We start from the raw sequence: 288,358 nt of genomic DNA, 5'->3' as shown, positions 1-288,358 counted from the left end.
CCCCCGGCTGTATCCCAGTTTTCCAGGCGGTCCTCTGGCTGTATCCACCCTCTCCACGGAGTGGGCAGACAGCATCAGTCAGAAGCCAAGAGTTCAGGTTCATACGAACCAAAACCTCGGCAGGTTCGCTCATCTCCAACAGTCAGCTCTGATTGGATAGTCTCTGAGAGTATAGGGACATATTTCTAGTAAGAGTAACAGAGACACAATGCTAAAGAAAGATGTTCCAGAATTGTTAGTTCATGGGTGTTTCATGTATCTGCTAAAACCGACACAGGAGTGGTGACAAGATTTCTTTAAGATTTCTTGCTCTGATTCATATCACGAAGCATTGGACAGGATAAGTAGACCTGTTACATTGTTTTAAATGGTTGTCCAAATGAAAAGGCATGATGCTACTGGGACTACAAGAGACATAACAGGTGTATACCTACTCATACCTGGTCCACAGGAGACTCTCTATTGACAGTCTCTATTGAAAATCTATAGAGTCTATCTCCTGCAGCAAGACATACAACAAAGAGTGTCTTGGAGTGAAGTGCTTAGCCAAGCGCTTCTCCTAACTTTATTTAAAGGGATAGTCTGAACAGGTGTCAGAAAGTTATACAGAGTTGTAATTTACTTGTATTTAAAGTTCACAAGTCTTCCAGTAGTTATCAGCTGTTGTATGCCCTGCAGGAAGTTGTGTATTCTTTCCAGTGTGACACACTGCTCTCTGCTGCCACCTCTGTCCGTGAGAGGAACTGTCCAGAGCCGCAGTAAATCCCCATAGAATACCTTTCCTGCTCTCCAGACTGGAAAGAATACACCACTTCCTGCAGGACATACCGCAGGTGATAAGTATGGGAAGACTTGAGATTTTTAAATAGAAGTAAATTACAAATCTATATAACTTTCTGACACCATTGATTTGGTGTCAGATATTACACAAGCCGTTATATTTTCAGCTACTTTAATTTTTTTTTTCATTGTTTATTAATCGTATTTTCCATGTTTTCAGCTGTTGCATTCTGTTCAATAATTTATAAGGCTGAGTTTACATTTATTTTTGAAAAGGAAACTTGGAGAAAAGCAAAGAACACAAGGTAGGGTGGACTGGGATCTATTCCCAGTACTCACATTACTGACAACCACACACAAGCAACGAGCGCCTACTACATCCCACACACAGAGTCACAGTCACGCAGGAGGAAATCAGTCAGAAAAATCTAATTTAATCATTAGGAGCTGAAGAGTGCAAAACAGCTTAGTGACCCAAATAGTCACTGACCCAATCCCCCTCTCAGGGCTGCACTGGTGAGTAAATAGGAGACCTGTATGAGCACACATGTAGCCATGCGTACGCTGAGCTCCCTCTAGGCCATGGGAGCAGCTTGGCTTCTCACCCCATCACATTTCTTATCCTGTTAGACAAGCTGGCAAATAGAAATATATATATATAAAACATGATATATCTTGTAGTGACCTTATGTGATGTGATTTAGACTGGGTTCACGCTGGGCTTTTTTCCTATGTTTAGATGCTCTTACCAGTACACAGTAAACATGGGGGTCCACTACTCACACTCAGAGCGTAATTTTGGGCTATAGCTGGATAGTATATTAAAAAAAAAAATTAAAGCAGTTTTCCATGCAAAATAAATTGATATCTTCAATATATGTTATCAATAGCAGATGGTTGGGATGCCAATATCCGACACTAGAGATGAGCGAGCTGCTCGGACTTTTGGTCCGAAAATGTATTTGATTCCGGCCACATAGTTGCGCTCACGGGAATATGTGGCTAGGATATTCCAGGGAATCGCTGTTGAATTCCCTGGAATATCCTGGCCGCATATTCCCAGGATCGCAACTATGCGGCCGGAATCAAAGGCATGACAATAGAGCGCCGATGCCGTCAGACCAAAAGTCTGACGGTCCGCTAATCCCTATCCGACACCCCTGACAATTACCAATTTTCCAAAGCTGTTACATAGGTAGAGTATACATAGTGAAACGGAGCAGGAAGCCGACGGCTCTGTACACTGTGTAGTGGCCAAGATGGGTAACTGCAGCTCAGCCCTCATTCACTTGAGTAGTGGCTGTGATGCAGTAACCCAGCTTGGCCACTACACAGTGTACATTGCTGCCTGCTTCCTGTTTTTCGGCTAAGGAGGAGGGCAGTGCTCCTAACTGGTGCCCAGGGGCGTAGCTAATGTCTCTTGGGCCCTGGTGCAAGAGGTCAACTTGGGCCCCCCCTCCTTACCACATACTGACTAACACAACCGCTGCTACTGAATAAAATCCTCTGTACATAGACCAATATCACCTCATCCAGTCATATAGAGGTGGCCCCAGCTCTACACAGGCTCTATACACCATATACATTACAGTGCAAATATATCAGGTGACTCACAGGGGACGTCTTCTCTGATCGGAGTTCTTCCCTTTTCATCTTCTCCATCTGCCCAGGGCCATTATGAGAACTTTTTGGAGCCACGAATCCACAGAATCTGCCAGACAAACATATTAGGCTCCTCACACTGACACCATCCTCATCTCTCTACAAACTGCACATCTGTATTGGCCCCTTTACACCCTCATTTAGTGGGTAGCCTGACTCTATGTGACTCCCTTATAGTACATATCCCCCTATTGTATACACCCCCTTGTGTAGTCCACCTTATAGATGGCCCCCCAATGTTTCCCCCTTATAGATGGCCCCCTGTGTTTTCCCTATTATAGATGCCCCCCCATGTTATCCCCCATATAGATTGCCCCCATGTTATCAACCATATAGATGCCCCCCATTTTATCCCCCTTACAGATGCCCCCCATGTTGTCCCCTCCTCCTGCCCCTCCATCATCATACTACTACCCCTTTCATCCTCCTGCCCCTCCATCATCATACTACAACCACCTCCACCATAATACTACTACCCCTTCATCCTCCTGCCCTTTCATCATCATACCACTTCACCCCTCATCATCCTCTTGTTCCATCATCATCATACCACTACATCCTCATCATCCTCTTGTTTCATCATCATCATACCACTACATCCTCATCATCCTCTTGTTCCTTCATCATCATACCACTACACCCCTCATCATCCTCTTGTTTCATCATCATACCACTACACCCCCCATCATCCTCTTGTTCCATCATCATCATCATCATCATCATACCACTACATCCTCATCATCTTCTTGTTCCATCATCATACCACTACACCCCTCATCATCCTCTTGTTCCTTCATAATCCTCTTGTTCCTTCATCATCATACCACTACACCCCCCATCATCCTCTTGTTCCATCATCATCATACCACTACATCCTCATCATCCTCTTGTTCCTTCATCATCATACCACTACACCCCTCATCATCCTCTTGTTCCATCATCATGCCACTACACCCCCATCATCCTCTTGTTCCATCATCATCATCATCATCATCATCATCATCATACCACTACATCCTCATCATCTTCTTGTTCCATCATCATACCACTACACCCCTCATCATCCTCTTGTTCCATCATCATGCCACTACACCCCCCATCATCCTCTTGTTCCATCATCATCATCATCATACCACTACATCCTCATCATCTTCTTGTTCCATCATCATACCACTACACCCCTCATCATCTTCTTGTTCCATCATACCACTACACCCCTCATCATCCTCTTGTTCCATCATCATCATACCACTACACCCCCATCATCCTCTTGTTCCATCATCATACCACTACACCCCTCATCCTCCTCTTGTTCCATCATCATCATACCACTACACCCCTCATCATCCTCTTGTTCCATCATCATACCACTACATCCCCATCATCCTCGTTCCATCATCATCATACCACTAAACCCCCATCATCCTCTTGTTCCATCATCATCATCATACCACTACACCCCATCATCCTCTTGTTCCTTCATCATCATCATCATACCACTACACCCCATCATCCTCTTGTTCCTTCATCATCATCATCATACCACTACACCCCATCATCCTCTTGTTCCTTCATCATCATCATCATCATCATCATCATACCACTACACCCCATCATCCTCTTGTTCCTTCATCATCATCATCATCATCATCATACCACTACACCCCTCATCTTCCTCTTGTTCCATCATCATCATACTACTACACCCCCATCATCCCCTTGTTCCTTCATCATCATACCACTACACCCCATCATCCTCTTGTTCCTTCATCATCATCATACCACTACACCCCCATCATTCTCTTGTTCCATCATCATCATACCACTACACCCCATCATCCTCTTGTTCCATCATCATCATACCACTACACCCCTCATCATTCTCTTGTTCCATCCTAATCATACCACTACACCCCTCATCATCCTCTTGTTCCATCATCATCATACCACTACACCCCATCATCCTCTTGTTCCATCATCATACCACTACACCCCCATCATCCTCTTGTTCCATCATCATCATCATCATACCACTACATCCTCATCATCCTCTTGTTCCATCATCATACCACTACACCCCCATCATCCTCTTGTTCCATCATCATCATACCACTACACCCCCATCATCCTCTTGTTCCATCATCATCATACCACTACACCCCCATCATCCTCTTGTTCCATCATCATACCACTACACCCCTCATCCTCCTCTTGTTCCATCATCATCATACCACTACACCCCCATCATCCTCTTGTTCCTTCATCATACCACTACACCCCCATCATCCCCTTAAAAACAAAAAATCTATACTCACCTGCATGATTTCTGTAGCCCCCAGGTCACACGCGCTGGCGGGCTTCCCCCGGCGGGAGGCGGGGCTTAGCGCGGAGGGGGCGGAGCTTCGCGGGACCTGTTTTTTTCTTAACGCGATGCTCCCTGCGCTGGAAGTACTTCCCCCCCCCCCCCCGCCGCACACAGAGCTCCCTGGGGGCCGCAAGACAGCCGGGGGCCCCTGCCTCTTGTGATCGCAAGCAAAACATTGCTTGCGGTCACAAGAGGGAGTGGGAGGCGGGCAGTGCAGTGGTAAGGGGGGGCCTCGCGGGCGGCCCGGTCGCTACGCCACTGCTGGTGCCCCAATGCTCCAAACGGTCTTACGGACAGTGCCGTTCCAGTGCAAACTAACTCCACTGGAACGGCACTGAAGAGGAAATTAAGAGACATACCTTCCTCCTCTGGGTCTTCTATGCAATAGGGATATATTCGTCTAACCTGCTGATAGCTCCCCTTTAATTCAGTAGGTTGAACAAAATTATTGCATAATAATTGTGACTGACTGACTTGGCCATTCAAGAATATTCCACCACTTTGCTTTAATAAACTCCTGGGTAGCTTCCGTTTTATATTTTGGGTCATTGTCCATCTGTATTATGAAAAGCCGACCAATGAATTTGGCTGCATTCGGCTACATATGAGAACACGGGGGGGGGGGGGGGGGGGGGGGGATTTATCAATCATGGTGTAAAGTAGAATTGGCCCAGTTGCCCCTAGCAACCAGATTCCACTTTTCTTTCCTCACAAAATAAAAGGTGGAATCTGATTGGTTGCTGAGGGCAACTGAGACAATTCTACTTTACACCAGTTTGATAAATCTCGCCCAGTATGTCTCTGTATAGCTCAGAATTCATCAGGTTGCATCTATCCTGTGTCACATGATTAATAAACACTAGTGACCCAGGGCCACTGGCAGCCATACATGCCCGGTCCATCACACTGCCTCCAGCCATGTCTTGAGCTACGTTTACACAGAACGATAATTCGCCCAATCGTACGATTAACAATGTCCGAGTAACAATTTTTTTTTTTCATAACGATCAGCATTTAGACGATACGATGTATCGTACGGAAATTCATTTTGCGATCGCTTAAGTCTATCTCGCACATAGGTTAAATCGGCAAACGACTGTTCACACGGAAGGATCGGTGAATTTTTTGCGAACGATCAACGACTATTTAAGAACTTGTTGAAAGATCATAATGAACGATTTCTCGCTCGTCGTTTGATCGTTCGCTGCGTTTACACATACAAATATCATTCGAATTCGATCGTTATCGTGCAAAATCGTTATCGTGTTCCGTGTAAACGCAGCATAACCCATGAGCTGTACTACGCACACCAACCAAGCAAGGTTTCCTTGAAAATACAGTTTAAGTTCCAAGCAGTTTAAAAACCGAGCAGTTCAAGAACCAAGGTACCAATATATATATATATATATATATATATATATATATATATACACTCACCGGCTACTTTATTAGGTACACCATGCTAGTAACGGGTGGTCTTCTGCTGCTGTAGCCCATCTGCCTCAAAGTTGGACGTACTGTGCGTTCAGAGATGCTCTTCTGCCTACCTTGGTTGTAACGGTTGGCTATTTGAGTCACTGTTGCCTTTCTATCAGCTTGAACCAGTCTGCCCATTCTCCTCTGACCTCTGGCATCAACAAGGCATTTCCGCCCACAGAACTGCCGCTCACTGGATGTTTTTTCTTTTTCGGACCATTCTCTGTAAACCCTAGAGATGGTTGTGCGTGAAAATCCCAGTAGATCAGCAGTTTCTGAAATACTCAGACCAGCCCTTCTGGCACCAACAACCATGCCACGTTCAAAGGCACTCAAATCACCTTTCTTCCCCATACTGATGCTCGGTTTGAACTGCAGGAGATTGTCTTGACCATGTCTACATGCCTAAATGCACTGAGTTGCCGCCATGTGATTGGCTGATTAGAAATTAAGTGGTAACGTGCAGTTGGACAGGTGTACCTAATAAAGTGGCCGGTGAGTGTATACATATATATATATATATATATATATATATATATATATATATATATACATATACATATATATATATATATATACATATATATATATATATATATATATATATATATATATACTTATATAGGTTCAACAGGGAACATGGTGAAAGGGGTAGTCCACATAAAAAAAATCCTTTAAATCAACTGGTGCCAGAAAGGGCCAGAGATTTGTTTTTTACTTCTATTGAAAAGTCTCAATTCTTCCAGTACTTATCAATTGTTGTATGTCCTGCAGGAAGTGGTGTATTTGTTCCTGTCTGACACAGTTTTCTCTGCTGACACCTCTGTCCATGTCAGGAACTGCCCAGAACAACAGCAAATCCCCATAGAAAACCTTTCCTGCTCCCCAGACTGGAAAAAATACACAACTTCCTACAGGACATACATCAGCTGCTAAGTACTGGAAGACAGGAGCTTTTTTTTTTTTTTAACAGAAACACTCTCTTTTGCTGAACTACCCCTTTAAAGTTCAGTCTCATATAGTGCAAGAGATACATTTATCAACTTTCCACAAGATAGAAGATGAATGTTTGATGGAAGGGGACCAACACCCCTACAACCTGTAGAGGTGCTATCTTATGTTGATGTGTACTGAAAAGTGTAGCTTGCCATTCGGAATACATATGTCTGGGGAATATACATATATCAACCGTGCTTAAATGTGTATACTAAATATAGAGAGTATGCGTGATATGAGGAAAGAGTAGGGTGAATGGCGCGCTGAATACTGAACAGAAAGGAAACTGCTATTCTCTGCCAAGAAATGTTCAAACTGGGAAGGAAGTGTCCTTCATTGAGCCGCCATCTGAATTATATTTCATGATAAGCACAGAATCAATTAAACGTGAAGAACATAGATCTCTTTGAGTGACCCAGTCAGAGTCCTGGACTTAATTCCATTAAAAGTTTTGGCAAAGTATCAGTCTTCCTGTTTGTATTCCTGATCCGGACTCAGCAGTTCTGCACAAAAAGAGATGATGAAATATATGAAAAGTTCCCTCGTATCAGGAGACTTACCAGGATACAGTACTAGGCCAGGTTCAGACTATGTAACTGTGCGGCTGTATTTGCGGCTGTAATTGTGCGGCGGTATTTTTGGTGGTTCATGCGTACGCTGGAAAGTATAGGATATACGGCTGCACAGTGCACACTATGTATGAATCTACGGCCCGATCGTAAACGGACCCGTAAAAAATGAACAAGACCATTGTTTGCGGCTGGACATGCGGCCGAGGATTGACAGGCGGTCCGTACGGAGTACTTCAAAAATAGCCGGCAATGATGCCGAATGCCGATGCCTCTAATAGTTAATATATTAAATTAATAAAACACATTTTCTTTGTAATAAAGTCCCTTTCGTTGGTCAATAATTTAATTCTAACGAATCCATCATTTTGCAATTAAATATACTGTTAAAATAAATAGATATATAAATAAATGTATATTTATATATATATTGATTTTTTGACAGTATATTTAATTGCACAATGATGGATTCGTTAGAATTAAATTATTGAACAACGAAACTGAATTTATTTCATCGAAAATGTGTTTTATTAATTAAATATTTATTAGTACAGGAAGCTCCATAAGCCGTTAATTCATATTGCCGGCAATAGAGCTTTCTGTACTAATCATCACTTTACTTTAATGAAAACATCAAATGTTTCTTCTAATTATGTTATCACAATAGCATTATTAGAAGAAACATTTAGAATTATATGTGCGCTCAGCTTGGCTTATCGGCTGAGCGTACATATAATTAGCGGGTCCGCAGCACAGTGACTTCATTGTGCTGCGGACCAGCGAAGAGGACACATCGGGGTGAGTATAGAGCTCTCCCCACCCCCTCCCCAGCACTGCACCCCTCCCAGCAAGGAAGGGGGGGTCACTTAACCCCTTCCTTGCTGGGATGGGTGCAGTCTGACATCAGTCTGGCCCCCTAGGGGTTAAGGGGGATGCAATACATCCTCCCTTAACCCCTTGGGGGCCAGACTGTAAGCAGCGATCTGTAAAGATGCTGCATACTGTAAGGTGCACAACACCGCTCACAATGATGGGTGTTCTGCTCCTGTTTGTGTGTTTTTTGTGTGTTTCTCCCTTTTTGTTTTTCAGATATCGGTATCCTGTGGATTACGTCGGATTCGGTGGACTACGTCGATGACCAGCGTTTTTTTAATGTTTTTTTTTCATAAAATGGTCAATGAGGGCTGTGGGGGTGTTTTTATTTGAATAAAAAAATTTTTTAACTTGTGTCTTGTCTTTATTTCTTTACTTTATAGACTTAGTAGTGGAAGCCGTGTAATAGACGGAATCCATTACTAAGTTGGGGCCTAGTGTTAGCCGGTATAAAATGGCTAACACTAACCCCCTATTATTACCCCAGTACCCAATGCCACCAGGGGTACTGGGAAGAGCCGGGTGCCAGTGGTCCCGGAGCGTCAAAATTGGTGCTCCTGGACCGGGCGGCAGCAGGCTGGTAAGATTTAGGCTGGGGAGGGCCTAAACCAATGGCTCTTCCCACCCTGGTGTTACCAGGCTGCTGTCGTTTGGTTTTTAACCGGGCTGGATATAAAAATAGGGGGGACCCTATGCGTTTTTTTTTTTATTATTTATTTATTTAAAAAAAAAACGCATAGGGTCCCCCCTATTTTTATAACCAGCCGGGTTAAAAACCAAACGACAGCAGCCTGGTAACACCAGGGTGGGAAGAGCCATTGGTTTAGGCCCTCCCCAGCCTAAATCTTACCAGCCTGCTGCCGCCCGGTCCAGGAGCGCCAATTTTGACGCTCCGGGACCACTGGCACCCGGCTCTTCCCAGTACCCCTGGTGGCATTGGGTACTGGGGTAATAATAGGGGGTTAGTGTTAGCCATTTACTAGGCCCCAACTTAGTAATGGATTCCGTCTATTAGACGGCTTCCACTACTAAGTCTATAAAGTAAAGAAATAAAGACAAGACACAAGTTAAAATAAATTTTTATTCAAATAAAAACACCCCCACACCCCTCATTGACCATTTTATTAAAAAAAAACATAAAAGAAACGCTGGTCATCGACGTAGTCCACGGAATCCGACGTAATCCACAGGATACCGATATCTGAAAAACAAAAAGGGAGAAACACACAAAAAACACACAAACAGGAGCACAACACCCATCATTGTGAGCGGTGTTGTGCTCCTTACAGTATGCAGCATCTTTACAGATCGCTGCTTACAGTCTGGCCCCCAAGGGGTTAAGGGAGGATGTATTGCATCCCCCTTAACCCCTTGGGGGCCAGACTGATGTCAGACTGCACCCATCCCAGCAAGGAAGGGGTTAACTGACCCCCTTCCTTGCTGGGAGGGGTGCAGTGCTGGGGAGGGGTTTTAGGGTTTCTATTTCTTTTTACCTAATATACAAACTAATATCACGTTAAAGTGGAAACTATCATAGACAGAAATCATTCACATACATATTTTAAAGAGGACCTGAAGTCACACTCCCAAAAATGAGACTATTAGTGATGAGCGAATAGGGAAATATTCGAATATTCGATATTCGTACGAATATCGATCCCATTAAAGTCTATGGGAACAAGTATTCGATCATTGAAAAACATCTATTCGACCACTTGGAGGTAAAAAACGGAAGCTGGGGGATATGAACGCTTATCGAATATTTGTCGAATATTCGGCAAACTATTCGATAATATTCGATAGATCGAATACCTTACTATTCAGTCGAATTTCTATTCGATCAAACAGTATTCGCTCATCACTAGTTACTATTATTCAATAGCCTGTGGTGTCCAGTTCACACACCTTTTTACGGTTTCTTGATATGCCCTACTGCTCCAGAAATATGTGGATTAATAGTTTCTATGACAATTCACTTAATAGTCAAATGGGCGTGAACTTCATTTTTTTTTTTTATAAAAGGAGATATCAGGTGATGGGTGTGATTATACAGTTAAGGGGTATGTATTAGGCATATACACCCCTCGACATGAAACATTCACACCCCCCCCCAAGCCATCATCTGATATTCATTCTTATTATTAAAATTAGGTTCACGCCCATCTGACTATTAATGAAATTGTCAGAGAAAATATAAACCCACATATCTCTAGAATGGAAGGGTGTATCAAGAAACTGTAAAAGGTGTGTGATCAAGGAACCACAAGCTATTTCATGATTGTAATATCTCATTTTTTGGGTGTGGCTACAGGACTCCTTTAAATCCTTAGAACAGAACTTGTAATGTGTAATGGTAGGTGCATATTGAAGCTTGGGTTTGCACCAATTTGATTGTTTTAACACATCAACAATTGAGGAAGGTGCATGGTTAATAGCAACCCTGAAAAGCTACGAAATTGTTAAAAATGGTACTGTTCTCATACAGCAAGATGCAGCATTTTTCGAGTCAAATAATTTTGCAATAAAATATGATTTATGAGTCTCCTTTATGTGTAATGAAAATGAACCACGGTATACCGACAAGGACACCCTGCAGCACTCTGATTTGCTAGGAAGATAACATGAATTTGGTAATTAGCCACAATGATTAGTATAATACATACATGGTGTTAGGGTTGCGGTGGCATCCCGTGCTCCAGGCCGCACCTGCTCTCCCAACTCCTCTCCTCATGCGGACTGTGGAGTCCACATGTCTGTGCCCGGCTCCGCCTCTTCTTCTACTCTCGCACTGCTCCATGCTCCTGCTCTGTGTCTTCCCGGCCAGCGCAATCCTGCCTCTTAGGGCGCAGGCAGCGGCTTTCAGAGATTTAAAGGGGCAGTACGCCCTTAACTGTTTACTGCTTAACACACTCCCCTATAAATGCTGCACCTGTCCTGAACCTCCCTGCTGGAGCCTCTGCATTGCTGCTATTCTAGTGTGTGGTCCTGCCCGTGACTCCTGCCTCCTGTCTGTGAGTCCTGCCTGAGTTTCCTGCCACTGCTAGCAAGCCAAGCCAGGGGTAGCGTCTTGGGGGTCCCCTGTCACAGCAAGTCTATCCTGTCTTGCAGTAGGCTGTGGTGATGACCAGCAGCCCCATAGACTCTGCTCCCTGGTGCGGCTTACGCCATCGCTAGTGGTGGTTCGGTGGATTGAGGACTCCTGCCGTTACACATGGAGGTTATGAGCTTACTGTGACATAGAGTAATTGTATGTCCCTTGCTCATGGTTGATCTGTAGAATGACTACAGAAAAAAGCATAATATACAAAATAAAGAACATAGAAAAAACATACATCCTCAAGTACAGCAACACAGTAGCGTGGGAACACAGTGGAGTAATACATTTGTCCAAACAGAACATAAACAACCAATGACATGTGTTGTGGAGATCTCTAGTAAAAGGGGGCCAACCCGTATGGAGAAGAGAAGTCATAGTCAGGATGAGAAAATTAACATTCATAAGATATACAGTCTGCATTTCATCAAATCACAGAAAAAAAGATTGGCAAGGTGTATGGCTATAGCATGAGAATATAGTGGAAAATACAATGAGAAAAGTCACAGCAACAAATGTGGTAAATATATAAGATACCAAGCAATAAACTGAGGCGTGTGACTTAATGTCCTCATGTTCTATACCTACAAGTAGGTTAATCCATGCATAACATCAAAAGGAAAAGATCATACATATGGAGAAATATATACAATGAATCGCTGTTCTCCCTGAGTTCAGTGATTGGTGTGTTTTATTGGTCTATTTTTCATTGCCCTCAGTAGCCAAAATCTTGCTCCACACTGACGAGGGGTAAATACCCCGAAACGGCTGTCTGTGGATGGATGCCTAGCCTTGGTAACCCTTGTCTTATGTTGTTATACTCGCCACAGAGTTAGACTTTGACTTACGACCCTGCTGTTTCCCTATTTAGGTCCCAATGCTTGCAACAGAGTGACAACCTGAGGGACTACGTATTAGGGTGGTTTGGTGCTCTCCCCACTAGGAGCCACCCCTTGGCAACGGGCTTTGTTCTCTGGAGAGAGGGATATCTGGCTATTCCCGTGTTTTGAGACTCGTAACTGAGGCTCCAGGACCCCTTCTTTGCATATTGAAATATATACAATACCTGTGCTAAGTAATCAATGGTGACACCTCCATACACTGGGGTGCACAAGAGCCACTGACATCCGCAACCAGACATAGCGATGTCCTGAAGATGGCCACCGTTTATATTGTATGGTGGACTGAAATTCATATACAGTACAGGGGTGGTCTTCTTAAGGAGATGGTCTTTTGGAGTGTTTTAACTGAATATTATTATTGAAATATACAAATAAAATGTCCTCACCCCTATGGTATAGGCAAGCAATATATAAGGAAGTATTGTTTGTGCATTGTACTAATGCAGAAGGTAATGTAAAGCTATAACTCTAAAACATACTGTACTGTAAAATGAGGCTCTTGGCATACCACTTGATCAAATAGTGTGTACCATTTCACCACGATAAGGTGGCTTCAGATACAGTGTACTGTAATCTGTACACTGACCCTTCCTGAGCTAATATTAAGCCTGGGTATGGGCATGGGGGAAGTGCAAGAACCAACAAACGGACTGTGTTTCATGTGGGGGCTTAATTTGGTTTGTACATTCCACCCATCCCAACCCAATGGTGATTTAAGCAGATATTAGCTGGATTCTGCATGCCTAGTGTGTAGGCTTGAAGGGAATATCCGGAGAGTTGGAAAGGTCTGGCCGATCTACTTCCTTCGTATGCCTGTCTGTGCTGATAACTTTTCAGACAAAAGGGTGGTGGGAGCAACTTGTGGGTGCTTGCGGGCATTGCGTGCAGGTGAAACCACGCCCACACACAATGTCCAATAGCTGCCTGATGTTGCTGCAACATAGGGCAGCTATTGGTCTTTGGCCACAACTTGCTCCCACCCCCCTCTCGTCTACACGACGTATCAGCACGGACGGGAAGATAGAGGAAGTAAAGCGCCAGAGAGCAGAAAAGGTAGGACCTTTACTGTTCTCCAGATATCCGCTTTAATATTTAGCCCAGGAGAGGTCAGTGTACAGTGTAGGTTCACCCCATATCTGAGGCCACCTTATCGAGGTGGGGTAATAAAGTTATATGCCAAGAGCCTTATTCTTTTCTATCTTTTCTATAGCAGTTTTGCAATTCTAAATATCTACAGTATATTGACCATGTGTCCTGGCATTTGCAGCATGCAGTTGTTTTTGTGTCTATGGGCCATATTCCACAGGACGATTATCGTTCAGATTATCGTTAAATCGTTCGGAACTAATCGATAATCGTTCGGTTGAATAGCAGTTAACGATTAAATGACAAACGAGAAACGTTGATCACTTAATGAGACCTGGACCTCTTTTTATTGTTGTTTGTTTGCAAATCGTTCGCATGGAACAAGACGCCATTCGGTTGTTCGCAGTAGCGACGGACACAACAGCGACGACAAGACGACCGCAAGAACGATCAAAAGTAACGATCATCGTTCTGTGTAATTGGGGGAGCGATTTCAGATTGTTCGCAATAGCGTTCATTTGAGATCATTTATCGTTAACAATTATCTGAACGATAATCGTCCCGTGGAATAGGGCCCTATATTTCAGCCATGCTAGCGTGCACCTGCATAGTATGAATAGTAGTATAGGAGTGTTTTTTTTTTTTTTTTTTAATCTATCAATCCATTCATATTTTGCTATCTATATTAATAGTATGTAATAGATGTAATGGAAAAGTGTAAAAAGGTGCGGTGAATATCTCTGAGGCTCCAGCAGGCAGTGTTGCTGGACATGATACATTATTGCTATAGGTCAGGCTGTTCACAAGTGTTTCTCTTCCTAATTATGAAGGAATAACAGTCCTTTACACAGAGAACAGCGTGTCCCCGCTATGCGTTATTATTATCATCAAGTAACTACACACAGTGAAATGATTGTGGATGGGAAGGAAGCCAGATCCACAGCAGTGGGAGTGAGTGATGGGAATTTCTTGCTGACCTTCAGCAGTGTATTTGCTGCAGTGCAGATCAATTTCCTGTGTCAGGACTGTGTTTATTTTCCGATACGCTGGATGGTGTCGCATGATAAAATGGAGCTTTTGTTCCTACTGCACGGAAAATCTGCTGTACTGTAATGCGCAAAAGGACCTTGAGACAAGAACCTTAGATAAGGCCGCAGATCCTATGTCATTTCATAGAACATTGTAATTATTCTAATTTTCCTGTCTTTTTACTTTATCTTCCTTCCATTCCATTTGCACTAACAAAGAGTTTAACCACTTCATTTTTTTTTCTCCTCTACATTTATTACAGACCTAGATTTCTATTTCTATATTCTCTTTATATATACAGTTAGGGCCAGAAATATTTGGACAGTGACACAATTTTTGTTATTTTAGCTGTTTACAAAAACATGTTCAGAAATACAATTATATATAATATGGGCTGAAAGTGCACACTCCCAGCTGCAATATGAGAGTTTCCACATCCAAATCGGAGAAAGGGTTTAAGAATCATAGATCTGTAATGCATAGCCTCCTTTTTTTCAAGGGACCAAAAGTAATTGGACAATGGACTCTAAGGGCTGCAATTAACTATGAAGGAGTCTCCCTTGTTAACCTGTAATCAATGAAGTAGTTAAAAGGTCTGGGGTTGATTCCAGGTGTGTGGTTTTGCATTTGGAAGCTGTTGCTCTGACCAGACAACATGCGGTCAAAGGAACTCTCAATTGAGGTGAAGCAGAACATCCTGAGGCTGAAAAAAAAGAAAAAATCCATCAGAGAGATAGCAGACATGCTTGGAGTACCAAAATCAACATTTGGGTACATTCTGAGAAAAAAGGAATTGACTGGTGAGCTTGGGAACTCAAAAAGGCCTGGGCGTCTACGGAAGACAACAGTGGTGGATGATCGCCGCATACTTTCTTTGGTGAAGAAGAACCCGTTCACAACATCAACTGAAGTCCAGAACACTCTCAGGGAAGTAGGTGTATCTGTCTCTAAGTCAACAGTAAAGAGAAGACTCCATGAAAGTAAATACAAAGGGATCACATCTAGATGCAAACCATTCATCAATTCCAAAAATAGACAGGCCAGAGTTAAATTTGCTGAAAAACACCTCAAGAAGCCAGCTCAGTTCTGGAAAAGCATTCTATGGACAGATGAGACAAAGATCAACCTGTACCAGAATGATGGGAAGAAAAAAGTTTGGAGAAGAAAGGGAACGCCACATGATCCAAGGCACACCACATCCTCTGTAAAACATGGTGGAGGTAACGTGATGGCATGGGCATGCATGGCTTTCAATGGCACTAGGTCACTTGTGTTTATTGATGACATAACAGCAGACAAGAGTAGCCGGATGAATTCTGAAGTGTACCGGGATATACTTTCAGCCCAGATTCAGCCAAATGCTGCAAAGTTGATCGGACGGCGCTTCATAGTACAGATGGACAATGACCCCGAGCATACAGCCAAAGCTACCCAGGAGTTCATGAGTGCAAAAAAGTGGAACATTCTGCAATGGCCAAGTCAATCACCAGATCTTAACCCAATTGAGCATGCATTTCACTTGCTCAAATCCAGACTTAAGACGGAAAGACCCACAAACAAGCAAGACCTAAAGCCTGCGGCTGTAAAGGCCTGGCAAAGCATTAAGCCCAGCATTTGGTGATGTCCATGGGTTCCAGACTTAAGGCAGTGATTGCCTCCAAAGGATTCGCAACAAAATATTGAAAAAAAAATATATTGTTTGGGTTATGTTTATTTGTCCAATTACTTTTGAGCTCCTAAAATGTGGAGTGTTTGTAAAGAAACGTGTACAATTCCTACATTTTCTATCAGATATTTTTGTTCAACCCTTCAAATTAAACGTTACAATCTGCACTCGAATTCTGTTGTAGAGGTTTCATTTCAAATCCAATGCGGTGGCATGCAGAGCCTAACTCGCGAAAATTGTGTCACTGTCCAAATATTTCTGGCCCTAACTGTATATATATGTATATATTATATATATGCATAGGCTAAATGTACTCTAGACCAGCGATGGGAAACCTTTCGGCCTTCCAGCTGTTGCAAAACTACAATTCCCATCATGCCTGTACAGCCGAAGCTTTAGCTTCGGCTGTACAGGCATGATGGGAATTGTAGTTTTGCAACAGCTGGAGGGCCAAAGGTTCCCCATCTCTGGTCTAGACTGTGGATGCCAGTATCAATGCCTTAGGCCCAAAAGTTTAAGAGTAGTATACTCTTATATATATTATATATATATATATCTTATATATCAAACATGGTGTAAAGTGAAACTGGCTCAGTTGCCCCTAGCAACCAATCAGATTCCATCTTTCATTTTCCAAAGAGCCTGTGAGGAATGAAAGGTGGAATCAGATTGGTTGCTAGGGGCAACTGAGTCAGTTTGCCTTCACACTATCTTTGATAAATCTCCCCAATGACGTATACTTATACTCAGTATAAAATCAGGTAGCCAGATATAAATGTTGGATTACTGCAAAACCTAGCCTGTAGTTATGTCTGCAGCCCTATACATAAGCTATCAGAGGCTACTTTTGGGTAGTGTAAGGGCTCTATCACACAGGATGATTATCGTGCGGAAAATCATCATATGGATTAAATTTAAATGATAATCGTTCCATGTAATTGCAAGCAGCGATCGTAAAAACGTTCGCCTGTTGTTGATCGTTGATTTAGATCTGACCCCAAAATCATTGTTAATCGTTCGCTAACCGTTCGCTGTAAATCCACATTCATTCGCTGTAATTCCAAATCGTTTGTTCTTTTGCTGGGATCAGATGGAGTAAATGATCGTAGTAATAATCGCTATAACGATCATAACTAACGACTATCGTTCTGTGTAATATGGTGAACGATTTCAGGTGAACGATAAACAATCTCATTCGTAATCATTAATCGTTAATTGGTAATCGCTTGGTCTAACGCTGCGTTTACACGGAACGATTATCGTGCAAATTTGCACGATAACGATCGAATTCGAACGATAATCGTACGTGTAAACGCAGCGAACGATCAAACGACGAGCGAGAAATCGTTCATTTTGATCTTTGAACATGTTCTCAAATCGTCGTTAATCGTTCGCAAAAAATTTGCAGATCGTTCCGTGTGAACAGTCGTTCGCCGATTTAACCAATGTGGGAAATAGGCTTAAGTGATCGCAAAACGATCGCAAAAGAATTTTCCGTACGATATATCGTACCGTCTAAACGCTGATCGTTATGAAAAGAAAATCGTTACTCCAAAATCGTTAATCGTACGATCGGGCCAATTATCGTTGCATGTAAAGGCAGCATAAGGGTCCATTTACACAGATTATCTGACAGATTATCTGCCAGAGATTTGAGGCCAAAGCCAGAAACAGACTATAAACAGAGATCAGGTCATAAAGGAAAGACTGAGATTTCTCCTCTTTTCAAATCCATTCCTGGCTTTGGCTGCAAATCTTTGGCAGATAATCTGTCAGATAATCTTTCTGTGTAAATGGACCCTAACAGGACCAGACTTAATAAGAAGTTGTTCACTGCTTGGCATTTTTCCCATTTGATAGACATTGAGAGGGAAGCATCATTTGACTGAAAGAAGCTGGATGGTCATTTTGATGAATTGTCCACTATCTAAGTCATTCTGACCGAGCTGTTGGTAAGTATTGGGAGTAGTTGTTACATTACATGTCATTTCGTTCATTTGCACTGGTTACAAACAAGAAACCTGGACTGCTAAGGACTGGACCATTATCACCCATAGCATCCAGGTTGTGTTTTGGATCTGACTAGTATGGAGGCCTCGTGGTGAGTGCTTTAATCCTGCCTTCAGTGTGGAAGAACAGTCTGCCCCAACTGCTGGTGTGATGATCTGGATATCCATTGCATATGACAATAAATTACCTCAGTAGTGATATGGGGCACACTAACAGCTCAGCAATATATACAGAACATCCTACAGCCACATGAGTTGTATGTTATGGTAGAGCATTTTTCTGGCATTTTCAGCAGGACAATTCTCACACATAATAACTGTCCTTTTACACAAACCCATATGGAGCTATGCAAAGAGACAAGCGAGCACCAAACAGCAAAATCGGCGTTCGTCTGCAGTGCCTTCAGAGGGAACAGTCAATATCGATCAACGTATTGTTTGTGCGGCCATTTAAATATGCTGCTGTCCGCCGCACATCCCCTGTTCTGCTGACGAGTGGGCGTTTTTCTGCTCTTCAGCTGATTGCTGACACTTTAAAATGGGCCGATTCTTGTCAGAAGTAGCGTTTCTAACAACACTCCTTGCTGATTATCGGACAGTGTAAAATGGGCTTAAAGGGTTACTCCAGAGAAAAGCTTTTTCCCAGTAATTAAAACATATCACAAAGTTATATAACTTTGTAATATGCTTCAATCACCTATCTGCCCACCTTCCCTATCTTTTCCCCCCTCAATCCCCCACCAGGAAGTAAAGTAAACTCATTCTTATCTAATGACTGTTGACCTCAGGCTGCTCTGTGGAAGCCATTTTGTGACAATGACATCATCAAGAGGGAGGCGGGTCTAAACCCTGTTAAGCCAGCCTCTCTTTGTCAGATGATTCAGATTGCTGAGCTCTTATTGGCTGAGCAAGAGGTAAGCCATCTTACAGTTTTACAGAGTCAGTTAGACGACATGGGAGACAAAGTGCATCATGGGAACCCCAAAAACAGGAAGCGAAGAAAAAATGAAGACATTAACTGGAGCTTCAGGGACCTGCAAACAGCGGGGAATTCAAATGGAGACAGACTCAGGAGGGATAGTAAGTGTGATAACAAAGTTTATGATTGATTGATACCTGGATACCTGTAAGCCTCAGAGCCCAGCCATATCTCACATCCAAGCTATTGGGTTTTCCCCAAAAATCTTATTTTAATAGATGGTCCAAGCATGAGATGGTGGATCCCCTGGATCACTGAGGAGTGCTGATGTTCCTTTGCCAAGGAGCTCCCATTTTTTACCAGCGCCTGCCGCAAGGCAGGATGGACTTCGCTACGGGAAACTCCCAGGTCGCGAGGAGAAGGACCACAGTGACCACCGACTGAAGAACTGAAGGAGTGCTGGAGTCCAGGACTAGGTGCTCTTTCTCTGTGGTAGACTGAAGCTAAGCTGGAACTAGGGATGGATTAAGATCCCAATTGCTAGAGGATAGCTAGGAAGTGGCAGATAGCCAGGGAGCACAAACAGAGTTGCTAACTGACAAACTGACTGAGCAAAGCGGTGAGGAGGTGGAGACTATATATACCCAGGAGAACATGCCAGAAGACTCCACAGCCTATGGGCTGAACTTATAATAACAGGTGGACAGGCGTATGCCTGCCACTAGAGGGAGACCAGTCTTCCAGGAGGGCAGCTCAGAACAATAGACGCTGCCAGAAGCTGAGAGAAAGGGAGATCATCACAGCGCAGTGAGACCCATAGCAGATTACACTTAGAACATAGAATTTTATTCGAACTGAGTGTCTTTTTTTTCTTTGTCCGTGAGTGTATATCCTACTGTGAGTAAAATTATTTGCTCATATTGCTTCCAAAGTCTTGCTACATCCGTTTCAGCAGAAATTGTTTCTGAATCATTATCTTTGCTCAGTAAGAAGCAATTTTAAAAAAAATCAGCGGTTTCTGAGCAACATTCATTTCTATTAACATATCTGCTCCCTGTTAGGCTGAGTTCACATGGAGTAAAACTGGCAGGATTCCGATTCCCGCCAGCCTCCATGTCATACTGGCAGTCAGTGTCGGACTGGAGTGCCTTGGGCCCACCAGGGGAAATCATTCTTGGGGCCCACCCTTCAGCCACCGCACTTATCTATGGTAACATTAATAAGGGTACATTAACACGGTGTGATATGGGGCAGTGTAGGGTTGCAAATGATTGCTAATCAGCAGGGCAGGAAATATCCCCACACATATTACCGCCATACTATTACTGACCAGATCCTGTATACTGAGAATGATTTTACCAATAATACCATTATATAGGAGGGAAATATTATCATCATACATATTACCGCCATACTGTTACTGACCAAATCCTGTATACTGAGAGTGATATTACCAGTATATCAGAGGGAAATATTATCACCATACATATTACCGCCATACTGTTACTGACCAAATCCTGTATACCAATATTACCAATAATAGCAGTATACAAGGGGGAAATATTACCGCCACACCACAACCAATACCATCACTATATTGTTACTGACCAAATCCAGTATACTAAGACCAATAAAACACAGTACCGGATTACAAGCAACAAATACCACCACATACTGACTAACACCACCAATGCTACTGACTAACACCACCACATTACTGACTAACACCACCACATACTGACTAACACCACCTCTGCTACTGAATAATCCACTGTACGCAGATCACCATCATCTCATCCAGTCATATAGAGGTGGATGCAGCTGTACACAGGTTCTATACACCATATACATTACAGTGCAAATATATCAGGTAACTCACAGGGGACGTCTTCTCTGATCAGAGTTCTTCCATTTTCATCTTCTTCTCCATCCGTCCTGGGCCATTATGAGAACTTCTATGAGCCACGAAGCCACAGAATCTGCTAGAGAAATATATTAGGCTCCTCACTCCGGCACCATCCTCATCTATATACACACTGCACATCTGTATTGGCCCCTTTACACCCTCATTTAGTCGGCAGCCCTGACACTATGTATGTATTAGAGATGAGCGAACCGGGTTCGGGTTTGAGTCCATCCGAACCCAAACTCTCGGCATTTGATTAGTGGCGGCTGCTGAACTTGGATAAAGCTCTAAGGTTGCCTGGAAAACATGGATACAGCCAATGACTATATCCATGTTTTCCACATAGCCTTAGGGCTTTATCCAAGTTCAGCAGCCACCGCTAATCACATGCTGAACGTTTGGGTTCGGATGGACTCCAGCATGCTCCAGGGTCGCTCATCTCTAGTATTTATATATATATATATATATATATATATATATATATATATATATAATATCCCTTACAGTATATGGTCCCCTCTGTGTTGTCCCCATTATAGATGGCCTCCCCTGTGTTGTCCCCCTTATAAATGGCACCCCATATTGTCCATCCCCCATATAGGTACCCCCTTATGTTGTCCATCCCCATATATATAGCCCCCTCATGTTGTCCTTCTTCAATATAGATATCCCCCTTATGTTGTCCATTCCCCCATATAGCCCCCTCATGTTGTCCATCCCCTATAGCCCCCCTCATGTTGTCCATCTCCCCCATAGCCAGCCCCCCCCCATGTTGTCCATCTCCCCCATAGCCAGCCCCCCCCATGTTGTCCATCTCCCCCATAGCCAGCCCCCCCCCCATGTTGTCCATCTCCCCCATAGCCAGCCCCCCCCATGTTGTCCATCTCCCCCATAGCCAGCCCCCCCATGTTGTCCATCTCCCCCATAGCCAGCCCCCCCCCATGTTGTCCATCTCCCCCATAGCCAGCCCCCCCATGTTGTCCATCTCCCCCATAGCCAGCCCCCCCCATGTTGTCCATCTCCCCCATAGCCAGCCCCCCCCATGTTGTCCATCTCCCCCATAGCCCCCCCCCCCATGTTGTCCATCTCCCCCCTATGATAAAAAAACAAAACCCAACTCACCTGTCACCACGCTCCCCCGTCGGTCGCGGGCCTCTTCTCCTCTCTTCCCGGACAGATGAGCAGCTCCTGGTCCCGGGCAGCACCATCAACACTGAGCTCGCGCGCCGCAGCGGCTGGGACTTCCGGTATGCGCTACGTGAACCGGAAGTCCCAGCTGCCGGACCGCGCACAGAGCTCAGTGGTGATGACGCTGCCAGGAAAAGCAGCTGCTCATCTGTCCGGGCGGCGGCAGCACCGGCACGCTTGTGATCGCAAGCAAGACGCTGCTTGCGGTCACAAGCGTGATTGACAGGGCGGGAAGCCTATGGCTTCTCGCCCTGTCATTGGGAACACTGCTTGATTTAACTGGAAGCGATCGTTGCGATCGCTTGCAGTTAAAAGGGAAGGTGCGGGCCGGCAATCGGAGGCTGAGTGGGCCGCCCAGGAGCACGGGGGGCCCCTGCTGCGTGTTCCCTGACTGGGGAGCAGGGTCTACTCCTGCTCGGGGCCCACCGGGGGTTTCCCCGGTCCCCCGGTGGCCCAGTCCGACCCTGCTGGCAGTCTATGGGAGGCTTGCGCACCTCCTCTCCATTCAGAAGAATTGACATGTCCATGTCCGGGAATCGGAATCCTGCCAGTTTTACTTTGCGTGGAGTAATGTAAGCTGGAGCTAGGCCCACAGTTTCTGGTGGGGATGAAGAAGTAGCCAAGGCCTCGGGACTAGTGTTACCAGATAGTAGGAGCGCTACTTGAAACAATAGAAGTTTTTGTTTTATTTGGCAACTGGAAAACAACATAACTAGTCCAATCCTGGGTAGAATTCTGGTCAGTTCTTAAATAGTTGCAATACAACTTCCTTTACTACTGTATAGGTGCTCATTGTCTCATAGTGTCTTACACTGATAGCTGGCAGAAGCTCTTGCCTCACATCCACCATGTACAGGTAGTTTATTTGGTAAGGTGGCAGAGTGATACCTTGATACCGGGAAACAGTTGAGGTTCTAACCAAATGTAAAAAGCAATCAGGCACAAAGAGGTTGTAAAATCTACCGTATGATGGTATATTACACCTGGCCTTTCCCCCCTCTGGCAATAGCAAGAACTTCTCACTTGGCAGTAGTAGCTATCTCTTACCTCTTCCTTGCTTGGGAATTATGATATTAGGGTGCCACTCCCTGGGAAAGGTGTTACAACAAGGAGTGCCTTTCTAGCTAGAAAACCCTAGAGGCCAAGAAGCATTAGGACTCTAGGATGACCTCGAGAGTACCACCCAATGGACAGGAGCATGGAACACTTTTAAACTAAAGGGGACAGCTAAACTGTACTACAGGGTACAGCAGACAGAAGGGGACAACCAATAAGGTACTGCATTGATGTTGGAAAGAATTATGTTGTCTGTGTTAGTAGTAATAGTCTCCAACCCTCCAAGACCTGAACTCACCCATCCTAATGCAACCGATGCACCGCTCCCATGTCCCATTGGCAGCAGCCATCTGTCAGCATCGGCTGGAAACTGGGTACATCACATACCCAGCTATACCAGCTGAAATGTCACGGCCCAGCTGGGCGATCGCCCGCTCAGCCAGTCAGTGACTGGGGCGGTGTCCCACCCCAGTTACTGATTGGCTGGGTGGGCAATCACTAAGCCGGAGTTGTGATTTTGGAGCTAGCAGAGCTGCAAGTCACTGGCTGATGTAAATGGGACCCAGGAGCAGCACATCAGAGGCACGGGGACAGGTGAGTTCAGTTCTCTATTATTTTCCTGCACTCACCAGCCTGGCTGCAGTTTTTGTCCTTCCATGGTACTTCTCCCCCCTGCTCTGGTTGCACATAAGGGCATAGCCTTTTAGGCTGCTCGACTACCTTGGTGCCTCTGTATGTGGACAATGTTCTTTCCCCTATATCACATACAGAACCTCTCATTGCAGATATTCCTTTAAATGCTGCATTACTTACCCATTGCTTAGAAAAGACTAAGAACACCAGTGAGCCAGAACAAAGCTCATTTGTGCTATAATTATCACAAGGACATAATATGTGACAAGCCGACTATTCACTGGCAGGCTCATTTTTCCTGAGGTCAGAAGCATTAACTCACAAACCGTAATGTAATTAACTCACATCGGTTAACGCTTCACCCTTTACTCTAAGTGTCCGGTCACAACTACCCCAGCATTCGTAAATCCAACCTGAATTTTAAGTAAACCTTCCCTTCTACACGCCATCTATTTATTTAGTATAGTTTTGACTTGACAATATCGGTAATTGTCTCATCACACCCAAATCTAGAGATAAACTAGAAAACCTTAGGACCGCCAAGTGATTTTAAATGCTCATCCACCAGTTGAACAGAACAGATCATATCTACTGTTACTTCCATCATAATCATTACTGTCATCAGTGCATAGAGGGCATGAGGGAAAAGTCTGTGTATGAGAGCGCAATAGGGAGCAGTGGGAGGCATGTGGAGCAGTCTGTGCATTCCAGACCATAGGGAGCAGTGGGAGGCATGTGGAGCATTCTGTGCATTCCGGACCAAAGGGAGAAGTGGGAGGCATGTGGAGCAGTCTGTGCATTCGAGACCATAGAGAGGAGTGGGAGGCATGTGGAGCAGTCTGTGTATTTGTGCCATAGGGAGCAGTAGGAGGCATGTGGAGCAGTCTGTATATTCGTGCCATAGGGAGCAGTAGGAGGCATGTGGAGCAGTCTGTGCATTCCAGATCATAGGGAGCATTGGGAGGCATGTGGAACAGTCTGTGCATTTAGGACCATAGGGAGCAGTAAGAGGCATGTGGAGCAGTCTGTGTATTCGTGCCATAGGGAGCAGTAGGAGGCATGTGGAGCAGTCTGTATATTCGTGCCATAGGGAGCAGTAGGAGGCATGTGGAGCAGTCTGTGCATTCCGGATCGTAGGGAGCATTGAGAGGCATGTGGAACAGTCTGTGCATTTAGGACCATAGGGAGCAGTAGGAGGCATGTGGACAGTCTGTGCATTCAGGATCGTAGGGAGCATTGGGAGGCATGTGGAACAGTCTGTGCATTTAGGACCATAGGGAGCAGTAGGAGGCATGTGGAGCAGTCTGTACATTCCAGACCTTAGAGAGCAGTAGGAGGCATGTGGGGGAGTATTTGCATTTGGGACCATAGGAAGCAGTGGGAGGCATGTGGGGCAGTCTGTGCGTTCAGGACCATAGGGAGCAGTGGGAGGCATGCAGAGCAGTCTGTGCATTCAAGACTATAGGGAGCAGTAGGAGGCATGTGGACAGTCTGTGCATTCAGGATCGTAGGAAGCATTGGGAGGCATGTGGAACAGTCTGTGCATTTAGGACCATAGGGAGCAGTAGGAGGCATGTGGAGCAGTCTGTGCATTCCAGACCTTAGGGAGCAATAGGAGGCATGTGGGGGAGTATTTGCATTCGGGACCATAGGAAGCAGTGGGAGGCATGTGGGGCAGTCTTTGCGTTCAGGACCATAGGGAGCAGTTGGAGGCATGTGAAGCAGTCTGTGCATTCCGGACCATAGGGAGCAGTGGGAGGCAAGTGGGGCAGTCTGTGCGTTCAGGACCATAGGGAGCATTGGGAGGCATGTGGAACAGTCTGTGCATTTAGAACCATAGGGAGCAGTAGGAGGCATGTGGACAGTCTGTGCATTCAGGATTGTAGGGAGCAGTAGGAGGCATGTGAAACAGTCTGGTCATTCAGGACCATAGGGAGCAGTAGGAGGCATGTGGAGCAGTCTGTGCATTCAGGGCTGTAGGGAGCAGTAGGAGGCATATGGAACAGTCTGTGCATTCAGGACCATAGGGAGCAGAAGAAGGCATGTTGGGGAGTATTTGCATTCAGGACCATAGGGAGCAGTAGGAGGCATGTGGGGGAGTATTTGCATTTGGGACCATAGGGAGTGGTGGGAGGCATGTGGAGCAGTCTGTGCACTTTTTCACAGGCTCACACTTTGTCTAAAAATGGTCTTGTCTGTCAATCCAGTAAGTCCACCCTCAACACATAATGCTCATGTCAAAATGTAAAAACTTTCAGCAGCAAGAAATGTTCATGGAAAAACCTCCATCTTGCATGTGCTCTTCCAGCAGGGTTCCTATGATGCAGGCATAAGCTTAGTGGCAATAACATATTTTTTCACACTGACTCATGGTTAAAGAGGGGAAAAAAAAACTATTGATAGCCTATCAATAGCTGATTATCAGACTGCCAACTGCCGATAAACCGATTAACATCTGCAGTCCTATCAACAACCATAGGTTGATATATGAAAAACATTAAAACTGTATTTTACCATATACTTAATTATATGGCTGCATAAGTACCATACAGTATATACAGTGTTTTGTGATGTATGGTACTGACAGCATGATGTAGTATTACTATTTATGTTTTTGTGCGTTATTTGGCCTGTGTATGTTATATGATCATATTACTATATGGGTTTTATACGTAGGCACTGTATAATATGGTTACATATAAACAGCAGTGATGGGAAAGCATTGGCTAGACATAGAAGCTGACATAGAATGCAACATACCCATTGACTTTATCACATTCTGATTATGACAACGTTAAGTCGATCTTCCAAATGTATCTGCTGTTTGTACAGGATTCTGACAAGTGGTCGACCACAACCACAAGTCCTTTACAGACAGTCAATAGGTTTGCACAGTGGACCGAGTGTTGCCACAATTAGTTTACATTCCATCCATTAAAGTCAATGGGCACATCATGCTCTATGTCAGCTTTTGTTTTTTTACGGGTTGCTAATGTGTGGCCCCATGGAAACCAGAAACACAGTGTGAATGTAACCTAAGTCTGTGTTCACATCTGCTTTGGAGGCTCTAAGATTCGATCATGTACAGCAGGAAATACAGCTCTATATACCGTCCGTGAAGTCCGTCGCTACTGTCCATCCTGCAATGGATACGGCACTGTGTTGTGATTTCTTTATAGAATCTCAAAGGAGATGTGTAGAGAGCCTATATAGGCCTTCATAGCGACCTGTAAGAGATTATAAGAGCTATGTGCGGTATAATCCCTCCGAGCTTAACATCAGATCATGCTATTTGTACAGACAAAGAATGGATGGATGCAAATCTGGAATCAATAGAAAAATTACAGCTAAATAAAACCCAGATGTTTCCTTGGCCGCTGCATCGTTCTGATCCATCTTTTAGTCCGTTATTTATGTTAAAATATTAAAATTGCCATTTCCTGTGGCCGCGGCTCCTCGGCAGGGATAAAGCGCTTCCTGTTCTTAATCGAATTATCACACAGCTCGTGAGTTATTGATTGTAAATGGCGGAATAGAGTGAAGCATTGTGCTCCGTGTCAGACGTGATGGACGGTCGTTTTTTTTTTTCTACAGGAAATGCCAACTTCAAATACAAAAAGGTGAGGATTTTTTTTTTTTTTTTTTTTTCAGAGGGGGCCATGATGACCCACTTTAAAGCTATTACCCGCCGAGCACTGGCACGCTCTATCAACCTCTCGGAACTGACAATAGAAGGACTATAGGAAAGTGCAGATTCTTGTGCCTGCCAAAAGGATTTAGTCTGTTAACAACCATGCAATCTAAGACTGCACTCTTGTTCTGCTTTAAAGATGGAACCTTTAGCCGGAATTAGATTCCAGGTTGATAGCTGAAAACATCCCCCGCCCCCATAGTCTCTGTCGCAACAGGAGGCTCGTAAATAGATGTGAAAAAAAAAAAACAGCAGTAATGAAATTTCATAGCACAGTAACCCCCGTATTCCTGTAGCAGCTGCTGGCTTTATAATATCCTTACTTTATGTCCATATTAAGACAAGGACGGACCTCGCTATAGCCAAGTGCTAATATTGGTCTTTTGTTTTCCTCTAAAGCGAGGAGGCCAGAATGACAGGAAGCTGCAGCTGAATCTGTCATCACAAAGAGAAAGGAGGGAACAGGAAAAGGGAATTGTCTTACTCAGACTATTCCTTCCTTTCCTGCCGTAGGCTAAGGGAGCAAAGGGTTAATGCTACATTTATAAGCATCCTGTGATTCCCTGTTGTCTAGGAAACGGATGGGATGAAACCTAAATCTATAAAAGCATATTAGAACATCTGTCACAGGTTTAAAATTCTACTCATTGTCAACAGCACCATCTGGTGGCCAAAAGTGGGTACTGCTCTTGACCCAGATTCTATGGGGTTTTGTATTTGTTTAATGGGTGAATAAATATATAGGGCATATTATATGTTACAATCTGTTCATATCGACACTAAAACAGTAGAGTGGCTTCATTTATAATTTTGGAAAATAATGGCTATTTTATTATATATAATGATTTCTTGTGGCGTGTGAACATGTGGTTTCTGCCCGCCAAAAGTGTAATCTGTAACAGCATCAAAGTGGTAGGGGTTTCACTACATTTTACATTAGTCATGCGACAGTAATGCAAACATCGTTTTGGCGGCAGAAATAAAGAACAATTTCAGGGTCATGTGCAGAGTACAGAGAGCTGAGTGTATATACAGTACATTACTGGGCATTACATCATCCATATAATGCATACTGTAATGCTGACTGATGTATAATTACGTTGATTTTTTTCCTGGGGATGTGAGCTATTTTATTCATAGCGACAATGCACATACACTGACTGAAACCAGCTTTAATGCATCTATACCTGTGTGGTCTGCATTATATAGGCGGCATGGATAGTGGAGCTGAAATATGTCAGAATCACGTCGCCATAACATGAGGAGCCATAAGGGTTCACTTATGACAATTGCCTCTAAATTGCTAAAGTGTGATAAAAATTTCAAGTTCAACCAAAACTGGGTTGTCACTTTGATTCCTGCCACCAATTCTATAGGAAGGAAAGGGTGAGGCCCAGGCCCAATTCTTACATAAAAAAAAGACACTCAGTATAGAAAGAGAGAAACACAGGACAGTCTATCTACCAATGTACAGTAGATATAAACAGTCAAGTAATATTATAATAACCACTTCCTACTGCAGTATATAGGGAGTTGTGAGCCGGTCTGGTAGGTAAGTATATTCCTGGCTGCTGTGATTGGTAAAAGGTCGATTTATCAGATGATTATTGGCCTTAATGCCAGGGATATTTCTGAAACTGTGCAGTTTGTGAACTGTTCATGTACTGCCCTAATAAAAGATAAGCGATATAGATATCTGCAACCATTGCTGGAAGAAACAAGCTGGTGGGGGCAGTGTTATATTCTGGGCAATGTTGGTGTGACATTCTCTGCACTCTCTACCGGTTTGGCTATGAATCCATCCGTACAGATCACACACCCTCTTACATACAGATTGTCTTTCCTTGATCTTCCAGCAGGACAATGCTATATGTCACATGGTTAGAAATGTTTGACATTGGTTGACAGCACATGACCAAGAATTCTAAGTACTATCCTGGCCCCCTAATCCTTAGACTTCAACCCAACTAAGCATCTGTGTGACCCCCTCATTCATTGTCTCCAGTCCTCCCTGCACCCCCTCCAGCAGCTGTGGGGGGCACTGCAGTCAGCATGGCTCCAGATACCTGTGACACCTACTAGAACCCTATTCAGTCCCTCCCAGCCCACCTAGCTGCTGTCACACTGCACTATGGATAGTCACTAAAGGTCAGAATAATATAACTCCACTGTGAAGCTTCCTCAGCACTCAACATATGATTCTCTACCTGGTGCTCATCATGCCCTGACAGACAGAGGCTCAGGTTGGGGAATACTGCTAAAGTAGTTGTCAGACATTTCATAAATCTAGAGGTTACATATAGTGTAAAACAGGAGAATGTAGCATTTTACAGGTAATGCCTGCCGGGCTTCTCCATGTGTTCTCATTTATAGGTGATGTAGACCAGATGCCCCATAATACACAGACAGACCTCAGGTTTTTATCTAATTGACCCCAATACTTTAAGCAACAAGAGTGACTACCAGCAGCGGAAGTGAAAGGTTTCTCCTATTTTTTCAAATATAAAATCCCCTCATATGATTCCAGTATTGTCACCAATGCATTCCAGATGCAAAATGAGCCCTTAGTTATAGGGAATACCCAACATACTGACATCAATTTCAGATTTACAAGATCAAATGATTTAATAAAATACATTTCTTTACTAGTTGAACCTGTTCAGCCGCATTACATATAATGCAAAGTAATGAAACAGCAGAGGAGGAGCGATCGACTCAGGATGTCCATAGCATCCAGCAACGCTACATAATAAATCCTAAACTCTCAGTGCATAGAATAGATCCTAATAGTATGTTTATATTTGTTGTGACTACAAACATGTAATATATTTAGCATAACAAATCCAACGATGAGACGGTGTGACAATCGCTTCATAGACATAAATGCAGCAATGGATGCGGAAACACCCATTTATATAGTAATATTTGTATAGACTGTGACATTTAGGCATTATTGAAAATAGTAAGAAAAGAAAGGGTGAATGTAATAACAAACTATATCCAGAAATACTCAGGAATGGGGACAATTGTTTATGCAGTTTCGTATAAAGGAACTGCGATATCTGCTCAAAATGGGGAAAATCCTGGCTTATCCTTAGACAATTCCATTCCCCATTGCTCAGTGCCTTCTGCTCTTCTTTTAACCCAGGGGAAGTGCCCACTTAGCCAATCACTAGCTGGGTGGGTCACTGGCAGTGAGTGGGCATTGCTCAGAGCAGGAAATGGTGAATCGGCAGGGAATAGGCTGCAGGTGACTACTATGTTTTTTTTAATGTTATTAGCCTACCCACAGGACCATTAAAAGTAAAGATCATTTTCCATACAACCCTTTAATACTATAAACTTAGTTCCCTTTTTAAATTAAAGGGGTTATCCAGTGCTACAAAAACATGGCCACTTTCTTTCAGAGACAACACGACTCTTGTCTCCAGTTCAGGTGCGGTTTGCAATTAAAGTGTCACTGTCGTGAATTTTTTTTTGCAGAAATCAATAGTCCAGGCGATTTTAAGAAACTTTGTAATTGGGTTTATTATCCGAAAAATGCATTATTATCATGAAAAAGCAGTTTGAAGCTCTCCCCCCTGTCTTCATTGTTCTCCTATGGAGATAGCTAAAGAAAAGACCAAAACAGGACAACAAAGAGTTAATCTACAAATCCCTCACGGGATATCTCCTGTGACAGTCACCAGTGACCTGTCTGAGCTCAGATTACAGCTGTCACCCAGCTCTGTGCCTGTAATCCTCTGTTATCTGCTTTCTGCTGCCGGCTAACTCCCTCCTTCCTCCTCCCCCCTCCCCTCTCCCTAGAACAGACAGGGTACGACTCCTGCAACAAGTCACAATTTTCAGATTTTTCAGAGTGGATGAAAAAGAGGAAGGAGGGGGGGACCTGGGAAAAGGCTTTTTACATGCAGATAATGGCAGATTTGGCTAATAAACCCAATTACAAAGTTTCTTAAAATCGCCTGGACTATTGATTTCTGCAAAAAAAAAAAAATACGACAGTGACTCTTTAAGCTTTATTCACTTCAATGGAACTGAGCAGCAAAACCCCACCCAAGCTGGAGACAAGAGTGGGGCTGTCTCTGGAAGAGAGTGGCCACGTTTCTGTATCGCTGGATAACCCCTTTAAAGGCATCCAAATAAGTCTCCAAATATAATATCCAATGTGCTTCCCTAGTAGTTAAAGCGGTTCTGTCATTTAAATGAAATAAATAAATAAAAGTTTAAATAACATGCTGCTATTGCCTTAAAGCTTCATTCCCCAGCTCATACATCACTCCTAGCCTTCTCTAAACCTACTAAAACACTAAGGAACTCCTATGGTCGAAATATTTTTATTCAGAGGACTGACAACATCATCTGGATACTAAAGGATCTTTATGTTAAAGTGAATGAACCACTAGGTACATTGCTTTTTTCTGTTTTTTTACATGAACAGACCGGCACCGGCGCGGGGTGTTGCAGTCCTTTCTTATGGAGCCATTTCACAGAGGGCAGGGGGTTTCATCACACTGGGGGCAGACGGGCCCATCTCTAGTGCTTCATACCCGGCTGGTGCTTGGTATTAGACTGAGCGTGAACCGGGTGGCAGTTCAAAAAAAGGACTGCAACGCTCGCATCCCCGCGCCGGTCTGTTCATGTAAAAAACAAAAAAGTGATGTACTAGTGGTACATTCGCTTTACTTTTTGGGTATGCAACAAACATAATATTTTTGACAATGAGGAGAGGTGATCATATAAACCCCGTACCGTACATAGAATATAACTGATATATAACTTTAATTTAAAAAAAAAAATATATATTTGTATCTATCCAAAAACTCATATTCTGTATCACAAACCTCCATACACACTACAGAGAAATGAACTATATTTATTAACCCCACATTTCCCATTTGTGTGTGCCGCATCCATTTGCTTTTGTCCTTTCTTGCACAATCTTTAAGCATTAGTTAATCTTTTCTCACTATTTATAGTTCTTATAATGTCATTGAATAGACTGACTGGTCCTGTTGATGCTTTATCACAATTTCATTGACTACCTGTAGATTCTTCCGTCTATGAAGTCATTAGGAAATGTGGTGGTGTAAGGAAATAGGATATTTACACGGATGAATGACAGAAGGATGTGTTTTCCTAGACAAAGGACGGAGTCAGCAGATGGTCCTCATCAACAGGAGGACCAGCAGGAAGTCACTGGCTTTGTGAATAACAAGTTGCATTCTTCTACTCCAAGGAAATATCTTCAGCGGAATCTGTGTTCTTATCAACGTGCCGACACTCTCTTGCCCAAGAGTTGCTTAAGGCCTGTTGTACTGCTGCCAGAATTATTACAGGCTTCTTTCTAGGTCTGGTGTCCCATAAGACGCACTGGTATTCTTCTGCCTCTGGTATAATATAACAAGAGAATGCTGTACCCTATGTGGTGTGGCCATCATGTCAGTGTTAGGCTTTGTTCACACAACATTTTTTTCAGCTCCATTTAAAATGGCATCCGTTATTTTTTAAATCTAAAATGACAGGCGTAATTTAGCTTTCTAGCCACTCGTCAGCGCAATAACAGCTGTTTGTACAATATTCTAGTTTGGGATTACTAATTGACCTTTGAGTGTGTCTTTAATTGAAAAGTCCATTGAATTTAATAGTAAAAACGGTGGAAGGACGGTGAAAAAAGAAAAACTGTGTGTGAACAACAAAAAAGTAATGCCCGCTGTTTGCAATAGACGTCCGAAAATAATTGTCGTGATCATTATTTTGATGTCCACGCAGACAGCGTCCGGCATTTTTTACACTGTATGGGAAATGTATTATCCGGTGAAATGTGGTTTTTCGGCGGAAAGTGCCTATTTGCGATGATTGATGATGATGATTTTAAGCGCAAATGGGTGATTTGCGAATAAAATATTCGCAAATCGGCACTTTCTGATGGGTACGCCGGGGGGGGCGGGGAGGGTGTGTGGAGGGGACTGAAAGGGGGGCGCGGACTCATAGTCCGCGCGATTCATCATTTCTGTATCTTAAAGATACGCCGAAAACCTACTCCAGTCCTCAGGTGGCGTAGGTTTTCAGCTGTGCGCACCGAAGCGCACGGGATTTATATCCATTGACTTCAATGCATTGCATGGAAGTCAAATAAATCGTGCAAATAACGGACGTCTTTTTAAATGGAAAATGTGTCCGCCTTCTCTTTTTTTCTGACGTTGTATGAATATAGCCATACAGAGAATACCTTCAAACTAAAAGTAATTGTCTCCTTTTGCCAATGGTCCAAGAACAATACAAAAGCAAAGGGTGATCAGTTGAAATCTGGAATGGGCACTTGACAAAAGTGTCATTCCAGAAATTACACACAGACACGTCAGAAGTTGTGATAGGTTGGAGGTCTCCCTGGTAAGACCCCCATCAATTGCTAGATATACCCAGAAGAAGTCCCTAGATCACCGCTCAATACAATTTGCTGCACAAAAACAGGCTCCATTATAAGTCTATGGAGCCAAACTCGAGCAACCAGCCATGGAGTGAAGCGCACAGCAGCATGCTTCTTCCAGTTCTATTTAGTGATTGATTGGGATCTCCACTCCAAGACCCTGTCCAACCAAAACCTTTGATATGTATACAGTTTACATTAAAGTCAGAGGTTTGTTCTTGTAACACCCCAATATGTTGGGTTCTCCAGAATGTGAGATACTCTTGTGGTCACGCTTTGCTCTAGGTTATAGAATAGCATCCAGAATGGTGGAAACAGCTACAAAAGAATACTACTGTATGTAAAGGAGTAGTCCTATCGCATAATGTGATGACATATTGCTAGAATATGTTCAGTGGGGGGCCCTGATGAGAATCAGAACACAGCACTGGTGTAGTATTCTACTGCACAACAGTATTCAGTACATCCAATAGACAATCTGCACAGCAGCATTCAGAGCATATCCATATAACATTGTAACATCGGGGGAGATTTATCAAACATGGTGTAAAGTGAAACTGGCTCAGTTGCCCCTAGCAACCAATCAGATTCCACCTTTCATTCCTCACAGACTCTTTGGAAAATGAAAGGTGGAATCTGATTGGTTGCTAGGGGCAACTGAGCCTGTTTTACTTTACACTATGTTTGATAAATCTCCCCCATAGTTAATAAGGTTGAAAAAAGTCCATCAAGTCCAACCTACAGAAACCCTACAGTGTTGATCCAGAGGAAGCCAAAACCTTTATGAGAGAGATGCCAGTTGCCACATCACATGAAATTACTTTTAAAGGGGTTGTCCAGTTTACAATCTCCTTTTCATACACCTTATTAATAGTTAATAATATTGGTCAGAGTAAGAAGCGGTTACAATGAGTGTGTCTCTCACTATCGGACAATTCCATGTACCACACTATGGCAGCCAGACGTATACTATTCAATGCCTGCATAACATGGCACACATAGATAAAAGCCTATTATGTGTTTGTTTTATATTTATTGATGCACTGTTGTTGTATGTTCTCTATTGTTCCATTGAGTAACCACACTTGTGAATGGTGCAACAGACAGATGTGATCTGAATGGGTTTTGTATTGCACCCAGTCACATGACTGACAACAACAGACCGGTCACTAATGTGAAGCAGAAGCCATTAAAAAAATCCCTATCCAGCATACAAATTCTTGTCTAATAGTAAATTGATGATCGTTGCAGAGGATGATGGGAAATTCTACTGATTAGAGTCAGATGTTGCACAAGGGAGATCTGCATTTTTGGCTGTATTCATGTGACTTGGCTCCTCAGCGTCTCCTTGAAGGAGTCTTATTTCTCAGTTCTTTCAATGTGGCAATAATAAAGAGGTCCGAGTTTGTCTTCTTATATTTTTATCACATTTTACTTCAGCCTGGTACTTATCTCTTCTCTTTTTTTGTAAACTCTACAGAGGAAGCCCACATAATGAATGAGCAGGGCCCCGGAGGTCTGACCTGGAGACCTTTAACACTCTGCTGTTGGGAGTCAAGAATGGAAAAAACAACATGTGTGTTTCCCAAAGAAAACATTTTTTCACGAGCTTCATTCCTTCAGGATACTTCAGATGTCTTGGCTCTGTCACAGGCTCGTAAACCACAAGGCTTTGCTGTGCTGGGCGCATAGTTCTCTATTTCCCCCTGTATTTATATAGTCTACAACACTTAGGCTTTAAACCCATCAATAATTATGAAAAAGTCCTGTCAGAATGATGAAGAAATACAATATACCGTAGATCATATAGAGGTAGAAAAGCTTTAAAACCTAATGCTTTTTAATGGACCTCAGAGAGTCCTGATGGATCTCATTGACTTATCATGGGTCTTTAAGGTTTCCCATAGTAGTGAAAAGCCAATGACACCATATTATTTGTGCAGTTTGGGCAAATGAGAGAGCAGACCTCTCCATACTGTGGTACCCATATATAGGGAAGCCTAGTCTGGTAACAGATCTGCTTTAAACATAAGACCAACATAGAAATTACATACAAACAAACATAAGAACAACATAAAAATTATATTCATACAAACATAAGAACATAGAAATTACATACAAACAAACATAAGAACATAGAAATTACATACAAACAAACATGAGAACAACATAGAAATGACATTCACAGAAATATAAGAACATCATAAGCATTACATTAGATAAACAACAGAAATTACATTTAAGGACATCATAAACATTACATTAAATAAACATAAGAACAGCAAAAATTACATATACACAAACATAACAATAGAAATTACATTTACAAAAACAACAAAAGGACACCATACACATCACACTCACATCACATTTAGTTTAAATTACATCTTGTGTTTGTTCTTTATTACCAGTGTATGTCAAGACACAAGCAGAAAGGCATGCGGATGTATACAACTGTGTACCCATGGCAGACCTTTTGACCTTGATGGAGCAAACATAGTCTATGAGTAACTTCATCCAGTCTGTTTCCAGAATGTATACTTTTTAAATAAAACTTAAAAACATGGTAACATTTTTGAGGAATGCACCAAAAAAGTATGTTAGGCGCTTAAATTCGCATTCCAACATATAGAGCAAAAATGAAATATTTGGGACTATGCATTAATGCAAATATGTGGGCCACAATATATTGTATTTATACAATATTAAATATGAAAAGTAAGATAAAAGTTGCAAAGATACTATATAAAACACACACACACTATATATAATATATATATATATATATATATATATATATATATATATATATATATATATATATATATATATATATAATTTGAAGATAGATGGGGCTTAGAGTCTGTTTTCTCCTCCAAACCATTTCAATGGCATGGCTTACCCCAGGGACAAAGCTAGAATTCATATTAAGTAAAATGTAAAAGAAATAGCAAAAATGCAGATATGGATAATAGAAATATGTCAGAGAAGCCACAAAGCACACCAATCCACATCAATTTGTTATTCCCCATATAACGGAAAAATGTTCTTGTACCTAAGTGCAGCCCCTAAACCACTCGGCCACAGCAGCTATTATAACTGCTATAGCTATTATTAGGCATTTGATTCACCCCCACACTTCTTCCATGTTTTTTTACCAAATACAGTGATACTTTGGTTTAAGAGTAACTTGGATTGATAGAGCTTTGCAACAAGAGCTCACAGTTTTTCAAAATTGTGACTTGGTTTAAGAGCATTGCTTTGGTTTAAGAGCTCCCTGTACTGGGTGGGAGGGGGAGTGGAGGAGGGGCAGGGTCTGCATAGCGGGGTCTACCGCCATGTACTCTGACCCAGGAAGTCTCCCTCACCTTCCAAATCATAGTAGATCCACTTCAGGCTGCGGCTTACATCAGAGGACAGGAATGTGGAGGTAATCTCTCCATAGCTGTAACCCCTTTTTCCCCGGACAGAGTGCTGCATGTATGTGCCCACATCTGTCCTGCTCATTTCTTCATGCTCCCTGCAGTCTCTGTCCGCCCTTGTGTTTCCCATCCTCTCCATTACTGTACAGTAACTTATAATATCACATATTCTGATGTTTCTGAATGTTTGTTTCATTTGTTTTACATGTTATTCAGAATAAAAAATCATTATTTTTGGATGGTGGAACCAATTGTCTGCATTTCTATGATTTCTTATGGGAAAATTTGCTTTGGTTTAAGAGTGGATTTGGATTACAAGCACGGTCCCGGAACAAATTATGCTCGTAATCCAAGGCACCACTGTATTTGAAATAGGGATAGAAAAAGCTAGGCCTACGCCCCCTCTTACAGGCCCCTTTGCCGCTTCTGTATATATCATTGGTTATGGAATTTATTTGCATCATTTCCAGTTGCTGTGTATGTGGCATCTGGTAACCTAGCGTGTAATTTACTTTCTTATCCTATGAGTATAACGTATAATGTTTGCTTTGCTGTAAGGAGGACTGAGCTGTCACGCAGTGATATTTGGCACAGCTGTTGCACATTACACAGTGGAGAAAATCTGGAAGAATTTTCACATCTCTACAACTGAAAAACCACGAGCCTCATGGGAAGATTGTGATATGCTGGGAAAAAAACTCACATTCTTAACCTACAGATCTCCAAATCCCTGTCTTATAGAATAGCTATGAGAATGGCCTTGGAAATGAAGTGTGCTGTCCCAATAAGCATTTACTATGTTAACCCAAAAGTGTCAATCTCGTTTCATATAAAATCTCTTATAAAACCAGACGTCATAGTGATAGAAACTATTGATTAGCGAACATCCCGATTATCAGGCGCAAAGCGTAAATTACACAGTTGCGTACTTTCGCAAGTTCGAATATTTTCGTATATGATGGAATATGATCGTTATAACCATTTCGATCATCGAATTGTTCGTGAACGGCGAACACAAGCAATTAGTATCATGTTCATACTAACATACAAAAAAACAAACAAAAAAAAAACAGAAAATATAAAAAAAAGTACTTTCTATTAAGAAATATCTCATGACCGTAACATTTTATGCCAGCAGCGGGCAAATGCCTTTCAAAAGCTAAAGTGAGACCTGTAAAGAGACATCTGGTGGACAGAGATGGTATGACATGCTAAAGTTTTTTTTTTTTTTTTTTTTTTTTTTTACCTCTATCTTTTTGCACCAATAAAAAAATGTAAATTTTCATCATAAATGTAATAAACTAGTCCAAAAAAAATTATTTCTCTAACACCCAAAATCCTGAGATATCCCGTGTGAATTCTCTCTCCAGTACCATAAGCAGCCTCGTTATCCTGTGGCTTCACTACAAGTTTATTCACAGTTGGTTCTGCTGGAACTAAAACACCATGAAGTGCATAGTACATAGCATGAATCCTGTTTGTTATAGATATAAGATAGCAGAGTTGTGCTTGAAATTGGACCTTAATGAAATCATGCAGGTAATGTAAGCCATGTCTGCTTATCTTCTATATTTATTGGATGAAAAGCAGTAATGCTATGGGATATCTTCCTGGAACAAAGCAGCCATAAAGTTCCCCTTCCGGCACAAGTTGATTTGAAAAAAAAAAAAAGTATATAATAATAATTTTAATCACAGTACTCCTTTAAACTTTGTATGGGTATTGTACGTTTTCTGTATATGCTGTCAATGTACTTGTCACACTGCTAAAACAGCATACACTGATGTACTGTATATTGGAAGAACAGGAGTTAAAGTTGCTGTATGTTTGCCAGACCTGGTGGCTACTTGTAAAGAAACTAAAGTTGGTCACATGACACTCCTACAGGCAGCTTCAGGCAGTTCTGAGGGAGGAGTCTCGCAGGTTCAACCTCTTTCCGCATTTGAACCAATTTCTACAAAGCTGAGTGTAACCCTCTTTTTTCTCTTTTCTAGGCTTTCTTGGCTTTTGCCTGAATTGTTATACATAGACTGTCAGCAAAGAGTCAACATTGAAACCTACCACCTAGAAGTCTCATTCCTGCACTTTGCATCACTGAAGCAACTATTTCGGCAAAACTCTGGTGGGCTCACAAGGGTCCAAGGGGTTAGTTGCAGCACTCTGCTTTATGACACAACACTACTAGCTCACAGCATAACCACCATCATCCCCTGTGGGTGCCACATTAGCCCAATCTACTAATGTCTCTCTAGGTCTGTATTTTTAACTTTATTTTAATTTATTTATTGTATAATTTAATATAAATATAACCTGTATTGTATTTATAAATTTAAATAAGCGCTGCGGAATCTGTTAGGGCTATACAAATAAATATTATTATTTTTATTATTATTATTATTATTATTATTATTATTATTATTATTATTATTATTACATAACACAACCAAACCTAAGCAGATTTGTACCTATACTCATAAAGATATTTTAAGGTCTGTTCTGCAATTACGGTAAAATGATCATTCCGGTTTCCTCTCACATGAACCATCACAAGCTCTTTCTTTTTTTGTAAAAAAGGATAAAGTGGCAAAAAAACAACAACAGGATGCCCTTAGCTGACATTGTGTGTAGCCACATCACCCTAAGGCTCTAAAGGATCCAAGCAATTATTGATGAGAAAGTCCCGAGAACTAAGTGTGAGAGTCTTTAGGATTACATCATTCCCTTAGACCACTTATTGCCTAATGTAGTCTTTGATTTTTCCTTTTTTAGGACTTTACGCAAGAAATAATTGGGCAGATTTATTAAAACTGTGTCATTTAGATTAGGCCCGTGTACCATACCATAGAGGCAGGGTAAATAACAGTAAGGCGCCGATCTATTACTGGGCACTGGCCTTGGCTGAAGCACTGAAAGCGGGCCAGCCTGCCCTCTATGACGTGGCTCCATTGATTGTAATGGAGCCACGTCACAAAGTGGAGGGGATTTTGTCACACTGGGGGTGGGTTGGCCCGCCTTCAGTTCTTCAGCCTGGGCCAGTACTTAGTAATAAACTGGCGCCGTGCGCAGGAAGTGGGCCATAGTTCAAAAAAAGGACCGCGGCACTGGCTACCCTGTGCTGGCGCCGTTCTATTCATGTGCAACTGAGGGTACATTCGCTTTAACTACTGGGTCACACTCTGATAGGTAATATAGCTCATATGGTTCTCTTTGTCTTTTATATGACCATTACACATTTCTAAATCACCTGAGCACATGGAAGAAATCTCTTTCTCTTTCCCATTCTCTTTTATGTTCCAGGTAACCAGCGCTATTCATCCTGTCCTCAATATCAGGGCAGACACAGAATGAATGTATTATGGGCCGTCAGCTAGGCAACAGGTGCGAGGCAGCGGAACCTCCTGAGACTTGTCCTCAATGAGCACCTGCTGCAGGAGACAACTGTAAAGGCACAGGAGCAATATCCCTGCTTCTTGATATTATCACCATTTTATTTTAAAACAAAAAGAAATAATTGGAATTGCACATTTTCCGTTAAAATAGAGAAGTGACAGATGAGATGTAATATGTCAGTAATGGAAGAACATGGCAGAGCTTTGTGTACAACTCCACACTACAAAGCTTTGACAGTCCATGCACCAACCCGTATAGTGCTTCCATACACCACTGTATTATTAGGCAATGCTTAGAGTGGTGAATAGCTTCATTATACTGTATGGTCCTTCATGGAACATAAAATAAAAGGCATAATGAGGTGTAGCAGAGCCCCATTTATGTCTTGTGACACCAAACAACTATTCTATACAACTTAGAGACTGTGTGGAAACTTAATTTCAAGGTCCTTAGGGTGAGACCAACTGCATGGCCATATGATTTTGCATGCGTCTGGCTGCTCATGTGACCACTGGTGTGATGGCCCCAGTAGTGAGGTGGGTGCAGGGGGGGCAGCCGTTCTAAATCAAAAACAGAAAGTTGCTGCAGCAAAGGGCAAGGGCCATATAACATTTTAGTTTTTAAAGGAAATTTTTGAAACGTTTTTTGAAAAAAAAATTTTGAAAAAGTTTAAAAAAAAAAAAAAAAAGAGGTTCTTAGCAAACGGTTTGATCAAACTGAATGTACCAAGTCACCACGTTAAGGTGCCCTCAGAGAGTTGAACCTACACTAACAATAACCTCTCTCGGACTATAAGTCTCCATATCTGGGCATGTAAGAGCAACTGAACTCTGTGTAGCACACCTACAGGAGCTGGGTGAAGTGCACGGCTATAAAGGAGGGAGCCACACCTCCCACATGGGAAACATAACAAAGTAATTACAGCCTGCACATTTATTCTATCACTTGTTCACACAGTTTGCACACAGCCATGGCTAGCAGTAAATAAACAGAAAGTTGCTGCAGCAAAGCGCAAGTGCCATATAACATTTTAGTTTTTTAAGGAAATTTTTTAAAACGCTTTTTGAAAAAGTTTTTTTTTTTTTTTTTTTAATGAGGTTCTTAGCAAACGGTTTGATCAAACTGAATGTACCAACTCACCATGTTAAGCCGTTCTGTCCACAAGAGGCCGCTCCCTCCCCCTGCAAGTGATGTCACTTCTGCACACAGAAAGCGGGGAGAGGAAAACTACAGAGGAAGGTGGCTACAGGGGTGTAGGGAGGCCTAATTTGGGGGTACAATCTACTGGGGGGATACCACACAGGGTACATACATGTGAACAACATACTCGGGGGGGAATGGTATGCCTAGACGTGGTGGAATACATACTGGGGGGGGGATGCCTACATCAGTAGGAAAAAAAAAAAAAAGGCAGGGATAAAATAAAAAAAAAAACAGATGCAATCACAGTTTACGGATCACGCTAGCTTGCTGGCAGTGCTTAAAAATCACTTGTGAATGAAGTATAAGCTGTAAACAGATAATCATATATAAAGTAGGTACGGTGGTGCCATGGTTCTTGAACTTAATTGGTTCCGAAAGGCAGTATGAGAACCGAGCAGTGTCTTCCCATAGGAAATAATGTAAATGGGTTTAATTGGTTCCAGCACCCACCAATAATTCCCTAGAATACTCATTTATTACATTGAAAAGTGCCCAGTTTTATCCCTACAGTACAGTGCTGACTGGTACTATACTGTACAGTGCATTATATACAAGAAATGTTCAGCAAAACCAGCAATTATAGTACAGAAGTCACTAACTCCTCACTCATCCTTTACTGTATAGAGTAACCCCAATCCCAGCGCTGTAACAGATGGGAGATGGTGGTGCACTGACTCTACTACTACTGTACTATACAGTATATGCACTCCAGCAGTCTTATACAGTACTGTACCACCAGATACATCCTCACCAGATACATCCCACCATCCAGGCTCGCTAAAACGTTCAAATACCGAGTAAAGTGCCCGAAAAGTGTTTGAGAACCAAAGCAAACTTTCCTTGAAAATACAGTTTGAGTTCCAAGCAGTTTGAGAGCCGAGGTACCACTGTACTATGTGTAAGGGAAATTTTATGTTCTATCTATATTAATTCGATAGAAATAAAAACTGTATTTGAAGGTTAGACTTTGTATCAAACAAAAGTCATACGACAAGGTCTCCAATTGCAGTCACTCACTTGGGAACTTCAGAAGACCCGCCCTGTTGGATCCATGGGAAGATTAAAACTGCCTAAAGCCCTTATTACACGGGGCGACGGAGAGGAGCAAACAAGCGCTGTCAGCGCTCGCTGCCGCCATTATTACATGCATCAGCAGCAAGCGGGTGAGTACAGGGGGGCCACAGGGAGCTGCAGGGGGGCTGCCTGGGTGATCACTAGATTGTCCGGGCAGCCCATAGCAGACAGTAGCCGTCTGCTGCCGCCGCTCCTGTTTCACAGAGCAATGGCAGCAGATCACTACTATATTAGTCGTTTGTCTTTTAATATGTTGTTCATGTCGGCTGATCGTTGCCTTCTATGACACAAGAAGATTATCGGCCGAATATGGACGATATCGAATATGGACGATAATCGTTTCGTGTAATAGGGCCTTAATAGGCAACCTATAAGAGACTGGTAGAAACTCTTAGCTGATGCTGCTACTAAATTATTAACAAGTGCTAATTCAATATTGGAGACATAATACTGAATCCTTTAATATTTTGAATATTTATTAAATGTTTTTATTGGTTATTAGTAGAGATGAGCGAACCTGGAGCATGCTCGAGTCGATCCGAACCTGAACTTTCGGCATTTGATTAGCAGTGGCTGCTGAAGTTGGATAAAGCTCTAAGGCTATGTGGAAAACATGGATATAGTCATTGGCTGTATCCATGTTTTCCAGACAACCTTAGAGCTTTATCCAACTTCAGCAGCCACTGCTAATCAAATACCGAACGATCGGGTTCGGTTCGACTCGAACCCGGTTCGCTTATCTCTAGTTATTAGTCAATAATCTGAATATATTTCTTCTAAATATACTTTGTAAATACAAATAACAATCTATGGCTTACTACTAAATCCAGATACCCGCAAGCATCACTTTTACAAGGAACTTTCTGATTTGGACAAATCCTATTCTTTAGTAACCCTAACTGTGTGACCTCCCCCTCCTAATAGCTGAACATGCAATTATAAAGAATATGTCCGCCACACATGACTGCTTTAAAGTGGCTCCATTCCATCACAGTAAAAGCTTAGTCTCTTTTAAGTGCCAGAATACAGGGGGGCAGAAAACCAACACTTCCTGGGCATCCTTCATTATGTAGTAAAATTGTAAACAGCCCGACTTCTTAGATGTCCCTCACTGTGATTTATTGTGCGCTAATCCATCCACAGTAACACAACTCTCCAGGAGCTTATATGACTGCAAGATTACTCAGCTCATTCAAGATTAGGTTTCCGCTGACTAGTCCTATTAAAGAGAAGATCACAAGTAGCCTTGCTACCCCATGAGGTGCACATCTGCATCCACATTAACCTGAGGACATTCAAAGCTGTATGTTTGGGTGGATGTTGCGGTTGCCTATAACTAAATTGTAAAGTATAAAGTTCAAGGTAAAAAAAAAAAAGAAATAAATGCAGTACAACCTTTTACCACTAGGTGGAGCATTAATGAATTTCTGAGATACTGTAATATTGCAAAATGTACTTTTCACACAAAAAAATCACATTGTGAGTGTACTATATACAGCGTATATCAATGTTAGATTCTGTGACAATCCCCATAGTTCACTTGGGCCCCTTCCTTTATTTTCATCACTGTGTAATGTTAGAAACAGCTGCAAAGAGAGGAAATCTTCCCAGAAATGGTGTGAACGGATTGATGGTTATACTGGTAAGTGTATTACATGCACTTGCTTAAATTAAGCGTTCCCAATCTCCCTTTGATCTGCCTGCTTCAGAACGAGCTACGCTTTCACGACCCTAAGATATACAAAGCCTTCCTGATTTCTTCCTTAAGAGCAGCTTAACCTCCAAACCGCAGGAGGTGTTCAGTTCTTTGTGGGAATAGTAACTTTTTATATGTTCCCAGCTGGTTCTATGTAAATTTAGATTTAAGATTTTGTTTATTCATGGAATAAACATAGAAGAGAAATTGGGACACTGCATTTAGACCTGGGCTATACAAAGGCACAACAGGGGTTAAAGGGTTAGAAAAATATAGCTGTTTTATTGCACCAACAGTGCCACAGACTGTGTATGGTAGTGAAACTCAACCCCATTGGTGACCTGTGGATAAATGTGGCACTGGTCTTTTTTAGGCTATGTTTTCACTACGAAAGTTCCGTAGTAAACATGGCCATTGTTGCCGATTTGCAAAAACGTCTGTGATTACTATGGAACTAACATAGTGCTGCAGGCTAAGGGAATCCCGGACGGAGTGTATACTATGTGGTGCCGGGATCCCTAGCGGAACCACAAAAAACTGACATGTTGCAGAAAACCTGTCAATGCACACAATAAAGCATGCGGCTCCGGGCGCACGCTCCATTCTGTGCAGCAGGGAATTCGGATGGGGACCCACACGGTAGCACCCGCATCGGAATTCAGCAGAAACGAAGGTCATACGGCCGGTACTGCAGTACCAGCCGGGATGATCTTCTCTGACACCAGCCGTACCATGACCCGGCTGGGTTACAGAACGGCCAGTGTCTTATACCATGTGAACATGGCCTTACTGTGTTTCTTGGTATTCAAGAAAGTTGACCATAACCCCTACAAAAATCTGCATGTAGCCCCTAATGCTTTCTATATTCAGTTTGATACAGGGGTTTCTATGTCTTGAAAATCCAGAATTTAAAAATGTTTACTGGTGTCTTATATGTATCACAGGCCATACGGGTCCTCTTAGGTTCCAAGGCCTGGGTAAAACTGCTACCTCAGTACCCACTATAGCTATACTGCCGATACAGACAGGGCTCTCCTACATGTTGGTGTCACATAAAGGACTGATTATACATATATAAACGTTGCTATGAAGTGTGGTGACAATAACAGAATTTCCTCAAAAAAAAAAAAAGAAAAAAAAGAATAAAAGAAGTCTTTGTTGTCAACTTTTATGATTTTTTAAAGTTATTTGATGTTGTTATACTGGGAGGATTTACAAAAGATATCACCCATCAGCCATTACAGCCCCAAAGCTTTTACTCAGCTGCCCAGGGACCCTGAATGACATGGTGTATACATTTTCACTATTAGCCAGCCCACCCTGCCCCCTCTCACTACAGAAGTATAATGCAGTGTGATGTCATTATACAGAGGAAGCACATATTAAGGGTTACCACAGCTGGTGTGCCTGTGGGATGTATCATATAACAAAAGCCTATTGTCTGTATAAACTGGTTCTGTTTATGCAAACGCAGCGCTCCGGTTAGGACACTTACTGTACGAAACCACAGGGAGGTTCCCTCAACAAGTTCATTCAGAGCTCTAATACTCCCCTGTGATTCATTTCTCCAACGTCAGTAACTGAAAGAAACTGGAGAGAGGGACAATAGATTACATAGATACTGTGCTGCACACTTCTTATGTTCCTGATCAATGGGAGTCTCGGCAGGGAGACCACCACTGATCAAAACTTTTTACGTTTTTTTTTTATGTCAAGAATACTTAACTATCTTGCGGTCAATATCAGGGAACTTTGTGCAGATTTTTTCCCAGGTCAAAGATAGCATCTGTTACTATCTCATCCATTTTGTTGCTACTGTAGATTTTCCTACAATGAAAATTGGTGAAAAACATGCAAATTATTTGCCTAGACAGGTGTGATAATATTCCGAGCTTACCCCATATCCACAGGAAGGCGTACATCCCTATACGAGATAAATGTTAGGGGGTCTTACTGCTGGGACCCTACAATTCCCAGAACAGAACCGCCAAAAGTTACTTGTGAATAGAACAGAAAGTCATGCATATACGTTGCTGCTCCCCTCATTGTCTATGGAGCTGGCAAAGGTAGCCATGGTAAGTTATCCTAGCTCAGACTACCCCTTTAAGGGTATGATGAAGACCTGTAAGTATGCAGTTATATCTGTATCTGTTATATCTGTTATAGTTGTAGGGTTCCTCAGGGGCAGCAGAGGGCAGTTTGTTCCTCTGGTATAGTAATCAAATTATATATATATATATATATATATATATATATATATATATATATAGATATATATATAGATAGATATATATATATATATATATATATATATATATTACGACTACTATAGCAGCATTAATAGCGGAAATATATATATATATATATATATATATATATATATTTGATGCTGTAGTGGTACTACAGGGCTCAGCAAGCAAAACACGCTCGTTCCAGAGAGTAATGTAATTTAGGTATAACTGCTTCCCTTTATACCTATTGGAGATGTAAAATATTTGGTTGTGGCAGAACTACAGGTGTCAGCAATCTTAGTAAGGCAAGGAATGATGGGAGATGTAGTTCCACGACAGCAGGATACGAGCAATCGTTACCCAGCGTCTGCAGAAAGGCGGCAGCCGTAGCTATTGCCTGTATTATTCATGCCAGGAAAATCCTGGAAGGATGTAATAATGCAGGATACAGAGACAATAGCATAGAATGACACTGACACAGATTGCAGGGGATTAATAGATTATCTGACGGGTGACGTCATCTGTTTGCCTTTTATTATATAAACTCTTATCATCCTCCGTCTCCTTCATGTGCATTAATCCGTCACAAATCACTGAATATAACACCTAGTCTATGTTTAGCATCAGCATCTGCCATTCACGCTTTTTTTTTTTTTTTTTTTCCCTGCAGCAAACATGGCGTCTTGTTTTCCTTTTCCTCCTACAGACTAGGTCGTCATGATAAGGTGGGGACCAGGGAGGAGGGGTGAGCACTACGGTGGAAGTAGGCCGAGCGGTTGCCATGGTGATAGGAAGTCAGCTGCTGGCTTCCACCAATCACAATCTGCTGACCTCACTGCAGCACCTAAAATCATTTATAGCTCAATGGCACACATCTGGTGTATGAAAGGTGTAAGTGCAGGCAGAAAAGAAAAAATTTGAATAAAAAAGCAGAAAAAATTAAAAATAAAAAAAATTACTTTTTTTCTCTACAGGTAAAAAATATCAATAAATTTGCTGTGTTTTTTTAAAGATAGATTGTCGGCAAAATTTGAATCATAACAAAGTCCAATAGAATTAAATATCCATTTAAAGGGATAGTAAAATACTATTATATAGGTTTATATTTTACATTTAGATTCAAGAGGAGCATATGAAGATATATTGTTGTATATTATGTTCAGACGTCATCTCGTATCTACTGGTATTTTATGCCAGGCGTAGGTGACCCCTAATCATCGGCAGCCATGCTGGCGTATGAGATAACAATGGTGGGAGAACACGCATAGTGGTAAATTATTCTGAAAAAATCAGTCAGCTATTAGCATCCTCACACTCCATATACCCTGCTAAAAACCAGTATATAACCATACATCATATTATGGACAAAATATTATACAGACTATATATGTGATTCCCAATAACTAATAGATAACCCAAAAACCCCTCAGGGACAGACAGCGATCACTTTAGAGTCTCAGAATTAAGACATATACAGTTTCCATAGACTTCTATGTGGAATAACATAGGTTTACCTGAATCCCTGGCATCCAAATGTACAATTACCAATGGGGCCCCTTACCTACCATATTCTTTTTACAATACATCTTATGGCCATCGGCAACAACGGCCGTACTTTTCACGTTGTGAAACACTGCCTCTGCTTCTATGGGATCCCGGCCAAAGCGTACACACACCATATACGCTCTGGCCGGGACCCCGTGCGGCGCCGCAAAGAGCTGACATGTCAGTTTTCTGTGGCCGCAATTCAATGAATTGCAACCGTAGGAAACCCTGTCGGTTCACACAATGAAGCGAACGGCTCCAGCTTTGTGAGCTGTGGGAGGTTCTGATGCGGGCGTGCGCTGATGCGCCACATCAGAACACTGCGGCCGGAAAGATCACCCGGCCGGTACTTACCCAGTCACGGAACGGCCGGTCTAATACGTTGTGTGAACATAGCCTATGGATGGACCTAGACATCCCTTAGGACCAGGGTCCAGATGCGATTGTTACCTCTGCACCCCTATAGGTATTGCCCTTTGGGCAGCCATGACATTTGTTCCAGTTTGATTGCATAATTGTCAAAGGCAGACGACGTTCCTGCTCCTGTACAGTCAGCGACATACACATTGTGTGTAGTTCACTGAAAAGAATAGCCAAAAATTTAAATCCCCCCCAAAAAACAGAGAACAAGGTCATACCGATGTCACTGTTGAAAAAAATCACTTTATTTATTCAACATTAAAGCTTACTTTACTGCACAGTGTTGTAAGCAATTCGCAGAATACAGGTGGGTAACTTGAGTGGTTGTGAATAGGAGTCATAAAAAAAAACAAAAAAAACATCAATTTCCGGTTATTTCAGAGGTTACTGTCCCTTTAAGACCAGTCCAGCACACCTAAGCAGATTTGGAGCCCTTTTAGATGGGTCAATGGCTGCATAATAACTAGCAATGATCTCGTTGTCTAAATAGCTTCTACACGGCTCAGTGATTCTTCAGGTATGATCACTGGATCGGTTGTGTGGCCTTTTAATTTCATCAGCCAGACAATTGTCAGACACATGAGCATTTTTTTGGCTGATTGCTAACTCTTTGTAACGATTGGGTATGTGGATCCACTGGACTACAGCAAACTTGTAAGCCGCACCAGGGAGCAGAGTCTAAGGGTCCGCTGGTGTTCCTGACACATGGCAGGATCGACATGCTGCAACAGGCGACCCCCAGGCCGCTAAACCTGGTTTGGCTAGCTTGCGGTGGCGAGCAAGTAGCAGCTGGAAGCATCATAGGCACAGGTCAGTAGCAGAAAACAGTACAACGTAGAAAGAACACAGGCAGGAACATGGGCAGGATACATGTGAATGGATGAGGGCCACAGGCTGGGACCACTGTACTAGAGAAAGCACACAAAGGCTCCAACAAGGGAGCACACTGGCCCTGTAAAATCTAGGTGGTAGGGACACGCAATCCGGTGAGGAGGACACAGACAGGGAGCGGGGACCGTTAAAGGGGTTATCCAGCGCTACAAAAACATGGCCACTTTCCCCCTACTGTTGTCTCCAGTTCAGGTGCAGTTTGCAATTAAGTTCCATTTATTTTAATGGCACTGAGTTTCAAAACCCCACCCAAACTGGAGACAACAGTAGGGGGAAAGTGGCCATGTTTTTGTAGCGCTGGATAACCCCTTTAAGCGGCTGGACTACAAGTGGAGAAGGGAGAAGGGAGAAGGCGGTCCCACTTCTAGTCTCCATATGACCCTCTAACTGCCCACAATTGCTAAACCCTCGTTCTGTCTTCTGGTTTCCCACTCACTGTTGCCATGATAACCAGATGCTTAGTTGGTTCAGATGCTCCTTTTTCTTTTTGTCTTCCCCCGAACAGAGCCCTGGCTCAACCCCACAGTACACATCAGGGGGGAGAACACGAGGGCAATCTTCTCAAGACACACCTTTACCTACATCAGGGCAAAGATCTTATTATTACATGTGAACAATTTAAAGAGGCTGCACCACCCCTTACGGTAGTTTTAGCATACAATAGGGATACTAAGGATTTCATTTTTTTACTATTGTGTAAAAGTATATGTCACTAAACAAATACAAGAAACCATATAAAACTACTGTATGTTAAAGGGGTTATTCAACCTTTAAAAATTGTTAGCCAGTCAGACAAAGCTGCAAAACCTTGCTCCAATGGTACAAACAGTACCTAATATTAAGTACTGAGCACTATATGCACTTTACTATTTACATTCAGCAGTTCAGATTACTTTAACCCTGTATGAATTATGTCTTTTTTGTGATTTTTTCTTACATGTTTCGCCTTTTGTTTGTCTATTGCACATTTGCACTATTGCACTTTGCAATACACGTTATTAACTGGCTTAAACATGTTTTAATTCCTTCCAACTATTCCATGCATGGACCGTGTAGGTTTCCTTCCCTTTGTTTGTATTGTCAGTTTTTGTATTCCTCCTCCTTGTATGTTTAAACTAGTTATTGGGGTTTTAAATCATGTTTGTGTATAATAATTATGTCAAATATAGTTTTTTCAATGATTAATTTATTTGTAGTGGGCTCAAATATCTCTTCCATGTGAAGGAAGCATTTTTTGGTGGTATACCTAATATTAAGTACCCCAATGACAACAGCATGATGCATAGATAATAAAACTATATGCTGCCTAAATGACATATAAATATTGGTCTAATAACACTGCCACACACTGCCCAAATATCCTACCAAGCACTTCCCAAATACCCTACCAAGCACTGCCCAAATACCATACAAATGACTACCCAAATACCCTACCAAGCACTGCCTAATTAACCTACCAAGCACTGCCCAATTACCATACCAAGCACTGCCTAAATACCCTACCAAGCACCACCCAAATACCATACTAAGCACTGTCCAATTACCCTACCAAGTACTGCCCAAATACCCTACCAAGCACTGCCCAAATACCCTACCAAGCACTGCCCAATTACCATACCAAGCACTGCCTAAATACCCTACCAAGCACCACCCAAATACCATACCAAGCACCGTCCAATTACCCTACCAAGCACTGCCCAAATACCCTACCAAGCACTGCCCAATTACCCTACCAAGCACTGCCCAAATACCCTACCAAGCACTGCCCAAATACCCTACCAAGCACTGCCCAATTACCCTACCAAGTTCTGCCCAAATACCCTACCAAGCACTGCCCAAATACCCTACCAATCACTGCCTAATTACCCTACCAAGCATTGCCCAAATACCCTACCAAGTACTGCCCAAATACCCTACCAAGCACTGCCCAAATACCCTACCAAGCACTGCCCAATTACCCTACCAAGCACTGCCCAAATACCCTACCAAGCACTGCCCAAATACCCTACCAAGCACTGCCCAAATACCCTACCAAGCACTGCCCAAATACCCTACCAAGCACTGCCCAATTACCCTACCAAGTTCTGCCCAAATACCCTACCAAGCACTGCCCAAACACCCTACCAAGTTCTGCCCAAACACCCTACCAAACACTGCCCAAACACTCTACCAAGCACTACCAAAATAACACACACAAGGAAAACATATATCACCTTAGGAAAAAAGAGTATATGGAACTTTTGTATTCTAAGGACTTACATAATGACAGTGCTATGGTAGCCATAGCCATCTTACAGCTGTAAAGTAACTATAAAAGTAACTTTGAGGTATGCAGCGGCATTATATTGTTTTGCTTTCAAGGCAGTCATCTTTGCCTTCAAGAATAGATTACAACTATATTGGGTGAATTAAAGGGAACTGGATTAGACCAATGGCCAGCAAATAAGTGACTACAGATTCCTAATTATATTTCACGCAGGAAACCAGAATCTAGTGATGGCCTGCACCTAAAGCTCCAATGTCAGAAGCATCTAACATTTAGCTGGTCAGGCACTGGCTGTTGTCAACTTAGATTTCTTGTCATTTTAAAAGAACACCATGTGAATGTGTGTGTGTGTGTGTGTGTGTGTAGTGTGTAGTGTAGTGTGTGTAAATCGTCCCCCACCACAGTGTAGCTTGTTTAGTGCTTAGATTTTAGCCCTTGCTGTGATTCTGCTGTTGTTTATTTCCTTTCTGCTTATAAATTACTTTGCAAGCTTATTGCATTTTAGGTGAGTTGGACTGACAAAGTGTTCAATCTATACATTAGTTATATGTTGGAAGTACAATATATAAACTTGAGATACACCCATAGAATGGCATAGGTCAGTCAATGACTGAAGTGCATTGTTTGTGTGTTTTGTTTTGTTTTTTGCAGCATTTGTTAGGTGCAGGAATGACTGCGCCTATTGCTCCGACAGAGGCCAAAATTACACTTTGATGGCCTCTGTCATCTACATTTGGCATACGCATTGGGAGCTGAATGTTGACCTGAATGAGGTATAATCAAAGCTTTTGAATGTCACTTGTATGAAATCAATACAGCACTGCTGATCCTCTTGGTCTCACAACAGCTGCAGTACCAAAAATTGGTCTCAAGATGGTGCCAAATCCTTACATTTGTTTAGAATCCAATTCTTGGTAATAGAATTAGCTACAGGCCCGTGCTTCTGCAGGCTTTATAACATAGCTGTAGGTTTCTATTAGGTAGAAATATTCCAACAATAGGTTCTTTAATACCTATATACCTTTACATCTTAACCATATGTTGCGTTAGCCATAACTGATGTATTTATCAATATGACCTACAATTTGTGGGATAAATTATAGTACATGTTGTCCCATGGGAGGCTCTACCCTATCCACTATTTTACCTTGTGCAAAACCATGTCACATGCTCAAAAGGGAAACAGATCACTGATCTCAGGCAGACCAGCCAAATATAATACAGTGGTACCTTGGTTTAAGAGGAACTTGGTTTAAGAGCGATTTTGTTTAAGAGCTCACAGTTTTTCAAAATTGTAACTTGGTTTAAGAGCATTGCTTTGGTTTAAGAGCTCCCTATACTGGGTGGGAGCGCGAGTGGTGGAGGGGCATGGTCTGCATAGCGTGGTCTACAGCACTGTACTCTAACCCAGGAAGACTTCCTCACCTTCCAAATCATAGCAGATCCACTTCAGGCTGGGGCTCACATCAGGGGACAGGATGGTGGAGAAAGTCTCTTTATAGCTGTAACCCCTCTCTCCCCGGACAGAGAGTGCTGCTATACTGTGCCCACATCTGTCCTGCTTATTCCTTCATGCTCCCTGCAGTCTCATGATATCACATATTCTGCTGTTTCTGAATGTTTGTTTCATTTGTTTTATATGTTCTTCAGAATAAAAAAAAACATTATTTTTGCAGTGTAGAACCAGTTCTCTGCATTTCAGTGGTTTCTTATAGGAAAATTTGCTTTGGTTTAAGAGTGGATTTGGATTACAAGCACGGCCCCGGAACGAATTATGCTCGTAATCCAAGGCACCACTGTACTGTCACCTACTGGTTAAAGCTAAATCCTAGGTGCATTGCTCCTAGGAAAATACAAATATGCAAAAAAGAGAGTCTGAGGAGCCTCATTTAAGAGTCTTGAAGTTCACATTCATTACTGGTCTGGGAACTACTTTTTCCATGGAAGGGCTAGTTTGTTCAGAGATGTCACTTTTTAAAAATATTCTGCACAAACCTTTTGTGACTTTATAAAAAGTTGTTTCTACCTTCTACCTATGGTAAACCAATGACAGTAGAGAGTCAAACCTTCATTATTACTATATGGAGTAATAATTTATGCTTATACTGTAGGGCTAAAAAACCTTTTCCAAGGTTACCATAGGCAGAACCAAATCACCAAATACCCGAGCAGCCTGCCCTGCATCTTCTGACATCTACTTTGCAGTTAAAGCTTTTCAGATTCTGCTGCATCCACTGTGAATAAGGTTCCTGTCAGGGGCATAGCTGGAAGTGGCTGGGCCCATAGCAAACTTTTGAATGGGCCCCCCACCTAGGGCAGTATTTACCACTAGGCACCCGTGGTCCGGTGCCTAGGGCAGCACCTTGCAGGGGGCAGCACCAGAGAGCAGGGGGACAGAAAAAAAACAATTTTTTTTTTTGTTTTTATTTTTTTAGTTTCCCTCCTCCCATTCAGACTTGCCAGTAAATCTGGTGTCTTTTCCAGGGGAGTGGGGGGTATGGTGGTATTGGTCAGGTCTGGTATCGCCAATAGGTGCGTGAAGATGGTGCGTCTTCAGGTTTAGTGCCTAGGGCAGCAGCAACTGTTAATACAGCCCTGCCCCCACCCCCACCAAATGTCAACCTATACGGGGGGCATTTATCAAAATGAGCCCCAGGCGTATGCCATTAAAGAGGGGAAGATTTGACCAGCTGTATCCCTCGCTCACCTGATGTGCAGGCAGGAGGAAGCGCAGCAAGGCCGAGAAGAGGAGTGGTGCAAATCATGGCAGAATTCTACACTTGCTCCTGAGCGACAAGTGCTGGGCTGGTGGATTTACTAAGAGTCGCCTGCCTCCTAGTAAATCAGTTCAGGAAACTGGGGGCGCAGCATTATATAAGACTGGCGTACTCATACGCCAATCTTGATAAATGCACCCCTCCCCCCTCCTTCTGTCTCTAATGAGGGGAATGTGAGGGATTTAAGTGACAGCTGGAGAAAGATGCACCCTCCCCCATCTGTATCTTGGGATCAGATCTCAGCAGATGACAATCAGTACAATCACCACACACCCATGCTGTGCAATTGCTGAAACCCACATTGGGGCAGGGGTTTGTTTTGATCCAGGGCATACCAGTATATATTACTGTTTATGAAGTCATCCATCTTTCTGGTACGGACCCCTACGTTCTGTAGGACCTGAGTAAGGTAACTCTCTGAGGCTCACACAAGTGGGATGAGGTGTCCGCTGTACTTAGCATGTTTTCCCACTAGGCTTCACTACTGTGTTTCCCTGTAACCTGTATTTTGCATAGCTGAAGTCTTCCAGGGTTAGCTGTTATGTGTCATGTATTATTTTTCTGGTAAAAAGAGTCTTTAGACGGCACTTCTGTCTCTGTGGGTGGTGCACGTAGTAGAAATTTTTTTTAGCAATACTGTAGAAATTCAGTCTCAGCACTCACCATAAATGCTTCATAATTTTATTGTAGAAAATTCATATCCATCATAAACACAACGGAACGTTTCGGCGCTAGCCTTTCTCATTATATTATATTATTTTGTCTAGCCCTGTTTTGAAGCCCTCTACTGTTTTTGCTGTGACCAGATCCTGCGGTAGACTGTTTCACAGATTCACAGCTCTTGTCGCCTCCGGAGATTAAACCTTTTTCCTCCATGCGGAGGCAGTGCCCCCTTGTCCTTTGAGGGGGTTTTACCTGGAACATCTTTTCCCCATATTTCTTGTAGGGGCCATTTATATATTTAAATAAATTTATCATATCTCCCCTTAAACGTCTCTTCTCCAGACTAAACAAGTTTAATTCTTTTAATCTCTCCTCATAACTAAGATGCTCCATTCCCCTTATTAGTTTAGTTGCCCGTCTTTGTACCCTCTCCAGCTCTAGAACATCCTTTTTATGAATCGGATTCCAAAACTGGACAGCATACTCCAGATGAGGCCGCACCAAAGCTTTATAAAGCGGTAATATTATATCCCTGTCCCGAGAGTCCATGCCTGTTTTAATGCATGACAATATCCTGTTTGCCTTAGAAGCAGCTGACTGACATTGTGTGCTGTTCTGTAGTCTATTAACTACAAGTACACCCATATCCACAACCGCCCCACCAACCCACCCCCCCATCCAGGCTTCTACTCACCTCTTCATAAAAAAATATTAGGTTGGTTTGACAGCTTCAATCCTTAGTAAAACCATGCTGGTTATCACTTATAATACTATTACCCACTACATATTCCTGAATGTAGTCCCTTATAACCCCCCTATATTACAATGTGGAACATTGCTCCTTGTTCACGGCACTTTAGCTTTATTAACCCTTTAGGACCTTTGTCATCTAGGCTTTAATGGAGTTATCCAGTGCTACAAAAACATGGCCATTTTCTTTCAGAGACAACACGACTCTTGTCTCCAGGTCAGGTGCGGTTTGCCATTAAGCTCCATTCACTTCAAAGGAATTGAGCAGCAAAACCCTGCCCAAGCTGGAGACAAGAGTGGGGCTGTCTCTGGAAGAGAGTGTCCATGTTTTTGTAGGGCTGGATAACCCCTTTAAACAGTGTAAGGTTCTTAGCGCACAATCTGATCATGTTGTACGAGCCCATCTGCCACGTCAAGGCGACCTCATTCAGATGGGTCCCTACACTAAGGCTAGTTCTAACAAGATGCATGATGTAAGGGTATATTCACACGAACGGGCTCGCAGCGAGATTCTCGCTGCGAGCCCGGCAGGTCCTGGCAGTTCCCACACACTATATACTCGCTGCGGTCGTTTAGTATGTAATTCTGCCGCCCTTAACCCCTTCTGCTCCCGCCTGGCTCCCCCGCTGTAAGCATACATTACCTGTCCTTGCTGCACGGGTCTGGCATCCTGCTCTCCCGTACGGCCAATCAGTGGCTGCGGCTGGGCAACACACTAATTGGCCGGACGGGAGAGCAGGACGCCGGACCCGTGCAGCAAGGACAGGTAAAGTATGCTTACAGCAGGGGAGCCGGGCGGGAGCAGAAGGGGTTAAGGGCGGCAGAATTACATACTTGCTGCGGTCGTTTAGACCGCAGCAAGTATGTAGTGTATGGGAACCGCCAGGACCTGCCGGGCTCGCAGAGAGAATCTCCCTGCGAGCCCGTTCGTGTGAATATACCCTAAAAGCACATTTCTGGTGATAAAGCTCCCCAATGCCACCCAATGGATCCTGTTATACATATACAGTGTTAGTGTAGGGACCCACCTGAGGGCAGAAGTGCTGCAGGTGGGATTAAATAATAGATAAAAACTGCACCCATGTAATTGTATACCAAATTTGGGTGAAAGAATGTATTAATTGTGGTCACCATAGCGAAAAGGAATATGGTTTATGGGGTATTGGGGGTGCAGGCCAAGCTTTATGATATCTTTTAGGAAACGGGAGGAAAGAGGCTCCCCAAAAGGGGCTGCTCCTCTCAGTCTCCACTTGGTGCATGGCCCTTAGCAAAAGGAAGGAAAATGGCTCCACAAAAGGGGCTGCTCCTCTGAATCTCCACCTGGTGTTCCTTTGATAGAGATTGAGAGGAGCAACCTCTTTTGGCCTGCTCTAAATCCCCACCAATAGCAGAAGGGAGGAAAGCGGCTCCCTGAAAGGGGCTTCTCTCAATCCCCACCTGGTGTAGCGTTGATAGAAGTGAGGAAAGCGGCTCCCTGAAAGCTCCTCTCAATCCCCACCGATAGGAGAAGGGAGGAAAGTGGCTCCCTGAAAGGGGCTGCTCCTCTCAGTCCCCACTTGGTATAGCGTTGATAGAAGAAGGGAGGAAAGCAGCTCCCTGAAAGGGGCTGCTCCTCGCAATCTCCACCGATGGGAGAAGGAAGAAAAGCGGCCTCTACTCTCAATCCCCACCTGGTGTCGCTTTGATAGGAGAAGGGAGGAAATCGGCTCCCTGAAGGGGGCTGCTCCTCAATCCCCACCAAAGGGAGGAAAGCGGCTACCTGAAAGGGGCTGCTCCTCTCAGTCCCCACCTGGTGCAGCATCAATAGAAGAAGGGAGGGAAGCGACTCCCTGAAAGGGGCTGCTCCTCTCAATCCCCACTGATGGAAGAAGGGAGGAAAGCGGCCTCTACTCTCAACCCCCACTTGGTGTCGGGTCAATAGAAGGGAGGAAAGCAGCTCCCCGAAGGGGGCTGCTCCTCTCAATCCCCACTGAAGGGAGGTGACCGCCTCCCTGAAAGGGGTTGCTCCTCTCAATCCGCACCTGGTGTTGCATTGATATGAGAAAGGAGGAAAGCAGTTCCCTGAAAGGGGCTGCTCCTCTCAATCCCCACCTGGTGTAGCGTCGATAGAAGGGAGGAAAGCGGCTGCCTGAAAGCTCCTCTCAATCCCCACCAATAGGAGAAGGGAGGAAAGCGACTCCCTGAAAGGGGCTGCTTCTCTCAGTCCCCACCTGGTATAGCGTTGATAGAAGAAGGGAGGAAAGCGGCTCTCTGAAAGGGGCTGCTCCTCTCAATCCCCACTGATGGGAGAAGGGAGGAAAGCGGCCTCTACTCTAAACCCCCACTTGGTGTTGCATCGATAGAAGAAGGGAGGAAAGCAGTTCTCTGAAGGGGGCTGCTCATCTCAATCCCCACTGAAGGGAGGTGACTGTCTCCCTAAAAGGGGTTGCTTCTCTCAATCCGCACCTGGTGTTGCATTCATAGGAGAAGGGAGGAAAGCGGTTCCTCTCAATCCCCACCGATGGGAGAAGGGAGGAAAGCGCCTCCCTGAAAGGGGCTACTCCTCTCAATCCCCACCTGGTGTCAAGTCGATAGGAGAAGGGACTCCCTGAAAAGGGCTGCTCCTCTCAATCCCCACCGAAGAGAAGAGAGCGGCTCTCTGAAAGGGGCTGCCTCTCTCAATCCGCACCTGGTGTTGCGTCGATAGGAGAAGGAAGGAAAACAGCTTCCTGAAAGGGGCTGCTCCTCTAAATCCCCACCGATGGGAGAAGGGAGGAAATCAGCTCCCTAAAATGGGCTGCTGCTCTCAATCTCTACCTGGTGCGCCACCCTCAGGAAAAGGGAGGAAAGCGGCTCCCTGAAAGGGGTTGGTGCTCTCAATCTCTACCTGGTCTGCCTCCCTTTGGAAAAGACAGTAAAGTGGCTGCCTGAAAGGATCTCCAACAGGTAAGCCATCGATAAAAGGGAGGCAATTGGCTCTGTGTCTCTGTGCCAATTTTCTATTTTTTGCATTTTTGTTTTTTCCTCTTCTCCTTCTAAGACTATAACTCTTTTATTTTTTTATCTACAGGGCCATGCGAGGGCTTGCTTTTTTTTTCAGAAATGAGTGTGCGATGCCCTGGCCCCTGGGGGCCACTTCCGCAGTGCTGATGTTATGAGCGGGCAATGACCGGGGCAGCTGCAGGGGTTATACTTGTCACGGTATAGGCCTGAGGGCGGCACAGCTGTAGGGCCAGTCTGTGGAATCTGCGGGTGATGATGGGCATGCGATTCTTCGCTGCACCTAGTCAGGGCACCAGTTAGTAGAGCAATAAAACAAAACAAAAGGAATTTTGTCAGCTCACCCACTCAGCCTTGCTTCACCTGATGTATGGATCTCCGTGATTTGAAAAGCTCGCGGGTGCTGGTATTAGAGACCGCAACCCGAATCATCCAAAATAGGAAAAAACGTGTGCATCCGCAGCTTCATAAAAATCAATAGCTTTTATTCATAGTCACAAAACATAAAATAACAAAATAGTTAAAAGACACGCCGACGCGTTGCAGGGTGAGAACCCCTTAATCATGGCAATAGTAGCAAAGTTACAACTAATTTAAATACAGATCGGATGTGACGTTGGACTGAAATGGACCGCCCACCAAAAGGCTACATACACCTGAGCGTCCGCTTCAGGTAAGTCACATGACTATTTACAACACACATAAAGTACTACAAAAAACCGTAAATAATGACAATCAAAAACATATTAGAAAATCATAAACAAAAAAACAATATAACTATCATGTTAATTCAATAGATGTAATATAAGTCAGTTTTATAATTTAACCCTTTCGGGAACCTGGTATTAAGATTGAGGATCCAAAGCGCCTCCCTTTTCCTAACCATACGGGTCCAATCACCCCCACGTTTGGGTCTGTTAACCCTTTCAATCGCGGAAACTTTTAGACCACTCGTATCACCTGCGTGACACTCAACATAGTGTCTAGTAAGACCTGAGAGTGAGCGGATACTATGAGATGAAATAGACATTTTAATATCAGATAGGTGTTCTCCAATACGGGTTTTGAGCTTCCTGATACTCGATCCCACGTACTGTAAGTCACACACCGTGCAGTGTGCAACATACACGGTGTGGGAGGAATTGCAGTTAAGGAAGGATCGGATCCTGAAATCACGGCCCGTACTGGATGACACCACTGTAGGCTTTTTAATTACATAGCGGCACATGCCGCATCGCGGTACCGCACACGGGAAAAAACCTGTGGTTTTGAGCCAATTCTGTGTGTGTGGCTGTGGGCCATTTCCAATGTCGCTCGGAGACAACAAATTACCCAAAGTTTGACCTCTGCGTGCAACGTATCTTACCCCGTTGCCTAGAATCTGTTCACACTTGGGATCAGAAAAAAGTAATGGTAAGTATTTTTTTATAATATTCCGTATATCATTGTATTGTGGACTATAATTCGTTGAGAAAGTAATGTCACATTTATCACTAAACTTTTTAGTCTCGCTCATATGTGAATTATCACCTCTATCCTGTAAGTGGTACTCTCTGTCCCTCTGTTCTGCTATGCAGCGAGCCCTCTTGATGACATGGTTTTTATATCCCCTAGCCTGGAGTCTCAGCTCCAACTGTTGGGCACCCTTTAAGTAAAACGCACGATCTGAACATGTGCGAATCAGTCTAATAAATTCCCCAATCGGGAGATTCCTAGTAACGTGGGGGGGATGACTGCTTCTGGCGTGCAACAAACCATTTCCCGCAGTAGGTTTGCGGTACAGGTCAGTAGTAATTTTACCGTCCATAAAGTGCAATTTAACATCCAAAAAGGAAATGGACTTGGGCTCAAATTGTGCAGTGAATTTTAAATTTAGGGTGTTAGCATTCAGATAACGCACCAGATCTGCGTCTTGACTCTCTGACCCCTGCCATACCAGGAGGAGGTCATCTATATAGCGCCCATACCAGGTGATAACACCTAAGTAAGGGTTATGGACGCTATACAGAACGACCTCCTCCCAGTAGGCCATGTATATATTGGCCAGGGAAGGTGAAAAACTGGCACCCATCGGGCAGCCAAGTATCTGCAAATAAAAATCATCAAGGAATTGAAAAAAATTATTGGTCAAAAGAAAACGTGTAACAGTGAGGACATAGTCCGATAATTCTCTGCCATAGTTGCTGTACTTGCCATTGTGGAAAGCAAGGGCCTGGATGGCCATGTCATGGGGGATATTAGAATAGAGAGCTACAACGTCACAAGAAAGCCATGACGCGTTCTCCATAATGGGTAACTTTTCCACACTGGCAAGTAAGCTTTAAACTGTCCCTGACATATCCCATCGTTCTTACTGCGAGAGGTTGGAGCAGGTCATCCAACCAAATACATAATCTTTCTAGGAGAGAACCTATACCGGAGACAATAGGGCGTAGGGGTGGTGGGAACTGATTCTTATGGGTTTTAGGTAACGCGTGAAAAATTGGCACTACAGGAAAGGAAGGCAATAAATATTGCCGTTGTTTGTCATTCAGAACCCCCACCTCTACGCCAGTGTCTAATATGTCAATAAGGCGAAGTCTCACTGCATCAGTAGGATCAGTGGATATACGCCTATATGTGGTAGGGTCATCCAATATGCTCTTAACCTCCCTAATATATAGATCTCTATCTAAGACAACCACCGATCCCCCTTTATCTGATTTTCTTATAATAATATGGGGGTTATCCACAAGATCTTTTAGGGCGGCTCTTTCTTTTTTAGTGAGGTTATCTTTGTTAGGTTGTGCATCAACACTAGGGCTATTGCTCAGCTCCGTGAGAGCCTCTTCAACCCTGTGTTGGAACACATCCATAGCCGGTATCCTAGACTGGATGGGGTAGTATTTCGGGTTGGGTATGGTAAGACAATTACCGGTGTCCGTCAGCGGATTCGACAAAGACAAAGTGTCAGACTGTAAATCAAGTAAAGATTGTATGCACCTTTGTTCTGTAAAAAGTAGGTCTAACGGGGCAGACCCTTGACCCACAGAATTAAGGTCCGGTATGGAAAGACCCGACATACATCTGTTGGCGGAGGACCCATCAATAGGGGTTATATCTGAGGCATCCGCCAAAAAATGTCTTTTGATAGTAACCAACCTCATAAATTTATTTACATCTTGAATTGTATTGAACAAATTAAACCTTTTACTTGGTACAAAAGAAAGCCCTAATGACAAAACATTCCTTTGGTCATCTGACAAACAACATGCAGAGAGATTAATCACATCAAGACTAGTGGGACTCAATATCTCCTCCTGTGGCTTCCCCACCCTCTGTATCCTCCCCCTCCCCCTCTGGTGTTTCCTCCCTGCACGCCTGGGCCTGGATCGTTTTTTGATGATTGTCCCGTACCAGCCACAGCCCTTGAGCGTGTAATCGGAGGATCACGGTGAAAGTTTCTATTTTTATTTTTACGGCGGGCACCACTGGGGGGGGCATTACCTCTGGGGTTAGCTGATGTCTCAAAGTCCTCCTGTTCGGAGTAGTCCGTCTGGGTGTCCGTGGTGTCTTCCTCGGAAGTGGCAAATGACACCGATTTTGGGTGTCCCACAGCAACATTGGAATTTTTCAAAATAGACGCAGCTTGGCGTTGCTTACGCCTGAACTCCCACCAGGTATAGACCATATCAGCTGAGTAATCTTTAAGGTCTCTATCAAACTTGGTCCTCTTTCCTTCTATGATGGTATTTTCCGTGTCAGCAAGGAATCTGTTGGTAGTTTCCATCATCTGGGCATAGTCCGGCATAGTAAAAAAAGCTTGTAATTTGCCATCCATATCGGTAAGTTCAATATCCATATCTGTCAGTTTTTTGAGGCCCTTGGTTATAATAATGTTCATAAGAGTGAAAGAAGAGAATGTCAATGCATTATTCCAATCGGTGGCATATTCCTCCCCCTCCGCAGGGTTAGGGGGTTTTCTAACTCTCAGGCCTCGTGGAATCATTTTTCTCTCAACGTATTCTTGGAGAGTGGTGACATGCCACCATAGTTTCAGCTGTTTAACTTTAAGTTTCTCATACGTCCAAATGGTCTTACGCATTTCACCATTAGATTCATTATTGCTTTTGGTGGGCGGTCCATTTCAGTCCAACGTCACATCCGATCTGTATTTAAATTAGTTGTAACTTTGCTACTATTGCCATGATTAAGGGGTTCTCACCCTGCAACGCGTCGGCGTGTCTTTTAACTATTTTGTTATTTTATGTTTTGTGACGATGAATAAAAGCTATTGATTTTTATGAAGCTGCGGATGCACACGTTTTTACCAGTTAGTAGACACCAATGCCAGGGTTCAGTAACAGCGGTTTTATTAAAGTTGAAGTAACTTGTAGTAACGAGTTACTCCGGTTGCAACCGGGTATATAGCAGGCTTAGACAGTTAGTGCAGGAGTGATCCTGCATAGGCCGCGGAGATACGTGCCGGATGTTGGGAGTAGTAGTATGAGAAGAAACTAGCGTTGCTGGGTGGAAGAACTTGGGAGTAATACTTGCTGTGGGTACTTGTAGAGATGAGAGAGATATCCGCACGACACCCAGATGAGAGAGAAGATGACTCCGGACACTTGTATAGGCAGGCAGCCATTTACTGGAACGCAGCAGCAGAATCAGTCACTCTTCTTATGGTGAAAAGGCTGCAGAGACGCTTCTGTCCCCTTCTGAGGGAGAGGACAGAGCAACACAACCTCCTTGCTTGAAAGCAGGGGCTGAACTCCCTTGTCAGCAGGAAGTGGGAAGTCACATGGTTGCTCCTGGCCAGAGCTAGTCGGCCATTGGAGGAACCATGGTTACAGGGCACTGGCACGTGATCCACAGCCTTGCATACCACTGTACAAGGTAATAATAATACACAGGAGTATATATAGATATACCAAGATATACATGAGAATACACATAACCAGGAAATATCAGGGGGGAAACTAGCAGCAGTTGCAGTGTGCACAGTTACCAGAACCAGCATGGACTAAGTGATAGAAATGAGCACGATAGGAGTAGTAGTCCTTGCGTTCTGGGACTCTGCATACCTCCCTAGCAAGTTTGAGCCGACCTCGGCGAATCTAGAAGGTAGCAAACATGAATAGACTGGACAATCAAACAACAGGAATGAAAGATGAGAGCGAGTGTGATGAGGTGTGTGTCTCCCACGCCCAAGGCACAGGTGGAAAAGGAGAAAGAATGAGAAACCCTAGTGGCAGGACTTCACCTAGGGGTGCCTTGCGTACTCTGGCGACCAGGTAGCTAGTGCGTGAACCATCTGACGTGTAAGCCAGGACAACTTAACTGCTGGCGGGTGACCCTCCATGTTCCAACCAGTTAGACAGTAGGTTTTCTGTATAAAGTGTTACCCTACTGGAGGAGAACTGTGAAGACCTGTGTATTCCCTTGGCTTGTTTGTGAAATGTCTTGGATACCTGGAAGAGAGAGAGAAAAATAATAAAAGCAAACATACACTTTTGGGATCCCTCATACACACAAGCAATCATGTGACACAAGCACTCTATAGGCCAAACACACGAAAAGGCATCCAAGGTGCAATGGGTATGGACAAGTGTAAATGTTGGAGTATTACTATGTGTGGTTACTAACGTGTGGCGACAAAACAGGGCGACCAACACTAGAGACACCAGGAAGGGAGGTACAAAGGACGACATATACAACGAGGTCTTTGATGAGAACTGCCTCAAGTAAATCTTAAGAAAACCTGAGAGAAATCTGAATACAAACTTGCTCAACTAAATCTTTCCAGCTATAAAGATAATATAGACAATACTGAGAATATGAGACTGGATGAGAAAATACACTCCTATATAATCTAGACTTTCTCTGAGGTATATATGAACTGACTTCTCTTACTCAGAGGAGGAGCTATCTGACTTTGACACTAGAAAAATACACTGTTTCTTACAAAAAGAGGCACTCTACTCTGAGGCTACTTAAACATCCTTTTGCCTGCTCAGAGGAGGAAATATAAGAGACGTTGATAATACTGAAATACAATAGCAGAAATAAGTGCAATACTTGATTAAGTGCAATAATAACTTTGGGTATCACACACTTACAGAAAAGTGCTTTAGGAAGGAATGGGTTAAGAGTCTCTGTTAGGGAGAGTCTCTTTGAGGCAATAAAGACTATCGTCCATGGCTAAAGGCTCTGGGACAGGCACTAGAGAACTCTTTTTTTTTTTTTTTGGTAAGTGTCCATCAGCTCATGGCTGGTTAGTACAGGGAACTTGGTCAGGAGGACCAGGCACGAACCTTGAACGTTGCATAACTTTTCACACCAAACAAAAACAGAAATACTGAACAGCAAAACAGTTTAACCCTCTAAGGGCTTAGCTCACTGTATCGTACAGGTGGAACTCCTCGGGTTGAACGCTCAAACCGTCTCAGCGGAAGGGCCTCTTCAACAGTGAGTGTCTCTGGTGCAGGTTGACGATCTTCTCTGGTAGGTGACGGCAGAGGCAGAGCCGCTGGAGGTAGACTTGGAGGAGGAGGAACAGCGGGGACGTGGACAGGGATACCCGCATAGCCGATGGGTATGAGAAACGGTTCCGTTTGGAACATCTCTTCCAGAGAGAGAGGTTTGGCTGGAGGTGCCGGAGTGGCAAGGGGTGTTGGTGCAGGTGCCGGGCATGGTGCTGCAAGGCCTTGTAAATCTTCCTTGGCACACAGTTTTATCTGGTTCCTATGCACAGTCTGTGGAGCTAGTCCCGGTTTTTTAATCTCATAGACATTGGTCTCTGGATAGGGAATCGCAGAGATAACATAAGGCTCAAGCTCCCATAGGCTGTCGAGTTTGTGAGAGCGGTGATACTTTTTCAGCCAGACTCGGTCTCCCACTGGTAGGGGTGTAGCAGTCGCTCTCCGGTTATAGGCCTCTTCCTGACGCTGATGAGCTTCTCCCATCCTTTGGTCCACAATCTCCCGAGCATCCTGAATTCTCCTTTGATGCTCTTGGACCCAGTCAGTCTCGGGCAGGGGATTGAGAGTGTCAGGAGCTTGGATCCCGAGTGCGCGGTCCTGAGGAAGTTGGCCTGGGCGCCCAAACATCAAGTAGAACTGAGAGTAGCCCGTGGAGCAGTGGGTGGTATTATTGTAGATTTCCACCAGCTCGTCCAAGAGATGAGGCCATTCCACTCGTTTGGCCACTGAAGCCGTCCTTAACATGTTGATAAACACTTGATTGATCTTTTCACACAGGCCATTCCCTTGGGGGTGATAGGCCGTAGTGCGGAGTTTCTTACACTCATGGTAGGCACACAGCTCCTGGAACAGTTGTGATTCGAAGGCCAGACCCCGGTCCGTCAGCAGAGACTCTGGACAGCCGTAATGTTTCACGTATTCCCGGTAGAAGGTGAGGGCTGTAGTTTTAGCGGTTAGATCTCTGACAGGCACCACGACTACCCACTTGGAATAGTGGTCGACCATCGTTAGGGCATAAGTAGATCCACATCTGGTGGGGGCTAACTTTACGTGGTCTAGGGCGACAAGCTGATACGGCCTGTGGGCGCTGATGGGATGTAAGGGGGCTCTGGGTTCCCTTCCTCCAGCCTTGGAGATATTACAAGCAGGGCACTCAGCACACCAGTTTTCGATATCGGCTCTTATTCCGATGCAATAGAATCGCCGTTGAATGGTGGCCTCCGTTTTGTGGACCGAAATGAGCGGACTGGTCATGGTAGGCGTCTAGCACCATCTTAGCAGTCGAGTCGAGGGAGTTTCGCAAGATTAGTCCCTTTTGTAGTAAGAGCCTCTTTCTCTGCCTCCAGAGTCGCCTCAGCTCGACATCCGGGTAGGGTCTCTTGATCCGTATGGGAACCCGACCGGTAGAGAGGTAATCATAGATTTCTCCCAGGACTCTGGACTCCTCTTGAACAGTCTGCCACCTGGCCAAGTCCTGCGGAGCCTTCGGTGGAGAAGAGGACGTTTCAGGCTTAGCTGCTTCTATGGCGCCTTGGGTGGCGAACCTTTGATAGACGTCTTCCCAATCGCTGTCCTCCGGGGGCTCTTCACCTCTAGGTAGCCGGGAGAGGAGGTCCGCATTGACGTTAGCCTTTCCACTGCGGTATTTGATCTCAAACCTGAAATTAGCCAGCCGAGAGGCCCACCGTTGTTCCAGGGCACCTAGCCGAGCAGTATTGAGATGTGCTAGTGGGTTGTTGTCCGTGTAGATGGTAACAGGAGTGGCAGCAAGGCCGCGGAGATACGTGCCGGATGTTGGGAGTAGTAGTATGAGAAGAAACTAGCGTTGCTGGGTGGACGAACTTGGGAGTAATACTTGCTGTGGGTACTTGTAGAGATGAGAGAGATATCCGCACAACACCCAGATGAGAGAGAAGATGACTCCGGACACTTGTATAGGCAGGCAGCCGTTTACTGGAACGCAGCAGCAGAATCAGTCACTCTTCTTATGGTGAAAAGGCTGCAGAGACGCTTCTGTCCCCTTCTGAGGGAGAGGACAGAGCAACACAACCTCCTTGCTTGAAAGCAGGGGCTGAACTCCCTTGTCAGCAGGAAGTGGGAAGTCACATGGTTGCTCCTGGCCAGAGCTAGTCGGCCATTGGAGGAACCATGGTTACAGGGCACTGGCACATGATCCACAGCCTTGCATACCACTGTTCAAGGTAATAATAATACACAGGAGTATATATATATACCAAGATATACATGAGAATACACATAACCAGGGAATATCAGGGGGAAAACTAGCAGCAGTTGCAGTGTGCACAGTTACCAGAACCAGCATGGACTAAGTGATAGAAATGAGCACGATAGGAGTAGTAGTCCTGGCGTTCTGGGACACTGCAAGTGTACTTTGTAATGGCACCTTTCAATCGACCATAAATCTATTGAACAAACCCCCAAAATATTATTTATGCTGTCAAATTTGGGGAAAAATACAATTCCTAAAATTTTGCCAGAAGAAAGGTAAGATACCTCCGACAGTCAGTTAGAACGATCGTAACCCCAGCAGTCACACTGTGGTGGTCCCGATCGGACAGTGACAGGAGCTCAGCTCATTATTTGCGGCTGTCAATATTATGAGTAAGCCGGCATTCCCAGCTATGATCCCATAGTGGGAACATAGCCATAATGTGCTGAGTACATGATAACCTCCATATGTCCCATGCATATAAATATATAAGTGTACATGTAGGGGTGTACCTGAGCCTGCCTGGTCGCCCTGCTTTTCTTCTTTCTTCTGGATCTTGATTGGTGGCTTCTTCTCCTCCACTGCAGAATCCAGGATGTGCCTCTTCTTGGCCTGTCTCTTCGCCACCATGTCTTCCTTTGGCTCTTCAACGAAGTCTTCTCATCGCTCCGATGAGTCCAAGATATGTCTTCTTTTCTTCCTCCCTCCCTTTCTCTTCACAATGTCCTCCTGGTCCTCCATATAAGTGCTCTGCCTTGGTCCAGCAGACAACTTTCTCTGTCACTTAGCAACAGTCACAGATAACATCACACCTGCCCTGGCCGCATGCACGGCAACGGTCATGTGATCAGTGAGTGATACCATGATTGGGCTATAGAGATATGTATTACAATCAGTATCATGGCGGCTTCACTTTGCTTCAGGACTTGTTGGTTTTTCTTGAGAGACAAAATACAACTTCATTGGTGAGACTGATCCCACCAGGACTGACTCTACACTTGGATATGTATATGTGATAGAAAACCATGGCAGAATACAACCAGTGTAGAGTCATTGTAGCCTCAGAGGCCTCAGATGGCCCCATGGATGACATTACAGCAAGTCTGTACCCACTGAGGCTGTTTGGACACCGGAAGGAACTGGCACATGGCTTTTAGCCATCTAAATGCCACAGTAACCATTGTCTTTTCTCTTACTGCTGCCAATCAATGGAAATATAAAAAAAATAAAATGCTATTTTCTTTAATAAAATCATTTCTTTTCTTGAATAGTTATAATAATACTAAGAATTACCCCCTGACCTATAATATACTGAATAATGGAATTTTTGGTTTCTTTTTCAAATTATACTTATTATAGAAGATACTGAACATATTGGGGTGTACAGCCCCGTCCAAAAAACACAGGGGTAATACACAAAAAGAAGAGACAGATAGAATGGGTAGATAGTTATGAGACGCACAAAGCAAAGAGATCTATAGCTATAATTGTATGGCTATATGTTAGTGTGCCTGAGGGGGCATAGTCCATGGCATACTGTTAGCACTATACATATGGAATGGAACAATCTCTAGGGGCGCTATACTAGTTTATACAGCATTGCTATCACTATGAGGCTGTATTCACATCACATTTTTATTCTACATTTAAAATATAGAAAAGCAGCTCCTGACATACATGATAAAGCAGCACTGAGGCCAAAAATGGTTTATACTTCCCAGTATGTTACATTCTATAGTTACACAGTTTAACAGAGGCGACTTTTACTGAAAAACTTCAGTGCTATACAGATGATTGTAACACACAACTTAACATGTGCAGGTACAGGTGACAGTAGTGCTGGAGGTAGTGACTTGAAGAAGGAGTAAGTAGAAGAGGTGACGCTTATCTTAAGGAAGATAGAGTTCAGCTAAGGAGAAGTGTAGCTTGACTGAGAAGAAAGTATAGGGGGCCTTTTTTAATGTAGAAATGTACTTTGCCAGGATTGTGTTGAGAGCAGTACCCCGCTGTTGAGGAGAATACCTATGCTCACAATTAGAAGCACCATACATAGAAGACCACATTTAGCCCAACCAGATCAGAGAGTGCCAGGTTGGGTTGTACGAGCGCCAGGTCTATACAACTGGGTGTAGCAGTCACCTCAAGACCTCCCAAGGCAGTAGGATACATCAGCTTAGGCTCTTTGTCCTTTTGGGGATTAGTCCTTTGACTCTTGTAGACCGTCCTAACAAAGAAGAGAAGCAATCTCTGGCGTTGACAAAGTTACCCTAAAGGACAGTTGCCCCTCCTGTGGGTTTAGCACTGGATCTTCAACTATAGTCTCTAGTCTGAGGAAAATCTCTCTCTGGCTTTGTATTAGTCTCCCTCCAACTCCAGACCAACAACGAACTAAGACCCCCACCAGGAACTAACTATCATTTTATAGTGGTGACCAGATCTAACCTCCTATTGGTGGGGATGTGTCCATATAGAAGAGAGAAGACGTGTAGTTGGCTGTGGAGTGTCTGAGGATCCTGTATCTGTGATTGGCTGTAACAGTAAACAGAAAAAGAGCATGGTTAACCCTTTTCCTTTAGCTGTGCTCTTACAAAACAGATAGGGGAGAGTGAGACACCAAGTGGGGAAAGTGCTAAGGCAGCCATCATCCCCTTGTGTGACACCTGACAGATGGGTGACATCAGCGGCGTATCTCACGAGTATTGCTTAGTGTGAGGCTGTGGCCTTAGGACCAGTTCACACTAAGTAAAATCAGCAGAATCCCTCCTGCCGGCTGTTGCAATGGGACGGCTCGCATGGCTCTCAGCTCAAATAATTGACATGTCAATTCTTTGAGCGGAGAGTGGCAAAAGCCGAGGCGTGCAAGCCAACCCATTGAAACAGACGGCAGGAGGGATTCCACCGTGGAGAGCTCTGCCGTGAAATTCTGCCAATTTTACTCTGTGTAAAGATACCCTTAGGCAGCAGAAAGGATAGATACCCCTAGTATGATGGTATATGAACAGTGAGAATATTTGTTCCCTGTATAGTTTGCCGGCATCGCTACACCTATGTCTGTGTGCTGGGGGTGCAGACTGCAGTGTCAGGTCTCAGGACAGAGAAGAAGCTGCACTGGAAGTGGTGCTGCATGCAGCATCTTAAGGGTATAAACCCACACACCGTATAAGCAGCGTATTTACTGCTGCGATACGCAGCAAATACGCAGCAAACACGCAGCAAATACGCAGCAGATTAGATGTAAATAACTGAACAAAGCATCAAATCTGTACCAACAAATCTGCTGCGTATTTGTTGCGTATCTGCTGTGTATACGGTGTGTGGGTTTGTACCCTCAAGGAGAATCCGGCACTGTAAAAAAAAAAAATTGAATGTCAGGGGAAACATTATAAGCCATAATTACCTTGCCTCTCCAGCGCTATATTGCCGCTCCGTGACCCCCGCCAGGATCTGGGAACAACTTCTCAACCGGGTCAGTATTTTCCCCCATGCCTTGACATAATCAGAGCTCGGGGGGGTTAAATGCCTTCCAGCGGGTTCCCGAAACCTGTGATGCAGTGCATGGGGAGAGGTGAGTAATGATTGTTTATTACATGGGTCTCCAAACTGCGGCCCTCCAGCTGTTGCGAAACCACAACTACCATCAAGCCTGGACAGCTAAAGCTTTGGATTTGGCTGTCCAGGCATAAAGGGGATTGTAGTTTTGCAACAGCTGGAGGGCCGCAGTTTAGAGACCCATGGTTTATTATGTTCCCCCTGCCTGCTGCCAATTATTTAAAATCGCTGGACTTCTCCTTTAGAGCCCGTTCACACTAAGTAAAACAAGCAAAACTTCCGAGCGGAATCCCCACTGTGGACTCTGCTCGGAGTCCTGCCTGTCTATCTGTCTCAATGTCATCTCACTTGGCTCTCTATGCAAAGAATTGACTTGTGAGATCACAAAAACCCACTGGTCAGCTGTTCTGTAGGGCTGCCACAGGTGAGTCTGACCTTTAAACAAAAACAAATGGCTTACTTTTGTATGTAGCAGCTATGCGGAGTTACTGCAGACCAGCTCCCATACATTGTATCAGAAGTTGAGCTGCAGTAACTCAGCAGGGGCACTATGCAGTGAATTCTGCTTCTGGCGCTGTCCACAGCATAGATTCAGTCGCAGCAGCCCTGCCGAACTATTGTAGCAAAATTGTACAGAACAAACACGTTGTGATTGGGAGTTGCGCTTGAAGTGGCATGGCATTGCCTATGGCAGGGGCCCAAGTTGACCTCTTGCACCAGGGCCCATGAGACATTAGCTACGCCCCTGGGTGACATGAAGCTAGTGAAATACCCATACCAGGACACTACAATGAGGGGCAGCAGAAGGACTAGAGCGTTTCATCCATCCGTGTGTTGCTTTGGTGGTCTTTTAATATTGAAATTAAACAGTTTGAACTGCACCTACCTGCATTTTCTTTGCTAACTACCTACCTTTGCTACCTACTGTGTTGGCCGCCTGGCAACAACTAAACTGCTTGCTTGCCTGTCTGGCAGCTATTTATGTCATCACAGCCTTAATGACATCATCACAGAACACTTTCCTAGCTAGTTAGCTGTAAACAACTTTTGCTCTATGCTGACATGGTAATGGAGACAGAAAAGTGCTTTATAAGAATACAGCCATGCACCTTGCTGGTGTTGCAGATTGCAGCTATATGGAGTTGAAGTATCAGCACACAGACATTTGTGGAAGTATATTAGTTGTGTTCTTTACTGGAGATACACAGCAACCATAACAATCTTAACATGTGTTCTTTTCAACATGGAGGATACAAGAGAGAGAGTAACAGAGAGAACATAAAGCAGAGCAATGCACATAAAAGACATTAACACTTAATTGAACGCCTTGGTTCTGTATCTGAGATCGGTTGTGTCATCTCACTCATGGTATCTGGGTTTGTATTGACTTCAACCATTTGTTCAGAGGATGCACTGGTAGTCTGATTACTGTCACCTTCCTGTTCTGTTCTTGATTCCAATGTAGTGATCACACCATCCTTTAATTCTTCAACAAAAGTGACACTGTTGCTAATAGCAACTCTTTTTGTTTTGGGGTCTAGGATTCTGTATACATTGCAGTTATCACTGTATCCAACTAGAAGTCCCTCCACTGCCCTGTTTTGGATTTTGGTGCGTTTCTCTTTTGAGATATACATGAATGCTTTGCAACTGAACACTCTTATGTGTTTTACACTTGGCTTCTCACCATGCCACAGTTCATATGGTGTTTTCTCCACTGTTCTAGAGAAAAGTCTGTTCTGCAAATAAGCGGCAGTCATTGCAGCTTCGCCCCAATACTTCTTCCTTGTTCTTCCTTTCAGCTACCCCATTTTGCTCTTGTTGTGTAGGGGACTGTCTTTTAAAGCTCTATGCCGTGTTGATTTAGAAAGCTTTCAATTTTGTGTCCAGTGAATTCACCTCCATTATCACTTCGCAGTATCAGAGGTTTCCTTTGAAACTTGTTGCTTGTCTTTGCTAAGTAGGCTTGTAGCTTATCCAAAACTTCACTCTTGTTTTTCATTAGATAAATAACTGTGTACCTTGAATAGTCGTCTATGAAGATCACTATATATCTGTTTCCACTGGGAGTGCTTAGTCTCATTGGACCACACACATCACTGTGTATGATATCAAGTGGTCTTGAGGCTCTGTTTTCACTTGCTTTGGGAAGTGTTGCCCTGGTAGCTTTGGATTTAATGCAACATTCACACCTGATGGTGTTTGAACAACTGGACAATTTAAGATCCTTTGTTAGGTCCCTTTTCTGTAGTTCCTGTATGCTGTCAGGAGGTCTGTGGCCTAATCGTCTATGCCACATGTGGATACAGTCATTGTGCCCATGTGTGCATAGTTTTACCTGTTCTGTCACCGTGTTTAGGTTATATAAGTGCTCACTTATTTTGGCATCACCTGCTTTCCATGCAGTATAGCACACTCATCACCTTGGAATTTGACAGTAAGTCCTTTGGCTGTCAAGCGTTTCACCGATAACAGTCCACCTTCTAGACTGGGAACATATAGTACATCCTGCATTGGTATGGCTAAATTGCCTCCATTTTTACTTGGGCACACTAAGATTCCATGTCCAGTTCCTTCTGCATTTATGCTGCTTCCATCTGCAAGATAGATCATTTCCCTTTTGGTTATGTCAAGCTTTTTGAAGAAGTTCCTATTGCTTGTCATGTGACTTGCTGCACCTGAATCAATGCACCAGCTTTGCAAATTTTGATTATTTGTCACTTTGAAAGTACCATTCCAGTTATCTACATGTGGGTGCGATATAGTAGCTTTCACCTTTTGTCTAGTCCCTTTTGAAATTTGTTTCTGCTGTTCTGCCTTCCATATTGTGCAGTCTTTCTTTATGTGTCCCTGCTTGTGGCATCTGAAACATGCCCTGGTTTCCTTCTTCTTCTGAAATGGTGTATCTGCAGCTTTAAGAGCTATTCCAGCATCAGTGTCTGTGGATTCATGCACAAGTTCCTTTCTTCTTTGGAATTCATCTATTAGCCGAGTCTTTACAAATTCTAGGGTCAGGTCTCCCTCAGGTCTTGTCTCCAGCGCACTTATCAGTGCACTGTATGAGTCAGGTAAACTGCATAACAATATGACTGCAACATGACTGTCTTATTTCTTCACCCACTGTCCTCAGATGTGTAACCACTTCCAGCATTGCATTTATGTGCTCTTGCATGTCTTTTTCTTTGCTAAGTCTCATTATGTACAGTTTTCTGAGTAAAAATAGCTTGCTGTTTAAACTGGACCTCTAATGCAGCTTTTGTAATGCATCCCACATACCCTTTGCTGTGTCCTCATGTCTTATATGAATTAGCTGGTCATCCTCCACTAACAGACTTATGGTGGCCCTTTCCTGTCTGTTCTTCTTGTCCCATTCCTGGTAATTGATCTGTGGTCTCTCTGTAGTAATAATCTCCCACAAGTCATCCCCGGATAACAACATTTCCACTTTAAACTTCCATAGCTGATAATTCTCATTGTTCAGTTTGGCCACTGTAAGTCTGAGCTCTGAGCTGCTGGCCATTCTGCTGATCCTCTCCTTTATGAGTCAGACCCTTTTTCTTACTTGTACTCAGGAGCTGAGGACCTCTGCAAGTTTCTGCTCACCAGGCTCTGCTGCTTTCTTGGCTGTGTCTGGGTTCTGTGTCCTAGGCCCATAACCTGTTGCAGATTGCAGCTATATGGAGTTGAAGTATCAGCACACAGACATTTGTGGAAGTATATTAGTTGTGTTCTTTACTGGAGATACACAGCAACCATAACAATCTTAACATGTGTTCTTTTCAACATGGAGGATACAAGAGAGAGAGTAAGAGAGAGAACATAAAGCAGAGTAATGCACATAAAAGACATTAACACTTAATTGAACGCCTTGGTTCTGTATCTGAGATCGGTTGTGTCATCTCACTCATGGTATCTGGGTTTGTATTGACTTCAACCATTTGTTCAGAGGATGCACTGGTAGTCTGATTACTGTCACCTTCCTGTTCTGTTCTTGATTCCAATGTAGTGATCACACCATCCTTTAATTCTTCAACAAAAGTGACACTGTTGCTAATAGCAACTCTTTTTGTTTTGGGGTCTAGGATTCTGTATACATTGCAGTTATCACTGTATCCAACTAGAAGTCCCTCCACTGCCCTGTTTTGGATTTTGGTGCGTTTCTCTTTTGAGATATACATGAATGCTTTGCAACTGAACACTCTTATGTGTTTTACACTTGGGTTCTCACCATGCCACAGTTCATATGGTGTTTTCTCCACTGTTCTAGAGAAAAGTCTGTTCTGCAAATAAGCGGCAGTCATTGCAGCTTCGCCCCAATACTTCTTCCTTGTTCTTCCTTTCAGCTACCCCATTTTGCTCTGGTGTGTAGGGGACTGTTGTAACGCCTGGAGTAGTGGATCCACTGGACCGACAGCAGCGATGGCACTAACCTCACCAGGGGGCGGAGTCTAAGGGGCCGCTGGTTTTCACCAGAGCCCGCCGCAAGGCGGGATGGACTTGCTGCGGCAGGCGACCCCCAGGTCGCTACCCTTGGCTTGGTTGCTGGTGTCGGCAGGCGAGGCGTGGCAGGAGATGGCACAGGCAATGGTCTGCAGGAGAGAGCGCACGTGACAGGCTGAACACGGGAACAGATGGAGTGACAGGGGAACAGGAACCAGGAACAGGGACTTGGGACCAGGTAACGGATAGGACTCAGGAACAGGGACTTGGGACCAGGTAGCGGAATAGGACACAGGAACAACAGGGGGCTGGGCCAAACGCTATGGGAAGCATGTAGAGGCTCCAACACTAAGGACAGGGCATGCTGGGATTTATAGGGGAGTGATTGGTGCCACTAACCAATTAGGAGCGCACTGCCCCTTTAAATCTGAGACAGCCGGCGCGCGCGCGCCCTAGGAGGCGGGGACGCGCGCGCCGGCCGGCACAGACCGCGACATGCACGGAGGAGAGGTGAGGCGCCCCAGGGGCCGAAGCAGCAGCAGCGCCGGGTCCCTACACAAGGACCCCGGCGGCTGCACGGGACAGGAGGCGGTCGCGGCGGCCACCCGGGACGCGGGAAGCCGCCGCGGCCGTGACAACTGTCTTTTAAAGCTCTATGCCATGTTGATTTAGAAAGCTTTCAATTTTGTGTCCAGTGAATTCACTTCCATTATCACTTCGCAGTATCAGAGGTTTCCTTTGAAACTTGTTGCTTGTCTTTGCTAAGTAGGCTTGTAGCTTATCCAAAACTTCACTCTTGTTTTTCATTAGATAAATAACTGTGTACCTTGAATAGTCGTCTATGAAGATCACTATATATCTGTTTTCACTGGGAGTGCTTAGTCTCATTGGACCACACACATCACTGTGTATGATATCAAGTGGTCTTGAGGCTCTGTTTTCACTTGCTTTGGGAAGTGTTGCCCTGGTAGCTTTGGATTTAATGCAACATTCACACCTGCCTAATCGTCTATGCCACATGTGGATACAGTCATTGTGCCCATGTGTGCATAGTTTTACCTGTTCTGTCACCATGTTTAGGTTATATAAGTGCTCACTTATTTTGGCACTGGCTATCACCTGCTTTCCATGCAGTATAGCACACTCATGACCTTGGAATTTGACAGTAAGTCCTTTGGCTGTCAAGCGTTTCACCGATAACAGTCCACCTTCTAGACTGGGAACATATACTACATCCTGCATTGGTATGGCTAAATTGCCTCCATTTTTACTTGGGCACACTAAGATTCCATGTCCACTTCCTTCTGCATTTATGCTGCTTCCATCTGCAAGATAGATCATTTCCCTTTTGGTTATGTCAAGCTCTTTTAAGAATTTCCTATTGCTTGTCATGTGACTTGCTGCACCTGAATCAATGCACCAGCTTTGCAATTTTTGATTATTTGTCACTTTGAAAGTACCATTCCAGTTATCTACATGTGGGTGCGATATAGTAGCTTTGACCTTTTGTCTAGTCCCTTTTGAAATTTGTTTCTGCTGTTCTGCCTTCCATATTGTGCAGTCTTTCTTTATGTGTCCCTGCTTGTGGCATCTGAAACATGCCCTGGTTTCCTTCTTCTTCTGAAATTGTTTATCTGCAGCTTTAAGAGCTATTCCAGCATCAGTGTCTGTGGATTCATGCACAAGTTCCTTTCTTCTTTGGAATTCATCTATTAGCCGAGTCTTTACAAATTCTAGGGTCAGGTCTCCCTCAGGTCTTGTCTCCAGCGCACTTATCAGTGCACTGTATGAGTCAGGTAAACTGCATAACAATATGACTGCAACATGACTGTCTTATTTCTTCACCCACTGTCCTCAGATGTGTAACCACTTCCAGCATTGCATTTATGTGCTCTTGCATGTCTTTTTCTTTGCTAAGTCTCATTATGTACAGTTTTCTGAGTAAAAATAGCTTGCTGTTTAAACTGGACCTCTAATGCAGCTTTTGTAATGCATCCCACATACCCTTTGCTGTGTCCTCATGTCTTATATGAATTAGCTGGTCATCCTCCACTAACAGACTTATGGTGGCCCTTTCCTGTCTGTTCTTCTTGTCCCATTCCTGGTAATTGATCTGTGGTCTCTCTGTAGTAATAATCTCCCACAAGTCATCCCCGGATAACAACATTTCCACTTTAAACTTCCATAGCTGATAATTCTCATTGTTCAGTTTGGCCACTGTAAGTCTGAGCTCTGAGCTGCTGGCCATTCTGCTGATCCTCTCCTTTATGAGTCAGACCCTTTTTCTTACTTGTACTCAGGAGCTGAGGACCTCTGCAAGTTTCTGCTCACCAGGCTCTGCTGCTTTCTTGGCTGTGTCTGGGTTCTGTGTCCTAGGCCCATAACCTGTTGCAGATTGCAGCTATATGGAGTTGAAGTATCAGCACACAGACATTTGTGGAAGTATATTAGTTGTGTTCTTTACTGGAGATACACAGCAACCATAACAATCTTAACATGTGTTCTTTTCAATATGGAGGATACAAGAGAGAGTAACAGAGAGAACATAAAGCAGAGTAATGCACATAAAAGACATTAACACTTAACACAGTGCAGTGTCCCAGAACATGCAGACTACTACTCCTATTATGGCCATTTCTCTTGCTGTGTCAATGCCTGTTCTGGTAAGTGTTTGCACTGCAACTGCTGCTGGTTTTCCCCTAGTATTCTCTAGTAATGTGCATTCTCATGTGTATTCGCATGTATTCCTGTGTATTATTGCATTGTACAGTGGTATGCAAGGCTGTTGATCACGTGACCTGTAACCATGGTTCCTCCAATGGCCGACTAGCTCTGGCCAGGAGCAACCATGTGACCTCCCACTTCCTGCTGACAAGTCAGTTCAGCCCCTGCTTTCGAGCAAGGAGGTTGTGTTGTTCTGTCCTCTCCCTCAGAAGAGTGACTGAGTCTGCTGCTGTATTCAAGTCTTCGGCTGTATCTGCCTGCTCAAGTGACCGGATTCTTCTCTCTCATCTGGGTGTCATTCCGTTATCTCTCCTCATCGCTGCAAGGATTCACAGCAAGTATTATTCTCAAGCTAATCCATCCAGCAACGCTATTCCTCTCATACTCCTACTCCCATCATCCGGCACGTATTCTCACAGCCTATGCAGCACCACTCCTGCCTTATTTGTCAAAGCCTGCTATATACCCGGTTGCATCCGGACAGAACTGTTGCTACTAGTTACCTCATCTATAATAAAACCGCTGTTACTGAACCCTGGCATTGGTGTCCACTAACTGGTGCCCTGACTAAGAATCGCATGCCCATCATCACCCGCAGATTCCACAGACCGGCCCTACAGCTGTGCCGCCCTCAGGCCTATACCGTGACAAGTATAGCCCCTGCAGCTGCCCCGGTCATTGCCCGCTCATAACACCAGCACTGCGGAAGTGGCCCCCAGGGGCCAGGGCATCGCAACAGCGCCACCTGCTGTCTGTATAACATAAGTCCTCCAACATAAGCTGAAGCTGTTGCATATACATCAACAGCTGGGGGTTTATTTTTGGGTAACACATTGGGGAGTGCAACCATATACATACCTCCCAACCGTCCCGGATCAAGCGGGACAGTCCCGATTTTCGGGTGATGTCCTGCTGTCCCGGAACGGCCCCCCTGTGTCCCGCCGCCCCCCCTCATGGCGTCACTGAAGCCATCTGACAGTGTCGGCGGCTCCTGCGGCTGCTGACAGTGTCGGATGGCTTCAGGGAGCAGACAGTCACATGCAGAGAACTTCTGGAGCACACAGCCTCACACACAGGTCAGCTGCTGCCCCGGAAGCTCTCTGCTCCAGCCCCGCATGGTACCTTAATTCCTCTTCTCTCCTCTTCTCTCCTCCTCTCTCCTGTTTGCTGCCACGGCTGCTGGTGACGTCACAGGTCAGTGAAAGTTCGGAGAGAAGAAGAAAGCAGGAGCCGTGGGGCTGGAGCTGTGAGCTGCGGGGGCAGGGAGCTGTGTGTCAGGCTGCCTCTCTCCTGCTCTGTTCCTGACTACCTGTGTCCACAGCAGCAGCTGGGAGAAGACAGACAGCTCTGTGACTGATCCCTGACTAGGTAAGTATATTTTTTTTATTATTTTCTATTAGGGATGGGTCTGCCTGGAAGGGGGGGGGGGGAGGGTTGGATACTAAACTGGGACCTATGATGGGGGGGATACTACAGTGGGACCTATGATGAGAGGGGGGATTACTACAGTGGGACCTATGATGGGGGGGATTACTACAGTAGGACCTATGATGAGAGGGGGGATTACTACAGTGGGACCTATGATGGGAGGGAAACTACACTGGGACCTATGATGTGGGATACTACACTGGGACCTATGATGGGGGGATACTACACTGGGACCTATGATGGGGGGGGATACTACACTGGGACCTATGATGGGGGGGATACTACACTGGGACCTATGATGGGGGGGATACTACAGTGGGACCTATGATGAGAGGAGGGATTATTACACTGGGACCTATGATGGGGGGGGGGGTACTACACTGGGACCTATGATGGGGGGGTTACTACAGTGGGACCTATGATGAGAGGGGGGATACTACAGTGGGACCTATGATGAGAGGGGGGATTATTACACTGGGACCTATGATGAGAGGGGGGGTTACTACACTGGGACTATGATGAGGGGGATTACTACACTGGGACCTGTGCTGGGGGGGATACTACACTGGGACCTATGCTGGGGGGGATTACTACACTGGGACCTATGATGGGGGGATACTACACTGGGACCTATAATGGGGGGGATTACTACACTGGGACCTATGATGGGGGGATACTACACTGGGACCTATAATGGGGGGATTACTACAGTGGGACCTATGATGGGGGGGGGATTACTACACTGGGACCTATGATGGGGGGATTAGTACACTGGGACCTATGATGTGATGGGGGGATTACTACACTGGGACCTATGATGAGATGGGGGATTACTACACTGGGACCTATGATGAGAGGGGGGATTACTACACTGGGACCTATGATGAGAGGGGGGATTACTACACTGGGACCTATGATGGGGGGATACTACACTGGGACCTATAATGGGGGGGATTACTACAGTGGGACCTATGATGGGGGGATTACTACACTGGGACCTATGATGGGGGGGATTACTACACTGGGACCTATGATGAGAGGGGGGATTACTACACTGGGACCTATGATGAGAGGGGGGATTACTACACTGGGACCTATGATGAGAGGGGGGATTACTACACTGGGACCTATGATGAGAGGGGGGATTACTACACTGGGACCTATGATGAGAGGGGATACTACACTGGGACCTATGATGGGGGGGGGATACTACACTGGGACCTATGATGGGGGGGATACTACAGTGGGACCTATGATGAGAGGGGGGATTACTACAGTGGGACCTATGATGGGGGGGATTACTACAGTAGGACCTATGATGAGAGGGGGGATTACTACAGTGGGACCTATGATGGGGGGGATACTACACTGGGACCTATGATGGGGGATACTACACTGGGACCTATGATGGGGGGATACTACACTGGGACCTATGATGGGGGGGATACTACACTGGGACCTATGATGGGGGGGATACTACACTGGGACCTATGATGGGGGGGATACTACAGTGGGACCTATGATGAGAGGAGGGATTATTACACTGGGACCTATGATGGGGGGGGGTACTACACTGGGACCTATGATGGGGGGGTTACTACAGTGGGACCTATGATGAGAGGGGGGATACTACAGTGGGACCTATGATGAGAGGGGGGATTATTACACTGGGATCTATGATGAGAGGGGGGGTTACTACACTGGGACTATGATGAGGGGGATTACTACACTGGGACCTGTGCTGGGGGGGATACTACACTGGGACCTATGCTGGGGGGGGATTACTACACTGGGACCTATGATGGGGGGATACTACACTGGGACCTATAATGGGGGGGATTACTACAGTGGGACCTATGATGGGGGGGATTACTACACTGGGACCTATGATGGGGGGATTAGTACACTGGGACCTATGATGTGATGGGGGGATTACTACACTGGGACCTATGATGAGATGGGGGATTACTACACTGGGACCTATGATGAGAGGGGGGATTACTACACTGGGACCTATGATGAGAGGGGGGATTACTACACTGGGACCTATGATGGGGGGATACTACACTGGGACCTATAATGGGGGGGATTACTACAGTGGGACCTATGATGGGGGGATTACTACACTGGGACCTATGATGGGGGGATTACTACACTGGGACCTATGATGAGAGGGGGGATTACTACACTGGGACCTATGATGAGAGGGGGGATTACTACACTGGGACCTATGATGAGAAGGGGGATTACTACACTGGGACCTATGATGAGAGGGGGGATTACTACACTGGGACCTATGATGAGAGGGGATACTACACTGGGACCTATGATGGGGGGGATACTACACTGGGACCTATGATGGGGGGGTACTACACTGGGACCTATGATGGGGGGGATACTACAGTGGGACCTATGATGGGGGGGTTACTACACTGGGACCTATGATGAGAGGGGGGATACTACAGTGGGACCTATGATGAGAGGGGGGATTATTACACTGGGACCTATGATGAGAGGGGGGGTTACTACACTGGGACTATGATGGGGGGGATTACTACACTGGGACCTGTGCTGGGGGGATACTACACTGGGACCTATGATGGGGGGGGGATTACTACACTGGGACCTATGATGGGGGGATACTACACTGGGACCTATAATGGGGGGGAATTACTACAGTGGGACCTATGATGGGGGGATTACTACACTGGGACCTATAATGGGGGGATTACTACACTGGGACCTATGATGAGATGGGGGATTACTACACTGGGACCTATGATGAGAGGGGGGATTACTACACTGGGACCTATGATGAGAGGGGGGATTACTACACTGGGACCTATGATGGGGGGATACTACACTGGGACCTATAATGGGGGGGATTACTACAGTGGGACCTATGATGGGGGGATTACTACACTGGGACCTATGATGGCGGGATTACTACACTGGGACCTATGATGGGGGGATTACTACACTGGGACCTATGATGAGAGGGGGGATTACTACACTGGGACCTATGATGAGAGGGGGGATTACTACACTGGGACCTATGATGAGAGGGGGGATTACTACACTGGGACCTATAATGGGGGGATTACTACACTGGGACCTATGATGGGGGGATACTACACTGGGACCTATAATGGGGGGGAATTACTACAGTGGGACCTATGATGGGGGGATTACTACACTGGGACCTATAATGGGGGGATTACTACACTGGGACCTATGATGAGATGGGGGATTACTACACTAGGACCTATGATGAGAGGGGGGATTACTACACTGGGACCTATGATGAGAGGGGGGATTACTACACTGGGACCTATGATGGAGGGATACTACACTGGGACCTATAATGGGGGGGATTACTACAGTGGGACCTATGATGGGGGGATTACTACACTGGGACCTATGATGGCGGGATTACTACACTGGGACCTATGATGGGGGGATTACTACACTGGGACCTATGATGAGAGGGGGGATTACTACACTGGGACCTATGATGAGAGGGGGGATTACTACACTGGGACCTATGATGAGAGGGGGGATTACTACACTGGGACCTATAATGGGGGGATTACTACAGTGGGACCTATGATGGGGGGGATTACTACACTGGGACCTATGATGAGAGGGGGGATTACTACACTGGGACCTATAATGGGGGGGATTACTACAGTGGGACCTATGATGGGGGGATTACTACACTGGGACCTAGGATGGGGGGGATTACTACACTGGGGCCTAGGATGGGGGGATTACTACACTGGGACCTATGATGAGAGGGGGGATTACTACACTGGGACCTATGATGAGAGGGGGGATTACTACACTGGGACCTATAATGGGGGGGATTACTACAGTGGGACCTATGATGGGGGGGATTACTACACTGGGACCTATGATGAGAGGGGGGATTACTACAGTGGGACCTATGATGAGAGGGGGGATTACTACAGTGGGACCTATGATAAGAGGGGGGATTACTACAGTGGGACCTATGATGAGGGGGGATTACTACAGGGGAATTAACAAATGGGGGATTATTACGGGGGATTTACTAGGGAGAGGGGGGATTGCTACAGTGTGTGGGGGAGATGGGGGCTACTACAGTGTGTCCTATGGGAAGATGGCGGTTACTACAGTGGGATTAACTAGGGGGAGGGGGGGTACTACAGTTGGACCTATGGGGAGGGGGAGGTTACTACAATGTGTCCTATGGGGAGATGGGGGTTACTACAGTGTGTCCTATGGGGAGATGGGGGTTACTACAGTGGGATATGGAGGCACAGAGGGGTCTGTACCATATGGGGCACAGAGAGTTACTGTGAAGCAGATGAGGATGATACTGGAGAGAGGAGCCTAAAATGTTTGTCTCGCAGATGGCCGGAGAGGTTTTCAAGATGGCCGTGCATGATGGCGAAGAACCACAAAAGTGATCAACAAGAGAAGACGTCCCCTGTGAGTCACTGAATAACTGCACTATAATCACCTATAAGGTCAGCAGGTGTACAGCCTCATCTACCGCTATATAGTCAGTGCTGAGGGAGAGTACTGCTCTGTGTATAGTGGACGTTATGTAGTAATAGTATGAAGGGGATAAGTCACTATGTGGTGAAGATCCGGTGGTAATATTTGTTTCCTATATAATGGTAATAGGTGATGCGGTTATGGAGGTGTGCCTATGGGGGCGTGGCTATAGGGGCGTGGCACATTGCCGTTACTGTCCCTCTTTCCTTCCAGCAAAAGTTGGGAGGTATGCATATATCCTGCTGGGGGGGGGGGAGTATATTTTTGGGTAACACATTAGGGAGTGCAGCCATTTACCCTGCTGGGGGTGTATTTTTGGGTAACACATTGGGGAGTGCAGCCATGCACCCTGCTGAGGGGTGCATTTTTGGGTAATGCAGCTTTGCACTCTTCTGTGGGGTTCTATTTATGGTAACACATTGGGTAGTACAGCCATGCATCCAGCTGGGGGGTGTATTTCTGGGTAACACATTGGGGAGTGCAGCCATGCACCCTGCTGGAGGGTGTATTTTTGGGTAATTCATTGGGGGAGTGCAGTCATGCACCCTGCTGGGCGGTGTATTATTTAGGTAACACATTAGGGAGTGCTGGGGGGTGTATTTTTGGGTTACATATTGAGAAGTGCAGCCATGCACCCTGCTGGGGGTGTATTTTTGGGTAACACATTGGGGAGTGGAGCCATGCATCCTTCTGGGGGGGGGGGTTGGATTTTTGGGTAACACATTGGGGAGTGCAGCCATGCACCCTGCTGGGGGTGTTGTATTTTGGGGTAACACATTGGGGAGTGCTGCCATGCACCCTGCTGGGGGTGGTGTATTTTTGGGTAACACATTGGGAAGTGCAGCCATGCACCCTGCTGTGAGTGGTGTATTTTTTGGGTAACATATTGGAGAGTGCAGCCATGCACCCTTCCGGGGGTGGTGTATTTTTAGGTAACACATTGGGGAGTGCAGCAATGCACCCTGCTGGGGATGGTGTATTTTGGGTAACACCTACTGGTAGGCAGACGACACCGGCAATAGTGGGATCAGTCCATCTGGCATGGGCAATCCAGCCCTTGTATGTGGCTGCTGAGAATAGAATGCCAGGGCTGATTTTTTTACTTACAGTCCAGCCCTGGGATTGATAAATGGGTGGTATGATGTGAAGTGCGTCTCCCTTTCCCCTCCATAGATATTAAGCTGGCAGCACTGCATTATAGGTATTAATAAAAGCTGTTATGTCACCTCTGAAATGTTTTGTCTTTATTTCTGTTAACCCCTAGGCGACCTAGGACGTACCCGTACGTACTGGAAGTCTGTCCTCAGACGACCCTGGACGTACTGGTACGTCCTGAGCTAAGAAGCACGCTCGGAGTGGAGCGCGCTTCATAGCAGGTGGGGGCCGGCTGCAATCAGCAGCCGACACCTCACAGTTAATAACACACTGCAGCGATCGCGCTACAGTGTGACATTAACTCCTTAAAGGCGGCGCGGACGCAGTGTTTAAGTGTAAGTGACAGGGGGAGTCCCCTGTCACTTACCGATCTGGACCCCCGCAGTTTGACTGCGTGGGTCCTGATCGTTAAAACGGTCCGCCGGAGGTCTCTCACCTGCCTCCGTGCGGTCCGATCGGCGCTCTGGTCACTGAGCCTGCACAGGCAGGCTCAATGAGCAGAGCGCCGATAACACTGATCAATGCTATGCCTATGGCATAGCAATGATCAGTGTATTAAATTAAACTAATGTATGTACAAGTCCCCAAAGGAACTCAAAATGTATAAAAAAAAAAAGTTAAAATCACTAACACACTACCCCAAAACCCCTGCCCCAATACCCCTGCCCCAATAAAAGTCTAAATCACCCCCATTTCCCATTATATAAATAAAACATATAAAAATAAATAAACATATAATATACCGTAGCGTGCGTAATTGTCAGATCTATTAAAATATAGCAAGCGTCATTGCGAACGGTGAACACGAAAAGAGGGAAAAAAGTGCGCTGATTACCGATTTTATGTTACAATATATATAAAAAAAAAAATTATAAAAAGTGATCAAAACGTCCGATCTTCACAAATATGGTATTAATAAAAACTAGAGATCATGGCGGAAAAAATGACACCCTATACAGCCCTGTAGGTGAAAAAAATAAAACTGTTATAAGCGTCACAATAGGCCCATTTTATTAATTATTTAATTGCCAAAAAAAAGGATTTCATTAAAAAAATATATAACATTAGAGAATCTGTGTAAACCTGCATAAACCTGCATATGGTTGTGTTCGGACTGACCTATAGAATAATTGTATCATGTCGCTTTTACCATATAGTGCATTACGTAGACACAGGAACCCCCTAAACGTTACCATATTGCATTCTTTTTTACGATTTCACCTATTTATATCTTCATAAATAATATATTTGGGATTCCATCATACATGTTATGGTAAAAGAAAGACACCATTACAAAGTACAACTATTCCTCTAACAAACAAGCCATTACATAGCCTTGTAGATAGAAAACTGAAAGTGCTGGAGCTCTTAGAAGAGGAGGAGGGAAAAACAAAAGCGCAAAGATCAAAATTTGCGTGGTCCACTGGGTCATTTTGAGCCTGGTCCTCAAAGGGTTAAATAAATTAATTTCTATCAGCATTAGTCATGTTCTAGATGTTGTGTGTCTGTGCATGGCTGCACTCCCCAATGTGTTACCCAAAAATGTACCCCCAAGCAGGGTGCATGTGTGGTGTACCACTAGGAGTGTTGCAGTTATATACACCCTTTGCAAAAGTCTGTACTTATTGTATTCTTATTGTGATAAAAGTAGTACCAAAGTTCACAAGATGTCGCTATATTATGTATATGTACATGGGAACTGCACAGCTGAAGGATTGCAAAGGGTTATTGTTTTCTATGTGTCACCATAATCTGTAGACCAGTAGTTCTGCTTTCTTCTTTCCTATAATCTCCCTCCTTTCTTCTTCTATTGCACTCTTTCACCTACTCACAGCATACCATACCCGCTGGGAAGGAAGTGAGTCACACAGGAGACAGGAAGGGAAGAGTCTTTCGTTCTGGATGTTGTGGAGGAAGGACACGAGCCAGATAGCTGACCCTTTGCCAGTACCCCGTACCCTAGTCAGTATTTTTCAGTACCAGCATAGGAAGGATGCAAGACAACAAGCCTCTCACAACTTCTTCACTAGTAACACTCCAAAGCACTGTGCACTGTTAAACTCCTCTTAAGACAGGACGAGCCAGAGACAACCTCAACCCACGCCATGGACTAGGAGAGTCACAGAACAGGACAGTATCCACCAAAGAGCTAGGAACTGATCCAGACCGAGCAGGGTTGCAGTAGCCTATGAACTCTGTCTCGCAGCACAGGTGTCAGCAGGGAACCCTCAGCATTCCACACATCCCAGGTAACAAGGTCTGGGGCCAGTGTCACCCATTAGGAAGGTTCAGCCGAGTGGGCATAAGGTGGTGTGAAGACTTAAGCCAAGGTGAATACATGGGCACTGGTGTTCTTATTCTTCTGATTCTTCTTCTTAGTATTCTACCTCATCATCTGACATCCCGACAGAGCACAGTACTACATAGGTTGAGACTCTCATGGCATCCTCCTCTCTGCTACTCTACTTCTTGTATTATTCAGTACAACTCAACTAACACGACTATATCCTGCACTGCACTTATATTACAGATCTGGTCATTATTCTGTCAAGTGTTTATTGGAACTATGTCAAATGTGTCTCAGAGACTTTATCTAAAGAAACCTCACACTGTTGAACCTGTATTACATGCTACACATTTACAAATAGTAAACTGACTTAACTATAACCAGAGACTCTGTGATTATTCATGGAAACAACCGACACAGCACACACCGCAACCTTGGGATATTCTCCACTTTTTGTGGGCTATTTAGGAGGGTCATTACACCACTCTGGCCATCCGTGAACACATAACCCCAAGGGACCCAGTAGCAACCCAGCGGAACACTGACCACAGAGGAAAAAGGTACAACCGGCCTTGTAGAATAAAAGCAGGCGTGCCAATACACCTGTGTGCCCACCCGGCACTGGCGTCACGTGACAACATCCCAAGGTCTGACTGTATCTCAGCCAACCATCACAGTAGTGGCCTCACACTTCACCATCTAGCAAGTTACCGGCCGCTCCTCCGATATAACATCACACTGGGGGTGCACCCCACTTATGCTGTTGGGGGGGGCACTACAGACATGCCATGCTGACACTTTAAAGTCTGGCAGGCCCCTCTATTGGCCTGGGCCCCTGTGCAGCTGAACCTGCTGCACAAGTGATATGTCCGCCCCTGCTCCCCAATGTATTACCCAAAAATACACCCCCAGCAAGGTGCATGGCTGCACTCCCCAATGTGTTACCCACAAATACAACACTCCCAGCAGGGTGCTGGCTGCACCCCAATGTGTTATCCAAAAATACAACACCCCTAGCAGGGTGCATGGCTACATTCCCCAATGTGTTACGCAAAGATACCCCCCCCTCCCCTAAGCAGAATGCATGGCTCCACTCCCCAATGTGTTACCCAAAAATACACCCAAAGCAGGGTGCATGGCTATGCTCCCCAATGTGTTACCCAAAAATACACCCTCCAGCAAGGTACATGGCTGCACTTCCCAATTTGTTGTCCAAAAATACACCCCCGGAAGGGTGCATGGCTGCACTTCCCAATGTGCTACCCTAAAATACACCAACCCCAGCAGGGTGCATGGCTGCACTTCCCAATGTGCTACCCTAAAATACACCAACCCCAGCAGGGTGCATGGCTGCACTCTTTAATGTGTTACCCAAAAATACACCCACAGTAGGGTGCATGGCTGCACTCCCCAATGTGTTACCCAAAAATACACACCCCAGTTGGGTTCATGACTACCCTCCCCAATGTGTTACCCACAAATACCACCCTCAGCAGGGGGCATGGCTGCACTCCTCAATGTGTCAGGACAGTGTTCCGTGATTAATTCATCAAGGCTGTGATTACATATATTGCAACAACCCTTTGCCTGCCCAGCACGTCCCCCCACTATGCATATTCATATATGCAGAGTTAGTGGCACTGGATGGGGCAAGCAGTAGCGGATTATAATAGGTCAGTTTCAAAAACTTGCTGCTTTTTTACAGAAGTTTTGCACAAATCAGGGCATCATGACATTATTTATCCTGTACTCTTAGCACCACCCTAGTGTTACCATAGTTACAGTGGAGTGAGGGGCCCAGGCTTGGTGAACAGCCCGGGGCCTATGGTAAAGTTAATCCGCCCCTGGGGGCAAGCTGAGCAGCATGGGGGGGGGGGCATGCGGAAGGGGGTTGCTCTGGGCCGTCTACTATGCGTATTCATATATGCATAGTGAGCAGCACGTGAGATGGGCGGACCGAGCTGGTGCTGTGGGCCGTCGGGCGACACCCTAAATGCTCTTAAAGGGGTTATCCAGTGGTACAAAAACATGGCCACTTTCTTTCAGAGACAACACGACTCTTGTCTCCAGGTCAGGTGCGGTTTGCAATTAAGCTCCATTCACGTCAATGGAACTGAGCAGCAAAACCCCGCCCAAGCTGGAGACAAGAGTGGGGCTGTCTCTGGAAGAAAGTGGCCATGTTTTTGTAGCGCTGGATAACCCCTTTAAGCCCATAATTAGCATAGGGGCAATTAGAGCATATCCCCAGTATGCTGGGGAGAAAAAAAGAAGGTAATAAGCTTGTGGGACATATCAGCAGGTTCATTTGGCAGAACCTGCTGATAATGCCGCTTTAATTTCAATATTTAGGGGGCCAATAAATGGCTCTGCATACAGCTAACATTGTGAGAAGTTACCATTGGTTTTTTTAGATCTCCATCTCTGTAGATGAATAGATACACAGACAGGTATGGATAGGTAGGCAGGCAAGTGTGTGTATGTTATTCATGGTAGAGCATGTGCAGTGTGCATGGGAGTGTGGTAAAAAAAATGGGGGGGTTGCTAGGTAGTCGCAGTGGGTAGAGGAGTAATTTTTACTAGAAGCCGATCCCTTATTGCTTCTTTGCTTTTTGGCTAAGAAGAAGTGTAAGGGCCCTATTACACGAGACGATTGTGGTGTCAGACCACAAAAGTCTGTACTTAAAAGTGTGGGTGGTAATGTAGCAGTACCAAAGTTTTACCACTAGATGTCGTTGTTACAAGTATTTGTGTCCAAATATTGCAAAGCTGTAGGAACTAGAGGGTTATTATTTTTTTATGTACCACATGGATATGTACGCCAATAAGAGTTCTTTCTTCTTCTAAACTATCACCTTTCTCTTTACATCTTACACACACACTCCTTACCCACTCACAGCACAGTTTACACATGCTGTAGGAAGGAAGTCACATGGGTAGAGGAAGTGTGAGGTCTTCTTGCCTTGGATTCTGTAGAGGAAGGACGCAAGATAGGACGCTCCCTACAGCAGTCAAGTTGGGCCCTGGCTCCTGCCAGGTTCCCAGTCCAGAGTGTGTGGTCTAGACGTTGAGCAGAGCACATGTATATGCGAGACCTACACACAGTTTTCCCTTAAGCAAACCTATTACACACTATTTTGTGTTAAGTCACTACTAGAGAGGACAAGTCAGGGATCATCCCAACCCACGCCGTGGACATCATAACACACTGCAGGACAGTATCCACAAGAAGTAAAGGAACTGATCCGGATAGGGAAAAATTGCTAGAAGCCTAAGCACTATCTCGCAGTGCAAGTGTCATCAGAGAACTCTGACCACTCTGCTCATTCCAGGTAACAAGGTCTGGGGTTTGTGTCACCCTTTAGGATAGGTCACCCAACACTGGTGGGCAAAAGGTGGTGCAAAGAACAAGGAGTTAAAACACGGGCACAAGTATTCTCTCTACTTTCTACTTTTATTCTACTTACTCTACCTTTAAAGTTCCGGCAGAGCACAGTACTACTTGGGTTGGGACTCTCTCGACATCCTCCGCTCTACTCTTCTGAACCTCTTCTATCTCACAGCACACAACCCAGCCTGCACGGCTATGTCACCTTTTTACTCTCAGTACAGATCTGGACTAAAGTATAAAGCAACGTATCAGGGCGAAAGCGTATTATATGTTCTCTGTATCACGTATCTTTACAGTAAACAAGAGTATATTTATTTTAACGGGACTCTGTGGTTCTTTACCAAGCACTGACACAGTAATCACACTTTCCTTGGGTTATGTCCCCTTTCTGTGGGTGGCAGTGCCAATAGTCCGGGTCGGTCACTACTCCACTCCGGACCACAGTGACAATTGCCCAAGGGACCGCCAAACAGCCCAGCAGGTCACTGTCTACAGGGGAAAAGGTATAGCCAGCCCACTCAAAATAAAAACATGTGTTAGCATACCTGTGTGCCCAACCAGCACTGGCATCACGACAACATAACACCTGACTAAGCTGTACCTCGACCAACCACCACCAGAGTGGCATCACACTTTACCACCTGGCAAGTGAACAGTCGCGCCTCACAGCGCGGCATCACCACATGATTATCTTGCGAAAAATTTATATATCGTTCTAATTTAAATGATAATCGTTCGGTGTAATTGCAGGCAAGGATCGAAAAATCGTTTGTATGCCGTTGAACGTTGATTTAGATCTGAACCAATAATTATCGTAAATCATTCGCTAATCGTTCGCTGTAATTCCACATTCGTTTGCTCAAGTTCCGCATTTGTTCACTAATCATTCAGTGTAATTGCACATTGTTCATTGTTTTGCTGGGAACAAAAGGAATAAACGATCATAGTAAGGATGGCGATAATGATTGTAGTAACGATCATAACATATACGAATTTTATAAATGTTCCACTTTAATATAGTTTATGTTCTATCTAAGCCCTTTATTCACAACAACCAGAAAAACCCTAAAGTATATGCTAAAGTAAACCTAAAGAGTTACAGACTGCCTGACAACATGGATCAATGTACACACCTACAGAAGTGCTGGTGAAATGTATGGCAATTCTACATGGAGATCTGGTTGTTGGTCCCATGCACTGAGCTTGTATACTAGGTAAGTACTGTGTAACCATTAGGCTGCATTAACACGTTACGTGTTCCTCACCAAACACGGACTTGGAATGCCTGTAATGGACTCTCCCCTCTGTGATTAGATGCTGAGAGCGGAGAAACTGTACAGATATGCGCTGCGCTGTAATGACACAGCCGCGTAGCTGATTCATTACAGCGCGGCGCATAACTGTACAGTTCCCCTGCTCTCAGCATCTACTTACTGTACATATGCTGGCCGGACGGGGGGAGAGTCCATTATAGGCATTGTAGGCTAAGTTACAGGCAGTGTAGCCTAAGACTAGTGCTAACCTGCTGATCCGGACTGGTGGGGGTAGAAGCCGGCAGCTATATGATGATCAGCATGTGAGGAGGGAGAGAGGTTTCATGGATGGTAATAAGCAGCATGTGACGCCTGAGGAACTCTGCCTGAGGCTGGAACTACATCAACCATAAGGGGGAAAGAGGATCTTTCCCATCAGCTATTATATATTACAGAGAAGTGGAAGCATTTCACATCAACAGTGGCTCAGCCACAAAGTAAGGACCACATAAAGGTTACAGAACGGGGTCACTGAGTGCCAAGGAGCATTGTGTATAAATGTCACCAACACTGCTGACTGATACCTCACCTGGTATCAGCACAAAGACTGTGCCTGCAGAAAGCTTCATAGCTGAGCAGCTGCATGCAAGCCTTACATCACCGAGCACAAAGCCAGGCGTCAGATGGAGATACAGTATGTAAAGCCGCCACCACCACTGGACTCTCTGGAGCAGAGGAGACGTGTTGTGTAACATATTTGATAAGGTTGAAAGAAGTCAGAGTCCATCAGGTTCCCCCTAGGGAAATCCCACTGTGTTGATCCAGGGGAAGGCAAAAACCCCTATGAAGCAGATGACAATTGCCCCACCACAGGGAGAAAATTCCTTCCTGACTCCAATGTCAATCAGAAAAATCCCTGGATCAACGTATCGTTTAGTTTCCTCAATATATCGGTTATACAGCACTGGCCCTATTAGATAAGGGTGGTCGGGAAATATATTCATAATAAAGCACTGGCTTTATTAGATAAAGGTGGTCAGGGAGAGATTGGTGGTTTCTATTTGACAGTTTGTTTTTGAGCTGGAAGAGTCCATTGTGTGTGAGGGGAGATCTGTACTGTTCTCTTCCTGGATGCTGGATGATTGTATATGAGCAGCAGTGTAATATGAAGATATCCTGTGTAATAAAGAGAGGTAGGAGGGGAAGCCATAGGTAGTGTAGCAGTAACCGCTATCCTCAGTGTTGTGTTTTCTCTCTGAGAGAAGATTGTGTGTTCTTCTTCAGTGTACTATGGTTACAGCAGGCTGTGTGTGTGCGTGTGTGTGTGTGCACGAGTGCTATGGCTGCAGCAGGCTGTGTGTGTGCTATGGCTGCAGCAGTATGTGTGTGTGTGTGTGTATGTGTGTGCTATGGCTGTAGCAGGCTGTGTGTGTGTGTGTGTGTGTGTGTGTACCACGGGTGTTGCAGTTGTATACACCCTTCGCAAAAGTCTGTACTTATTGTACTATTGTGGCGATGAAAGTAGTACTAAAGTTTCACTACTAGATGTCGCTGTATTATATATGTGTATTTGGAAGCTGCACAGCTGAAGGATGTAAAGGGTTATTGTGTCACCTGAATCTGCAGACCAGTAGGAATCTGTTTTCTTCTCTCCTATAAACTCTCTCCTTATTTCTTCTGTTGCACTCTTCCCCCACTCACAGCGCATGTTAGTTACGCTAGGAAAGTAAGTCACATAGGTGGAGGAGGTCTTTCATGTTAGGCATTGTGGAGGAAGGACGCCAGCTAGATAGCTCTCTACAGTGGTCCTATCTGGGCCCTGGCCCTCTGCCAGGTCCCCGTACCCTCAATAGTCAGTCTTAGCTAGTACCCCGTATGGGAAGGATGCAAGCAGGGGCGGTCTTGGCATTTCTGGGGCCCCAAGCAAAGTCATGTCTGGGGCCCCCCCATGCCCCCCCTCCTCGACATGCGCTGCCCCCCCCCAGTAGTCCTCTTATAACCCTCCTACCACCATACAGAGATTACATATCACCTCAAAACTGCTCTGAACAAAACAGGAAGATATTACCAATGATGCCATAACATAATACTGCCGCACCATGACCCCTATCACTACAGACCCTATAACAGAGTGCAGTTACATCCAGTGACTTACAGGAGGCGTCTTCTCTGATCAGCGTCTTTTACTTTTTTTTCTTTCTCTCTCCATCCAGCCTGGGCCACCTTGAAGTCTTCTTCCGGCTGGTAATCTTCCCTCCAGAATCTGTCAGAGAAATATTTTAGGCTCCAACACATACAGTAGTTAGGTCCCCTGTACCCCTATATAGTAGTTACGCCCCTCTCTGCCCCCACAGATTAAAGATGTCCCTGTGCCCCCACTTAATAATTAGGTATGTTCTGTGCCCCAGTATAGTAGTAAGGCATATAGGCACTTCTGTGCAGTCCCAATGTAATTAAGACCGCTGTGTGCTGCCCCCAGTTATATAGACCCCTTGTGCGCTGCCGACAGTAGTAAATACCACTTGTGTGCTGCCCCCTGTAGTATATACCTCTTGTGTGCTGTCCCCAGTGGTATATAGACCCCCCCTGTGTGCTCCCGCAGTTATATATAGACCTGTGTGATCCCCCAGTTATACATAGCCCCCCTGTGTGCTCCCCCAGTATACTATATAGACCCCCTGTGTGCTTCTCCCAGTCGTATATACCCGTGTGCTCCCCCCAGTTGTATATACCCCCCGTGTGCTGCCCCCAGTTGTATATACCCCCCGTGTGCTGCCCCCAGTTGTATATACCCCGTGTGCTGCCCCCAGTTTTATATACCCCCTGTGTGCTCCCCCACTTGTATATAGCCTCCCTGTGAGCTCCCCCACTTGTATATAGCCCCCCTGTGTGCTCCCCCTTATATAGCCCCCCTGTGAGCTCCCCCACTTGTATATAGCCCCCCTGTGTGCTCCCCCCTTATATAGCCCCCCTGTGAGCTCCCCCACTTGTATATAGCCCCCTGTGAGCTCCCCCACTTGTATATAGCCCCCTGTGAGCTCCCCCACTTGTATATAGCCCCCTGTGTGCTCCCGTTTATATAGGCCCCCTGTGCGCTCCCCCCGTTTATATAGCCCCCGTGCACTACCCCACTTATATAGGGCCCCTGTGTGCTCTCCTGTTTATATAGCCCCCCTGTGCGCTCCCCCGTTTATATAGACCCCCACTTTGTGCTCCCCCCGTTTATATAGCCCCCCTGTGCGCTCCTCCGTTTATATAGCCCCCTGTGTGCTCCCCCCATTTATATAGCCCCCCTGTGCGCTCCCCCGTTTATATAGACCCCTACTTTGTGCTCCCCCCGTTTATATAGCCCCCCTGTGCGCTCCTCCGTTTATATAGCCCCCTGTGTGCTCCCCCCGTTTATATAGCCCCCCTGTGCGCTCCCCCCGTTTATATAGCCCCCCCTGTGCGCTCCCCCCATTTATATAGCCCCCCTGTTCGCTCCCCCCGTTTATATAGCCCCCTGTGCGCTCCCCCGTTTATATAGCCCCCTGTGCACTCCCCCCGTTTATATAGCCCCCCTGTGCGCTCCCTCCGTTTATATAGCCCCCCCTGTGCGCTCCCCCCGTTTATATAGCCCCCTGTGCGCTCCCCCTGTTTATATAGGCCCCCTGTGCGCTCCCCCCGTTTATATAGCCCCCCTGTGCGCTCCTCCCGTTTTATATAGGCCCCCTATATATAACACACACAAAAAAACAAAAAAAAAACATTTTTACTCACCTGGGTCCGGCGTCTCCTCTTCTCCTCTCTTCTCTTCCCTCTTGTGGCCGCGGGAAGTGTTTCCCCTGCGGTCACAAGAGGCCGCTCTACCGTTGTCATGGCACCGGCGCTCCAGTGACGCCTCGAGCGCCGGCACCAGAGACACAGAGCAGCCTCTTGTGACCGCAGGGAAAACACTTCCTGCGGCCACAAGAGTGACTGACAGGGAGGGAGCCAATGGCTCCTGCCCTGTCAGTGCCGCTGCTGCCTGTAACTATGTGCGCTCGTTACGAGCGCACATAGTTAGCCGCAGCGGTCTTGGGCACCAGAGCGGGGCCCCCGTGGATGTCGGGGGCCCCACGCAATTGCGTGGTATGCGTGGTGCCCAAGACGGCTACTGGATGCAAGACAGTACACCTCTATCAACTTTCTACTCAGTAACGCTACACAGCACTATGCACTGTTAAACCCCTCTTAGGAGAGGACAAGCCAGAGATAACCTCAACCCACGCAAAGGAGTGTCACAGAGCAGGACAGTATCCACAACAAAAGCCAAAGAGCTAGGAACTGATCCGGATAAAGCAAAGTTGCAATAAGCCTAGGAACTCTATCTCATAGCACGAGTGTCAGCAGGAAATCCTCAGCATTCCTTTCATCCCAGGTAACAAAGTCTGGGGCCTGTGTCACCCTCTAGGAAGGTTCAGCCGAGTCTAGTGGGCATAAGGTGGTGTAAAGACTAGTTCAAGGTCAATACACGGGCACAGGTGTTCTTCTTCTTCTAAGTATTCTACCTCATCCTCCAACATCCCGGCAGAGCACAGTACTACATGGGTTGGAACATCCTCCTCTCTACTACTCTGCTTCTTCGTATTACTCAGTACACTACTCAGTCAACACGACTATATCCTACATTGCACTTTTACTACAGATCAGGTTGCTGTATCGTCAAGTATTTATCTGGAACTATTGTCAAGTGTGTTATCAAGTGCTTTTCAAGAGATACCTAATACTATTGAATCTGTATGACCTGCTGCACATTTGCAACTTCAAGTAAACCAAACTTCTTCAAGTTAAGCGACTCTGTGATTTCTCGCTATCCACCAACACATACAACAACCTTGAGACACTTCCCCTTTCTGTGGGTGGTGGGTTCCTATAGTCCGGGAGGGTCACTACATCACTCTGGCCATCCATGATCATCCTAACCCAAGGGACCCAGTAGCAACCCGGCAGGACACTGACCACAGGGGAAAAAGGTACAACCGGCCTTGTCAACTAAAAGCAGGTGTGCCATCACACCTGTGTGCCTACCTGGCACTGTCATCACGAAGTAACACTCCAAGGTCTGGCTATATCTCCGCCATCCACCACAGGGGTGGCGTCACACTTCACCACCTAGCAAGTGACCAGCCGATCCTCCAATATAACATCATCACCGGGGGCATACCTAAGTGTAACACCACACTATGGCTGCAGCAGGGTGTGTGTGTGTGTGTGTGTGTGAGTGAGTGAGAGAGAGAGAGTGAGAGTGTGTGTGTGTGTGTGTGTGTGCGCGCGTGTGCTATGGCTGCAGAAGGCTGTGTGTGTGTGCTATGGCTACAGCAGGCTGTGTGTTTTATGACTGCAGCAGGCTGTGTATGCATTTGCCATGGCTGCAGCAGGCTGTGTGTGTGTGTGTGTGTGTGCTATGACTGCAGCAGGCTGTGTGTGTGTTCTATGGCTGCAGCAGGCTGTGCGTGTTCTATGGCTGCAGCAGGCTGTGTGTGTTCCATGGCTGCAGTAGGCTGTGTGTGTTTGTGTGCTATGGCTACAGAAGGCTGTGTGTGTGCTATGGCTGCAGCAGGCTGTGTGTATGTGCTATAGCTGCGGCAGGCTGTGTGTGTGTGTGTGTGTGCTATGACTGCAGAAGGCTGTGTGTGTGTGTGTGCTATGACTGCAGCAGGCTGTGTGTGTGCTTTGGCTGAAGCAGGCAATGTGTGTGCTATGGCTACAGCAGGCAATGTGTGCTGGTGTTTGTGCGATATGAGCAGGCTGTGTGTATGTGTTAGAGAGAGGCAGAAATTTAAGGGGTATTCTTGGCAACAGTGAAAAATTCAGGGGAGATGGGGTGGGATCATAATTAAGAAGTCATATTTACCTCTCCCTGTGCCCCTGCAATGCAACATGCTCCCGATCCTGTGATGTCATGGCCAATCAGTGAGTGAGGTGGGGCCGCGCTGATTCAGGAGTGCGGACACTGACAAAGAGCCGATAAATCTTGGCCTATGTCTGACTCCTATTTCACTATGGCTGCCTCCTCTATATCACTATGACTTCCCCCTCTATATCACTATTACAGGTATCTGGCATTGTTAGCAGTGTTTCTGTGTGTATGGTGAATATTAGTTAGAAACACATAAGATTGTCAGCAGAAAAGACCACCTGCTCCATCGAGTCTACTTCTGAGTTGTTCAGGACATGGAGGCTGGAGACTGGTTGCATCCACTGCACACAGAGAAGAATCTGCTTTATATCTTTGCCTTATACCCTCAGAAGTCGCCCCAGGTATTGGTCCTGAAAGAGTTTTTTAAGGGTAGGACAAATAAAATTTAATAAAAGCAGCAAAAATTCACAATGAAAGGCAGGTAGCCATAGATAGCAAAAGAAACCCCTAAAAAATTCTTCAAATATATTAATGCAAAAAAAACAAGGTCAGAGCATGTAGGACCCCTAAATAATGGTGACGGGGAGTTAATAACTGGGGATCAGGAGAAAGCTGAGTTACTTAATGGGTTCTTCAGCTCGGTATATACAAAAGCAGAGGATGGAGCTGCGGTGGGTGGGGCCAGTGCTGAGGTGGGTGGGGCCAGTGCTGAGGTGGGTGGGGCCAGTGTGGCTAACACATGTAATGTACTGAACTGGTTTACTATAGATATGGTCCAAGATAAATTAAATAAACTCAATGTAACCAAAGCTCCAGGGCCTGATGGATTACACCCCAGAGTTCTTAGAGAACTCAGTTCTATAATTTCTCTACCCTTGTATGAAATATTCAGTGATTCTTTGCTTACTGGTATTGTGCAGAGGGACTAGCGTAAGACAAATGTAGTGCTGATCTTCAAAAAGGGCTCTCGAACTTCCCCAGGTAACTATAGACCCATAAGCTTAACGTCCATTGTTGGGAAACTATTTGAGGGGCTTATAAGGGACTACATCCAGGAATATGTAGTGGCAAATAGTATTATAGGTGATAACCAGCATGGTTTTACTAAGGACAGAAGCTGTCAAACCAACCTAATATGTTTCTATGAAGAGGTAAGTAGAAGCCTGGATGGCGGCGCGGCTGTGGATATCGTGTACCTGGATTTTGCTAAAGCGTTTGACACAGTTCCTCATGGGCTTAATCGCACCCAGAGAGTGGTGGTCAATGATTCCTACTCCGAATGATCCCTGGTAATAAGTGGTGTACCCCAAGCTTGGTGTAAGTGGTGTACCCCAAACTTCTGTTTAACTTGTTTATTAATGATATTGAGAATGGAATTAACAGCAATGTTTCTATCTTTGCAGATGACACCAAGCTTTGTAGTACAGTACAGTCTATGGAGGATGTGCAGATGTTACAGGATGACTTAGACACACTGAGTGTTTGGGCGTCCACTTGGCAAATGAGGTTCAATGTGGATAAATGTAAAGTTATGCACCTGGGTACTAATAACCCACATGCATCATATGTCCTGGGGGAGTTATTCTGGGAGAGTCACTGATAGAGAAGGATCTGGGTATACTTGTAGATAATAGACTACAGAACAGCACACAATGTCAGTCAGCTGCTTCTAAGGCCAGCAGGATATTGTCATGCATTAAAACAGGCATGGACTCTCGGGACAGGGATATAATATTACCGCTTTATAAAGCTTTGGTGCGGCCTCATCTGGAGTATGCCGTCCAGTTTTGGAACCCGATTCATAAAAAGGATGTTCTAGAGCTGGAGAGGGTACAAAGACGGGCAACTAAACTAATAAGGGGAATGGAGCATCTTAGTTATGAGGAGAGATTAAAAGAATTACATTTGTTTAGTCTGGAGAAGAGACGTTTAAGGGGAGATATGATTAACTTATTTAAAGGGGTAGTCCACCCAAAAAAAATTTCTTTCAAATCAACTGCTGCCATGAAGTGACAGAGATTTGTAATTTACTTCTATTAAAAAATCTCAAGCCTTCCAGTACTTATTAGCTGCTGTATGCCCAACAGGAAGTTGTATTATTTCCAGTCTGGAGAGCAGGAGGGGTTTTCTATGGGGATTTGCTCCTGCTTTGGACAGTTCCTGACATGGACAGAGGAGGCAACAGAGAGCACTGGGTCAGACAGGAAAGAAAACACCACTTCCTGCTGGACATACAACAGCTAATAAGTACTGGAAGACTTAAGATTTTTTAATAGAAGTGAATTACAAATCTCTGGCACTTTATGGCACCAGTTGATTTGAAAGAAATTTTTTTTGGGTGGACTACCCCTTTAAATATATAAATGGCCCCTACAAGATATATGGGGAAAAGATGTTCCAGGTAAAACCCCCTCAAAGGACAAGAGGGCACTGCCTCCGCCTGGAGAAAAAAAGGTTCAATCTCCGGAGGCGACAAACCTTCTTTACCATGAGAACTGTGAATCTGTGGAACAGTCTACCACAGGATCTGGTCACAGCAACAACAGTAGAGGGCTTCAAAACAGGGCTAGACAAGTCACCCCTTCCCCTTCCCTGTATCCATCCCCTCCTTGGTTGAACTTGATGGACATGTGTCTGTAACTATGTAAATGTGTGGGTGCAGGTGCAGAATAAGGACAGAGTCCAGGACTTAACCAAATAGCTTTACTTGAAGGGGTACTCCAGCTTGGGGGCAGTTTTTCGCTGGGACCGGGGAGGAGGTGGCCAAGAGAAAAGACGTCCATTCACCTCCCCGGTTCCAGCGGCGGGTCCCGCATCGCGATGCTCCGGTGCCCGGTTCCCGGCCGCTTCCGGGTGTCTGACACGGGCCTGAGACGTGACGCCTCAGGTCCGCTCAACCACTCAGTGAAGGAGGCGGGATCCGTTTCAAGTCCGATCAGATCCCGCCTCCTTCACTGAATGGCTGAGCGGACCTGAGACGTCACGTCTCGGGCCCGCGTCAGACACCCAGAAGCGGCCGGGCACCGGAGCGCCGCGATGCGGGGCCCGCCGCTGGAACCGGGGAGGTGAGTGGACGTCTTTTCCCTCGGCCACCTCCTCCCCGCTCCCAGCGAAAAACTGCTTCACGCTGGAGTACCCCTTTAACATTTTCACTGCAATACAGAGAATGGAATGAGTGCAAAAGATGAGCACAAAAATTGAACTGCAACAATGTCCTTACCCTGTGGACAACTGAGAAAACTTTGGTTTGGTGCTTGAAGTGTTGAGGTAGCAGGTAGAGGGTGGTAGATAGAAAGAAAGTGTTGCTTGAGACTAGATAGGCAAGGCCCCAAGATAACAAGAAGGATATAGACCGCCTTATGGAGTACTTCAGCTTGGGCAATTTGCTCCACTGCAGATGAATCCCTTCTTGGTGGATTGTCCTGACTCCTGACTGTATAAGAAAGTAACTCGTTTATATAGGGGTGATCGGGACTAACCTCCTATTGGTGGGAAAAGTGCTGGAAGCAGTGAGAAGTTTAATAGGAGGAAAACTGTGAGGAATCTGAACCAGTGATTGGACAGAACAGCAGTGAACAGACAAGTTAACCCTTTTTCCTCCAACAGATTTTCATAGACTAGAGAGTGAGAGTGAATAAACTGAAACCCATCATCCCAGAGTTTTAAACCTGAAAGTTACCTTTAACCAGGTGGCATAAGACTTAGTGCTACCGGGACACTAGGTATTGCTTGAACAATGTGCACAAATCCCAATTTTAGATCCTAAAGTTAGAAGGAATACATTTTTTTAGAATTACATTTTGACTACCATCCAAACTAACTATGTGTGCAGCGCAGACAGCAGCTATCCTGTCTGGGAGTGACTCATTAAGACCTGTCACAACTTTCCAGGACATGTGGAGCCATGCTGACTGCAGTGCATCTCACAGCTGCTGAAGGGTGCATGGGGGACGATCCATAGAGAACATGACAATAAAACTGATCCCAGAGATTTTCAATTGGGTTCAAGTCTGGGAAGTTTAGGGGGGCAGGGTAGTACTAGGAAGTTTTGATCATGCGCTTCCATCCAATGTCAGACTTTTCTAGCCATGTGACATGTCACATTGATTTGATGGGTGTATGTGATCTGTAAGGATGGATTCATAGTCAAATCGATTGGCTGAGTGGATGAGTGGCTCAGATAATGTCACATACACATTCCCCAGACCCCAGGGTTTTCCAGAATAGCTGTACGTTACAGTAGGATACGTAGGTGTTAATTGCAGCTTTGTCCTACTGGGGTCAGTACCTAGCCTCAGGTATACTGCCCTGTGTAGTGTTGAGGGTATCCCTTTAATGGACAAGGACAATGGGCATGGACAAGGTTTGCCTCAGAGGACGTCCTTCCTGCTGAGGGGTCTAGCGTTGCGTTAGTGATGGCTAACTGCACAAAAGAAAAGCTCTCTCTGTCTTGTTCTGTGACCTGCACCTGTGATAGGATTAGAACAGACATGTGACATAACACAGTTAACCCAATGCTTCCTTCAGCTGTGCATAATACCAGACATATAAGATGTACAGTAGTGACACCTAGTGGGGAAAACAAACAATACACTTCTTCTTCATCCCACTGTGAGAACCTAAGTAAGTTATTTTGCATAAAGAACTTAGTGGCACAACTGTGCTGAGACACTACATCCATTCATCATACACTGCCCCCACCCTTGACCCAAAAGCCAACAATAACCCATTTTGCAACTCCTATCGCACACCTTATATACATACCAAACCAAATATATCCCATTGTTGCTCCGATGTAATCAAAACTATGACATCAGAGCAACACAAAATAAAATAAAGTACCAAGACTTAAAAAAAAAACAACACATAAATCTTAAAAGCTTAATGTATTTCATACTTTTAAACAATCCTATTGTGAATATGCTAATAAAATTTGTCAACCTCAATTTTAGGCATTTGTGCTTTTTTATAGTAATGTTATTTGCAGCAATTGTTTTATTGTATTTGCTTGAATTTGGTCCTAATCATCATACAGTCTGCACTTTCTGTGAGGATAGAAATAGTTATTGAGATCAGGACTCCATCTAGTGGTGATAAGGCTGAATTTCACCTTTTACTGCTCCCCCTGGTGGTGAAAACTAAAATTTATTGCTAAGATTTAATTTAGCTGCTTTTACACAATTGTAGACAAGAAAACAAAAAAAAAAAAACGCAGGTTTATTCGGGAGCACAATGAGTTTTGTTAATTTCACACCCATAAAAATGTAAAAAAAGAGCAAAGGGTACCACTAAGAAGTCAGATTATGATGCAAAATAAATAAATAAAATAAAAAAGCCCTGACATAACTCCATCGTTGAAATAATAAAAAATATTATAGCTACAATATGGAGAAAAGACACAAAACGTTCTATAGTATAAATGTCATAAAACTCTATATGAAATGGATATAACTGTAATCGTACTGACCTGCGGAATAAAGATAACATGTCGTATGTAATGTATAGTAAACAATGCTTAAAAATAAGAAAGAAGAAAACTGCTGCTAATTATTATTTATTTATTTTATTCGTACCACCTGTGTCTCCCAATAAAGATTACGAGAAAGAGATTTTACGGCGAGTAAAAAAAATCCTCTTTTCTCGTGCATCTTATTGGGGGATACAGACACCGTGGGACATCCAAAAGCAGTCCCTTGGATGGGTGAGAAAAAACAGGAGTTAACCCTTAGAGGGCCGAGCCAATAAAAATTTTTGCATTTTCCTTTTTTTTACTCCTTGTGTTTAAAAGGCCATAGCAGTTGCATTTTTTCACCTAGAAACCCACATGAGCACTTATTAATTGGGCCACTAATTGTACTTTACAGTGACGGGCTGAATTTTTTCATAAAGTACGCTGCAAAACCAGAAAAAAATTAAATGTGTGGTGAAATAGAAAAAAAAAAAAAAAAAACGCATCTTTTTTATTGGGGGGGGGGGGGGGATTTGTTTTTACGCCGTTCGCCCTGGGGTAAAACTGTCTTGTTATATATGTTCCTCAAGTCGTTACGATTACAACGATATGTAACATGTATAACTTTTATGTTATTTGATGGCTTTTAAAAAATTCAAACCATTGTTAACAAATATATGTTCCTTAAAATCGCTCCATTCCCAGGCTTATAGCGCTTTTATCCTTTGGTCTATGGGGCTGTGTAATTTTTTGCGCCATGATGTGTACTTCTATCGGTACCTTGACTGCGCATATGCGACTTTTTGATCACTTTTTATTACAATTTTTCTGGATTTGATGTGACCAAAAATGCGCCATTTTGCACTTTGGGGGGGGGGGGGGCGGGTTCACTTACGCCGTTTACTGTGCGAGATCAGAAATATTTTGGGTGATTACGCATGCGGCGATGTAAAACATGATTATTTATTTATTTTTATTTATAACATGGGAAAAGGGGGGTGAGTCAAATTTTTATTAGGGGAGTGGGCTTTTTATTAATAACAACACTTTTTTTTTTTTTTTTTTTTACACTGATACTAGAAGCCCCCCTGAGGGAGTTCTAGTATAAGTACACTGATCTCTTATTGAGATCTATGCAGTATAGTTATACTGCATAGATCCATTAAATAGGCACTCTATTGCTTTCAGCTGCAGGCCTGCAGCCAAAAGCAATAGAGTGCCGAGCCGGGATCAGCACCATTATGGTCAGAAGCAAGGATCGCCCCTCCGCGATCGCGCCGCGGCGATCCTCCCACTAGACACAAGGGAATGGGCTGCAGTAGGTATTCAGATGCAGCTGTCAACTTTGAACTGTCTAGGAATCCCCCACCGAGCAGGTGAAGTGGGCTGTGACTCGGAAAGGGGAACTTTACCTTTATTGCGTAAGGCCTCCGAGATGCCAGAGCTTCCTAGTGGGCAAGAGTCGTCTTAGACACAGCAAGACCTTTCCGGTCTAAAATGACAGAGAGAGTCTGAATGACAGGACTCCATCCTGGAAAGGTAGCTGCAGAGGGCCCGCACTACATCTAATCAGTGGAGAGAGTGCTCTCTAGGGTGTGAGGGAGTCAGACAGAAGGAAGAACAATTTCTTTATTAAAGTGAAAGGCAAAAACCACCTTAAAGGGGTTATCCAGCGCTACGAAAACATGGCCACTTTCCCCCTACTGTTGTCTCCAGTTTGGGTGGGGTTTTAAAACTAAGTTCCATTGAAGTAAATGGAGCTTGATTGCAAACCACACCTGAACTGGAGACAACAGTAGGGGGAAAAGTGGCCATGTTTTTGTAGTGATGGATAACCCTCTTTAAGTCGAGAGGAAAGAACTTGCCAAAGCACTGCCTTATCCTGATGAAGAATTATGAAGGGGAAACGACAAGAAAGAGACACTAATTCTGCAACTCACCATACGAAAGTAATGGCCACCAAAAAGCCTACCTTTCAGGGAAGAACAGCAAGAGAAATGTCCCAGTGTTGTTCAAAAGGTGAAGACTGAGGTGCATCTAAGTCCAGGTTCAGGTGCCAAGAAGAAATGGGATTAAGGCGGACAGCATGAGCCACACCCTGGAGAAATGTCTTGACCTGGGAAATTGAAACAAATGGTCTTTGAAAGAAAAGAAGCCGAAACTTGGCCCTTAAGGAAATTGAGAGCCAGCCCGGAATCTAGCCCAGTCTGGAGGTAAGAAAGTAAGCATTCAAGTGAGAAGAAGAGGGGAGAAGCAGAGGTCTCTTTGCAATGGCGAAGATAGGCTCTCCAGGAGTGGTAGTAGGTCCGAGAGGCTGCAGGTTTTCTGGCCCTAATAATCGTCCTAATAGCAGGATAAAAAAAAACAGGATGAAGGTCTCAAAAGCCACACCATCAAACGTAGGGAGTGACAATATGGGTGTCAAAGAGAACCTTGGGAGATCCTGGCAATCTGGCGCCAGGAAACCTCAGCAGAGAGATTAAAGAGGTCTGCGGGCCGCAAATCTGGAGCCACCAAAATTACAAGGATGTCTTCTGCCTTGATTTTCTTCACCACCCGCAACAGGAAAGGAAGTAAAGGGAACATGTGCAGCAGGACAAACTGGTGCCAGGAAATCAACAAATCCATGGCAAGAGCCTGGGGGTCCTATGTTCGGCAGACATACCTCAGAAGTCTGCAATTGAGGCGAGAGGCCATCAAGTCCACATCCGGGGTCCCCTACATGTGAGAAATCTGGGAGAAGATGTCGGGGTGCAGAATCCATTCCCCTGGATCCATGCGAATGCAACTTAGGTAGTCCATTATCCAGTTGTCCACTCCTGGTAGGTGTACCAGGGACAGTGTCAGAATGTTTCTTTCCACTCAGAAAGAGAATCAGCACCTCTTCCGCTATGGCTGTCTTGCTACGGATTCCACCCTGACGGTTTACATATATGATGGTGTTGTCCGTTTGTACTCAGACATTAAAGGTGGGTCTGCCAGTGGAGGAGAGAGGATCGCATGAAGCTCCAGCACATATATTGTCAGAAAAGCTTCCTGAGGGCACCGAGTTCCCTGAGCTGTCTGAATTTGCCAGACTCCTCCCCAGCCCTGCAGACTGGCATCAGTGATCACAACGTGCCAGTGAATCGGAAGCAAGTGTAGTGAGCCCCCGGATGATGTTGTAGCAGTGGGGACGGCCGGTCACTTGATAGATGGAAGTGTGATGCCACTACTTGTGGTGGATGGCAGAGATACAGCCGGACCTTTAGGGTTTTGTCACGTGACACCAGTGCCTAGTGGGCACACAGGTGTGATGGCGCGCCTGCTTTTAGAGAGTAAGGCCGGTTGTACCCTTCTCTCCTGTGGTCAGTGTCCTGACGGGTTGCTGCAGGGTCCTTTGGGATTATGTCACAGGTGGTCAGAGCGGTGTAGGAACCCTCCCGAATAATGGTAGGACCCGCCACCCACAGATAGGGGAAATGTCCCAAGGTTGCGGTGTTAGTGCTGTGCAGGTGGTAATGAATAATCACAGACTCGGGTGATAATGTTGACTTGGTTTACTACTTGTAAATGTGCAGCAGGTAATACAACGAATCTTGAAATATACTTGATACAGTTCCAATAAATACACGTACATAGAACCACCAGATCTGTGAGATAAGTGCTGAGTAGGATGTAGTAGAGTTAATAAGGTTGTACTGAGGTAGTAGAGAGGAGAGTGCCGTGAGAGTCTTAACCCAATTAGTAATGTGCTCTGCTGGGTGGTTGGAGTGCTTAGAAGAATACTTGTAGAAGAAGATGAAGAAGAAATAACCTGTTCCTGTGTTTTGACCTTTCCTATAGTCTTCACACCACCTGATGCCCACTAGCTTTGTCTGAACCGTACTGATGGGTGACACAGGCCCCAGACCTTGTTACCTGGGATGAGCGGAATGGTTAAGGTTTCTTAAGTACACCCATGCTGTGAGATGGAGTTCATAGACTTTACATAACTTTGCTCCACCCAGATCAGTTACTAGTCCTCGGCATGGGTTGAGGTTACCTGTAGGCTAGTCCTCTCCTAAAATGCTTAGCAGCGCAACATACAACTTGTTTGGTGCTTCAAGAATGAGGTTTGTCAGAGCTGACTGTTATGTGTCCTACCCATGCGGGGTACTGATTAAGACTGACACTTGTAGAGGGGACCTAGCAGGGGGCCAGGGCCCAGGTAGAACCACGATGGAGAGCTAACTAAGCTGCCTCCTGTCTCCATCAAAGCTCTGCTAAGGCTAGGTTCATACTGCGTTTTCAGCAACCGTTTAACGGATCCGTTTTTTGCAAAAAACGGATTGCAAAAAATGGATGCATTTGTGTGCATCCGTTTTTGATCCGTTTTTCCATTGACTTATTATAAAAAAAACGGATCAAAACGGATCCGTTTTTTTTGACGCACAATAAAGTACTGTTGACACTACTTTTTTCACCGTTAAAAAAAAGGATCCGTTAAATGGATGCTGAAAACGCAGTGTGAACCCAGCCTAAAACTTCTCCTACATCCAAGGGACTAACTTCCTAACCAGCGGGTAAGAGGCGCTGTGGTTGGGTGGAAAGGGTACAATCAAGAAGAGGGAAAGAAAAGAGGATAGGATAGAAGAAAGAAGTGATCCTACTGGACAACTGAATCTGGTACATATACACACAAATAACCCTTGAGACACTTCCGCTGTGCAGCTTCTGGACCTTAGTTATACCATACAGCAACATCTAGTGGTCATCTTTGGTAACACATCTGCTATAATAAGACCACAAACTAGTACAGATTTTTATGAGGGGTGTAAGGAATAGCAACACCCTCAGTGGGAGACCACTCAAGGAACGATCGAAGGATGGAATCGGGGACCGAAGCCGCCACTCGAAGTCCTTCTGGAGGCAAGTTGGAGTATTTATCTTCCGATCCAGGGAGGGGAGTGACCTGTCACAGTGTGAAAGAAGGAAGAGGCTGGGAATGAAATTGTGTGAAGGGGACAGCTTCCATTGATCCCACTATTTTCCCCAGAACTCTCTTACAAAAATGTATTGAGACTGGACGGCAACGGCAGAGAGCTCTGATCCCGGAATGAAGGGACACCAACTTGTCTCCTGGTAGGAAAATCCGGGCCTGAGCCAAGTCAAAAAGCCTCCCAAGATGATCCAACAAGATGGTCTAGGAGGGATTTAGGGAATACTTTTGACAGTTGTGGAGCCAGCCGAAATGAGCAAGTGTGTCCAGGATGATGTGGAGACTCTAGATTCTGGGCTCTGGATGGAGCTTTGAGAATGTTGTCCAGATAGGGCATGACTGAGATCCCCCGGGATCACAGAAGCACCATGACCACTGCTATGGTCTTTGTGAACACCCGAGGGGGGTAAGGAGGCAATGCTAGGTCGAACTTGAGAGCCATGAACTGGTGATGACCCGGAACAACCACAAAGTGGAGAAAGGGCGGAAGAGTCTGACATGAGTGAAAAGTACCCACCTTGCGACAGGTATCCTGCTGCTTGGGATGTCGTTGGGGGTGGTGAGAACTCTTGCCACCTGTGACATCAGAAATAATTTTGTCTAGCTTCTTTTGAAACAGACGGGAACCAGCAAAAGAGGCTTTTAAGAGAGCACTTGGAAACTGGATCAGCTTGCCACTCGCAGAGCCAATGAGAGGAGTGAATGCCTACAATGTTTGCCTCCGCAAAAGCAGAACTGCTGGTGGTGTCCAGGGAGGTGGAACAAAGATACTAGGTTGCATTCTGAAGCTGCTAAGTGAGATCCCCGAGGTCCTCAGATTGGGGAAACAGCCTTGGAGATTCATGTGGAAGCCAAGGTGGGTAAAAGAGGGGTGCCAGTGGCTTCAAACACTGACCTAGCTAGTATTTCACGCACCTGTCTGTGGAATCATTTTAAAGATGCAGGGTTGTCCAAAGGAAGGTAGAGAAGAGAATTGAGGGCCCACCAAAGGGGAGCTTGACCAGAGTTATGAGAATCTCTTGTCCGGAGCCTTCCACCTCTTAGAGAACAAATTATTAAATTCTTTATGATTGGGGAAGGTGTTCCAATCACGCCTGGCACTCCTGCTGAACAAAACTTTGCCCGAAGGGGCTGAACCCTGTACATGCTATGTACATGCTCTGTACATGCTGTACAAACTATCCACCATAGAGGACATCAGAGCTGACTCTTTCACATCCGAATTACAGTCTAAATTTGAACCTGAAGGGTCACCAGGAGAACAGGAGTGCCTAGCCAAGGGGTATATAGGGGCGGGGACCATAATATATTTCCCAGAGACCCGAAGGAGCAACAAGAAGTTCAAGGATGCTTTTGGGAACTACTCCGGCTGGAAAGAGAAACAGCCACAGTTTAAAAGGGAAGCTAGTACCTGAGGAGAGTGTTGACTGTGCCTGGAGGGCTGGGTGGCTGATAGCAGAGCTGGAATATGGACAGTATGTCTGTACAGAGAGAGAGATGAAGAGAAAGACAGAGAGAGAGAGAGAGAGAGAGAGAGAGAGAGAGAGAGAGAGAGAGAGAGAGAGAGAGAGAGAGAGAGAGGAAGCCTTGATAAAAAAAAAAAAAAAAAAAAAAAAGGAATGGAAGCATGAGGCAAAAGATAAAGCTCCTTGCTGACGTGAAGGAGGTAATAACATATTTTTTAATTTCTTTATTTTTTTATTTTTTTCTAATAAATGTGACAAAAAACAGCAATTCTGGAGCTTTATTTTATTTTTGTGTGTTTTTTTAATATAAAATGAAAAGGGGTGTGATTTTAACTTTTCTTAGTGGAGAGGCTATGTCACTCCTATGTCACCCCCTCCCCCCCCCCCCCCCCCCCCCACTATAACATGACATGCATGCATTTACATTAATAACACTGGTCGATACTATGCCATAGCATTGCACTGATCAGTGTTATTAGCGGTCCTCACATAGAGCCTGCCTACGGCAGACTCTATCAGAAGATCGCCGAGCTGACTGCGCATAGGAAGGTAAAAGACCTCCAGTAGTCAGTAAAACGATCAGAATGTAGCCTTACAGTGAATATTCTTGGTGGCTGTTATAAATACACTTGGACGTAATGCATGTCATTGTTAGCAGAGATAAGCGAATTTACAGTACTAACAAAGTGAATTGCTACATTAGCTCAGCAGCCGTCTTATCAGTCACCTGCCTTAAAAGTCTGTGTCACTCTGGCTGCCGGGAAAAGCTGGATCCAGTCCTGGGGAAACTGGGAGAAGTTTGCCAGAACTGAATCCAGCTTTTTCAGGCACCCGGGGAGGAGCAGCACTGAGTTAAAGAGGTACAGTAGTTCACCCCCCAAAACCAAAAAATATTTTTTAAATCATCTAGTGCCAGAAAGTGCCAAATATTTGTAATTTATTTATATTAAAAAAATCTTGAGTCTTCCATCACTTATCAGCTGCTGTATGTCCTGCAGGAAGTGGTGTATTCTTTCCAGTCTGACACAGTGCTTTCTGCTGCCACCCCTGTCCATGTCAGAAACTGTACCAAACAGTAGCGAATCCCCATAGAAAACCTCTCCAGCTCTCCAGACTGGAAAGAATACACCACTTCCTGTAGGACATACAGAAGCTGAAGAACTGAGATTTTTTTTAATAGAAGTAAATTATAAATCTCTGGCACTTTCTAGCACCAGTGGGTTTGAAAGAAAAACTTTTTTGGGGAACAACGCATTTAAAGGTCAGCCGCTGACTGCCAAGCTGACGAAGTAATTTGCTTCATTATTATGGTAAATTTGCTTATCTGTAATGCTGCGTTTACGCGGAACGATTATCATTCGAATTTTAGCAATAATGATCGCATTTGAACGATAATCGGCTTGTGTAAACACAGCGGATGATCAAGCGACAAACGATAAATTGTTCATTGTGATCTTTTACCAAGTTCTCAAATCATCGTTGGTCGATCACTGAAAATTCGCAGATCGCTTCGTGTAAACAGTCTTTCACCGAATTACCCTATGTGTTAGATAGGCTTAGGCGATCTTAAAACGATCGCAATAACGATTTTCCCAAACGATATATTGTTCTGTCTAAACGCTGATCGTTATAAAAAACACATTGTTACTTCGAAATCGGTAACACTGGTCAACAGCCAAAATGGATTGCAAAAACGCAGTGTGAACCCAGCCTAAGGTATCGGGGTAAATGGAACCCATCAATGCTTGCAGATTACTGTTGGACAGTTATCAGAGACAATCCCATGTATGAATACAAAGGACATGTGTATATGCACCGAGAAGCCATTGAATAAGGACCTACATTCCAGAGTTCAATAAACATAATTAATTTGTAAAAATTCCTAGATCTGCCTGTGAATTGTAGTTGATTTTAGATAGAACTAAGTTTCCTATAATATATTTCAAAAGTTTATGAACAGTAAACTTGCTTCCTTATGATTGTAGAAGTAATGAATATGTCGGCTATAATACTGTATTCTATACAATTCACAAAACAGTAACATGAGAACTCTTCCATATGGAAACTAGAGCCAATTAACATTTTTCCTTCTGATATTTGAATTCAGCACATAAAAATCATTAAGAAATGGATAATTTTATCTCTGAACCAAACAACTTTTAAAAATGTGTTGACCAGTGTAATCGTTCGATCAAATTATCGCTCAGTGTAAACGGACAATAATTGTGATGTATAACACAGACAATGTCAATAGTTTGATCCTGCAGGTCTTCTGTGTGAGACCCCCACCCACCTCTATGTGTAACTGTAAGAACCGCGGCTGTAATTCACAGCTCGCACATTCACAGCTCGCCAACTAGTTGTAGAAGATGGACTCAATTGTAATTTTGTATTTTATGGTGGAGATTAGAGATGAGCGAACCTCGAGCATGCTGGAGTCCATCCGAACCCGAATGTTCGGCATTTGTTTAGCGGTGGCTGCTGAAGTTGGATAAAGCCCTAAGGCTATGTGGAAAACATGGATATAGTCATTGGCTGTATCCATGTTTTCCAGACAACCTTAGGGCTTTATCCAAGTTCAGCAGCCCCAGCTAATCAAATGCCGAACGATCGGGTTCGGATGGACTTGCTCATGCAAAGTTCGCTCATCTCTAGTGGAGATCAATTACATCGTAGTGTTCTATTGTGTCAAACTCTGGTATATGTTGATATCCAAATTTCTTGCTATAAAGCACTAAAAAAACAGATATAAACTAGATTTTTACATTATGTTAAAAAATACATATTGGACTAGATTTATCAATCTGTCGGAGACAAAAATCTGAAAAATTTTCACCTCAGACAAATGGCAGTCAATCACAGTCCACCTGTCTGAGGCAAAAAGGCGTTTTCTCCCCCCGGAGCCAAAACAGACAGAAAACTGAATTTAGATTGTGGGAACAGATCTAAAAATTGTCAAATCTATGTGAAATGTGGCAAAATCAGCTGACGCTATGTAAGTAAATTAGACAATTATGGGCAAGAAATGGTTTGGTAGTATATGCCTGCATTCTTCCACATGTCCACTAGGCGTCACTAGAGCCCTAAGCTTCTCCTTATTAGGAAAACACTGTCAATGCTATTACAATCGGTGTAATTATTTTATTATACTGCCAGTTACACAAGCTGAGCCTCCAGCAAAGCCCACATCCTGCTCTCAGCACAGCAAGAGTCTATCTAGCCACATGTATAGAGATGCATACAGCTCCTAGTGCACATGCTGATGCATGGGTGTGTTCCAGGGGCTGCACTCCTCTCTGAGCACTCAGCATACAACTTAGAGGGAAGAGGACAATGCCCCTTGAAGTGTAATGTGAGCTGCATCCCCCCTGACATGGCTGCAGGACAGAGCCTTGTGTTTGGAAAGAAAATATTCTCAGGCTTCTTCTCCCTGATGCCTGTTCATTTCAAGGAGCCTCAGCACAAGGAGACATCCAAACAAGGAGCTGAAGATTCCTCCTCTGCCTCCTCTGCTGCTCATCTGACCTGGTAAGAATGTAGCTGGCACCTACTGCCCACTGTATATACAAGTACAATGTCTGGTATTGCTGCCTCATGGAGGGGGAGGGGTACAAATATTGCTAGGAGACACTTTATATATATATATTACACATATAATAAATGTGTGATCAGTTTTTGGGCATTGAATCAAGTCGATCTGTCGAGATGCCTCTGGTTTACTAAGAGAGAGTCGATTCTTTATTGGCTCTTATCTGTCGAAATAGACGTTGCATCGATTTGTCCTGTGATGCTGTGTTAGAAAAACTAAGAATCAGTGTGCAAAATAGATGTTTGACCTTTAAGGATCGGTCCACAGATCTGCCAGGGATATGAGAATATGAAATACATACATATGTGGAAAGGAAGAGATGTTGCAAGACTTTGCTTAGTCTGCTGCCCAAACCCTGTATTTAAAGGGGCTGTTCCAGGATTTTAAAGGGGTACTCCAGCGCGGGGGCACCTTTTTCCTGTGACCGGGGAGGAGGTGGCCGAGGGAAAAGACGTTTACTCACCTCCCTGGTTCCAGCGGCGGGTCCCGCATCGCGGCGCTCCGGTGCCCGGTTCCCGGACGCTTCCGGGTGTCTGACGCGGGCCCGAGACGTGACGTCTCAGGTCCACTCAGCCACTCAGTGAAGGAGGCGGGATCCGTTTCAAGTCCGCTCAGATCCCGCCTCTGTCACTGACTGGCTGAGCGGACCTGAGACGTCACGTCTCGGGCCTGCGTCAGACACCCGGAAGCGGCCGAGCTGGAATCGGGGAGGTGAGTGGACGTCTTTTCCCTCGGCCACCTCCTCTCCGGTCACAGAAAAAAAGTGCCCCCACACTGGAGTACCCCTTTAAGTTATCACCTGTCTTCAACATTAGTATATAGCTGATCTCAGGGGTACATGCTCTCACCCCACCAATGCAGTGTAGTTTCTTGTCCTCTCTTCCCTCCACCTCCTGACACAAAACACTTACCTCTTAGGGTCCATTTACACAGAAAGATTATCTGCCAAAGATTTGAAGCCTGATCTAAAGATACATGGGAGTCCAAGGGGTAAGACCCACATCTAGGGGACCTGTGTAAAGGGAATGTACCACTGGGACGCAGTGGCGAAATTAGAGGGGGGCAAAGGGGGCGGTCGCCCCCGGGCCCACCAAGGCTGGGGGCCCCCCGGGCCGGTCCCCCCCAGTACACTTAAGAGCCGCAGAGGCCGGATGTTAATTAGGCTGCTCTGCCACTTTAAGGCTGCCCGGAAGTAGCGGCCGCTGCACTCAGGACAGACACTGCAGCTTCCTGTCTGTGTGTCTGCTCACTCTATACCAGGGCAGAAGAGACACAGACAGGACCCCCTCCTCACAGCCCGGGCCCCTCCCCCACTCCCTCACTACCTCCTCTGGCTGCTTCCTGCTCTCCTGGATGTCGGGACAGAAGAAGAGGAGGGGCCCAGAGTCCGACTGTGAGGAGAAGAGAGAACTGCACCACATGGCCCCCTCAGAGCTTCCCTGCAATTACAGTAAGTGCTGTGTGTCCTGGGTGCATGGGATGTGTGTGTCCTGGGTGCATGGGATGTGTGTGTGTCCTGGGTGCATGGGATGTGTGTGTGTCCTGGGTGCATGGGATGTGTGTGTGTCCTGGGTGCATGGGATGTGTGTGTGCCCTGGGTGCATGGGATGTGTGTGTCCTGGGTGCATGGGATGTGTGTGTGTCCTGGGTGCATGGGATGTGTGTGTGTCCTGGGTGCATGGGATGTGTGTGTGTCCTGGGTGCATGGGATGTGTGTGTGTCCTGGGAGCATGGGATGTGTGTGTGTCCTGGGTGCATGGGATGTGTGCAATGGCGGATTATAATGTAGGCAGTTTGGGCGGCCGCCCGGGGCCCAAGGCTCCGGGGGGGCCCATGCCTTGCCGCCCACATTATAATGCCGCCCGGGAGGCCCCCTCGCCACTGCACTCTTGTGACCGCAAGCATTGTTTTGCTTGCGGTCACAAGAGTCTCCGGCTGCCTTGGGCTGATGCGCGGCTGCCGGGGGTGTCCCGTCCTCTCCCCGGCAGCGCGCTCATCACACAGCTCCTAGTGCCGCCTGGGGCCCTGACTTCCGGTACTGGGAGCACACGTACCGGAAGGCAGGGCCCAGGCGGCACTAGGAGCTGTGTGATGCGCGCTCGCTGCCGGGGAGAGGACCGGACACCCCCGGCAGCCGCGCATCAGACGGAGAGAGGATCGACGGGGGAACGCAGGGTAGGTGAGTTGTATTTTGTTATTTTTGTGTTATTTACTCACTGGGGGGCATCATTAAAGGGGGGGAGAGGGGGGCCAGCTATAAGGGGGAGGGGGACCATCTATAAGGGGGGGGGAGAGGGGGGCCAGCTATAAGGGGGGGGAGAGGGGGACCATCTATAAGGGGGGGGGGAGAGGGGGACCATCTATAAGGGGGGGGGGAGAGGGGGACCATCTATAAGGGGGGAAAGAGGGGGACCAGCTATAAGGGGGGAGAGGTGGACCAGCTATAAGGGGGGGAAAGAGGGAGACCATCTATAAAGGGAGGGGGCAGAGGGGGACCATCTATAAGGGGGGAAAGAGGGGGACCATCTATAAGGGGGGAAAGAGGGGGACCATCTATAAGGGGGGAAAGAGGGGGACCATCTATAAAGGGAGAGGGGGACCATCTATAAGGGGGGGAAAGAGGGGGGCCATCTATAAGGGGGGGAAAGAGGGGGACCATCTGTAAGGGGGGAAAGAGGGGGACCATCTATAAAGAGGGAAGAGGGGGACCATCTATAAAGGGGGAAAGAGGGGGACCATCTATAAAGGGGGAAAGAGGGGGACCATCTATAAGGGGGGAAAGAGGGGGACCATCTATAAGGGGGGAAAGAGGGGGACCATCTATAAGGGGGGGAAAGAGGGGGGCCATCTATAAGGGGGGGAAAGAGGGGGACCATCTGTAAGGGGGGAAAGAGGGGGACCATCTATAAAGAGGGAAGAGGGGGACCATCTATAAAGGGGGAAAGAGGGGGACCATCTATAAGGGGGGAAAGAGGGGGACCATCTATAAGGGGGAAGAGGGGGACCATCTATAGAGGGGGAAAGAGGGGGACCATCTATAGAGGGGGAAAGAGGGGGACCATCTATAGAGGGGGAAAGAGGGGGACCATCTATAAGGGGGGGAAAGAGGGGGGGCCATCTATAAGGGGGGGAAAGAGGGGGACCATCTGTAAGGGGGGAAAGAGGGGGACCATCTATAAAGAGGGAAGAGGGGGACCATCTATAAAGGGGGAAAGAGGGGGACCATCTATAAGGGGGGAAGAGGGGGACCATCTATAAAGGGGGAAAGAGGGGGACCATCTATAGAGGGGGAAAGAGGGGGACCATCTATAGAGGGGGAAAGAGGGGGACCATCTATAAAGGGGGAAAGAGGGGGACCATCTATAGAGGGGGAAAGAGGGGGACCATCTATAGAGGGGGAAAGAGGGGGACCAGCTATAAAGAGGGGGACCATCTATAAAGGGGGAAAGAGGGGGACCATCTATAGAGGGGGAAAGAGGGGGACCATCTATAAGGGGGGAAAGAGGGGGACCAGCTATAAAGAGGGAAGAGGGGGACCATCTATAGAGGGGGAAAGAGGGGGACCATCTATAGAGGGGGAAATAGGGAGACCATCTATAAGGGGGAAAGAGGGGGACCATCTATAAGGGGGGGGAAGAGGGGGACCATCTATAAAGAGGGAAAGAGGGGACCATCTATAAAGAGGGAAAGAGGGGGACCATCTATAAAGGGGGAAAGAGGGGGACCATCTATAAGGGGGGAAAGAGGGGACCATCTATAAAGGGGGAAAGAGGGGGACCATCTATAAAGAGGGAAAGAGGGGGACCATCTATAAAGGGGGAAAGAGGGGGACCATCTATAAAGGGGGAAAGAGGGGGACCATCTATAAGGGGGGAAAGAGGGGGACCATCTATAGAGAGGGAAAGAGGGGGACCATCTATAAAGGGGGAAAGAGGGGGACCATCTATAAAGGGGGAAAGAGGGGGACCATCTATAAAGGGGGAAAGAGGGGGGGCCATCTATAGAGGGGGGAAAGAGGGGGACCATCTATAAGGGGGGAAAGAGGGGGACCATCTATAAGGGGGGAAAGAGGGGGACCATCTATAGAGAGGGAAAGAGGGGGACCATCTATAAGGGGGAAAGAGGGGGTCCATCTATAAAGGGGGAAAGAGGGGGGCCATCTATAGAGGGGGGAAAGAGGGGGACCATCTATAAGGGGGGAAAGAGGGGGACCATCTATAAGGGGGGAAAGAGGGGGGACCATCTATAAGGGGGGAAAGAGGGGGACCATCTATAGGGGGGGAAAGAGGGAGACCATCTATAAAGGGGGACTATCTCCTATAGGATTGGCACCCTCCTCTCCTGACATCCTCTGTGCTGCTGGGACCTCCCCTATAGATCAGCACCCTCCTCTCCTGACATCCTCTGTGCTGCTCGGACCTCTCCTATAAGATCAGCACCCTCTTCTCCTGACATCCTCTGTGCTGCTTGGACCACTCCTATAAGATCAGCACCCTCCTCTCCTGACATCCTCTGTGCTGCTGTGACCTTGGGGGGGGGGGGCAACATCAGGGGACCAGGTGAGGTGGCGATATGTTTATTGGGGGCAGTGGAGGTGGGGTGGGCAATGCTTACTGGGGGTAGCAGCAAGGGACCAAACATTATGTTTATTGGGGCCAGCAGGGAGGGGGGGCAGGCAGGCAGTGTTTATTGGGGACAGTGTGGGGGGGGGGAAAGGAAAGATTATAATGTGGGCGAATTGACTGGAGGGGGGGGGCAGGTTGGGTGGACAGTCCGGGGCCCAGGGTACATTTAATCCGCCACTGGATGTGTGTGTGTCCCGGGTGCATGGGATGTGTGTGTGTCCCGGGTGCATGGGATGTGTGTGTGTGTCCCTGGGTGTATGTAATGTGATGTAAGAAGAGATAAGTAAAACTTAGTGTTTAAGGCTATGTTCACACTACATACAGTAAGTTCTGTAGTAATCATGGCCGTTGTAACAATGGCCGTGATTTCTACGGAACTTATGTAGTACTGCCTTCTGAGGAATCCCGGCTGGAGTGTATACACATAGGTAGAGTTTATTTAGTAGTGTTCTCAAACCTGTGACAAAACTACAGCTCCCATCATGCCCTTCTGGCAGGAGATAGTGGGGATTGTAGTTTAGGAACAGCAGGAGGGTCACATGTTGGAGAATACTTTACTAAATAAACTGTACCCCTAAATCATTGCTTCCTAACAGTGGCTCCTGAGCTGTTACCAAACTAAAACTCTCATCATGTCCTGCCACCAGGGTACAATGGGAGTTGTAGTTTTGCCACTGTTAGGGAAACCATAATTTAGGAGGGAGGTTTATTTAGTATAGTGTTCTCCAACATGTGACCCTTCAGTCGCTACAAGACTAGAACTCCCATCATGTCCTGACATAATGGAGGTTGTAGTTAAGGAACAGCTGAGGAGACACTGGTTGGAAAACAATGATTTAGGAGGTCAGTAGTAAAGTACATTAGAGGGGACAGTGGTACAGTACATTAGAGGGGACAGTGGTACAGTACATTAGAGGGGACAGTGGTACAGTACATGAGAGGGGACAGTGGTACAGTACATGAGAGAGGACAGTGGTACAGTACATTAGAGAGGACAGTGGTACAGTACATTAGAGGACAGTGGTACAATACATTAGAGAGGACAGTGGTACAGTACATTAGAGAGGACAGTGGTACAGTACATTAGAGGACAGTGGTACAGTACATTAGATGACAGTGGTACAGTACATTAGAGGACAGTGGTACAGTACATTAGAGGTCAGTGGCACAGTACATTAGAGGGGACAGTGGTACAGTACATTAGAGGAGACAGTGGTACAGTACATTAGAGGACAGTGGTACAATACATTAGAGAGGACAGTGGTACAGTACATTAGAGAGGACAGTGGTACAGTACATTAGAGAGGACAGTGGTACAGTACATTAGAGGACAGTGGTACAGTACATTAGAGGACAGTGGTACAGTACATTAGAGGTCAGTGGCACAGTACATTAGAGGGGACAGTGGTACAGTATATTAGAGAGGACAGTGGTACAGTACATTAGAGAGGACAGTGGTACAATACATTAGAGGGGACAGTGGTACAATACATTAGAGGGGACAGTGGTACAGTACATTAGAGGGGACAGTGGTACAGTACATTAGAGGGGACAGTGGTACAGTACATTAGAGGGGACAGTGGTACAGTACATTAGAGGGGACAGTGGTACAGTACATTAGAGGGGACAGTGGTACAGTACATTAGAGGGGACAGTGGTACAGTACATGAGAGAGGACAGTGGTATGGTACATTACAGGGGGCAGTGGTACAGTACATTGGAGGGCAGTAGTAATATCGTTTATTAGGTAGGCAGTGGCAAACTACATTGTGGGCACAGTATAATACGGGGACAGTGGCACTATTTAATATAAAAACAGTTCATAAGAGGCACAGTTTATACAGGGGGGCGGTGGTACAGTTCATTAGGACAAAGGGGTACCATTTATTTAGCACAAAGGGGGGGGGCTAACTGCAGATGGAGGCACAAAGTGGGGGCCCAACTAGTGTTGAGGGCATAAGGGGGGGGGGGGCTAACTACAGAGGGCAAAGAGAGGGAACACAACTACAGATGAGGCATGAAGAGGATGTCTTACTACAGATGAGGACACAATGATGGATCCTAACTACAGATACAGGCATAAAGAAGGGATCTAAGTATAGAAAGAAGCACAGAAAAGGAAAAATGACTACATATTGGTCTTCAAAGAAGTCTCTGTTACTGTTTAAGGGCACTATGATGGAGAGTTTGTATAGAGGTGGTTAAAGGTGCTGTAAAAGTAAGGTCCTGAAGATGATTGTCTGGCAGATACTGCTGTGATGATTTGTGGTTAGAAGAGTCTTCACAATGAAAAAGAAAAGGAAACCTGACCCACTCTCATTAGAGAAGACGTCACCTGTGAGTCACTGGATGTGTCTGCACTTTACTTACACCTCTATTTGTTTGGGGTCTACTGAGGTTCCCTATGGGTAACATAATAGGTTGGGGGCCCACTCAGACTCACTCGCCCCCCCTAGGCTGAACCCCTAGCTACGCCCCTGCTGGGACGTCATTTTTCAGTGCAAGGTGCCCGTCCATTACTGAGCGCTGCCCGGGCATGAAGCACTGGGGGCCACGTCACAGAGGGGAGAGGGTTTCGTTACACTGGGGGCAGGTGGTCCGTCCACAGTGCTTCATGCCTGGCTGGTGCTCGGTAACAGACCGGCGCCGTGTGCCGGAAACGCACGGCGGTTAATAAAAAGGACTCCAGCACCAGCATCCCTGCGTCAGCCTGTTCATGTGAAAAACGAAAAAGCTATGTGTTACATGCAGCAGCAGCTTTATATCCCAGGAAATGAAGTTTAATCCCCCGACGCATGGCAGGCAGAGGGGCAGCAGGTAGTCATCTGTGCTGCTGCCTGCCCGTGTCTAGTCACCGCTCTCCCAGTCAGCGTGCTCGGTAGGCCTGAGTGACAGGGAGAGGCGCCAATAACGGGCCTTTCTGTCTGTCACTCATCCCTGCCAAGTGCGCTGACTGGGAGACACTAGACATGGCTGGGAGCCGCCCAGATGACTACCTGCTGCCCCTCTGCCTGCCGTGCACCTGGGGAATAAACTTTATTAGTTGAACCAGTGGTGTTTTCTGACTGATATTTACCCACCTCATATCTGCCATTATAACAGGATGTCGGTAAATTCACACTGAATAGATTTTCATAATTAGCATATAAGGTGTTATTTTGCTCTTATCACCTATTCACACCCACACCTGTATCTATATCTGGCCTCCCATAACCCCTTGCTTCCTAGATACAGCAGGTGATGTAAAACAGCCCACACAGCCACTTTCTTAGGGTCCTTTTACACGCAAAGATATCTGACAGATTATTTAGCAGATTTTTGAAGTTAAAGCCAGGAACAGCCTATAAACAGAGAACAGGTCATAAAGGAAAGACTGAGATTTCTCCTCTTTTCAAATCCATTCCTGGCGTATAAAAAATAATCTGTTGCAGTCTGATCAGTATCTTGAGATGGGGGTAACACTTTAAATAAATCGTACATAACCTGGACTCATGGCGGTCTGCCATTTTGATGCTGCCCAGCTGGGGTAACCCCCATTCAGTTAACAGTATTATCACTATTGATTTTATTTATATTTTTTTATTAATTTGAATTTTTTTTTTATACATTTTAAATTATTGCAATTTCCTATCGTCCCCAGTTTAGGAAATTACTTGATTTGCAGTTTACATGTAAGGTAAAGTTTAACCAAAAATAAAATGTATCCCCTATGCTCAGTTTGGCTATGTTCACGCATAGTATTTCCGTCAGTCTTTTGGTCGGTCATTTTTCAACTAAAATCAGGAGTTGTTCTGGTAGGGCAAAATTATAATGAAAAGATTTGCACAGTTTTTGTGTTTTCAATTCACTCTTGGTTTTGGTTTGAAAAAAGACTGATGGAAATACTACGTGTGAACATAGCCTATAGATGATAAATAGCTAATGAGTGGGGGTCTGGGGGAGCAGAGTAGGTACCATCTGCAGAATTCCTTTTAAGGCATCATATAGATAACCTACAAAAATTTGCAAAGCTTCTTCCAAATACTATCCTTGGGGTGGGTTCACACTACGGAATCCGCACAGATAAGTTCTGGCGGATTCCGTCGCTTGTACCTGATCATGGCTGTGCGCCTCTCCACCCGTGCCATAGACAGCATTCTATGGCCGGGCAGATTCTGCCTTCCGCCAAAAGAACTGACATGTCAATTCTTTCGACGGACAGTGGAAGCGGCCCGGCCATAGAATGCTGTCTATGGAGCAGGTGGAGAGGTGCGCGGCCATGAGCGACGGAATCTGAACTTATCCGCGTGGATTCTGTAGTGTGAATCCACCCTAACTTTTGAAACTCAGTGCAATGAATGGCTGGTGGTGCTTCTGAGTCTTGCATCTTCATAGTTAACATAGCCACAGTGTCTCGTCCATGTGTGGTGGTGTTTGGTACTACAGCTTGTCTCCTAATGAAGAATTACTGTGGCCCCATCATTATGCTGACCTGGGGGTCAATTTTTTCACTGGTCTCCTTGAGTTCAGTGATTGTTGTGTTTTGTTGGTTGATTTGTCATTGCCCCAACTAGCAAAAATCCTGCTCCACACTGACGAGGGGCAAATACCCCAAAACAGCTGTCTGTTGATGGATGCCTGCCTTGGCGAGCCCTTGTCATGTCGCATACTCGCATCCAAGTTAGACTTTGACACCAAAGGGGCCACCCTGGTGTTTCCCTATTTATGTTCTAATACTCGCAACTGAGTGGGACTTAAGGGGCTATCTATCAGGGTGGTGTGGTGCTCTCCCTATCTGGAGGCACCCCGTGGCAACAGGCTATAGATATTTGGCTATTCCCATGTTTTGAGACTCACAACCGAGGCTCCACAGACTCCTTTTTTGCATATTTAAAATTTGGGGGGCATCAGTGGAGACTCTTGATTGAGTACTTCATTAGAATTTTTCACTGGTCTCCCTGAGTTCAGTGATTGCTGTGTTTTGTTGGTTCAGTTATTTTCTTCTTAAGTACTCCGTTAGGGGAAAGGTCTAAAGGGGATTCATTCAATATTTGCCAATACACTAACAATATTCTTTCCATTGTTTGCATTGCCTCCTGATGGGGAATCTATCGCTCTGTGGCTGTCACTTCATAGACTTCTACCGTTCGGTAATAAAGTGCTCCTGCGGCTTGTTTGCAGTGATGAGTCACATCCATCTAGTATTCCTATGGAGTAATTGCCAGCCGTACAGACAGCGATGCGACTTGATGAAGTGACGGGCTGCTTCAGTGTGATTGTAGAATGATAGAGTATAGAGAATACTGTGACCAGTCACTAGCCACCCCCTCTATGTGTGCAGCTATTATGCAGCCAACCTTATACAAGGACACGCGTCTCTTTATACTCAAATCCACCCTGCCCGTCCATGGTACCAAGATGATCTACTGTATGTTCCCTATCTGAGACTGGGAGAGACGGCAGGATCAGGAGGAAGGAGGGAGCACAACCCCTCCTCTTTCTCTATCAGGCCTGCAGCTGCCACACGTACAGCTCGCAGCTATGTGACCCTTCCGGAGAGATGGGATTGCCTACAGAGTTTAGATGGGAACATTCCCAAATCGGTCCTTGGAGGTGCGGATGCGGCTGGGTTGCTAGGAGACGGTGACGGGAAGCATCTTTGTTGTCAGGTATCCATGTAAGTAAGATGCAGCAGGGATATATACCTAATAACTGCAGTATATGGGAGATGACATGACATATATCCTGGGCAGATGCCACAGTGCATGGCAAACAGCACCTGAGCCATGAATTATTGAGCTGGATGTGATAGAATAATGCAGAGACGCCGTCAAGGGCACCGCTGGTGTGAAGGACACTGGCGGATCCAGAGATGCTGGTATACGGAGGAAGATTATTATTATAATATACATCATCTCCTCTCTGCCGCAGCGGGTGCTCATCTGAATATTTTGGAGACATGCGGTTACGGTCTGTGACCCTGTAGTTAGTTCTGTGTCCTCTTAGTAAACCTGTCAGACTGGTTATCTATTGTGGACATAGACAGCAGGATAAATAGAGCGGGAACTCCTGGTCTATTGGAATGTGTGTGGGTAGAGGGGGGACCATAGACAGGTATAGAGTACACAAGTTTGCTGGGAATGAAGCTAGCCATAGACTTGATGTTGATGGGTGACCGGCCTGACAGTATTTCGTTGGCAGATGTCATCATTTCATAACATTAAATGTAACATTGTAACCCAAAAGTCATATGGTAATTACACAATTCCCCAAACATTTAGTAGGAATAATATTGGACCATTGTCACGGGTGGTAGCTACCTTATAATACATATAGTGCATCGTACTCCAGTGTATCTGTGTAATGGTATTGGCATTTGCCTCACCAGTGCCATTACCCCCCCCCCCCCCATTCCATTCCTTTAAATTGGCTGCTTCCATGGATAACTGACTGCAAGTTAACCAAAGGCTACTAAGTTATATAGACATCCTCTTTTTATATCCATATAATTGCAATTAAAATCCTGTAAGTGTGAACACCCTACAAAAAGGTTAGATCTTAGAACCCCATTACACGGTACAATTATCATGCGAAAAATCGTTATATAGTTCAAATTTAAACAATAATCGTTCTGTGTAATTGCAAATAACGATCAAAAAAATCGTTTGTATGTAGTTGATTTAGATATCAACCTGAAATTATTGTTAATCGTTCGCTAATTGTTCGCTGTAATTCCACATTTGTTCGCTCAAGTTCCGCATTTGTTCACTAATCGTTCAGTGTAATTGCACATTGTCCATTGTTTTTCTGGGGTCAGATGGAGTAAACGATCATAGTAACGATCGCAATAACGATTGTAACTAACGACTACTTGGATAGGTACTGTGTAATACCTCATTTCCCCTGTAGTGGCACTGCAGGGAAATTAAACACTTGCTGTCAGGTTTCCCTACAATTGTGGGAGAACTTTGTCTTCTGCTTTTCAAATGACTTGAACCTAAATGGATAACCCCTTTTAAGAGCATCTCTTACAAATACCTGTTTTACAGATCTGATATGACACCTGGACAACTCTAAGACCTCTGCTACCTCATGATTTTGTATAGATGTGAATAGAGAATTTTTCTTACAGATGCACCTAGAATATCAAAGGAAAAAAGATGATGTTTCATCTGATGCCATATTACTGTAGGTGCCAATATGGAGATATCATACAGTTCCTATGATTCTATAATGGAACCGTCGGCTCTGTTCTACACTGTTTCAAATTGACTTAAAAACAGTGTTAAATAAATGACATGTTATACAGATATAACATTGCTTTGATCTGAAGTCCGATGCTTGCATAGTGTCAGGGTAGAACCCATGTACTCTTCTTTTCATACTCTCCGTGCCCTGTCCCCACTGCTACTTCCTTGTTGTCTTGGTAAAGTGTGCCAGCCAATCAGTGATTGAGGCAGGAGACTGCTGCAGCTGGTTATTCCTGGGGAATATTCTCAGGGGAAGGAGCTAGTAGTGAAGACTGGACACCAGGAGCATCGGTGAGACCAGGGAGATGTGAGTACGGGTAATTTTTTTGTTTTAATATTGCGCATCAGTTTTAAAATACTGATCAAATACAGAAGTGTGAATGAGGCTTTACAAACTGTAATGTGACAAATGAGCTGAAGACTGAACCTTGTGAGAGAATCACCTCTGGTCAGAATAGCTTTTAAAAGAGATGTCTGGCAAAAAAATTAGTGAAAGTATTATATTACCTCGCAAAAGTTATACAAATCACCAATATACACTTACAGGAAATGCACATAAAGTGCTTCTTTCCCTGCACTTACTACTGCATCAAGGCTTCACTTCCTGGATAAAATGGTGATGTCACAACCCGACTCCCAGAGCTGTGCGGGCTGTGGCTGCTGGAGAGGACTATGGCAGGGGGACACTGAGGGACACAGGGAACTGGAGGGACACTGAGCATCCCTCTGCCATCATCCTCTCCAGCAGCAACAGCCCGCACAGCTCTGGGAGTCGGGTCGTGACATCACCATTTTATCCAGGAAGTGACATCACCATTATATCCAGGAAGTGACATCACCATGTTATCCAGGAAGTGACATCACCATGTTATCCAGGAAGTGAAGCCTTGATGCAGTAGTAAGTGCAGGGAAAAAAGCACTTTATAAGCATTTCCCATAATAAGTGTATATCGGTGATTTGTATAACTTTGAGGGGGCAATACAATAATTTAATAAAAATTTTCGCCGGACTTCTTCTTTAATACCAAACAAAAAGATTTTTAACTGATTTGAAGAGCTCCTTACTTCCTTACTAGTATATAATCACTCCTGTTTCTCATAGAAAATGGAAGGATTACCCCAAACCATGTGCCAGGTGTCCCTGAGATATCTCACCTTATACTCATCTCTCCCCTTTCATTCCAGGATATATAGCTTTCCTAAGCTGTTCTCATATAATGAAATCTTGTCAGACAGACAGAAAATCATAGATCTTACAGCTTGGGAAAATCTCCTTTGTGATTATATAATCCTCTTGTTTCATCATAGGAAGAGGAAGACTCAGATAGCATGTGCGGATCTATTTCATTATATTGACAGGGGAGGTCAGAGGTGTGAAGGCTTCAGGCAGCTCTATAGACTGCTTTATATAGCTTATAACATATTTTGCAGCTGGGTTGTATTGTTCAAATCAATTTGCAAATGTTTCCCGGAATTCTTGTTGTTATTGCCATTTGTTCAATTATTTATAAAACACCAACAGAATCCGTATCTGGAATGACAGATGAGCTGCAACAAATCACATGGCAATTATGAGTTCACAAACAATAGAAAAGGCTCAGAAAGCCAGGAAGCTTCTAGTTTCTTTGTTTTGCTTATTTACTGATATAATGATACTACATATACAAGTCATTGTGATTCATTGGTAGATAGACAAGCAGTGTAGGCCGCTATGAGGCATGGTCACACACATTGCAGTAGTGTGTTCATTGAAATTTCTAATGGTGCTTTTACACAGACAGATTTATCTGACAGATTTTTTAAGCCAAAGCCACGAACAGACTATAAACAGAGAACATCATAAAGGAAAGACTGAAATTTCTCCACTTTTCAAATCCATTACTGGCCTTGGCTTCCAGAATCTGTCAGATAAATCTGCCTGTGTAAACGCACCATAAGTACTGCAGTTTGTGAATGCAGCTTTAGGTCCGGCCTAGTTTGCCCTTTTTTTGTAGCGATAAAAACTGCAGGCCAAAGCAATACGCTAAGGGCCTCATCACACAGTCTGATCACCAATGCTAGATTGGCGCTTGTTTACTGAGCCTATTACACGGCTCCATTATCTTGCTGTAAGGGCTGCACGGACATTATTAGCGATGTCTGTGCAGCCCTTGCCTTTAGTATAAAATAATAAAGTTTGTACATACCTGTTCACACTCCCCGATGCTCCCTCCTCTGTATTTTCCTGGCTTCTCCCCACAGCCGCTGTGAGAACTGCAGAGCCGGTCTCTGATGTGACAGACCGCTCAGCCAATCACTGACTACGGCATTTTGTGGTTTCGTGTGCAGGCATTACTTACAACATGCACCTGTGCCCTTCTATATGTACTTCTATACCTTCTAGAGCAGGGGTGGGGAACCTCCGGCCCGCGGGCCGCATCCGGCCCCTGAGACCTCCCGATGCGGCCCGCGGCCCACAGCTCCCCTGTGACACGCGCTGCTCTGGAGGAGGAAGGAGCCGGCGCACACAGCATCCTCCGGTGTCTGTGACAGCTGCCGTGCTGTCTGTGTCGGCTCCTTCCTCCTCCAGAGCGGCGCATGTCTTCAGTCTCCTGCGGGCTGCGTGCGATGACGTCATTTCATCGCGCGCCGCCTGCAGGAGAAGACCGGCACAGAGGACCTGGGAGAGAAGAGGACCTGGGCAGCGTGGGAGCGGAGGTAAGGTGAGTGGGATGTTTATTTTTTTTTATTTGGGGGTTAAATAGGCTACCAGGGACATGACTGATGGGGGGGATAACTAGGCTACCAGGGACATGACTGATGGGGGTTAACTAGTCCACCAGGGACATGACTGATGGGGGGGGGGATAACTAGGCTACCAGGGACATGACTGTTGGGGGGGGGGGGGGGGTAACTAGGCCACAAGGGACAAGACTGTTGGGGGTTAACTGGTCCACCAGGGACATGACTGTTGGGTGTTTACTGGTCCACCAGGGACATGACTGTTGGGGGTTAACTGGTCCACCAGAGACATGACTGTTGGGGGTTAACTAGGCTACCAGGGACATGCCTGATGGGGGGGATAACTAGGCCACCAGGGACATGCCTGATAGGGGTTAACTAGGCTACCAGGAACATGACTGTTGGGGGTTAACTGGTCCACCAGGGACATGCCTGATGGGGGTTAACTAGGCTACCAGGGACATGACTGGGGGGGTTAACTAGGCTACCAGGGACAGGCCTGATGGGGGTTAACTAGGCCACCAGGGACATGACTGTTGGGGGTTAACTAGGCCACCAGGGACAGGCCTGAAGGGGGGTTAACTAGGCTACCAGGGACATGCCTGATGGGGGGTTAACTAGGCTACCAGGGACATGAATGAGGGATTAACTAGGCTACCAGGGACATGACTGATGTGGGTTAACTAGGCTATCAGGGATATGCCTGATGGGGGTTAAATAGGCCACCAGGGACATGCCTGATGGGGGTTAACTAGGCTACCAGGGACATGACTGATGTGGGTTAACTAGGCTACCAGGGACATGACTGATGTGGGTTAACTAGGCTACCAGGGACATGCCTGATGGGGGTTAACTAGGCTACCAGGGACATGCCTGATGGGGGTTAACTAGGCTACCAGGGACAGGCCTGATGGGGGTTAACTAGGCCACCAGGGACATGACTGATGGGGGGGATAACTAGGCTACCAGGGACATGGCTGGGGGGTTAACTAGGCTACCAGGGACATGACTGATGGGGGTTAACTAGGCTACCAGGGACATGGCCGGGGGTTAACTACAATAGCAGGGGCACTAGGGGAACAATACCTTGCCTTGCCCTGGGTGCTGCAAACCCCCGCTACTAACTGCCGCGCACGGTATGCGGCCCTCGAATGATTTTATTAATGCCCGACCGGCCCTCGACATGGAAAAGGTTCCCCACCCCTGTTCTAGAGGGAGGAAATAAGGTGCTAGACAGCAGAACTGGAGGAGGGCAAATTTGCATATTTAATTTCTTTGCAGGGTTGACTGGCAGCCTTTATATTACTGTTCTCTCCAATGACTCTGTACCCCCCCCCCCCCCCCCAAAAAAAAAAGTTCTAGTACCATTTAGAGGGATCTATATAAGCTATATTACAAATAGTGTACAGTGAATTCAGCTTCTCTACAACCTGAAGAAATCTCTAAAACGCAGATGAAAGACAATACGTTTTGGGTCTGACCACAACAGTCCTCACGAGGCCCATAAAACAGCCAGCTGAGAGCCGTGCGGATTACTTACTGCCCCATACCAATTTCTCAGAGGGTCTTGGTCAGATAATGTAAGTGTTAAGTTTTTTTTTTCTTTATCTTCACTCTGCTTTCTGTCACTGAATGGAAACTTTTTACTCAGAAGATAATGATCTGCCCTGGTCGTGATAGCACAACTTGTTACAAGAAGAGCTCCAGTAACTGGAAACAACCTACCACCTAGGAGCATGATATACCATAACAAGAGGTAAACTGATCCCATTCACTCCATTATATGTGCGAGGCAGAAGATGCGCGGAAGCGTGAAACGGTCATAGCTCTGTTAGTGGAACACTATTGGCTGTAGGCCCTATTATTCCCTGAAATAAAGGACCGTTTTACCCGTGGATTGGGAGTGCTGCCACTCTTCTTTCCTAGGATACTGATCCCAATAAAGGCACCGATGTTCGAATAGTCGAATATCGAGTATTCAATCTCATTATAGTCTATGGGGAAAAAAATTGCGGCACTTGGAAATCAAAATTCGACCAATTGGAGGTCACCAAGTCCCCCATGAAACCTCCCTAAACGATGCCAACACCTCCAGAATGACACTGGGACATTAGGGGAAGCATGCCTGGGTGCACCCAACACCCCAAAATCGCAGTATAATGCCACTATCCGCAGTTGCGAAGGAAAAATATTTGCGAACGCTTTACGAACATTTATGGCAATGTTCACACATTTCGTTCGTATTTCTTGGGCAGTGTTACATACATAATTCCAATGTGTGTCCGCAGAGCGTCATGTTATTCGCGCATACCACACGTAATGCTGTATGAACGTTACTGGAACAGTATGTATGATGTGCCTTTTTCTGGGCTACTGGAACAATATGTATCACGTGCCTTTTACTGGGCTACTGAAACAGTATATATCAAGTGCCCTTAGTGGGCTACTGGAACAATATGTATAACGTGCCCTTAGTGGTGTTAAACAGGAACACTATAAGTCACTTGTACACACAGGGTACTGGAATGAATACACCTGCTGCTGCTGATGCTGCTGTTATATCATCTATTTCTTAGCACTGAGAAGAGCTTTGGATTCAGAGATGACTTTTTCGCTTGATCTTAGCCCTGAAAAGGACTTTTGGGTTCAGTAGCAAGCCTGCCTAACCAAAACGCTACTAAAACCTCTCTCTCCCTGCTCCAAGATCTTTCCCTGACTGGGTTGAAAGCTCATCTGCGGTCGAGGGGCGGGAGCCAAGTATTTAAGATTCAAGATCATTTGGTTCAGCCATCCAATGAGGGTAGATGCCGTTTTCGCGCTGTGTGCGTACTCTCAGGGTCCGTCACAGCCTCCCTGCATGATCATTGGATTAAAAAAAGTACCAACTGCGATGGGAAGGCTTTCGAATGTTTCCCGCGTATTCGCCTTACTACTCGATTGAATTCAAATCTTTCGAATACTGCAATATTCGATGGAATATCTACTCGATCGAATTGTATTCACTCATCTCTAATATACAAATATATATATATATATATATGTATATATATGTGTGTGTAAGCAAGTCTAAGAGCCCTATTCCACCGGACGATTATCGTTTGCACAATCGTTAACGATTAACAATCTCAAACGACCGCTATTGCGAAAGACCTGAAAACGTTCACTCATTTCCATGGAACGATAATCGTTACTTATGATCGTAATTGCGATCGTTTTTTCTTCGCTATTTATTCGCTATTGCTTTCGTATTTATTGCGAACGACCGAACGATGTCTTATTCAATGCGAACGATTTGCGAACGTTTTGCAAACGAGCAACGATAAAAATGGGTCCAGGTCTTAGAAAGCGATCATTGATTTCTCGTTCGGTCGCTAATCGTTAATTGCATTTCAACCGAACGATTATCGTTTAGATTCGAACGATTTAACGATAATCTGAACGATAATCGTCTTGTGGAATAGGGCCCTTACAATTCTGACATACGATGAGCTGCCATTGCTAGGGACAGTCGCCAACTAGGGATCATGTTCAACTGAGCATTAAACAGCAGCCATTGAAATCAATGAGCGTTCATGTTATACACAAATGAGCCCAGCTCCGCAGAGGGAGGGACACTTCTCCAGCATCTTTAACAGAGAGAAGTCCTAAGTGTTAGTGACTACCCTTCAAGGTGAAATGATCTATTATTGATGCTATTACAAGAATTCTATTTGACATCATTGATGTTCTCATTATACATAAAAGACCTCCGAGAATTTTTACGCTCTGCAAAACCATCAGCTCCAGTTTGTAAGAAGGATATGGCAGAGCTGAAGAAGGAAACTTTTTGAGACATATTGTATGGAAGACTTCAGATGTGAGAAAATAATAATATAGCTGGTAGTTGGTAAATGAATATTGGTGTGGTAAGAGAGGTTTAATCTCCTAATATAATAGCATTACTTTACTCTGTGACCTGTTAAGGTATGAACTAGCTCCCACAGGAATGCATAATGGCTGAATGTGTGGAAAGATATAACACCGGATTAGACATCTTCCTTGAGAAACCTAATATACAAGGTTACTGGTGTGAACAATGCAGAATGTTGACCCATAGATCTGCCTGGTTGCCAGCAGCGGGGCAGGAAGGACATTTTTACAGTTTTGTCTTCCTCGTAAACCCTAAGATGTCTGAAAGGTTAAATTTGATGGATATCTGTTTTCAGCACAAAAATTGTCAAAAAAGCTATAATTTTACTCTTTTATTAAACTCCCAGTAAAACGTTCTTTTTGTGTTTACAAACCACTGGTTTCCTGCCAAATTTTTCAGCCATTTGTATGTGAACCACTGCAGGGGTAGATCTAAAAAAAAATACTTCTAATCAACTGGTACTAGAAAGTTCCAGAGATTAGTAATTTACTTCTATTGAAAAATCTCAAGTTTTCCAGTACTTATGTACTTATCAGGTGCTGTATGTACTGAAGGAAGTGGTATTCTTTCCAGTCTGTAGAGCAGGAGAGGTTTTCTATGGGTGTTTGCTACTGCTCAGGACAGTTCCTGACATGGACAGAGGTGGCAGCAGAGAGCGCTGTGTCAAGAATACACCACTTCCTGCAGGACATACAGCCGCTAATAAGAAGACTTGAGATTTTTTTTTTAATAGAAGCAAATTACAAATCTCTGGCATTTTAACCCCTTAGCATCCCATGACATATCTGGTACATCATGGTGACGAGGGGGGAGTTCAGAGAGGGGTCCTGTTGGGACCTCTCTCTGAACGACGCTTCTCCCAGCTGTTATCTGCAGCCGGGAGCGCCTCTATTAGCCGGCACGGGTCCTGTTGCCGCGCCGGCTAATTAAGCATCTAAATACAGCTTTGCTCCTTGTGTCCCTGGTGTCTAGTGGGAAGGATCTCCCCCCTGTGATGCGATCGCGGGGGGGGGGGAGATACATTGTTCTGGCCGGGCCTCAGCGCCGCACTGACACTGATACCGACTCGGAAATATATTGCTCTGGTCTGCAGGCCAGAGCAATATATCACTGATCTCATGGATCATTTCTGTGTATATACACAGCATTGATCGCTATGAGAGATCAGTGCTGTGTATATTAAAGTCCCCCAGGGGGACTTCTAGTTAAAGTGAAAAAAAGTAAAAAAGTGTTTTTATTAATAAAAAATCCCCTCCCCTAATAAAAGTCCAAATCACCCCCCTTTTCCCATTTAATAAATATAAATAAATAAACATATTTTCTATCGCCGCTTGTGTAATCACCCGAACTATTAAATTATCACATTCCGGTAAACGGCGTAAGCGCCAAAAAATTCCAAAGTGCAAAATTGAGCATTTTTGGTTGTAATAAAAAGCGATCAAAAAATCGCGTATACGCAAACAAGGTACCAATAGAAAGTACAGATAATGGCGCAAAAATTTACACCCCACACAGCCCCATAGACGAAAAATAAAAGCGTTATAAGGATGGGAATAGAGCAATTTTTAACACAATTCGTTTTTTTTTAAAGATTAAAAATTTTTAAAGGCTATTGAATAAAATAAAAGTTATACAAGTTACATATCGTTGTAATTGTAACTACTTGAGGAACATGCATAACAAGTCAGTTTTACCATAGGGCGAACAGCGTAAACACAAAACTCCCTGAAATGGAAACAAATTCCCTTTTTTTTTTTAATTTGACAGCGCAAATGATTTTTTTCCAGTTTCGCAGCATATTTTAAGGGAAAATAAAGTCTGTCATTGCAAAGTACAATTGGTGTCGCAAAAATTAAGCGCTCATATGGGTCTCTAGGTGAAAAAATGCAAGCGCTATGGACTTTTAAACATAAAGTGGAAAAAGCAAAAGCGCAAAAACGAAAATTGGCTTTGACCTGAAGGGGTTAAAGCATCAGTTGATCTGAAAGAAAAAAAAATTTAGGTGAACTACCCCTTTAATGCTGAAAAAGGCATATTCTCAAATCAGTAGGATGTAACCAGTAGAGATCTGATCGCTGGGACCTCTGTCAATGCCAGGAGACGAAACCTCTACAGCTTTTTCCCTGCAGTGATCCCTACCTATGAGCTGAAGTGTAATGATCTAAAACTATGACCCTTGAACTAGACAGCCACAAAGCTACTAAATCTCTGTAGCTAACCTCATAATTGAACCTTAAAGGAGAAATCTGGCGAAATTTTTTTTAAGTATTGTATTGCTCCCCAAAACTTATACAAATCACCAATATACACTTATCACGGGAAATGCACAAAAAGTGATTTTTTTCCTTGCACTTACTACTGCGTCAAGGCTTCACTTCCTGGATAAAATGGTGATGTCACTTCCTGGATAACATTATGATGTCTTCCAGAGTTGTGCGGGCTGTGGCTGCTGGAGAGGATGATGGCAGGGGGACACTGAGGGACACAGGGCACTGGAGGGACACTGACCATCCCCCCGCCATCATCCTCTCCAGCAGCCACAGCCTGCACAGCTCTGGGAGTCGGGGCGTGACATCACCATGTTATCCAGGAAGTGACATCACCATGTTATCCAGGAAGTGAAGCCTTGATGCAGTAGTGAATGTTAACTCTATAAGTTATGGCATATCTGTTTATTATGGTTTAACCTGTCAATCAGTGGGGGACCTGACTCTTGGACCCCCCCACCATTTACTTACTATGAAGGCCTGTAACAATAGTAAAGCCCAGAAACATCTCAAGTCACAATGCCTTACGGGACACATCCGTACGTCATAAATTTTATTGGTTGAAAAAATACCCAATCAGACTGCCATTGTGTTTCTGGCCCCTCCCCTTTGGCGAACAGCTGTCTTTACCGGTAACATGGAGCACAATTCCCAATAAAGTCAATGGGTTAATGTACAATCACTGCAACCATCTGTCTCTGGCCCCATTCATTTTGCATACAGTATGCTGGAGCCGATTGACAAGGGGACAGGGGTGCGTGGAGTCAGCATCCCACTGATCGGATAGTGATGGCCTGCCTTGGGTATAGGCCACTTTAAAAAATAAAAAAAAAAACACCTCCTGAATAGTGCATGTTATTGAATAGATATTTATACATGGTATATTTTTATTATGCATCCATGATTATGAGGAGGATTAAATGGTATCCCTAAGGATAAAGCTTTGAACAGCAATAGCAATAAAAATAAATTGAGTTATATTTATTGCTCATGTAGATCAACTTTTCAGTAATAAGCCGGGACAGATTTCATTTAGAAATTAATTTTCTTGTAAAAGTATTTCTATTATTGGGTATAATGAAAAATCTGTGGTACTACAATACAGCTGCAATGTGATGGGAGAGAGCGTCATAAAAGATTCCCCCTAGAGACATCAGGAGATGGGCATGGGAAAGGACTCGAGAGACAGGATGGAGAAATATTCCGGAAAATTGAGTTGTGATCTTGTTCGTGTATGGCAAGAGACCAGTGTTCTGTGTCCTGTTCATTCTGTATACCCACACTTGAGACATATTATAGTCATATAACCATTTTCTGTTAGATGTAGCAGAGCTAAGTCCATTGGCACAACTCACATTGATATATGATGAAAGGTAAGATTGTCGTGAAACTGTAACTCTCAAAAAGATATAGTCATTCTAGTGTTCTGCTTACAATTTTGCATGTGGTATCCCTAGATAAGAATTATTACCACAAAGTTAACAACTTTACAAGGGGTTGTCCATCAAAAGGAAAATATATCTACAGGGTTAGGGAGCCAAAATAAAGAAAGCAGTTTTCACCTTTCCGATCCACTGCTGCTTTAGTGATGCCCAGGTCCCTGCTGCTCAAGACTTCCTGGTGGCATCTTGACAAACAGAATATGCCCATTAAGCCAATCGTTCTGCATTGTCTTGTTTTTGTTTTTAGTTTTTTTTAATGGGGCAGCAGCTCACTGAGGGTTAAGGTTATATGCTGCCCATAAAGGACTGCAAATAGTATGCATTTGTTGTATTACTGTAGATGTTACTTCAGTGCTGGAATCATAGCTTAGACTTCTTAGTGCTGCCCTCTAATGTTCTCTATGCTGCTACTGCTTCTTTTGTGTAAAAAGACAGATGAGCAGGATCACCTCACCTTTTTATGCAGTGTATGGGAGACCTCATGAAAGCACGGCTCCATCCACTAACTCAAGGACAACTACAAATTAGAGGTGAGAGTTGTTTAACGAAAGTCTGAGGACAAATACTTCAAGAAAAGTCCGGTGAAAATTTTTATTACAGTATTGTATTGCTCCCCCAAAAGTTATATAAATCCCCAATATACACTTATTATGGAAAATGCTTATAAAGTGCTTTTTCCCTGCACTTCCTACTGCATCAAGGCTTCACTTCCTGGATAAAATGGTGATGTCACGACCCGACTCCCAGAGCTGTGCAGGCTGTGGCTGCTGGAGAGGATGATGGCAGGGAGACACTGAGGGACACAGGGCACTGGAGGGACACTGAGCATCCCCCTGCCATCATCCTCTCCAGCAGCCACAGCCCGCACAGCTCTGGGAGTCGGGTCATGACATCACCATGTTATCCAGGAAGTGACATCATCATTTTATCCAGGAAGTGAAGCCTTGATGCAGTGGTAAGTGCAGGGAAAAAAGCACTTAATAAGCATTTCCCGTAATAAGTGTAAATTTGGGATTTGTATAACTTTTGGGGGAGAAATACAATACTTTAATAAAAATTTCAACCAAACTTCTCCTTTAATGGCTAGAAATAGTGAATTGTCCTGAAGTTAGCTGAACAGTACTCCTGTCCATGTTATAAGCCACAGCTGTTTTCACCTATGGGATGAGGAGCTTCTTGTCTGCCTGTTTCTAACCCTGTATAAGTTGTAATTTAGCATGAGGATCTTTTTACATACATACTCATACAATGCCCCTATTTGAAAGTTACGTATGGTGAAACGGTGAAAGGTGAAAGAAATGCTGTCTGGATGAAGGATGCCAGATCTGTATGTTTTATAACAGGTCCGTCATTATTTCTATAATACCATTAGAAAATGCAACATGAGTGACAGGAAGGGTGAGAGAATATTACATATAGAGCTGTGGGCACAGAGGTTGTGGGAATAGTCTAGTCATACACACAGCTCTATAGGCCATTATTAATAGCATGTCCTACCATTGAAAAACAACAATGAAGCAATAAGGAAAGAGTTTAGGTAGGTCTTGTGGGATCTGTTTAATTGAGCTTTAATTTGTTTTGCTTGGAATATACTTTAGAATTACACTGGCAAATAGTGCCAATCCTGCTGCATAACTGACTGTGAGCCAAGGACTCTCTGAGGTGGATGGGTGGGTGGCTTTCCTACTTACTACTATGCAGTATATATAATACACAAAAAAAACTCTAAATACAATATATATCCTTAGTGTTCCTCTTCTGTCAGATTGTCACATACTTTATTCTGCTCTTTTTTTAAGTTTGAGAAAGCCAAATGGCCACTATAAGTTTCCCTTGAGTTGTCGCCTAATCAGCATATAGCTGTGAATAGTAGATTTGCAGCTGATGTATTGCTGCATAACAGATCAGCTTAGTTAACCTGGAATCTTGGGAAACATGGTGACTGTCCATGTCCGAGCTGTTCTTTAAAGAAGTAAAAAAAAGTCTTAGATATTACAGACAGCCATTGTACGGTAACGGCCAATGTAAACGGCAGAGCTTATTACACGGCTCGGCTATCGTGCAGCAAGGGCTATATATATATATATATATATATATATATATATATATATACATATACAGTATATATATAGTGTAAAATAATAAAGTATATATATACCTGTGTACGCTCCCCGATGCTTCTGCCCACTCCTCAGCATCTTATTGGCTTGTGCCCTGTACACAAAGTCACTGCGAGAACTGCAGTGACAGGCTGCACAGTGGTTGGCTTAGCAGCCTGTCACTTCAGAGACCGTCTCAGACAGAGGGCCAAAGCACCTGGGAATATATATATATATATATATATATATATATATATATATGCTCTCTTTATTACACAGGGCGATAATCTACCGAATTGGCTTGATGCAGCAGATTATCGCTCCATTTAATAGAGCCCCAAGTTAAAATGACAGGTCGCCAGGTGTAGATGGAAGTTACGTAATATAAATTCTTTTCTTTTGTAAATATTGATCTGTTTCCACTGATGGCATCAAACGAAAATATCGATAGAAAAGTTTCCAGGATTTCTAAATAAAGTTACCCGTAGGCGCTTACTGGTTTTGGCAGTGTACAGTGATTTTTTTTTTTTTTGGTTGGTTTTCTTTGTTCCTTCCAGCAGCAGGTATTTTCTAGAATTAGGTATTAACATAACAGGCATTACTTATGGTGGCGCAGTGGTTAGCACTTTTATTGTTCTGGGGTTGAATCCAACCATGAACAATATGTATATTTGTTTTGGATATAGAGTCCCTTCAGGCTCCTGCATAGCTCAACATTGTACTGATAAATTAACTGGCTTCCTGTGAATGTCTTCACCAAGTGATGAATAGCACTGTAGGGTAAGGTTCCTTTTACATACACAGATTATCTGACAGATTTTTGGAGCCAAAGCCAGGAATGGATTTGAAACAAGGCAAAATCTCAGTCTTTCCTTTATGACCCCTTCTCTGTTTATAGTCTGTTCCTGGTTTTGGCTTAAAAAATCTGTCAGATAAATCTGTCTGTGTAAAAGGATTGCAATCGATATGAGATCAAGATTTTATAACCTGGGAAAAATACATAGCATATTCCAGGGCTAATATCCTACACTCATAAGTGGTATATCCTTACCTGACCTCGCTTCAGGGTCCAGCACTCCCACCCCCATAGCACCGATCTGCCCGCCCAATTTATTATAATTAGAAAGCGACAGGCTGGTCGGGGTCAGATCGACACGATAGGGGCGGACAATGCTCCTAATGTTGCCCCAGTGCTCCTAATGATCTCACTGGACTGTGGCACAAATTACTAACTGCATCGAAGCGACGCAGAGGATGAAGCTAAGAGTCATTCCTTCCTCCTCGGCATCTCCTGTGCAGTAGGTGCTATCTGCAGGGTAGATTCGCCTAACCTGCTGATGGTTCCCCTTTAAAGATACATATAATGAGGAATAAGACTTCATGGGTAACTGAGACATATTAGGATGGGGGAGACAGTTCAAGGTTTCAAAAGGTATCCTCTGAGGGATCAGCTGATGTCTAGCAAAGGAAGCCATAGCTAGACAGGTGTTTTCCCTACAGTGGCCTCTAAAGGAGACGTGTAGTATTACATGGCAGCCATTCCATTGTAATAAAGGACGGCATAAGTTCTCCAGCATGGGAGCCACTTAAATATTCTGTTCTATATAAAAGAATAGAACATGGTGTCCCCCATTCAATTTACATCTTTATTCTAAACTTTAATGGTATTTGTTATTAAATTATATTGCCTCTATAGCACCAACCATTATACTGAAATAGTCCCAATTTGTCCCAATAATTGCTGACAATCTAATGTCAGATATCAAGGGAAGTTTCAAGGGAAGCCAAATATTCAACATACAAACTCCAGGTAGATGTCTTTTTTAGATTTGAAGCCTGGACTTCCAGCATTGGTAGATGCCAGGAGAATGGCTTCAGACTAGTATTTTCCCTCATATACAATCAGGTCGTCTATAGTGAGGTCATGTAATAATCCTATATGTAATCTTCTGTTACCATAGCAGCAGAATTAGCCGCTATTATTTTTACACGCAATAAGCGCCTGTACTCCCATAAATATTCTTTGAAGTTAATTATATATGATGTACTGTTCTGAGCTGTTATAGGAGGAGGTGGTAGCATGTATCATTGATGGATTCACCATATCATTCCATCTGGTAGTACTCACTAATATACATTATGTAGAGCTGCGGCTATATTATATACTAGAAAATGTACCCGGCGCTGCCTGGGTATAAAGTGTCAGTGTGTTAATTAGATTTGTTCTAAGGTGCCCAGGAGGCCAAGCTAAAGGTATTGTTTCATCTGAGTTAATCAGTGGAATTATTGATACCTGTAGTGCATAGTTGGAGGGGTTCTGTATACCCACAATGTATAGTTTTTAGGGGTCTCGCATATCTGTAGTGCATAGTTGGGGGGGCTGTATACCTATAGTGTATAGTTGAGGGAGGTCCTGTATACCTGCAGTGTACAGTTGGTGAAGGTCCTGTATACCTGTACTGTATAGTTTGGGGGTCCTGTATACCTGTAGTATATAGTTGGTGCTGTATACCTGTAATGTATAGTTGGTGGAGGTCTTGTATACCTGTAGTTTATAGTTTGAGGGTCCTGGATACCTGTAGTGTATAATTGGTGGAGGTCTTGTATACCTGTAGTATATAGTTCGGGGGTCCTGTATACCTGTAGTAAATAGTTTGAGGGTCCTGTATAACTATAGTATAGAGTTGGTGGAGGTCCTGTATACCTGTAGTGTATAGTTTGGGGTCCTATATACCTGTAGTATATAGCTGGTGGAGTTCCTGTATACCTGTAGTATATTTGGGGTCCTGTATACTTGTAGTATAGAGTTGGTGAAGGTGCTGTATACCTGTATTATAGAGTTGGTGTAGGTCCTGTATACCTGTAGTGTATGGTTTTGAGGTCCTGTATACCTGTAGTGTATAGTTTGGGGTCCTATATACCTGTAGTATATAGTTGGTGGAGGTCCTGTATACCTGAAGTATATAGTTGGTGGAGGTCCTGTATACCTGTAGTATATAGTTTTGGGGTCCTGTATACCTGTAGTGTAAAGTTTGGGGTCCTGTATACCTGTAGTATATAGTTTTGTGGCGGTCCCGTGCACTTGTAGTGTATAGTTTTGGGGTCCTGTATACCTGTAGTGTCCTGTATACCTGCAGGGTTGTATTTACCCGTATGGCAGTGTTATTCAGTCACAGTGTGTCGGTATTGGTCATGTCTGGTATGGGGGTGTTATCCAGTCACAGTATGGCGGTATTGGTCAGGTCTGGTGTGGCGGTGTTATCCAGTCACGGTATGGTGGTATTGGTCAGGTCTGGTATAGCGGTGTTATCCAGTCACAGTAAGGCAGTATTGGTCAGGTCTGATATGATGGTGTTATCCAGTCACAGTATGGAGGTATTGGTCAGGACTGGTGTGGCGGTGTTACCCAGTCACAGTTTGCCGGTATTGGTCAGGTCTGGTATGGCAGTGTTATCCAGTCACAGTATGGCGGTATTGGTCAGGTCTGGTATGACAGTGTTATCCAGCACAGTATGGCGGTATTGGTCAGGTCTGGTATGGCAGTGTTATTCAGTCACAGTATGGCGGTATTGGTCAGGTCTGGTATGACAGTGTTATCCAGCACAGTATAGCGGTATTGGTCAGGTCTGGTGTGGCAGTGTTATCCAGTCACAGTATGGCGGTATTGGTCAGGTCTGGTGTGGCAGTATTATCCAGTCACAGTATGGCGGTATTGGTCAGGTCTGGTGTGGCGGTGTTACCCAGTCACAGTATGGCGGTATTGGTCAGGTCTGGTATGGAGGTGTTATCCAGTCACAGTATGGCGGTATTGGTCAGGTCTGGCAGTGTTATCCAGTCACAGTATGGCGGTATTGGTCAGGTCTGGTATGACAGTGTTATCCAGCACAGTATGGCGGTATTGGTCAGGTCTGGTATGACAGTGTTATCCAGCACAGTATGGCGGTATTGGTCAGGTCTGGTGTAGCAGTGTTATCCAGTCACAGTTTGGTATACCTGTTGTGCCCTGTATATACATGTACTGTATAGATGCAGTAGGGGGCCCTGTATATACATGTACTGTATGGATGGAGTAGGGGGCCCTGTATATACATGTACTGTATAGATGGAGTAGGGGGTCCTGTATATACATGTACTGTATAGATGGAGTAGGGGGTCCTGTATATACATGTACTGTATAGATGGAGTAGGGGGTCCTGTATATACATGTACTGTATAGATGGAGTAGGGGGTCCTGTATATACATGTACTGTATAGATGGAGTAGGGGGTCCTGTATATACATGTACTGTATAGAGGGAGTAGGGGGTCCTGTATATACATGTACTATATAGATGGAGTAGGAGGTCCTGTATATACATGTACTGTATAGATGGAGTAGGGGGTCCTGTATATACATGTACTGTATAGATGGAGTAGGGGGCCCTGTATATACATGTACTGTATAGATGGAGTAGGGGGCCCTGTATATACATGTACTGTATGGATGGAGTAGGGGGTCCTGTATATACATGTACTGTATAGATGGAGTAGGGGGTCCTGTATATACATGTACTGTATAGATGGAGTAGGGGGTCCTGTATATACATGTACTGTATAGATGGAGTAGGGGGTCCTGTATATACATGTACTGTATAGATGGAGTATGGGGTCCTGTATATACATGTACTGTATAGATGGAGTAGGGGGTCCTGTATATACATGTACTGTATAGATGGAGTAGGGGGTCCTGTATATACATGTACTGTATAGATGGAGTAGGGGGTCCTGTATATACATGTACTGTATAGATGGAGTAGGGGGCCCTGTATATACATGTACTGTATAGATGGAGTAGGGGGCCCTGTATATATATATGTACTGTATAGATGGAGTAGGGGGTCCTGTATACATGTACTGTATAGATGGAGTAGGGGGTCCTGTATATACATGTACTGTATAGATGGAGTAGGGGGTCCTGTATATACATGTACTGTATAGATGGAGTAGGGGGCCCTGTATATACATGTACTGTATAGATGGAGTAGGGGGTCCTGTATATATATGTACTGTATAGATGGAGTAGGGGGCCCTGTATATACATGTAATGTATAGTTGGAGTAGGGGGTCCTGTATATACATGTACTGTATAGATGGAGTAGGGGGTCCTGTATATACATGTACTGTATAGATGGAGTAGGGGGCCCTGTATATACATGTACTGTATAGATGGAGTAGGGGGCCCTGTATATACATGTACTGTATAGATGGAGTAGGGGGCCCTGTATATATATATGTACTGTATAGATGGAGTAGGGGGTCCTGTATACATGTACTGTATAGATGGAGTAGGGGGTCCTGTATATACATGTACTGTATAGATGGAGTAGGGGGTCCTGTATATATATGTACTGTATAGATGGAGTAGGGGGCCCAGTATATACATGTAATGTATAGTTGGAGTAGGGGGTCCTGTATATACATGTACTGTATAGATGGAGTAGGGGGTCCTGTATATACATGTCCTGTATAGATGGAGTAGGGGGGTCCTGTATATACATGTACTGTATAGATGGAGTAGGGGGCCCTGTATATACATGTACTGTATAGATGGAGTAGGGGGTCCTGTATATATATGTACTGTATAGATGGAGTAGGGGGCCCTGTATATACATGTACTGTATAGATGGAGTAGGGGGCCCTGTATATACATGTACTGTATAGATGGAGTAGGGGGTTCTGTATATACATGTCCTGTATAGATGGAGTAGGGGGTCTACCAGTTATTACTGTGGATGTTGTGAGGCAGCTTCCCTAGCAACCATTGCTCCCTGTGAAAATGAAAGCAGTAATCCTATTGGTTGCTAAGGCTCCAACTGCCGTGTCTGCTGCAGCTAATTATATCACCTGTGTTTTTTTTTTCCCCATTCATCTCTATGGGGCGCCTCTCTTTCCCCTCCCCCTTCCCTCCTGTACATCTGGCGGGGACGGGACCTTCGCAATAACCTTCCCGGGCACCCTATGTATCTGTGTGCCAAATTTGGGGTCAAACGGTTCAGGCGTTTGGAAGTCTATAGAGGACAGACAGACAGACAGACAGAAGGACAGACAGACAGACAGACTTTGATTTTTATGATATAGATTATATTTCAGATGTTCAGTATCTTCAGCAATTATGAATAGGAGTAGAAGTATATGCTTGGTCTCAGCATCCTATGAACGCCTCAATCATTTATGCATGGTGTACTGTATGTACACATGAAAGCAATTGTCTATGCAAAGTGTAGGCTCTCAGCTGGGGAGTTTCTCTCTTAGGCTGCTGAGTAAGCATTATATTACATGAAGTACCTTGTATCCTGTATGTCATACTACTTAGCCTTTATTGAGCAAACACAGCTCTTCTATATATATGCAGTCATATGACTGTCTTGGCGTAGTACAGTGTATTTAAAAGTTAATGGCCACCCACAAAGACTATGGATGGAATTTAGTAAATAGTCTAATTCTTACAACGTGGAAACATAGATGGCTTTCAAATTATTATCACACAGGCTCAGGCTAGTCTAACTAAAAAAATGTGGTGCCATTCACGTAAGCTTGTTTTAGTGCATATTGCTCAAGAATTCTGATGCATATCGGGGCCGGAGTCAGCACCCAACTTACTAGGGTAAGTGCCGGGGCTCACAGCCCTCTAGAGGCCCAGTCCTGGTACTGCACTTGTACATGGTTTCCCAGTCAAAAGCAGAAAGCTTCTGCTTCTGAAGATAGGGTGACTACTCCTGATATACAGTGATCCCCTGGCCCTGACAGACCATGTCTGCTTATCATATTAACTGTTTGTGTACCTTTGAGGAGATCCAACAGAAAGGAGGGGAGAAATCCAGTCTCTGATCCCTACACCTGCACTGTAAAGGACTGTGACTACAAACAAGGGAGCATCTGCAAACAGCAGACTTTGGGGGAAAAGCACTCACAGCAGCTTCTGTTCAGTAGCGGGTTATAATAGGTCCTTTTTGGGGGGTAGCCCGGGGCCCTGAGCTCCTGGGGGGCCCATGACCCCCCAAAAAGACTTTTATTTTTAGTGGTGTACTGTCTCCTGGCTACAGTTCTGCCATGATTGGCAAAAAATCGCTGCTTTTTTACCGTAATTTTGCACAGATCAAGGCATCATGATATTATCTATCCTGTACTATGAACACCACACTGGTGCCACCATATTTACAGTAGGGTAGGGGGGGCCCAGGCTTGGTGAACAGCCTGGGGGGCCTATGGTAAAGTTAATCCGCCTCTGCTTCTGGCCAAGGGACTGTGAGTGTGTGATGCCCAGACACTGGGGCTTTAAGAAATGGAGGACCCTGCGTTGTCCATTGTCGAAGGGAGAAGAAGGAAGAAGCAGCCTGTGCAAGATTAGATTATTGTAGTGCAATCACCTTTACAGTTCTGTGCACACCGAGAAAAGCGAGGAGAAAACTTTCATACCAGAAACCCTCCTCCTGCTTTAGGCTATTTTCACACTGCGTACGATTCCATCCGCAGTTCTTACGCCGCCGTGTGGCTGAAACTATGCTTCCCTAGCTTGTTTCGAAGCGATCTGAGGCAGGTCATTTACTTGGAAATCTTCGCCCAGCCCAATAAAACACACAGAACCTTTTGGATCGAAAAATCAAGTTCAATTTGACTGAAATAAGTACTTCGTACGGGACCGGATGGAAATCCACGGCCGTGAGTTCTAACATTTCCGTCCTCAAACAATGGTCTTGTTCATTTTTCACGGCGGCGTATACGATCCGGTCGTAAGTTCATAGGTAGTGTGAACTGTGCGGCTGTATATCGTATACTTTCAAGCGAACGCATCAACCTCAAAACTACGTGCGTATATTCGCGGTTCGCACTACGAGCGGAAATATACGTAGTGTGAACATAGCCTTATACTGAAACGGCGCAGAATTGGTGCTTAAAGTGACTCTGTACCCACAAGCTGCCCACCCCAAACCGCTTGTACCATCAGATAGCTGCTTTTAATCCAAGATCTGTCTTGGGGTCCGTTTGGCAGGTGATGCAGTTATTGTCCTAAAAACAACTTTTAAACTTGCAGCCCTGTGCCCTACGGGCGTGGCCTAGAGTGTGTATGCATTAGGCTGCACAACCTCTGTCCCTCCTCCCCACCCTCTTCATCATTAGGAATGCTCCAGGCAGATTGCTTCCTATTCATCAGCTGTGAGAACATGGCACATGGGCTGAATCATTAAGGCACCAGTGCACTACAGACAAATAGGAAAAATCCTGCCAGTGGCATTCCTAATGATGAGGAGGGACAGAGGGGTGGTACAAAGTTAGGGCACAGATACTCTAGGCTGCGCCAGTTTGGCACAGGGCTGCAAGTTTAAAAGTTGTCTTTTAGGACAATAACTGCATCACCTGACGAACGGACCCCAGGACAGATCTTAGATTCTTAGATTAAAAACAGCTATCCGAAGGTACAAGTGGTTTGGGGGGGGGGGGGTGTCGGGGCAGATTGGGGATACAGAGTCACTTTCAAGGGAAACGGTCAGCAGGTTAGAAGTATCTCAGTGCACAAGGTGCTGAGAAGGAAGGTATGTCTCTTACCTTCATCCTTGGTGCCATTTCTGTGCTATTAGCAGTTTAATCCCAGTACTAATTAGGTGTTTTGGTGCATCGGGGGTGGGGTTAATGCTCCCAGTGCACCAATCCAGCCCCCGCCCCCTTCTCAGTCGGCCCTCTCTGCTGATATTTTTGTAGGAGCGGCACTTCAAATTCCTTGACAGAGTACTTCATTGGGGCTATTTTTTTGCAGGTTCTGCCTCTAGAATTGACATGTCAATTCTGATGGAATTCAGATTGGCAATGAAAATTTCTGCATGGAAATTACTTTGAATAGAGTTGTGGAGTGCGGCGAGTCCGGGAGCTGGGGTTCCAAGCTGAATTTCGATACCGATTCCGTAGCATGAACAGGCCCTTAGGGGGAGCTTTAGAGCTTACTGCATACATTAACACATCGCTATAACATAGTTCCGATGGAGTGGGACAATAGGAAGATGATTTTCGTTCTCCGTAAGTCATAACCCTTTTATTTTTTTGATCCCTCAATGGTTTCATCAAAACAAGGGATTAGAAAAGTTAACGTAACAGTTATTTTCGTATGCCTAGCCAACTTCAATAAAACCCATGTGCTGAGATGCCCTTCTAGATATTTTCCGAATAGTGCCATCTTAAAATAATAGTTCTTTTAGTACAGGTCATGTGTTCTATTATGAATATGATAACATGGGACACTTCATTTTCTTTAGAAAGGAAGGGCATATCTTAGTGATTAAAGGTCCGTAGAAGGAAGAAAAGTTATCACAATAAGGACAGGAAACCTTTTGAAGTCTTTTTATGTGAACAGTAAAGGATGAGGCTTAAAATGAGCATGAGACGTTTGGCAAATATATATATATCTTGAGGTTCTTTCCATAACTTGTCAGTTTTGGCTATGTTTCTAGCTTTTTTGCTATAAAATTATTAATGTTACTTATGTCGATTTGAAGAACAGATAGACAATAGAGTTGAGCAAACTTCAAGCATGCTGGTCCGAACCCGAGCGTGCAGCATTTGATTATCGGTGGACGCATCTTTAGGGAGTCCTGGAAAACATGGATACAGCCATAATCTGCTCAACTGTAATGGACATAGGTACTGGAATTTATGTACATGGTTTCCCCACTATTCCCCTATAACTAGTGAAGGGGAGTTTATTGGGTTTAGGAATGTATTGGGGCAAGATGGGCAATAGGCTGGAGACTCCAGCACCCAGCCCCCTCCTTGCTGCTTAGTAGAAGAAAATAGGTTGTTACGCAAAATTGTTAATTGGCATAGGGATAGGGGAAGAAGGGTCCTATTACACGGGCCGACTACGTAGGGCTACATGGACTTCTCTCCTGTGCTCCGCAGCTTCCCGGTCCCAGTGGCAGCAGCGTCTGAGTGGCCTGTCAGCTGACAGCTGATAGACGGACATTGCAGCCTCTGGGACCGGGAAGCTGCGGCGCACAGGAGAGAAGACCAGGAGCGGGAAGAGGTAAGGTAACAGGTGTTGGGCAATCGTTAGCTGTCGACCGTGCATCGCTATTACACGTAGCAAGGCGTGCTCGACGCCCGACAACTTTAAGTCCAAACCTAAACCAAAGATCAGCTGATGTTCGTGGTCATCGGCTGATCGTTGTTTCCATTACCATGTAATAGGGCTCGAAAAGCAGCATCATACATTTTTTAAATGCCTATCTCTGGGTTAAAAGCAAATTATTAGACACAATATAGTCCAGCATGACGCCTCTCAATAGCAGAAACCAGGGGAAAATGGGACTGTTCCTATAAACCTTGTAGTCAGGTCCAGTCCTTTTGGGAATTTGACAACCTTTACTGCATCTAACATGTATGGCCAATGTAAAGTTTTCACTAAACTGGATTTGCCTCTGGTTTGAATAGTAATACATAAAAGACCAGGCCTTAATATTTGTGTTTCTGTTGGCCAGGAAGGAAGGATGTGCAAAATGGCTCACACCACCTTGGAAAGGTAAATTTCCCTTTTAAGTCAGTGTTTCACTCCAACTGGGAGAACACGCCAAGCCAAAAAATCTTTTGTAAAAGCCACCTTCCCAAGGTGGTGTGTGACCTATTTTGCATAATCTCTTTTTTCCAGAATTTCCAGTGGAGTAGGAATGGCCTTTGCATCTCTCCACGTCTTTATGGCATTCTCCTCAAGAAAAAATCGCTGTATTACCTTGAGTGAGGTTTTAGAGAACTGTGCATTTGAGTCATGCTCTGACTACATCTTGGAAGCCATCTGTATAAATGTCATATAGATGCCCCCATGCCCCCTGAAAGGTTTTGCTTAGCGTTTAGAGTTTGTGACCTACCACATTTTATAAATATTTTTTACTGGCTTTCTTCAGCTTGGCACATTACCATGTATGTTTTCTTAAGATTTCAGATTACGGTGTGAAGAAAAACACTAAAGCTGTTCTTATCAGGTTGTACAGATAATAAATTTTTCCACATATCTACAAATTTATTTGGCTCAGATTTTCAGGAAGGATTTTAATAGTGGACACTTTTAAAGCGTTAGTGTTAGATAAATGACCTTTGAATTAACTGTTAAACGTTAAGGATCACATTAGGTCTCACTTAGTCATTTATTAAAGGAGAAGTCCCACAAAAATCCAAAAATCAAAGGAAGGCTGGGGGGTGCGGGAAAATAATAAACCTGCTCACGGGTCCACCTGACAGTCGCTGGTGTCCTGCAGCTCTTTCAGATGCAACGTCATGTACCCAGAGAAGAGAAGTTGGATACAGCCCTAGGGAGTCCTGAAAAACATGCATACAGCCATAGGGCTGCATTCTACTTTTCCAGCCCCCGGGAGTCAAATGCTTAGCGAACCCAAACCTTTGGTTTTTTCACATAAGCTAATGTAAATGCTCATGAGGCCATCATCCGGAGGACACTAAGCAGTGGTGTGTGTGGCAGGATTGCACGGAAAATGCTGCTTCTGTACAAAAAGAACATTGCTGTCTGTCTGCAGTTTGAACCAAGAGCCTACTGGCTTGTTCAGGTGTTCCTTAGCAATGTGGATGTACAGTATGACCACAAAATAGAGCTTTTTGGCTTAAAGTGTACCTATCATTTCAGGCTGGCGGCAGGATACGTTGTAAAAATTCTGCAGGTACGCTAACTGTTCAGGCGTGAGCTAGGGATGGAATGCCTGTAGGCCCTGTAGACTGTTTTGCAAGTTTATTGGTACACATGTCATAGAGACGTATCAAAAGTTTTGCTCAGACCCGCACCGATCAGTTGATAGAGTGGGGAAAAGTGCTGTACCTGTGGTCCTCTCCCGGCTCTATCTCTCGATCGGTACTGATCAAAACTTTTGACATGTCTCTATGACATGTCAAAAGTTTTGTATAACGAAAGGTGCACTTTAAGAAGAGTAAAATTTCGGAATGGCCAGAATCCTGACTTTAATCCAATAGAAATGTTGTTGTTCATGGGAGGAAACCCTCCGAAATAACAGTTAGAGCTGTTTTGTGGAGCAATGAGCTAAAAGTGCCCTCCGCCAAGCCGATGTGCCATATCTGGTATAATTCCCCCTTCCCCATGCAGCACAGAGTTCACATACTTTTGTGTCTCACAGATATTTGAATAATTTCTTCAACAAATAAATGACCCAGTCTGATGATTTCAACTCAATTTTTTTGATTTGGGTCTCTTGTATCTCCTTTTAGGACTTGATGTAGTTATGCAAAAAGATAGGAAATTATGAAGGGTTCACAAACTACTACTGTACAACTGTTAAAACCAATGTAAGGCTATGTTCACACTGCGTATATGTCCGGCCGCATATTTTCGCAGCCGGACATATACGCGGTAAACTCCGGCCGGGGATTTACGCTACTTGCGGCCGGCTACGTACAGAGCGTGAACTTACGCCTGAAGTCTACTTACGCTTCCCGAGCGCCCTACTTAGCGATCTGACAGCGGTCTTTTACTTGGAAAGCTTCGCCTAGCCCCGGACACCCCACAGAACCTTTTGGATCGGCACAAAAAGCTGCAAAAATGAAGAAATCACCACTACGTACGGGACCGCATGTAACGCTACGGGCCTAAGTTACGACATTTTCGTCTGCAAACAATGGTCTGGTTCATTTTTTACGCCAGCGCGTACGATCGGGGCGTAAGTTCGTACGTAGTGTGAACTGTGCAGCCGTACTTCGTATACTTTCCATTATACGCAAACTACGTAAGTCTCCGGCCGCTTATTCACGGAACGCGCTACGGCCGGAAACTTACGTAGTGTGAACATAGCCTAAAGCTGTTTTTAAAGTCACTAGTGGGCGATCCAAGACTCTGCTCTGTTTTTGGGCACGTGCACCGATATTGGAATGGTTGTTGACAAAAATGAATTCTTTAAGGGTGGATATTAAAGGGGTATTCCCCCCAAAATTATTTTTGCATTAATACGCTGCCCACCCGTAGCTTTCCATCTTTCCAATATACAGTTATTATGGATTCTGCACAGTTTTGCTGTTTTCCAGCTGCATTTACCCCCATGGATTGCATAGAATCATCAGACCTCAGTCCAACCCGACACGCTCCCTGCTCCTGGCCCCCACCCTCTGTGTCGGCATCACGTGTCCTCAGTCCCAGCACAGTGAAGTGACTGAGAACACTGATGCGGTGGCTGCTGTTAGAGAGGGAGACAGTGATCAGCGCAGCTGTGACTGCATCCCTCTCTAACAGCAGCCACCGGGTCACCCCCAGCCCAGAGCTCCACCACCACATACTGACTAACACCACCACATACTGACTAACACCAACGCTGCTACTAACACCACCACCTACTAACACCACCGCTGCTACTGAATAACATCCACTGTACACGTATCACCGCATCCAGTCATATAGAGGTGGACGCAGCTCCACACAGGCTCTAGACACCATATACATTACAGTGCAGTTACATCAGGTGACTCACAGGGGACGTCTTCTCTGATCGGAGTTCTTCCCTCTTCATCTTCTTCTCCATCTGCTCTCGGCCATTATGAGAACTTCTCCGAGCCACGAATCCACAGAATCTGCCAGACAGACATATTAGACTCCTCACTCTGACACCATCGTAATCTCTCTACAAACTGCACATTTGTATTGGCCTCATTTAGTGGGTAACCCTGACACTATGTGACCTCCTTATAGTGTATGCCCTATATGTAGCCTCCTTATAGATGGTCCCCACTCTGTGTATCCCCCCTTATAGTATATGCCTCCTACTATGTAGCCTCCTTATAGATGCCCCCTCTGTGTATCCCCCCTTATAGTATATGCCTCCTACTATGTAGCCTCCTTATAGATGCCCCCTCTGTATATCCCCTCTTATAGAAAGCCCCCTCTCCCCCTATGTTGCCCCCCTTATAGGTGCCCCCCCTTATAGATGGCCCCTTCCCCCCCCCCTTATATATTGCCCCCTTATAGATAGCCCCCTCTCCCACCCTCCTATAGATGGCCCCCTCTCCCACCCTCCTATAGATGGCCCCTTCCCCCCCTTATAGATGGCCCACTCTCCCCTCTCCTTATATAGATGGTCCCCTCTCCCCCCCCCTTATAGATGGTCCCCCTCTCCCCCCCCTTATAGATGGCCCCCCTCTTCCCCCCCCCTTATAGATGATCCCCCCTCTTCCCCCCCTTATAGATGGTCCCCCTCTCCCCCCCCTTATAGATGGCCCCCCTTATAGATGATCCCCCTCTTCCCCCCCTTATAGATGGTTCCCTCTCCCCCCCTTATAGATGATCCTCCTCTTCCCCCCCTTATAGATAGTCCCCCTCTTCCCCCCCTATAGATAGTCCCACTCTTCCCCCCCTTATAGATGGTCTCCTCCCCCCCCTCCCTATAGATGGTCCCCCTGTTCCCCCCCTTATAGATGGTTCCCTCTCCCCCCCTTATAGATGATCCCCCTCTTCCCCCCCCCTTATAGATAGTCCCCCTCTTCCCCCCCTTATAGATGGCCACCTCTCCCCCCTCCTTTATAAATGGCCCCTTCCCTCCTATAGATAGCCCCCTCTTTCCTTTATTAAAACAAATAAAAATAAATAAAAAAAACACACACAACTCACCTAACAACGCGCTCCCCCGGCGATCCTCTTCTTCTTCAGCCTCCGTCTGCCCCGGATCATGCGCTGCTGCCGGGGGTGTTGCGTCCTATCCCCGGCAGCGCGCACATCATAGAGTTCCCTGTGCTGGGACCTCCAGCACAGGGAGCGTCTCTAATGTGCGCTCCCTGTGCCGGAGCAGTGAACTCTATGATGCGCGCGCTGCCGGGGATAGGACGCAACACCCCCGGCAGCAGCGCATGATCCGGGGCAGACGGAGGCGGCCTCTTGTGACCGCAAGCAACACAATGCTTGCGGTCACAAGAGTGATTGATGAGGGGGGGCCTTAGGGGCCCCGTGGGCCCCCCTTGTGGGGGCCGGGTCGCAGCGGCGACTGCTGCGACCCTGGTAGTTACGCCACTGCCAACTAGGCATTTGTCACGGTGGCAAGAAGTGGTATGCCCACCCCCAGGTATACTAGCAGGTGCAAAGAAACCACAAATTCCACCACTTAACCAGGAACAGTCTACTAATAGTCTAATACAATATACTTTTGGCAGCAAAATATGAGAGGGGTGTGTGTTGTAGTTTATTCTGTACCAAAGAATACACAATATGGGCTTTTAATAGGAGATTAAACTCACATACTCAGTTTAAACAATACCCGATAATGGGTTCCCCTAAAAATCCCTCACAATGTAATACCCTGACCTAAAAAAATTTTCTAATGTATACGACGGTGAATTTATACTAACACCAATCACAATGGTTTCCTTTTCCTCCTCATCCACTGAACTGCTTAGATTTAGTATTCACTCAGGAATGTTTAGTTTCTTTTAGGCCTCTCGACAGTGAAATACTGAAGGAGTGATCATTTTTGGCATGGAATATAATGTTATCTAAAAATAACTATCTCTAAAGTCATAATACTTTTTTAGATATTTTAGATGCTTCAAGACTCCAAAAAGTTCTCAAAACTAAAACACTGTGGAATCATTATTATTACTTGAAATCATATATGTAAAGCACATGTGCCTATATTTTAAGAATCTTTCTTGGGAATGTCAGATGTGGCATGGCTTGTAAACCTCTGCTCCTATAACCATGATGTACATGCCTCCATTAATAGTTTCATCATAGAGATGCCATAAACTGTGCCAGTAGTGTTATTCTTCTAAAAAGTGCAAACAGTAAACTCCCCCTTTTGGTGACTTTCAGCAACTACTAACTACTGGACTGGGTGGGACTAAGTACTGGGGGGGCAGTACCCACAGAGGAATGCCTACATAGGGACACTACCTAGTAGGGGGGGTAGGTACATGGTACATACTATCTGCTGGGAACCTAAGTACTGTGTGGGAGCACAGAGGCACCGTATGCGATATAGGGTCACAGCGGCACCTAACTGCCCTATAGGGACTTAGTAGGGGCCTAAATACTACATGGATGCACAGAGAGAATGTTATAGTATATTGGGCCACAGAGAAAACCTTACTACTCCATGGGGGCACAGAGGGCCTAACTAAAATGGGGATGCACAGAGGGATCTATATACAAGGGGCAAAGAGGAGACCCAATCCTGTATGAGCCAGAACAAGGAAACTAAAATGTTTCTCTGGCATATTCAGGAGAGAAGACTCATTAAGCCTGCTGGGCCTTTTGGGAGGGAAAAGTGAACGACTGTAAGCAGAGAAGAGACCCCCTGAGTCTCTGAATATAAGCGCACTTTCACCACTTTTATGGGCTGCAGAGCCTGTGTAGGACTGGTATCTACTAATACATGGTCATATAGAGGGACCTTGGTCTTGGTACGGTATAGGTTTTTATCCAGTGACAGTATGGTGGCAATGGCATTGGTCATGGTGTGGTAGAATATTTGTATACTAGTAATATTAGTAATACTAGTCTTGGTATAGAGTACAATTTTATTCAGTAACAGTATGGTGGTATTAGTCTGTATGTGGTGGTTTTATTTGTATTACCAGTCTTGGTATATTGGATTTGCCAGCAGCTAACCCGCTGTAATCTACAGGAGCAGCGTATTGAAAGAAATTGTAACAAATCACATTTACATGCTGTGACTAAAACCTGACGGTACAGGATTTCGACTAGCAGGAAAATGCTTCGCTGTATTAGATAGTGATCCATGTGACTGAACAGCACTAATGCTGATTGATGTTGACAATTGAATTTGGCCACCATTAGGCTGATGCAGAACTAAAACTGGCCACACATTTCATCAGCAACAGCAATCTCTCACAATGCCTATGTGCACACTTGGCTGGTGGCCGATCATGCCAAAAATCAGCGATCTCACCAATTTAATATAATGTGGATGATCACCTTTCAAACCTTTTGTTGCTGAAGCTGAACTAAAAAATATAAAATAACACTGTTTTACAGTCCCCCACTGAATTCTCTGGCTGCTACTTCCTAGATGGACTAGTCACGGTAGTGACGGCCCACTGAGCCAATCACCGGCTGAAGCGGAACTCCTTGCATGCTATGTATGCTTTTTTGTTTATTCGATTTTCTATATATCTTCCATATTCTTCTTTCTTCGAAGTGGCATAGTGCGGAACACAATTATTCTACTTTTGCAAAATGTGTTTTTAGTTTATCATTTTGTTTTACATATGGTAGTATCCTATGTACAGTTTTATTTCACTTTAATAAAAAAAAAAAAAAGAAAGAAAAATGTAAAAGAAATAAATAAAAAAATAAAAAATAAAAATAAAACATAATATATATACACACACACACACACAGTGGTACCTTGGTTTAAGAGTAACTTGGTTTAAGAGCTTACAGTTTTTCAAAATTGTAACTTGGTTTAAGAGCATTGCTTTGGTTTAAGAGCTCCCTCTGCTGGGTACTCGGGGGAGTGCGGGAGGGGCATGGTCTGCATAGCGGGGTCTACAGACGTGTACTCTGACCCAGGAAGTCTCCCTCACCTTCCAAATCATAGCAGATCATTTTCAGGCTGGGGCTTGCATCAGGGGACAGGACTGTGGAGGTAATCTCTTCATAGCTGTAACCCCTCTCTCCCCGGACAGAGAGTGCTGCTATACAGTGTACACATCTGCCCTTCCTTACTGTGTGCACATCTGTTCATTCCTTCATGCTCCCTGCAGTCTCTGTCCGCCCTTGTGTTTCCCATCCTCTCCATTACTGTACAGAAACTTATAATATCACATATTCTGCTGTTTCTGAATGTTTGTTTCATTTGTTTTACATGTTATTCAGAATAATAAATCATTATTTTGGGGTGTAGAACCAATTGTCTGCATTTCTATGATTTCTTATGGGAAAATTTGCTTTGGTTTAAGAGTGGATTTGGATTACAAGCACGGAACTGGAACGAATTATGCTCATAATCCAAGGCACCACTGTGTGTGTGTGTGTGTGTGTGTGTGTGTGTGTGTGTGTGTGTGTGTGTGTACACACACACACACACACACACACACACTATATAAACCTGTATAAAAAATGAGTTTCTGTAGACACCTGTGAAATTTGTTTTCTGGTTTCTTTAAAATATTACGCAGTTTCCTGGAATGGTTTAACTGTCCTCTAAAGTTTCCAGTAAATTGTTATTATAATGTGTATAAGTATGCACCAAGTTTTAATGACTTGCTTTGCTGGTGTCATTCCTAATCCCATACTAAGGCCTCATGCGTACAGCTGTATTATGGCTAAGTGCATGTTCTGAAGTTTATGCCACCCCCTAGAAGGCTATAGGCCTGAATAATGCTTTATCATTGAGATTTTCACTATGGTATCAGAAGATGTTCTTTAACCCTGGATTATCAGATGGTTCTAATGTTCTATATTACTGCACAGTTAAAGGGGTATTCCCCTCTACAGAAATTATGCCCTGTCCACGGTAGGGGGCATAACTAAGAAGGGGTCTTAGTGCAGCAGGCCCCATGATCTCTAGTATGGGGACCCTAAAATCCCATCTAAATGGAGCTGTGGGCCACATATGTGCGCTGCCAATCAATTAATTCACTATGAAGCCACCCCCAATGATCAGACCCCCCAACCCCCCCAGATTTTAGTTACGTCCTATACCAGTGATGGCGAACCCATGGTCAAATATGGTTGGTACTAAGCTTCCACCTCTAACATTTAACAATGGTAGGCGTGTGAGTGGTTGTTCATCTGTGCTTTGCAACCTGCCCCTGTACCAGGAAGTAGAGTGCTTCTTCTGTGATTTTAAGTTTTGTACAATTTGTCCAAGAATCCAACCCAAAATGAAAGTACTTATGTGCAGTTCTGTGAATGTCTTCTGGGTAGTGTACCTTAATATATGGATAAGATAAAAGAATCTATCAAGAGGTCTTCATCTAGAATAAATAGCCTGTAAATATAAAGTAGTCAGAAAATATGAATGCATCTTGGTCAGAGGCAGAGAATATGGATTATTAATATTCTAAAATGTTTTTTTTTTTTTTCCTGTGGTTTGCCGCTGAAGGTTATTGGGAACACCAGGCATATCATTTTCCCACACTTAAATATACATAAACTGGATCTCCAAGCTGACAAAATTGCAAGCACAACCTGTATTTTGCAAAATTGCCATCATCATCTTGATGGGTCATGATATGGGATGTTAGATAATTCTGCTGTATAAGCTGTAAGTACAATAGCTGTAAGCTAATAGTATATTCATGGTAATAGGACACACAGGGATTCTAAACATGTTGAACATCATTTGTACAGTGCCAATGAAAAGTCAGCTGTAATCCGTAATCTAAGTGTCCAATATTTCTGCATTGCCTCCGCAGGGCAAATGGAGCATTACATAGAGTAAAGGAGAAAGGAGTTATCCAGGATGAGGGAAAAATGCCACTTTTTTCGCTCTCGGAACTAAACTTCCACCCTAAATCCTGACTCAAAAGTATAGCTTCCGAGATGGATGGGAGGAAAGGTCCCACATCACGATCAGCGCATTTGGTGAAACTGATGATAAATGGCCACATGCTGCAATATGGCAATGTGCTTCCCCATCACTTGCCTTCCTTCATCTTGGAAGCTATACTTCCAGGACCAGATTCAGCCCCAGAAGTGAGGGTTACTTTTCCTCCACTGAGATAACCCAAGTTAACTTTTGTTAACTCTTACTAGGCAGTATGGTGGCTTGCCGGTTTGCATGGTTGCTTTACAGCACTGGAATCCTGGTTTTGAATCCAACAAATGGCGATACCTTCATAGAGTGCATTTTCTTTCCATTGTTATTTCAATCTGTAGAGTAGGAAATGCCAAACAACTGTGTGATGCCTTCTTTTAGAGGTAGCTTTCCCTTCAAGTCTGTATTTCATTCCAGCTAGGAGTCTTAGAACATGAGTGAGGATATAGGCCAAGCCAGAAATCTCCACAGAAGGAAAGATTAACCATCCGAAGACAGCTGTTTTGGTCTTTATTGCCCCTTTTCAGTAGCAGAGCTACTTCTAAAAGTGACATCAGAGAGCTACTTACAGAGAGCATATCCTTTCTTTCCAGAATTCCTAGTGGAGCATAAATGGCATAGATGTCTTAACTTATCTTTATGATGCTCTCCTTAAGGAGAAACATTACCACTTATGATTATGTTGGTGCTATATAATCAATGGAAATGATGAAAACTGAACAATTTTCTTTTCTAAAAACAGATCAACATGGAGGAGACAAGTAATACCGAAGATGGAGAAGGAACTCAACATGGAAGCCCCTACATGCTCTTTCTGCTGGTTTTGGTCTTCTTTATTATGGGACTTCTAGGTTTTCTCATCTGTCATGTTCTTAAAAAGAAAGGCTACAGATGTCGGACGTCACCCGAGGAAGACTATGAGATAAAGGAGGACGCAATAAGTGACCAAGAAGGTGAGTTTGGAATGTAATGTTGATGTTTTCTTTTAGGGGCCTATTCCATGGAGCGATAATCGTCCGAATCGGGCCGATTTGGTCGCTTATCGCTCTGTGGAATAAAAAGAGCGATCAGCCGATGATCGTGTCATCGGCTGATCGTTTATTTAAGTTCGAACCTAAAATCATCGGTTGCCACCTGTACATCACTACGTGGAATAACGGGCACGGCGGACGACCGACGATTTCACAGACATCCTACTTTACCTGTCCAGGCTGAAGGTCTTCTCCTTCTCCCGGTCCCGTGCCGCAGCAGCTTCAGAGCGGCCTTTTTGAGCTGACAGACCGCTCAGCCAATCACTGTCCGGGACCACCAGGCCAGACAGGTCGCTCCGAAGCTGCGGCGCGGGACCGGGAGAAGAAGAAGACCTGCAGCCTGGACAGGTAAAGTATGAAACAAGGGTTGCAAGGACATCGGTAACGATGTCCCTGCAGCCCTCGATAAACAATTGTCTGGCCATGGAATAGGCCCAGTAAACGAGCACCGATCTAGCGGATCGGTGCTCGTTTACATCGTTGATCGGGCCCTGGTCGGCCCATGGAATACCACCCTTAGAGTCTAAAAGGTAATAGCTTCTTTACCAGACAAATGGAATGACAAAAGGTATGTGTCTATGCAGATGCACAGTGAGTAGCTTAGTTAGTTGAATAAAACACCTAAAGCCCATTTACCTTTTTATGTTTTTCTTTTATGAAATTGCATTGCTAGAGGTTAGGTTAGGTTAGAACCAACAAAAAAGTTAGATGAATTCCAGCAATACAAAATTGTATTACAATTGACTCCTGCAGCTGCCGTTCTTAGTGTCTGGTCCCCTCTGCTCCGTTAAGGTGTTGGGTGATTATTTGGGACCATGAATGGTTTGACAGGTATAAAAGGACAGGTGAGAAGGGAGGTCCACTGAGGTCCAGTCACACATGCCCCTTACATTACTGTCTATAGATGTTCTAGTAGGTCTATGTCTGATGTGGGGGGACACAGTGTTGGTCCTTCCCATATCAGTTAGGAAATGTATGAAATTAACCCACATATCTATAGTTCCTGTATATAAAAAGATATAATTTTAGCTTATCAGTTCATACAGTATATTGAATGGATCAGTAATTATGTTATATCGACCATTACTGTAGGAATATAAAGAGAGGAATGGAGTAATAGCCATTCAGTGCAACCACACTGTTGCACTTAAAGCATTAAAAGTTTTGTGGTTTCAATATGAAGCTTTTTACATATTTTATAGCAGTTGCATTGATTTTTTTTGTCTACAGCTACAGAGGAGATGTCCAATGAAGATACTGTGGAACGTATAGTGAAATGCATTATTCAGAATGAAGGTTAGTATTTTAATAACTCTTTGTAAACAAAAAAAAAAATCTATCTTGATTGTGTTTTATATTTTAATATTATTATTATTATTATTATTTTATTTTTTAGCAAATGCAGAAGCACTTAAACAGATGCTTGGGGACACTGACGGAGATGTTCAAATTGGGCCCAAGTAAGAACCTCCTTTGTCATTTTGTTTTAATAACTTCTTTGTAATACCCCTTTGGTGGGCTCCACCTTTTGCAATATATATAAAAAAAAGCTCTTAAAAAAAGTATTGTTTTTGTGTGCCCTCATGGGACACAGTCAAGTGTAGTATACCAAGACGCTAAGACAGCACAGGGTATAATGAGTCCTTTATCAATCTGTTATAGAAAATTCAGTGTATAAGATTTACCCCAGAATAATGCCATTGGGGAATTGCCTGCTCAGTTAATCAGTGACAACAACAGTGCCCCACCCCCGCCACAGTTCTGCCCTTAAAGGGTGAAAAGAAAATGAATGGACATTTGAAAAAAAAAACTTGGTCTACCTTGGTGCCTGATGTTACCTGACTACCAATTCCTTGTATGTTCCAGATAACTTAGTTCTTCTATGTGCTGTTCCCTAGCGTTCCTGTATGCCAGAGCCAGATCACGCATTCCCCAGCTTAGAATATTGTAGATCACTCTGCTGTTATGTTCCAGATTTCTTGTTCCCCAGCTCTATGTGCCAGACCCCCTTACCAGCTTTCCCTTGTGGCAGGCAACTCCCCTATACGCCAGCCACACTGACCTGTCCCCGGATCTCCTATGTATCTAATTCTTTATTTTCTAGACGTTGTATGTCTCTGCACACCTGCACACCTGGACAATTTCTCTTTCCTTTTTTTTCCATACTCAATATTTATTAAATTTTTCAAAAATAAACAGAAGCTTACAAAAACAGGCTCATGACAAAAAGCAAGAGTCAAATCAGAAAAGAAAAGGAAAAAAAAAAAAATGTGTGTGTGTGTGTGGGGGGGGTTGATAATAGGGAAGGTATGGAGATCCAGGGTAGTATAAAATATACATTTACAGTCTCTGAGTGCATTATTTCTTCTTCTTTTCCTACTTTCATGTCATTACCAGTAGACCATTCCTCTTTCCAGGTTTTCATTCAGAGTACGTTCACACTTACCGGATCCGCAGCGTATTTTCTGCTGCGGATCCGCAGCAGATTTCATTTAAATAACTGAACACAGCATCAAATCTGCTGCGAATCCTGTAGGTGTGAACGCACCCTTATAAAGACCAATGCTTTCCCAGCACTTTAAAGGAAAACTTTCAGCAGGTTAGGCGACTCTAAGCTGCTGATCTCTCTCTATTGGGTATGGGCTGCTAAAGGATAAAGGTAAATTCATTACCTTTATCCTCAGCATTGTTCCTAGGAATTGTGCACCCCAAGTGTGCAGGGACATATAACATAGTGTAATCCTGCATCCGGTAAGGCCATTTGGAGCACTTGGCGTGGGGATACTGCCCCCATAGTGCCAATCCGCGTCCACCCAGCCCGTCTCTTCTAATGATTATCAGTGGAGCGGGCCGCCAGGGCCAGGCCAGGTCGGTGCCCTGGGATGGTAGCCCAGTGCTCTAGTCTAGAAGGCCTTACCGGATACAGCATTACTCTACAAACTGCATGGGAAAACCACTGAGGATGAAGGTAAGAGACATATCTTCATCCTCAGCACCCCTAGCGCAATAAGCAGCACTATGCTCCAGAAATATCCCTTACCAGATGTGTACTTGGTGACAGTGGTCAATCTAACCTTCTGCAGTGCACCTATGAAGGATTTAAATCTCCCTCACTCTTTTCTGTCTTAATATGATAAATTTACTCAAGAATAAGAGAGAACAAAAACAAACGTTGCATTCATAACACTAGATTTGAAAAAAAATAATACTTTAGTGGCTTGCAGATAACTATATTACAGTAGAAGTCCGTCCCAAAGCTAATTTAAAGTATGTTATTGCAACATTAATGCTAAACAAATTCACAATAGATACTTGTTACGGTATATGCACATACAGTATAGTGCTTTTTTTACCTGCACTTGTGCTGCTTTTTTACCTGCACTACTGCATCAAGTCTTGACTTCCTTGATAAAATGGTGATGTCACAACACACTGTATAAGTCCCTGCGGTGCAGGCTGGGCCGTGTGGTGGTGGCCACCACACAGCCCAAATCTCTCTTCCATCCCGTGATGCAGTAACTCCCAGAGGTGTGGGCTGTGCGGTGGCTGCTGTGAGGTGCAAACAGCGGAAGGACGCTGTGGCTCACTCTAGACTCCAATCCCAGATAGCAGGCAAAGCGGCACACACTCGGAGACCAACCAACACCAGAGGGGGATCCAACTGAAGGCAAAGTGCAGGTGGGACAGGTCCTCAGAAATCAGGATGTCCCCAGGCAGGCGGCTCTGATCGCACACACCACAGCAGCCGCCACCGCACGGCCCAGTCCACACCTCAGGGACTTATACAGTGAGTCGTGACGCCACCATTTTATCAACAAGGGGAAGACTTGATGCAGTAGTAAGTGGAGGGAAAAAAAGCACTATATATAGATTTGCCGTAATAAGTGTCTATTGAGAATTTGTATAACTTTTATGTTGCAATAACGTACTTTAATTTGTCTTTGGGACGGACTTTTTTTAACCATGGCAATAAATGTTCTGAATAAGATAATCTACTCAATATAAAATCACTTAAGTATGTCTGAGCTGACGTAAAAGTAGAAACATCCTGTTTTCTTCCATCTGTCCGTCCTCTAATGAGTGGAATAAAGCCGTGGCTGTGATTCACTTATAATGACCAATTAACCAGCCTGGATTGGGATTCAAGAATAGGTTGTAGGAGGATGTTATAAAACAATTGAAGTGGTCGTGTGTTTTAGTTTGTTACATGATAAAATATTTTTAAAGGAGATCTTTGGAATAAAACAATAAAGACCCCCCCCCAAGTAGTGATGAGCCAACTTGCCGAATGTTTGGGCTTGTCTAGCCATCTAATATATAAATATCTAAAGCAGGCCATACTACACTATACAATTTTTTAATGCCTGAAACTCTTGTTCTGTCCGTTTTAGGAAATCCATGTGATGCCCCTAAAATAATAATCTTTTCTTATAGCCGCATGATGTGGTGTTCCTCTCTTATTGTTATGACTCAATAACCAACTGGGTGTTACCAATTGGAGACATGGCCCGACACTTTCTGACACTATTCAATCAAAGCTGACTGTATCAAACAGGGTAGAGACTCAGTGAAGGAGCCGGGATCCGAGCGGACTTCAAACGGATCCCGCCTCCTTCACTGAGTGGCTGAGCGGACCTGAGACGTCTCGTCTCGGGCCCGCGTCAGACACCCGGAAGCGGCCGGGAATCGGGCACCGGAGCGCCGTGATGCGGGACCCGCCGCTGGAACCGGGGAGGTAAGTGGACGTCTTTTATTTCAGCCACCTCCTCCCTGGTCCCCCCAAAAAAGTGCCCCCCCACCGGAGCACCCCTTTAAGGGTGCGTTCACACGTACAGGATCTGCAGCAGATCCGCAGCAGATTTGATGGCCCAGAGTTACTTTGCATTGAATCTGCAACTTCAAATCTGCGCCATCAAATCTGCTGCAGATCCTGTACATAAGGGTGCGTTCACACCTACAGGATCCGCAGCAGATATGCAGTAGATCCGCAGCAGATTTGATGGTGCAGATTTGATGCTGTGTTCAGTTATTTAAATTAAATCTGCTTCAGATCTGGTGCAGATCCGCAGCGGATCTCCAGCAGAAAATCAGCTGCGGATCCGGTAAGTGTGAACGTACCGTAAGAGTGTTTTTGAAGAACTAGTTAGGAATCGATTCCTTTTTTATGTTTTCTTTTGTGTCACTATAAATAAAACATTTAAAAAAATCTTACCTACAAAGGTTTCTAACCTTGCTCACATAAAGCCAGTATTATTACAGTAGCTGTAAGCACAACAGGGGGTTCTTCCTGAGGTTTGACTTCATTATGGAGCTTTCAGACAATTTCTATTAATAGACTGAAATTGAGGTTTTAACACATCCAACTGGAAGAATCCCTGGTATATTCTGGCAAATTTTAGTTCAATTTCAGTTCTAAGAGTATATGTACTAAGAGCGAGGCCAGTAGTGTAGCTAGCTGGGGCAGAAGGGATGGTGGCTCTGGACGCATTTTACTTAGAGGAGCCCATTTAATGTGCACATGGGGGGGCGGGATAGGCATTAGATGGTAAATCACTCACTTGCACTCTTTTAATTACATCTTTGTCCTCAGGGTGTAAATATAGTTGAATAATATGGCAGTGCAATACACCCTTGTAAGCCACAGGCACTTAAAAGACTCAATGCAGGCCATTTTTGTGCCATGCCGCAGGCCATAGGTGGTAAGAGGCCTACAACCTAAACTGTTCTAGTGATTGTGGATTGGTGGTTTAAGTGAGTATTAAATGAGGGGTGCATACTGGCAGTTTGTGGGGCCATTAACAGGGCATTATTAATGCAAAGAGGGCGCTAAGGGGGGATTTTTCTCTTTGGAAACACTAAGGGGGCATTTTTACTGTATGAGGGGGATGGAGGGGACATTGTTGCTGTAAGAGGACACTATTATTGTAGGAAGGGCACATAGTATAGTTTACACATAGTATTTTGGCAAGTGTTTCTGTCAGTATTTGTAGCCAACATCAGGAGTGGAACCACGGCGAAAAATTATAATGGAAAGATTTGGCCAGCTTCTATGTTTTTAACCCACTCTTGTTGAAAAAAGACTGACAGAAGTACTATGTGTGACTGTATGTGGAGTCAAATGAGGGCACAGTTACGGTGAGGAGGGCACACAGGGAGGATTGTTACTGTATGGTGAACACATGGATGCTCTGTTGTTCTCTGTGGTACTATTACTGTTTTGGCACTGCTTTTTGGGGTATTAGCTTTAATTTATCAGGGCACTGGGGACAGCAGCAAAAACATACATGGGGAAACGATTCTGTTTGTGTAGGGCAGTGCTTCTCAATTCCAGTCCTTAGGCCTCACCAACAGGTCATGTTTTAAGGATTTCCCATACAAAGAACACCTATGATAATATCTGATGCACTGAGTAATATTATATCGCCTGTGAGATACTAAGGAAATCCTCAAAACATGACCTGTTGGTGAGGCCTAAGGACTGGAATTAAGAAGCACTGGTGTAGAGGGTCAGCAATAGGTAGAGAACATATATGGGTGGCAAACTCTGCCCTGTGTCCCTATTGTTATAAAAAATAAAAACTTTTTAAAGCGACATGTTAAAAGTTTAGATCAGTCCAGGTCTGAACCAGACCCTGACCACTGGTGAGAAAAGGCCAAGAGAAGCCCAGCTCTGTGTCACGTGAGGAAGCGCAATCATAGTCTCTTATCATTGACACAGAGCGGGGAGTGGACTGCGCTGCACAGTATTCTCACAATTGGTCAGGGTCTAAACAGACTCGGGCCGATCAAAACTTTTGACATGTCTCTCTAACATGTCAAAAGTTTTTTTGTAATAAAGGTGACACTTTAACCCTTAGCGTTGCCTTTTAGATGGATCATGCAGCTGCTTTGACTGAGGACCCGGCGTTAGTTTGTGCCTCTACACTGTTGGGCATCAAGGACCTAAAGTAACTGCATTTGTAAAGAAGCAGATGTGAAATTGGAAGCAAACCTTGGTCCTTCCAAGTAAAATCCTGCGTCATAGTTGTGATATTTATATGGCCCCTTATCTATTTAGGCCACTGTCAGTGTTACTTTTAGCACCATCAGTTTTAGGTTTTCTGATCTGAATGTCCCATTATATTGTGATTTAGGACTATGGTTGATGTTGATACAGTATGTTGCTTTTCTTGCAGATTTAGAGTTTGACCTCCCATACAGATAGTGTTAATGTAGTTTAGCACTGATGTCTGGAGGCATTGCATAATCTGAAGACAGACCAGTTGCAGAACCTCGAGACACCGAAACTTCACCGGCAGAGCTAGCGTGCCTGTGAGGCTTTGCGTATGATGATTGCTTAGCAACCAGCCCGTCCTGCCTGCCAACATCTGTTCTTATGTACTGCAGAACTGATAAATAGAATAAAACGCACCCGAAGTGTTTGTCGGTTTAGTGGAAATTTATGCTCCTGAAACCGACAGAAATCTCGCAGAGAACACCAGGGGTTAATATCCCCCTAATCTCTTTCATTAACGATGTCGGAGTAACGATTTTTTTTAATAACGATCAGCGTTTAGATGGTACAATATATCGTACGGAAAATCGTTTTGCGATCGCTTAAGGCCTCTCTCACACATTGGTTAAATCAGCGAACGACTGTTCACACGGAACGATCTGCGAATTTTTTTGCGAACGATCAACGACGATTTGAGAACTTGTTCTCAAGAAGATCAAAATGAACGATTTCTCGCTCCTCGTTTGATCGTTCGCTGCGTTTACACGTAAGATTATCGTTTGAATTCGATCGTTATCGTGCAGATTTGCACGATAATCGTTCCGTGTAAACGCAGCATTATTCTTCTCCATTTACTGCAACCAGAGGCGGATTAACTTTACCATAGGCCCCGGGCTGTTCACCAAGCCTGGGCCCCCCCACCCCACTGTAACTATGGCAGCACTAGCCTGGCATTTATAGTACAGGATAGATAATGTCGTGATGTCCTGATTTGTGCAAAATTGCCATAAAAAAACTGTGATTTTTTGCACAGTGTAGCCAGGAGACAGTACACCACTGAAAGTATAAGTCTTTTTGGGTGGTCATGGGCCCCCCAGGAGCTCAGGGCCCCAGGCTGCCGCCCGAAACGCCCCTATTATAATCCACTACTGACTGCAACAATAGCTGAGCTGCAGTAACCAGTCGTGAGCACTATGTAGTGTAGGCAGCCATTTCCTTCCGGCCCCATTCACAGCATCGTTCCAGCCATGGCAGCCCTATTAAATATCAGGTCTGCTGGGATGCCATGTGTCACCACCTCCCCGATCAGTTATTGAAGATAAGCTATCAATATTTAGAATTGGAGCACGTAAAGAGGCGTTCACTGGAAATTCGTATTTTTTACTTTGTTGACTGTAGGCATAGTTTTTTTTTTTTTTTAAGTCTACATTAAAACTTAAACGTAAACCGGTGCTTTGTAATTGATATGACTCAACCTTGATTCAACCTCCACCTTTTACCAGTTTATGCCCACACCGTGAAAGCCAAGATGCTGGACCTCCTCATCACCATACAGTGCACCTTGGATCAACACAAGCCCCCTGTATTCATTGCACACGCAAGAAGAGGAGCCTACTACATCGTATGGGCCGCTCAAAGGACAGCAGAGGAAAGTCACATCCAGGGGAGGTCACAGTATTCTCTGTCGGAAGGTACTGTCTACCTACAAACCTGATGCAGTGGTGAACATTTAAGTGTCCATTCACACCTACAGGGTCATGCTATATTTAATCATTTAGTTACATTGATATCAGCAGAGGATCCTGTACGTGTGACTGCACCCTTGTACTTAGATGGTGTAAACTTTGTCATATAAAAGCTAAACCAGGTCTGTTTACTACTATTGCTACATTACTTTTGTTTCCCAGATGTATATGTTTTTGCAGGACTCAAAAGCACAGGCCAAGTTTGGGCTGTTAAAGTTAATAGGTGCACCCCTTGCACATCATGGTATACATCAGCGTACCTTTTTGGCCCTGTCTCTGGTTCCCCATGCCTAATACATATGCCTCACAGAGTCTTTTTACATCTCCTAAAACTGACATTTTTATATTGCTCTCTCTTTCTGGATTATTTCCTACCAAACTGTTTAATTTTAAAGGGGTTGGCCACTTTATTGTAAAATTGCTCAGTGTATGGTATTAGTAAGTGTACTCACTGCACTTACTGACAGCAGCTCCCTGTGTACCTCATAAAGCTAATATCACACACCCTTCCTCCAGGCTGTGCTGTCCTGCTCTGTGGTGAGTCTGTCCATAAGTTGTTAACAAGGAGGAGCATGTGACCCTTCCCCCGCCCCCAGTGTCCTCCATAGGCATATACAGGCTCAGCGGGGCATGGTCACATGTTCCCCCATGTCAGCCATCTTATGGACAGACTCACCACAGAGCAGGGCAGCCCAGGAGGGGAGTCTGATTTTAGCTCTATGAGGTGCACAGGGAGCTGCTATCAGTATATACAGTGAGTACACTTACTAATACTGTATACTGAACAATTTTAAGTGGCCAACTCCTATAAAAGAAAGGGATTTCTTCTTTTGGGGTTTTAATCAAAATAAGCCTAAAAAAAAACGAAGTGTGAACTTAACCTGAAGTATATGTTTTTGCATTCATGTTAAAGATTTTTTTCCCATAATCCTGGAGTCATCCAGCATAAGGATATGTTCACACTAATGCAGAATTGGCGCAATTCCACAGCGGAGCGCTCTGCCACGGAATCCCGCCTGCCTCAGTGTCAAACAGTGTGTCAATGGGAGGGCTCGCACACCTGCGCTCTCTGCGGCTCTCCGCTCAAAGAATTGACATGTCATTGTGGGAAAGCGGCGGCGCGTGAGCCCTCCCATAGACACACTGTTTGACACTGAGGCAGGCGGGATTTAGCCAATTTTGCTCAGTGTGAACATACCCTAAGGGTACAAACACACACACACACCGTATACGCAGCAGATCTGCAGCAGATTTGATGCTGTGTTCAGTTATTTAGATCTAATCTGCTGCGTATTTGTTGTGTATTTGCTGTGTATTGCAGCAGTAAATACGCTGTGTATACGGTGTGTGTGTTTATACCTGTCACGGCCGCGGCGGCGTCCCGCGTTCCGGGCCGCCGCCGCGACCGCTTCCTGCCCCATGCAGCAGCCGGTGTCCATAGTCGGGGACCCGGCGCTGCTATCACCTCGGCCCCGGGGGGCGCCTCACCTCTCCACGCTCCTGTCTCCCGCTGTGCCGGCCGGCGCGCGCGCCCCCGCCTCCTCGGGCGCGCGCGCGCCGGCTGTCTCAGATTTAAAGGGGCAGTGCGCTCCTAATTGGTAGTTGCACCTAATCACTCCCCTATAAATCCCAGCATGCCCTGTCCCCTGTGTTGGAGCCTCTACATGCTTCCCATAGCGTTTGGCCCAGCTCCCTGTTGTTCCTGTGTCCTGTCCGTTACCTGGTCCCAAGTCCCTGTTCCTGAGTCCTGTCCGTTACCTGGTCCCAAGTCCCTGTTCCTGAGTCCTGTCCATTACCTGGTCCCAAGTCCCTGTTCCTGGTTCCTGTTTCCCTGTCACTCCACCTGTTCCCGTGTCCAGCCTGTCACGTGCGCTCTCACCTGCAGACCATTGCCTGTGCCATCTCCTGCCACGCCTCGCCTGCCGACACCAGCAACCAAGCCAGGGGTAGCGACCTGGGGGTCGCCTGCCGCAGCAAGTCCATCCCGCCTTGCGGCGGGCTCTGGTGAAAACCAGCGGCCCCTTAGACTCCGCTCCCTGGTGAGGTCTGTGCCATCGCTGGTGCCGGTCCAGTGGATCCACTACTCCAGGCGTTACAGTAGGCTCCAACCATGGATCCCGGCGAGGTGCCTGATCTCCGTGATGTCGCCAGAGTGGTCACTCAGCAGGCGCAACAAATCCAGAAGCAGTCACAGCAGATCCAGCAACTCACTGCCGCCTTACAGCAGCAGACTACTGCCCAGCGCACACCACCTCCTGACGCTTCTTCTTCACTCCGACTGGCCCTCCCAAGCAAGTACTCTGGGGACTCTAAGTTGTGCAGAGGATTCTTGACTCAGTGCACCATGCACATTGAACTTTTGAGTAGTCAGTTTTCCACCGAGCGCTCTAAAGTGGCTTTCATCATCAGCCTATTAGAAGGTAGAGCCCTGGCCTGGGCCACGCCACTGTGGGACCGTGATGATCCAGTTGCTGCCAATCTCCGGGCCTTCCTATTCGAGTTTCGCTCCGTCTTTGAGGAACCTGCCCGTGCTTCTTCAGCCGAGACTGCTCTCCTCAACCTCTCTCAAGGCAGCTCCTCTGTTGGTGACTACGCCATCCAGTTCCGCACCCTGGCAGCCGAATTGGACTGGAACGAGGCCGCCCTATTGGCCACCTTCAAGAAGGGCCTGTCTAGTCGTGTGAGAGACATGCTCGCTGCCCGAGACCTGCCTACCTCCCTGAACGAACTCATTCTACTGGCCACCCGAGTTGATACTCGTTTTTCGGAGAGGGAGGAGGAGGTTCGGCATGAACATTTACTAACCCGTTCCCGTCGCCATCCCCAGCTGGCGCCGGTTTTCCAGAATCCTGACCTTTCGATGTCCCAACCCTCTCCTGAGATTCCTATGCAGGTGGAACGGGCTCACCTGACGCCTGATGAAAGAATCCGGCGCCTGGAGCAGAATCTCTGTCTCTATTGCGGTGGTTCCGATCACTTCCGGCTGGGATGTCCCCTACGTCCCCAAACATCCGGAAAATGCTCGCACCTAGGTCCGGTGGGACAGGTGTCCCTAGGTGTGAATGCCACCATTCCAAGTCTGTCTATGCCAGTTTCCATCCGGACTCTCTCAGGACGAAATCATCAGACTACTGCCTTCCTCGATTCTGGGTCAGCAGGCAGTTTTATTGCGGCAACATTGGTCCAAAGATGGCGGCTACCCGTGACCCGACTAGCCAGGCCCCTGTCTATCTCCTCGGTCACAGGCGAAATTCTTACCGACCGTGTGTACTACCAGACCGCACCTTTAGTCCTCCAGGTGGGTCCTTTACATCAAGAAGAGATATCCTTCTACGTCCTGCCCCATTCTTCCCCCGCGGTCCTCCTGGGACTCCCGTGGCTGCAAGAACATGCCCCTCAACTGGACTGGAGAACCGGGGAGATTCTCAGTTGGGGTCAGGACTGTTCCAACCAGTGTCTCAGGTCACCTCAGACCAAGTGTACTATGTCGTTTCCTGTCCCAGCCAAGCCTCTACCCGACCTACCGGCAGAAGACCAAGACTCGGCGGATGCCTTCTCTGCCGAGGTGTACCCTCTCTCCGTACCCAAGACTAAGGTCGTGTCCTCTCACCACCGGGAGAACTTACAGAAGGTCCTCGTCCACAGACCCACAGTCCCTTGCCATGTTTTACCGCCTGATCGCCTAGCACCAGTCGTCACCTCCTCGCTTCAGAGAGTACCCCCCGGAAAGACTCATGTTCACCCTGCGCTTCGAAGAGGTATTTTGAAGTGGGGTCATTCCTCGTTGGAGGCCGGGCACCCTGGAGTCCGTAAGACCGGCCAACGGATCTCTCGCCACTACTGGTGGCCTAGTCTGTTTCAAGATGTCAAAGACTTTGTGGCTTCCTGTGCCATCTGCAGGCAAGAAAGAGGGGGAGGCCAAAGGGGGGGGGTACTGTCACGGCCGCGGCGGCGTCCCGCGTTCCGGGCCGCCGCCGCGACCGCTTCCTGCCCCATGCAGCAGCCGGTGTCCATAGTCGGGGACCCGGCGCTGCTATCACCTCGGCCCCGGGGGGCGCCTCACCTCTCCACGCTCCTGTCTCCCGCTGTGCCGGCCGGCGCGCGCGTCCCCGCCTCCTAGGGCGCGCGCGCGCCGGCTGTCTCAGATTTAAAGGGGCAGTGCGCTCCTAATTGGTAGTTGCACCTAATCACTCCCCTATAAATCCCAGCATGCCCTGTCCCCTGTGTTGGAGCCTCTACATGCTTCCCATAGCGTTTGGCCCAGCTCCCTGTTGTTCCTGTGTCCTGTCCGTTACCTGGTCCCAAGTCCCTGTTCCTGAGTCCTGTCCGTTACCTGGTCCCAAGTCCCTGTTCCTGAGTCCTGTCCATTACCTGGTCCCAAGTCCCTGTTCCTGGTTCCTGTTTCCCTGTCACTCCACCTGTTCCCGTGTCCAGCCTGTCACGTGCGCTCTCACCTGCAGACCATTGCCTGTGCCATCTCCTGCCACGCCTCGCCTGCCGACACCAGCAACCAAGCCAGGGGTAGCGACCTGGGGGTCGCCTGCCGCAGCAAGTCCATCCCGCCTTGCGGCGGGCTCTGGTGAAAACCAGCGGCCCCTTAGACTCCGCTCCCTGGTGAGGTCTGTGCCATCGCTGGTGCCGGTCCAGTGGATCCACTACTCCAGGCGTTACAATACCCTTACGGTAAAAAAAAAAAGTCCTTTCTAGTCTGATATTGCAGCTCATCCCTATTCTAGTGTATAGAAAAAGTTGCAAAACTTATTCCAGGAAAAGCAGGCCCTTTCTTTTTACTCATCCAGGACAGGCCCTTATCTTATTAGCATCTTTTTAGAATACCTTATAATTACATTTGCAGTCCATCTCACTCATTATTACTGAAATGAAGTTATGTGACTACATTATGATATATCGATTTGGAGTATTATATAGTCAAAGCACTTTTGGTGTACTTAATATAATAACGTAATGAACTTTTACAAAAAAATAATCAATATTCCTATAAGAAAAGTGTACCTTGCCCCATCCCTGAACACCTAAGTAATATACGATCTGAGGTTGGGATGATGGGTCTGAGCCTACAGCTCCAAGATGAGTAAAACTTCCAAACTTAATTTAGAATATAATAAAATCAAACCTCAACACTAACGCATTTCAAAGTAATAACTTTGTACAACTAGATTGTTAGGTAGAACATCCCTTATGTTATCCCTTATATTCTTAGCAACCAAACTGGCAGCCATCTTTGGATAGCAGTCAGATCAGTGTGCAGTGTTAGTTAAAATGTTATTTTAATGTACAATCTCTTTACCCAGTTGTGTTAATATTGAGAGATTAGTTCTCATAGTTCTATATATTGTATGCCATTCTGTAAAACATGTGAACATTTATTTTAGTGGTGTGTTTGTGTTCTTTTTAGATTCCGAGTTACTCACATTGGAAAAAAATCCAGTATACAAGGGGCCCAGGATGACCAGAACATCTCCAGTGATCCCATTTCATTTGACAAGGATACAGATGACCAAATGGAAAAAAAGACTAAAAATGGTCTCAGCTTACATCAAGCGTTTGAGACGCAAGAGATGTCACAAAATGGACCAGAGTTAGTGGGGTTGGATAAAAGTGAAGTCAGGGATACTGTGGTCAGCATCAGTGGACATAAACTTATAGAAGAGAAGGCTCCAAAAAGTATATTTAAGAGCAAAGCATCCAAAGACAGGAGGAGTAGTGCTCCAGAGCAGACAGCGGCCCAGCGGGAACGGATAGACATGCTTCAGTTAAGGGGACGTGACCAGCAAAAAGGAAGAAGCTCAGAAAAGTCGGACAAGCAGGTAATAAAGGTGATTACCCAGGCTCACAATATTATAGTAAATAATGTGGGGTTGCTCATCTGGCGCTCTATGGACCAAATGAGGGTTAGTCTTGATGCTTAGGCTGGGTTCACAGTGCGTTTTTGCAATCCGTTTTTTTCATCCGTTTTTTGCAAAAAATGGATGAAAAAAACAAATGCAAAACGGATGAAAAAAAATAGATGCATTTGTGTGCATCCGTTTTGATCCGTTTTTCCATTGACTTCCATTGTAAAAAAAAAAACGGATCAAAACATCAGTTTTTTTGGACGGACACAAAAACGTAGCTGACACTACTTTTGTGTCCGTTAAAAAAAACGGATCCGTTTTTTTTTTACAATGGAAAAACGGATCAAAACGGATGCACACAAATGCATCCGGTTTTTTTCCCCTCCGTCTTATGCAAAAAATGGATGAAAAAAACGGATTGCAAAAACGCAGTGTGAACCCAGCCTTACTGTGTAGCCTAGTGTTGACCATCCTAACTGATCCCAAATACAAGGATCCTGTGTAACCTGTTTGCAACAGAGAGAGTCAGTCACTCTCTAATATAGATGGGAGATAGCTGAATGCACTCATCTGGTCATTAACTTCCAATAGACTCAAGCTAAGGGGGACCACACATGCAGCTACATTTTTGTTTGATGATGCTCCCATGGATGATGTTGAGTGCCGCATCCTTAATGTGGGTTGACCACCGCTGGTGTGATGGTTTTTATTCTTAATACCCTCCATCGGAATAAAAGACCGTTTGTAGTCATGCTTGCAAGTTTAGGTCTCAGAGATTATGTGAGCTGATCTTGGCTTATACTGAATCTAAAAAGTCTTAAGATATAATCCTTCACATCATGGTGCTGGTGACCACTACCAATGGCAGCCATTACAGTGCCTATAGAGCTTTCCAAAGACTCAATGGCGAAAAGATCTGCAATGTCCTGCAGAATTACATCCTTCATTGCCCTTCGCGTCCTGTCTTTTACTTTTCTGCATGTATAGAATACAATTCTTGCTTTAAGGAGTTTGCAATTTATAGACATGAATTAGACATTAAATACCAGGATGAACAGTGCTACAGGATGAGATGGCACCAATGTAACCGGAGAGAGTACACCTTCCCTTACTAGTCATGTGCAGTGAAGTGAGATGTACTGTCAATGACTTAATTTGTGCAAAGCTGCTGGATAAGTCTTATGAGTCAGCTCCAGTAAAAAAAAAAGTTTCTTGGAACAGAAGGACTTCATATAGAAAGATTTGAGGCACTAAACCTCCGCTGCATAAAGACATGCTGGAGATTCAGTGCCCTAAAACATAGTGATAGGTTCCCTTTAAATGATATCACAGTTTCTGGATTTAGAGTATAAATCCGCTGTTCACACTAATGAATGAGCCGCCATGTTCTGGCATTCAGCCAAAACACTTAGCTAGTTCCATTTCATCTGCAGAAACTAATGGCTTTTAATGGCCCTGTGTGCACTCAGAAGAGAACAGGAGAAAGCAGGTTGGGATTACCACCACGGGTCACCTTTATAAGATGTTGCAGGCCTCCATGTTTTGCTGTAGAGATATTTTGGTTCTTTCATTGCTTAACACATTTTTGGAAGTCGGCACCTCAATTGTTGTCAAATAATTCCAGTGTTAACAGATGTTTAATTTTTACATAAGAAAATGTCTAGTGGAGGGGTGTGAGCTCAACCCTGTGTTCTATGTGGATCTGGTAAAAATGAAAAAAAAGTGATATACTGTATGAACGCACTAGCTGGTTTGCACCTTGGTATTCAGTAATTTGTATTGCCTATATACAAAAAAATTTCTATCTAGATGTTGGCAGAGATTTTTATACAGCTCTCATTGACCTCTATACTATGGGCTTTCACTAGAAGTGACTGCTGCCAAACTAAATTTTATCATGTAATATTGCATTTATTTACCCTTCACTGAATCACCCCAAAATATAAGGCATTAACCAAGACTACTAGTTTAATTTTCATAATTTTAGCACTGGGTATCATTCACCCGTTGCCTCTTTGGCCTCAGCGGGCCCCAAAGCCCATCTGCTGCATAAATACACTTACATTAATATAGTAGATGTTAGGGACTTTTGCGTTGGGGCCCAAAGAGCTTCTAATACCGTCACCACGAGTTGTTCTGTGCAGTAGACTTTGGAGGGTCACATTTAAAAAAAAAAATGGATTTGTAACCAGCTAAACATTAGTATTATGCAATAACTGTTATCATTTTGTTCATTCTACAGGCAAATAAAGATGACTCCTCGCGGGAGCAATGATGTGTAAGTTACGGGATATATCTCCATAATGATTGCTTAGCGTTACAGAAGATCTATAACCTCCTTTAGTTTATGGTGAGATAAGCTGCCACAAGAGGTGAAGTTCAGCCAGAATTATTTGCGGACCCCCGTCCCTGTGCGGGTCTGAAGCTGAAGGTCCAGGAGCTTTAGTGCTAGTCTTATCCTGGCCATAGCTATAATTAGTAAAAAAAAATCAGCATAGTTAAAAATTATTTATTTTTAACCTTTGTTAAACAGCACAGACCTAATCAGGCAATCTCAAAGGCTGGGTGGAGAGGGTTGTTTGAGAATTTCCAAGCAAAATGAAACCAACGCACAAAATAAAGACACAACACATTGTAATCAGGTATCAAATGGTCACAATTTTATTTAAAATCACATGACACTGAAAACAGCACACCCCCAACTCACAAAGAGTCACTCTACAGCATTCAGGCGAGGAAAAAACCCCTGTGGGGAAAACCTCAAGGGAACCATGGCTGGAGAGTTGCCCCTCCCCTGGGCTTAGAGAGTAATACCAATATAACATATTTATAGCAATTTGTACATTTAATACAATTTACAGGTAATAACAAAAAGAAAAACTATAAATATACTAAACGGGATGTGTGAGAGAGCTGGCTGCCATGTCTGTCAACTTATTAATGGCTGGGCAGAACCAACTTTTCTCCTTTACAAATCCAGGTCCACCTGTCAAGAAGGTAGAGACTCAGTTGAAGGGGTAGTCTAAAAGCAGAAAACCCTTTCTCCCCTGCTAGAACCTCCAAATTACATTATGGGTAGAAGAGAGTAAAATAGTCAAGCTCAAGATCGTCTGGTGCATCCAAGATGGCACTCATCTAGGCAGCAGGCCAGCTGTCAAACCTGCATTTAGAGGCTTTACGCCGCAAGTCCCTGGTGTCTAGAGGGATGGATCTCCCCCCGTTCTTCTGCCCGTGCCGGGCCTCAGCGTCGCAATGACGCTGATCCCGACTCGGCAATAGATTGCTGTGGCCTGCAGCAGGCCAAAGCAATCTATGACCGATGTAATCGATCTTTGCTGTGTATATACACAGCATTGATCTCTATGAGAGATCAGTGCTGTGTATATACAAGTCCCCCAGGGGGACTTCTAGTTACAGTAAAAAAAAAAAAAGTAAAAATGTTTTTTTATTAATAAAAAATCCCCTCCCCTAATAAAAGTCCAAATCACCCCCCTTTTCCCATTTTACAAATATAAATAAATAAATAAACAAATAAACAAACATCTTTGGTACCGCTGCGTGCGTAATTGCCCGAACTATTAATTAATCCCATTCCCGATCTTGCACGGTAAACGGCGTCAGCGCCAAAAAATTCCAAAGTGCAAAATTGCGCATTTTTGGTCGCATCAAATCCAGAAAAAATGTAATAAAAAGCGATCATAAAAGTTGCATATGCACAATCAAGGTACCGATAGAAAGAACGCATCATGGCGCAAAAAATGACACCTCACCCAGCCCCATAGACCCAAGAATAAAAGCGCTATAAGCATGGGAATAGAGCGATTTTAAGGAACATATGTTTGTTAACAATGGTTTGAATTTTTTACAGGCCATCAGATACAATGAAAGTTACACATGTTATATATTGTTGTAATCGTAAGGACTTGAGGAACATGCATATCAAGTCAGTTTTACCATAGGGCGAACGGCATAAATGCAAAACTCCCCGAAATCAAAACAAGTTCCTTTTTTTTTTCAATTTGACAGCGCAAATTATTTTTTCCCGGTTTTGCAGCATATTTTATGGAAAAATAATGCCTGTCATTGCAAATTACAATTGGTTTAGTAAAAAACAAGGGCTCATATGGGTCTCTAGGTAAAAAAATGCAAGTGCTATGGCCTTTTAAACATAAAGTGGAAAAAGCAAAAGTGCAAAAACGAAAATTGGCTTTGACTTTAAGGGGTTAAAGAGTCACTGTCGTATTTTTTTTTTTTTTTCTTTTGCAGAAATCAATAGTCCAGGCGATTTTAAAGGGAACCATTCACCCCGTGGCCCCCGGCAGAAACTGAAATACAGTGACATAAAGGTCAATATACTTACCACATCGGTCCCGTCCCGAATCCCGTTGTTGACACGGAGAAATTGACGATTCTTCTTCTCGCGCCCATTATGGTAATGAGCGCCGCTGGGTCCGAAGTCCAGCCTTCTCCCCGCCTCCGACACTTGATTGACACCGGGTCCTCTTCCTCCTCGTCTTCTTTCTTCTCGCCGGAAGACTGAAGACTGAAGACGTCAATCAAGTTCCAGGAGGCGTGGATGGGTGGCGACGAGAAGAGGACCTCATGAATAAGTTGGACTCGTCCATCGTTTCCTATGGACGTTGTACTCATCTCAGCTCATTACCATAATGGGCGGAGAAGAAGAATCGGCGATTTCTCAGTGTCAACAACGGGATCCGGGACGGGACCAGGAGCGATGTGGTAAGTATATTGACCTTTATGTCACTGTATGTCAGTTTCTGCTGGGGGCCACGGGGTGAATGGTTACCTTTAAGAAACTTTGTAATTGGGTTTATTAGTCAAGTATGCCCATTATCTGCATTTAAAAAGCCTTTTCCCAGGGAGTTAGCCAACAGCAGAAAGCTGATAACAGGATTACAGGCACAGAGCTGGGTGACAGCTGTAATCAGAGCTCAGAGAGGTCAGTGGGGACTGTCAGAGGAGATAGAGAGGTTTTTGTAGATTAACTCTTTGTTGTCCAGTTTTGGTCTTTTATTTAGCTCTCTCCATAGGACAGGGGGGAGAGCTTGAAACTGCTTTTTCATGATAAAAATGCATTTTTCGGCTAATAAACCCAATTACAAAGTTTCTTAAAATCGCCTGGACTATTGATTTCTGCAAAAAAAATTCACAACAGTGACACTTTAACCCTTTTATGACTGGTTACACGATGGTGACCAGCTTATGGTTCGGGCACTAAGAACCCTAAATAATAAGCTTAGAGATTACACAGGTAGTTGTAGATATGCCAGAGACCGGTCCTGTAACCAGCACATACATACCAACTTTTTGGACGACCAAAGTGCGATATGGTTCACTACAGAACACTAATACAACGTGTACCCGTCCTGTAACAGCTCTATATCTGTTAGTGACCGCACTACATACAGCGTCTGTGGTTGTCATGGTGATGCTGCCACAATCAAACATGGCCACTTTGCGTTTTGCAGGAAATGGATCTGTTAACGCTGCCCTTGCATGGGATGGCAGATAGATCAATGGTGGATAGATGATATATAGGAGACGGTGGATACATATTAGATAGATTGATGGATAGCTAGGTGAAAGTACTGTATGCTTTGCTGCTCACCTCACATACAGCCAGCTCTCCTCCATGGAGTGCAGTGCAAGAGCTCCATTGGCAAGCTGAACCAGCAAGATGTAGCACCACAATGACAACGTTAGCAGTGTATACTGTATCTCATCCTTTCATAGGTGCCATTGTCACAGGGTAAAATGAATTGTTCACTTCACCTGCCAGAGGTTTTAATTTTATGGCCAATCTGTGAGATGATGTATGACATAGCTGGAACTGTAGCAGTAACTAAATAAAATTGAAATAAAATTTACAAGCTAGGTCGATCATGATGGATGACTGGGAGGTCAATTACGTTCTTATAGGTCCTATCTAGAGTGTAAGGTAAATGCGAAATTGAATTCTTCCTTCCATCTTCCTCTTGTTTCAATTAGAGATGGAATGGCTCCAAAGAAGAATAGACTTGAATTGTTTTCTCTGACCGTTTATGTGTGGAATGGTTCTTGTAATTTCCTTGCCCTTTTTTTTTCTTCATGTTTAGTAATTTTTCACCAAGCCCCCGAGGCACCTGGCGCGTTAGATGACAGAAGAGACGAGGCCTTGTGTGTCTACTGGAACTGGGAATAAAGGAGAAGCTGGAGAAGATCTCGGGCAGCTGGAGCGCTGTAGAAGCTTACATAGCAAACCAAGGCAGATTTATGATTTCCATTCTGCAAAGGGGGAAACTACAAATGGACATATAGAGCCATAGAGCTTTATTTTAATATTTTTTATTTTAATTTAAAGGGAATGATCACTATTTTTTGTGGTTGTATACCCTGATTGTATATATTGCTGTAGGGTCCACAGTTACTAAATCTAAGTGTTTGTGTCACTACTATTGTAACTGGCACAGTCTTCAACTTCATAAGACTCTATTCACATTTCAGAGCCAAAATGGTAGTATTCCTCTGAATTACAGTATAACCAATGTGTCCATAGGCCCCTGGAGTTTCTGTTATACATTCGAGTTGTTTGCATCAGAATACTGTACTTCAATGGCCAATACAGACCACCGTATGCTGCCCAGTGGCGGATGTTGGGGGATACCCCTGGTGCATGGCTTCATTGTGCCTGAAAAACAAAGTGAGAAGAGAAGCTAAGAATCACGTCCCTTGGCCAGGACGTGAGTAAGAATGTGGGTGATCCTATCATTGTCTTGTGTATTCATACGTATATATTATTGCCCATAATTAATAATCCATTGTTGGTAGATGGGTCCCTTCACGATACAGTGATCAATGTGTCTTACTGCTGCGACCCCAGCTGTAATGTGTTGGGGAACCCTACAGGAAGTGCTCCATTCTCTACAGCACCACCACGAAATAAAGTATGACAGTCAATGAGCCACCTGTGTAAAACCGAGTCTACAAAGCGAGAGAAGACTGTGGCTACCTATGGTGACAAATAGATAAGGGTCCATCTGCACTAGCACAGTATTCACTAAAAAGGTATTTGGATTCGAAAATACCAGTATTCAAGTATGTGGGTCGCAGTGGGTAAATGCAGTGTATCTTTTATTCATCCTAGGCACCAAAAGGTGACTCCTTTTAATATTAAAATGTGGCTGTGGATTCACAAAATCGCCCATGTACTGCCTTTCCTAGGATCAGCCAATCGGTCAGATAGGGTCTACTATCGCTCTTCTTTCCAATGATCGTTGAGGGTCTCGTTACTCCTCCATGACATCTCAGAAGTTTTCTGAGACCACAGGTACACTGTAACCAGGGTGTAGGGAACCTTGGCTCTCCAGCTATTTAAAAACTGAAACTTCCATCATGCCTGGACGGCCAAAGCTTTAGCTTTAGTTTTGCAACAGCTGTAGATCCGAGGATCGCTACCCCTGCTTAACGGCTTATAAAATCAGACAATGCATTAAAGGGTTTTATCTACTGTATATTTATATCTTATCCTACACCGTTTAATTGGACACTGCTGCCAAAGATTTTTTTTTTAAAGAGGGAAGTGCTGTTTTGCCTTATTCTTGATGAACACTGAAGGATAATAGGATGTCTGTATGTATATACATGTTACTAAACCAACCAAATGAAGTTTGCTTCCTTATGAGCATTATCATTAGGTTACAAATAATAAATGCAAGCGTAAAGTTAAAAATCTAAAAGTTCCTATATTTCACCTCCATCTTACCTCCCCCTCCTCCCTGCTTGGACTACAGCAGACCATATGACAGTAGATTTTGTTGAGATTGCATTATGCTCAACCCCTTTGTTCCCTGGGAAGATAAATGTTGCCATTGTCAGCTTATCTTCCAGTTCTTATTGAAATAAATATAAACGCTTGGCTGAGTCAGGTGAGATCGCTGTTGGCCAGCATTAGGCTGCTTTGTCTGTATGGGAGCTAGCAAATCCTCCCCTCACTGCAGACAATAGTCCATTAGTCATTTACCTACCTGGGGCAGCATGGAGCCACTTTCTCAGAACTGGTTCTTTAGAGAATAAGAAATAACCAACTTGGCTTTGATAACTGAAAGGAAGAACGAGTTATTTCGGGATATATATGTGGTCATTATATATAACTTTACATTTTTAGATCATAGGAAATATAGCTTTCTAATTGGAATCAATGTATTGGTATTGCTATTATAAAACTATCCACCTAATGATCCAGTGCTGGTGCGGGAGTCCCTCACAGGCCGTCAATTGACTTTGTTTCCTATTTATGCTTTACAGTGTGCCAACAAGCTATGTTTTAGTACAGCTAAGGAACACCTTAATGATACCAATATTTTTTGGGTATGAACAGCAGGCAATACAGAAGGAGCCTTGCTATCCAAGCTGGCTGAGGACCAGGTTTGGTTGAATTAGCTTCTTGACGTATTTTTATCTAGGACTGAACTAGGATATGATCATCAGTTTTCATACACCCCTACTGGTTGTGCTAGATAACTGTGCTATGTATGTTATATGCTGCCCTCCTGCTATATGCACTGCCATATGATATATATCACACAACTGAAGACCAATCCAATCCCTTTTTGCCCTACCTCTGATATTGTCAGATTCAGCACAAATTGCCTCTTCATTTGCTTGTGCATATAATACTTAGGTGCCATAGGCCTCATCTGGTCAATTTTAGGTAATGTACACCCACAGTTCTGCCTTTATTTGCCAAGGCTATTTTTACACTGTGAGCAGTGCCTATTTACTGTATGCAAAAGAAGAGCCCGATTCTTGAAACACAGGACTAGCCAGATATCCCTCCGGGAAGGACCCAGCCAAGGGGTGGCTCCTGTAAGGAAACCACCATATTAAGTGGCCCTATAAGTCAATGGAAAACTAAGGCCAGGTATCCATCCACATAAAGCTGTTTCGGGGTGTTGCCCCTCATCAGTGTGGAGCAGGATTCTGGTTAGGTGGGAGCAATGCCTAGTAGAGCCATAAGAGAAACAGATCGCCGATCTCAGGGAGACCAGCCAAACGATAACACTGTCAGCTGCTAGTGAAAGCGCTCAATGCAGTGAAATCCTAGGTACCACCTAGGAATATGGTGGTTTTCTTACTGAAGCCACCCCTTGGCTGGGTCCTTCCCGGAGGGATATCTGGCTAGTCCTGTGTTTCAAGACTCTTTAATGAGGTTCCACAGGCTCTTCTTTTGCATATTCATGTTTCCCAGGGAGCAATGCACCTAGGATTTCACTGCATTGAGAACTTTCACTAGTGTTATCGTTTGGCTGGTCTCCCTGAGATCAGTGATCTGTTTCTCATTTACTGTATGGGCCAGGAAAGGTCGTAGTGTGTGCAGTAAATGTATCCAATGGGATCACTTTGGCATCTGATCAGGGGCTATACATTAGTATGGAATAGTCTACAGTGCTGTGTGTCCCAGACAAGCATACTTTTATAAAGTAAGCCTATGTATGAAGGATGCATGGCCTCGGTTATAGATGTGTATCAAAGGTATATGTTACATAGTCCCCAAAATATCCTTGGATGGACACAGTGTGAAAATAGTCCATCTAATGTGAACGTCTGCTGTAAGAACCTGCAGGGGCGCATTGAAAATAATCGAAACAATATTGCAGCCCTGCTGTGACCAAGGAGCGGAATCCCCATAATATAAGTGGAGCCAGTCAGTGTCCACCTGTACACCCTGCAGTTTTTAGATTCAACATTCTGTGCTGAAGTTCTTAATATATCTTGGTATGAGACAGTCTGAGCTGTTCCCTCTATAAAGCTCCTTATCTCCCACACAAGCATAAAATTAAAGGGGTTATCCCGGTGTAGAAAAACATGGCGGCTTTCTTCTAGAAGCAGCACCACTCTCATCCTCAGTTTGGGTGTGGGTTTTGCAGTTCCGCTCCATTGAAGTGAACTGAGCTGAATTGTAATACAACACACAACCTGTAGTGTCTTCTAACCAGACAACCGCAGCATGCCACGCTAACATGAGCTGAGTGTAGATTTCAGTCACAATATACTTAAGCTCTGTAGTAAATGTCAATTTGGTGTGTGACTAGGACTTGCCCCCTTTTACAGTAAGGGTAGGTTCACACTGCCAAGTTTTGACATAGTTACTCCATTTTTGTGTACTGTATGCTATGGGGGCCATGTACTAAAGAGGGAACTACACAGGAGGGGACCATCTACAAAGGTGGACTACACAAGAGGGGTACATCTACCAAAGGGGGAATTACACAGGAGGGGGACATCTACCAAAAGGGAACCATCTACCAAAGGGGGAACTACACAGGAGGGGGCCATCTACCAAAGGGTTACCTACACAGGAGGGGGCCCTCTACCAAAGGGTTACCTACACAGGAGGGAAAGGGGAGATTACACAGGAGGGAGCCATCTACCAAAGGGAAGCTACATAGGAGAGGACATCTTCTAAGGGGGGGATTACATTGAGGCCATCTAATAAAGGGTGACTACATATGGGACCATCTTCTAAAGGGAGACTGCACAGGGGGCCGTCTACTAAAGGGGGACTAAACAGGGGGTCATTTACTATAGGTGGACTACACAGGGGGTCATGTACTATAGGATGACCAACACAGGGTTCATCTACTATAGGAAGAGCAGGACCTACATGGAAGCCTATTTACTATATGGAGAAGCACTGATTACGGGACCCTAAAGCGCTCGCGTCTGTGCACCGGGGGTCAGGATGGATGGACAGGTACATTTAATCTGCCCATGCTTTCACGTGGCATTTGGACCTCTTTATCAGGAACAGATGGCACTCACTACCATAAAGACATATTGGGTACTTGATCAGCACAGACTTTTGACTCTTCGGACTGAAAAAAAAAAAAATTGTGTGTTGGACGATCACATTTAATAAAGTTTCACTTATTAATGTTACGTTATTTTATATATCACACTTGTGAGGCGTTGTGAGGCTAATGTGTTTTCCCAGCTACACTCTGTATGCTGTTCTGTGCCTGGTATAACGTCCTGTGCCTGCTTTATGCCAATTTCAGCTTTTTGTACTTATGGCCTGAGCCAAATATTGTCGACTAGGATGTTAAACACTTGTTATAAGGTTCTTCCTCCGTTGTGTGTAAATATTTTTTGCTATGGAAAATTTTTATGCAATAGTAAGATGATGAAATTGGCAAATCCCAGCAAGTGTGTAGCATTTTATTCAGCAATGCACATCGGGTGAGTGAAATGCATGGGAATGTCAGGTTATTGATTATGCATTGATTAAAGACCTGAAGCCGAATGTCTTGTTGTATTCATTTATTTATCAGAGGAACCTGCTACAGGTGTCAGATATTTTAGAAGTCATAGGGCTGCTTCACCTGACCTCCAAAGAGCCCTTCACCAAAATCTTAAGGGTATATTCACACGAACGGGCTCGCAGCGAGGTTCTCGCTGCGAGCCCGGCAGGTCCTGGCAGTTCCCACACACTACATACTTGCTGCGGTCTAAACGACCGCAGCGAGTATGTAATTCTGCCGCCCTTAACCCCTTCTGCTCCTGCCCGGCTCCCCCGCTGTAAGCATACTTTACCTGTCCTTGCTGCACGGGGTCCCGGCGTCCTGCTCTCCCGTCCGGCCAATTAGTGTGTTGCCCAGCCGCAGCCACTGATTGGCCGGACGGGAGTGCAGGACGCCGGGACCCCGTGCAGCAAGGACAGGTAAAGTATGCTTACAGCGGGGGAGCAGAAGGGGTTAAGGGCGGCAGAATTACATACTCGCTGCGTTCGTTTAGACCGCAGCAAGTATGTAGTGTATGGGAACTGCCAGGACCTGCCGGGCTCGCAGCGAGAATCTCGCTGCGAGCCCGTTCGTGTGAATATACCCTAAAGAGGTTATCCAGCGCTACAAAAACATGGCCACTTTCCCCCCCTCTTGTCTCCAGTTCAGGTGTTGTTTGCAATTAAGCTCCATTTACTTCAATGGAACTGAGTTTGAAACCCCACCCAAGACAACTGAGGTGGAAAAGTGGCCATGTTTTTGTAGCGCTGGATAATACCTTTAAAGCGACTCTATACCCACTGTCAGGCCCCCCTACACTACTTATACCTTTCTTTAGATGAAGTGAAGACCTTTCTGATGGCATTTTACAAAACGCTGCTGTTGCTTTGCTGAGGCTTGTCAATGAGGAGGGGCCTAGAGTGCTGGTCCCCCTGGCCGATGGCACAGTGTCAGCTGGCTGCTGTTCTCCCTCTAGGGCGCAAGCCCCCTCTACTGCAGAGACGCCAAAAGATGTTGCTGCAGACTGAGGACCTGTACCTCCTGCTGTCAAAAAGTGATCGTTAAGGGGTTAAAAAAAATTGTGAAAAATTGTGTGCATGCAATCACAACCCCTGTTGATTAGGAGAAAAAAAAAAAAAAAATTCTTGACAGGTAAGTGAATTCTCCCAACCAGTTTCCAATATGCTTTGGGCCTTACTGGCCCTTGGATATAACTAAGACCTGTAACGTGTTGGATGTTGGTGGTTTCATCTTTTTAATGTCGTATGTAGCAGTAGCTTACGGGGAGCGTTTTATTGGATCCACTGGAATGTGTAAATTTGGATTATTGTGCTCCCTGGCACTCCTGCTGGACTGCACCTCTATTTCGACCTGAACAACAAATTGTGTTCTGCTCCGAGCACTGGGATAGTTTAGCATATCTGTGTAGTATGACCTCTATAATGTCTCGCGTACACTACTGATCCATGTGCCCCAATACTTGGTACCTAGGACTGTACCCACCAAGTAGTGATACCCTGACTGGTTGTCCTGACCATACTAAAAGAATTCCGGTTCTTGTCCTATACAAATCTGCTGATCTCATAGTGACCACAGGGTGCCTGTTATGTAGAGACTATTTGTTTTAGCATGGCCTACATTTTCTTTGGTAGGGGGTTGCTTATGAATGTCTAATTCAATAAGAAACAGATGTCAACCATACTGGGGCCTAAGCATCAGGAGGTCGAGTTCATAACAGGGGCACATTTTTCCAGGGAAGGGACTCTCTGCCTTCCACAAGTGTTGACTTTCCCTGTCTGTCAGGCACGCCATTGACAACCGCTGTCCTTATGAAATGTGACTTTTTGTAAGAATGTGAAAACACGCGATCCAGCACGCACGAGGGGATAGAGAGACGCACTGCAGCTGGAAAAGGACGGATTGTTTCCTATTACTGGTGACTTGTGATAGATGAAACAGATAGCATTGTCCCCAGCGGATTCAGAGAGAAAATATTAAAGTGAATGTCTATATTTTAACAAAGATTATTAAAACAGCTAAAACCAGCATTTTAACCTCTTAAGGCTATGTTCACACAACGTATGTTTTCGTAAAAGTACGGCCGTTGTTGCTATCGGCAACAACGGCCATACTTAGTAAGAAAACATACGTTGCCTTGCCTTCTATGGGATCCCGGCCGGAGTGTATACTATGTGTATACTATGTGCGGTGCCGCAAAGAACTGACATGTTCGTTGTTTTATTTGTTTTGTTTTTAATATGGCACCATTTTGAGTACATGTATTGTATAACTTTTATCAATTTCTTGGGGATAGTGGGAAAAACCAAACAGTAAAAGCAAAACCTATGGTGAAATTTGTTTGTTTGCCATATACTTTATCCTGGGGATCGGTCTGATCACAGCGATAACAAATTTGTACATTCTTTATATTCTATGCAACTTGTTACATTCCAAGAACTATATATGTTTTTCCATTGAGCTTTATCAGAGATTGTTTTTGCAGCACAAGTTGCAGTTTTCATTGGTATAATCACTGTCACTACCTATGTGGATGATCTGCCTTGACTGACGGCTCCTTACTTGGCTTACTTTACTCACATAAGTTTAAATTGTATGGCCACCGACAGGTGATGTTGGTAGACATAGGGGTCGGGCACCATGGAAAATTGCTGCCCGACCCCTTTGTTTTCAGAAAGCTAGGCTGCCACCAGAGCTGTCTGGCTGTGGCTTTACCTCTCTTCTTCCTATAGAGAACACAGGAACGGGCTATGCTGAACGTTTATGTATATGGGGAGGACTGGACGGAACTGTTGGCCAAACGGTCGTTTGCCTTACAGTTATGGAAGATGTATGGCCAACTTTAGTTGATCCCCATGGACTGGGTTACAAGCAAATGAATGTCAACAAACATAAAAATCTGAATTTAGAGGAAAAAACTGAAACAAGTCAAGGGCCAGAACCAGAGGCCAGTGTCAGAACCAAGTAAGGACCTCTGCTTCTGGCCCGGCTTGTTTTCTGGTACTGTCTAATACAATATCCTAAGGCAGAAGTCAGGTTACAGGAAGAACCAGCTGACGAAATGGGTTGATTCTTGAATCTGTGTAAATCCTAATTATTTACAGATAATCCTCATTAGACTCAGTCCATGTGATATATATGCCTTGTATCTGTATGTTGGAATAAACTATGCATGCAATAAATATCATGTATGTTACACTAAAGAAACCACAAAATACTGTAGCATATGCCTTAAACACATGTATATACATAATCAAATAAATGATGTATAGGAACACAGCCAGCCATACAATTACTATATACATTTGCATTTAGCATTTCCATTGTTCTGCCTTATCACTCAACCACAAAGGAACCATGTGAACCATTGAGTCACACTTTGTATCCATCCCATTAGGTAACACTATACTGAATGGCAGGAAGGGGTTAAAGTATTAGCAGCCCCCATTGCTCTGACACAGAATTATCGCCTGCATAGATGAAACAATACAATTCTAGATGCTTGTAGCTGCCCATAGGGAAAGTAAGAAATCGCACTAATTTTCTATTGTTGAATAAAATGTATCGGACTTTGTTCACATCTGCGTTAGAAGTTCTGGTAGAAGTCTCCATTGCAGATTCCAGCAAGAATCCCAGACATAACAGGAATGCTGGCATATGCCGTATTATATTGTGTAGTATAACACCGGGCACCAAGCTGATGGACCCCATTATAACCAGTTGGATCCATCTGGCGTCACTGCTGTCTGGCATGTAGCAGATCCGGCACCCGTCCCATTGTCGTCCTGTTCTTATGATTGTGCAGAACAATGGAAATCTTGATGGAGACGTGAACAAGGACTAAGCTATATTTTTTAAGTGCGAGTAAGAGAGAGGAAAACAGATTATAAACCCCATAGGTGAGAGGGACTGATGTGACTGCGGATCTTTGTATAGTAATGTATGTTTGAGAATACAGTACTGCAAACGGATGTTGGTTGACCTCAGGGAGATCAACCAGAACACCGCAGAGACACCATCACGTGTCTCAATGTCAGTGTATTCTAGAACATTGCCCCCTGGGAAGTTTAATATGCAAAAGAACACGGCAGAGACACCATCAAGTGTCTCGACGTCAGTGAACTAGCCAGACCTTCCTCCGGGAAGGAACAACCAAGCCAAGGAATGTCTCTAATCAAGGAAACCACCCAAGAAAGGTATCCATCCACAGACAGCTGTTTCAGGGTATTTGCCCCTCATCAGTGTGGAGTAGGAATCTGGCTAGTGGGAGCAATGACTAGTAACTGCATGCAAAAGGACTCTGGTTGACCTCAGGGAGATCAACCAAAACACCGCAGAGACACCATCACGTATCTCGACGTCAGTGTATTTTAGAACATTGCCCCCTGGGAAGTCAAATATGCAAAAGAACACTGCAGACATGTGATGGTCTCCAGCATCTTCCTTCCCTTTTCCACCCATAGGCTCCCAAACTGTAGTAAAGTGACCTCCATTACACTGACATACAGGATGCTGGGTGACCTCCATTACACTGACATACAGGATGCTTGGAAAGATGGGTGACCTCCACTACACTGACATACAGGATGCTGGGAAAGTACCTGACTCCCCCTACACATAATACCCCACCTGGTCGTCATCTCAACAGACACACACACTAACAATGCACGCCCTGGCCGCGATTCCCCCCCCCCCCACACACACACATACACACTACACGGTGGCCACCATCCCCCTGGTTACAATACTCGGCCGCCATCTCCCCCATTCCCCTGGTTACAATACTCGTCCGCCATCTCCCCAATTCCCCCTGTTACAATACTTACCCGCCATCTAAGCTTGAACTGCCAGGGTGACAAGAGGCAGAAGCAGGAAAGAGGCGCCGCAGGAGCGTGACCTCTGTGCCTGGTGACGTAACTTGGGAACAGTGTCCCCAGCGTGCGGTACGTTGTGCCAGCTGGTGCACACATCAGAAGTCCAGGGGCCTCAGGGAGGGAGGAGATTGGGAAGGGGGCGGTTAATGCGGTGCCGGAGGCGCAGTTTGTGATGAGTCCGGGGGGGTCGGGCGCCCCCTAGCTGTCAGTGCCCCGTGCGGTTGCCCGGCCCACCTGGTCCTATAAACGGCCCTGCCCATTTTAATGTGGTGTTGATGATAAGGGGTGACCAAAGAAGCATGATTTTAAAGTGAATGTACCACTAGGTACATGGCTTTGTGTTTTTTACATGAATGCCCTTCCCTCTGTGACACGGCTCCATTACAATCAATAGAGCCGCATCACAGAGGGGAGGGGACATCGTCACACTGGGGGCCGTTGGGACCGCCCTCAGGGCTTCATGCCGAGCCGGTGCTTGGGCATAGACCGATGCCGGGCGCGGGAACCAGGCGGTGGTTAAAAAAAAAAAAGGACTGTGCCGATCTGCTCATGTAAAAAAAAAACACAGAGTGGTGTACTAGTGGTACATTCTCTAAAATGCTTCTCACAGTTGGCATGAAGCAGCTCTGTTACTATGTTATGTCAGATATAATAAAACACAAAAAGCATCTGTCATTTGAAACCAGAACTTTATTAAGAAATAAATATTTGTATGCAAAATTATGTTTTTTTGTGCAACAAAGCAATAAAACATTTACAGGTAACAAACAGCACAGTAACCTCTCAAAACTGCTGACAAGCCTAAAGAGCTCTACAGAGAATAGGGAATATTAGTACTATGACATCTTGTGTTCTGGTCATGAAACTGCATGACTGAGGAAAATTCCAGGGAAACCTGGAATTGTAGTTTTGCAACAGCTGAAGGGCCGCAGGTTCCTATGCCTGCTTTAAAAAAATCTAAAATTCACAGGACATGACAACTATCAGAGGATTGCAGGATATTCCCCAAAGACAACTTTGGTTCCACTTCATGGCAACAGTTTCCAGTCCTATCCCTTTAAATTTTAAAAGTATGGTGACACTATATAATAACAACCTCTTATGGTGCGTTTACACAGGCAGATTTATCTGACAGATTTTTTAAGCCAAAGCCAGGCACAGACCATAAACAGGGAACAGGTCATAGAGAAAAGACTGAGATTTCTCCTTTTCAAATCCATTCCTAGTTTTGGCTTCCAAAATCTGTCAGATAAATCTGCCTGTGTAAACGCACCATTACAGTGGTTTACAAGGTGGAGTAATGCTGCGTTTACACGGAATGATTATCGTGCGAATTCACATGATAACGGTCGAATTCAAATGATAATCGTACGTGTAAACGCAGCGAACGATCAAACGACGAACAAGAAATCGTTCAATTTGATCTTTCAACATGTTCTCAAATCGTCGTTGATTGGTAGCAAAAAATTCACAGATCGTTCTGTGTAAACGGTCATCGCGAAAGTCCGGCCGCCCGCAGCCTGGCCCCCCGCTCATCCGCAGCCCGGCCACGCATCCTACAGCCCCCTGCGCTGGCTCGATAACCACCCCCGCGGGCCGATCAGCACCCCCGCCGCCCCGGCCACGTGCATACCTTACCTGCTCGGCGTAGCGGGTGTTCGAAATTCCCAGCTCCCCTCCTTAGTGCATTGATTGGCTGAAGAGGGGAGCCGGGAATTTCAAACAGCTCCTCTTCAGCCAATCAGTGCTGAAGAGGAGCGCTGATTGGCTGAAGAGGAGCTGTTTGAAATTCTCGGCTCCCCTCTTCAGCCAATCAATGCACTGAAGAGGGGAGGCGGGAATTTCGAACACCCGCTACGCCGAGCAGGTAAGGTATGCAAGTTGCCGGGGCGGCGGGGGCTATCGGAGCGGCGAAGTGGCGATCGAGCCGGCGAGGGGGCTGTAGGAATGTAGGCCGGGCTACGGATGAGCAGGGGTCGGGCTGCGGGCGATCTTAAAACGATCGCAAAATGATTTTTCCGTACGATATATCGTACCGTCATCAGTTATCATCAGTTTCTTTCACTGAGCATGTGCAGAAGAGGAGGGAAACCAGGAAACTGATATACAAACAGACTGAAGATCATTTTTTTAAAGCCAAAATGCAAACAAACTACGAAATAAAAATTATTATTTTTCAATCAGTTTGCTCATATCTGTTCATTTAATATGGAGGGATCTATTCATAAATGAGACAAACGCAGATGTGAACCTAGACTTACTATGTATTCCCAGCACAGCTTACAGACGCATAAGGTTCTAACACCATGAAGTATGCATATTATTACTAACAAACAAATACTCACATACATACTTCCTGAACTCCATAGGGCCACACTTAAGGTATCTGTTTAAAGGAGGAAAACTGATGCAGTTGTATGCCATCCTTTAGCATTAGTTTTCCACTGACTTACATTTAAAAAAAAAAAAATTTGATAAAAATTAATCCTTTTAAAAAAAAAATTAGCATACACAAAGATGTGGTTGACCACATTTTTTTGTACGTTAAATATAAAAGTTCTAAAACCGATACAATGAAATGGATGGCGAAATGCAGTGTGACCCTAGTCTAAGTAGCGGTATAACATCGGTATAACAACAGTCATATACGATTTACGATTTATATATAAAAGTAATCTACATGAAAAGTTGAATCTATCCATTTGATACTCCATCATTTTCTGTTCCCATTGCTTTAACTTTAAGTATCTATACATTGCATTACTTAAAGGGGTATTCCCATCTACTGTAGGTTCTTATGGCATACCCACAGTATATGCCATAATTGTCCCCTCCTGTGAATACACCATAAATGTTCCAGACAGGAATACCCCTTTAGGGTGCCTTCACACATGCACGGCAGCACTGATTGGCTGATGAGGAGCGAGGGGAGCCGGCAGCTTGACACAGCCGCAGCGCCAAGCAGGTAAACCAGGCTGCGGACGGCCGTTGGTTAAAGGGGCCGAGTCGCATATTTGCAGCGGAATCGATTTTCCGCTGCAGGTATCGGACCCCATAGGCCTTCATTATACCAGGATCCGCAGTGAATTTTGCTGCAAACTTGCAGCATGAAATCCGCTGCGGAACCAGTACATGTGAAGGCACCCTTAAAGGCGTTATTCAGGATTAGTTGCTTTCTTCCAAAAACAGCAATACCCCTGTCCTCAGGCAGTGTGTGATATTTCACTTTAGCTCTGTTCATTGGAACCGAGCTGAAGAACCCCACCCAAACTAAAGAAAGGAGAGGTGCTGTTTCTAGAAGCCTAGATTAACCCTTTAACTAAGACTGGTATTATAGCCTAGACCAGGGATGGGTAACCTTCAGCTGTTGCAGACTCACAATTCCCTTCATATTTGTCTAGGAATAATGGGAATTGTAGTTTTACACCAGCTGGAGGGTCCCAGGTTCCCCATTCCAGGCTTAGAGCTACATTTACAGTTCTGCCGATCTCTGCTTGTTAAAAGACAAAACTATAATAGTTACATTGCAGTTTATAATACCGTGGAAGTTAGTTTGTCCAACATCAGATAATATGTAGTTCACTGTGTCAAAAAAACACTTACCTGAATGCAAATGACCAAAACAAGCTCTATATAGACACTGAGCCCCCACGGATGTTTGGGAGATTTCAGCTATGAAGCCTGTAGGCTTGTGAATACAGCTCAAGATTATAAGACAGGCTGTGACATCTTCCTGTATTATAAAAATTTCTCCATTTTCCATGAAGAAATGGATGACAGTCAGCTCATACCAATAAACACAAGCAATAGAAAACCAGCATCAAGAATTATTGCTGTCCCAGGAAGCAGCTTTATTTTGCTATATTTCTGTCTTTTCACAAAGCCCTTAAAAGACAATATATTTTATATTAATATCTGTAATACAATCCCTTACAATATAGTAAAAGTGCAAAGATTGCATAATAAAAAAAGTTCTTTACAGCAATCCATTAAATATCAGGTAGGGCCACGTCTCGTGGAATACTGTCTGCTATAGGTAAATGGCGGTCTCTTTGGTACATGAGAAAGTTCCTTCCGGAAAACTGTAAATAGTTCAATATGACGGCATAACTGCAGCATCTTGTGAATAAGAACTGTGTGACTGTCCAGCAGGGGTTAATAAAACATGCAGAAGATCAGTGATCAGACGACGTACTCTCGGTTCCTTTTGTCGGAGGTGGAGGTGCTGCCCGCATCTGCAGTGACAAAGAGGTTAGGACATTTTGGAGGGTAGGACCATCTATCCAGCCAGGTACATATGACATATGCTGAGGACATCCATAAAGGACTAAGGTGAGAAATCCCACTAAACACAGTCCACTCATTGGGAACACTGGGAATAGCTCGCTTTCCCTGCACCTTCTGTTATTACTATTATTTTACTTCAAAACTTTACTGAGTTTACTCAGTTTTAATACCGCAATTTCTTAAATCTACAGGGGAAAAAATAGGTGAGAGTATTGGATTGGATTCTTCCAGAGTTTGTTCCCCCTTGAATAAAATAGTTTTTCAAAGTCTAGGACCATTTCCTGGTACTATACTCACACAGAATAGCCTGAGCTGCAGTACCAAAGACAACCACTACTAAGTTTATGGCGCTGTGCTGGGTATGTGGATCTGATTGGAGTAGTGCAGCCTCATAAATCAGCTGTGGTGGTAACAGGGACACCTACTAATTTGATGAGGATAACTTCATTAATATCATAGGCCCTGAACAGGAATCTGTCACATTAAAAATGCAGTACAATTAGCAGGCAGCATGTTACAGAGCAGGAGGAGATGAGCAGACTGTGATTCTACCTGTAACCTAATGTTGCAAATTAAAATTCTAGCTCACTGAAATAAAGGAATTGTATGATATCTTCAGATTCAAGTACTCCTAATGGTCACAGTAGCAAATAGTGACCGCTGCTATAATAGAAGGAGGAGGGGAGGAATATTGTGTGTGTATCGGTTTCTCATGACACTTACCGGTCTCAGGCGCGTTGCGGCAAAGTCTGGAGAGCTGTGAGCGCTGCCTGAGCCATTCTGCCTGGAGTCTGGAAAATAAACAGATTAAATCCCATTGTGTACTGCAACTCTGCCAGAAATACACTATATACAGGCTGCAAACTCTCCATCTATCCGCCAGGAAAATCTTCCATCTAAACCAGAGTCTCTCAGCTTATCTCAGTTACAAGTGTCTGCAAGGAATAGCCATATCCCTGTCCGCCAAAGGCGAGGATAACAATTCTAGGTGAAATGTTTCTCACTGTGACCCAACCTATTGCTTGGATTGGAACTATTGCTTCTGCACCGTGACTAGAGATGAGCGAACCTGGAGCATGCTCGAGTCGATCCGAACCCGAACTTTCGGCATTTGATTAGCGGTGGCTGCTGAAGTTGGATAAAGCCCTAAGGCTATGTGGAAAACATGGATATAGTCATTGGCTGTATCCATGTTTCCCAGACAACCTTAGAGCTTTATCCAAGTTCAGCAGCCCCAGCTAATCAAATGCCGGACGTTCGGGTTCGGATCGACTCGAACCCGAACCCGGTTCGCTCATCTCTAACCGTGACCTAATGTCCTACTGTTATGTGTCCCACAAAGCATAATAGGCTCTGTACACCTGCAGTTTGTACCGTCCTATAAAATGTGGCACACTTCTCTTCAGATACTAAGGACCCTATTACACGAGGTGATTATCTGCTCACTCAGGCTGATTCGGCAATGTTCATGCGAGTAGCCGATCGTCAACTGATCGTTGACCGCTTTAAAAAATCATCATCACTGTGTGTAATAGGAGAGGCGCGGTTTACATAAGTAAATAACAAACATGTATACTTACCTGTTCACACTCCCCGGTGTCCTCCTGGCTTTTTCCAGCTGACTGGAGCCGCTGATGAAGCTTCTACACCCGTCTCTGAAGTGACAGCTGCTCAGCTAATCACTGTCCATGGCGTTGTCCAGTCTGGATCAGTGATTGGCTGGGCGGCTGTCACATCAGAGACGGGTGTAGAAGCTTCTGCAGCTGCTCCTGTCAGCTGGGAAAAGCTAGAAGGACACTGAGGAGCATGGATAGGTAAGTAAAAAGCTTTGTTTTCTAGATACAGCAAAGGCTGCACAGACATCGCTAATAATATATAATATAAGATTATATATATATAATATATATAATATAATATATATGTATATAGCCCTTGCTGCAAAATAGTTGAGCCAGTTAGGGACTAATACGGCCCTAAGAGAGAAGCCATTATAAGCCATAAATACCTGCGTCGCTGGCTGAGAGTCTGTGGGTGGGCAGCGGAGAAGGGATGGGCCGTAAGAAGGGAGGAGGTGCCGGTGACGGGAGGTCCTGCAGTAACAGAAGCAACAGAATATGACCAGACTGGAGCAAGACAGAAGAGATATAATGTTACATAGGTGCAAACTCTAATCTTTTATAATATACCACTAGCTGTTTCACCTATAGGTCATTTATATATAGTTGGCTATGGTGACAGGAATTCTGGGGGACTGTATTGGGACCTCAGAATTCCACAATTGGTCACATATCTTCAAGAAAGCAAGAAGCCAAGCGCTGTATTCTTCTATCTCCAGCAGCTCCATAGACAATGAGTAGGACATTATGTGCTACACTCTGATGTGTCCCAAAACAAGACTCTGGTCACTCTCAAGATTGCAGTAGGTAGGAGATAAGTGTTTAAACGTGAAATACTCCTTTACAATCTAAGGTGTATAGGGCTCTCCCGAACCACCACCGACATGATCTGTCAGCGGTCCCTATACACTTTAGGGCTATGTTCACACTACGTAAGTTCCGTAGAAATCGGGCCATTGTTGACGATTTGCAACAACGGCCATGATTAAGATGGAACTGACGTAGTGCTGCAGTCTAAAGGAATCCTGGCCGGAGTGTAAACACATAGTATACGCTCCGGCTGGGATCCCTAGCGGCGCCGAAAGACATGTCAGTTTTCTGCGGCCGCTATTCATTGAATAGTGGCCGCAGAGAACCTGTCAGTTCCCACAGTGGAGAGTGCGGCTCGATGCGGGCACACAGGCATGCACCTGCTTCCAAATTCAGCAGTACCGCAGGGATGATCTTCTCTGACACCGGCTGTTCCATGTCATGTGTGTGTGTGTGCGTGTAAAAGGGCTTTTACATATGATAGGTGTCAGACGTGATGGAAAATCATTGCCTGATTAAGCCGCAGCAAAAGTTCTGTTGTTACGGCTTAAAATCCCCCCCATTGAGAACACAGGAACGATGGTCATGCTGAACATTCATGTGTATGGGGAGAATGCGCACTGGACTAGAGAGATAACCGACCGCCGGACAGTCATTTGGCCGTCAATTACTGAAGACGTATGGCCACCATAAATCATTTGGCTGCTTCACCTTAGTTCCCTGCGCGATGATGCTCCAAGCCATCTGTAATACAGCTCTATTCACTTGCACAGCAGGCAAGTAGGTGACAGCATCAATGTGCAATGAACAAGACTCTTAAGGTCATCCAAGCTAGCTCCAGGGGTCAGACCCGCACCCATCATATCCTAGCAATCTGCTATAATATTCTAAGGTAGGGATATCCATTGTTTACAATGATTGGATGACACAATGAGAGTAACGGGTACCATATAAACCTATAATATATGATTGAGACATCTAATCTTTGTAGAAAAAGTAAATAGCACACGTCATTAAATCTTCCACATACAGACCTCCTGAGAGTCAGGATCATCTCCCGTTAATTCTTCAACTACAAGTGAGGGAAAGACTCCAACCCGGCCATTGAACTCTCCTTTCCAAAATCCATCATCAACGCCACCTTCTTCCCTACGGATAATCTGGATAATGGCTCCTTCAGGAAACGTGAGCTCTTCTTCGCTCTGACCTTCGTAGTCGTAAAGAGCTCTAGCAAGAGACACTGCGGAGAGTAATGCCAAATGTAAGATAAAAGTATACAAAACCACTAACAGGAAAACTATGGCAAACGTTTAGACGTGCGAACCCTGAATATAAGGAATATAAACTAAAGCTTTGGCTGCTGAGATTTGTTTGTAACAACTGGAGGGCCACAGGGGCCCACCCTTACATTAGATGGTTGGCCGGCAATGTGGGCGCCCAAGGTACTGTGCATGAACAATTGATCTTGTTGATTGGCAATCATTTGCTTAAGTCTTTACACAACTTCAAATTAATCTTGCGGGCCATTAAACCTCCCTCCTTTATGATGTGGCTCCATTTTCTAAGAGGGGAGGGGGTTCCTCCTACTTGGGGGTGGGCTGGCCTGCCTCCAGTTCCTCAGGCCGGGCCGGTGCTCGGAAATAAACCATCCGTGGTTGAAAAAAAGGACGGCGGCACCGGCATCCCCGCGCCAGCACTGGTCTTTTCATGGTAAAACCAGAAAAGCAATGTACCAGCTGGTACATTCACTTTAACTTACCTGCTCCCAAACTGACAGATTACAATAATTTTTCAGTATGAAATTAATAGAACGCCAATTAAAAGTGAAATCCAACATATGATCACAATCTATGTCCCTGCACACCGTGACAATACAACCAGTCATCCTGCTGCCGATTTTACAAAAATGTCTGCCGCAACTCAGACTAAAAGTCACGCAATTTATGTAATTTAACAAACATAAAATCTGAACTGTGGCTACAGCAAAACACGTCCACTTTTATAGATCTGCCTGTGTAAACATATATTAAAGAATTAAAGTAACATATATAATAAATCATTTCCACCTACCTGTGGAATCAGAGCGATCCAGCTCCAGAATTCCAGAGAGGGACTGTGCTCCAGAAAGGCCTTCGATCTGACCAGCACTGAGAGATCCCACAACCCTCTGGTTAATGTAAGTGATGTACTTTTCTGGGACGTAACCCACTTGTCCATTTTTGTTCCGAGCCTTAAGTGAAAATGGAGAAAGGTACAGACTGTTACCCTGAGAGCCTATTAGGAGATAAATGAATTTGATTTCCATTTGCGCAGAGACTGGACTCTTTGTACTCGTCTACTCACTGGAGCTCACATTAATAATTGTGCTTTCAGAACAACGTGTGCCATTCAGTATGTCCTATGACCGTCACCATAGAAAATATACTCTATGATTATTCGCAGACCTCTCCTTCCTATTATTTTTGTCTGTGAGTGTATATATATATATATATATATATATATATATATATATATATATATATATATATATATATATATATATATATATATATTCACCCACAGTGCCCTGCCAGACACAGTATACCCACTATGTGTGCTGAGGCATATTACTGCATAAGCCAGAAGTGATTGATCAATAACACTAGCCAATTGGTTCAGCCAAGAAAACCTGTCAGCAGCAGATTTTACTAGATGTAAGTGCGAAAAGTGGGCACAGTCCACTGGCAGTCGTAGGTGGGTGCCAAACTTTTTCTTAGCAGTGCAGTTTATAGACAACAGCACGGTCACAGAGCCTGTGGTTCTGCAAATGCTGTGGATCTTAACATGAACTTGAATTTGCCAAGTGCTGACACCAGTACTGCCCAAACGAGTGTATATATATATATATATATATATATATATATATATATATATATATACGTATAGAAACTGCAATAACTGCAAGTCCTTCAGCAGAACTGCTTACTGTACAAGCAGGATGGATCAAACAATAATCGCAATTTTATCTATACAGCAAATATAGCAATTCAAAAGATTGCATTGCTATAATCTTTTTCATTTGCATTGCAGCCCTGGCAGCGTGTACCTGTATATGTGTATACCTAACGTCTTGCAGACCAACTTGAAATGCATGTAGAGAAAAGGGTCACCTCCATCTTAATCTTGCACTACACCTCTCTTTCCAGGTTGATTTTAAGCATAGCCTGACGTTACTTGCCCCAAATTCATTTGGCAGCGTAGCTTTCTATTATATATATGTAATTGAATGTATAGATATGTATGTAATTATATGTACGACTCTAGTTAGATCTCACAAGCCCTGGATTCATTTCGGAGGCCTATAGTGTAGGGTCCCTACTCATGAGGTCCCCGTACCATGGGGGCCTCCATTTACAAAAGCAGTACAGGCGATTTTAAGAAACTTTGTAATTGGGTTTATTAGGCAAATATGCCATTATCTGCATTCCAAAAGACTTTCCCCAGGTCCCCCCCTCCCCTCCTCTCTCTCATTCACTGCTCATTATCAGGATATCCCGTCTTGTTTACATTAGACATTCCCTGTCTAAGAGGAATTCAGAGGTCAAAGAGGTCAGTGCTGACTGTCAGAGGAGATAGCCCAGTGATGTAGCTGTAAATTAACTCTTTGTTGTCCTGTATTGGTGCCTCATCTCCTTCCACCCCTCCCCTCTCCTTGAGAGAACCATGAAGACAGGGGGGAGAGAGCTTCAAACTGCTTTTTCATCATAAAAATGCATTTTTCGGCTAATAAACTTAATTAACTCAAGTTTCTTAAAATCACCTGTACTATTGATTTCTGCAAAATAAATTTAAACGACTGTGACACTTTAAAGAAAACATATGCAAACCCAGGAGCAGTATGCATTTCTTTTAAGATTACCATGTCTTCTTAGTATGAATGATGCCCGTTACTGTTAATAAGTTAAAGATTTGTGAGCTCTGAAATTGACAGATAGATCCGGACTAACCTTCACCCACTCCTCCACATCTCCATCCTCAATGACCTCCAGCCTTTCACCTTGAGTGATGGACAGTTCATCAGCCTGGGAGGCCTATAAGAGCAGGAGGTTAAACACTAAAGTCAGGTTAGCTATGAAATAAATAATAATAATAATTATATATATATATATTTAGTTTTGTAATGAGAAACAAGACAGACAGAAAACTAAAAAACTAATACTACAAGCCATTGAGGTAAAATACCTGTAGCCACATCTAAACACGTGGTCTTATAGCAATTGTTTTTCCCTTTATACAAACAAATACTAAAACTATAATGCAATATGAAATCTATCGACAAAGAAGGTTTCAGCACCAGTATTAAAAGTGTTAATAGACTGGAATGTTCATTATATAAGCCCACCTTATAGTTATACAGCACGTGACAAGGTGTCGGATAGGAGCGATTGCCGCTCAGGCTAAGAGGGGATTCTTCAAATATTTCACCGCCATCATCCATATCCTCAAACTCTGAGAAGTCAAAGTCTTCCATCTGGAAAATAGAAAAGATGTCAATAAAACATATAAATAAGTGCACAGTGGATGAGCGACGCTGCTATACACTAGATTCTCAGCATAGATTGAAGCTTAATAGTAATCATCTGAGTGGGAACCAAATCACTGGGAAACTTTACACATGTAAACTATACAGATCCCTGTCCACTTTCTGCTACAGTACATTACTCAAAGACATGGCCCCCAAGACTCGCATTCAAAGAAAATTACAGCATTCATTTTTTGCCTTGTGTCTACTCTTCTTTCCTTCTCCAGCCTGTGAGAGCTGCCCTCCAAGGCTTCTCTACTTCCTGTCCTCCTGTGAGATTATGTACAACGTCTTCCCTGCTGCTATATGTAATAATGAGAGAAAAGAAAGTCCATCTTATGGACTTACCTTTCTCGGACTAGTAGCTTAATGGTAAAGTTTGCATTCAGAAAATAAAATCAACAAGAAAAAAAAAATCAATGCAAAAGTGTCCATAGGCTTTAAGGGATTGTGGATAATGAATATCCTCATAGTGGATGAGGATAATCTCTGTCTCTAAAACGTGACAGAATGTGTTGACACTGTAAAGGGGAATCACCTACTTGGACCCCCCAGCTCTGCTTTTCATTTAAAGGGATCATTTATTTTACAGAGCGCTGAAGGAACCGCCTCCTTGATGACAATTCCTGTCACTATGTCCTATTAGGATATATGGACATCATAGAAGTGAGACCCCTCATTCCATTCTGGTGGACTTGTGCTATCCTTGTGTTATATGTAGTACTACATTTTCCTTGCAGAGACCAGTGCAGTGGAAACGCCTGGCTGGCGGGAGGTTTCACCGACATAATCTGATGTGTGGTGGTAATAGGATCAATGTAATTTACAGATTTTCAATAAAAAGGGGCATTAAAGCGTCAGCATATAAGATATAACATAATACAGCAAATAAGATATGACATATATATATACATATATATATATATATATATATATATATATATATATATAAACACACACACACCTATTTGCCGCTTCATAGTGCCCTCTTTTATGTATAATAGGTGTAGCCCCAGTATATATTTCTGTTTTTTCAAGGCCTCTGCTTGCTGTCTTTTATTAAGTACCTTTAAGAAACTGATAAAAATCTGTCCTGGTCATGTGACTGACTCATTACAATAAAATCATCAGAGTTCTGCACTATAACGATCCATGCACCTGTGCATCCACATCACATGACCAGAACAGGCTTTTAAGTTTTATAAGTAAACAATGAAAGAAATCAATAGTGCAGGCGATTTTAAGAAATTTTGTAATTGGGTTTATTGCAAATATGCCATAATTTTACATCAGTCGAGCCCTGTCTGTTCTATGGAGAGGGGAGGAGGGAGATTAGTCGCCAGCAGAGAACAAAGGATTACACAGCGGGACCTGAGTGAAAGCAGTATTCAGAGGTCAGAGAGGTCAGTGCTGACTTCAGAGGAGATAGCCCAGTGATGTAGCTGTAAATTAACTCTTTGTTGTCCTGATTTGGTGCCTCATCTCCCTCCACCCCTCCCCTCTCCATAACCAACCATATGGCCCACTTCATACAACATAAACTCCGGATTTCAATATTTATGAGGGCCATCCAGGACTGTTGCAGTTTTGTTGCTATGAAGTATTCTGCAGAGAGGACACTCTAATGAGAAAATTAATAAAGATCAGCTTTAATGCTAAATAGTGAAGGGCATTATACTTCTGGCTAGGCGATCGCCATGGAGACAGAGTTATATAAAGAACATTTTATGGGATTTCATTTTCTAATTAGTCAACAAAAGGGCATCAAAGAATTAGAAGCCTGAGATTCAATGGTATATTTAACTCTGAGAGACAAAGGGGAGCAGGGATAGGAAATCTCCCATGTGGGGAGGACATTCACTGGCTGATGGCGACATCATGTGGTCACTTCCAGTACTGCATTTAAAAAGATATATTAAATGGGGACAGTAAAGTAGGAACCAAAGACAAGTCAATATCACATATATGAAATGTAATGTATAGATTAGAATATGACCTTTAAATCAGTATTCCCTGTTCCAGCTGTAGCAGGACTATAACTACCAGCATGCCTGTGCATAGTAGGAGCTATAGTTTTTCTACAGCTGAAAAGCAACATATTGGGGAATATTGCTTCAAATGGTGAATTGAAAGCAACAGAACTCTCACTAGTCTCTAATCAACAATCAGAAAAAGAAAGATCTGCTTATCTTCTCTATTACGAACAGCGCCACTCTTGTCCCCAGGCTATATCTGGTAATGCAGCTCAGCCTCATTTACTTAAAGTGACACTGTCACACCCTTTTTGCATTATTCTCTACACAGGTGTAATGGGTAATTTTTTTATTTTTTTTTTTGGGGGGGGGGGGGGGGGGGGTAAGTTTTCATACCTTATTTTATATCGTACGTCATAGTGCTTGTTCAAGTAAGATACAGGTCAAAAGTTTTCATCAGTCTGGGTCCAAGTGTTTAGACCCGTACTGATTGTGAATGTAAGTCTACGGAGTCCGACTGATATCACATGACACAGAGCAGGGAACGGACACACTGCAGGATGGAGGCGGTTTGACATTCTAATTCTCCCCCCGATTCTTTGTATTGGCTGCTTAGGTTTCCACGTGGTGGTGGTACCCTAGTCTAACGCCAAGTCCTCAAAAGCTATGGCCATTTTTGTGGTGTGTACTTTGGGATATATATATATATATATATATATATATATATATATATATATATATATATATATATATATATAGTTGTGACTAGAGATGAAGGGATCAGTTTGTAAGAAATTAAAATCATTCTGAATCTATAAAAAAATATTATTTTTTTTGGTGATTCACTTTATACAAATCTGTACAGGAACAGGGACACTTATCAATGACAGAAGTCCCTGCTCCTAGGATTACTCAGTAGTACTGGTGTTGCTGTCCAGTAAGTACAGCGACAATAGTTTTTTTTGTTCCCTACCCTGATAGGAACGGGTGCCATGGGAACTATGTACAGGAGCAGGGACTCCATTATAAGAACAGAGTCCCTGCTCCTGTACTGTAAGCTATGATGATATATGCAAAGCCACTTAGCTGGGCCATCATATGTAAGAGGTAATGCTGTATGCATTGTAGCTTATACTTTGGATATTTGCCCTGCACCACTGAATGTAACTGAGCAGTGAGGCATAAAATGTATAATTTGCTGCTTAAGAGACAGGAGTCCCTGTTTATTTTTTTTTTTTTTTTTTTATTTCTCCTGAAATTTATAAGAATATCCCAATGAAATTGACGTATGATTTCATAAAACTTACAGAGGGAGACAGCTCTCCATTAGACATACGGGCCTCGCTCATACGCCTCTCTTGTTCTAGTTCTTCATTAGCTTGTGTCATGGCGCCAGATAGCCAGGTATCTACATCTACCCCGACCTGGCGCAGCAGCTCCACACGAGCATCAGCTTTTACCTTGCTGACCTAGAATACAAAAACACTGATGCAGAAACAAAATCAAATAAATAAAACAAACAAACAACGCGGTGCAAAGATAAAGAAATGAAGACTGAATACTGAAGGAATACTAAGGTTTATATTCTAGTAAGAAACTATATCACTTCTCTTTCTCCACTCTACAAACATTTTTTATTGTTCTAAAGCATAAAAAACTTCAAGTGTACTAACAGTCTTCATATGAAATCTACTACCGTTTTGTGTATGCAGCTACTATGAAGACCTATGCATCTTTATGGTAACATTTATTTTGCAAACAGTGGCGTTTTATTCTCCCGTAGACTTCAATGGGAACGTTCTAATCGTCTCAAAAACACCATTGCTGTGTGTATGGCGTTTTTTTTCCCTGGGTTTTTTCTACCCTTTTGGTCCAGCAACTATGTCATGTGATGGTAAAGGGAAAGGAAGTTCAGCCATCTTGGTGCACACAAAAACGCCTAAACCACAAAAAAGATTAAGCACAGTTTAACCCCTTGATTTTTTCACCTAGCGACCATATGAGTCGTTATTTTTTGTGACACCAATTGTACTTTGCAAAGACAGCCTTTTCATCTTTACGTCTTTAATAGCTTAAAATTTTATAATTTCTTTTTTGGGTGTTATGTGACCAATATGTGGCGCAATTTTGTACGTTTTTTGCACTTACACAGATTACTGTGTGAGATCAGGAATAAATTTTTATCATGGGATGGAATTAATATATATATATATATATTGTAAGTATAGGAGACTTCTCTAAGACATACCATGATTGGTCATAGAGAGAGAGGAGCTGTGAGAGTGGACCTTTCTCCGTGTGATCTGCTGGTGGGAGTAATCTGTGAAGCTGAAGTGCTGCGGACAGAAGGGTCGGATTGTACAAAATTTATGCAGGATTGGTTATTGGAAAAGGTGTTGGTGGAGAAGTTATCTGGCCACTTTTCCATGGAAAGAGGTGGAGGTGGCGGGGAGGGTGGTGGGAAACGGCGAGGCCTTATGTGTTTCTCACCTAGTTATTTATTTATTCACCTACTTGTTTCTTGTTTTTTTTTGGCAGGTTATATATTTTCCTGATTAGGGGGTAAATGGTTAAGTTAGTGGTGTGGAACGTTAGGGGTATTAACGATAGATTAAAAAGGTTTGCAGTAACCAGAGAGATCTCCATGTTCCAGTTTGTTTACTGGAGACCCACCTTGATCCGGACCGTGTCAGTATATTAGCACGTAAATGGGTGGCATATCAGTACCATTCTACTTATTCTGTATACTCCAGAGGGGTGAGTGTGTTGGTGCACCAAAGTATTAAATTTAACCCAAAGGAGTTTAAAGTAGATCCAGGAGGTCGTTACGTATTCATTTACGCAGAGCTTGAAGGATATAATATAGTTCTTGCCTTTGCATAAATACCTCCCCCATTCACTGCGGATGTTTTGGTTCAATATTTCCAATTTGATGCAAAGTTTGAGAACTGTATGTTGAGTATAATGGGTGATCTAAATGCAGTGATGGACGAGAGGAGAGATTGGAGGAGAGATACGCCAAAGGTAGTGGACACGAGTAACTCACCGCTGCGTAAAATAGTGAATGAGTATGAATGGATTGATGTGTGGCGCCAGGAGTTTACAAGCTACAATTCTACACATAAAGTTCTTTCGAGAATCGACCTGGTCCTTGTAAATGAGGCAGCTCTTCTTAGAATTAAAAAAGTGGTGCATGAGGCTTGCAGTGTCTCAGACCACGTCCCGGTGAGGGTAGAATTAGAGTTAAATAATAAGGGCGGTGAGGTTAGTGAATTCAGATGTAACCAGCATTGGTTAAAGTTATTAACTACTCATGATTAGATTAAGAAGGAGATGCGGGAGTTTTTTTAATTTAATATCGGGACCCAGAAAGAGTGGCATAGCGCGGTCGAGGAGCTTAAAGGGGTAGTGCGGCGGTAAACAATTATTCACAGAATAACACACATTACAAAGTTATACAACTTTGTAATGTATGTTATGTCTGTGAATGGCCCCCTTTCCCGTGTCCCAGCCCCCCCCACCCGTGTAACCGGAAGTGTGGTGCTCTATACATACCTGTCACGTGTCGACTCGTCTCCGATCTTCAGTCAGCGATGTCGTCTTCGGCCGAATCCCTCCGTCCGTCCTGAGTGCCGGCCGCCCTCTGCCGCGTCATCGGCATCGGCATAACTGTGCTCAGCCAATCGCAGCTGAGCATCTGATGACGCTGAAGACATCGCAGACTGAAGATCAGAGACGAGTCGGCACGTGACAGGTATGTATAGCGCACCACACTTCCGGGTACACGGGTGGGGGGGGGTGGGACACGGGGAAGGGGGCCATTCACAGACATAACATACATTACAAAGTTGTATAACTTTGTAATGTGTGTTATTCTGTCAATAATTCTTTACCGCCGCACTACCCCTTTAAGGACTTTTTGCAGGAGAAGGCCCAAAATCAGTGCTTGTTTCGGGGGGCAGAGCAATATACACAAGGGGGAAGACCTGGTAAATATTTAGCCAACCTGATTAAGTGCAATAAGGGAAGAAGGCTGATATCGGAGATTAGGGACATAGATGGAACAATGGTTAAGAGATACAGGGAACATATTGAGGGTATTTAGGCAGTATTCTGTGACGACATACACGGCAAGGGAAGAAATTACGAGTCCGAAATGTATGGAGTATTTGGATGAAACGGAGTTGCCTGTGCTTGACCCCGAAAAGAGGGAGTGGTTGGAGCGACCGTTGGAGCTGGAGGAGGTTAACAGGTCGTGAAGGAAATGGCCAGCGGTAAATCACCAGGCCCAGATGGGCTTCCTGTGGAGGTGTATCGGTGGTATGGGGACGTACTCTTGAAACATCTATATGACATATAACGATTCGCTTGTGATGAAGGGTGTTTACCAGAAACGATGTATGACGCGAACATTGTCCTAATACCTAAAGGGACAAGGGTTTATAGGAGGGAGGACAACCCACGATAACATCATGAGGGTTCATGCTAATGTCCAAAGGGTCGGATCTGAGGGGGGCCACTCCATACAGTCACTTGATGCTGCTAAAGCGTTTGACAGTGTGGAGTGGCCCTATATGTTGGCTACGCTGCAGAGGTTTGGTTTTGGGGGGAGATTCATTGGCTGGTTAAAGATGATATACCACCACCCTAGGGCCAAGATTATTGTTAATGAAGAGGGCTCTGGGCCCTTCTAATTGCAGAGAGGGACCAGACAGGGTTGTCCTCTCTCCCCCCTGGTATTTGCATTAATTATGGAACCACTGGCTCGAAGGATAAATAGTAATAAAGGAATTGTTGGGTTTGGAGTAGGGGGGAGAGAGGACAAGATAGCTCTATACGCAGATGATGTGTTATTATTTCTGGGGGACACAAAAAACGGTTAAGAAATTGCGATGAACGAGGTGAAAAGGTTTGGGGACCATTCTGGTCTACTTATTAACTGGGAAAAGTCGGTGTTGTTACCAATTAGAGATAAACTGGCTGTAGACACTAGGCTCCGCGTGGAGGGGAGGGATGGAGCATGTAAATATTTGGGGATTTGGTTGTCGGTTGATCCTAGACGATTTGTAGAACTAAACATTGATCCTAGACTGAATAAAATGAGACAGCAAGTTTCCGTTTGGAATACTTCCTTCCTGGAATACTTCCTTCCTTCACTTCCTGGATAACATGGTGATGTCACGACCCGACTCCCAGAGCTGTGCGGGCTGTGGCTGCTGGAGAGGATGATGGCAGGGGGATGCTTAATGTCCCTCCAGTGCTCTGTGTCCCTCAGTGTCCTCCTGCCATCATCCTCTCCACCAGCCACAGCCCACACAGCTCTAGGAGTCGGGTCGAAACATCACCATTTTATCGAGGAAGTGAAGCCTTGATGCAGTAGTAAGTGCAGGTAAAAAAGCACTTTATAAGCATTTCCCGTAATAAGTGTTTATTGGTGATTTGTATAACTTTTGGGGGCAATACAATACTTTAATAAAAATTTTTACAGGACTTCTCCTTTAACAAAACAGACCCGCATGTGTCATCAGGTTGTGTGTGGTATTACAGCTGCAAAACCACAACCGAACTGAGGACAGGTGTGGTGCCATTTCTGAAAGAAGTTAAATTACAGTTAAACAGTTAAATTACATAAAGTTGCAAAAGTGAAATCACAAGCCCCTAGTAATCTGCACATACCTCAGCTTTCCGCACGCTTTCTTTCACTTCCTCCATTTTCTGGACAACACTGAGGACCTCCTCCTCAGAGGCCGTCTTCCGTCTTTCCTCTAGTCTTTGAAGGACCTAGATATTAGCAGGCTATGTGTTATTTTGGGCTGTCCTGTATAAAGGTTTCCTCATACTAGAAGTAGGTTTTATTATCCTTTCTATGATTGTTCAGAACACTTGGTGATCTGGCACATATCAGGTGCCACCGATGTCGGTATAAATAAATTCTGCTGTACCGGTCTATATTATAACAGATGAAACATAGCACCACATTTTAATAAACAGTATATACTGTATATATTAGATAGATAGATAGATAGATAGATATTAGGGGTGTTCTCTTTTTCGGAGAATGGGGCATTCTTTACTGATTCACCAATTCTCCTTGTGGCCCTCTGTGATGAACTCTATGGGGGCTACAGAAGAAGTGCAGTGATCTCTTATCCCATAGGATTCTGTTGAACATGTGACACAAGGTAAACTGTTTTCCACACAGGTGAGGAAGGGCGTATGGCAAAAAATACTAACAATGGGAATACTCCTTTAAACTTCTATGAACCGGCTACAGGTTCTCGCACACAACGCCAGTCAATTCCCAGGTACCGGTCCAGCATGAGTCACTGGGGGCAGATCCACTGGCCCCCAGTGTAACCATCTCCCCACCCCTCTGTGAAGCAGCTTCATTGATTCTAATGGAGCCACATCCCAGAGGGGAGGGGATATGGTTACACTGGGGGCTGGTGGGTCTGCTCCGTGCTCAGTGCTCCGTGGTGGGCCAGTGCTTGGGAATAGGCCAGTCCCTTCATATAAAAAATTTAAAGCAATTTACCTGATGGTACATTCACTTTAAAGCATCTACTCCGCAGCACTTTAGTGTACATACAGGACGGCATAGATTGCTATTACTAGTATTGATGCAATTTGTACGGAAATTTCCAGCTATTGTTGCCTTTGTACACAAATATATCGGAATAAAAAGAATGTGAGCTACACAGCGGGCACAGCAGACATCTGCCCTTTCTAAGCGCGGCCATACAAGCAGATCGCTTTTAACTCCAATCCTTTGTATTCCTACTGGAGGATTTTGTTTTCGGTTTCTCCTGGATACTGAAGTCTCCCATTGTGCCACCACGCTGGGATCGCTTTTTGTGCCTCAACTAAAATATTTATGCACTCTGCAATATATACATATATTTAGAAGAGGTAACAGCAAATTTGGCATCGGCTCAGTCCACCTGGGGCCGGCTTCCCGTGCCCTTGGACATCTGATCTGGAGTAACTTTGTGTGCAAGGTCAGAAAACCTCAGACACGGTAATGGGCGGGTGAGAGAAGCCGCGCAAAATCAATACCTGTCCTGAAACAGCATCCAGCGCCTAAGCCGAGCGAGGTAAAGAGGGAGAATAGGAATGAGGACAGACACAGGAAAATGTGTAAGATCAAAGAGGACTCTCACTAGTCACACACTATGGAAACTCCATAAATAGCAACTCCTGAACAAGCTTCTATTCTTGGAATCTCCCTATAAGTGACATTAATGGGGGTTTACATTACTTCGTATTTCACCAAAAATCCATTAGCAGAAAGCAGCCTCTTAGTAACCGGAGCCTACCCTGTCTGTAGTGGAGAAGACAAGGGCCAGTCTATGACTAAGACTCATCCAGCAGTGGTGGTGGGTACGCCACTGGACCCCATAGAACCTGCTATATCTGCCATATTTTTTGAGGATATCCTACAGCAGGTCAGACCACAGCTACCATTGTCGGTTTCCAAAATTGTGGGTGCAAGAGCGATTTTCATGAATATTCTTAATCACTGAATTCAGTTTTCATTTAGCCCCATTGCCACAGATGCATAAATCCAGCCTGCACCAATGTCGTCTGCCATTACAAAGGTTAGTGAGGTCACTGAATTCTGGAGTGGTGGCATAATAGGATGCCACAAGAAATTGGGGAGGGAGAGATTTCACAATCAGCCATGAGGGATATTATTTTAAAGCAGAAGCATTTAGGAACCGTAGCAACTTAGCCACAAAGCGAAGACAATGGACAATTACAGAGGAAATGTGCACCACCGGGAGCTTCAGGACATGGGTTTCCATAGCCAAGCTGCTGCATGCAAGCCATACATTACCAAGCACAATGGAAGTGCCTGATGGAGTGATGTTAAGCTGCTGCCACCGGACTCTGAAGCAGTGCAAACCTATGTTTTTGATGGATGGGTCATGGTTTTTGGAATGCCAGAAGAAAATCACCTGCCTGCACAGTGCCAGCTGTAAGGTTTGTAGGAGTTAGGGATAATACTATGGGGTTGTTTTAAAGGGGTCATGTTAGGCTATTTCATTCCAGCGAAAAGAAGTTATCCAGGGCTACACAAAATGGCCACTTTTCCCCCTCTCTTGTCTCCAGCTTGGGTGGGGTTTCAAACTCAGTTCTATTGAAGTAAATGGAGCTTAATTGCAAACCACACCTGAACTGGACACAAGAGTGGGGCAAAAGTGGCCATGTTTTTGTAGCGCTGGATAACCCCTTTAATAATTCAGCAGACTAAGTTCCACCATTGTGGCAACAGTTTGGGTTCGGCTCTTGTCTGTTGCGGCACGGCTGTACCCCAGTGTACAAAGCAAGGTCCATAAAGGCATCTAGTGTGGAAGAACAAGACTGACCCTGACCTTAGCCCCATCCAATACCTTGGGGATAAACTAGCATAGAGATATGGAACCAGGGCCTCTCCTTCAACATCAGGGTCTGACTTTACAAATTCACTTATGAATGAATGGGAAAAAAATCCCACAGACACCTCTAAAATTTTGTAGAAAGATTTAGTCTTTGGAAATCTGATGTAGTCTTCCCAAAAGATGTGAAATATGTAGTATTCCGTAAAGATCAGAAGCTGTTATAACTGCAAAGGGAAGACCCACTTCATATTACTGTATAGATAAGAGGTCATAGAAGCTCCGTATAGTGTTACTGAGTTCTACCAAGACTCGCTTTTAGGGTGCAACAATTTCCATTACTCTACTAACCCTTTCTCCATGCATCTTCAGTTTATAATCTCTGGCAGATCTGCTCGTCCATCTTCGCGCCTCCTTATCTAAGACATTCATTTCATCTGGTGCTTTAACAAGAGTTACTAGTTTTAGGATCTGGAACAATAATAAAATACATTTAAAAAAGGAAGAAAATATTGCATCAAAAAAATTCAATTTTCTCTATCTCCCACACATTTGTCATTTTATTTCCTTGGTGATCAGATATCAGTCTTTGTAGAAAGGAAAAAAAATGCTATATAAATATCAGTAAGACTAATTTAATACATTTTTATAAAATTATTGAAAGGGTAACTATAATCTTTAGCAAGCAGCAGGATTTTTCACAGCATATCCTGCCGCCCGCTAAAGATTATAGTTACCCATTTTTTGGATTGTCACAAACTGCATTCTACACTAAAACCACCAGGTGGCAGTGTCTTAATATAAAACTACATTGTCAGCAGACACGTGTATAGCAGAAGGCTATATAAAGGCTTGCAAAAGTATACTGCCTTGTTCGAGGATCACAATGAGATTCATCAATATTAGAAAGTGGGTTCAGATTAAATCACTTGAAATCTATAAGCTCTGACTGCATCATGTGCGAATTCACAAGGTAAAGCATAATACCAGCACTGCTGTGGTTTTTATATTTTTTTACTGCAACAAACCTATTAAAAATAGGGTTTTATATTAAAATCCCTCTAAAAAAAAAAAATAGTCACAGCACGCCATAGTGACATCACTGGGGTTGATCCATCACTGCAGATGGCAGCAACTAGTTAGCAGGAGTAAACGTAAATCCATAGAAAATATTTTTACATTTTGTGTAATTTTATTTTTCCTTGAAAAACTCTAAAGAACAAGTCTTTTTTTATGATCATAAAACCACAAGTAAAAGCCGCGGCCCTTGTTTTACATGCTGCTGCCCCTGCAGGTTTGTTCCTCTTAAAGCTTATAGGGGAAGTGGTAACGGTGAACTCTTTCTGTATCATCCTCAGTAATAGCATACAGCTAGAGGAAACTATAGTTACTATATACAGTGTAGTGTTGTAGGGATGATTGTATTGTATTATTTTTGTATACTGGTTTTATGGATGGAAAAAGAAGAAAATAAAGAAAAAATAAATAAAAATTATATATTAAAAAAAAATTATATATACAATGAGAGTGATCGTTCATAACTATGAAGTATCACTATCCATACACTGCCTGAAATGTATAGTAGATCCCGGCCTACCTACTGATATATGACTGCTATATGGGAAATTGAACTTTTTTTTCCATCTTGATACAGACACATAAAAAGTTTCCATTGGTCAGGGTCTGTGTGTCCATACCCATACCTCCCAACTTTTTGGACGGTCAAAGAGGGACACTTGTGGTTCAGTCTAGGAAAATTTTTACAAACATTTCTATTTCTAACACCTTCAGATGTGTGTATGGGGCTATAAGATCTGCAGGAGTGAAAAGAAGGCGCAATGTCACGTGATTCATCTGAATATAACAATTCAACTTGCACAACATGATAGATTAATATGCAAGTTTGGGTCTATTATACAGTAAGAAACGAGATACTTTCTAGAGCAACATGGATAGTTTATTAATGCAAATATCATTTCTAGGTCAAAAAGACGGACATGTAAGGGACAAAAAGGGACAGAGGGAATTGGCTCAAAAATAGGGACTGTCCCTCTGACTGTCAGACAAAGCCAGAAGAAGTATCCGGCTGAGCACTTCTCACCCTGGCTAGCTGCAACAGGCGGTCTCCATAGAATCAGCCACAGAATAAATCGCTTAACTGAGCCTACCCAAATCCTGAAGGATCAAAACTTGTGACATCTTAAGTGACAGGGAAAGTTTATAGAAGTATTCCACTCAGAATTAACCTTTAATATGTTGCTGCCTTGAAGCAGAACATAACAAAAAGCTTATTCTTAACTTTCCTTGCTCCCTCGACATCCTCCTGCGCCATCTTTGGCCTCTGGCTGAACGATCCCGACTCCACTTCTGAGATTGACTTGTCTGTCAGTGACAGCCTGCTCAACCAATCACTGTCACTGTCCCATTTTGGTCAGTGATTGGCTAAGCAGGCTGTCACTGCCTGACAAGTTCGGGATTGTTCACCCGGAGACCGAAGATGACGCAGGAGGACATCAAGGGATCACGGAGAGGAATATCCCTTTGAGCAAGATCTTGGAGACGGCAGCTCCGCTCATCATCTTCATTTTTTTCTATATAGCCGAGAACGTGAGAGGGCAGAAAAACTGCAGCCAGCCTCATGAACTTGAATGGAATTGCATTGCTTTCCACTATGCAGGGAAAAGCCACAGAATGGGATGGAGCCTGAACCACTGTAAAGTCCTTGTATAGTGATATATACCGTGACACTTTACATGATGGAAAACACAATCTTGAACAACCCCTTTAAGGAAGAAAAAAAAACTTGCATCAATAACCAAATACCTTGTCTGCCCCTGCAGGCTGGAAATCCTGGATCGGTGTCATGTTAAAAACATTGGTATCTTTCAAGAAGAGCTGAAGATTCTGCTGCCGGGAAACCTGAGGAGGGAAGAGAGAGGAGTGAAAGATACATTGGGCTCTCTGCTAAAGATCTATAAAAGCCATACTGCAATATACAGTCACCCAAACCAATAAACTGGAGATAGAAAATTAGTAACAGATACAGGCTTCTTACCTCCCTAATAAATGGTAATCTAGGCACATAAGGTAAATTCTGCGCTTTATTACAGGAAGGTGACAGGACATGATGTCATATATCATTAGAGTCAGACAGGATTTATACTGTATAGCAAATAAAGTCGGCCAAAAATGTTCAATCTGCATAAGGTTAATAGGAATCCGAGGGGATTGGCAAAGCATGAGTGATAGTAGGAGGAATTATTATAATCCCACAACACCTACACTTATTTATTACCCTATAATAAGGACTGGTGGCCTGTACAGACTACTTCTTTGTGTTCCCTCTTTCACAGACTGCTCCTTTTGACCTGTCTTTCACTTGACTATTTTAGTAAATACTTCTTCCTAGAAATGTATGAATAAATTGACAACTGGGTGTTACTATTCCCAGCTGGTTATTTATTCACATCTGTTTCCTATTAGGAAAAACAGAGGATCTGCCCAATGTTTTATTATAAGAAAGTTTTCTCTAGAATTGTTCTATTATGGAAAAAAAAAATAGATTTACTGACTGGTCATGTATAAAGGGTTTGTCTTACTATGATAACCCTTTACCATGTGCTCTGTTAGAGCTTAAAGGGTACCTGTCACCATTCCACTGCTCAGCATGGAGGATCAGGCTGTTGTTGCATGTGGTTTCTGATGCCGGACTGGGCTGGAGAAGACCTCATGGTAGCTCAGACTCCATTGTATACAGGGCAGCTACTGTATGACAGATATTTCTAGCTACACACATTGAACTATTACACAATATTATACCTAATGACAAACTAAACTCTGCTATTTCTTCCCATAAATTGTTTCAAGTTAATTTAATTGGATTCTACGAGTATTTCCCAATACATAAGAAACATAAAACATATCTGATACTAAGGAAAGAATATCAGCTGTTACCTGAAGAGATGCCTCCAGGGTGTCACGGAATCGTTCTTGCGTGGATCGGCAGGTATTGAGTTCAGTCTTATTGATAAGGGAAAGATAATCTCGCAACCGCTCATAAAGATCTCCGTCCAATACCTGTAGATATGTAAGAAGTCCCAAGAATTTTATTTTTACGTACATTCAGGATTCACACTGAATTACGTAACATTACCCAATGATTACTTATACAGTATATGTATTTATTAAAAGAAGAAATTCATTTATGCTGCAATACCCCAAAGTCAACACAGTGTGGCGCCAGAATCCTAGTTTTCCCTTTTGTGGTGCAGACTAAACAGCCAGTTAGAGGGAACTTCACAGTTCACGATTACTCAACCAACCACATGAACAAACAAGGCCCATGCCAAGAAAAATAGTTTAGTAATATTAATTCTAGATCATTTGTAAGCGAGCGAGGAAAGATAAAGAGTCAGATTGAAAAGATCTACAAAGTTCACCGACCTGTTTATAAGCAAATTTATTACATATGATGGTTTGATTAAACCGTGACTAATAAAATACTGTAAACTTGTAAAGCTACAACATATACCGTCCTACACTGCAATCCAAACGGTGGAAAAAAGTTCCCGATGTGTGTCCCTGGGGTCATCTTTTCTCCGCTATGTGTGGTCTACAATGGAGACTGGGCAGACTATATCCCATAGTATCTTACAGGTTTATTTTTAGTGTTTTCAGCACTTGCAGAACATACTGATAATTGAAGTGTAATGTGTCTTCAAAGAACAGTGAAACAAACTAAATCTCACCATAAACATCCTGGATTGGTCACTATCTGACAAGTTAATTAAATTTCAAATTTTTTTTTTTTTTTACTTTTATCTGTCTATAGGAAATGTGAGCGACAATCACTGTTTATAGCTCCTTCAGGATTACCACCTTACTTTTTTTTCCATATTTACTCACAAGTGACCTTGTCTATGGGGACTGTGGTTGTGGTTCCCCATGCTTTATCCTCTGGTACAAGAAAGGGCTACAGTATATGACAAATACAGTGGCACCTTGGTTTAAGAGTAACTTGGATTGAGAGCGCTTTGCAAGAAGAGCTCACAGGTTTTCAAATTTGTGACTTGGTTTAAGAGCATTGCTTTGGTGTAAGAACTCCCTGTACTGGGTGGGAGGGTGAGTGGGGGAAGGGCATGGTCTGTATAGTGGGGTCTACAGCCGTGTACTCTGACCCAGGAAGTCTTCCTCACCTTCCAAATCATAGCAGATCCACTTCAGATTCAGGTAATCTCTCCATAGCTGTAACCTCTCTCTCCCCGGACAGAGAGTGCTGCATGTATGTGCCCCCATCTGTCCTGCTCATTCCTTCATGCTCCCTGCAGTCTCTGTCCACCCTTGTGTTTCCCATCCTCTCCATTACTGTACAGTAACTTATAATATCACATATTCTGCTGTTTCTATATGTTTGTTTAATTTGTTTTACATGTTTTACAAGAATTAAAAAAAAAAAAACTTATTTTTGGGGTGTGGAACAAATTCTCTGTATTTAAATTATTTCTTATGGAAAAATGTGCTTCTCTTTACAAGTGGATTTTGATTACAAGCATGGTCCCCGAAACGAATTATGCTCGTAATCCAAGGCACCACTGTACATCAAGCAGGCTGCTGGGAAACAAGAGCTATACTGTCTTTTCCTGCACAGAGACCTTCTTATACAGTATGTACCTCTGATCTCGGGCATTATATATGGTGCCCTATATGCCTACACTTACCAGTCCAAGTATATGGAGCACCATCTATAATGCCATAGCGAGCAGATTCTCACAAGGCTGGTTGGGTCAGTGAGCTGACTGCTAGGGGTGAGATCTGGCCAGTTTTCCCAAATCAGAAGATTCAGGGAACCTGCATGCCAACCTGGATCTCTGACCCTTGAATGAATAGGCAATGGAGCCCTAAAGACCAAGACCGATCGCTAAGTGCCTTCTCCCAAGAGGTCATCGCCTCCTGAGTCATTCTGCAGGTGCCCGGCCCAACAAGGATTTCTGAGGAGGGCGCATTTGCATGGCACTTTTTGGGGCAGTGCGTGGCATCATATTTCGTTGGGCATGGAGTGTGGCACTATGTTTTGTTGGGTATGGAGTGTGTTTGAAAAGAGGAGAAATCTCAGGCTTTCCTTTATGACCTGTTCTCTGTTTATAGTCTGTTCTTGGCTTTGGCTTCAAATCTTTGGCAGATAATCTTTCTGTGTAAATGGACCCTGACACACTGTGATAAATCCACCTATGTTTGCACTAAGATTTAGAATCCTGGCCCATGTGTCTTGCTTTAGGGAAGATGATGCAATGAGTCTCCTTCTTCTCTCTGCAGCCTATAAACATATAAACTACTACAAGACAAGCAGACACAATAATTTAAAAAAAAAAAAAAAAAAAAAAGAAAGAAGGTTAAAGCAGAAGATTTAATGGTCTTACTGGAAGTCATGAGTTTTTGAGTAAAAAAAAAAAAAAAATCTAATGTCACTGAAGATTTTGCCTTTGCTATAATCAATATGGAGCAGCTATAAAGGCATCCAGTATGACCGGTCCTAGAAGTGCGAGACAATAAAAGACAGTTTCCATTTTTGGCATATGGATTGGATTATTGATATACCGGACTTGTATCAATACTAAGACAGATATCTACCCATTACGTGAGAAGTACTGAGACAACCGAGGGTGTGCTGCGAGCATTGCTAGTATTAACCTTTATTAACCCACGATGGCGTCTGCAGACGTAAAACGATGCAAAACCAAGTGCAGCTCAGTCCCATCAGAATAATATCTTGTTGATTCAATTTATTGTTTAGATAATCATGGAGACTGACAGTTGCAATACGCCCAGGACAACCAATATAGTAGCGCCAGCCGTGATTCAATAACAGTAAGGAGTATGTCTTATCCAATATAATAGCAGATAAGGAACACCGATATAAAGTCTGTATACAGCCCGAGCTCCACAGCTATATTAAAGGGAACCCATCACCATGAAAATACTACCTAAGCCATCACCATCATGTTATAGAGTAGAAGGAGCTGAGCAGATTGATATATAACATTATGGAAAAACATTTGGTATAACCTGTAATTTATTATTAGAAATCTCTGATGTTTCCAGGCTAAAGAGTCCAGTCCACTGAGTGACACCGCCCACTGGACTCCTTACACAGAATCAGAAGGAATTTTAAATCAACAAATTACAAGTTATACTGAATCTTTTACCACAATCAATTTTTTATATCAATTTTCTCAGTTCTTCCTGCTCTATAACATGATGGCGATAGATAAGATAGCATTGTCTTGGTGACAGGTTCCTTTTAAACCTGTCATCCTTCTCATGCCGCCTGAACCCAGAATCATCAGGGCTGTCCCTGGTGGATTCTACCAGAGGAAAATTTTTATCATCCCTGAGTTCACTGAAATGTAAGTATAATTGTATGTTTGTCTGATCATGTGTGTGACTTGAAATGATTGTTCTTTTGCAAATTGTATGAATGAGATTGAGTTGAATAGTGTGTACCTGTTGAGAGATTGTGCATGGTGTGGATCATGGGAGTGTGCATGGTGTGGATGATGAGAGTGTGCATGGTGTGGATGATGAGAGCGTGCATGGTGTGGATGATGAGAGCGTGCATGGTGTGGATGATGAGAGCGTGCATGGTGTGGATGATGAGAGTGTGCATGGTGTGGATGATGAGAGCGTGCATGGTGTGGATGATGAGAGTGTGCATGGTGTGGATCATGAGAGTGTGCATGGTGTGGATCATGAAAGTGTGCATGGTGTGGATCATGAGAGTGTGCATGGTGTGGATCTGTGCATGGTGTGGATGATGAGAGTGTGCATGGTGTGGATGATGAGAGTGTGCATGGTGTGGATGATGAGAGCGTGCATGGTGTGGATCATGAGAGTGTGCATGGTGTGGATGATGAGAGCGTGCATGGTGTGGATGATGAGAGCGTGCATGGTGTGGATGATGAGAGTGTGCATGGTGTGGATGATGAGAGTGTGCATGGTGTGGATGATGGGAGTTTGCACTGTATGTATGTATGTATGTACTCCCATCATCCACGCCAAGCACACTCCCATCATCCACAATCTTTCACCAAGCACACACTATTCAACTCACTCTCATTCATACAATTTGCAAAAGGACAATCATTTCAAGTCACACACATGAACAGACGAACATACAATAATACATACGTTTTCAGTGACCTCAGGGATGACAAAAACTTTGCTCCGCCAGGATTCTTCTCACTGAGTGAATCAGGAGGCCATCCGAATCGCGCTTGCCCGGGAAGCAGCCCGCTCCGACAGGACATCTTCCCTGCACAAGCGCAGTAAATAGAGGCCACTATGCATATACGATCAGGCATAGTGGGCGGGAGGGTGAGGACTGGGTGGGACAAGCAGGTGCTTCGGGCTGACGGGCGACGCCCCAAATGCTCCTAAGCCTTTGATTAGTATAGGGACAATTAGGGAATATCTACAGAATGCAGAGGAGGAGAAAAAAATTATTATCAGTGATAAAGTTAGAAGTTAAAGAGCTTGTAGGGCATATTAGTCAGTTCATTGGGCAGAACCTGCATATAGTGCCGCTTTAAGTAATGCATTTATTACACTGTGGGAATGCATAAGATTGCAGTGTGAAGTGAACCACCAAAGAGGCAAGGTACACAAGATCTGCTCCAAAGAAGGAAATTACATGTGTTTCTGTGCTCTCAATGGGGTCACCATCTTGGCCAGATGAACCTCCTGTATGAAACTGCATTGACTGTTTCACACAAGCTCTGCAGGTGGATTTGAAAGCAAGAGGATGCAGTCTGAAATCAATAGGTCAAGATGTGTGGATACAGCAGAGCTATGATGAGACAGATGACAATGCAGAAATAGTGGCGAGAGTCTGCATTACCGTGGCAAAATAAATAAATAAATATTAATAATCTAGGAGTGCTTTAAAAGTCCACTTTCGAAGAGTAAAATTTTGGCAAGGATCAGTAAAGTACCGATGCATGGAGCTATTCCTGCCTGACCAACTGGAGAAGCTCACATCAGATCTGGTTCATGTGGTGATACAAAGACTATAATGACTCACTGGTGTTTTCCTGTGCATGCTGATCTCATTGTTTTACAATACACATAAATAGAATTGTATAAAAAAAAGGAAAAGAAAACTTAAAAGTGTGCAGACGTCCTACTCAGCTAGCTACTCACACGTCACATTTATTGGCAAACCCGGAGAGAGGGTTTCTACTAATAGCTTGATTTTAGATTGATAACTATATATATATATATATATATATATATATATATATATATGAATTGTAAAGTGCTGCGGAATCTGTTGGCGCTATATAAATAAAAATTATTGTTATTATTATATATGTCATCATTCAACCACATTTCTAGCATTTCTGGTTTTTAACCCCCATAAAGGTACACTGCAGGAGACTACTGTAACTGGATATAAACGTATTTAATAACAGGCTCAGAGAGAACCTTCTATGTACCTGGCCTTCTATGAACAGCAGGAAACAAAGGGGGAGTAGGCCCTTCTGTCATTGTCATAAGATTGCCCTGACATTTTATATATGTGCACACAATCCTGGGTATTTTGTCAGGAGCTCGGGGCTGTCTGATTATATTACCTGCTGTTAGTTTATGTAATCCACAAAAATGCCTAAATGAATTATAAAAACAACATAAAGTTATGCTGTCTGTAAATGCGCTGTTCTCATGATTAAACAGATGGCTAAATAAAACAACAAAAAATAACATGAAATCATCACGTACGGTTATCATTCCAATACTCTCTGTCCCGTATTGATACACGGGAAATACCAACTCGGTCAATCATTAGCTGCGGTGGGTGATCCGCCCAAGTAGTGATTGGCTGGGCAAGTATTTTCACATTGGAGGAGCAGCGGATCAATATGGTGTGTAAAACCCCTTTCTGTTGATTCCTTGATTTTTTTTTAACTGATCTCAGGTCCTCTTAAAGGGGGAAAGGAAAAAAATTACTTATTGGATATCTTTCAGACATAAAGGTTTGAGCCTGATACAATGCTGATAGCTATATAAATAAGAACGCTGGTTGACCTCATTACTAGGCATTGCTCCCACTAGCCAGAAACCTACTCCACACTGATGAGAGGCAAAAACTCTGAAACAGCTGTCTGTGGATGGATACCTTGCTTAGGTGGCTTAATTGGAGACATTCCTTGGCTTGGTTGTTCCTTCCCGGAGGAATGTCTGGCTAGTTCACTGACGTCGAGACACGTGATGGTGTCTCTGCAGTGTTCTTTTGCATAGCTATATAAATAATTGATCACAGTCCTAAGTATAGATTTAGTATAGACGTCTCTGTACAGATGGGGAGGAATCTCTGAATGTGAGTGTCAGTGAGCCATGTTAGGAAACCCATCGGGTGATAGAAAAAGAATTCCTATATTACTAGAGGTAATATGGCATCTCCATACTGTGTTACTTTTACAGTGTCAGTAATAGAAGATAGGAAAAGAACAAAGAAAACAGACCTGACAAAAGAAAAGACTTTAACCCCCAGGGGGAGATCTATCAAACATCAATCAACGTTTTCCCTACCCACAGGACAGCGGAAAGGTAAGGGATCACGGGGGGGGGGGGGGGGGGGGGGGTCCGACCTCTGTACCCCACGCTGATCTCCATATCGGGCCCCCGGCTCCTGGGGTGGGTACAGCGACGTGACTCGCGTCTCTATTCATTCTATGGAACCGGCAGAAAAAGCTGAGTAAGCTGGAAGGGCGCTGTACTCAGCTCTTTCTAGCTGCTCCATAGGAATAAATAGAGCCACGGGTCACGCGCCGTACCCGTGGCTCTATATTTAATATAGAAGCCAGGGGGGGGCTGATATGGAGATCGGTGGGGTGGGGGGGTACAGAGGACAGACCCCCTGTGATCTCTTACTTTCCTACTATCCTGTGGATAGGGGAAAAAGTAGATTTTTCCTGGAATACCTCCACAGTGACAAGCATTGTGCGACAGTAAGTTCCATCCAAGTCGCACAGCTAAAATACTTCTAAGTCTTTCTTTTTAACAACAGTTGTATTCGACTTATGGTACGTTTACACAGACAGATTTATCTGACAGATTTTTGAAGGCAAAGCCAGGCATGGATTTGAATATAGGAGAAATCTCAGTCTTTTCTTTATGACCGGTTCTCTGTTTATAGTTTGTTCCTGGCTTTGGCTTCAAAAATCTGTCAGATAAATTTGTTACCATTACTTTGAGGCACATGCTGAAGAGGTCTAGCAAAGGTAATTTTTTGGGTCTGCACTGTTATCTTAATGTCATACAACCACAGTTGTCATGTAGACCTCCTCTAATTGTAAAAAAAAAAAAAAAAAAAGACAATGAAAATGTAACTACCAACCTTCATGATGTCAGGCAGGTGAGACAGGTAGTACAGATTGAGGTGGGCATTGGCAGCAGACAGGGCAAAGAGGTATTCATTCCGGGCCTCTGCCAGCTGCTGGGTACAGTCTGACAACTGCGCTGAAAACTACATTAAAAAAAGAAAAAAAGTCAGATTTGTTGACCTTATGTTTTAAATACACAGCCCGAATCTTCCAATGTATGGCATGTGACAGATCATAACTGTTTACATGCAATGGTTGGCAACCTGTACTGATCATTTCAGGTCATTACAAGGTGTGCTCATATCCGTAATGAAGCGTGCACCGACTGCAAGCAAATACAATAGGCAGGAATGTGCTTAATATCGGTCACAGTTGTTAGCCCTGTCCACCTGCTTGTTCTCGCTGTGTTTCTAGGCTGCTGGCACTAATCCTGGATTTAATTTGTCTGCTGGTTCACTTGGGTCTTTAGAATAATTGTTGGCTGAACGTTCTAACAAGTAAACCAGATATATTAAACTTTTGTCTCCTGCCAGGAAACTATTCCCGGATCTTAACAGTCGTCATACCTTGGCGCTGAGCTTCTGCAGACTTGCTTTCGAGTGAAAGATACCATGGTCGCTCTTCTTTAACCTGGTGAGAGGACCACACATGAGATCAGCTATTGTTCTACAATAGCAATGTACAATAAGGAACAACTTTACAGAGGTATTTATTTATTTCTTTACACTTTTTCAATAAATTTATATAACATGTTTAAAAAAAATGTATAATGTGTGTATATATATATATATATATATATATATATACACACATTTATTTCTTTACACTTTTTCAATAAATTTATATAACATGTTTAAAAAAAAATGTATTATATATATATATATATATATATATATATATATATATATATATATATATATATTTATATATATATATATATTTTTTTTTTTTACACATGGCCCCCCTGCTGCTATCAATGGCTGTTTCAGGAACTGCAGGGCTGCACAAGCGCTGTCCCAGGGCAATTATAGATATCTCTGGCTCTGCTGCATGCCTGTTCTAATGGTGCGTTTACACAGAGGTATTTATCTGGCAGATTTTTGAAGCCAAAGCCAGGAACAGACTATAAACAGGGAACAGGTCATAAAGGAAGGACTGAGATTTCTCCTCTCTTCAAATCCATTCCTGGCTTTGGCTTCCAAAATCTGTCAGATAAATCTCTCTGTGTAAACACACTATAATGCATGTTAGCATTAGAATGGACATTACAGTAGGTAAGCTGTCTGTGTCAGTAGCGCTGCAGCATAGTGTAGCAAAGTGAGCAGTTATTGACGGTTATTACTGCTAACTCTGCTACACTATGCTGAGGCTGCAGACTCAGACTGCTTCCTAAAGGCACTATTACACGGAACGATTATCGGCCGTATTCGGCTGATAATCGTCATGTGTAATAGAACATAACGATCAGCCGACATGAACAATATCGGCTGATATAGCGGCTGCTATATGCTATGGACTGCCCGGACGATCAAGCGATCACCCGGGCAGCCCCCCCCCCCCCCGCACGACTCCACCACACCACATGTAATAGTGGCGGTAGCGAGCGGGGAACAAGGAGCAAACGAGGGCTGACAGCGCTCATTTGCTTCTCACAGTCGCCCTGTGTAATAGGGGCTTAAGAGTAGTTTCTACCTTCAACAGACATGTGTGGAGGCTCAGTATCACTAATGCTGCATGCGGTGCTAGCAAATTTTAACTTTGCTAGGACAGGGCTTGTGCAGCTCTGCAGTTCCTAAAACAACCATTGGGGACAGCATTACAATTTCTTTAATAACATTATATTACAAAGTTATACATCTAGACACAATCTCTGGGTTAGTTTTTGATCCCACTAAGCAGACACCAAGTGATCTATTTTTCTGACACCCACCACTAAGTGGGAGACCAACATGCAGAGGAAACATCTGCTTCCAAGCCTCACAAATAACTGTTTGTACTCATTATCCAAGCAGCAAGTGGATATGTCTGGGTTTCATTGTGGTCTCTTCAGAAAAAGGGACAGGTGTTAAACAAGTGGATATGGACCATGATAAAAAGAAAATAAGAAAAACAAAAGAATTACATGTATGTTTTTAAAAAGGCCGGGGGGCCCACAGGTTATTTTTTAGACACCACTAGGGAAACAGCTATAAAGTTTATAGCAGATTTGTAAATGTTATTTAGTGCTGCCGTCCATTTATAATTGTGTTTTTGCCTTTTATATACGGTAACTTATTAGTTAAATTTAAAATAAAATAAAAAATGTCAGCTAAAATGTCTGTAGATAGCAATGTACATCCAGCACAAGTGCTACATATCTATAGTGCGTCAGGTCATAAGTTCGCAGTATTCAAGTCTCACAAGGTTACATAATATAAAGGCAGGTTAGTTCATGCCTAGGAACAGGATAGATATTGTGGAAGCACTGCTCTACTCTGTACTTGTATTTTGGTAAGTAAGGCAAGCGGCAAATGTTTGATTATCCGGCCGGTACTGCAGTACTGGCTGGGATAATCTTTTCAGAGACCGTCCGGGTCACGTACTCTTACAACATGTGAACATAGCCTCACCCTGTATTTAAAAGAAATACTACTACTCTGGTTTCCCCTGCCTGAGGTTTCTGCAATGGCACCCCCTTACATTGAGCATGTGATGCTGCAGCGGATCACTGCCGTAGTGGTCTCGTCATGTATGTACTGACCACTGAGGGCGACAAGTGGCTGCATTGCCACGTGCCAAATGTATGGGAACGTCAGGCAGGGAAAGCTGGAGCATCAACGGTACTGGAGTAGTGCCAGGCTGGTGAGGTCAGCTTTTTATTCTTCTTTACCTTTACCCTGGCTCCTGCCGATAAGCAATTTTTCAAAATTTTATAAGATAGGGGACAAGAAGAGGGGATCCAAAGGCCCAGACCTCCACAATCCCAAAGATGGAGTCAAAATTGCCCCACAATGAATGGATCTCTCCATGCACCAGTGCGGTCTGCACTGCATTAATTCTTTATGAGGCCACCAATTGCTTCCCAGTTCGGTGCTCAGAAGCGTTCAGCAGCACGATAGAAAATGGAGAGTCGGCTGCAGTGGTCATAAAGGCGCACTTCATTCATTGCAGGGCAATAGCGTCCCTGTTCTCGGGATCGGTAAGGGTCCCCAGTTATCATTTTAGATCGGGGATTACAAGCCCAGATAGGAATGCTCCTTTAAGAGGTCCTACATAATAACTACATCGGGAATCACACTGAACCTGTTACCAAAAGTAAGGAAATTTATTATGGAAACCAAATAATGTTTACAAATGAGCTACGCAAGTATGACAGGCAGAATGGTTCCTAACCCAGGTCCTATCCACTCAGAGGTAGCCAAGAATGTACAAGAAACCATTAAACTTCATCCGCAGCTATCACTAACACATCCCAGAACTAACAGATCTGTTTATTTCCCGCTCTAGACAGTGACTATAATAACCCTCAGCTTTATAAGCCTTACACCAGAAATGATGAAATGCTTACAAATTCTGCAATTCTAAATCAAATGTTTATGTAACAAAACATAAATTAAAAAAAAGGTACAAAAACTAAATTTTAAAAAGTTGCAGACGCTGCTGATATTTTCCCATGTCATTAGGCGTCAGTGGGAAACTTCTCACCTTGCTTCGGTGTCAGCAGCCTTCTCTTTAGCCACTTCACTGACGCGTTCCATGTGGACGTAACGCTTTTTGGTTTTGCTGACTTCTTTCACCGTGTCTAATAATTCATTCTGAGCTTTCAAGAGCTGCTCTATGCTCTGGGGATGGAAGATGACATAAGGGAATTTATCTTTAAGATGAAAGGTAAAATTGCAGAATTCTTACATATGTGACCATGAAAGCTCCTTTATATTGGTTAATAGACCAATGCTAAAAGTAGTAAATACAATATTGATCTTCCCACATTACAGGATTACAGGGAGAACACTTCATAGGGCTAGGTTCACACTACGTTTTTGCAAAACTTTAAAAAAAAACAAAAAAACGATTGTGCATCCCTTTTGATCCGTTTTTCCATTGACTTCCATTAGAAAAAAAACGGATCATGGTGCATACGTTTTTCTTCTTTTTTTATTTATAATTTTATTAAGATTAAAAAAAATTTTAACAGGAAAGAAAACACAAAGGCAACAACATGTTGCCCAATAAACTGTACAAAACATACAAAACATATGTTGTCTTTTTTTGTATAGTTACATCATGCAAAATTAGGCAGTGGTATCAATACTGGAAACACAGAACTTACACGTAATACACTGGAAACACAATACTGACACATAATACTAAGGGATAACCCTAGGGGCCGTGAGTCGTAACGGCTAACGTATTATAGGGTACAATTTTAAGAAGCCCCTCTTTAAATACCTCACTGTTGCGTAACATTCACATCTGATACAGGTGAAGAACCAATAAACCTGGAGATAAGAGCGGGAGATAGGTTGGTCCATTTCTCCCAATTAGATCTCATTTTAGCAATGGATCCCAATCTTGAAGCAATGGACAATTCCATCTGACAGTTATAACCAACTACATTTATGATTTCACTCATAGTCGGGATTACGGTACATGTAGGAGAATCGTAAGATCAGGTAGAGCCCAGTCTTCAGTGCCTAATCCCAGTAGAGCTGCATCATGGAAAAACTGATCAAAACAGATGCACACAAATTAATCGGTTTTTCTATCAGTTTTTTGCAAAAATGGATGAAAATAAAAAAAAAGGATTGCAAAAGCAGTGTGAACCCAGCCTTAGTCACCAGCTCCTTAGAAAAGGGTCCTGGTCCTCAAATGTTTCTCTTTGGCAGCCAGGGATATAGAGAATAACAATGGGACAGCCAACAACAATAGGGGTATGTTTACCAGCCAAGTGGGACATCAGTAAGCAATCTGAATGCACTGTATGCCCTAATCCTTCCTGAAACTAAATAAATAAAGCCTCAATGTATGGTATGTGCCATGATCCATAGTGTTCATACAAGGACTGCAACCTATTTTCCTTACTTACTGTACTTCATTCACAGTCACAGAGCATTAAAGTTTCGCAAAAATTTTTTTTTTTTAATTTTGTACTTTTTTCAAGAGCTGTTCTTTTGCAATTCTGGCCGTTCTAGCAGTTTCCGTTGTCAGGTTTCTATAATTCTCTGCAGCTGTGACTCGGGTTTGTCCTATAAAGGCCGTTCCTTCCATCATAGACTTCCACACAGAAAACACACTCCTGTGGGGATAAAAGAGACCATTCAGCAAACATGCAGAAACATGTACGAAATAAACATGACACCCTAGAGGTTTATTGTAATGGGTAAAAGGAGGGTTGTATAGAGCAATAATAACCAATATTAACTATGACAAGCTGCACTATAATTGCCTAAGAATATTACGGGTTGCCTTCTGTGCTACTGCCGGAGGGCCACAGGTAAAGATAGCGCACTAAATCAGCTATGACCTCTGAAAGCAAAGAATAAAAAACACATATGGAATACTTTTTGAGGGTGCGTTCACACATACAGGATCTGCAGCAGATTTGATGGCGCAGATTACTGACCTCTACAGTAACTCATACTGGGTCTCACTCCTGAGACCTGCAACGATCCCAAGATACAGCCTAGGGGAGTGCACAACAGTATGCTCTCTGCAACTCAATTGCTTCATTAGGACACACTACGCTACGTATATGCACACTACGCAAATCACGCGGATAACTTCCTTCTTGAAGTTCCGCCGGTCCCATAGACTCCATTCTATGCTCAGGCAGAATCTGCCGTCCGCCCAAAGAAATTGACATGACAATTCTTAGGGTGGAGGGCAGAATCTGCCTGCGCATAGAATGGAGCCTATGGGACTGGCGAAACTTCAAGCGGGAGCGCCAAGGGGAGAGTGATGAAATTTACTGGAAGATATCTGCGTGATTTCCATAGTGTGCATATACCCTTAGGGCCCTATTCCATGGGACGATTATCGTTCGCATAATCGTTAATGATAAACAATACAAACGACCGCTATTACAAAAGACCTGAAATCGTTAACCCATTTACATGGAAAGATAATCGTTACTTATGATCGTTCTTGCGGTCGTCTTGTGGTCGCTATTGCGTTCGTCACTACTGCAAACAACCAAACGACTTCTTATTCAATGCAAACAATTACGAGCAATGATAAAAATAGGTCCAGGTCTTATTGAACGATCAACGATTTCTCGTTCGGTCATTAGTCGTTAACTGCTATTCAAACGAACGATTATGGTTTAGAGTCGAACGATTTAACGATAATCTGAACGATAATCGTCTGGTGGAATAGGGCCCTTAGAGTCTATGGAAAAAGAAGTCAGATGTTCTGCTGATTGGGAAGTGAAGCAAAATGCCGTAAACTCCTCAGACCGTATCTCTGGCTTGCAGAGGGTCACAGGAATGAGACCCGATGTGATCTGAGGACATGTAAAAAGTTACTGCAAATGATAGTAACACTTTGAGAGTGGGTTCACAAGTAACGGATCCGCAGCGGTTCCCTTCACTCTCACTTTCAATAGGATTAAATACTCTCAGAGGAATTCTCATCCCGCTGCAAGTATGTAAAAGACAGTAAAGCGATTCGCAGTGGCAGCGCTCGGGCTGAAAGTTACAGTAAAGCGATCCACAGTGGATTTAGCTTAAAGTGTCACTGTCGTGAATTTTTTTTTTGGAGAAATCAATAGTCCAGGCGATTTTAAGAAACTTTGTAATTGGGTTTATTATCCGAAAAATGCATTTTTATCATGAAAAAGCAGTTTGAAGCTCTCCCCCCTGTCTTCATTGTTCTCCTATGGAGAGAGCTAAAGAAAAGACCAAAACAGGACAACAAAGAGTTAATCTACAAATCCCTCACGGGATATCTCCTGTGACAGTCACCAGTGACCTGTCTGAGCTCGGACTACAGCTGTCACCCAGCTCCGTGCCTGTAATCCTCTGTTATCTGCTTTCTGCTGCCGGCTAACTCCCTCCTTCCTCCTCCCCCCTCCCATCTCTGTAGGAGCAGACAGGGTACGTCTCCTGCAACAAGTCACAATTTTCAGATTTTTCAGAGTGGATGAAAAAGAGGAAGGAGGGGGGGACCTGGGAAAAGGCTTTTTACATGCAGATAATGGCAGATTTGGCTAATAAACCCAATTACAAAGTTTCTTAAAATCGCCTGGACTATTGATTTCTGCAAAAAAAAAAAAATACGACAGTGACTCTTTAAAAATTAACAGAGTGAAATCTGCTGCGGATCCGTTAGGTGTGAACCCACCCTGATGCTATAAATCTCTAAGTTGAGAGGCAGAACGGACTGGTCGAAGTTTGGTAATATCCCCATCCAACCTGCGGCAACTTTAACAAGCAATCTTGTCAAAATGGGCCAATAGACTGTGTGTATGTATGTATGTATGTATATATATGGTTCACTATAGAAAGCACAGAAGCTGGAAACAATAAATCACAATCAATGTCTCTTGCGGAACGTTAATTGAATCTAGTGAGTCAGTAACTTGGTCATCTTTTACTTTCTCATTACACAACAGATGAAGTTTCCTCTATAATGGTGTCAGGACTGATTGTCATTAAAGGATCGGCGCCGTTTGCCAGAACAATCTCTCGGCCAAAGTACAAAGCGTTTATTCACCGCAAGATTTTATTGCTGCCAAATTTTGTTTAGAATCTTTCATTATAAAAGGAAATGAAATGTATTAAAACTCCATTAGAGAGGTGTAAACTGCGGACATTAACCACTTCATTTCCACCTGTGTCCGTCAGCTCATCGCCAAATTAAATTATTCCTATTCATTTAAAGGGATCAGAATCATGTAACCTGCGGATATGTCCCTATAGTGCATGGGGTGCTAAGGATGAAGATCAGTTTTTTACATTGATCCTCAGCGCTGTTTTAGTAAACTTTGTAGTTTATGAGATATGTAAATAAGGTGGTTTGGTACACAGGGGCGGGACTACCATCCCTCATAATGAATATTGGAGCGGCGCTCTCCAGTGACGTCACTCCAGCGCCCATATCTGCAGAGCGCTGCATGAATATTCATGAGTCCTGCCCCTAGTGCACCAAACAGCCTCATTTACATATGTAATAAGCTAATAAGTTTCCAAAAACAGTGCAGAGGATCCACCCCATTATCTATAGGGACATACAAGCAGGTTACATGCTTCTAACCTGCTGTTGGCTTCCTTTTAATGACAATGACAATATGAGTAAATGTGGTCAATAAACTTTTTTTACTTTGCATTTTTTTCACTTTTTTCCATTTTTTTTTCCAGATATTTATCATATTTTTTATCATATATCATATATTCATAGACTTTTTTTTGAAGGATGAAAAAGGTGTGGGAGGGAAGATCTTGAACATAAAGGGGTTATTTATATCTGGCTTGAAGAGGGCGGGTTTAGAAAGTGGGGCGGAACTGTATCACAATTAATGCATCTGGACTAAAGCATAGCCTTATGGGGTGGCAAATGCACAAGTGATATGTGGAAAGATTTTCTGCTTTCATTTTACAGCCAAACATTTTACAAATCGGACCAGCTTTTTTTCCATTGAGTTTGGGGATTTTTTTTTGGAAACAATAAACCACTCAAAATACTGTGTGTGAACTTATTGTATGAGCATAATCAATGTCTGCAATAGGTTTATCACCTTTATATGAAGCACAGGTCCTACACTGGATGGAGGAGATGTATCAAACAGGGTGTAAAGTAGAGCTGACTCAGTTGCCCCTAACAACCAATCAGATTGCACTTTTGATTCCTCACAGACTCTTTGAAAAATGAAAGGTGGAATCTGATTGGTTGCTAGGGGCAACTGAGCCAGTTTCACTTTACACCATGTTTGATAAATCTCCCCCAAAGTGCCATATGCTGGCTGAATACACAGAAGTCTGAAAAACAATAGACCTGTTGTAACACCAAGAAGGAGAAGTCTTGGAATTACGGAACTCACAGGACTGATACTGTATACATAAAAATATGCAAATAATAGGAAAACAAAATATTCAAAACACCTTAGTTTATTCAGTATCGAGTATCAGCGCCCCTGTGAATGCCCCTTTACACCCTCGTGGTCTCCAGACCAATTTTGACCATCATTACTACTGGGGCCAAAGCAGAACTCACTGCTGATGAGGATAGGCCACCATTTTAGCCTCCATTGCTGTATGTGCTTCACAAAAACCTCATGGCTTGTCCTTCTTGATATTTCAGTGTTCAGGAGGGAACATTACACAAATGTCGTACACCTGGGATTATGGTGGGGTGGCAAAATGTGCCGTAGTCAGACCCTGGGTTGAAAACTGCCTTTGGAACGGGCCATGAGCACAACTCATTATGGGAGCCTTACGGTCTTCCATGGTCAAGCAACTTCATACCTACATATACTAAAAACAAAGCCCTTGAAGTGCTGTAATACCTCTGCATAGCCCCCTCCTTGGCCCCCAATATCTGACTGGGCTTGGGACAGGGATGTACTGTAATTGTTACAGCAATTCACTTTTTATCGGCCCACTGAATGCTCTCAAGTTCAGATGGGAGCTCAGATAGAAATACCCCTATAACTAGACAATAGTAGAGGCGGATGGCACCGCTACAGCAATCTCCAACACTTGGACTCAATATGGGGACAGGCTATGATCAGGATCCCGGTGAGGCAAAACACAGTGGTGCTCAGCTGAACAAAGGTACGTGATGGACAGTGAATAGAAACAAGTAGCGAGCACTCACCAAAAACTTGCAAATCAAAGGCGGTTCATTTCTTAGGCAACTTCATCAATGCAGGGAGGGGGGGAGTGTGGAGCATACACGTGCTCATTGATGGTTGTTTCACCACCACCATAGACCGAAAGAAGCGCAGCCCGCGTGAAACAATTGTGGTCTATTAGTGAGGAGGTGCTTGCTGCATACTCCCCCCTCTCTGCATTGATGAAGTTGCCTAAGAAATGAACCGGATTTGATTTGCAAACTTTTGGTGAGTGCTCGCTACTTGTTTCTATTGACCCCTATAACTAGGCTGTCGTTGGGTATGGAGTAACAAGAGCTTGATATTCCCTGTTGACTGTGTGTAGATGTGCTCTGGGAAGTATCACTGCAAAAAGAAAAAAAAATTGCATCTTTTCAAAAACGTCACGGCATGCACGCAATCCTTACTGGCCAAAGAATACTTGTACCTAGGGATTTGTAAGGAAAAAAGAATGAGGCGATTGCACAAAAGTTCCCTCCATAATTTGTGTGAAAGAACTCAAGTGGCTGCTCTTCAACCCCACTGAATGTATCTGGGCCACACGGCAAATTATCTGTGACCCTAACACCCTTATAGATTACATTAGGGGGGAGTATTCTCCACTCCTCTACCAACTGCATGTAATAAGGCAGCGAGCCAGGGAGTCTGAACACTCACACCCCAACCAGGCTCTGCAACATGTCACGTTTTTCTTTCTAATAATAAGGACAATTTAATATGATTGGGGGAAAAAAATTCCCTTTACTACTAAACAGGTGTGCACTTTGGTTGTCGACCATACAAACCTGTTACCTACTAAAGGTGAGGTTTCACCCAGTAAAATCAATAGAAGTTATTCTTAGATTTTTTTTTTTTTTAACTCTTAACCACAATGGGACTAAAGGTTCCAGTAGTAGGAGGTAGTCAGTGGAGCAGAGCACTCCTTACTTAGGATACATGTTTTTTTTTTTTCAATCAACCTATTAGTACTGAGGGTACTGAGCTAAAAAATAAATAAAACACACTTTAAAATCGACTGGTGAAAGAAAGTGCTAGAGATTTGTAATTTGCTTCTATAAAAAAAAAAAAAAAAAAAAAAAAAACAATCTTACAGTACTTATCAGCTGCTATATGTCCTGTAGGAAGTGGTGTGTTCTTTCTGGTCTGGAGAACAGGAAAGGTTTTCTATAAGGGATTTGCTCATGCTCTACATAGTTCCAGAGGTGGCATCAGAGAGCACTGTGTCAAACTGGAAAGAATACACCCCTTCCTGCAGGACATACAGCAGCTGATAATCACAGGAAGACTGGAGATTTTTTTTTAATAAAAGGAGATTACACTTTCTGATACCAATTGATATGAAAGAAAAATATTTTCACTTTAATATGATCAGTGCTTAAAATTACAGTGGATCTTCGTGTCTTCATCTTTTTCTCAAGTGTGCGGCACCAAATAGAAAAGGCATAATGATGCTCTATGAACACAGATACCCATGGGTGAATATATAATACGGCAACAATACTTGCAATGAATCCCTACTCCGATTCACAGACTTGATCTGGAAAATTACAACTATAACACAGGCCATATATCACATACACAACTACTGTATCTACGATGTGACATACTGTATTACTCTAGTGTACCCACCTACCTGCATTCACTGGATTCATTCTTTCCGCGATGCCAGTCTCTCTTAAGGTATTGACTCGCCAGCCTCTGTAAAGCCTGAAGGTCACAAAAACAGCAAGCTGATAAATGTCCTCTGTCTGGCGGTGGTGTTTACTGGAACATATTGCTTTCTTAGCACGGCTCTGCTACATTTAGCACTTGCACATAATGCGCACACATTCCACTACCACTCAGATCGCTGCCAACAGACACAAGGGTTACACAGGCTCTCACAAATATTGGTCCTAGCCAAAAGGGATGTGTGTATTAGCTGCCAGTAACATAGTTCACACAGGAACACGACTGACCCATGACCACAAGAAGTATCTCCATGCATTTTAGCAGGATGAAAACTGACTCTGCCAGCCAAGAACGCCATAAAGGACGGGAAGCGAGGCCCAATCTACATCTAGAACAAGCTCAGAGGCTCTGAATCATCATGCGGATCTTTACTGTACTGCTCTATCAATAATATCAATAGATTAGGCTCACATTAGCGTCATGACTCAGATAACAAATGGGATACTGAAAAATCCTTGGGTCCTGTTCACACCGCCATAAGCCACTCTCTCTGAGCTGCAGATAGATGGTTATGAAGCTTGCATTAACTTCAAAGGGAGTTTTAGGGTGAGTGGAAAAACAGTGACATTTTACTTCGTTCCTGTGTGGTTCCCAATCTCCCATTGAAGTTAATGGGAGTGTTTTTTTTGTTGTTTTTTTTTTACTGAGGTGTGTCATTACAGTCGTAGGCTGGGTTCACACTACGTATATTTCAGTCAGTATTGCAACCAAAACCAGGAGTGGATTAAAAACACAGAAAGGATCTGATCACACAATGTTGAAATTGAGCGGATGGCCGCCATTTAATGGCAAATATTTGCTGTTATTTTAGAACAACGGCTGTTATATTGAAATAATGGCCGTTATATACCGTTATATTGCGGCCATCCACTCAATTTCAACATTGTGTGAACAGATCCTTTCTGTGTTTTTAATCCACTCCTGGTTTTGGTTGCAATACTGACTGAAATATACTGACTGAAATATACATATACTGACTGAAATATGCGTAGTGTGAACGCAGCCTTATTAACAGGGGGTTTGACCAATGTGACCTGATTTTAACTCCATTTGGCTTTTTTTTCCCCCCCGAGTGGCTACATGAACAACGGTTACAGTCTATGGCCATCCATACAACTGAGAAGTTGTTTACATATGATGAAAACATAATGGGGGAGATTTATCAAACTGGTGTAAAGTAGAACGGTCTCAGTTGCCCCTAGCAACCAATCAGATTCCACCTTTCATTTTCAAAAGAGTCTGTGAGGAATGAAAAGTGGAATCTGATTGGTTGCTAGGGGCAACTAAGCCAGTTTCACTGTACACCATGGGGGAGATTTATCAAACATGGTGTAAAGTGACAATGGCTCAGTTGCCCCTAACAACCAATCAGATTCTACCTTTCTTTTCCCAAAGAGTTTGTGAGGGATGAAAAGTGGAATCTGATTGGTTGCTAGGGGCAACTAAGGCAGTTTTACTTTACACCATGTTTGATAAATCTCCCCCCATGTTTGATAAATCTCCCCCATTATGTAGACCAGATCTATGCCCCAGTAAGATGTGGCATATCGTATGACCCACTGACCACAATCCATCTTCCACGTTTTGAAAAACTTAAAAAAATTCTATTTGTATTCTTATGTATTATTATTGTGAAATGCTAGCTGCTCCTTCCATACCCTATAAGTACTGTTCCTACTGTGTTTTTGAGAGAATGTTGTACCTGGTATCCAAATGACATTGGTGCCTTTTAATGCCACACTTACAGCAAACAGAGATCCCAATGTGCTATAGTGTCAGGCTTCCATATTGTCTCTATAGGCGTTATAATGAGTCACCTACCATAATAAAGGGCATCCTACACAATGCCAAATCACCAGAGATGCCTCGCATTGAGAGTAATAAAGTAAATAAAATGTGTTCCATACACTAATGCTATACTTGGCAAGACTCCTGATTTTGACAGTACAATCCCACAAAGTGAACGACCAAAGAGTTGAACGTTTGGGGGAGTACTCAAGTGCTTTTACCAAATTTACCAAGAAAATCTGGGTGCCACATTTGCCACTGTTAGTACTGTGCCACAAGGACATTACTGGGGCCAGGCCCCATAAGTGGGAAATATAAATGGTCACCTACTGTGCATGTGGACATCCCTTTATAATCTATGAGAACTGTGGACATTTATATGTATGTAAAACATACATCTAAAGAGCCTTCCTGTTCTGCTAACCACATCTGGGCCAAACTGAGGAAACCTAAAAAACTCTATTAGCTCATTCTTCATTTTCTTTATCTTATCTTTATCTCATATCTTCAGAAATGTCAAATACTAACATCAATGGGGCTTTAGTAGCTCATACACTGATGCCATCACTTACAGTACTGCCACAGTGCCAATGAAGCTACACATGGTGGTGCCCATGAGGCGATCCATGGTGGTCTGACCATTAAGCTGTCCACCATGGGTCAAGTCATCAGCCCTGTGTGAGTGGTTTAAGTTGTGGCCCATAGTGTTGTCTGAGAGCCCAAGTGGCGCCCGGGACATGAGCCATAGTGGCGCTCGGGACATGAGCCATAGTGGTGCTCACGACAGGAGTCATAGTGGTGCTCAGGACATGAGCCAGAGTGGTGCTCAGGACATGAGCCATAGTGGTGTCTGGGACAAGAGCCCAAGCGGTGCTCAGGACATGAGCCATAGCGGTGCTCAGGACATGAGCCATAGTGGTGCCCAGGACATGAGCCATAGTGGTGCCCAGGACATGAGCCATAGTGCTGCTCAGGACATGAGCCATAGCGGTGCTCAGGACATGAGCCATAGTGGTGCCCAGGACATGAGCCATAGTGCTGCTCAGGACATGAGCCATAGTGCTGCTCAGGACATGAGCCATAGTGGTGTCCAGGACATGAGCCATAGTGCTGCTCAGGTCATGAGCCATAGTGCTGCTCAGGACATGAGCCATAGTGGTGCCCAGGACATGAGCCATAGTGGTGCTCAGGACATGAGCCATAGTGGTGCCCAGGACATGAGCCATAGTGGTGCCCAGGACATGAGCCATAGTGGTGCCCAGGACATGAGCCATAGTGGTGCCCAGGACATGTGCCAATAACCCCAATCTTAGTCTATACTCATCTGCCAGGCTATATAACAAATTATGCTCTTACACTTCTTATAATGTACAGTATAGAAGACGGGGCTGAATTTTTTTGGTGTTTGCTGAGAGAAACATTAAAAAATAACATTTTATCGGCACAAAGGAAACATATTTTCATGAATATGATTGTGCGCTGTAAAACGGACAATTTAGCTATAATGTCAGGATGTGATAAAGAGACCACAGCTATGTAATGAAGGAAGATAGCAAGATTTATTGGCAAATAATGAAGAGTCTACTTTATATTTCCTTTGGACGTGATCCACTCGCGAGCGTTGTGCCAACATACAATTATTAGTCACTTTTATGGAGCTTTAAAGCAGTTTTATTGTGTCTTTTAGACGGCTCTGTCCGATGTTAAAGGGAGTTTTAATGCGCCTGGTAAGCAGTTTGCTAATGTCACCAGAGCTCTGTACTCATCCCCTGGTGTGCGGCTGCCTGTCTGTATGCTGACTGATAAGTAAACAGGACTCCTGTGTGATACTCACTGCGTGGGTCCCTTGTTCTGTCTCATTCCCTAATGTTTATTTGCAGATTCACAGACGTGGCACTGGCTGGAGGTTTTCTTTTATTTGCTTTACAATTTCGGCTCAAAAAAATCGTTTGGTTGATGTAGCCTTAAAATGAATGTAAATTTTTATTTTTAACTAATCTTGTTCTGACACAGAGCTCCATGTCTCCTACGCAGAAATGGACTTAAAGGGAATCTGTCACCAAGACAATGCTACTAGAGATGAGCGAACCTGGAGCATGCTCGAGTCAATCCGAACCTGAACTTTCGGCATTTGATTAGTGGTGGCTGCTGAAGTTGGATAAAGCCCTAAGGCTATGTGGAAATCATGGATATAGTCATTGGCTGTATCCATGTTTTCCAGACAACCTTAGAGCTTTATCCAAGTTCAGCAGCCCCCGCTAATCAAATGCTGAACGTTCGGGTTAGGATCAACTCGAACCCGAACCCGGTTCGCTCATCTCTAAATGCTACCTAAGCTATCGGCATCATGTTATAGAGCAGGAAGAGCAGAGCACAGTTATATATATCTTTGTGAGAAGAATCAGTATAACTTGATTGAAATCCCTGATCATTCTGGGTTAAAGTGATACTGGTCCCCCCCCCTTTCTATATTAGGAATTTTCAGCAAGCTTATATTCTGGATATTTCACATCTACCTGTATAAAGAATTTGCTGGTTGTCTTTCTACTCAAAAATGCATGTTGTAGTTGGTGGTCAGTGCCATATAGGCATGTGCATGTTATAGTTGGTGGTCAGTGCCATATAGGCATGTGCATGTTATAGTTGGTGGACAGTGCCATATGGGCAGGGCTTCATAGCCATTGTGCCCCATATCCCTGCCTACATCGGTGCCATAGGCCCAGCCCCCTCCGTGACATCATTCCTGCCTAGTCCTCGACCCCTCTGTGATATCAGTGAAGTGGGCTGGCATGGAGGCCTAGGCCCTGCCCCCTCAATAACCCCGCCAGAACTGGCTAGATCAAAAGTAGCTGAAGGAGAATTTCTGTAAGTTCACTGCATGTGGGCTAAACACCACACATATTGTTCTTCTACACATTGGGGGAGATTTATCAAACATGGTGTAAAGTGAAACTGGCTCAGTTGCCCCTAGCAACCAATCAGATTCCACCTTTCACTCCTCACAGACTCTTTGGAAAATGAAAGGTGGAATCTGATTGGTTGCTAGGGGCAACTGAGCCAGTTTCACTTTACACCATGTTTGATAAATCTCCCCCATTGTGCCCAACTCATCCTGCAAAGCCATCTTCTTAATGTGGAGAAAAACAACATGTGTGGTTTATCCCACATGCAGTGAACTTCCTGTAATCCTCCTTCAGCTACTTCTGATCTGGGCAGTTCTGATGGTCACAGAGGGGGTGGGGCCTAGGCCTCCAGGTCAACCCATTCTATTAACGCCACAGAGGGGCAGGGTGTAGGTGGCGATGATGTCACAGAGAGTGCGGGCCTATCGCGCAGATGTGGGCAGTTAGATGGGGCACGAAGGCAAAGAAGCCCCCCACCCAGATGGCACTGTCCACCAACGATAAAATGCATTTTTGAGCAGAGAGACCACCAAGAAATCCTTCATACTTTAAGATATGAAATGTCCAGAATATAAGCTTAAGAAGGGTGCTGATAACTCATTATATGAAAAGGGGGTGGGGCAATATCACTTTAAGGAGTCCAGTGGAAAGTGTCACTTAATGGACGGGACTCCTTAGCATTAAAAAAAATCAGAAATTTCAATGAATCTTTTCCCATTAAGATACTGTATATAGCCATCTGCTCAGCTCCTTCTGCTCTATAACATGATGCTGATAGCTTAAGTTGCATTTTAGTGGTGACAGGTTCCCTTTAAGAAAAAAAATGTCAGATATCTGAAGGTGGCTCATTGATGGATGGAAATCACCACATGGCTGTACCAAGGCAGTGGGAAAGAACTGTGGTCAGTGCATGGGTCAAGGCAGGCCGAACTATGTTATAAATCGGTGGACAGGCTGGGGTCAGGTCAGGCAGCAAACAAATATACAATACACATGCCAAACAAGAAAGAAACCCAACTATGTTCAAGGATTTTTTTTTATTTTGAGTAGAGTTTGACTTTAAAAGGGATCTTTTAACTCTAGATCATGCTCAGAGCTGCACACATAGGCAGGTAGCTGATAGGGACAACAAACAAATGATACTTGTATCTTAGCTGATGGCTGTTTGTAAGGTAATAAGATCATGTTTTTCTTCTGAGCTTAAACATCATAGTAGTCATGCTGAGCTGTAGCATGCATGCCTTCTTCCTCCCCCACCCCTTCCTGCCCAGCATGAAAGATGTATAGGATTTGGCTTCCAGCACTGAACCTTCTACATTGATCATGCAGGGTAGGGAAGAGGCATACATGCTGCAGTCCAGCCCGGCCTCTACAAGCTTAGAGGTAAAATGTGGACAGGTATCATTTGTTTTATTGCATCGTTTTGCCCATGTCTGTATACATGCTATGATTTAGCAGTGGTTCTTCTAAAATCTCTTTCTATTTGATCATCTGATTGTCATTTTGATTAACTTAATTCCACAATAGGGTTTTGTGTATGTCATAACATTATTCATCTGAACAGATTGTTGGCACAGGGAATACTGTGTAAGACCTTAAAAAAGACCACAGAAGCCATTCAGCCTTACCTGACCATATTCCTTTTCAATGGCTGCACGCTGTTTGCAGAACGACCTAGCAAAGAAACAAGATTTAGGTTCATTAGACGTCATCCAACTTTAATGGTCTTTATGTTCATCCAACAACCTTTCCCCCAACTCTCCCAGACACATGCACTCTGGGACTGGCCAAGAATGAACAATTGGGCGAAAAAACGCTGCCAGATATCTCTGGTGATTTATCTGCCTTCAAAAATTGTACATTGAAATTTAACCTAGTCTAGTGTGCGAGAGTTGGAAATATAGCCTGGTTCAGCCGGGCAGGCTCTTGTTTATGGGCACCTTAAAGAGACTCTGTCAGCAGGCTTAGGCTGTCCTATCTCAGGGTAGCATAAACTAGCGACAGAGAAGCTGAACAGAATGATGTATTGTTCTGTGCAGCTGATTCACAGATATCCTACTGAATAACATGGACACCTCATTCACACGATCCGTGCCACGATCCTTCTCTGGATCGCGGCACATATCCCCTAGCATTGCAGTCACCTACTCCCCCCATGGCAGCTGGCCTACACACGCTCACTTGAAGTGGCCTGGACTACCCTGCCGGGAGAAGAGGGCAGCATAGTCCAGGCCACTTTCTGTTAACATGTAAGCCGGCCGCCACGGGGGAATAGGTGAGTAGTCAGATGCGATGACAGGAGCACACATTATGCATTCCTGTCACCTCTGCTGCTGGGTGGGTAAATCTGTGCGGTGGAGGTCGCGGCACGGTTTGTGTTAAAGGGTGCATTCACTTTAATTCTACAATTGTCCATGGAATTCTACGGGACGTGTGAATGCAGCCTAAGTAGTCCTCTCTATTATGTGCATGAGCCCAGTAGCCCTGAATATTCATGAGAAGCAGAAAACTCAGCCCACCAGCTGCTGATTGGCAGTTATCTATCCATGCTGTATATAGGCAGTCACCTGTCAATTAGCAGCTGGAAGGAGGTGGTAGGGGTGTGGCAAGAATCCTATTCTCCTGCATATTTGGAGAACGGCAGAACAAAATTCTGTCAGTATTACACCGATATATTCAGCATTTCTGTCACTAGTTTATGCTGCTCTCATCTCATCAAGACAGCATAAACCTAGTGACAGATTCCCTTTAAGGGATAGAGGTTGCACATATAGAGAATAGTATTGAGCAAATGTCATAATGTTCAGGTTCGGCAAGGTTGTCTAAACGCAAACACTCAGCGTTTAATTCCCCCTGGTTGCATCCAACTTCTGCAGACGCAGGGAGTCAAACGCTGAGGGTTTGGGTTTAGACAACCTTGACGAACCCGAACATTTTGACCGTTTCAATCAACACTAATAAGGAATCATCAATATATTTATCATAGCTAAAGGTCAACTTCTTTTTTTCTGGTATGTGTGTAAATAGTCAGACAAAGTGGGTTGTTTTCAAGAAATGAATTGACATGAGAAGAAATCAACTTCTCCAATTTAGAAAATAACTAAATTTTCCTTTCTAGAAAAAAAGAATTAATTAAAAATATAATCCATACATTAGAAATAAGGAAGAATGAGGGCACTCACCCGTTTACTTGACTTCTTTTATTTCATTCCATATAAGCAGACGCGGACATAGTCTGCTCACTGCAGTGAGGACGCCAACCCCTCCCCCAATGACACGTGACAGCTGTTTCGCACGTAGATCACGTGCTTCGACTGACGTTCGCCTCGTTTTCATCTGGACCGCACTGTCCTTCAGTTATGAGTGAGCACCACCCAAATTGACACCCTATGAGTCCATATTTCAACCTCAGCTGAATTCCTCCTATAGACGTAATAGCCTATAGCAGTGCCGACCACTCTATCTAACTAAAGAGAATTAAAAATATAAGCCTCCGAATATGACGGTATGTGACGTCTCTGCTTCTTAAAAAAAAACAAAAAAACGTGCCTATCTTTTGACCTCTGGCTGCGGTTCCTCAAATAATGCTGCTAATAGGACCAATTAACATCACACGCTGCCAATTCAAGTAAATACATTGAGTCTTGTAGCTCCTAAGTAATAACTATTCAATCCTTAAAGACAGGACCGCTAGTACCACCCATCTGCTAATTTCCATCCATATTGCATCTGGGGTTTTTTTCTTGCCGATTCACAAAAATTGTGGATTGTGGGTCCGTATTTTTACAGATCGCTTCTGCAAAAATACGGATCCCATAGGGTTCTATTGGTGTGTCCGTAGAGGAATTTCAGTCCGCACTAGGGCCTGTCCTTTTATTTTGCGGTACGGATCACAGCCCTGTACACAGACACGGCTGTGTGAATGGGGCCATTGAAATACATTGATACTATTTTCCTAATTGCGGATGTGTGAATAGGGCCCAGGGCCCACAATGTCAGTGTCTTTAAGGAGTCAGGACTTATCCAGCATTCAGCTATAATAGACAGAAGGAATTAACTATTTAACTGTGTCCTGTAATAGAAAAGTGGTGTCGCAAAAGAAAGAGCTCACTGCAATGAAGTCCGGAAGAAGTATTGATTGAGAGGATGTATTTATAAAAGGCAAAGACATGACCGAGCCTCCTGCACCAAGGACAATTATGTACTATATGGAGACATCAATGGGTTTTTATATAACTTGAAAAGCTTCCCCTACTTTCCCTAGAAATCTTGCATTTTTTTTTTTTACAGTTCGTGGTTTTATTTTTTTCTGAACATGTGTATAATCCAGTGGCGATCTGGCGGATTGGTGCTTGTGAAAGAGACTGCTTTTAATCCAAGATCTGTCCTGGGGTCTGTTCGGTAGGTGATGCAGTTATTGTCCTAAAAAACAACGTGGCGTGGCCTAAAGTGTCTGTGCCCTAGGCTTGCTGTCCCTCTGTCCCTTTCTGTCCCTCCTCTTCGCCCTCTTCATCATTAGGAACGCCCCTAGTAGGATTTATCCCAATAATCCCTTGTCTAAGCGGTGCACATAGCCCTTAACGATCCAGCACATGTACAGTGTTCAGAAAAGTGATGAATAGAAGCAATCCTGCCAGGGGCCATTCCTAATGGAAAGGAGGGCGGGGTGAAGAGATGGAGAGGCGGTGCAGGCCTGGGGCACAGACACTCAATGTTTTTCAGCATAATAACTGCATCACCTGCTGAACGGACCCAAGAACAGATCTTGGATTGAAAGCAGCTATCTGACGGTACAAGCAGTTTGGGGGGGGGGCATATTGTGGGTATGCTTTAAATAAATCTTATACAAAGCTCAGCGATTTTGCAGCAAGAGACTGCTGGATCGGTCTACAGGAAGTATATCTCATGTTAAATGGTTTCTTTTAAAGTGACAGGCAGAGGAAAAAAGCAAACAAAAAAGAAAACATTGATCCTATTTGACCTAAACAGATAATAAATGACATTAACGTATAAAATGGATTGATCGTAACCATCATGGATCCCGTAAAAAGGGAAAGCAGTTTGAGTAGAACCTAATAAACTTGTAAAGAGGGGGAGGGGAGGTGTCTGCCTTTATTTAAGTTATATTGACGAGTCAGGTCAGGTCAATACCTTTACTGCAAGGGCAAAGTGCTTTCTACAACAAAATAAAGATATTCCATAAAAATCTACTGTGCATTGTCTGGACTCGAAAGTCAAATCTGAACAAAGAGGTTATAGGTCGGAAGATGAGATTCTGTGTGCAGTAACACAAGCCGACCAGCCGACTGGACCAGACTGCCATTGTTCTGCTTCGCCTGTGACATAATGTCTGAGATGAAGCCTTCGGGCCCCAGATTCATGACCTGCTGACTCCGCTGTCCGACAACTGCTGCGCATCCATAAAAATAGAACTGGCATCACACAATCCACCTTACCTGGCACTGCACTATTTATATCTTGCTTTTAGCTGCAGTAATTGTGTCCATTATGTACAAACTACAAAGGATGCATATGCCACAAACAGACGGCCTGCGTCTATAATGCAAATCCGCCCCGGCTGTTCCTGGGCTCCCCTAAGCGACATAAAGGATGATCAGAAAATGTAAGCTGGAGCCATTGTGTATTATAAGGCAGCAGAATGTCAGCTCACGGGGCAAGAATGTACAGTATTTCAGCTTTGCTTTATATGGGAACAATTTACAATGCGGGAAATTTGTCTATACTAAAAAAAATTATGCAAAGTAAAAGTCTAATAGTATAGTGCACAAAGGTCACAAATAAGGGTGCTAACACACACGACCAATGCGCAGCGGATCAGCAGCAGATTTGATGGTGCAGATATGATGCTGTGTTCAGTTATTTACATCAAATCTGCTGCGTATCCGCAGCAGAAAATTCACTGTGATACGGTGTGTGTGAAGCTACCCTAAGGGAACGTTCACACTTACCGGATCCGCAGCTGATTTTCTGCTGCGGATCTGCAGCGGATCTGCAGCAGATCCACAGCAGATTTCATTTAAATAACTGAACACAGCACCAAATCTGCTGCGGATCTGCTGCGGATCCTAAAGGTGTGAACGCACCCTAAAGCTTAATTGTAATACCTAATATTTGGTACTAAAAACATAAAATCTACAAGGTAATTCCCGTTCCAAATACCTAGGGACGTCCAGGCCTGAAAACTTATATGAATAATAGTAAGAGATTTGCCTCCTTGTGCGGCTGACCAGAGGTCAAAGGAGACACATAGCAAGTAACTAACCTGTTTAGCTTATAGGCAGACTATACAGGGGCGGTCCATTTTAGGCTTTCCCCAATTTCTTTTCCTCTCAATAGGCCCACAACCTTCAAAGGGAGAACAAAAGTTGGCCTGTTCTATTGATGCTGTGATGAGGTGGCATTACTCTTACTATAGTACTGTATATACCGTCATATGGAATCATCATTGTTATGCTTAAAGTGTGTTTAGAATATAATGCTAAATATAAGATCTGTGGGTGTACAATTGCTGGCACCTATGCCAATCTGGTGACTAAAGGAAGTGCAGCGAGTGCTGTTTATTAGGTACAGCACCCTACTTTTCTTGCGGTTGTATATGGTACTGCAGATCAGTCCCAGCGGATTAGCAAAGATTACAGGAGTTGCTTCCCCTCCAATTATTAGCTGGTATTCTATCCAAAGACTGTAGCTCTAGAAAACCCCTTTACAAGGCTTCTATACTTGCTCCCGAGCGGGTGTAGATTTGTGCCACAATGCCTGCGCCAGGTACAGGACTGACCAGCTCTTAGTAAATCCGGCCAGAAAAAAGGGAACAGGGCTTTACTTAACCCTTTAAGGACGGGGCCCATTTTCGTTTTTACGTTTTCGGTTTTTCCTCCTTGTGTTTAAAAGGTCATAGCACTTGCATTTTTCCACCTAGAAACCCACATGACCCCTTATTTTTTGCGTCACTAATTGTACTTTGCAATTACAGGCTGAATTTTTGCATAAAGTACACTGCGAAACCAGAAAAAAATTCAAAGTGTGGTGAAATTGAAAAAAAAAAAGCATTTCTTTTATTTGGGGGAAATGTGTTTTTACGCCATTCGCCCAAGTTGTTACGATTAAAACGATATGTAACATGTATAACTTATATTGTATCTGATGGCCTGTAAAAAATTCAAACCGTTGTTAACCAATATACGTTCCTTAAAATCGCTCCATTCCCAGGCTTATAGCGCTTTTATCCTTTGGTCTATGGGGCTGTGCGAGGTGTCATTTTTTGCGCCATGATGTGATCTTTCTATCGGTACCTTGATTGCCCATATACGTCTTTTTGATCGCTTTTTATTAAATTTTTTCTGGATTTGATGCGACCAAAAATGCGCAATTTTGCACTTTGGGATTTTTTTGCGCTGACGCCGTTTACCGTACGAGATCAGGAATGTGATTAATTAATAGTTTGGGCGATTACGCACGCGGCGATAGCAAACATGTTTATTTATTTATTTATTTGTTTATTTTTATTTAAAACCTGGGAAAAGGGGGGTGATTCAGACTTTTATTAGGGGAGGGGGCTTTTTACTATAAACAACACTTTATTTTATTTTTTTTACACATATACTAGAAGCCCCCCTGGGGGACTTCTAGTATATACACTTGGATCTCTCATAGAGATCTCTGCAGCATAGATATGCTGCAGAGATCCATGAGATCGGCACTCGTTTGCTTTCGGCTGCTGCAGCCGAAAACGAACGAGTGCCGAGCCGAGGACGGCGCCATCTTGGACGCGTCCCCGGCCGGCATCAGTAACGGAGATCGCTCCTCCGGGACAAGGTCCCAGAGGAGCGATCTCCCCCACTAGACCCCAGGAAAACGTTGCCTCCGGTAATCAGAGGCAGCTGTCAACTTTGACAGCTGCCTCCGATTAGCTAATTAGCGGGCACGGCGATCAGACCGTGCCCGCTAATAGCGGCGGTCCCGGGCTACACGCGGCACCCGGGATCGCGGCACTTCAAAGCGGGGCCGCCGCGCGGCCCCGCTTTGAAGTGCAAGTGAGGACATATGACGTAGGGGTACGTCATATGTCCTTAAGAGGTTAAAGAGTAACTGTCATATTTTTTTTTATTGCAGAAATCAGTAATATAAGCAATTTTAAGAAACTCTGTAAAAGGTTTTATCAGCCAAAAAAGCCTCCTTCTGTACTCAAGAAGCAATCTCCCAGCCTTCCCCCCCCGTGACTTCTTATCTGTGCATTATCAGGCAAACACGTCTTCATTACAGAGAAGCCAGTGAAGACGGGCTCTGCTCTCTCCATTGTAAGCCTATGAAGGGGGGTGGGGCTGAGGGAGATGAGGGAGCAGGAAGAGGTGACATGAAGGTCAGCTGTTTGTAGACTCCCTGGGCACCTAAGATGCTGGATTCTGGGGTCAGAAAGGTCAGTGCTTATCTATGAACTTACTGAGAGAAGATTGCAGGGTGTTGTGCTGTGCAGAAATCCTCCGTGCTCAGTCACTCCTAACAGCCCCTCCCCTCTCCATAGCCACATAATGGAGACAGAAATCCTGCTGCTTCTGATGTGAGGGGGGAGGCTGGGGGATTGCTTTTTCAGTCCAGAAGGAAACTCTTTTAGTACATAAAACCATTTACAGAATTTCTTAAAATCGCTTGTACTGTTGATATTTAATGTTTTCAGAAAAATGATCCTGAAATGACAGTTACGCTTTAAGACTGGTGTACTCATATGCCTTGACAAATGTCCCCCCAAATGTCTTGTTCCTTTAGGCCTGTGACTTTCTATAATAACAGACAAAAGAAACCAGGGCTGTGGAGTCGGGAGTCGTGGAGTCGGAGTTGAAGCTAGTTTTGGCTGAAGTCAGAGTTGGAAAAAATCTATTGACTCCGACTCCAGCTTTTAAAAAAATCTTAGAACAATTTAGAATTGAGTTTTTATATGAATCATCAATATCAATTATCAATATCAATTATCAATGAATCATCAATATATATTATGAGCAGCATTCTAATAGGACACTGGCCCTATTAGATAAGGGTGGTTGTGGAAAAGTTGTCGGTCACTATTTGGCAGCTTGTTTCTGAGCTGGAAGAGTCCATTATGTGGGGGGAGATCTGTGCTGGTCTCTTCCTGGATACTGGATGATTGTATATGAGCTGCAGTGTAATATGGAGATATCCTGTGTAATATAGAGGAGGAAAAGAAGACATAAGTAGTGTAGCAGTAACCTTAGTCCTCAATGTGGTGTTTTTCTTCAGTGTTCTATGGCTGCAGCTGTGTGTGTGAGTGCTATGGCTGCAGCAGGCTGTGTATGTGTCAGGGCTCCAGACTAAAAAAATTTACCTAGGAGCCATTGGCTCCTAACATGAAAAATTTAGGCGCCAAATATAATATTTGGTCGCCAACATTTTAAACCATGTAAAATTAATGTTATGTTACATGGGACTTACTGTGTGCAGAGGCCGCGGCAGCATCCTCCTCCTTTAGATTCTTTCTTTTCTTAGTTTGAAAATGTTCAACATGGAAACTTGCAACTTGACAACCATATACAGTCTGACAACCATATCCAGTCTGACAACCATATACAGTCTGACTCAGTACTTCAGCCTCACTTGGCTAGCCTTTTAATGAGGCTAACTCTTCTGAACTTGAAGGGAACCTGTCACCACCGGTGACGGGGTGACAGGCTCCCAACCCCCCTATACTCACCTCATCGCGCCGGGTCCCGCTTCTGAAGATGGTCGGGTGACGGAGATCTCAGCCGCTGCAGCCCGGCGTGCGCTGAGAGATGAGTCCAACGCTCATAGAGAATGACGGGAGAGTCCAGCGCTCCGTCATTCTCTATGAGCATTGGACTCATCTCTCAGTGTGCGCGTCGGGCTGCAGCGGCTGAGATCTCCGTGACCCAACCATCTCCAGAAGCGGGACCCGGCGCGATGAGGTGAGTATAGGGGGTTCTAATGGGGGGTTGGGAGCCTGTCACCCCGGCACCGGGGGAGACAGGTTCCCTTTAAAAGCTTGCAACAGTCTATACATACTGAGCTAGACTTATGACTGCAGCCATAGTGACCCCCCCCACAAGATGTGTATATAAATAGATATATCTCTCACCTAGTGACTAATGCAAGTGACCCCCTACAATACAGACACCTGATAATAATTGTGCATATATCTATCTCCCAGTGTCTGCAGCCAGTTTGCCCTACACTTATAGATGGCCCCCTCCCCTTATAGATGCCCCCTCCTCCCCCCCATTATAGATGCCCCCTCCTCCCCCCCATTATAGATGCCCCCTCTTCTCCCCCCTTATAGATACCCCCTCCCCTTATAGATGACCCCCTCTACCCCCATTATAGATGCCCCCTCCTCCCCCCATTATAGATGCCCCCTCCTCCCCCCCATTATAGATGCCCTCTTCTCCCCCCCTTAGATACCCCCTCCCCTTATAGCTAGCCCCCTCTCCCCCCCTTGAAGATGGCCCCTTCTCTTCCCCCCATTATAGATGGCCCCTCTTTTCCCCCCATTATAGATGCCCCCCCCTTCTCTTCCCCCCATTATAGATGCCCCCTCCCCCCCATTATAGATGCCCCCTCCCCCCCCATTATAGATGCCCCCTCTTCTCCCCCCCTTATAGATACCCCCTCCCCTTATAGATGGCCCCCTCTCCCCCCATTATAGATGCCCCCCCTTCTCTTCTCCCCCCATTATAGATGCCCCCCCTTCTCTTCTCCCCCCATTATAGATGCCCCCCCTTCTCTTCTCCCCCCATTATAGATGCCCCCCCCCCTTCCTCTATGCTAAGCAATATTTAAAAAAAACAAACACACAAACTCACCTGACAACCCGCTCCCCCGGCGATCCTCTTCTTCTTCGGACGCTGTCCCCGGCTGATGCGCGGCTGCCGGGGGTGTCCCGTCCTATCCCCGGCAGCGCGGAGCGTCAGTGAGCTCTCTGTACGCCGGGGCTGTGACTTCTGACACAGGAAGCGTCTCTGACGCGCGCTTCCTGTGCCGGAAGTCAGGGCCCCAGGCAGCTCACTGCTGCGCCGCGCTGCCGGGGATAGGATGGGACATCCCCGGCAGCCGCGCATCAGCCGCGCATCTTAAAGAGACAGCGCGCCGCCGCCGGGGCCAGTCGCAAATGGCGCCCAGATTAATAAATCTGGGCGCCATTTGCAAAATATCAGTCGCATTGGCGACCATTTTGGTCGCCATCTGGAGCCCTGTGTGTGTGTATGTACTATGGCTGCAGCAGGCTGTATGTGCGTATGTATGCTATGGCTGCAGCAGGCTGTGTGTGTGAGCTATAGCTGCAGCAGGCTGTGTGTGTGTGTGTGTGTGTGTGTGCGCCCTATGGCTGCAGCAGGCTGTGTTTGTGAGTGCTATGGCTGCAGCAGGCTGCGTGTGTGTGTGTGCTATGGCTGCAGCAGGCTGTGTGCGCGCCCTATGGCTGCAGCAGCCTGTGTGTGTGTGTGCTATGGCTGCAGCAGGCTGTGTGTGTGTGTGTGTGTGTATGCTATGGCTGCAGCAGGCTGTGTATGCTATGGCTGCAGCAGGCTGTGTGTGTGTGTGTGTGCTACGGCTGCAGCAGGCTGTGTGTGTGTGTGCTATGGCTGCAGCAGGCTGTGTGTGTGTGCTATGGCTGCAGCAGGCTGTGTGTGTGTGTGTGTATGCTATGGCGGCAGCAGGCTGTGTATGCTATGGCTGTAGCAGACTGTATGCTATGGCTGCAGCAGGCTGTGTGTGTGTGTGCGCTATGGCTGCAGCAGGCTGTGTGTGTGTGTGCTATGGCGTGCCCCCACACCCACAGTGACCCCTCTATATTACTATGTGTGACCCCTCTATATCACTATGTGTGACCCCCTCTATTTTCTGAAAAAAACTGTCTGGACTGATCTTGTAGTCACACTCCCTTCTATTTATTGCCAACAAAGAATTCACAAAATCAAAAAGTACGGGACAAATAGAGAGGATGTAAGACTGCAGGATCAGACTACACAGGGTTTGTTTTGTTGTCTGTTACCATGGAGACATACAGGTCCAAACAACTGGAAACTACATCATTTTTCGATGTACTGAAACTACCCACATGAGCTAACATTACTACTCCCCCTCAAATAAGTTTTTCCATGGGTCAGGGATATTGGGGGATTTTATTTTGTTAGTTATGGAAAGAAAACCACTGACTTGTTCCCTATTCTCTGCCAAACAACTGCCCAAATCTCAGCTGGATCTGGTGCAGAAGGACTTGGCAGATGGCTGATCTGTCTGAGGCCTGACTGGATTTTTTACATTATGAGCGGTGTTAAACTTTATTTAGGCTGTTCCTATTTAAAGGGAACATTTGCGCTGATTGGGCTCCCAGAATGGCTGCACGCAACGGGGTGCCGGTTCTCCAGACAAGGAGGTCCTCTAGCCTGACTAGTCACAGCCCAGATGACTAGTTCATGGCTCTCCCCATTTTACCGCACATGAAGCCCACAGAGCCCGGATCCCCCGTCACCGCCAGATAGCCGACTGCCAGGTGTGTACTGCCGATCTGGGAGCCCAGTCAGCACAAATGTGCAGATTGGTTCTCTTTTAATATCATTAGAGAAGGCAAAGTTCAAATTCTGTTTGATGTTATTTGTCGAAGGGATTAGGTATTAGGTAGGGATTAAAAGTCACAGAGCAGCGACCCAAAGGGCGGTATCACCTGTTCTGACTGACTATGTGTGCGTTCTGCAGCTATATCAGTTATGGGATGTGAGAGACTCGCACAGAGCAACAAAGGTGATTTCCCTGCAGGTACCCTGCCACCTGTAGTCTGCAGTCCATTGACCGCTACACTGAGGCTATGTTCACACGTAGCAATTAGTGCTATTTTTGCACAACTTTGCAATTTCACAGTAAAATAGCGATATTTTTGCCATAATTTTGACTAAACTGCAGCAAAATATAAGCGCACTTTGCAGCGAATTGTGTAATTCGCAGCAAAATAGCACTAATTAAACAAGCATTAAATGCAATGTGTGAACATAGCCGGAAGAAGGGTCCAAAGAGAAATCATAGGCCATGTGAATCTACTTCATCTTTGTATGGTAAAACACATACACATGTGGTGGAGGAGCTGAGAAGCAGCAGCAAGTGAACAGGTAAGACTTTGAAATTTGGTTCACACCTTGTTGCAAAAAAAAAAAAAAATAATAATCATCCCCAGGATAGAGGATACCAATCTGATAATAGGGGTCTGACCACAAGGACCTCCCGTGATCACAAAACTGGTGGTCAATTGCCTTCCCAAGTGAATATAGAGGCAATGTGCCTGCTCAACCACCGCACTATTACATGTCTATGGGACTACCATGAGAATACATGGAGTGGTGGCTGGACCTGCATGCTGACACTCAATTTAAAGGGTGGGCAACTCACCGCCAATCCCATGATTGGTCCAACAGTTGGACCACCACCATACAGCACTAATCTCGGGATAATCCCTTTAAGTCATTTATCTATGTAAGCATCCTCACCTCCATCTATATATTAACATATAGATTTTCTATACTTATACTCAGGGCCACTTACAGGCAAAGCATACTGTACCTATAGATAAATCCAGCCCTGGTTATCAGGTATCTAAAGGCTTCTAAGGCCTAAATGTTACCCACCAGCAGATACATGCCCCCCGTGTGCTACTCAGTTATACACGTTTTTGCAAATGTCAATGATGTTCTGACTCCCTGGGTGACCCTGTATGTGAAGACACAAAGGTCCCTGAGAAATGGAGTCTCCGTCTGTGTCCCAGCTGAGAAACAATAGACTATTCTAGGCTTTCATTTCAGTTTATGAATAAATGATTATACGGATGATTCATCCAGACAGGATATTTCCTCTTTACCTTGACGTTACTGACACCAACCAATGACTCCTGGATGATGGGAGACCTAATCTACCATAAAGCAGGGCTGTCTGGTGCAGCGTCACACCAGCGCTGTCAGGAGCTTAGGGGGAATCTCCTGTCTGCCGACCATTATTGTCTTTAAGCCTAAACTCCAAGTGATGCAACGATGCTGCTGAGATCACCGCCTGTATTCAGGAACAAATATATTTATTGTATTGGCTTATCTACTAAAAGCCTACAGCATTACAGAAGCTATAAGAGATTTCCTATAACTGATGGAAGATCTTCAGCAATTTATATACATGTTTAAAGTAAAATTACACATAGGAAGTAAAGGTCCATTTACATGGCGTGATCATTGGCTAGCAGCAATGCACATTGCCGATAATCTTCCAGTGTTAGGCTATGTTCACACTACGTAATACGCGAAAAATATGCGGCCGGACATATATGTGTACAACTCCGGCCGGAATTTACGCAAGTTGCGGCCGGCTACGTACGGTCCGCGAACTTACGCCCGTAAGCTACTTAGGCTTCCCGAGCGGCGTATGTAGCGATCTGACAGCGGTCTTTTACTTGGAAATCTTCGCCTAGCCCCGGACACCCCACAGAACCTTTTGGATCGGCACAAAAAGGTGTAAAAATTAAGAAATCACCACTACGTACGGAACCGCATGTTACGCTACAGCCTTAAGTTACAGCATTTCCGTCCCGAAACAATGGTCTGGTTCATTTTTTACGGCGCCGCATACGATCCGGCCGTAAGTTCGTACGTAGTGTGAACTGTCCGGCCGTAGATCGTATACTTTCCATTGTACGCAAACTACGTAAATCTCTGGCCGCTTATTCACAGACCGCACTACGGCCGGAAACTTACGTAGTGTGAACATAACCTAAAAGGTCGGCGTTCCATCGGTTTTTCAATCATTACAATTATCAGAAGTTGACCATACATCTCCCCTTATAAAATAGAAAATGCGACCAACTATCATGAAATTAATGGTCCACATGAACAATACAGTGATCATTTGTGGGGCCCGGTATTGAGCCTTATAAAGAGAGATCGGGGCTGTTCTGCCGCCTAATGATAGGTCATGTAAAGAGGCCCTAAGGCTAGTCATTCATGTTACATAACCATTAAAGGGGTTGTCCGGCGATAAAAAATTATTCACAGAATAACACACATTACAAAGTTATACAACTTTGTAATGTATGTTATGTCTGTGAATGGCCCCCTTCCCCGTGTCCCACCACTCCCACCCGTGTACCCGGAAGTGTGGTGCGCTATACATTACCTGTCACGTGCCGACCACGGTCTCCGATCCTCAGCAGTGACGTCTTCTTCGGGAGGCCAGCGGATCTTCCCGAGTGCCGGCCGCCCTCTGCAGCGTCATCCGAAGCTCAGCCGCGATTGGCTGAGCATAACTGTGCTCAGCCAATCGCGGCTGAGCAGCTGATGACGTGGCCGCGTGGGAGTGGGTGTCTGAACATAACAACATGCACCTACCTCCCCAGCTCCAGCGCTGGTGTCTGCTGTCCCCCGCTCCAGTTCCCGATCCCTTAGCGAAGTGTCAGTCCTGCTCACAGCCGGTCAGTGACAGAGATGGGACCCTGCTCTGACCAGGAAATGGCCAGGGGACCGAGAATTAGAGCGGCGGAAAGCGGACCCCAGCAATGGAACCGGTGAGGTAGGTGTATGTTGTTATGTTCAGCCACCTCCTCCCCGGCTCTTTAGAAAAAAAAAAAAATGTTCAACCTGGACTTCTCCTTTAATGACCTATCCTGAGGGCAGGCAATCAATAAAAAGGTCCTAAAAAGCCCCTTTAACTGAACTTATATACTATCAGATACAATCTGGTATGTTAACGCACATCATTATAATCCACAGAGAAGACCACTTGCACACATCAGTGGAGACCGCAAGAATTGCTAAAGCAGCCGGCCGTCTTGAGTACAGTCTGCAGACTCAAAGCTGTCGCTGTATAACTGGCTAAATATCTTATGACCGGCAGTGATAAATCTGCCCTATCAGGAGGTTATATTTAGAGCATGATCCCATATCCAACAATGATTACAGGACTTCCTATAAATCCACACACTGCAGAGAGCAGCAACTAGGTGGCACAGGGCTCTTAGCACCCAGATAGATCTGATTACTAATTTACTATTCAAAGTGATGGTGCGTTTACACAGACAGATTTATCGGACAGATTTTGGAAGCCAAAGCCAGGAATGGATTTGAAAAGAGGAGAAATCTCAGTCTTTCTTTTATGACCTGTTCTCTGTTTATAGTCTGTTCCTGGCTTTGGCTTCAAAAATCTGTCAGATGAATCTCTGTGTAAACGCACCACCATAACCAAACACTAAACTCCATATACTACAGATTTCGAGTAATGTTTAACATTCATTTAGAAATAAGACCAGCATTTTAGAGTGTCGCTCTCCACCCACTCAATACTAACTTTTACAGAGTTTACTTAGCTTCCCACTGAAAGGAAGTGAATGCACGGCTCAAGTATGCTCCATAGAATTACTGCACTGGGTCTCTGCTGCTATATCCCACAAGGCCGTTTCCTCCAATTCAAGTGATATCATTTTAATGGCAATCCTGCTGCTCCAGGGATTTACAGCAGCCACCTATCTGTATGAGGGTGAGGAGCCGGGCTATGGTCAGCACAATGCTATACCTCAGCACTTATACACTACAGCTACCAATGGCACCAGGCAATTTCACAGTCCCTATATAAGTCCCTAGAGATAGAATCCCAGGAAAATACCTGCTAAGGAATCAGAAGAGAAGGAAAAGACGCAGACATATACTCAATTTTTTTTTTTTAAATCAATTTTATATTTTCCACCGAATAACAAACATGTGACATCTAAGGTCATCGAATAGACAAAAGCAAGTTACATCGATAGAGTAAGGTGCAATGGATAAACCATATGCGTAACTATGCCAAATAAAAGTGATGACCAGATGAACATAAATAAGAAATCATCAAAGAAATCCGTCTTAAAGGGGTACTCTTTTTCTTCCAAATCCACTGGTTTCAGAAAGTTAACTATACTTGTAATATACTTCTATTTAAAAATCTCAAGTCTCCCAGTACTTATCAGCTGCTGTATGTCCTGCAGGAAGTGGTGTGTTCTTTGCAGTCTGACACATTGCTCTCTGCTGCCACCACTGTAGTTTGGGTACGGTATGACAGCTTCCATTGAGTGTAAGAGAACAAAGAAATCCTTCTACTGCTCAAAGAACAGCCCAAAACGGGTTTGGCAGGGGAAAGCCAGCAATCAGGGGAAAGGCCACAGCTTTTATCACTCCTATTAGCCAAATAGTACAATAATATTTTGTACCACAGAGAATAACGGGATAGGAGCTCGGCTATTATGATGTTGATGTGATAGTGAAAAACATATTCAGGTGACAGGACCACCTCAGTCTTACATTACTATTAAGGGTATATTCACACGGGCGGGCTCGCAGCGAGATTCTCGCTGCGAGCCCGGAAGGTCCTGGCAGTTCCCAAACACTACATACTTGCTGCGGTCTAAACGACCGCAGCGAGTATGTAATTCTACCGCCCTTAACCCCTTCTGCTCCCGCCCGGCTCCCCCGCTGTAAGCATACATTACCTGTCCTTGCTGCACGGGGTCCCGGCGTCCTGCTCTCCCGTCCGGCCAATTAGTGTGTTGCCCAGCCGCAGCCACTGATTGGCCGGGCGGGAGAGCAGGACGCCGGGACCCCGTGCAGCAAGGACAGGTAATGTATGCTGCTTACAGCGGGGGAGCCGGCGGGAGCAGAAGGGGTTAAGGGCGGTAGAATTACATACTCGCTGCGATCGTTTAGACCGCAGCAAGTATGTAGTGTATGGGAACTGCCAGGACCTGCCGGGCTCGCAGCGAGAATCTCGCTGCGAGCCCGCCCGTGTGAATATACCCTAAGAGTAGAATGAATGACCCTAAAGCCAATAGTCCAGTGGGTTATCCTAGATCAAAAAAAAAGGGGGGGGGCTTCCAAGACCAAAAACCTTTTGCTTTATTCCAGAACCAGCACCATTCTTGTACTCAGATCGTGTGTTGTGTTGCAGCTCAGTTCTACTGAAGTAAATGGAGGCGAGTAATACTACACACAACCTGATGACAAGTGTGGGGCTGTTTTTTTTTTGTTTGTTTTTTTGAGAAACCTAAGATCATTTAAAAAAAAAAAAAATCTGCATAACTCCAAAGGCAGCTTCACACGTGACGGAATTGCAGCAGATTCCCCTCCTGTCAGTTTCAATAGGATTACATACTCGCAGTGGAATTGTCATCCCGCTGCAACTATGTGAACGGCAGCCCCCCACCCCCGACAGCGGGCCAGTCAGTGTATGCACCAGGCTCTGTTACGTGTGAAGCTTCCCTAAAGGGTAATAAATAAATAACTATAATAAAAAATTAATTCTCTGTAAATAGAGCTCAGCCAAGAAGAAAAAGCATACTCACCTTCCTCACTTCCTACTCCTGCTGTTTTTAAGGAGCATAGTCCGGCACTATGTTGGGATCAGGGTTGGCACATGGTATTGCCCCCTCAATTAATCAGAAATTGTTATGGGATACAGTTGGAAGTGTTGTACAGCAAGACTAAGCTTTGTGAGAATGGTGGCTGTAGTGGGGAAGCTTGGAAGGTGAGTATGTTTTTTTTGTTCTTCCACCTAGCTAGAGGTTACTCCCTAGAACACCCCATTAAATGTCAGTATTATCACCACCCGTCACCTGATGTCTTCCAGTAGTTCAGTATCTTGCTGTTGCTTGTTCTGCAGACTCGACAGCTGCTCCACAAATCGAACCTTAACCTCCTGGGTGACTTTCACCTACGGAGCCACAAAAGAAGTAATTTATCAGCCAACTCTAGGTCTGACATTGTTTCACACAAGAATCTATACTGGCATATTTAGAACAAAATATTCCACCTACACTTTAAATCATGATTCAAAACACGGAGATCAGTCGGGTGCCAGGATCCGGTCCTGGGATCTCCTCCATCAGCAACATCTTCACTGGAGCAGTACATGCAAGTATGGATCTAACTAATGGTGCGTTTACACAGGCAGATTTATCTGACAGATTTCGGAAGCCAAAACCAGGAACGGATTTGAAAAGAGGAGAAATCTCAGTCTTTCCTTTTTGACCCATTCCCTGTTTATGGTCTGTTCCTGGCTTTGGCTTCAAAAATCTGTCAGATAAATCTGCCTGTGTAAACACACCATTACTGGGGTCTTTATACCACTAATTCCTATAATAATAATATGACATTAGAGAAGAGACAATGATGCAATCCCCACTAATGCTGCGTTTACACGAAACGATTATCGGGCGAATTTTCGCGATAACGATCGAATTCGAACGATAATCATACGTGTAAACGTGGCGAACGATCGATAAATCGTTCATTTTGATCTTTTAACATGTTCTTAAATCGTCGTTCGCAAAAAAATCGCCGTTGGTTTCGTGTAAACAGTCGTTCACTGATTTTACCTATGCGTGAGATAGGCTTAAGCGATCGCAAAACAAATTTTCTGTACGATATATCGTTCCATCTAAACGCTGAGCATTCTAAAAAAAAATAGTTACTTCGAAATCGTTAATCGAACGATCGGGCGAATTATCTCGCCGTGTAAACTTAGCATTAGGGTCCATTTACACAGAAAGATTATCTGACAGATTATCTGCCAAAGATTTGAAGCCAAAGCCAGGAATGGACTTGAAAAGAGGAGAATCTCAGACTTTCCTTTATGACCTGATCTTTGTTTACAGTCTGTTCCTGGCTTTGGCTTCAAATCTTTGGCAGATAAGCTGCTAGATAATCTTTCTGTGTAAATGGACCCTTACTTGCATCCATCTATATCGCTGTCTACAGTCCTTATACTCATAGAGAAATGTGGAGTCTCCATTGTTCCCAATAGACTTTTGCAGGATGAATCTACGAACCGGATCCCAAAAGTGACGGGGTTTGTGCGACACTCAACTAAAAGTATTTTGCCAGTGATCGGCTGTAGTAGTCAAACATATGAGTATACAGGTGCATCATCACTTCAGTCATGTGAACACAGACCTACAGGGGGCGCTGCAGTGATGGGGGATAGCCCTCATTCACACTAGAGTATTTTGCACCTGTTTTAAGCTAAAATAAGGAATATGTTTAGGAAACTATAAAAAAAAGGTTGTTTTTTTTTCCATAATTTACTGTGAGGATCTCTCACACTTCTGAAACAAATACTGATCAGATACAGATCTTTTTCACCATTCATTCCATTGTTAGTTCTTTACTGTATTTGTTCTGCATTCAGGGGCGCCGCAATGATGAGGCGACCTGAATCGTCTGCCTCAGGCGGCGCCACCAGCTGTCTTCATGGGGGCGGCATTCAGTGGCAGATTATAATATGAGCGGTTCGGGCGGCCGCCCACATTATAATCCGCCACTGACTGTACCCAGGGCCGCTTTAACCAGAGGGCACATGGTGCACGTGCACCGGGCCCACTGGTTAAAGGGCCCCCCCCCCCCCCGAGCAGGCCGGCCGTTGCTATGTGCGACCAATGCGGTCGCACAGGGCTCCGGCCACCAGCCTGTCATGGGGGAGCGCCATGGATGGGTAATCTACTTACCCCTCCATGGCGCCCCCTGCAGGGCCCCCCCGTCCGCCGCTGCCCCCGTCCGCTGCTGCTGCGGCGCTTCAGCGCTGCAGCAGCAGCGACACTGACAGAGAGAGAGCCATTGGCTCCCTCCCTGTCAGTCACTCACTCTTGTGGCCGCACTTCCTGCGGTCACAAGAGGCCGCGCTCTCCCTCTAGCGCCCGACGTCACTAGAGCGTCGGCGCGAGGGTAAGGGGAGTGCAGCCTCTAGTGACTGCAGGAAGTGCGGCCACAGGAGGGAAGAGAAGAGGAACGCGTGGACCCAGGTGAGTAAAAGTGTTTGTTTTTTTCAATGTTATATAGCAGGGGGAGCTATATACTATGGGGGGGCACAGGGGGCTATATACTATGGGGGAGAACAGGGGGCTATATACTATGGGGGAGAACGGGGGCTATATACTATTGGGGAGCACAGGGGGCTATATACTATTGGGGAGCACAGGGGGGCTATATACTATGGGGGAGAACGGGGGCTATATACTATTGGGGAGCACAGGGGGGCTATATACTATGGGGGAGCTATATACTATCAGGGAGCACAGGGGGGCTATATACTATGGGGGAGAACGGGAGCTATATACTATTGGGAAGCACAGGGGAGCTATATACTATTGGGGAGCACAGGGGGCTATATACTATGGGGGAGAACGGGGGCTATATACTATTGGGGAGCACAGGGGGCTATATACTATGGGGGAGCACAGGGGGCTATATACTATGGGGGAGCACAGGGGAGCTATATACTATGGGGGAGCACAGGGGAGCTATATACTATGGGGGAGCACAGGGGGCTATACACTATGGGGGAGCACAGGCGAGCTATATACTATTGGGGAGCATAGGGGAGCTATATACTATTGGGAAGCACAGGGGGCTATATACTATTGGGGAGCACAGGGGAGCTATATACTATGGGGGAGCACAGGGGAGCTATATACTATGGGGGAGCACAGGGGGCTATACACTATGGGGGAGCACAGGGGAGCTATATACTATTGGGGAGCACAGGGGAGCTATATACTATTGGGAAGCACAGGGGACTATATACTATTGGGGAGCACAGGGGAGCTATATACTATGGGGGAGCACAGGGGAGCTATATACTTTGGGGGAGCACAGGGGGCTATATACTATGGGGGAGCACAGGGGAGCTATATACTATGGGGGAGCACAGGGGGGCTATATACTATGGGGAGCACAGGGGGCTATATACTACTGGGGAGCACAGGGGGCTATATACTATGGGGGAGCACAGGGGGCTATATACTATGGGGGAGCACAGGGGGTTATATACTATTGGGGAGCACAGGTTAGCTATATACTATTGGGGAGCACAGGGGCTATATACTATTGGGGAGCACAGGGGAGCTATATACTATTGGGGAGCACAGGGGTCTATATACTATGGGGGAGAGCACAGGGGGCTATATATTATGGAGAGCACAGGGGGGCTATATACTATTGAGGGGGAGCACAGGGGGGCTATATACTATTGGGGGAGAGCACAGGGGGGCTATATACTATTGTGGGAGAGCACAGGGGGGCTATATACTATTGTGGGAGAGCACAGGGGGCTATATACTATTGTGGGAGAGCACAGGGGGGCTATATACTATTGTGGGAGAGCACAGGGGGGCTATATACTATTGTGGGAGAGCATAGGGGGGCTATATACTATTGGGGGAGAGCACAGGGGGGCTATATACTATTGTGGGTGAGCACAGGGGGCTATATACTACTGGGGAGAGTGCACAGGGGGGCTATATACTAATGGGGGAGCGCACAGGAGGGCTGTATATAACTGGAGGAGCACATGAGGGTCTATATACTACAGGGACACCTTAAAACTATGGAGGCACAGAGGGGTGTAACTATGTAGGAGTACAGAGGGGTGTAACTACTGTATAGGGGTACAAGGGACCTAACTACTGTATGTGTTGGAGCCTAAAATATTTGTCTGGCAGATTCTGGAGAGAAGATTCACAGCCAGGAGAAGACTTCAAGGTGGCCCAGGCTGGATGGAGAGAAAAAGAAAAGGTGACAGACTCTGATCGGAGAAGACGCCTCCGGTGAGTCACTGGATGTAACTTCACTCTGTTATAGGCTTGTACTGATAGGGGTCATGGTGTGGCGGTATTATGTAATGGTATCAATGGTGATATCTTTCTGTTTTGTTTAGTGCAGTTTTTATGTAATATGTAATCACTGAATGGTGGAAATAGTGTTATAAGGTAACTACTGTATGTATTGGGGCTCTTGATACAGTGTGGGGGCAAATTCAGTACATTATACAATGTGCAGAAAGGTAAGGGGGGGCCCACTCTTGAGGGCTGTGCACTGGGCCCACCAATGTATTAAAACGGCCCTGACTGTACCATGTACTGGAGCCCCCCCGCCCCCGGGCAGTATCTGTAATGAGATGCTGTGAGCGGGGGAGACTGTATTCATAAGCGCCGCGCTGTACTAAATCAGCCGCGCGGTGCTGATACTACAGCGCGGCGCTTATGAATACAGTCTCCCCCGCACACAGCATCTCATTACAGATACTGCCCGGGGGCGGGGGGGCTCCAGTACATGCATTCCACGTCCGTGATCCGTCAGGATCACGGAACGTGGGAATGCAGCCTTAGTCCCCCGGCTGATGTGCGGCTGCCCGGGGTGTCCCGTCCTGTCCCCGGCAGCGCGCGCATCAGAGAGCTCCCCGTGCGCCGGAAGTCACAGGCACAGGCGCACGGGGAGCTCTGTGATGCGCGCGCTGCCGGGGACAGGACGGGACACCCCGGGCAGCCGCACATCAGCCGGGACCAGACCAGAGAGGCTCGACGGGGGAACGGAGGGCAGGTGAGTTGTGTGCTGTTTTTTGTTTTTGTTTTATCTGCTGTGCAGGGGGGGGGGGGGAGGAGGACCATCTATAAGGTAGGGGGGGGAAGGGGGCCATCTATAAGGGAGGGGGGAAAGAGGGGGACGATCTATAAGGGAGGGGGGAAAGAGGGGGACGATCTATAAGGGGGGGGGGGACCGTCTATAAGGGAGGGGGAGAGGGAAGAGGGGGACCATCTATAGGGGGGGGCCATCTATAAGGGAGGGGGGAAAGAGGGGGACCATCTATAAGGGGGGGGGCCATCTATAAGGGAGGGGGGAAAGAGGGGGACCATCTATAAGGGGGGGACCATCTATAAGGGAGGGGCGGGAGGGGGACCGTCTATAAGGGGGGGGAAGAGGGGGACCATGTATAAGGGGGAGAGGGGGACCATCTATAAGGGAGGGGGAAAGAGGGGGACCATCTATAAGGGGGCATCTATAAGGGAGGGGGGAGAGGGGGACCATGTATAAGGGGGGGAGGGGGACCATCTATAAGGGAAAGGGGACCATCTATAAGGGAGGGGGAGAGAGGGAAGAGGGGGACCATCTATAAGGGGGGGGAAAGAGGGGGACCATCTATAAGGGGGGGGAGAGGGGGACCATCTATAAGGGGGGGAGAGAGGGAAGAGGGGGACCAACTATAAGGGGGGGGGGAAGAGGGGGACCATCTATAAGGGGGGAAGAGGGGGACCATCTATAAGGGAGGGGAAAGAGGGGGACCATCTATAAGGGAGGGGGGAGAGGGGGACCATCTATAAGGGAGGGGGGAGAGGGGGACCATCTATAAGGGGGGGAGAGGGGGACCATCTATAAGGGAGAGGGGACCATCTATAAGGGGGGGAAGAGGGGGACCATCTATAAGGGGGGAAGAGGGGGACCATCTATAAGGGGGGAAGAGGGGGACCATCTCCTAAAAGATCAGCACCCTCCTCTCCTGACATCCTCTGTGCTGCTGGGACTTCTCCTATAGGATTAGCACCCTCCTCTCCTGACATCCTCTGTGCTGCTGGGACCTCTCCTATAGGATTAGCACCCTCATCTCCTGACATCCTCTGTGCTGCTGGGACCTCTCCTATAGGATTAGCACCCTCATCTCCTGACATCCTCTGTGCTGCTCGGACCTCTCCTATAGGATTAGCCCCCTCCTCTCGTGACATCCTCTGTGCTGCTGGGACCTCTCCTATAGGATTAGCCTCCTCCTCTCCTGACATCCTCTGTGCAGCAAGGGACCAAACATTATGTTTATTGGGGACAGCAGTGGGGGGGGGGGGGGGGCAGTAGTGGATTATAATGTGGGCGGATTGACGGGGGGGGGGGGGGGGGCGTCATTCTATAGTTCGCCTCGGGCAGCAGAGAGGCTAGAATCACCCCTGTCTGCATTTTACTATAAAATGTGTTTGTCATCCCTATTTGTTATGTTTTGAGTTCAGGGGAATGATTGACTAGACAGACACATAGAGGCTGTGGTTGTTGTAAAAAAAAAAAAAAAAAAAAAAAAAATGTAGTGACACTCACTCACCCCAATCACCTGCTGTTCTGACAGTTTTTAGTCCCTGCTCGCTACCAATTCTTCCTGGTAGCAGCCATACATTGTCCCCACTAGAACTACAAAGCCAGCCAATCAGTAACTGGCAAAGGAGGGAGTTTTTACAGGGGTGATGCATTACAGGGGGGGGGGGGGGGGGGGCCCAGGAAAGGTATATACATATATATATATATATACACACACACTGTTTTGGTAATAAATAAATATGCACATGTAAATTATACAAAATAAAAAATTAAATAAATAAAATGGGCCAAAATCTGTAGCACTGCGAGTCCTCAGGAACACACTGCATTTTAACACAAAGCCCCATCCATATGAAACATGGACATGTGAGTAAACCAGTGATTTAAGGATTTGCTCTAAGTGTGAATGAGCCCTAAGGCAGCAGGGTGTCAGTAAAGTGTAAGGCTTACTAGTTGCAGTATTTCTGTGATTCTGGAAGCGGTCATATGCAGGAGCTGCAGGAAGTCACAACCCCTCAGTGATGGCCACATCTTTCTATATATATATAGTGATGCTTATCTGTATACCACAGATAGCACGCTCACACACATACTATGCAGACTACAACTCTACTGTCCTAAGGCCTCTACATATGTCTCTGTTCACACTGCATGAGCCCTGCGTCTGGAGTATTCCTGTGATTGATACCTGCCACATACAGCGGCACATAAGGGAAACATATAGGTTATTACTGATCTCAGACCAATGAACTAGCCAACTATACCAGCCAACTAGCCAACTATTCCATACAGTAAGGAACACACCTCTCTATATTCTGGCACTCAGTAGGTTACATGTCTATGGGCATCCTGCCCAGCCTGCACTACTTTTCCATCATCTCAGTCTACTATAGGGATCACCTCCTACCTGCAGATCCCAGATCCTGTGGAGGAGACATCAGGACAGTGTTCTGACCATAGTGCATGCTGGGAGTTGTAGTACATCAGCAGCTGCAGGGGCTCAGGCTGGGATCTCTGCATTAGGAGTCAGGTCATTGTCCTCTATGACAGGATATCCTGTCCTGCCCCATGTAAACAAGTGCAGGTGTATTGCCCCCTGCTCCTCCCTATGTGTCAGTGACTGTGGGGGTAACAGGTGACAGCTCCCCCTGCACCCCCCTCCTCCCCTGCAGCAGCAGGCAGCCCATACTCACTTTCCTGGGAGGCGGCTGCATCCTGACGGCTGCTCCTGTGTTGTCAGGACAAGGTAGCAGAAGCCCGGAACTCAGCTCACCTCTGCCAGCTCCCCGCCCCATCACCGCTGGCCCCGCCCACACCCTGTAACACCCCGCGCAAACCCCGCCCATGTAACGCATACCACGCCCTTAAATTACCGCTATGTCCTGTGACCCCGCCCTCTCATTTCATCAGGAAGCCTGGCAGCGACTCATGCTTTCCCCTTGTGTTTGCTAGGACACAGCGCCATCTAGTGTTATATAAGCAATGCTGCAGGCATTGAATAATCATCATTGTCATTTAAGTAATATGGAAACATTGCAGCTGAAAATCAGTTCTATTCATCTGATGAGGTTTGTTTTCGCAACAAATGAATAGGAGCAGAATGATTAGGACTGTGGTTTCATATGTTTCCCTTGTGTGCCCCTGTATGTCTCATGTGGCTCATGCAGTGTGAACAGAGTCATACGTAGAGATATTAGGATTTCTAATAGTTCAAGTCTGCATATTATGTGTGTGAGCGCGCCATCTGTGGTGTCCAGATGAGCATCACTATATATACAGAGATGTGGCTGTCACTGAGGGGTTGTAACTTCCTGCAGCTCATGCATCAGACAGCTTCAAGGATCACAGAAATACTGCAACTAGTAAGCCTTACGCTGGGTTCACACCATGTTTTTTTCATCCGTTTTTACGAAAAACAGATGCATTTGTGTGCATCCGTTTTGATCCTTTTTTTTTTTAATATATAATGGAAGTCAATGGATCAAGACGGATCGAAACAGATGGACACAAATGCATTGGGGGAAAAAAAACAGCTGAAAAAAAAAGTAGTGTGAACCCAGCCTTAGGCTAAGTTCACACAACATTTTTTTTTTTTAATTAATCACAGCTGTTGTTGCAATTTGCAACAACCGCCGTGATTAATTCAAAAGATACTTTGCATTGAAAATAAATGGAATCCGGCCAGAGTGTATACACTTAGGGAGGCATTTATTAAGTCCGGCGTTTTTTACGCCGGACTTAAAAATGCCCCCGCAGCTCCGGCGGTACCGGGATTTATGTAGAGGCGGACTGCCTGTACATAAATCCTGTGCGCGCCGGTGCGCACCGCCGAAAACCTACGCCAGCTGAGGACTGGAGTAGGTTTTCGGCGTACATTTGGGCGGAACGGATGATAAATCGCGCGGACTCTGAGTCCGCGCCCTCCGTTCCGCCCACTTCCCGCCTACTTTCCGCCCCCTTTCCGCCCCCTGGCGTACTCGGCGGAAAGTGCCGATTTGCGATTATTTTATTCGCAAATCGGCCATTTGCGTATAAAATAATACGCAAATCGGCACTTTCCGCCAAAAATCATCCGTCCGCCGGATGATAAATGTGGCCCTAAGTATACGCTCCGTATACGCTCCAGCCATGAACTGGTGTATTGCAGATTACGGGGGTGTAAACTTACCCATACACCCCATACCTAAGGTAGCTCCCGCCCTCCACCGAAAACAGACACTGATACCTATTAAATTGGAAAATTGGCCACAGCAGCCTCTTTATTAAATATACAAATGTCCAACCAGAACAATTAACAATGAAAATCAAACTTTATATGTATAACATATATATAACTCTAACCATACCCTGGGAGGTAGAGGATGGCACTTCTGGCAGTATGAAAAACAAGTTCCCATGTCGCAACGCGCCGACTCAGGGAGGGGCAAATGTGCCACAATACTGCCAACCCCGTTCCAAGGACCATGTGATAACCACTGCCTGAGCAGTAACCAGTAGCAACCCCTCCCCGCTTCCACGCCCTGTAACCAACAAGGGGTTGCTACTCCTCCAAGTTACATCCAAACTCCTCCTTAATCTGCGCCATCCCCGACCTCCCCTCCGCCACAGCGAGCAAGCCCGACACCTTGAGCTTGCGAGTCCCGCCACACCTTGACTCCTTTCTCGATCCCATCCTGCAGATCGGAAGTCCATAAATCAAAAACCCACCTCATTCAGGTGAACGCCATCACCGTCCATGAAACCCCAGCCCGGCACTTCGAGTTCCCTGTGCCGCACCACAATGCCCCCATTGCGTGCAACAAACCGAGACACCTCCCGGTTCACTCTCCCCCGAGCTCTATTCAGCCTGTCCACAGACCGAGCGTGCCTCCACACAAATCGAGTCACCATCTCCGACCATATTACTATCAGGCCCGGGAACATGGACCATAGACGGAGCATGTCATATTTAATATCCCTGATCAGGTCCCGTGAGGAACGGACACCGAGGTCATTACCCCCCACGTGCAACACCAACACGTCAGGCGACCTGTCCAATCGGGAGTAAAAATGAATTTCTGGCAAAACGCCGCTCCATAACAAGCCCCCGATTCCCATCCATCGGACACTCACGTCCCCCCGAGGGAAACCCAACTGCCTGCCTTCGGGCCTAACCTCCGCTCTGGCTGCCCCCCGACGGACGTAGGAATGGCCCAGGATCCACACCAAGCAGGCATCTTAAAAACAAAAAAGGAAGGCAAAACACATAACAATGACCCACCACCCAGGCAACACAGAAACTCACAACAACTCCAAACGCACATAAGATCTGAACCTCTCAGACTCCCACCTCCCAATCTGACGCACCATCTGCTCCCCCAACCCCCACCGTACCGCCTCAGTTGCTGCGCCAATGCGAAAAGAGTGAGAGGCAAACTCTCTCGCAGGGAACCCCAGCCTGTCCAGTCCGCCGCGGAAAATGGCAATAAATTGAAAGCGCGACAACGAGCGCCCATCACGATGTATCAAAAAGGACCCGTCCGGCAAGTCGGGACGAACTGCCAAAAAACGTTGGACGCAGCGAACCGGACAGGCCACCGACCCCGGCACCGCATACAACATAATACGCTTCCCCCTCCCTGCCTGATCGGTCTTTGACCGCCGCAAAAAACAAGACACACAATCAATCCCCAACACAACATCCCCAAACTGCAGGCCCCCACTCGCAGCACAAGAGTGGCTGACCAGCTCCCCCACCCGGAACGCCCCAAAAAACGCCAACGCAAATGCCGCACCAAAAAGCACCGCCTCATACTCACTGCTACACATATCACCCAACACCCCAAATAATTTAACCAACAAGTCAAAGGACACAGGCCTCCTGCCATCTCGCGCTACCCTGGACTTCCTATACCCTATCACTGCTTGCCTTACCACAAAATCCCTGGTAGCATCCCCGACCCTAAACCACTTGAACCAATAAGCCAAACCCGCCAGCTTCTTAACCACCCCCGCCGCTGACACGCCCTCTTCAAATGCTATCCCCACAAAGCACGACAAAGCCGGCACTAAATCCCCATGGAGACCATCCACACCCAAACCGCTGCAAAAATTCCGCCACTCGCGCCACACCGCCTCACGTCCCCTCCAAGTCCCCTCTGTCACTGAACGCTCCATCAAGGAAAAAGCCGTCCGGAGACCACTTCCCACAGCAGGGCGGGAACTGGCTTCCCCTGCCGCTCCGCCTCCGGGGCCAACCGTCGAAAACGCTCCCACTGAAAACGAGAAAGGGAGTCCGCAATCGAATTACTCACTCCTGGCACATGCCGTGCAGACACCCACGCGTTCAGTTCTAAACCCTTCCAAACCAAACATCGCAACAGATTCACCACTGGGGGGGAAGAAGCCGACAAACTGTTCACCGCTTGCACCACAGCCATATTGTCACAGCAAAAACTAACACGCTTGTTCCGGAACCGTTCACCCCAAACATACAAGGCCGCCACAATCGGAAACAACTCCAACAGGGCCAAGTTCCGCACCAAACCCGCCTCCACCCAGGCCTCCGGCCACTGCCCTGCGAACCATTCACCACCAAAGTACGCCCCATATCCCAAGGCCCCCGATGCATCCGTAAACAATTCCAGGTCCGCATTCTCGACCCAGTCTTCCATCCACACAGACCGCCCATTGTAGTGATCCAAAAATCGCGCCCACACCAGCAAATCCGCCCGATGAGCCGCTGACAACCGAACAAAGTGCAACGGCGACCGCACACCCGCCGTCGCCTGCGCCATCCGCCGGCAAAAAATTCTGCCCATGGGCATTATGCGGCATGCAAAATTGAGCTTACCCAAAAGCGACTGCAACTGCCGCAGGCGCACCTTCCGCAGGCCCAGAAACCCACGTACCAACCCCCTGAGCTCCTCCAGTTTGTCCCCTGGCAGCCGGCATTCCATTGCCACCGAATCCAACTCAATGCCGAGAAATCGCATCACAGTAGACGGGCCCTCCGTCTTATCCGGAGCCAATGGAATGCCAAACCTGCCCGCAATTTGCTCAACCGAGTGTAACAAAACTGAACAGACCGAAGAACCAGCCGGACCGATGCACAAAAAATCGTCGAGGTAGTGCAAAATGGACTGCAGACCCGTCTCCCTGCGAACTACCCACTCCACGAAAGTGCTAAATGTCTCAAAATAAGAGCACGAAATTGAGCACCCCATGGGCAGGCAGCAATCCACATAAAAACCGTCTCCCCACCTGCAACCCAACAGATGAAAACAATCGGGATGTACGGGCAGCAGTCGAAAAGCCGCCTCGATGTCGGTCTTAGCCATCAAAGCGCCCGGTCCCCAACGCCGCAACCAATCCACCGCCCTGTCGAATGATACGTATGAGACCGAGCAAAGCTCTTGCTCGATCCCATCGTTTACCGACCCCCCCGCCGGATAGGATAAGTGGTGTATCAAACGAAACTTATTAGGTTCCTTCTTAGGAACCAAACCCAAAGGAGAGACCCGCAGGTGAGGCCACGGCGGTTCCGCAAACGGCCCCGCCATACGCCCCAGAGCCACCTCCTTATTCAATTTTTCACCCACCACATCAGGCCGCAACCGCGCGGATTTTAGATTAGCCGGGCGAAAAACGGGGGCCTCAGGCAAATATGGGATGCGGAAACCCCACCGAAACCCGTCCCACAAGAGCCGTGCTGCCTCCTGAACCGGGTACTCATTTAGAAAAGGAAGCATCGCCTCTAGGTTCACCGGCGTCCGCCCCTTTACTCCCAGACTCAGCGGCACGCCCCCCTTTGTGTTTTTTAAAGCACTTGGACTGCGGATGACTCCCGCCGCAAGTTCCGCATTCGTGCTTGAACTTGCAGGTGGACCCAAACCGGCAATGTCCCTCATTAAACTGCCAGCAACACCCCGGGCGCTGGCTGGCCGAAGTCCCGGCAGTAGCTGCTGAGCCCCCGGCCCCCCCGCGAAACGGCTGCGACGGCGCCCGCGGGGCCGACATAAGCCGCATCCACAAGGCAATATCCTTGTGGTCCCAGCACAACGATGGTCTAACCGCCTTACGCTGTCTAAACTGTTCGTCGTACCGTAACCATGCCGTGCCACCGTAGACCCGATAAGCCTCGCTTACCGAATCCAGGTAGCAGAACAAGGCCGAACAGTTCTGCGGAGCCCTCTCCCCCACTACACTCGCCAGGATGGAAAACGCTTGGAGCCAGTTGGAGAATGTCCGCGGGATCAGCCGATACCGCCGCTTCTCCTCCTCCTCCTTCTTGCTCTCGTCTGGCTTACCCTTGTCCAAGTTAAACTTTTCCAAGGGTAAGAGAGAAAAGATCTCCACATACTCGTCCCGCCATATCTTTTCCCGTACGTCCTGCTTCAGGTGGGCCCCCAAGGGCCCCTCAAAGCACACATATACTTCGCCTCTCGCCCTATCGTCCAAATGCAACGCCGCCCCCCCACTCGTCGCACCAGCGCTACCGCTCGCCGCCACAGCCACCGTTCCCCCCGCCGACGATGAGGGCCCCCCCGCAGAGCCACCCACCGCCCCCAGTGGCCCTAAAGCTAAAGCCGCGACTGGCGCAGCGCCACTACCCAACCACGCCGCCACTGGCGACCCCTGGCTCGCTTGCGCCGCAGCACCTTGCCCAACCAGCTCACTCACCCCACTCAGGAACCGCATCACCAGCTCACCCATACCCCCAAACGGACTCCCCCCCGACTCACACCGCCCCCCAGCCCCTGGCACGACCCCACCACTCGCACCAGACAAAACAGGGGACAAGACAGCAGGCACCACAGACATAGAGGGTAACTCACCGGGCTGACTCATGGCGGGTGCCCGAACAGCCGCGACGGCGGATCCACGAACTGCTGCAGACCGGGCGCTGATCTCTCCCTCCTCAATCTCCTCCATCTCAGCTTCAGACGAAGAGGCCCCCACCTCACCGGATGCAGCTACAGCTCCAGGGCCCCCCCTGCCACCCTGAGCAGCCTTCCGAGCAGGGCCGGCGACGACAGGGGAGCTGGCCGCAGATGGCTTGTGTGCAGGACTGCCCCGGGCCCAGGACAGTCTGGCCTCCCCCCGCTGGACTCTCGACGTCGCCCCCCCGGCCCCCGCAGTGCGGGACCGCGCTCCAGGCCCGCGGCGGGCCCCGCACTCTCTCCCCCGATCTTCCATCCGTCTTAGGGGCCTAACCCCAGGCCTCACGCGCCGGGCCGCCCCCCGCTGCTGCCGGGATGAGGGGCCGGCCGCATCACTTCCGGTTCCGGCCGCCGGGCAGGAGGAGGAGGAAGCTGCAGTTGGGGCCTCCCCTCCCGCTCCGGACCCAAGCCGCGCTGCGGGATTCCTCCCAGCCGACCCCCCAGGCCGAGGAGGTGAGGACCGGCCGGGAGACGCTGGAGGGTCCTGGGAAGGGCTCCCTACACGGCGGGAGCGGCGGGGCATATCGGGGCTGAGCCGCTCCGGCGGGCGCCGGCGGCGTGCGGGCGGGCGAGCCTGAGAGGGGCCTGCCTCCCCCCCCGCTTCCCCTATTGCTGTACCTAGCTGCTCCTGCAGCCAAGCCGCCCCATGTTGCGCCGCTGCCTCCCTGAAGAAGGCCAACACCTGGTCTCGCTCCATCCCGTCAAGAGAAGATTGCAGCAGCCTGACGTCCGTTCGCTGGTCCGGATAAGGAGCAAGTGAGTAACTCCTCCCCTCCCCTCCTTTTACATCCCATCCAAAAACCCTCCCCCTGACTCCTCTAATTGGCTACCCCCATCTAACAACCCGACTTTAACCCCCCCCTATCCCAACTGACATACAGCCACGTGCCCCTGCCCTGGCCATTAACCCCTTAACCTCCAGCTGCCTCCATCACCCCCCTACTGCCCTCACAGTCATGTCCGGGCTGCCACTAGGCTGCGCCCGTTCGCGCCCTCCCTGGATTGCAAGTGGCTCCACGGAAAACTGACATGCCAGTTTTGTGCGGCCGCTATTCATTGATTAGCGGCCACACAGACCTGTCATTTCACACTATGGAGCGGGCGGCTGCGGCCGCACTCTCCATTGTCGGCTATGGTGAATTGGGATGCGGGCGCACGCGGATGCACCCGCATCCCAGAAATGAGGTTCATCTGGCTGGTACTGCAGTACCAGCCAGGATGATCTTCCCTGACACCGGGCAATTAGTGACGCACCCAGGTCACAGAACGGCCGTTGTCATACAGTGTGTGAACCCTAACATAATCCACCTTAAATATAACCTTGGGGGGGGGGTGATTGGCACTGTCCTTGTATGCCTAGCATAGCTAGGATTTATGTGGCCCCATAGCAAAATACTGTAGGGGGCCCTGTAAATCCTGTATGGGACCCTTCCCTCACGTGGCCCAGCATAGTCCCGTTTTTTGTTCTCCCAGCTTCCAGGCTGGTGTCACTGTCCAGCAAACAGGGGAATTCCCCACCAGCCAGTCCAGGTTGGGGGAAGAGAGAGTTGGGGTTGGGGGAAATGCTTTGACGTTTTGGTTTCTTTTTTTGCTAAAACTCCAGTGGCCAGAAGCAGTTTCGGACTGGGGTACCTTGGGCCCACCAGGGAATTTATTTCTAGGGGCCCACCCTACATACACCAGATATACCCAGCACCAAACCTTCCACATTACTATAAAGACTTTGCACAGAGCTGTGGATGTGACCAGCAATGCTAGCTCACTGCTAGTAACTTGTAAGTCACTCTATGCAAACAGCATAGCGTGCCGCTTAATTTTCTTGAAAGTAGAAGTCTCATGAAACAAATCTCAGGCAGGCAGGGGGATGCGGGAACATAATAACAAAAGTATACCTACCCGTGCCCATGCCTCATAGCGCTTCCTTAAAGATATCTGACAGTCACCGGCCTCCTGCAGCTCCTTCAGCTGCAGCATCACATACTTGGCCAATGGATCACCCACTCAGCCAATCAGTGACTGGGATGGGACACCGCTGCAGTCACTGACTGTCTGAGCAGGCAATCCATCAGCCACTCTGTGACATTGCAGCTGGAGGAGCCAGGGCTGAAGCATACACCAAACCCAGGAGAAAATGACTTTTGGCAGTTGTGAGAGAGACCCGAGAGCACTACGGGGCACAGGGACTGGTAAGTATACTTTCTTTATTATCTTCCCGCACCCCAGTGCCTGACTTTCATTGTTAGTTTCACAAGACTTCTCCTTTAGGGAATCTATCAACTGTAATTCATGTTCCAAACTGCTGACACTGTTAGATGCTGTTAGGTCAAGAAGACACATGGTACCATAAATATATTTGTCAGTGCTTCCATAGCAAAGACAATGCTTTTATTCTCTGGTACAAAGAGTCAAAGAGGCTTCTCCCTCCTTAAAAGACACTTGGACACTGAGTCCCCAGCAGGTTTAGGTATGGGAGGGGGAGTTACAAATGAGTGAACGTAATGTGTACATACATATTACATACAAATATGCACAATATCATACCTCCCAAGTGTCCCTCTTTTAGAGGGACAATCCAGACTTTTGACCCTGGTCCCTCTGTCCCTCTTTGCCCTTTACATGTCCCTCTTTCTGACCTAGAAATGAGATTGGCATTAATAAACTTTTTTATGTTGCTCTAGAAAGTGTCTACTGCATAATAGACCCAAACCGGCATATTATTCCATCATGTGGTGCAGGTTAGATCCTTAAAATTGTTATATTCATATGAAGCATGTTACATTATGGCCCTTGTCACACATCATGTCACACATGCAGACTAATTGATTTCTATAAACCCATACACACATCTCTATGTGTTATGAATCCGTTTTGGTGAAATGATATGGGCCACAAAGCAATGATTAAGTCATTGTGCAACAGTGACACCTATTTAAATCAATGGGTCCCTACAAATGTGGACAGTTACTGAAACATTTGTAATCCTGTCTGCAGTTCTGCAATTACAGACAGGGTTACTGATGTGTGAATGGGACCTAAGGACGCACTCACACATACAGGATCTGCTGCAGATATGCAGATATCAATGTAACTAAATGCATAAATTTGCAGCACATCCTGTATGTATGATTGCATCCTTGAATTAAAAAGTATAGAAATGTCTGTAACATTTTTTAGCGTGAGCCACAAGTGTCCCTCTTTGGCCATCCAAAAAGTTGGGAGGTATGCAATATATACACACATCATACACAGATACAGTATAAAGAAATGCACATTACCTATATGCATAGATAGTACACACACACACACACGTACAATACGTACATCTAATCCTTAGGAATTTGATGAAATCCCTGATTTCATCATTATCCCTGCAACATATATATGATGTATATTTATGGAGGTGTCCATGTTGCTAATATGCTATGATTGCTGTGACCCTGTAAAAAAAAAACCTATTGTCAAGCCTTGCAGATATAGGTATAAACCTTGTGATACATGTTTTTTCTTCAAGATTTGAGTGCCCCTTTATTCCAGGGATATGCACATACAGGAGTTCTACTATCCATTTCTCCACCCTATTTGCTCTCATTGTGCAGGTGATGGATCTGTATAGCAGGCAGATGTCCAGCTTTATCCATGAGTGCAATATGTGATAGATCCCCAACTCCCAAGCATAATAAGTTAAACTGAAGAACACAAAATAAAGACACAACACATTGTAATCAGGTGTCACAGGGGCCCAATTTTATTTAAAATTACATGACACTGAAAATGGCAGACCCCCAACTCACGAAGCCTCACCCTTCAGCACTTAGGCGAGGAAAAACCCCCTGTGGGGGAAACCTCGAGGGAGCCATGGCTAGAGAGTTGCCCCTCCCCTGGGCTTAGAGGGTAATACCATACTATAAATATAATAATCCGGATGTGAGAGAAATCTGGCTGCATCATCTGTCACCTTATTGATGGGTAGGCAGATGTATCTCTTCTCCCTCACAGATCCAGGTCCACTTCTCAAGAAGGTGGAGACTTGATGAGGGGGTAGTCTAAAGCAGACCACCCCTTTTCCCCTGCTAGAACCTCCAAATGACATCAAGGGTAGGGGGCAGTAAAGTAGTAAAGCTCAAGGTCCTCTGGGGCATCCAAGATGGCACTGATCAGGGCGCGGTGCATTGCTTTTTGGAACCCTCTTTATGAAATCAGCGGTTGTCATCACAGTGCACGGTTGCCATGGTTACTGCAGGCAAACACATCTGAAGCATTAACCTATTAATGACTGCCCATGCGCTTTACTGCAGAGGTCACTGAACACACTTGTGACCAAGCAAACAGCTTATGGTTAGGCCACACTAAGATCACTAAATACTGTTTGATGTGGCCCATAGCAACCAATCACAGCCTAGCTTTCCTTTCTCACATTACTCTGGTAAAATAAAAGCTGAACTTTGATTGGTTGCCATGCACAACTTGGACAGTCTAACTTGCCCATAGCAACCAATCACAGCTCAGCTTTAGGGTATAAACCCACACACCGTATATGCAGCGTATTTGCTGCTGCGATACGCAGCAAACTCGCAGCAAACTCGCAGCAAACTCGCAGCAGATTAGATCTAAATAACTGAACACAGCATCAAATCTGTACCAACAAATCTTCTGCGTTTTTGTTGCATATCTGCTGCGTATACGGTGTGTGGGTTTATACCCTAAATCTTATAAGAGCTTGTTAAGATATGAAAGGTGAGCTGTGATTGGTTGCTATGGGCGAATCAGACTGTGTTTTGTCTCTGGCAGATTGATAAAGCTGCTCCATTGCTGTAAGCTTACGATGATGATGACGACTGAAAACACATGACATCAAGCTTCCCCATAATGCTTTGCAGTCAGCTCTTGCTCCGCATCTCCCAACTTTTTGGAGGGACACTTGTGGTTCACAGACATTTCTATACACTACAATTCCCAGCATTTCCTGTCACTCAGTTTAGAATCCACTGGTATATGGTTATATACGGCGGATTTGGTAACATGAAAGAGATGGCTGACAATGTGATTTTTTTCTTTTATGTTGAAACTGCTGCCAAAGAGTATTATTAATAAAGCTGTTGAAATGAATAGACAAGGAGGGGATCCCTACCTGGATATTTATGATGCAATTTGGTTGGTGAACTCCCAAGTCTCTCAATAAGTTCAATCAAAATACATGTTAAAAACGCAAAAGATATCCGCATTGTGTGAACACAGCCTTCTCCCAGAAACAGTTCCACTCCTGTCTGTAGGGTAGCTCTTCCTTAATTATATCCAATAGCCACTGGCCTCCTGCAGCTACTCCAGCTGCAACATCACGTATTGGCTGATGAATCTCCCGCTCAGCCAATCACTGACTGGCGATGGAAACCGCTGCAGTCACTGACTATCTGAGCAGGCAATCCATCAGCCGAGTATGTGACATTTTTAGCTAACGGAGCTGGGGCCGTGACATACATGGAACCCGGTCAAAAATGACTGAAAATGACTTCCACTGGCTGTGGGAGAGAGAGCAGCACAGGAGCACGAGGACTGGTGAGTATTGTTTCTTTATTATTTTCCTGCAACCCTCCTGCCTGCCTGTCATTTGTTAGTTTTACAAGACTTCAAGGGAATCTGTCAGCTGTAATGCTTGCTCCCAACTGCTGACACTGTTAGATGCTGGTTGGTTAAGAAGACACATGGTACCTTAAATACATTTGTCTGTGCTTCTATAGCATAGAAAATGTTTTTATTCTCTGGTACAAAAAGTCGAAAAGGCTTCTCCAAGCTCCTGAATAGCTACAAGCTAGAAAGTCTCCTCTCTCCTCTCTCCCTGCTTAATTGACACCTGGAAGCTGAGTCCTTAGCAGGTTTAGGTGCAGGAGGTTTGAGTTCAAGTGAGTGCACATAACATGTACAAGCATATTGTATTATATACAAATATGCACAATACATACACAGATATAAAGAAATGCACATTACATATACATACCTCCCAACCGTCCCGGATCCAGCGGGATAGTCCCGATTTTGGGGTGAACGGCCCCCCTGTGTCCCGCAGGAGTCACTGAAGCCATCTGACAGTGTGAGCGGCTCCTGCGGCTGCTGACAGTGTCAGGTGGCTTCAGGGATGCTGTTTGCATAAGCAGGGAGCTTCTGAAGCAGACAGCCGGATACACAGCTCAGCTGCTGCCCCGGAAGCTCTCTGCTCCAGCCCCGCGGTACCTCTGCATTCCTCTTCTCTCCTCTCATCTCCCACACGTTGCTGCCGCTGCTGCTGGTGACGTCACAGGTCAGGAAAAGGCCGTAGAGAAGATGAAAGCAGATACCGTGGGGCTGGAGCTGTGAGCTGCGGGGGCAGGGGGCTGTGTGTCAGGCTGCCTGCTCCCTCCTGCTTTGTCCCTGACCTGTGACCAGCTTGGAGAAGACCGGCAGCCAGCTGGAATCGGACTGCTCCCTGACTAGGTGAGTATATCTTGTTTTTAATATTTTCTGTCAGGGATGGGTCTGCAGTGGGATTAACTGGGGAGGGGGATTACTACAATAGGATTAACTGGGGGAGGGGGATTACTACAATAGGATTAACTGGGGGAGGGGGATTACTACAATAGGATTAACTGGGGGAGGGGAATTACTACATTGGGATTAACTAGGGAGGGGATTACTACAGGGGGATTAACTGGGGACGGGGAATACTACAGGGGGGTTAACTGGGGAGGAGGATTACTACAGGGGGGTTAACTGGGGAGGGGGATTACTACAGTGGGATTAACTGGGGGAGGGGGATTACTACAGTGGGATTAACTGGGGAGGGGGGTTACTACAGTGGGATTAACTGGGGAGGAGGATTACTACAATAGGATTAACTGGGGGAGGGGAGATTACTACAGTGGGATTAACTGGGGGAGGAAGATTACTACAATAGGATTAACTGGGGGAGGGGAGATTACTACAGTGGGATTAACTGGGGGAGGGGGATTATTACAGTGGGATTAACTGGGGAGGGGGATTACTACAGTGGGATTAACTGGGGGAGGGGGATTACTACAGGGGGATTACTACAGTGGGATTAACTGGGGGAGGGGGATGACTACAATTGGATTAACTAGGGAGGGGGGTTACTACAGTGGAATTAACTGAAGGAGGGGGGTTACTACAGTGTGTCCTAGGGGGAGGGGGGTTACTACAGTGTGTCCTATAGGGAGATGGGGGGTACTACAATGGGATATGGAGGCACAGAGGGGTCTGTACCATATGGGGCAAAGAGAGTTACTGTGAAGCAGATGAGGATGATACTGGAGAGAGGAGCCTAAAATGTTTGTCTCGCAGATGGCCGGAGAGGTTTTCAAGATGGCCGCGCATGATGGCGAAGAAACACAAAAGTGATCAACAAGAGAAGGCGTCTCCTGTGAGTAACTGAATACCGGCAATACAATCACCTATAAGGTCTGCAGAGCCTGTGTACAGCCTCATCTACCGCTATATTGTCACTGCTAAGGGAGAGTATTGCTCTGTGTATAATGGATGTTAAGTAGTAATGGTATAAGGGGGGATAAGTCACTAAGGGGATGAAGATCTGGTGGTAATATTTGTTTCCTATATAATGGTAATAGGTAATGGGGGCGTGGTACATTGCCGTGACTGTCCCTCTTTCCTCCGAGCAAAAGTTGGGAGGTATGCATATATCCATACATAGTATACACACCATACACAGATATAAAGAAATTACCTATATGCATACCCACAGACACATGCAGAATACACATCTACACATCTAAACAAATGCACATTACATATATGCATAGATAATACACACACATGCACATACACACAGACTCATACAATATACATACTTCATGTCCACACACATATATTTATCTTTGGTACAGAAAAGTAACAGGTACAGCTCACATGCTGTCAGATTTTCAGCCCCAGGACCACACTGGGCAGGCCGCGGCCCCTCTCCCTCTTCTCCTGTGTCCCAACTGCCAGCAGCACATAGACCAGACAGAGGCAGACTGAAAGGAGAGATGTTGTACTAAATCTGCACACTACATGCTGCTGCTTGTCGCCCCAGTCACCCCCTGCCTTTATATAATATGATGAAACCCCAGGTTACTAGAGGCAGTAAGTAATAATAATAATAATAATAATAATAATAATATTTATTTGTATAGCGCCAACAGATGAAAGGCATGTGCAGCAGTGTTGGGGGATTATATGTCATCCTGGAGCTGCTAGACAGGGAAGCCCACCTCCTGTTTAGGGGCCCACCAAAGGGTAGGACCCACTGGGGGATTTCCCTGCTCCCCTGTGGGGAGTGGAAGTTAATGATAAGCCTCACACGCATGGGTGTTTTTTAGGGGGTGGTCTTTTTCATTCCACCTGGGCGTTTTTGAGGCTCTGTAGCAGTATTTCCAAAATACAGCAGGCTTTGGATGTGCCTCTTTTATGGGCAGAAACAGTCACAGTCTGGCTCCCAGGGGGTAAGTTGACCCCCTGTGGCTTAGACTGAAGTCCATAGCGAGGTGGGGTGTTTACAGCATTTGCCATTCAGCGCCTGTAGACAGGTTCAACTGCATTCGCTGATTGGCTGATTGGAGATTTGAAAAGCCAGAGACCAGCACACTTTAAGCTCATTGTGCAGGGCTCGGGTGAAGAAAGAAGATATCAGAGGTGAGTATGGGCACTCCCCCCTCCACTTCACCCATCGCAGCAAAGAAGAGGGCCCCAGAGCTGGAAGTGTGCTGGGCTTTGGGTAAATTTTAACAATTACAGGAAGCTGTATTAATGCCGGCAATTCCTATTGCCAGTAGTACTGCTCGATGTAATAATTAATACTTTACTTTACTTAAAACAGCAAATGTTTCTCCTAATGATGCTATTTTTTTTTTTATCACAATAGCAACATTAGAAGAAACATTTTGATTTATATGTCCGCCCAGCTGATTGGCTGAGCGGACATATAAAGAGCCGGCGAAGAGAAGACATCACTTAACCCCTTCCTTGCTGGTATGGGTGCAGTCTGACATATCCATGTTTTCCACATAGCCTTAGGGCTTTATCCAACTTCAGCAGCCACCGCTAATCAAATGCCGAAAGTTCGGGTTCGGATCGACTCGAGCATGCTCGAGGTTCGCTCATCTGTAGATGTCATCAATGATCAATCATTGATCAATTCTTGGATCAATCATTGATGATGTCATAAATTATGATGTAATCATGTTGATACAGAGTGCCCTCCAAATTACATGCAATCTTTCCCCAGGTGGACCCTTCTTGCTGGAGATGTGGGAGGGGACATACTGTACTTGCATGTGTTTTGGGAGTGCCCACAGCTTTGTCTATTTTGGTCAGAAGTGACAAAAATAACTAGTCACTGGCCTCACGATGGATATTGGTCCTGCCTTGTCCCTTCTACATAATCATGATTCTACATGATTACCCTGAAATCTATAAGTACTCACTACTCAGTTTCCTGGTGATGGCGGCTCATGTGTGAATCCCACTCTGCTGGAAACAACAGAATCTGCCCTTCGTTTTTCTATGGGTATGTAAAGTCAATGACTTGATGTACATAGAAGATCTCACATCTAGTATGCATGACAGAAACAAGAGATTTCACTCTACCTGGTCGTCATGGATGCAATTTCAACAGACGGTCAGACGGATGCCTATAAGGACCTACTGAGATCCTCGACTTAGCTTTTATTGTTGAGCCTACTTCCATACTTTTTGCTGAACCACACACTACCTGACCCCCTACCCCTGTCCCCCTCCCTTCTCCACCCTCTCTTTTCTCCTAACCCTTGCTTTCCTCTTTACCTGGTTCCCTTTGCCCAACTCTCCTTTCCTCCTTTTTCGTTGAATGATGTATGCGGATCTTCTCCAATGCCATAAAGTTCCATACTCATGATTGCCTTTGTTCTGACTGTTATGTACATACTGGGTGATTCTATGCCATCAGTTGTTTTCGTGTGTTTTGTATGTTGTGCAACTGGTGTGGATTTCCTTTTTCTCTTTTTTTTTAAATCAATTATCTGTTTTATATTTTCAAAAACACAAAATAACAGAATGCGGGTGCAATATCAAAAGAAGCATAACAAAGTGAGTCAAAGAGTCAAGAATAGACCCGCAAATACAGTAACATATGAGGAAAAATGAATAACAAGTTATCCCAATTAACAGCAGTACGTTTGGCAGAGGACTGAACCTGTAAAGTGAACTGCACTAAGAACAACAGTCTGCGATTGAGAGACTCCATACACCAAACCAGAATAAGAGTGAAGACAAAGTAGAAGAGAAAGAGGATAGCAAAGAAATAAGGACAGGAGTAAAAAAAAAGTAGGAAAAAAGGGAGGGGGGAGGGGAGAGGGAAGGGGAAGGGTTTCGACTGGACCACAATGATCTGAGACACCACATACTATATGGAGGATGACCCATCCTGAGCCTATTGTGGGCTTCTAGGGGGAGTAGCGGTCAGTAGTGAGATGCAGATTTGGCAAAAATAAAAATTTCCGAGGCCCAAGCCCCAAAGCCTAGTTTTTGGTCCCCGCTCAGAATTAAGCTCTGACACACCAAGGGGTAGCATTAGCCACTGTTTAGACATAGCTGCTGCAAGTTATTCTCCCTGGTGTCTGCAGCAGGCATAGGGGGAAGATTAATTACAATACTAGGGGCGTCCTGGAGGGGAAGGGGTTAACTACAATACTAAGGGTATCCGAAGGGGGGATTAACCCCAATACAAAGGGCCACCTGGCATTGGAGGGGTTAACTACAATATCCTGGAGGGAAGCATTAAAACGTTTTATTAAAACATGCTGTTGTGTGTTGAATCTTTTACTGAATAATATGCAACTCAGAGGGCTCATGCCCCGGATCCCTTACTCTAGCAACTTCACAACCTGACTGATGGCTTGCTTGCTTAGCCACACCGCCGCAGTCACCGATTGGCTGAGTGGATAATCCATCAGCAAGGTTGGGTAACAACAGTGGAATTTGGGGGAAAATTTGTTCCAGCAGGGGTCCGGACCCTGTCATGTGGCGCTTCAGGGGCACAGAGGTAAGTAGAGCGTGTTTATTATGTTCCCTCCTGCCCCGGCCTGCTGGAAAACTATCATTAACGCTGGATGTCTCCTTTGAATACACAGGTTTTTTTTTTTCTTTCTCATTTGCAAGTGAACAAGAGCTAAGATTCATTTACAGGTCGCCACTTCTAAATTGTTAGGTGCTAGGTGTTTTCTCCCTGCCCATTAGTAACTGATGAGCTGTTCTGTAGATTATGTAGGTCATTAAGAGAGATGAGCGAACCGGGTTCGGGTTCGAGTCCATCCGAACCCGAACGTTCGGTATTTGATTAGCGGTGGCTGTTGAACTTGGATAAAGCTCTAAGGTTGTCTGGAAAACATGGATACAGCCAATGAGTATATCCATGTTTTCCACATAAATAAATGAATTTTTCTCCTGGCTGAGAGAAAGTGGGCGTGGCCTATCCCTCATCTCCCTGGCTGCGTCCCTCTATCCACTGAGCAGCAACTTAGCAGATGTATCACACATAGCAGGATCAGATAGAGCCCCAGCATACAGTATTACAATGTAAGATTAGATACAAAGCACCAGCCGATGGTATCACACACAGTGGGATTAGATACAGTCATCTGCTCTCATTACACTGTAGGATAATGTCAGCCATGGAGGTGGGAGCACCTGCTGCAGACATCTGATAGTGAATGTTATATGTACTATGGAAGGACTACAGCTGTGTTGTGCTGGGACTTGTAGTCCTCCCCTCAGGGACTCACCCACTCTCCCTCATGCAGTACATTGGAGTCATGGCTGGCATGTCCCTCCTTGTTGAAGCACTGAGTACTTGTCCCTCCATCCATCTCCTCCCCTGCGCTGCTCCTCACACACAACACCCTCAGCTCTGCTATGTGATCTCTGTGAGGGGAGGGGGGAGAGCGTGCTGCTAGGAGGGGGGGAGGAGGGTTTGTTTATGTGTGTGTCAGGGCTGTTATCTGATGCTGCTGTCAGAGTCTGTACTCTAGGTACAGATCTGCAGGGAGGGGGCGTGTCCAGCAGGAATGCAGAAATAAGTCAGAGCCAGACAGAGCTGTAAGGGCATAATCAGCCTTATGTATTTAAAAAACTGTTCATTTTAGGTTAATAATGTATATTGCAAAAATTGTTATCATGCCCTAAGCTAACTAAAACTGAATGGTCAAAATATTTTATAGTTATGCTTTAACCCTTAGACGACCCAGGGCGTATAGTTACGCCATGGAAGTCTGTCCCCAGACGACCTAGGGCGTAACTGTACGCCCTGGGTGTTTCTCCCGCTATGAAGCGTGCTCCGGAGCGGAGCGCGCTTCATAGCAGGTGGGGGCCGGCTGCAATCAGCAGCCGGGACCTCACCGGTAATGACACGCTGCAGCGATCGCGCTGCCGCGTGTCATTAAGTGTAAGTGACAGGGGGAGTCCCCTGTCACTTACCGATCGGGACCCCCGCAGTGTGACTGCGGGGGTCCCGATCGGTAAAACGGGCCGCCGGAGGTCTCTCACCTGCCTCCGTGCGGTCCAATCGGCGATCTGCTACACTGAGCCTGCACAGGCAGGCTCAATGAGCAGAGCGCCGATAACACTGATCAATGCTATGCCTATGGCATAGCATTCATCAGTGTAAAAATCCAAGTAGTGAATGTAAAAGTCCCCCAAAGGGACTTCAAAAGTGTAAAAAAAAAAAAGTTAAAAACACTAACACACTACCCCAAAACCCCTCCCCCAATAAAAGTTGAAATCACCCCCCTTTCCCATTATATAAATAAAACATATAAAAATAAATAAATAGATAAACATATAATATACCGTAGCGTGCGTAATTGTCCGATCTATTAAAATATAACAAGCGTCATTGCGAACGGTAAACGGCGTACACGACAAGAGGGAAAAAAGTGCGCGGATTACCGATTTTATGTTACATTATATATAAAAAAAAATTAATAAAAAGTGATCAAAATGTCCGATCTTCACAAATATGGTATTAATAAAAACTAGAGATCATGGCGGAAAAAATGACACCCCATACAGCCCCATAGGTGAAAAAATAAAACCGTTATAAGCGTCACAATAGTCCCATTTTATTTATAATTAATTGCCAAAAAAAAGGATTTCATTTAAAAAAAATATATAACATTAGAGAATCTGCGTAAACCTGCATATGGTTGTGTTCGGACTGACCTATAGAATAATAGTATCATGTCACTGTTACCATATAGTGCATTACGTAGACACAGGAACCCCCCAAACGTTACCATATTGCATTCTTTTTTACGATTTCACCAATTTATATCTTCATAAATAATATATTTGGGATTCCGTCATACATGTTATGGTAAAATGAAAGAAACCATTACAAAGTACAACTATTCCTGTAACAAATAAGCCCTTACATGGCTTGTAGATAAAAAACTGAAAGTGCTAGAGCTCTTAGAAAGGGAGGAGGGAAAAACGGAAACACTAAGATCAAAATTTGCGCGGTCCACTGGGTCATTTTGGGCCGGGTCCTCAAAGGGTTAAGTCTACCCCGGTACTGACACTAACATAAATCATTTTGCACAGCCATTGAAGAACCAATGCTAGTAATTCTGATCTGCATGTTAAATGCTACTCGGTAGGGAATGCAATACGGTCTGTGGATGTAGAAATGTGTCTCCTATCATGACGTTACAATGTGGTCACCAATTGAACATGAAAAACAACCAATCTTAGGGGTCCCTAACAATGTTAGCCCCTTAAAGACAGAGCCAATTTTCGTTTTTGCGTTTTCGTTTTTTCCTCCTTGTGCTTAAAAGGCCATAGCACTTGCATTTTTCCACCTAGAAACCCACATGAGCCCTTATTTTTTGCGTCACTAATTGTACTTTTTAATGACAGGCTGAATTTTTTCATAAAGTACACTGCAAAACCAGAAAAAAACTCAAGTGTGGTGAAAATAAAGAAAAAAAAACGCATTTTGTTTATTTGGGGGAAATGTGTTTTTACGACGTTCGCCCTGGGGTAAAACTGACTTGTAATGCATGTTCCTCAAGTCGTTACGATTAAAACGATATGTAACATGTATAACTTTTATTGTATCGGATGGCCTGTAAAAAATTCAAACCATTGTCATCAAATACAGTATATGTCACTTAAAACCACTCCATTCTCAGGATTATAGCGCTTTTATCCTTTGGTCTATGGGGCTGTATGAGGTGTCATTTTTTGCGCCATGATGTGTACTTTCTATCAATACCTTGCACTTTGGGATTTTTTTGCGCTGACGCCGTTTACCGTGCGAGATCAGGAATGTGATTAATTAATAGTTCGGGCGATTACGCACGCGGCGATAACAAACATGTTTATTTATTTATTTACTTTTATTTATAACCTGGGAAAAGGGGGGTGATTCAGGCTTTTTAGTGACAACAACACTTTTTTTTTTTTTTTTTACACATATACTAGAAGCCCCCCTGGGGGACTTCTAGTATATACACTTTGATCTCTCATTGAGATCTTTGCTGTATAGATATACAGCAAAGATCAATGAGATCGGCACTCGCTTGCTTTTGGCTGCTGCAGTCGCCGGCCGGCTTCAGTTACGGAGATCGCTCCTCCCAGAGGAGCGATCTCCTCCACTAGACACCAGGGAACGGCTGAATCCGGTAATCGGATGCAGCTGTCATGTTTGACAGCTGCATCTGATTACTGTATTAGCGGGCACAGCGATCGAACTGTTCCCGCTAATACCTGCGGTCCCGGGCTACAAGCTGCACCCGGGACCACCGCGGTTCAGAGCGGGGTCGCCTCGCGGCCCCGCTCTGAACGTCCTTACCGGCAATAGGGCGGAAATATACGCCCTTTGTCGTTAAGGGGTTAATATCTGCGCTGAAATTGGTCCCAGATAGGTAATACATTCTACACATACTAGACTAGAAAGGAAACATAAAGAAACTGAAACATGTTCATAAACACCTTACAGCTAAATGACATCACAAGCATATTATGCCAGATAAAGGGTGTGAAGGTTGGTAGTTATACAACCAGAAACGTTAGACTCTGGTTAATGTACTCTCGACAAGTCACAAACAAGTCATCCAGCAGCTAAGAAAGCAGCTCTGGTGATCTGGACTTCACTATGTTGTTACAGATTCTGTATATGATCGGGGTTCTTTCTTCTCTTTTGGGCACTCTAAAGGCTGCCTGCCCTAAATGTAAGTCGAATACTATTGTGTACGTGTATGTGTAAGTTTAAAAGCAGATAGATAGATAGATTGTCATATTATTTCTACAAAGTGTTAAAAGGTTTAAGGAGTTTTCAGTTTTAACGTTTTGTCTTCATTGTACTTAAGTTTGTAATATCGAAGTCTGTCGTTATGCCACTCCGGCCTCTCCCGGAAGGTACAACCCTGGCTCCCACCGAGTTGCAAATAGTGAAGGAATTCAAATATCTGGGTATCATAATCACCCCACACCCGTGTGACTTTATAGCTAAAAATCTAACCCCCCTCATTGGTAAATTCATAGCTAAAGTAGATACATGGTGCCGGCTGCCGCTGTCTGTTATTGGCCGGGGCAACTTGCTAAAAATGATATTAATGCCGCAATTGCTCTATGTGATTCACAACTCGCCAATATGGATACCTCTGCGGATTTTTCATAAAATCCAGGGCGTATTCCGTGACTTAGTTTGGCGTAAGGGGCCGGCGCGGATTCGCTTAGAGACACTTCAGAGACATAAAACTGATGGGGGCCTTGCCCTCCCAAACCCCTACATCTACTTTCTTGCCTCCCAGCTACAACATTTCAGGAACTGGGGGTGTAAGGACCAGATGGGACAAACGGGACGGCTGATCACCTGGGTTAGCAAACATAAATTACCAATTATGGCTCTTGAGACGGGTGAGGCGAAGTGGCGGGGCAGGACACTCCCTACGCTCGCTCTAATGATTAAGGTCTGGACCAAAATGAAGCAGTTGCTGAAACTGGAGGGGCCCACCAGTCTCACACCGTTATGGCGCAACCCCTTACTACCTGAATTCTTTAAACTGGAGGGGTTTTCTCCATGGGAAGAGGCGGGGGTACTATATTTGCACCAGATTCTGCAGGAAGGTACTATGGCTGCGTTTAACTATCTACAAGAAGTGTATGCTATCCCACATTCCAGGTTTTACCAGTATCTGCAGCTTCGGCACGCCTTCCAGGCCCAGGCAAGACAAATGAAGTTAGATATAACTTCTCATGCTGAACTCAATTATATTACTGTGGGGGATTCGGCTAGGGGGCTCATCTCCAAGTTATACACCCTACTTCTACAGGAACACCTGGATAAATTCCCATTAACGGTCAGGGGGAAATGGGAAACAGATGTGGGGGTTCTGTCTGACGAAGACTGGAGGGAGGTGTTGGAGCTCACTACTGTGGTTTCCCTCAGTGAGGCCCAGAGACTATCGCAACTACTCCTGATACATAGGGTATACAAAACTCCAGTCTTCCTGCACAAAATTGGGGTACGGCCTTCAGCCGAGTGCCCTAGATGCGGCCTGGACAGCGCATGCCTCCTACATATGATGTGGGAATGTAGTAGATTGGAGGATTTCTGGAAAGGAGTCGCAGACATAGTCACTAGAATATATGGCATTAGCTTACCTATGGAGCCTACGGCCTGCCTTTTGG

General features: G+C 44.8%; 2 protein-coding genes across 6 annotated transcripts; one reads left to right on the top strand and one right to left on the bottom strand.

Annotated features, from left to right (window-relative positions):
• Positions 1-114,012: 114,012 nt before the first annotated feature.
• On the top strand, positions 114,013-181,161 carry RELL2 (RELT like 2). Of its 3 annotated transcripts, none has more exons than XM_069954028.1 (8): positions 114,013-114,381; positions 159,000-159,210; positions 160,519-160,584; positions 160,685-160,748; positions 167,785-167,973; positions 173,444-173,855; positions 176,125-176,160; positions 179,999-181,161. In XM_069954028.1, exons 2-7 carry the CDS (start codon positions 159,006-159,008, stop codon positions 176,155-176,157), a joined length of 969 nt encoding a protein of 322 aa, XP_069810129.1. In that variant the 5' UTR covers positions 114,013-114,381; positions 159,000-159,005; the 3' UTR covers positions 176,158-176,160; positions 179,999-181,161. The 3 variants fall into 3 exon arrangements, with proteins under 3 accessions (XP_069810129.1, XP_069810113.1, XP_069810121.1); XM_069954012.1 differs by having other exon boundaries at positions 173,444-173,864; XM_069954020.1 differs by lacking the exon at positions 114,013-114,381 and adding an exon at positions 124,524-124,723 and having other exon boundaries at positions 173,444-173,864.
• Positions 181,162-193,875: 12,714 nt separating this feature from the next.
• On the bottom strand, positions 193,876-265,512 carry FCHSD1 (FCH and double SH3 domains 1). Of its 3 annotated transcripts, none has more exons than XM_069969198.1 (20): positions 265,421-265,512; positions 257,936-258,033; positions 240,915-240,960; positions 234,498-234,571; positions 228,187-228,331; positions 226,741-226,877; positions 223,623-223,686; positions 223,071-223,199; positions 215,633-215,755; positions 214,502-214,597; positions 212,030-212,149; positions 208,977-209,081; positions 204,608-204,769; positions 201,148-201,276; positions 200,753-200,836; positions 198,837-198,996; positions 197,801-198,006; positions 196,346-196,430; positions 195,064-195,131; positions 193,876-194,288 (listed from the first exon to the last, which is right to left on the bottom strand). In XM_069969198.1, the coding sequence occupies exons 1-20, from the start codon at positions 265,439-265,441 to the stop codon at positions 194,229-194,231; spliced, it is 2,112 nt and encodes a 703-aa protein (XP_069825299.1). In that variant the 5' UTR covers positions 265,442-265,512; the 3' UTR covers positions 193,876-194,228. The 3 variants fall into 3 exon arrangements, with proteins under 3 accessions (XP_069825299.1, XP_069825300.1, XP_069825301.1); XM_069969199.1 differs by having other exon boundaries at positions 204,641-204,769; XM_069969200.1 differs by lacking the exon at positions 265,421-265,512 and adding an exon at positions 265,135-265,226 and having other exon boundaries at positions 234,494-234,571.
• Between the last annotated feature and the right edge of the window lie 22,846 nt (positions 265,513-288,358).

The sequence above is a fragment of the Dendropsophus ebraccatus genome, chromosome 1, assembly GCF_027789765.1.
Source record: "Dendropsophus ebraccatus isolate aDenEbr1 chromosome 1, aDenEbr1.pat, whole genome shotgun sequence".
Lineage (NCBI taxonomy): Eukaryota > Metazoa > Chordata > Amphibia > Anura > Hylidae > Dendropsophus > Dendropsophus ebraccatus.
The sequence above is the reverse complement of the archived record's forward strand: the minus strand, read 5'-3'. Positions and strand labels throughout refer to the sequence as shown.

Excerpts from the sequence above, each read along its gene's own strand:
- RELL2 (XM_069954012.1), top strand. The coding sequence starts at position 159,006 with ATGGAGGAGACAAGTAATACCGAAGATGGAGAAGGAACTCAACATGGA. Across the intron at positions 167,974-173,443 it reads ACAGTATTCTCTGTCGGAAG|ATTCCGAGTTACTCACATTG; the intron begins GTACTGTCTACC and ends TGTTCTTTTTAG. Across the intron at positions 173,865-176,124 it reads CGGACAAGCAGGTAATAAAG|GCAAATAAAGATGACTCCTC; the intron begins GTGATTACCCAG and ends TTCATTCTACAG.
- FCHSD1 (XM_069969198.1), bottom strand. The coding sequence starts at position 265,441 with ATGCAGCCGCCTCCCAGGAAA. Across the intron at positions 228,332-234,497 it reads AATGAATCCAGTGAATGCAG|GAGTGTGTTTTCTGTGTGGA; the intron begins GTAGGTGGGTAC and ends TTATCCCCACAG. Across the intron at positions 195,132-196,345 it reads ACTCTCAGCCAGCGACGCAG|ACTCCAGGCAGAATGGCTCA; the intron begins GTATTTATGGCT and ends TTTATTTTCCAG.